General features: G+C 36.7%; 10 protein-coding genes across 25 annotated transcripts in view; 6 read left to right on the forward strand and 4 right to left on the reverse strand.

Annotated features, from left to right (window-relative positions):
• Positions 1 to 44626: 44626 nt before the first annotated feature.
• Positions 44627 to 178246, reverse strand: CARPA (Carbonic anhydrase-related protein A). Of its 3 annotated transcripts, none has more exons than XM_029303530.2 (10): positions 176982 to 178246; positions 119722 to 119769; positions 92661 to 92797; positions 83744 to 83935; positions 69070 to 69165; positions 61956 to 62022; positions 47447 to 47601; positions 47144 to 47269; positions 46304 to 46352; positions 44627 to 46199 (listed from the first exon to the last, which is right to left on the reverse strand). In XM_029303530.2, the coding sequence occupies exons 1-10, from the start codon at positions 177034 to 177036 to the stop codon at positions 46153 to 46155; spliced, it is 972 nt and encodes a 323-aa protein (XP_029159363.1). In that variant the 5' UTR covers positions 177037 to 178246; the 3' UTR covers positions 44627 to 46152. The 3 variants fall into 3 exon arrangements, with proteins under 3 accessions (XP_029159363.1, XP_029159362.1, XP_029159364.1); XM_029303529.2 differs by having other exon boundaries at positions 44627 to 46217; XM_029303531.2 differs by lacking the exon at positions 46304 to 46352.
• Positions 178247 to 189239: 10993 nt separating this feature from the next.
• On the forward strand, positions 189240 to 193613 carry LOC114931474 (uncharacterized). The gene is made up of 6 exons (XM_085483777.1): positions 189240 to 189380; positions 189689 to 189745; positions 189958 to 190014; positions 190799 to 190846; positions 192685 to 192879; positions 193588 to 193613. Exons 1-5 carry the CDS (start codon positions 189240 to 189242, stop codon positions 192700 to 192702), a joined length of 321 nt encoding a protein of 106 aa, XP_085339903.1. The 3' UTR covers positions 192703 to 192879; positions 193588 to 193613.
• Positions 193614 to 215570: 21957 nt separating this feature from the next.
• On the reverse strand, positions 215571 to 225302 carry LOC114931500 (uncharacterized). Of its 2 annotated transcripts, XM_085483784.1 has the most exons (16): positions 225188 to 225302; positions 223002 to 223065; positions 222448 to 222718; positions 221777 to 221960; positions 221364 to 221550; positions 221133 to 221221; positions 220639 to 220912; positions 220147 to 220228; positions 219911 to 220063; positions 219250 to 219445; positions 218995 to 219173; positions 217658 to 218021; positions 217035 to 217369; positions 216645 to 216959; positions 216288 to 216407; positions 215571 to 216219 (listed from the first exon to the last, which is right to left on the reverse strand). In XM_085483784.1, the coding sequence occupies exons 1-16, from the start codon at positions 225219 to 225221 to the stop codon at positions 216073 to 216075; spliced, it is 2994 nt and encodes a 997-aa protein (XP_085339910.1). In that variant the 5' UTR covers positions 225222 to 225302; the 3' UTR covers positions 215571 to 216072. The 2 variants fall into 2 exon arrangements, with proteins under 2 accessions (XP_085339910.1, XP_029159410.2); XM_029303577.2 differs by having other exon boundaries at positions 216119 to 216407.
• Positions 225303 to 267836: 42534 nt separating this feature from the next.
• On the forward strand, positions 267837 to 270226 carry LOC114931502 (NAD-dependent methylenetetrahydrofolate dehydrogenase). The gene is made up of 4 exons (XM_029303582.2): positions 267837 to 268276; positions 268599 to 268783; positions 268862 to 269230; positions 269494 to 270226. The coding sequence occupies exons 1-4, from the start codon at positions 268203 to 268205 to the stop codon at positions 269883 to 269885; spliced, it is 1020 nt and encodes a 339-aa protein (XP_029159415.1). The 5' UTR covers positions 267837 to 268202; the 3' UTR covers positions 269886 to 270226.
• A 94-nt stretch (positions 270227 to 270320) lies between these two features.
• On the forward strand, positions 270321 to 273574 carry LOC114931501 (glyoxylate reductase/hydroxypyruvate reductase). 6 transcript variants are annotated; one of them, XM_085483815.1, is made up of 6 exons: positions 270321 to 270546; positions 270663 to 270746; positions 270832 to 271101; positions 271381 to 271701; positions 271791 to 272248; positions 272353 to 273574. In XM_085483815.1, exons 3-6 carry the CDS (start codon positions 270917 to 270919, stop codon positions 272475 to 272477), a joined length of 1089 nt encoding a protein of 362 aa, XP_085339941.1. In that variant the 5' UTR covers positions 270321 to 270546; positions 270663 to 270746; positions 270832 to 270916; the 3' UTR covers positions 272478 to 273574. The 6 variants fall into 6 exon arrangements, with proteins under 6 accessions (XP_085339941.1, XP_085339942.1, XP_085339943.1 ...); XM_085483816.1 differs by having other exon boundaries at positions 270843 to 271101; XM_085483817.1 differs by having other exon boundaries at positions 270928 to 271101.
• LOC114931492 (mitochondrial thiamine pyrophosphate carrier) lies at positions 272583 to 277560 on the reverse strand. The gene is made up of 6 exons (XM_029303564.2): positions 276576 to 277560; positions 274812 to 276377; positions 273919 to 274058; positions 273691 to 273843; positions 273353 to 273555; positions 272583 to 273228 (listed from the first exon to the last, which is right to left on the reverse strand). The coding sequence occupies exons 3-6, from the start codon at positions 274036 to 274038 to the stop codon at positions 272778 to 272780; spliced, it is 927 nt and encodes a 308-aa protein (XP_029159397.1). The 5' UTR covers positions 274039 to 274058; positions 274812 to 276377; positions 276576 to 277560; the 3' UTR covers positions 272583 to 272777.
• LOC114931493 (hatching enzyme 1.2-like) lies at positions 273982 to 277562 on the forward strand. Its single transcript, XM_029303570.2, has 6 exons — positions 273982 to 274593; positions 274782 to 274885; positions 274958 to 275054; positions 275167 to 275296; positions 275420 to 275616; positions 275719 to 277562. The coding sequence occupies exons 1-6, from the start codon at positions 274479 to 274481 to the stop codon at positions 275988 to 275990; spliced, it is 915 nt and encodes a 304-aa protein (XP_029159403.1). The 5' UTR covers positions 273982 to 274478; the 3' UTR covers positions 275991 to 277562.
• Positions 277563 to 277968: 406 nt separating this feature from the next.
• Positions 277969 to 281161, forward strand: LOC114931496 (transmembrane protein 170A). Its single transcript, XM_029303573.2, has 3 exons — positions 277969 to 278396; positions 278522 to 278627; positions 278694 to 281161. Exons 1-3 carry the CDS (start codon positions 278297 to 278299, stop codon positions 278887 to 278889), a joined length of 402 nt encoding a protein of 133 aa, XP_029159406.1. The 5' UTR covers positions 277969 to 278296; the 3' UTR covers positions 278890 to 281161.
• Positions 279152 to 288358, reverse strand: part of Ufl1 (UFM1 specific ligase 1) — an 11339-nt gene continuing 2132 nt past the window's right edge. Inside the window, exons 2-6 of the mRNA XM_029303548.2 lie at positions 282379 to 282896; positions 281382 to 281959; positions 281015 to 281161; positions 279574 to 280935; positions 279152 to 279489 (exon numbers count right to left, since the gene is read on the reverse strand). Of these exons, the coding sequence (XP_029159381.2) occupies positions 279353 to 279489; positions 279574 to 280935; positions 281015 to 281161; positions 281382 to 281959; positions 282379 to 282458 (2304 nt within the window). The 5' untranslated portion in view covers positions 282459 to 282896 and the 3' untranslated portion in view covers positions 279152 to 279352. The remainder of the gene's footprint in view (positions 279490 to 279573; positions 280936 to 281014; positions 281162 to 281381; positions 281960 to 282378; positions 282897 to 288358) is intronic.
• kar (monocarboxylate transporter 10-like protein kar) overlaps positions 282445 to 288358 on the forward strand; it is a 15009-nt gene continuing 9095 nt past the window's right edge. For 2 of the 8 annotated variants that reach the window (XM_029303550.2, XM_029303551.2), the window contains exon 1: positions 286428 to 286713. The gene's annotated coding sequence lies outside the window, so the exon portion shown is untranslated. The other 6 variants (XM_029303553.2, XM_029303555.2, XM_029303552.2 and 3 more) reach the window with 6 other exon arrangements.

Genomic DNA, 288358 nt, shown 5'->3' on the forward strand with positions numbered 1-288358 from the left:
CTCTCCCGATCCTGCGTGTCGATCCTTTTTCCTCGGGCGGTCCTGTTCGAGAGAGTCCGCTCGATCGCTCTTGCTCAACCTCTACCCTTTCTCGTCCACCCTCTTTCACTTCTTCTGATTATTCGTTATTCTCTGAGAAAGGGGATGGAGGTGACGGTGGTGGCCCTGGTAGTTATCTGCATTGGAAATTCAGGGTCTTTGGAAGAAGAGGAAGAGAGGAGGTATAGGGTTGGTTAAGGTGGGTAACCGCGAACGCGCTGAAGATACCCTTATTCTTCTTCTCTCTCTCCTTTTTCCTTTAATTTCTTCCACTTCTCGCCGAGCGAGTCGAAGAGTTCCTAATTGCGAGCTCCGATTGGTTATTCCGAGTGCGCGAAGGCGATACTGCTTTTGTTGTGCCGGCGGGATAGACAAAGTACGGTATGCTGGAGCACCCTTTCTTTCGCCGCTTTCGCGCTTTTCTTACCTTCTTACCTTCAGCCTCGCACGTGCGCCGACTGCGGCCCGAATATCCATGAATATTGCGCAATCCTTTGGAAAACTTCGTTACGGGTTATATCTTTAACCCTCCATTTTCATCTCCCTTCCACCTCGTACGATCTCTCTTCGTGGAAAATGTATTATCGAATGGATAAAATATGGATAGCCCTGAACATTGAATTTATGCAAAGATTTCGTTGCTCTTTAGACGAGACACGCCTTGATTTTATTCCCGACCCAAAACGAACAAAATTGATCTTGAGACAGACCACCCTTTCTAAATTGACAAAGAGAGTTTGAAGAGCTATAACGGAGGAAGAAAATATCGTTTTGTAGAAAACACCAAAAATTATCATTCAAATTGACATCTCCGAATTGTTGGCCGGTGACAGACTCTGCTCGCGCGCGAGATTAATTCTTCTTCGCGTTTGAGGGAATCACGTATAAAATCGCGTCGCGGAGCGAGTTCGATCGCGCGACAGTATAAATAATTTGATTTACCGTCGTCACATCTTTGCGTCTGCACGTATCTCTTCTCTCTCTCTCTCTTCACCAGCCTCCTGCAACTCCCGGAGCTCTTCTTATTTCCGCATCTAATAATCCGACGTACGTGGCCGTCGTCTGTCGGGCGACAGCTGAGAAACGCAACAGGACATGCCGGTAGAATTCGTTCCTTGTAATACGGCACGATCCCATGAATAATAATGTTTACTTCGTCGACGGGATGCGCAGAAAAGGGGATGCGCGCATTCCTCCCCCGCTTCCTGGCTGATTGCGTCAAATGAAGCGCGTCGGTGCGATTCGGAATCCCGACTATACTGCTGTCGGATAAATCGGCCCCCGCGCGAACGCCGGTATTGAGTTATTTTTAAGATTTCTTTCGCCTTTGCCGTGTTCCATTTCCATCGCTATTGTGCAGCCGCCATCAGTAGCGCGCTGCGAGCGACTGAAAGCGACGATAATGCGAATAGCGAAGAATAAGGACGGAGAATCCAAAGGAATAAATATATATATATATATAGGCGATGAAAAATTTATTACAGCAATTTTTGCTCTCTCCGAATATACTATAGAACGTCTTATCTGTAACGCGGGGTCTCGTTTTTCTTTCGGGTTACACATTAAACGAAACGTGTTTCGCGATTTCGAGAGTCGCGTTTATGTAACATATTGTAAAAAAAAAAAAAAACAGTCGAGAGAGAAAGAGAGACACACATCTGTCCGTTGCGGTGACCATCTACAGGACGAATGCATAATACAGGGTGGATGCGACGTCGTGATTAATTTCGGCGAGGTGGACACAGTCGCTGTATGATAATTAAAATTTGTTGTCGAATAGCAATAACGCGTTCCAATCTCTCGGACGAGTTCGCTGTACTCTACAGGGTATTCTACAGAATAGTGTCGAGAGAGAGAGAGATCAACGCGCGCGGGCGATTCCGTTTCGTTAAGCAATTCCGACGCGTTGCGTCCGATAACGTGCGTGGCGTGTGAGTTTCCCGGGATGCGCGTCCCCTCTCATAACGAACAAATTTATTCGCGGGCGAGTTTACGCGGGCAGCGTTCGCATGGAAAATTTACACGGCGCGGGTGGACAAAGGTATGCGGTAACACACAGAGACACACAGACAGACACGCGGGATGAACCCGGTGGAGATAGGGGGAAATACCGCCGACTTTGCAGAATTTCGGCTTCTTTTTGCCAGCAGCCCAGGAGGGCTTTATCTACGGGCGCTACAGTTCGCTACACCAACGCGGCTGTAATTCTTTGGCCGGCTTCCGTCGGTTTCTGTTTCGGAGCGCATTTCCGGCACATGCGCGTGTCGGATGTATATTTGATCACCCGGCGTGACTACTTATGCGTATACACTGCTACGTGCTGTCAATACCCGGAGGTTATCCCGACGCCCGGTTAATGCCTGTGGCATTAGCTCGGTGCGAATTAGACCAGAAATTGTATATGTATATCATCTAATCTCGATTATAATATCCGTATAATATTCATATTTCGTTTTCACGCGGATATATTTCGCGAATTTACGTGAAAAAAATTGCGAAGCTGATATTGATACCTTTTTTAGGGGATAATGAGTAACGTGAAGCTTTCTAACAATTTTCGGTAAATGACGGGATATCTGCTGTTGCTTTACAAAAATGTATAGATACTCATTAATCAGCCGTTATTTATTTTTACACGCACAAATATGTGATGTTATTAATCTAAATATTATAGGTATAGAGACTTTATCATATCGGTTGGACTTTAATTTAAAAAGATTGTTTTCACGTTTCCTTAATGGAAAAAACCTTCTCTTTCATTTTTCTCATTAAAATTATATAATTATGCAAAGCATATACATATAATATATGTATGTACGCTATATGACCATGCAACGTATGTATGTTGTATATTTCGCGAAATGCTTATTTAAAAAAATAACGTGTATAATATTTTTCATTAAGGATGGGACAGTAATGAGTAACTCTCTATCTGCATTCGCTAAAGAGATATTCATTTTGCGTATTGCAATTATCAGTATTACTTTGCGAGAGAAGAGGTCAAGTTTTTTCCAGTTTTTAATTTATTCTGTCTTGTTAAATTTTATGCTTTATCGCTCGAGTCTCCTTGAGTTAATTGGATATGATATATTTTTCGAAATCCTTCTCAAACAAATTTTTCTCAAGAGTTGCACGTTCACTTATTGTAACTGTAAACGGCGTTGTGTGTATGTACCTTCTCCATTTTTCACTTACACTATGTTTGTCGTTTGGACGTTGTACCTTTTACAGATCGATGTTACTATTCTGTATTCAGTCCTGATATTTATATGTAGATTGCGCAGGTTTATCAAAAAAGTTGATGGATCGATAAATCAGTCTATACACACGATCGCGTTGCGTGTTGTTATTATATTTTTTAAGCCGCGATATATCGAAATTGAGTTACGCTTCTTGTACACGTGTGGCATGAGTGTCACGCGACCGATTGCAATTGGATTAATTCGTCGCTGGGTAGATATATATATATATATACTTTTTTGTTGTAGCAGGACAGTGCAAACGATGCGCATCGACGACTGTTGCGCATATTTGATGCAGCTCCGGGCTCCCAGAAATTGATTAATTGAATTATCGATATATTTGAAGAAGGGAACATTCGGTCATTTTTCGCGCAAAAAATATTGTTGTGACAAGATTTTTTGCCTCAAAAACGGAGCGAATCCCACAGTTTATAAATATTTTCCGGCATTGCTTGCAACGATTTGTACGACACGATGGATCACGATCATTTTGACGGTGACGATCAGTCACGCTTTCCGCTTTCTTCCTATCATTATTTCACATCTACAATTTTTTCATAGATATTTTTCACTTTCTCTTCTTCAAATCTGAGATAGAATCGATCGCAACCAGTTTCTCTTGCCCTCTGGTTTCGTCGATTCTCCGCTGTTATCATTTTCATGCAATCTCGGCCTATTCGATTTTCGGGATATTCCGAGCCCGATTTTTGCGATTTCGAGCTTTCCTTCTCTTCGGTACAGACTTACGGAGATGCAGCAGAGATAACCCGTTCATTGCGTACAATTTTGCATCACATGCAATACCACGGAATGCGCCGCCTTCTAATTTCTACGTGTTTGTTTCCATCCCGTCTTATCATCGCCGCATCGCCGTAAACGCGAATTCACTCTTATCGGCCGAAATAATAGGAAACAGACGCGTCTCTTCCCCGAATTTACCAATTATACGCGTTAGTTAAAGTTTGCCGACCAGAAAAAATCAAATTCAGATTTTTTTTTTTTTTAATAAATAATATTACGTAGTTGAGACTTTCGCCAATTCTGGGCGACGTTCTACATGCGCGAGCTGAGTCGACCCGGCACATACCGCTTTAAATTGGCATACTTGCGAGAATTTTTCGGAGTATGGCGCACAAATGCATCCCCCGTTTATTCGCACATGATTGCCCCAAATCGTTGTAAGTCACGGCGTCGCAGTTAACTCTAGCAGATCCTCGTGGATAGTCCGTCCTCGTCTCGACAAAACCGTTCCTCGATATTCCGAGCGCGTATCTTGCAAACGAGATTTCGAGCGGAAAAGCGGAGGTGTGGGAAAAAATTTCAGCGGATCGGAGAAAAGAAGGTCGTAAAGACGGACGTTTGCGCTGCGCGAAACGTCTTAGAAAATGTTATGACTGCTGCATTGTGCGGAATTTTCTCGTGTGTAATCTCGATACTCCTCTCATAATTGCTTTATCAGAGACGGAGCCAATTCTCGCGATAAGAAAGAATTATAAAACTATTCAACTATCGTCAAAGTCTTTAAATATTATCGCTCGGATTTATACATCCGAGACGAGGCCGAGTGCAAAAGTCAGCTATCTGTATTATGTTTCATTCAGCCCCGCGAGCCAAAGTGGATCTGTTTGCTCGAGACTAATATAATTTGAAATTGTAATTTACCCTTCTACCGGATTAAACGGACCATCGTATCAACAGCTCTATATACGAGAAGATCAACGGACGGTTATATATATTTTATGCCTCGGCTCCATCCAGAAAATGATCGCGCCTTAAATCACCCGAGACAAATGACGCGCAAGGCGCCACAATTTCGTTCGCTCGCAGGGAAGACGCTTTCGCGGTAATCACTGTGTGTACTCCCGAGTGCTAACAAAAAGCCCGAAAGTACTATATCAAAACTCGAGTGTGTCGGAATGTCGTCGGGAGAGGACGGGAAGCCGCGTGAAAAAGGGACAGGAAAAAGCTAACATTAAGAGGCGCTGAGCTGGCGACACGGCAATCTCAGAAGCTGGCAGGAAAAAATCCGCCCGCCTCCGACGCTTTGAAAAAAGAACTCGCTAAAAGGTCGTTAAGGTTAATGTGCCGCGAGGAGGAGGCGAGAGCTTGAAAGCGCCGCTTTACTTGTCTGCGGTTCATTCCAAGAGAGTGGAGAGGTGCCGCTGAACGCTCGTTGTACCGCGTCAGGATGTTAGCGGGATGCTGGCAGGACTACTGTACTGAGGAGAGAGAGAGAGAGATGTCTCGTCACGCTGGTCGTATTTATTTTGCGTCGTGACATTGGATTTCTGAGTAAAAAAGAGAGAGAGAAGAAACGGTTAATCGTAAAAATGGAGTTGACTCCAAAGAAACTGCTATTTTTTTCATTATTTATTCATTATTTATACGTGTTTGTTAAATGCCCATTTAAATAATGAACTTGTAATAACCCGTCATAATTGAATCTCATAATAAATAATAATAATAATAATAATAATAATAATATAGATATTGCATTAATTATATTCACGTATTGGCAGAAGGATAAAATAATTGTTTTCGTTACGCGCGTTCAGTGGAGCATACCTCGTGCGATAATAAATTTTAATTGTTGCGCCATTAAATGACACGCGTACACTGTAATAATTGTAAAAGACGGATTTGCATCTGGCAGAAAAATATTGATCAAATAATGTGTATAATGTGTATAATTGGAGTTGACGTGGTACCACCTCGCTTATGTGTGTGCGCATAATTTTAGTTAATATTTCATCCAAGAAGTTGGTTATTATTAAAGAGAACGATTATTCTCCCTGTGTACAAGCGAGATGGAGCCGTATAGCGTGAGACGCAGAAGTTTTCAGTTCGTAAACTTTCGTTGATTATGCTGTTCGCTACTATTCATGCTGATTCAAATATGAAGGATTTTATCGAACGCGCGCGGTGTAACAAACTTTTGTTAAATCTTGCCATTACGATTTGACACATAAACGATATACTTTATTTTCTTCCATAATTCTAATTTTTATTTTAAGTAATTCTATCTTTCTCTTTACAAATACGTAAAATATTTTATACCCTTTTTTTATGCACAAATGTCTATAAAATCTTTTAATTTTATTCTTAATACAATTATGTATGCGCGCGTATGCTAATCTCGTATATATAAAAATTATTTTTCATTGCGAAAGTCAGTAATAAAAATGTGGATTTCTGGAAAATTGCGAAATTAAGGGCGCGGCAGTAAAACCTTTCTTATAACATTTCCATAAGTTTCTCTCGAACAAGCAGGTACGTACTGAAGGAGAACTGCGGGTTATTACGCAACATCCTACGGTTCTCAAATTCTCCGACGCATCGAAATTATGCCGTATATACAATCGTCATATTCCGAATTCGGTCAATTTGCATCTGTTACTTACACGTCCGACGATAGCCGGATTGCACAATAGATTCTCGCATCGATTGAATTATCTCCTTCCCGGCACGTGCGCCAACTTTCTCTCCGAAGAGGAGAAGGATCGTGCCGCATAATTTCAGCGATCGCGAACAGGGTCCAAGGCGAACTCTCACGCGCCTTGCATTATTATGCCGGGCGAAATTGCGTTTTACGCGGCCGACAAATTTTATTACCCGACCGGCGTTAATACAGCGAATTTGCAAGGGTGTAAAAAGAGACGAGTAACAGAACTAGAGAGAGAGAGAGAGAGAGGAAAAGTGCCGAGGGCGCGTTTCGCACCTCCGTGGAAATCCTTAAAGCTCCCTAAAGCCGCACGGTGACGCCGGATCTCACGTAGTCCCCGGACAGCGAACGGGGTGGACTGGAATGGGGTGGATAGAGGGTGGCAGACGGCGAGTCCGCGGAATAAGCGTCGAACGATGGATGAATTGGGGCTTAACTCTGCGGTGGCGCGATTTGTAAGCCCGCTCGTTTCCCGTCGATTTGAATGGTTAACTCGGCGATTATCTCGCCGACCCACGTGTCCCTTAACCCGGCTCTGACGTGTCGTGCTTTATGGTTCTCCCTGGATTCGCGATTGCATTCGATAAGTTAACGCAGTGATGGGGAAAAAAAACGAGAAGTAAGGTTGTAGGTATATAATTGTTCAAATTAGGAGGAAAAGGGAATTAAACGTTATTCAACAATATAATGAACAGTGTAATAAAGGCAAAATAGATAATTAATTAACTTGCGTTTTGTTTGCGGATACATAATTTTCCGTCTTCCTCCCTATATATATATTCGTTACAGGGATTGCCGTTACACATTACAGGAACTCGCGAACGATATATCCTAGATAAGAGCTATTGGTTAGTCAGCTCGTTCAATGGAAACGTTGTTCCCTTGAATGGCGTGCACACCGAGCTAAAAAGGAAAGGGAAAAACAAGGGGATGAAGTATAAGCCCGACGGTGAGAAGGAGACGGCGATAGACAGATAGATAGATAGATAAATCGAGAAAGAGCGGAGAAGAGGAAGCAGGAGAGAGATATTTCGACTAAAAGAGTACGAGAAAGCGAGACGAAACGAAGGAAAAAGAGTAAGAGTCGGACGGGCGGCGAGCACGGCGTGAGATTCTCAGATAAAATATCCAATTTAAAGTTTCATCGTAATTTTACGATTCTTGGAAGTAAATTAATAGTATTATCTACTGGCACTTCCAACCCCAACCCCGACCAACCCCCGCTATCGTTTCTATCACAACCCCCGTCGCTTTCTGCCTAGCGTTCACCTAACCTGGTCTGCGCGAAGAGAACTTTGAAAATAAGCAGCCTATTACTCATTACTCGCCTTCGCTTATCGGAGAGGACTCAGTCGCGTCCCAAAGAGTCTTTTTCGTGGTCGTATAACGACTTCGACTTTGATATATAAGGTGTCCGAGATATAACCCCGGTACGTGGTTACGCGATGTTCGATCGCGATATAGATTTAAAAAGTCATTAGCGACGAAAATTTGGAACGAGAAAAATTATTTGACGTATGTTCACGTGTATTTGACGCTATTAATGTATTCTATATATTTGCGATTTGAGATTTTTTAAAAATTTTGTCATATGTTTTTAGTGTAATAACGATGTGCAAAATATACACGTGTAACAATAGAAAAAATGAACTGACACGAAATCGCTTCGTCCAAGTCCATCCTTCTTATGAGATTGCCATCGATGGCCAACAATGCAACGTTTTGCAAATATCCATTCCCTATTTTTATATCTATGTTACTGAATGGTAAAATTTTACTGTCAAACTGTCGCGTTCACTTTTAGAAGTTTTTAAATGTATAGAGATCCATGGTCTGCACATTCGGATCTTTGTCCCATTTCTAGCGATGGTACAGCAAGCTAGCACATACATACCTACATATATATTCATATATATATATATATGAACACAAAGACACACCACCAGAAGCGAAAATTTAAAAGCTTTTGCGGAGAACAGAGACGAATGACAAATGCGGCTTATTAATCTTAAATACATTAGAACAATCTTGTTAAATTTCGTCATGGAAAATTTTCATATTCTTCTCAGACAGGATATTAATTTCGCCTGCAATAACTCGTCAGCTGATTTAAATTTCACTGAAATGTGTTATAACTGACACTTATGATTTAATTCGAACAAGAAAATAAATAAATATTACCGAAAATAATAAGATAACTATAAATAAACGAGAATAATTAACAGTATAATTATGTTTTAATAAAAAAATAGTATTAATTTTTATCATGTAATGATTGTAATGTATCTCATTTTCGAAAAATTAATATTAATGAGAGAAACTTTAATTTAGATAAATAGCTAAAAATTAAAAGAAGAACGAATAAAGGACGAAAATAAAATTAATTGTTCACTGCTGCACATCTCTCGGATACATTACGCGTCTTATTCGCGGTCGGGAGAGCGCGACTTAGCAAATAACGCCTGGCTATGACGGTAGGACAATCCGAGTTCTCGCACGCAGTAGTCGAGGACTATGGCATATGTAGGCCTGTCTGACGTATGCGGCCACTACTCCTGCGAAATGGTGAGCCTGGCAAGCCTCGAGCGGAGAAGTCACTGGCAGACCATCTCAACGGCGAATATATGACCCAGATCTGTAATTTTTATCCGCTTCCTCGTCCTTGTTCTTATCCCCACTCCATTCCCCATCCCATTTCTCTATCTTCTCTTTATGCCAACGCCACGGCAGTTCTATCCCCTTCCGCGTTGCAATTTCTTAATTTTTGTCTCGGAAATCTTTTTCCACTTGAAATCTATCTAACGGCTTATTACCAAAAATTGACAATTGTCAAGAATCGTCAACGTGAATTTGTACCTCTTCTACGCGCGAAAATTATCGCGGAAATGCTCGCCGATATCGAAACATTTTAACGTTATACGTCGTTTTCGATAATTAATAGCACGCGGTTATTGAACCGCATGATTGAATTGCTTTCCGCCATCTTTGGCCACATTGAATATTCATTGTCTTCTGTGCATGCATAGAATTTCAAACTAAGTCGGAAGGTATCATCGCATGTCGGCGCATCGCGAGCTTGAGCGATTATGCTTGCATTTTCTTGCATAGAAAATAAAATGGCTGCCGCGTGTGACGCGGCCGTCTCTAGAATCGCTCTTGAATTTACCTGTCGCGTGACTTGGACGATCTCAGATCGGATTTGCCGATATCGTTTATGCGCTTGGCCCGTGACTGACCGACCGACAGAACCACAAAGTACACAAGCAAGGATCTGAAAGAGATTCTCTAAGGAACCGTCGCGAAGAGAGCCGGTTGGCTTTAACGGGTGTTCGCGAAGGAATTACAATTCCTTGATTCGATCTCGAAGATCATTACGTTTAAGCATGATAAGTGTCTCAGATATCGGACATTTTTGACAGATTATTTTTAAATCTTGTCAATTTATTTGGTCCATAGCAAAAGCGATTAAAGATGCTAGAGAATTATATATATTTAAACTGTATTATCATATTTATTATATATCTATCTTTATTAAATATTTTTAATCACGTTTTATTTCGTATCTCATGATAGCCTCTGGCGATTAATTCTTATTGTCGTTTCTCTTGATTGTTAGATAGCTTGTAACTAATTAATATAATATTTGCAACATTGCAGGACGAAATGCTCGTAATATCTTGGTTTAGTACAGAGTTTGGCTCCATTACGGCTCAGTAGTTTGGGCGTACGGTGGGTGCATCATCTCTCTCCTTAAAGCACTCCTGTCAAAGGAGTCGTACACAGGAGTGTGTACGGCTTACACGCGCGCCGAATCACGCGCGTTCCTACACATTTATGTCGTGGACCGTATTCCCACTTACGCAAGACCCGTCCTGTCATGGCATATATGGTGTGTATACGGCTCCTTTGACGGGGACGCTTTAAGGAGAGATGATGCACCCACATGTGCACACGAAGCATCGCGTATATCTAGGATGAGAATCTTAATATCCGCTTATAGAACGTTCTAATTGGTTTATTTTAGAGCTGCCAAGGGTATTTGAATTATGGCGTTTTAATGTCTCCCCTACAACGTCGCCGACCATCTTCGCGATTCTCCCTTCGCCAACCCACCCTCGATTCCATCCCTCCTCCTTTGTCAGCGTCTCCTCTCATCTCCCTCCGGTCTGTCGTGCGCGAGTCAATTTCGGTCGATAGACACACACGACAGCTGCAACGTTTATGCCGAGCTGCCGTGCATACCCTTAATATCCGCCTCAACCTGTAATTAAGCCTCCACTTCCCATTAGGCTCGGTTCCCCTGAATGTGTTCCTCGCTCGGAAACCGCCCTCTTTTTTGCCGATCCTACGGCGGAACAGCGGATACCGGGTATATCCTTCCTGCGATCAGTAAAATTATCTCCCATCGAGGACCGGACGTTGCGTTGTTGAACGTTTCGTTTTTTGCTTTGTAATAAGAATTCTTAAGTGCTCCGAATTAATCGATAAAATAATTTTTCAAAATCAAATTTAAACTCGTTGTAGTTTCCGTAATTTACGTTGTATAATTAACGAGCGAGATTAATTGTTCAATAACAATGTTTATCACGTGCAAAAGGATTATACATAATAAATACGTAAAGAGAGATATAAAGCAACTCTCGCGACCGCACTTGAGATCAAATTGAAATTAAAATTTCAGTCCGAGTTAAAATTAAATTTTCTTTAGAAAGGGAGATCGATTTCTGCAAATTATTTTAAACCACGAGACACGCGAAATTAAAATAACTTATCAATTAGAGTCAGGTCACTTGTGGATTTGTAATTATCAAGAATAAAAGATTGCGCTGAATATAAAATTCCATCGTCACGCTGTGTTATAAGGAGAAAAAGACGTTTGACATTTGTCAGCTGGTTGGAAAAGGTCTGATTTAAAAATAAAAAAAATATGAGAGAGTTTATTCCGCGCATAATCTCATCTTATTCACCCCGTGACCTCGATAAGTGTACTTACAGAGGAGGACCGGTATCGCTGACATATTTTAATTTAGCGAAGCGGATATATGTACGCCAGGCTGTTCGGAGTAAAAGAGACCGCTCTTCGCAGAAAGATATTACGATGTTAGAACGCGGACGAGGATCATCTTCTCCTCTATACACGCGCGATCTCTTCGTCGCTATGATATATCATAAGTTCCACCATACCGCGCGTTACATTATCGTGGCACGTTTCAGCTATAAAGGCATCTGTCAGGTGAAATAGCCACGGTCCTTCTCGTCTTCTCCTGTGTACCACGACGGATAAATTGAATTTAACCGCTCGAAAAGAGGTGGACGTGTTGCGACTTTTGAAGGGAGTCCTTTCATCCCTGCAACTCGATCTGATATAATCAGGTCCTTTCGGTGAGTCCGGTTTGATTGATTATACAGTCCAAACGTCTGTTATATATATATATATATAAAAAAAAAAAAAAAAAGAATAAGAAAAAAAGAAAAGTATATCATCTTAAGAAGAATATACATATCTCTCGCTTTTATCTGGCTCTTTAAAAAGAAAGTACATCGAGATAAAAGTTTTGAATTTTATAAAAGTAGAAACATTATTTCGATTTAAACCGCAATTCTAATTTTTGCAATTTTATACGATATTCTTAATGTCTATAACATCATTCGAGATTAAATTCTCGATCTTTTGTCGTGCAATTTTCATTTATGTATATAGATATACAATTTGGAAATTATATTAAATGCGCAACTTGAACTTCGGATCTATGATATCTTCGATGAATTTTGAGGGTACCCGTTATAATAATGTCTACGATATTAAATGTATATTCGGAATGTTTGAGCTGCATCTATGGAACGGCTCCGAGTGCCGTGACTTGGTATTAAAGGTATCTTTCAATATGGGACCATGATTTTCGAGCTTCCTTCTACAGACTGACTCTCTCTCTCTCTCACTCTCTCGTTTCCCTACACCTCTTCTGCCACGCGGATTCCACGTCATTCCTCTGCCACGTTATTCGCCCGGTATTATGAATTTAGAAATATCATAATATTGGCGACGTGTTTTCACGATATTGAATTTCAAGCGCGGCCTCTATAACGTCCAGTGCGAAGTCGTGGAATACTTGACATACTTGCTGCTTCGTGCACACGCGTCACGATTTCTCGGTGTAACATCGTGTCGCGGTAAATGCCGGAAATTACATGGCTGGTTTTGTCCTTTGTCGTCGGAATTTATTCTGTGGCGTCGAGTCGTTGGATACAACAATTTCGTGCGTGCTAGAGAGAAAGAGAAAGAGAGAGGGATGAATTTGAAAAATTTAATTTTTGTATCTTATGAGAAATCAGAAAATAATTATTAAAATTTTTTTACACAGAAAAGATCATCACTACGAGAGAACGAGAAAAAGGGAGAGACGAAAACGTAAATTCTGTACGTTAAGCTTAGTTCTAAATCAACCGGAGTGTGTGTATTTTACGCTACAGAATAAATTATCTCCAAAAGTAAATTTGTCTCTCCCTTTACAGAAGACCTGGAATCCTCAAGTCATTACTGTGTCGCGATGGTACACTGCTGCTTTTTCACTATATACTCCATAAAAACATTTTCCTCCAGTCCGGGGCATGGAAAAAAAAAAATTGTCTGACATCTTTACCAGCAAGACGTTTATCTACACGGTAGTTTAAGGAGAAAAGCTGCTCTCTATCTAGACGATTCTCTCGCGCCTTCGCGTTGATCTCTCTATCTCTCTTCGTGTCGGCAGCCCGTCGCGATCGACGTCCAATCCTTGAAAAGCAGCACTCTCTTTGAGGTTCCAGGAAAAAGTTGAAAGGCTCTCCCCTGCCTTCCACTACTCGAGCTTCGTTTTCAGTGCTTTACGGACACCACTATGTCGTCCTGTTCCGGCTCGCTGTCTCCCTCTCTCTCTTCGAAATCGTCCAGATTAACTTTATATAACTTTGCCCGGGAGCCGTGTGTAAATCAAAGGAACGCAATTAATCGGATCTTGATTGCAATACTTCGCGGACTTTCAATATCCAATTCAGGCGGCCTGTCTCGTTCACCCTCTCTCCCTCTCCTTCTTGCCAATGCGGATTTTCTTCTACTCATTCGCGGATAACGTTTGTGTTATCCTCGTGGTCGTTCGGATCACGTACTTTGATCTTAGCGATCTTGTAGCGAGAATTTTGCGGTTTGTTGTAAAATATAGGGATTGCATTGGGGCACGTTAATTACAGGATCTTAATTTATTAATTTATGTAAACTTGTGAAACGATCCTCGCGACGATTCCTTCACTCCTATCAGATGTTGATTCCGTGTCAATTTGCAGTCTCGACGAAAACAAGGCGAGCGCTCCCTCCTCGTTGTATTCAGTGCAAAGTTCGTCGCGGGAACTGCGAAACCAAACTTCCTTTTCCGTGACGGAAGTTCGACTACCTGCTCGAACCGGCCGTTGGGTGACAATGAGCCTAAGGTAACCACAACCGGGTGGTGTCTCCGCTATTGTTGTCGCTGGTTGCCGACGGAGTTAGAGAAACGGTGCCTGACCTCGGTTTCCGTGATTTGCAGAAGTACCTAACCGGGTCCTGCCTTTGAAGATGTTTCTCCCTCTCTATCTCTCTGGCGCGCGCGCACGGGCTGACTACATAATGAGTCTTTCTACTTACATGGCACCTACGTACGTTCTTGCACGAGTTTCAGCACTTCGTTGCTCTGGCAACCTTTGTATGTGTATTCTAACGCTCTCCTCGATTCGACAAATTCGTATCGAAATACCATCCTACTTTAGGAGCTAGCTATCTCGGCTAAAAAAGTATTTAATTCGAGCAGCGAGATGCGCTGATATAGCATTTGAATGTGTAAAAATTTGTCGAGCATTTTAAGAGCGAGAAACAAAGCGTACTTTGAGAAAAAATGTATAATTATGTAGCCTTATTAAAAATTATGTCTGTGTATAAACATTTATTTGATAAAGAAGATATTAATAAAAATATATTTTGTTGATTAAACTAACAATTGGTGATGTAGACTATTAAAAAAAAAAAAAACGATTTAGATGCGCGTGGTTTATAAAAACGCATTGTTATAAAATTTATATAAAACGGTCGCTTTCTTTTCTTCTAGGCATATTATATTATATTATACCGATATAATTAAGAAAAATAAGCGCTGCGCAACCGCAGGTGTGTTTTCCCCAACGTACCATCTTGCCGCGGCATTGCAGAGGCGTGGATTCTCGTTAAATGAGGTTTGGGATTTAATTATCTTAGAACGCTCAACGAACTCCAAAAAGCTTTAGTCGAGAAAACTTATTTATATTTTATGTATTAAAATATAATTTCTAAAAATGTAAAATTTTTTCGATATTTTAAATTAATTCGAAATTTTAAGTATTAAATTCTTCTAAAGATTTCTGCAGGTTTATATCGTGACAATGAAAAATTATTTCACCCGTGTCGCTTGCCTATAATGTTTCTGCTGAGCTTTAATTAAAAATAATGAACTATAAATTAGTGCATTATATGACACAATGTAAGTTTTTAATTACCTCGCTTACGAGAGAGTACAGAAATATCAATTGCAATTATAATAGATGACGTATCATGTAATCTTTGTGCAAAATAATTTGTTCTCTCGTTGATATAATATATGTCTAATATTAAATTACTATTAATTAATTATCAAACAATTGTATATATATATATATATATATATATGTGTGTGTGTGCGTGTGCGTGCGTGTGCGTGCGTGTGTGTGTGTGTGTGTGTGTATATATATATATATATATATATATATGTATATATATCAAATTTTTATATCTATTAAAATCGCACGAGTATCCTAATAAATGGCTGTAATTGCTCGATATTAATACGACAAAATTTCTTCATTAATACATGTTAATATATTCACATGGAAATGTATAATTATCTATACTATCTAGTTTTACGCACAATGCGGAAGCGTATGGTAATCACTACAAACCAAATTATGATTTGTTATATTTCATTATACGTATAATTAATCTCTCTGATTTTCACAATAATCGCAAATACAAATTGTAAAAATACGCGGCATAAAATAATTGTCATAATCGTTATAATCCGATGAGATGAATTTGTTTGAGAAATGAAATTATTAATAGAACGTAGAGAGAAAAAATGAAATAAAAAAAAAGTAAAATAAAATTGACATTTTTGTAGAAAGCTCTCGGAGAAGATTTTCACGAATCAGTATGATTATATTGCACTCTTCATTAAGACAATGCGTAGTTAATATCTCAATCCAGTTGGCGGGGATCACAATCTGTGCCGCGTTTCCGGAAGAGTCGTTGAAAAATTCTCTACAAAATACGTAGAGCGTATAAACGCTAGTGCGCGACACGTTGGATAAGAGAAGAGAAGAAAGAAATGGAGAACGTTCTACTCTCCATCTTCGCCCAGCCGAGTCAAGTCTATCCATTTTTTTCTTTATCTTTCGGTCTCTTTCCATGCAGCAGCGAGCCGATAGAAAGCAAGAAAGAGGAGGAAAAAATCGGATTGTCCGGTTTGTTGGACCGGCAGCGCTGACTCTGCAGGCTCAGCCAGTAATACATCAGGGGCTTACCAACCCCTCAAACGTAAAATACCCATCTAACCCGACTCACCTCCTCACTCTCGGCGGCCTCGTCTCATCGCTCTCCCTCTTCCACTGCCTGAAATTCTTTCATATACATATATACATTGTATATACATTGTATATACTGTATACAAATTCGCACGTGTGCGCTTGCACACGTTGAAAGAACCGTGGCGGAATGCACGCATTGGGGCATTTAATTTCGGCACCGGGTTTATGCGCCTGAAATATTACAAAAGAGAGAAAGAGACGTAACGAGAAGAAATTAAGTTTTTAAGTCTTCAATGCATTGTTGATTATTTTAATGTTCGACTCGACGTTTTACGAGCCTAAGTCGGAGGAAACTCATTGCTGTTCCACTTACGTTCGCTTCTTGTCAAAGAGTATATACGTATAACTGTATTTATAATGTTTTTATACGACGAGTAGCTGCAAAATAAATTTCGGGAGATAATTTTGCTTGCATGTGTAATGATTCTTACACTTCTTTTACTTGACGTAATCACAGAAATTAAGAGATGAGCGGTTTATTTGTCAACCAATTATTCGTGATCCCTGCGTCTCGATTTAAAAGCGTGCAATGCATTTTTTTGCGATATATTTAGGAACGGGATTGATTAAATGATTTGTTGGAAAAAGGAGCATTTCCAGAGTGAGACCGTGACGGAAATGTTTCGCCTGTCGAGAACGCTTAAGCTATCAAAGCGAAGTTGCAGCCCTAAAGCGGTTTTCGGCGTAGAAATAGGGAATGGAGAGAAATGAGGAAACGTTTACGCAAAATGAGATTGATACATTTCCAATTCGATGACACATCTCGATCTTATGAAACAAAAACGTATTATTATTGTTTCCTGCTCGGATAATTATCCCGCAAAATGTGAATTATTGGCAGATGTTTTATGTATATATAAAAAAATAAATTATATTTTATGAAATTAAATAAAATAAATCTCAATATGATTCTCTTTTCTCGATCTGGGGTAGAATTTTAGTCTATCTAATCATCGTATAATATGATCTCATAGAAAATAAAATAAAATTATAGTTAATATGTATACATTATTTGGACGCTCTTAAAACACTCGTGATCGGTTTCAACATATATAATATATACATGTATATATATACATATATATGTATATATATATATAAATATATGTATATATAAATTGGCGACTTTTTACAATACGGGAAAACAGATTTGTCACGAGCACACAGTTTGCCCAACTATTTATCTACCTGTAACCAACACGGCCGACGTAAACGTCAAGTATTACGATAAAATACTATGTTTGAAATAAAACTGGAGAGTTAACGTCATCGTATACCATCGCCAAATATGGACATTTAATTGTTTTGCGATAGACAGGAGATTGTTTTTTAGATGCTTTCCGAACGATATGCGATAGAAATATTTTACATCGCTGTGCAATTACATATCGTGAGCACAGAGTGCAGCTTTATATTTACGTATCTCTGGATGCGTATCTGTAAATCAATCTCTGCTTTGTAATCTCAATTAATATTTGAACTAATTGATAAATTCTATTCTATTCGATATCTATATAACTCTTTCCCTTGCATTTTCTTTTTTCTCTTAGCTATTCTATATCCTATAATTTTTTATTTCTAGATTTTAAATATCTTTATATACGATTTATCTTTACTTTTTAAATTTAAAATTTATCGTAACAACTGTCACTATGATATGTAATTGCTGTAATTACGTCATTTGTGTCAAGCTTCTATTCCGAGCATAATAAAACATTTATTTCTTTTATTATTTTTTCCTATTCTCCTTTAGATATTTTCTTACATTTTTATAGGAACGACGAAGTCGGTCGGCTTGCAAGAATGGGAAAGAATATTAAAGAAAACGCCGGAGTACGCGCTTTAATATTTCGACGTGCCTCTAACTAAAATAAAAAGTCGAGCATATACATAAGGTAAGAGCTTGATTTCTAAAAGTAAACGTCGCGAAAAACGTACAAGTATTCTCGCGTGTACGTACGCTCAAATGAGTTCAAAGACTCGTGTGCGTAGAAACTTAGCGCTTTCATCGTATTCCTCCGGAGATTAAGAGCTCGATAAAAACGACTTATGGCGACGTCTGTCTCATCGCGTAGAAACGTTTCGGCGAACGCTGATTCATTCTAGCAGGAACGCCCGTGACAAAGGAACGTCCCGAACACATCATCCCGGAAGGGATGATTGTTCCGTTACCCCTAAAGCGTAAATGTGCACGTCATGCATCTTCGTTCTTTCTGCATTTTTGCAAAGATATGCAGCGGGATGAGTAAAATTGAAGGAGTCAAGTCTTAAATTAAAATCCGACGCGACATAGCTCCATCTGTTTTCTTTCTCCATTCTTTAGAATAAAAAATTGTATTAAAAATTCAATTAAATGAAAAACGAATTCAAATACAAGGCAATATATAAGTGTAAAGAATTGAAGTAGAAACAAATTTTTGTACACAAAGATTAAGTGTTCTATTATTTATGAATGATTGACAATTTGCTCATAGAGATAGGTATACGAAATAAATCCTTTTTGGTACAGGAGCGATTCCTTTTTACAGCAGATACTGAGCCGAAAGTAAATCAAGATAAAAAGTTTAAAGATAAATTCTAGGCGATAGGAATCATACTCGGTATTCTTGGGCGCGAATAAGTAATCAGATTAAAAGTTTCGCTCCGGTATAGCATGATTATCCGATAGTGAGTAAATCACGTGTTGGCAATTTGTCTTAATAGAGTATTGCAGAGAGTAATATAGGAAGCATGCGCGTTCCTTGATAAAAAAAAATGCATTCTGCAAATAATCTTGTGTCGTTTAAAATGCTCGAACAAGATTTTCAAATAAAATGCTATTAATTTCTCATATATCACATCGCGATTTAATGACACTCTCGCCATCCAAACTCTCCTAAATATTCCCTCGATATTCTCAGAGCGGCAAAGAAAGAAAGAAAGAAAGAAAGAAAGAAAAAATAAGAAATCTTTCTCGTCTGCGAAGTTTCCGTCGGAATGGCTCGTTCGAGACCAATGCGCGCAAAAGAAAATACGCCGAAATCACTCGATATCCATAAAATATATCGAAAGCTAAACGCGTCACCGGCCAATCTTCCCTCGGAGTTCCGGCAAAATTTCGCGGAAAGGTTCGAAAGTGGAGGGAAATCGACGGCACTCATGAGATAAATCCGTGGAGCAGACCCGTCGTCGCCGTCGTCGTCGTCGTCGACGTCGTCGTCTTTCCGCTCTCGAACGTCTTTTGTCTCCGGCGGCATTGATTGAAGTTTGTCTTCCGTCAGAGGAGATCGTCGCGCGCCACTTCCGTCGTCGGAGAGGCCGTTATTCTATTACGCGCGTCGCGTGTCAAGCGTCAAATAAAGGGTAAATAAAAAAGTGCGCGGGTGAAGAGGGTGTCGAAGGCCCGTCGAAGGAAGTCAAGAGAGAGAGAGAGAGAAAGATGAAGGGTGAAAATGCGCTTTTCGAGGCGACGATGTCGCGGAACTCCGCCTTCCTCCGGCTGGCACGTGCCGATCTTTATCGAGAGACACTTTCCGATGAGAGGCGCGACTTTGACTCGTGCAATTTTGACGCGTAGGGACTCTCTCGGCGAAAATCCACGAGCGCGAAAACCTACGAGTGGGATTAATGGAAGTTTGCGCGTTGTCTGAAAGCTCCCGCGTTACACGCTGACAAAATTGAAACAAAACACAAATCGAATGATGACGAGCAAACTCCCGCGCGTGTGTTTGCTCGAAACGCCGAAAAGCATTTCGAAATGAATCGTCGCGCATTGTCGGGAACGTTTTTCGCGCTCCCCCGGAAACGCTTTTTAAATAAACTAATAAATATTTGTACCGTTGTGTGTAATCGCGAACGATGCGGCGCGATCGTATTAGCGAAAAGCGCGCATTGTCCCCTGTACGTCGTATGCAATGCGACAGCCGATTACCGAACACAACGACGTATATATCGACATCGGGCCGCTCGTCCGATGGTGTGTTGCAACCGGCCATTAAATCAAAAGCCATTAAACTAATCAACATTACAGCACTTTAGTAATGCTCCCATCGTCGGGAATTACCGAGCGCACCCGGTATACGAATTTTCGTTATTGTCGTTGCTTGTTCATACCAATCGCGATTCAAAATTGTTCGACAATTTCTGCGGATTTTATGTGACGTAAATAAAGATTTTATTTTACCAAACACGATTATACGTGTATATGTGTGTACGGATTCGCGAATAGAATTAAATTTAATGCGTTACGCTTGTCTCCTCTTTCTCTCTTTCTCGATAAAATAATTGATTCTATCAGAATAGAGAGAGAAATTTATTCTGCGTAAATCTCAGAGTACGCTATAACATCCGCGAGACAAGAGAAGCTCTGTCTTACTCGATTTTCTAAGAGCTCGCACTTACGCCGTGAAAGCTTTCGCTTTTATCTATCCCATTTTTATCCTTCGAACACCCTCGATTCGCATCAGCCGGGATGCTGGTAGTATTTATCAGAAATTGTTGCGACATTGTCACACAAGACGGTACTACCGACGTAACAATATAATACTAACAAGGCACTAAAAAGATTCGAAAATAAAGTCGTCTTAGTCGAGGTAATGATTGGAATATCGGAGCGCAAAATTGTGCAAAATTTAACAAGATTAAAATAAACGTGTTATCATATAAAATTTATACAATCTGTGCGGAGTTACATTTTTAATTAACATTTTTAATTAACATCTCTAATTATTTAAACATAACAGATGCATTGACGATCATTAATTATTCTATTCGTATTATAATTACAAACGTAATTATGTTTTATTCGCATCAGAAATTTTATTTAATGATGAATAAAATGAAATAAAATAACTTTATTTTACAATATATAAATATATATATATATATACACGTGGGAAATAATATTTTACATTATATTTTAACGATTTGAAAATTCCGGTACGCGATTGATTCAGCTCGTAATGCAGAATGTCAACTTATATCTACCTGTTATCGCTCTTTTTTTTTCATTTCAACCCCTCGATCGCTTCCAACATGATCGATATTCTTCGCTGCATGCGATTCGTTCTATATACATAAATAAATTAGCGGATTAAAGCGAAGTGGACACCTTCTCTCACACAGACATGATTGCTTTGGAGGAAAATCATGGGAATATCCCGGCAGACTCTCTTCCGCATCTTTCAATTCGCAGTCGTTACGACTGCGTTTCTTACCCTTAATAAATCTAATTCCGCCTCTCGAAACAGCTTCCCGCGCCACTTTCAATCGTCGGTTTCCACCACTATCCGCGAAATCATCCCTTATATATATATATACATATAAGGGATGATTTCGCGGATGGTGGTGGAAACCGACGATTGAAAGTGGCGCGGATCTCAGCACAGTATATATATATATATATATATATATACACTGTGCTGAGATTTCAAAGCATTGATAGAGAAGAACTCTCTATTCACGCCGCGCGGTGTCGGAAAAGGTGGACGTGGGCGAAAAGGGAAAAGAGAGGGAAGGGCTATCTATCCGAGAGAGGGCGGGTATGCGCTCACGGAGGGTACAAAGAGCCGCGAGGGTACCTGGGGGTAGATTCTAATGATGGCGCGCGCGTTGCCTCGCGGCAAATATCCTTACCGATAGCTACAATCTTCCGTACGGCTCTCTTATATACAGCCGGTCTACGGGAATTTTTATCTCGCGCCTCGTCTCTCCTTTCTCTCTCTATCTCTTTTCTTTAGCAAACGCGAAAATCGATAAAGGAGAGAAACGCCAACAGACGTAGTAATACTGTATTCACGGCCATTATTATTTTTGCAAGTTATCTCGGCTCGGCCTCTCCCTATCTTTCGCTCTGCCATGGCACACGCGTCTCTCTCTCTATTTTTGTTCGAATGATTTCCTTTCATGTCGTCTCCGGCGTGTTTCTTTAAACGCATCTCCGTTACGATTTTGCGCAGCTACATAAGTTCGTTAAAAATACTTGCACGAGAGAGGGAATAACTTTTTATACATTCATACAACCGTCGAGTTACACCTTTCGCCATAGAATTATTCACTCCGCAAGTTTGTGAATAAAAAGCCAAGGGGGAGTATAACTTTTTTTAGTTTACTGTCAATTTCGCGTCGTTAGGCGGCGGAGTGTTTCCGCGTCTTCAATTCTGATGAAGCAAACTCCCGAGGGTGGAAAATTAAATATCATATCCGCGAACGCACACAGAGATTTTTACATCTAACGCTAACGACGAAAACGGCGAAATCGGGCGGAAAGATCGAAATCTGCACTCTGTCGGCAAACACGGCACGCATGTGCACGCTATATTGAATTACTACATTTTATGAACCGTGGCATAGAGAGCGGACGGTAATTGGACCGGACGTTACAGTGTTTGACGCTGGTTACTGTCATGTTTCGCCGCAACCTGAATGGACGGCCGCATTTCCTATTAAATCCCAACCGTGGACGCACACGCGGTCGCGAAAACTTTTCCCGTCCGATAGGAGGGACGGAAAACGACGAGATAATAAAAAGAAAAATTTCGAAAAAAAATTTCATTTCGATATTTATGTATAATTATTCGCCGTGCCTCTTCTCCATTATATCACCTCGTTACTAGCCTTTCTTTTTCCCACTCTCTCGCTCCCATTTTCGGCTTGTTTGCCGTTTTTTGTATTCCGCGCGGCCGGATCCGTCCGTTGGCGAGGAAAGATCGGACCCCGCTATTTTTGCTCGTTATTTTCGTTCATACGCTAGACACCGATAGCGTCCGTACGCCCGCCGCGTTTGCGTTAATTGAGCTCTTTTGACGTGCTCGCCGAATAAATTGGCCGTGCATTCGCCCGACGTACGCGCGCCGCGTTGAGATTCGGCGAAACAATTATATTCGTGACACTGCTCCGAAACCTGCGGAACATTCGAGCCGAGCGGAAACGATCTATTGGTGCGCAACGAACGCGTATTTTTCACAGTCACAATCTAAACACTATCATTTTACATGTCAAAAGTTGAACTCCACGCTCCGCGTTGGTATTGTTCCATTTTTTTTCACACGGCTCGAATATTAGCCGCTTCTCTCCTTCGTTTTACATATATATGTAGGTAATTGGAAACAAATTTGTATATATGTATATTTAAAACGGATACACGCAGACACATTAATGCATCGTTCAATGAAAGATGTAAAAATAGTTGGATATGTAAAAAATCCCCTTTTTTACATATATAATCCCAACGATTAAAAGAAAATTAAAAAGAAACTAATTTGTATAAAACAAAAAAAAAAGAAAGGAATATAGCTCGTTTCGGATCGGACATACTTGTAATATTATGCGACTGAATAATTCGTTATCTAACGAATATCTAGCAAACGAAGAAGGTGTCAGGTTGAGAAAATGAAATAACCAACGTCTTCGAAAGCGGATGTCGTCTCCTAAATTGCAAACATCGAGGAGAAATTTGTAGGAGAGACCTGGAGAATCCTGGCACTTTGAAGGATTCTCTGTTAAAGGATTCGGCGAATTTTCTTCAGTATGGCGTTATGTCCCATCATACACCTCGCGAGCGAAATGGTCGAAAAGAGTTAGTCACGTGACCGTATACGTGCACGAGGGCCTTACTTCGGGGTGTTACCTTCCAAGGGATGGCGTGGTAGGTGAGTATTCCGGGATGTTTAGTATTCCGGCGCCATTTGATTCCTCGACTTCGGTACGTGGGCCGCATTGTTTTCGAGTCTGACATCTCACTAAGGCGAATAAGGAGGGTTGAGTTTCGTGGGAATTCGCACGAGGAATATTATCGTAGCGTGCGCGACCACCGTCTGGCTCTACTTCCATCTCTCTCCTTCCGTCTGTCTGCCTCTACAGTTTTCTCTTTCTCTCTCTCTCTCGTTGTACATCACCGAGGTTTTTTTCCCGGTTCGTTCCACCGTTACTTTATATTCTTAGCTATCGAGACACGTTATTTTAATCGCTCCCTCAATTTTGTATGTATCGAGAAGCTGATTTAATGCATAAGTAATAAGGGGCTTTCGCGTGCACATCGAGTTTTAAATAATTCACGTGAACTCGGCGTTTTCTACGCGAAATTTTCGATGCCATAATCACATCTTTACGCGCGTTTAATATAGTTTTATATTATTTTTTAATCCTTCGCCGATAATATCCGCGTTCGTTAAACGATATATATCATCGCTTAGCGGCGACAGATTGGACGCTCCATTGAAATAAGTGGAATCGATGGGAATCCTCTTGAGCGAGGATTTAATCCTTGCCGAAAGGCAAGGACGTTAATTAGCCATGTAACTCTTTATTACGGACAGTATCTCATTACTTACGTATCGATCCGATAGTTAAATAGCACGATTGCGAGAGAGACTGATACAAGTGGCGGCTTTTCGTGCTCAAGTAGCGATCAGCTCTCGCAATAGAGAAATCCTTTGTGATTTATCGAGGGATACGATTGTCGAGTGTGCTGGAATGAAACTTGGCAGCCGCCCGCGCAATGTATGGATTCACACTAGTACCCATAAGTGCGCGAACAATTTAAGTGAATGGGGCAAGATTATCGTCGGACGAGGAGTTGGTTTGCGGCTGACTTTTACAAAGTATAGCCCCTTTAAGTGGACTTCCGAAAATTCGATGTTCCATTCAATTTTCCCCGTCAAGTTTGGCTTCGCTAAATGTTTCGCTAGATGCAATCGGTATCAAATCGTTGCACGGAAAACAAATGATAAATTATAATAATTTCGTGAAAGAGAATCTCTCCCTTTTTCGTTTTGCCACGTGGAAACTGAAATTGTAATTCATTAGTCCTTAAATAGCTTCGCACCCTATATCATCTCAACATTCATTATATTAATTCTCGAGATATATATATATATATATATATATATATGTGTATGAGACTACTTTGCCTAAATATATTAGTACAAACCAAGCATGAGAACCGCGGATACTAAATCTTACCGCGTATCTACGTGCCATCTTACCGCAACGCGGACCCTTCTCTCTCCCTTTCGTCCCTTACATAAACCGTAATCCCCACATTGTAACTACAGAGCACACGTATATACACATGTACACTGAATTCTATGCATATCTATCGGTTACTAACGACACACACGCGGATATATAGATATACGTACACGTACGTACATATACATATGTACGCCGCTTCTCGCCTCAAGATGGTTTTGCTCGTAAACTTGTCGCGCCAATTCCGGTTCGATGATCTTGCGATCTCTCTGGGTCTCTCCTCTCTTGCCGATTAAGCGCCAGATTATTCCCTCGCGGACGAACCAATCCCGATAGCGATATCTTTTAATCTACGATACGCGCTGTTTTACCTCGAATCGTCCATTTTATAGCCGCCATCGGAATTATATATCGCTCGCGAAAAGATTGACGGCACAATTGTCAAAAGTGCAAGGAGTAACGATCGACCAAGTTATCGCAAAATATTGTGTCGCGTGAGAGATTTATATATATATATAACGTATCTTTATAATTTCATCGTTATATCGGCGCGACGTCTCGATATCGACAGCGATAACGAGATCACGTGTGAAAAAACGTCGCGAAAAATGGTAAACATGTTTTTCTGCCAGAGTATCTTCTACGGACGACATCGATAGAACCTGGGCGAATTTCTTTTTTGCGGACAGCGATCTCAAAAACACACACGTTCGCTCCCTTATCAGGGTGCAAACACGATTAACTCGATGGACGGAGTTTCCGAAATATCTCTTCGAGATTATTCGCGTCGATTTTCCGCGAATGAAATACTCGCGATCGCTCCTTTCTCGACGATCGAACGTAAATAACAATATCGTGGATATAAATAACGCGGGCAAAAGAGAAACGGACGAGCCACTTGGAAAGTTTATATTGCGCTTTCGCGGCGAACGCGCGTGATTCTAACACGAGGTTCTTCTTCCTCCGAGTCCTTTTCACGTTTGCGGAAAACTTCCTCGAAACTTACATTGTTTTGCCCGAATTTTCCGAATTGTTTTCGACCCCAATCTCTCCCTCCCGGAAACGGACCTTCCCTCGCGGAAGCGAGATATCGGGGCGGAAATATCCTAACGCTGTCGTCTACAAGACGTCGCGTGCGAGAAAGCATCGAATTGGGAACCCGCGGGCGAACACGTGGTCACGTACGCGAAATATTTCCTTTCGGCGACGTGGAAATTCGGGTAAACAGATTCTTCGACCGGAATTCGGGATCGATAGACATCGCGGGTGCCTTTCTCCCTGACGTTTGCCCCGAAACTGCTTTAAGGGTGATGCAGAACTGGGATAAGTTTCCTTTCCATGTCAGAGTAGGATCATATATTAAGAATTAACGAAAATCACAAAATTAAATCAATATTAACAGCGATAATTACATTCCTGATAACAGCCCGAGAGTAAAGAGTAGGCGCAACTGAATTATATAGAAATCATTAGTAAGATTGTAATTTTTATATTTAATATATTCGAATTTTTTTCTTTTACTTAAAATACTTGTTTAACTAAATATTAATAAAAGTGTTAATATCTAATTTATATTTTAATAACCAGATGTTATTTTTTATTACTGAGTTGTTTGGAAATCTCTCTCTCTCTTACCTTAATAAATTTTTAATAAAATTGCAATTTGTCTCCTCCCATGCAAAAATTTTGAATTGAGAATCTATTATACATTTATATTTTTTTTTAATCTACAAAATGTTTATTTTTGTTTCACGCAATGTGTGTGAAAGAGATCGATGTATTCCATTTGGAAAATAATACAGCATGATAATGCTTCTAAAATAAGAGATCTTAAAATCAGGTTAAAATATTTTGACGTTGAATTGATTTATCCAATCAATTATATTTTACGTCAAGTGTTTCAGCCATCATCAAACATTTATTTGTTAGATAACGATACTTTTAAAAGCAATATCATTTAAAGCTTAATATGTTTCATCCGCTTCTGAAATAAAACATGTAAACATTCAAAATAATTAATAAGAAATCTTAAAATCAGGTTGATTACTGATTGTGAGTCGGTTGAAATTCAATATTAACAAAAAGTAGAAAAAAGCCAAAAATTTACTGCGCAACGAAATAGTCATATAATACCTCGAAGAATCGAATCCTCAATTTATATATCTACACATTTATACTAATAATAATTGAAAAAGCTGTATCACGCATAACAATATTTCATCCTACTCTTTTGCGTGCGCGATTCTTTAAAAATAAATGTCTATATATAAGTTTCGTCCTCCTTTCTCCTTCCCTCCGTCGCTAAAAGGTCGAGCGAGTATGTGATCGATCATGCAGCCCGCGAGAGTTCGAGATTTCGTTTTGCCGAGGAAAACGACGGCGGTCGTTGGATGTGTTTGGACAGCGGAACGAAACCGAAAAGAGTAAGAAGCAACGTCGTCGGTGAGGGTTCGGTGTTTTCGAGGGAGAATGAGAGGAGAGACCGTGAGACTCCGCAATTCTCCCGTCCCGGGATTCATCCCGGACAGTCCGGTTGGCGCCAGTTGCTCTGGGATCCAGACAGGAAGACGCCGCGCGTCTCGTAATCGTGGCGCCAGAGATACCTCTCGACGAAACCACGACAACCCCGTCGATGGACGATCTCGTACGATCTTTCTTTGCCGTCGGCGTGTCGCCTCCCGGCGACGTTCTTCCCACAATTTGCTCGTAAAGGAATAAAAGATCTCGACTTTCGGCTGCTTTTTTTTCATCAACTGAACCCTCGCCGCCTGATAAATTAATTAGTGGGATTGACAAGTGAGCGTCAGCTGATGCCTGAGAGACATGTTGACAGAGGTCTTATACGTTAATGACCATGTTATGTAATATTAATATATGTATTTTTTATTGTTAGATTCATTAGAGATGATTTTTTTATTTACTGAATTTCCGAGTGTTCTGAGGGTCGTAGATAATAAATGGTCTTGTGAATACATTATTTTTTATCGATCACGGAGTAATATATTTATTGGATGATCTAAAAGAAAATGATTTTAATTTGCAAAGTAGCAGACTGTTTATTAATATTTGATATAGATTTTACTATTTCTCTGATAGAAGTAATGGATAACGAGAAAAAAAAATGTAAAATTTTTTTGATAAATAAATCCAACAAATTGCACAATTAATTTTTTCTAAATAATATTGTTCTACATATAAATATAAAGGAAGCACGTATATTCGATAGTCTCAGTTGAGCAAAATGCAAATGTGAATTTACCAACTTCGCGCATGAAGTAACTCTTCATAATAACTTGGCGTATCTCTCTTAGGCTCTTATTTGCGTTGGCTTCTATCACGATGACAGAAGCCGTTGGTTATGCGCTAATTTTCATTTTAAAGGAATACTTTAACATTTGCGTTTCATTCCACGCATCATACATGTATATGTAGCATGCATTAAGTTGGTTTTAAATTTAGAACGATAGCAAGGTATCTTATCTTGTAATACCTCGTGTAATAGCTATCGCGCATACGATGCTATTAATATTTAATGAATAAATTCCTTTCCCGTTTTCGCGAAAAATTTATTTTTAGATATTTACATATTTTAAAATAAGAGTTAGACAACACAACTAAAGTGCGCGCGAATAAGTTTTGCCCGTGGCATTTTGATTAGTCGAAACATTTACTGCTACTTTGACAGCGTATTTATCAGAAACTAACTTTGACAAATAGATCTTTGAAAGCAGAGCCACGGTGCGCTGAACATTCGAAAAAGATCGAGCGGAAAAGGAGGAAGCACATCGTAAATGTGGCGCAAGCTACTTTATATCTACCCTCTTATATTCCGCGTAGGGAGGTTACCGGCTCATGTACAGTCTATAACAGAAATTTCAGTACTATTACTGTGGTACCCGGACTCTGGATACTTGATGGTCCGAACCGTAAGTAGAACTCTCCGGTTCTCTGTTTTTCCTGCGCCAACTATATTTTCTCGTGTTCCTCGCGTTTTCTCGCTCGGTTCTTCTTTTTTTTTGCCATATTTCCTCCTCGCAAAATAACGAATGAATAAATGAACGTTATAAATGACACGAGTGTGAAACAATCTAACGGAGTAAATGAAGAAATTAGAAGAGAAAAATAACACGGAAAAATAACCGCGCATTTCTCCAAAAATATACAACCACTAGATTATACAATACTTTGGAGCAATTGACATTTCGTAGGTGTCACATCGCAAACGTATTTATTTTTTTAAATTTGAAGAAAAATTGGAAACTAAAATTATTTCGCTGAAAATAGCTACAACATCTATATATATTGTACTTTTTCCTCAACTATTTTCCGCAGTTTTCTCCTCTCGCTCTCTCTCTCTCTCTCTATGCTGCTGCCTTACCGAAACTTTGCGCATTTATCTTCTATGCCCGGCGCCTATGCCATCCTTTCTTTTTGACGTTGCTCGACTCTTGGCTACTGGTAAAACATGCATACATTTCCGACGGTTTTAAACCAGCGACTGGCCGCCGTTCCGCCGGACGGATATTTCTGAATTATGAACGGGGCATTCTTGAATCATGTATGTAATACGAACTCGTGTAACTGGACGAGGAGGATTCTAATGCGAGAGTTAAAACGCATTGTTTCATGTGAAACAACGCGCGTGTGGATCCGCATCGATGCATCTCGCGTAAATTTGCGTCGTGTATACTTTTCCTTTCACCTTTGCCCTTTCGCGCTTCGATACTCGCTTTACTTATTTTTTCACCTGTATATAATTAATATAGAGTCAATATTACCGAGCGCGGACAACAATTATATACATTAATTTCCGTCGGAAATTTTTTAGAGTAAAATCTTGGAGTGGGAGAGAGGTGGCTTTTACTCAACTGAAATAAACGCGCTTTGAAATTTGGGGCAAATCAAATTTGTGCGATATATATATATATATATATATATATATATATATTGTGCAAACTGATTGGAAATGTATGTAAAAATATGGAAAAATATTTCTACTGCGAATATTGCTATTGTTTACAAATGATAGCTATATTTTTACTCTCTCTCTCTCTCTCGATATATGTTTCACAGTTATATTTATATATAAATACTTGTAAAAAGTTAAAAAATTGTGTGTTTTATTAAAAAGGCGGTAACCATGTTCTACTTCCAGCTGCATTTACGACGCGTAAACGGTACAGTAAATTCGTCCATACAGAGATGTAAATTTAGAATTTTGCAGAGAGAGAGAGAGAGAGAGAGGCTCGAGTCCGCATTATGCGGTTTATATATCGTCCAATTTGAATGAGCTTGCTGATACTTGCCCGACTGCCTCGTTGCAATTTTAAACGGCGACTTTTACTCGTTTCCACATGACAGTATATTACTCAGCTTAATCTAATGTACACAATTAATGCGATACACCAAGGTATATTTCAGCGTTCCGATATCACTTCGCACAGTGATAATATAAAAAGCTCGTGTAAAAAAAAGAAAAAGAGAGATTGTATATATTTTTATTTTCGAAACGACGTCTCGCGAGGAGGATTGACAGATCAGATATCGAGTTTACGAAAAAAGTTTTAAGTAAAATACCAATAACAAATAACGAAACGTGACGGCGAAACGGCGCAAACAGTTTTTCCGCGCGCAATTAAACGCACGGATAATAAGTGCCGCTTGATTATCATCCCGGAAACGTGACTTTTTGGATTTTCCAAACTGCGGAGAGAGCGTCGGCTCTTGCGCGCGTATTAGTTTGAGTGATGAGGCAGAAACGCGAAAGAGAGACGGGGGTTGAAGGGATGAAGGCGGAAGCGAGAGAGCGAGGAGGGTAACGAGGGTTAAAGTGCGAGTACTCGTCAATTATGAAACGCTTCGCTCCCTCTCCATCGGGGGAAATTGCTCCCTATTAAGGAAAGTACTACGTGTCCGAGTGAAATTTTCGGCCGCCATTGCGATGGAATAAAAACAACACGGGATCGTAAGTAGGGATATACAATGGCCGCGGAATAAATCGCCGGCTCGCACGCAGAGGGACAAAGCGATATCTTAACGGCATTAATAAAATTATTATCCTTCCGGCCCCGAGTCACGTGAGAGACTCGAAAACGACGGGCGAATTTATCGTTCTTCGCTTCTAGAAAGGGTAGCTCCTCGCATTGTACGGATACAATGAGGACATGCCTGTCTCGAGTACTCGCGACGTGATTTCGTCTTTGCTTCGTTACGAGTTCATTATATCGCGATAACAAAATGGGAGGTCGGAAATAGGTATTTCGTACGAGGGGGTAACCACTTAATGTAATCGTGGGACAGTGTCCCCGAAATCATTATGAAATCCTTATGAAATCCTTATGAAATCCCGTGTAATCGTTTGCAATGAGATGTAATTGATAAAGTCAAATGAAATCATGCGGAATCATTAGAAATCATAATGAAATCATATGTAGTCAGCAGAAATCATTTTGAATTTTTGTGTAATCATTGGAATCATGTGTAATCATTATGAAATCTGTGATGAAATCATGTGTGGCACGAGCACTTTCCGTAGTAAATTTTAATTGCGATCAAATTCAAGATAAAATGCTATTTATAATTTTATGTGTCACATAAAATCCTAAATGATTACATGTGCAATCACGAAAATGCATTGTGTAATCAGATGAAATCATTACTTTTATGAAATGATTTCATATGTAATGAAAAAAATCCATTTGCAATCAGATGAAATCATTTGTAATCAGATGAAATCATTTATAATCAGATGAAATCGTTTGTAATTAGATGAAATCATGAAATCAAATGAAATCATGAGATCAAATGAAATCATGTAATCTGTGGGACAACATTTTAGCTAGTGGTTACCCCCTCGATTTCGTAGCATCGCGAAATGACATTGCGCGAGACATAACTATGGATTAAGAACGTTATCGTGTTAGGAATTTTCTTATGTAATTCGAGAGAGAGAGAGAGTGTGTGTGTTAAAAAATATATATGAGGAAATGCGTCAAACGCGTTCTACAAATTATTTCTTTGTTTCTTCTTTCATACGGAGAACCGTAATTTACCCATGAACGCCAGAAACGTGAAAATGCAGGCAGATAAACACGTTTTACCGCAAGTAGTCCGAGTTTCTGTACTTTTCATAGCTTAAAAAAAAATTTCGCCCGGATTGTCGACACGTCACGTTTCCCTTCTCGAAATATTTCATCCCGATTCGCGCCGATGGCCGCTTGCGGAAGTTTGTGCCGTTACTCTCTTCTTCTTTCGTCTGAAAAAGTTCTCGCGAGCGCGCGCATCCGCCACTTTATACGAAATTGATGAACTAAGGAAGAAGTAGATATTTTATATACCAAAAAGAAGGAGAGAGAGAGAGAGAGTCCGCGTGGCTATGCCGCATATGTGGTATCACGGACTACGTGCGAGGATATATCACCATCCGCGTCTCCTCTGTGGAGCAAAGAAGCCTAGAGCACGTATCGCGATGGAGTTTTTGTTCGTTAACCGGAAGCCAAGTTTCGCGAAGAAGCGCGACCCGCGAACAGGTAATGACGTGTGGCGAGGAAAGATGCTGCAAACGCGTACAAATGAGAGCGACTGTGAGTTTGTCATGAATTATCGCGTGACATCCCAAATTTATTTCCATCCTTTACTTACATTTTTTCACTACCTCTATACGGGTCACGTATTCTACAATTTTTTCAAGAAGATTAATCCATTTTGTTTGACATTTCTATATATATTTTTGATACTTTTCATCTCTGTATAATATACTTATTTTATTATATATTTTCTAGCATATTATAATCAGTTTCAGTATCTGTATATCTATATGTATGTTTTTATAATATATATCTGGAAGGCCACTTTATTCGCACCGAAATGCAAGCTGTCCTAACGAGAGAAAATTAGTTCTGGCATTCTTCGGACAAAATCGATTAGTGATCGTAGTGTGGAGCGGTTTTAAAAGTAATTTTGAATTATCCGGCGATGCAAGCAGCGTTTTCGCGCGGTCGAGTGGCGATAAGAGAACTTTGGACTACATCGAATGGCCGAATGCTTTAGGATCTTTTTCAGAAAGGGAAAAACCGCGCGTCGGTTCGTAAAAGTGGCACGGACGTTTTCCAATGACACCAGCTCGTCCCTATATGCTTCGGCAAGCAGCGAAGTGTGATAACACCGTGAAACTTTTATGGGTAAATAAAGACCAATATAACACACATATACACATATATACACGAAACAATGCGGCCGTCGTAAAATTTTTATGCGTCGCGGTTCTTCCTTTTTTTCCGTCTTCATGAACTCCCTTTTAGTTCGGAAAAATATCCGAGTTCCAATATTCCCGAGAAGCCAGATCCCGCAATCGCGCGTTACGCGCTTCTTTTTTTTTTATTGTCCCGTCTCCTTTTCAGTTCAATCAATAATTTTACGTCGCAAAGGTCTACGTTATTAGACTTCATCAACGAGTTCTGACTTTATTCATCGCAAAGGTACATTTCTCTACGCTGCTTTGTATCTTTTATGGAGGAGTACATCTTTCTATCAAAAATGCAATTAAATAAAGATGATACGAAAATATGATTATTGTAATATTTAATGCCTTAACAAACTGTCGCTGTGCGCATCAAAACACTTTATATATTCAATACCGTATTAATTATATATACGTCAGATTAAGCCATGTAATGTATATGTAAATATAATGTATAAATCACATGTAAATATAGTTACATATATAGTTACGTCTCGTGAAAAAAGGAGATTTTACTTTTCGATCAAAATCGAGAAAATTCATCAAAGGGGAGAATCAAGCAAAGTTTGGAGGAACCGAAATTTACGCGAAATATATTACTGTATATATATATATATACACATCTGTATTAACTCGTTTGTATCACGCAAATACGGGCTCTCGGGAGAGCCTGTATAATAAAGTAGCTCTACAAGGATTTCGATCTAGTTCTTAGAGCACGACAGGATCTGGACATAAAGGCGGCATTCTCGGACAAGAAAGCGACGTACATATATACACGAGAGTAGGAAGAAAGGAGACGAGAAAGGAGGAAAGAGTAGGACTCGCCGAAGAAAAGGGTGAAAGGTAAAGGCGCGAATTGCAGGCGCCCGAACACAAACACACACACCCACCCACACACACACAATAAAACTCTTCATCGATTTTCACTTAGAGAAAACTCGGGCACTCGCTTTTACATTTATTCGAGTTATCTTAGCTTGTCATTCGGGAAAGAGAAGTCGATGCATCGACGAAAGAGCGCGCGATGGTGGGAAAAAAAACCTCGCGCGCTTTCCATCGTGTATTTTTCCCACCCATCCACTTTCCCGAGCCACCTCGTCTTCATCCCTTAACCTAAAGGGCAATATTGCTCATTGGCGGCCCCTTATCGCGCGCCTTATCGCCGCGTTATTTATTATTGTCGACGCGGAGAGTACATTAAATTTCCATTACCTTCCCTTAAGCGTGAAGCGGAGCGAGAATTCGATTCGTAATTTATGCCTTCCTCTTTTGGATAGCGAACAGTTGCGTAATCTGCGTAGTCTCTTTCTTCATATTTGTTAACCGTGTAATTTAACAAATATATTTCTTTCTTATTTATATTTTTTTCTAATATATTTTATAAAATAATTTTATTTTATCAATAAAATTTATTATTAATTTCTCTAGTCTTTTTCTTCATATTTGTTAACCGTGTAATTTAACAAATATATTTCTTTCTTATTTATATTTTTTTTTCTAATATATTTTCTAAGATAATTTTATTTTATCAATAAAATTTATTATTAATTTTATTTAAAATCTCCTACATATATATATATCAAATGTTTCGTAATAATCAATATATAATGCAATGTAACGTTTACTCGTACATTTATATCGCAGAAGCTGAAATATAGTGATATTGGTACGGTAGCTATTGCTTGTTGGAGAGACACCGCGAAAGCAGAAGCGAAACGGACAACGCGAATCTCGCTCGCCAATCAATGGCGCTCACAATCAATATGATTGGTCATGTGGTGGAGATAAAATTGAGCACATTCATCAAGCCTTAGTTGGACTGATGGCCGTAAACATGTTCCCGTTTTGTGACAAGTCTGGGGGTATCAAATAATTTATGCAGCACGTAGGACGTGAATCGAATTGGACTGGCGACCAGTCCGTCAAAGATTCTCGTTCGGCCTATGTTAAAATAAAAATGGCACTTAATCTCTCCGACGCATGGCGGAAATTTATCGTTGTTTCACGCGAGCGCTTAAACTGCCATTGTCGTCGTTGCGGGGAAAATGTTTCAACTTCATCCGCGTTTAACAGAGTTGCGCGATGTCAGAGAGATATGTAAATACCGCAAAAATGTTTGACAGCGAGGGAAAGAGAGCCTAATGCAAATTAAATCGGCGAATAATTAAATCGTCGTTTATATCGTATTTCATAATTTTATCAACACCGCGTAAAACTTTATTGAACGCAGTGAGATTATCGTATCCGCGATTAAAGAAACTCATCGTAACGTGTTTTCCGGTTATTACTGCTGATAAGCGTACGTAAGCGAGTTATTAAGCTAGAAATTACGAGACCGTTAATGAACAGATGATTATATTAAAACTGTCGCTATCTCCGATGTGTTTCGCCAAGCACACACCGTTTCAGAGTAGTTAATGAAACTATTTGAGAGGTATTCCGTATTATCTGGTTCAGCTTCACTGAGCGCTCAATGCTACATACACGCGATGCCTCGTACGCAAAGAATAACATATACAACACTTTGTGCGATCTACGACATATTTGTTCAAATAAACGTAACAAGAGTATCGACGTTATACGTTATATTACATATAAAACCAATAATCTCTCTTTTAATGTGAATTAAAAAGAATAAGATATTGATTTAATTCGAATAACAGATCGCGCTTTTTCTGTACAATTTTAATTTCAAATATTGCTACATTGGTTTAAATTAATATATCTCGAAGGCTGCATAGTTCCGTCTAATTTTGATAACGCGGTTGCACATAAAAACAACTTTATATTCACACTCTCACACGCGTATATGTTAAAATTTGCTAATGTATCGCTCATTAGGTCGTAATGAAGAGTAAATAGAGTTTAGTCCTCCCTTTACTCAGGAGGACAAAAAAGGACCGTAACAGAATCAGTGGTTCGTGCAAACCGTGATGCATCGAGCGCATGTAGCGAAAATGGGAGGGGAAAGTTAAGTTTGTTCCACTTTTATCGGTGTGTTGCCGGGCGCAGCAGCTACTCTATCTACTACGGAAGCTCGGTATATAAATTCAATAATGTTAGAATATTTCTGATTATTTAGATTAGAACGTTTCCCTCGGGCACCCGCGTGCATTATTTTGCCCCACGACTGAAATAAAATATACTCTCTTTAACGCAGTTATGTAAATGAGCGTCTCTCATTTCTTCAAACGTTTTCTCTCTCTCTCTTTCTCTCTCTCTTAGAGAAAAATACGAATCGATTTCGAATATATAAAATATATTGTATGAATACACGTAGAGAAAATTGCTTATTGCTTCTCACTTTACGTAAGATCTTATAAAAATGTAAAAATTTGCGCATGTTTTCAAAGCAGGGATTATAGAATCGATGATGTAAGTTGAGAATTAATCGTGATATTTTGGTTAATTCGAGTTTCTTTGTTCGCGTATAAATACTTTGTAGCGCAGTTTCATATTAATCGGCAGATTCTATGTTTCCTTCGGCAAAGTTTCGCGCGTGTCACGTGTCGCGCGATGGCAAAACGCCAGAACGTAATATCGTCCAGCCGGCACTCGCCCCCGTATCCTTCTAGTTTTTGTAAAATATTCACGTGAACGTAGATTGCAAGAAAACAAGCGGGGAGGGCAGCCGGCGCGATATCGCAAAGTTTACTGTATAGAGAAAGAAAGAAGACGGAGAGTGGAACGAAGACGGAGAAGCGAAGACGCACTCTCCAGCGTGGTTGTAAGAGGGCGAAGTGAATTCGAAATTTCTCGTTGTAAGTTCCTTCATTTTCTCCCTCGCCTCGCGGATTCGCGTATGTATGTAGTTCACGTTTCCTCGTACATATGTTCGTGTTTTGCAAAACTTTTGTTTTTTCTTTTTTTTTTTTTTTTTTTTTCATGAAAATACCTTTTGTCAATTTTCACTTATTTACGTAACAATGCATTTTTGAATATTTTTGATGAATTTTAACACGCGAGCTTGTTTTGCAAAATTTTTGTTTTTTCTTTTTTCTTCTTTTTTTTTTTATGAAAATACCTTTTGTCAATTTCCACTTATTTACGTAAGAATGCATTCTTGGATATTTTTGATGAATTTTAACACGCGAGCTTGTTTTGCAAAATTTTGTTTTTTCTTTTTTCTTCTTTTTTTTTTTATGAAAATACCTTTTGTCAATTTCCACTTATTTGCGTAAGAATGCATTCTTGGATATTTTTGATGAATTTTAACACGCGGGCTTGTTTTGCAAAACTTTTGTTTTTTCTTTTTTCTTCTTTTTTTTTTATGAAAATACCTTTTGTCAATTTCCACTTATTTGCGTAAGAATGCATTCTTGGATATTTTTGATGAATTTTAACACGCGGGCTTGTTTTGCAAAACTTTTGTTTTTTCTTTTTTCTTCTTTTTTTTTTATGAAAATACCTTTTGTCAATTTCCACTTATTTGCGTAAGAATGCATTCTTGGATATTTTTGATGAATTTTAACACGCGAGCTTTTTGCGAAATTTGCCAGCTACATTGTTAACGATAACAATAAGATGCACGTATACTATGATTACATCGGATACGTAAGACGCCTACCATGTAATTCTATAATCGTTCCATTGTCCTGCTCCCATTGTACCATTGTCTCCTTGGAGAGATGCTCTTGGCCACTTAGACCTGTAATTAATTACGTGGGTAATTACCAATTGCGTGCATCCCACTCAACCGCGCACACAAGTATCATCGTGGCGCGGTCGAATATCACTGTAATTTTGGAAGCTTCTGTGATCGTTGTTTCGTAAATAATATATTTTTCGTGCGCTTAAAAAACAAATATCGAGTCATTTAAATGGAAGTATATCGCTTTTATACGGGAAATACGAATATTTTGCAAACAATTGCTCAAATTTTTCTCTCGTCCTTTCAACATACATCAAATTTATATTAATTATCTCAATGTTCTGTACGTTCTGTCTCTCAGATTGATCGAAGTTTATTCGGCAGCTGTCTCCGCTTTATTAAATTAGTTGGAGTGAATGTGACAAATGTGGCACTGTTAATTGATCTACAAGTGATATACACAAAGGCCATATCAAGGGGTTATTGCTGAAGCCGTGTGAAATGTTAGCCGGAATTTGGACCGGGTACATTGTCAGCTTTGTCGACATTTTCGACGTTCCCAATATTCTGCTTTTGGCATTAAGTGTCGTCACACACAAGATTATGCTCGCGGGAAATTAATTAAACCGCTATGAATAAGTATATAGTTATATAGCGCTGAACCAAAATTGCTAATCGATTATTCAAACAAATCCGCAAAATATATAAATGCTTCAAAGTAATAAATTTATTAATGGAACGTATATAACAATAAAATTGTATATATATATCACGTGTAAAGAATAAAAAAACATAGAAGAAGAAAGAGAAAAATTAAACGTCACACATTGACGTTTATCACAGTTTATATATCTTATTCGTTTTTAGATATGTCCTAGATATAAAAAAAAAAAAAGAAAAGAAAAGAAATGTGATTATTGTCTGATTGGAGGAGAACTATCAATCGCAATTATGTATGTAGCCAACAAAGATCAACATGGCGTGAAAGTGGATCGGCTGACACAAGTATCAAGTGCAGCGGAACGATGAAAAGGATATAAAGTCTTTCAAACTGGCGTCGGATTGTACGAATGTGGTAAGTCCGTTACGGAGGTTTGCTCCTTTTCACGATTCCAGAGAGGAGAAAATCGTTTCTCCGTCTGCCATTGTAAGGCGGTAAGCCGATTCTTTGTCGTTGAATGAAAACGATCCCCTTGTTCCCTTCTCGACGCGTCCATATCGCGTCCAATGGCCGTAGGAATTCGAAGGACGACTGAATCGCATTTTTATTATGCTACACCATCAGCGACGAATCGGAAAAATACAGCGGGTTTGCATTTTTTCTCGCGCTGCAGCGATGGCGAATGGAATCCCGGAGATTTAAAATTTATCATTCGTCTGTCTGACATATTTCAGTTTAATCTATTCAGCCTGTTGGTGACCGAGAAAAAAATTCCATCATTTTGCACTGGAATGCGAATAATTTAAATGCGATTTAATTGCATTCTTTGATTATATATAATTGCGCCCATTTTAGAGAAATAACTGTTGATGTAATAATTCGATTCGAATCAATCTCTCACACGTGACATGGATTAGAGATGTACAAAAATATGATTTCTGTAGTTAAAAATAAAATGATGTATTGTCTGTAAATCCAATCGAAAATATTGATACGTTTTAGCGCACCATTAGCATGCGATCATCGGTCGGGAGATAATATGCGCACCGGGCTTAGGCAAATTAATAATCGGCCATTGTATTTTATGGGCTTCGACGAGCGGAAAGGGCTAATAATAAATGCCGAAGCCGGAAAAACGTAATTACACGAGGCACCTGCACTATTTGGCTTATAAACGCATCACACAGATGCTAATAATAATATTAATAATATTATGCCTTTGTTACAAAGTCTCGTTTACAATTTGCGATGGAATCTTTCGCGTCAATAATATACGAAAAAAATGAAAATTATTTTTCTATCGTTCGTTTATTAATATAGAAAAATAAAATTTCTTAAACGCTCTTGTCTCGTTGCTTCAGAGATTTCGAGATAATTCGAGAATTCAAGAGAACGTAAACAACAGAAATGCTAATTTGATATACAGGGTGTCCCAGAATTACCGTATCACACGTTAATGGGAGATTTTAATGTTCCCAATTTTGGAAATCATGTATCTTTGTAACTAAGCCTTAAATTAAAATTCTATTAAAGTAAACTTTACCTGAAATTAACTAAAAAATGTAATTTTGTTAATAATAATTTATTTCTACAAGGCTTAGTTTATTAAAAAAGCTTTTATTTTTAATCGTTTATAACTCAAAAATTATTAGTGCCTGGACATTTTCACTGAGGAAAAATCGTCTCCAAATTGCTCAGGAATCTCCCATTAACCCGTGATACGGTAAATCCGGGACACCCTGTGTACTGAAATAAATTATTCACGCTTTCTGCCGACGAAATAATAAGACGGACCGGATTTATATTCGCTCTCGTTACAGTCTCGATACAGTCTCCTTCACCGTCGTCGATCTTCTCTTAATGCGAGAATGAGAGAAGAGCGAGACCCCGAACTATCTCTCAAGACACGATCCACTCTCTCCGCTGGCAATTTGTGTCCTGTCCGCGCGAGCGCGTTTGCCTGTGTGAGGATCATCCGATGTGAACTAACGTACGTGTGAGACGAGGTAATAAAAATATTACGAGGACCTCTAATCTTTCTCGTATAATGGTATCCATAATTCCTCGGCGCGCTGTGCAGTCATGATCGAGTCTCTCGCCCTCGCCTTTCAGCCCCTTACCATCCAAATCCCTGAACTCGCCTCCACGTGGCCTCCGCGGACCGGTGGTCGATGGTTTCCCGATTCTTCCGCCTTTCTCGCTCCCTCGTCTTTTCTCGCGCCGCGCCGTTTCGGGTCTCATCTATCGGCGGCAGGCATAAAGGAACGAGACGATAAGTTTTAACGTCGCCACCCACCGCGGTTATCTTTTTCGAACGATCTATCCTGCCTCCCTCCCTATCCGTCTTTCTATTTTCACGGTTACCCGCGCGAATTAAAGTCTTCCGTTATTACGATGAACCCTCGGATTCGCGATACGACCGCATTATCAGTGTAATCAAAAGGAAGGGACACATCAATCTTCTCTTATTAATACGCGTTAAGATTCGAGCCTTACGAGCGTTTACTCGGATGTATGTATGTGCTTCGAAGAATGGCGTCGATTAAAGGTCATATAGTTACAACGCAAAGAATTTTAGTATAGTGGCAATAACTAATTTCGAAGTTAAATCCATATATAACTTTCGCTACGAAAACTGATTGAAATATAAAGTTAAATTATATTTGCTCTTTTAAGCAGTCTTAGTGCAACAAGATCCTTTAATTATCAATTAAACTTTTTAAAGCAATGCGTAAACGCGTTTATGAAAGTTCCAGCTTCTCCTCTGAAGCGAAGTAGCTGCACGTGTCGGTTGTTCGCATGGGAATAACCGCTTCTAACACGAGAGCCGACATCGGCAATAGCGGGGTTAAAATGAAATAATAACAGTTTCGACGCAAAATTTGCCGAGTAAGCGCAAATATAAATGCAACGTCCACGGAAGTTCCAGAAAATACGCTAAAATTGCTCTCCGAGAAATTCATATTTTCTTAATAAAGGTGCATTAACGGAGGATAAAAATAGGTTCCGCGTCCATTTCGGGATTCTACATTCCGTATATCAATTTTGACCTTTCGATTCGATCATTCGTTTATATAAATATCTAAAAGAGCGAGAGAGAAAAGGTATGGAAATGAGCGCTAACTTTCGAGCCATCGTGTAGAATAAGACGGGATATTGCGATCGTTGTTGCATGCACGTTAAAGCAGTTTCAGCCAAATGAACTTGCATTCAACTTTCGGTTATTATTTCCTAACTTCCATTTCATCTAACCGCGTTCGGCGGTTCAACGGCCGCGCCTGATATCGAACGGAAGGAAACGTCTGATTAAATTGGCACTGCACTACGTGTTCGATACGCGTTTCGTCAATATGCACCGCGCCAATAAGCTTCGAGGAAGTTGTTTCATATTTAGACCTGGCGTGTTTCGCGCTCGCGGCTCCGACGCTTTAGGAGTCGCGCGTGCATTTTTCACCCTGACGGACATAAGATGCAGAAATGGGCGAAAATATATGAAGTACGCAGACCATGTTTATGTCGACTATAAAATTTTTTTATTAGTGACAGATCGCATCTGGTGCAATATCTCGCGTATATAAATATTTCAATTTTTTTTAAGGTAGAAATTAATTCGAAAAAGTCAAGAAAGGAGAGAATCGATAGAAAAAAAAATATATATATATATATATAATATAAATATGTTTTCTAAATCGGCCAACAGAGCCAAAGCACGAAAAATTAATTAATCGGAACTGTATCTTTTGGTTTGAGATCACAAAGTTCCATATATAAATTAATCTCCAAACTTACATATGGAGAAATAGGCGCGAAAAAAAAAAAAATATATATATATATATAAAATACGTATAAATGATTTGCACAATAATTTTGCGATTTTTCTACTTTCGCGACGTTATACGTATGCGTGCGTAGCACATATCTAAAAGTGGAGCATGATACCGCGCGAAGTCACGAAGCCTCCTCAGAGAGTAGACGAGCAGGAAGCGGCCGGAAGACGGAGGTGGATGAAACCTGCACTCGCGGGAATCCGAAATCACGTCCTTAATTTCCATAAAAGAGTGCAAGGACGCCTCACCCCCGACCGCTTCTTCAATCGAGAACGTCACGTGACTGCCGTCTCTCTCTCTTCTCGTCTACCTTCTTTATTCGCCTCCTCCTTTTTTTCCTCCCTCAAAGAACTTTGAGCTCGGTAAGCATATCTCTCTTGCCTGCTGCTGCATGTAACCCGAGCTCAGCTACTCACTCAGCACATTCTCGGCGAATCTTTCTTCCCCTTCTACCACTTTCTTAAGTTCTCGTTGCATTCGTTTAAGCTGACACACACGCGCGATGGTACCGTTTGACCGAAAAATTGCTCGCATAGTCAAAAGAACGAAATTCGAAATAAGAGAGCAAATTCGAGTGCGCAAGTTCTCTCGAAGAAAAAAATTGTATATAGTATTATAATTATATCTCGAATTTAATAAAATTTGACACATGTTGCGCTCACGTGACGAATTATTAAGGGAAAAAATGTACGAATAGTTGATCATTATACAGGGTGTCCGGTAACTAACGAACCAATGATTAAGGGCGGATTCTCTGGCCAATTTGGAGACAATTTTTCCTTAGCAAAAATGTTGAGAAGTCAATAATTTTCGAGTTATAAGCGATTGAAAAAAATGGGTTTTTTGAAAACTAAACGTTTTGGAGTTAAAAGTCTAACATAATTACATTCTTCAGTTAATTTCAGGTAGAGTTTGCTATAATAAAATTTTAATTTGAGGCTTAGTTATAAAGGTACATAATGACAAATATTGGAAAGTTGTAAAAAATGATGACCTTTTTCGACATTTTCGCTGAGGAAAAATCGTTCCCAAATTGATCAAAGAATCCATTTGTAATCGTTGGTCCGTTAGTTACCGGACACCTTGTATAAAGCGATGTTAATAATAAAGCGATATTAATTAAATTACTCGCGTTCGTCTTCAAGGACCCATTACTGGCCGCACATTGAATAAAATTACATAGCCAGTGACCTTATTTAAGCCGTGCGTTGCGTGCAGCCGCACGCTCGAGTCCTTCGCCAACCGTGATTAAATTGCAACAACGTCAAATTGCATAACGGACGCGAAGCGTGAAGACGCCAACGGTGAAGAATATCTCGCCCAGACGGGCAATCGGTTTCTCTGCCGCGCGCGTATAAATTATTCTGCAAATTGATAAAATAGAATCCACTTACCTCTTCCTTCGTCTCGAGAGAGAAAGAGAGAGAGAGAGATGGAGAGAGGGAGAAAGGAAAGCGCGAAAGTTGCAGGAGATAATTAATTAAGGATGAAACGTGGTCTCGCAGGCCGGGACATGAACTTCGAGCCTGTGTTCAACCCAGTTTTGTCCCGGATAATTTGTCAGCTTGCTCGAATTTTTGGGATCGAGCATAGTCCCGATGCTCGAGAGCGCGAAACTTTTGCCGAGCATCGTTGGAACTTTGACTTATCCTTGACGCACGTCGACAAAGAAATTTGTAATGCCTCAACTTTGAGAGGCGTGCCGAACCGAACTTCTCTCTAAGCGATTCAGCTGCGAAAATTAGCGAGTATTATCAAAATTTATTAATTTACCTCGAAGCAGTTGACAGTTGTAGCGTTGACATACGACGTCGTGCAAATTATATCGACAGGATTATCTCTCATCAGGATAAAACAGTATCGTAGGGAAGGGGATGCGATGGATCTGTGTAGGAGATAAAAAAGAAAATATGATAATTAATCGATATAAATGATTCCATCCACAATAAAACAAAAATTGAAAGAAAAGCGGTCGCTGTTGCTGTACAATACAACGTCGCCTTTATTGTTACCGTTACTTATTAACCACAATTGTTAAACGTTCACTTTTTTTTTTCGATTTATAATACAACTTTTTATTCTCTATACACACGCTTTTTTTTCTTCTCCCTAAAAGAATTTCGTCTTTTTTTTTTCACTGCTTAACGTCTATCTTAGGTAATGTCTGTTCGTGTACGTTTTTCCGTATCTGTGTTTTTTTTTATATATACAAAAGCGCGCCGGATTATTCGTCCATCGGCTAAGCTAACGGAGAGAGAGAGCCCCAGCGTTCTCTTCCGCGCGGTTGATCTACCACATGACTTTATCCTAATCTCTTCCTTTTCCGAACCATTCCTTCTTTATTAACCTACTCCTCTCTATCCCGAAGCTATTACGAAATTGCTCTCCCCATCTCATCCCCTTAACCCGGTCTTCTTTCCATCCTCTCCGCCGTGATACCGGCTATTTCTTCTTCTGTATCTTCTCCACCGAGATCCATCACGATCGTCTCGTCTCTTCCCGCGCTTCCGCTTCATTTCCCCCATCCCATTTCCCTTTCCCGTATTTCGTAACGATTTTCGCTTTACACCGTTCACATCGTATCGCCATTGGCTACGCAGTAATTGACAAAAACCTGTCAAATAACTCGACCGATTTACAGGCTTATCAGCGGGATTAATTATATATTCAAGCAGTTTCGTTTTATTCGCACGATTTTCTTTTTTCTTTTTTTTTTTTTTTCACGTGAAAACAGAACGAGTCGCGTGTGATTATCAGCGATGGGCAGGTTAAAAAACATTGCGTCTCCTTTATCTCGGAGAAACAGTGTCTATTCTCACGCTATAGGAATCATTCTTCATTCATCGGCTGAAAGTATGCGCTATATTGTCCATTTTACAAAATTACACAGTTTAGTTTATAATAAGTGTATTATTTCATGTAACTTATACACGCCCATCCCTGATAACTTGTTTGTTACAAGTTTGTGTATGCGTAAACTTACAAACAGCATTAAACAAAAACTCGCATCCCACCGAGACATTTAAAGCTCCTTTGATCACTCGTGTTATGAGAATTACATTAACGCTGTAGCACAACACGCAGTGTGTCTTTGTTCTCTGCTACTCCGGAGAATGTGTGAAACAAAATTCAATCTTTACATGTATAGTTTTTTTTTTCTCGTGATAAAAACTTATCTACAAATTATGTACGTGAAACCTTTTTGCACGAAAATGTTGGTTGTATTATACACTTGTTCGCGTCCGCTTCAGAGACACATAAGGGAATCGCCATGGTATTTTTATTTCGCGCGCCCCTTAGTGTTTACATACAACCATTCAAAAATTTACGTCCGTTTTTCCGCACAGCCACGGCAAACCCTTTTTCGCTCTCCCGGTTGTTTAAAAATCAGCTCTTTTCCTCACCCTCCTTGCGTATATCCGCGTCTATATGATATCCTCGTCTCGTTGCAGAACCTCCTTTAGAAAAAAGTCCCCTCTCGTGGTCCTACCGCGGGACGGCTTCAGACTACGTTGTGCGATAGGGAGCCGTCGTCCCGCCACGTGTTGGCTGGAAGGAAAAAGTCATCTTTTCAAATTCTCATCGAGACGATCCCTTCGCGTTGAAGCATGAAGTTTAGGGGCTCCTGGAGCCTGGCTAACATCGTGTGTTACCTCTATAATGCATGTCCTGCGCCATCGACGGACACTTGGCGTTTCCTCGCTGCCGGAATAACATGGAAAGTACATTTAAGTTGCAGCCTCGCGAGAGAAAATGCTGACGAGACTGATTCTAGTACTACAGTGTCGATATCGAGGTATTTTACACTGATATTTTCTAGTACTTTTCACATTACATGTCTAACAATTTCTTCAAAATGACTCGAAAAATACTAATAGCTTTCATTTCAAATTTATAATCGTTCGAAAAGAATTTAATTTTTTTTTCATAAAATAATTCTAAAAGAGAAGAGAGAAAACAAATATTTTTTGTATTACACGTGCAGGCAAAGTGGCACTTTGTGTGCGTGTTTTCTGTGCGGAAAGCGGCCGATTTCCCACGCCACCATCTAGTGGCGACGCGGTGAGTAAATAAGCCGCATTCAAAGCCATTGCCTACGGCTGAGCCGCGTTCAAAGTCATTGCCACGGCTAAAGCCGTGGGCAATACATTGCGTGCGATCGCCCACTTTGCCTGCACTTGTAATACAAAATAGTATACTATTTTCTACAACATTAAATAATATACTATTTTCTACAATGCTAATTCTTATACTGTTAATTTGATAATTGTTAAAAAATAATTTAGTTTATTTATAAATAAAATAATTTTAAGAGAAAGAGAGGAAAAAATATGAATATATTATATTCATATTTTTTTCTTATCGTCTTTGCAATGTGAGCATATTATTGCGATATCGCATTTACTCTATAGGTAGTATGCCAATTACCCTGATTGACACTACGCGTTCTTTGCACGAGAATATCGAATAACATAATCACAGTGTTATATTACCTTGGCAAAATCGATATTTGTTCGCACAGTTCTGTAATAAAGACCCTGCAACGGTCTGGAATTATTACCGAGGGGCGCTTTCGGCGTGCTGGCAGGGCCTTGCATTAATTTCCTTAGGGCGTACAGCTAATGACAGAGATAATGCACACCGTGAGAATAATGCGATTCGTTGATCGATCCGACAAAACTATCGCCGTCTTATCGCGCTTCGCGTATAACTTTTCGATTGCGATTGCGGGACACGCGAGCTCTCGAATCAGTCGGAATTTGGGGTGAGAAAAAAAAAAGAAGGCGGATGTTTACCTCTCGTGCCGTGATATAAATTGGTTTGTTGAGAATCAGCCACACCGCCGTTTCCCAACAGCCTGGATGCGTCGTACTGCCTTCGTAAGTCATGTAACCGGTGGTTTCCGGAAGAAGGCTTCTCAGAGACAGGTAGCGGACAGGTGCGGTGTCACCTGAAAGATAAAATATCGACAAGAGTGTTAATCGGGGAGAGCGCTATTTAGATATCAGCGCTTTATATATAGATTTCGTTATCTCTCGCGGCGTAATGAGATTTTGTCCCGCTCGATGATATCGTTCGACAAGTTTGAGTAGTATAGATATTGATTATCGAATTTCTCACTAAGGATTTCCAAGGAGTATTCCGAGAATACAGTTGCAATTACTTTAAATCAAGCGAGATCAGTTAGTGATACTTTTAAGGCTCTTGAAGAGATTTTCAAGAATTAAATGCCCTTAAAAGTTAAATTAGACGTTAAGATTTCTGATAAGAGATCGTAAAGGAGAAATGTATGTACTCCTAAGGATTAAGAGATCCAGATTAAGAAGCAGGAGATTAAGAGGCGGTGTTAATGCAGCTGGTCCCCGCGCAAGTTCTGTACATTATGCAAAAATACCGATGAAATGATGTTGGTTCGCGCGAATTATAGATGCTACAATCGCGCGAGAGATATCGAAAGGCGAATAAAACTACTCCCCGAGGCATGATATTTCTGTTTAGCCGATTTTGCACCAGGCACATCAATAAGGTATTATACAGAAGGAAATCTCACGAAGCGATGAATTATTCCGTTTTCATACTGATCCGCCCTTCGTCGCCCTTTGACACTCCTACTTCTGCGTCGATTCGCAAAGAATTCAGCGACCGAGAAGAATCGTTTCGGAAAGAGAGCAACACGTTCCTATAAATTCAACCGATTACCCACGCGTGCGCGTGCGCGAGTCTCGTATTACTTTTATCGATAACAGGCACACATATATATATATATATATATACAGGGTGTCCCAGAATTACCGTATCACATTAATGGGAGATTCTTGAGGCGATTTGGAGACGATTTTTCCTCAGCGAAAATGTCGAGAAAAGTCACCATTTTTTTAATGTTCCCAATTTTTGAAATCATGTATCTTTGTAACTAACAATAAGCCTTAAATTAAAATTCTATTAAAACAAACTTTACCTAAAATTAACTAAAAAATGCAGTTTTGTTAGTAATTTATTTTTACAAGGCTTAGTTTACAAAACAGCTTTTATTTTCAATCATTTATAACTCGAAAAATATTGGTGCCTGGACATTTTCGTTGAGGAAAAATCGTCTCCAAATCGCCTCAGAAATCTCCTATTAACATGTGATACGGTAATTCTAAGACACCCTGTATATATATATATATATGCGGGGATTATGGAATAATCGTTAAAGCGTAAAAGGCAAATCACTCCGTGCATTCACGCTCTCGCGATACCGATCTTTCGCTCCGAAGAATCTACGACGATGCGGGAAAAGGGCATTTTTTTCAAATCCGCCTTTGAGCTTTTTGGCATTCTGCAGGTAGGCCGGAAAAACGACGGTGAATCCCCAGAAAGGGCGGAAAACGGGAGCGGGAGAAATCTCGAGCGATGATTGGCGCCGTACAAACATACGTAAATCGTGCAGAGTATATTTATGTACAATTTAAATATATGCAGTATTCCTCGTGTAGATATGAACACACGTATGGAGGAATGTTGGTGCGCGTCCAATTTGGTGTCTCATAATTCGATTCACGTTGGCAAAGTTTAACTCTTTTCCGTACGAATAATAAGAGAGACCGTGCGATTCCAAACTCGCATATTAAAATCTAACAAATGTATTTACGAGTTCGCCACTCTTTTTCGTAATGTCTACCGCTTCGCAAAAGCGTCATCGGCAAATGTCATTGCCATCTGAGATAATGGTGCTGCACTTAAGCCGTAATGCTCTCGCAAGTAATAATGCACCCGTTGATTCTGCATATTCAGGGAGTTATAATTTCGAACGCGTCGTGTAAATGTATCATATAACCTGTAGTAAATAGTAGAATTACAAGAACAAGCAATATGCGACGCGCTTGTAAGCCGTCACTCCACAAATATCTGCATCTCATGCAGAATGTGTATACCTAATGCATTATGCACTACCCTCGCGTAACTTTCCATCGACAGCGGAGGACTCGCGCGTTTCAACTCATGGAGCTGTCATTCGCAAACATAATTATATTTAAACAAACATGATTATCGTATAAAACGTGACAACTTGTAACGAATATGGAGAAAATCACAAAATAGTATAAACATTTTTTTCACATTTAAAAATAAATATGTAACAGCTCGAAAAAAATCCAGAAATATATATGCATAATAAATTCCTTCTCGCGAAAATATTCCAAATATAAATTTAAATAAATTCCGATTTCTAATTTTTCCTGAACAAATTTGCTGATTAGAAAAGATTTTTCGATACAATATTCTTGGAATATTAAATAAAAGTAATCTAAATAGAAAAACGTTGAGACAGCCCGATAGCTATACTTTAATTAAATATTTATATACGCGCGGCTGTCGAATTTTGACGAATGAAGCATCGGGGCGAAATGAATGTTTCGAACGCCATCAACCATATATCCGAGATACGTGTCGACGGAATTTACTTTTGAAGAGAGCGAGCGATGGGTTTCGGGAGAGAGTGTATATACGGTAGGATGCGCGCCGTTCGTAACCGCCGCGAACGTCCAGAAGTGATTTGTATCTTTCCTACGTAACGCGCGCGAGGCGAAATCCAGCGTAAAAGGTCATCATTTCAGAATGCGCGGTGAAAATAAATCTTCTCGCTCCCGAATCGCGCGCAACCGGGGATCGTATTTATCGGACACACCCGGGAAGTATGTTTCACCTATGCGCGAAACCTTCGATTCCAAGTCCAGTATCTCTCGTGTGTTTCTCTCTCTTTTTTTTTTCTTTTTACGTACATCTCGATATTTATTTTTTTTTCACCCGCCAAAATTATTCATCACTCTCGCGCGAGAGATGATAAGCCGTTTATCAATCGACGATGCTTTGGACAATTTCCGGGAGGAAGCGGAAAAGACGCCGCAGTACACCATCGTCGTGTACATCTCTCTCTCTCTCTCTCTTGGGTACGTACATACATAAGATTACGCGAATCTCGTTCCGGTGGACGAGATGAATCCGGCTTGAACCGTCTGTACACACCGCTCGCGCCAGTTTATCCACAAATAAAGGGATACATATAATCCACGATAGCTCGGTCCTACCGTAGCTAACATCTAAACACCGGGCTCCGCAACATCCGTCGTATATACTGCATCTATTTCTTCGGATCCGGATGACGTCACGAGTGCGCTCGACCGTTCCTCCACGCGAACGGACACAATCTACCGTGTATTCGCATTTTACCAGAATACGGTTAAATTTACTCAGATCGGATAGATTACGCGCATTATGCGCGCTACATCAAATTTATCATCTCTCGTTTCCTTTTGTTCCATATATTTATATATTATATTTGCGAGTAAAAATATATATAATACGCACAAAAATAACATTTTTGAAATTGTTAAAAAGCTTTTCTCTCATTCTTTTATATATTTTTTTTTTATTTGATACCGCATATTCGGAAGATATAAAAATGACAGCGAAGAGTTAAACGCGCGTAAACGGGAAAATGAAAGAAAAGCTACACCAGCTGTCAAATCTGAGAGAGGGCGAAATCTAGCAGTAGACGCAGACGTATGGCAAATTGCCTCTCGACACAACGGAAACACTCTAAATGCGTTTAACCGAGTCGTAATGAGTCCGTTTGAAGTAGTAGCGTAACGCGCAGCCGACGATTTCGCCTCCGCGACGCGAAAGTTCGCCGGTAGTGTATAAGCGCTCGACAAAGTCGTGAGCCCTTCATCAAAATGTCACTACATATACATACATATATATATATCCATACATACGTTGCCGTCTATTTCTCGTATTGAGTCCGTGGCATTAAAGATAGGGGCGAAAACGCGCTCTCTCGCAAATGGCAGATCCGGCACAAGGGAGCTGTCGTTTTGCCTCGCACAGAGGCAAAACGATCCTCGAACCAGGGGATGCGTCTGTGTCGGTGGCTTCCGATGATATCCCCTCGTCTCTATTCGTGCTTTCGGCTCTCTTTCGCGCCGAGGATATTCTTAGGACGCCGCCGCCATTCACCGAGCCGCGACGGCAAAAAGTAGAAGCTGTCAAGCTTTTCTCCAAGCGTTTCACGTCGCCGATCTTCTTCTTCTATCTTCCCCCTCTTTTTCCACCCCCTTCTATTCGCCATTTGATGCTCCCTTTTCGCGCCCTTCAACATCGACGAGTACCGACCGCGTCTTATACAACCCTGTGTGCGTGTTTTATTTTTATTTATCGCCTCGTCCTGATTTCATCCCTTGCCGACGAACGAGGTCGGCGAACCGGGGGTGGAAGAGCAAGGGTGGGGGATAAATGGTGCTTGAGGAAATTGGGAGAGAAAGAAATCCGGCGAGATGACAAGTAATAATAACGAGGGGAAGGGAAATATCAACGGCTTCGTATCGTCCGCGGAAACGAGAGACGTAGGGATGGAGGGTGGAATAAGGTCCTCTTCTGGTGATTAATGAAATGCATTAACTCCTTCCTCCCCTTCTGGAAAGAGAAGGCCGAGCCTGAGAAAGACCGCCCGGTCTAGGTGTGCTTGCTATTGATACATTTTCCTCGCGCACACAAGTGAGATTAAACGAGGCAAACGCGGTTGTATTGTACAGGGTGTCCGGTAACTAACGGACCAACGATCACAAATGGATTCTTTGGTCAATTTGGGAACGATTTTTCCTCGGCGAAATTATCGAAAAAGGTCATCATTTTGTACAACTTTCCAATATTTGTCATTATGTATCTTTATAACTAAGCCTTGAATTAAAATTTTATTATAGTAAACTCTACCTGAAATTAACTGAAGAATGTAATTATGTTAGACTTTTAACTCCAAAACGTTTAGTTTTCAAAAAACCCATTTTTTTCAATCGCTTATAACTCGAAAATTATTGACTTCTCAACATTTTTGCTAAGGAAAAATCGTCTTCAAATTGGCCAGAGAATCCGCCCTTAATCATTGGTCCGTTAGTTACCGGACACCCTGTATATCGCGAGAAACTGCTACAAGGAGGAGGAGGAGGATAGTGGAATTATCGCGTGAGTTTCGCGTGAGTTCTCGTTTTCGAGAAAAGTTGAAAATGGATTTTTCTTCAAAAACTCTCACCGGAGATTTTGTCGTTTGCCGCGGTTTTCTTTTTTTCCCCCTTCCTCAAGTATCGACTTTTGATATCCTCGATAATCGAGCCGTAAATTAAATTTCCGTTCTAAGAAAAGAGCAGTATGTAAGAGTTGTATGTAGAGAGAGTGAGAGAGGAGAAACTTCATTTTATCAACAAGTAAGACCTAAATATACGAAGCCAAATATGATTAAATAGACGCCGCACGTTCTCGAAAATAAATGAGACAATTTTACATTTCTTTTTTTGTTCAAAAAAGAAATCTGGAACAGGATATCCTGCAGACTCAATGAAAAAAATTCCTTGACTTTAGTATTATTTTTTTATATAAAATTTGCATATATCTATATGATAAATCAATTAAATGTTAAATCATCGAATCGTTGAGATATTTTTGTTAACAATGAAAAGGTTCGGAAGTTAAAACAGAAATTTCAATCAATTATACATCTGCATTATGTATGCGATAATCGAAACAAACATGTTACTGTAAACTATTTAAATAATCACTTTTTTTATTTATATTATATCAAATTTTTGAGTTTTGACTCTATCAAACACATTGAAACAAAATAACACGACGAATAAATAAAAATATAAATTAACGAACACGCTGCAGATGCATCGATTTTTAACAACACGGAAAATTAGCGTGCTGACAAATGTAGAATATTGTGAAAAAATCCAGATAAATTTCCCGACTTTTCCCAGATTTATAAAATTCCCTGCTCGGTTTTCCCTGACCGCTAGACACCCTGTCGAATATTGCCCTCTTCAGCTGCACCACGTAAATTTAGCGGACGTTCCCATATACATATATAATAATAGCGAATATACAGCGCATACAACCGCATCTTCCACCCACGTGAAAGAACAGCGATCTTCGATACGAGAAAAGGGATGCACAGAGCTCGTTCCCGTTTAATAATTCATGGTCGACGCAAATCCGTGCCGACGCACCATTATCTATTATCGAACGCGCCGTCTCGCTGATATTTCCGTCGAGGGTCGCACGCACAACCGCGCGGCCCGGCCGGCTCGTTGCGTGGAAGTTGAGTATCATCGGGAATAACGTGAGGCGCTCTTAGGAAAATTGACCGTACCTAATGGCGCCGGTACACAACGGCGGGATAATGATGATGACAGCGCCGATAATCGCGATATAAGAACATCCTCGACGCACGTAACGAACGTCGACGCCTATACTTTGTGTGTGCATACAGGGTGTCCCAAACTTGCCGTATCGCACGTTAATGGGAGATTCCTGAGGCGATTTGGAGACGATTTTTCCTCAGCGAAAATGTCCAGGCACCAATAATTTTCGAGTTATAAACTAAGATTGAAAATAAAAGCTTTTTTGTAAATTAAGCCTTGTGGAAATAAATTATTAACAAAAAACTATATTTTTTAGTTAATAAAGATACATGATTTCAAAAATCGGAACATTCAAAAAATGATGACTTTCCTCGGCACTTTCGCTGAGAAAAAATCATCTCCAAATAACCTTAGGTGTCTTCCATAAACGGATGGTACGGTAAGGTTGGGACACCCTGTATATTTTATAAAATTTTGTAATTAAGAATAAGTAATATAATTTTTACTAAAAATGATATCTTGTATTTTAATTATACACGCGCAAGAAACTGTTAAATTTTAGAAATATTGAAATTTTAAGTAGAAAAAGACGTATATGGTCAGACAAGACGCTTAATTTTGAAGAACTATGAATTTTATACAAAAATATATAAATATTCTTAAATTAGATTATTATATTTAATTGACTCGATCGTATAGCATAGTAGCAATACGGTCTAGATGATACTATTTAACCTATTCTAGGTTGTTAAGATGACTTTTCTCGACATTTTCGCTGAGGAAAAATCGTCCCCAAATCGCCTCAGAAATCTCTCATTAACGTGTGATACGGTAGGTCTGGAACACCCTGTATATACGCGTATGTGTTTGCTGTTTGACGCGCAAGGATTCTTCGATTGCACCGATTCGCTATATATTAAGGTCGCCGCTCGATTTCTCGAAACGAGATTCTTGTTTGTCGAGTGAAATAATTCTCGGCTTTCAGGGCTGACCAAGCTCTCGAGTCAGTTTACTCTGCCTTATATCATCCCGGCCGAGCTTGTACCCAGACAAGGATTGATATATAATTATTTTCTTTTCTCCTCTCGATTGCTATAATATAACTCAAAGCGGTAATGATTTAATATAATCCCAGAGAAATGTCAAAATAATTCGATAAATTAATTAGAAACTATATCTTACCCAAAAAATGCATTTTCAATTTTTCTATCAAACTGAGCATCATAAACAATCTTTATTTTTTTAATATTGTTGTTTAAATTTTTTTAAGATCCTTTTAAGATCCTTAAATAAATTTATAATTTAATTTGTTTGTAATGTTAATTATTCTTTCACAGTCTGACTTTTCGAGATAATAAAATATTTGAATATCTGACAGTTTTGAAAATGTCATTTACAATTAAATAAAACAATGCAGATAAAAATATCACGATGATAAATGATTAAATAAAAGAGAATAAATTTGTTCTTATTTCTAAACGTAGAATCCGTTATCTCGAATAGCTGTTGCACATTTCTTATCAGCATAACATATTCCGATCTCGAATCGATTCGAAAGTCAGGTAAGCATCATAGCATGTCATATGTAGCACAACCTCGATGTAAAATATACACCATATTGGATAAATAATAGTATGTATATATAAAATGTATATATAAAACCACGCTATATGGCATCGTTATATCAAATCCATCGTATCGGTCATTCCACATGATTTTCGTGTTATTTTATAATGCATTCGACTATATCGAGTACGTCATATATTTGATGCGTGCCTCGCTGATTAAACATTATAATTACAATTACGAGCGTCAATCACAATTTCGGAGACGTTTATGCGCTGGACAATTGTAACATATTATTTTTTTCACGAGAATATAAATTGAAAAAAATTGTGCAAATAATGTTTAAATAATTTTTTTATATTACCGATTATTATCAAATAGATCAGAATTCGTATCTTAGTTCTTAGTTTTCCTCGTACCTTCCTGCTTGAAAAAAAAAAAAAAACCCCAAAAAGGTGCATTGCTCTTGGCCCTCGGCACAAAAAGAGAGAAAGAGAGAGTGAGAGGATGGTCTGTCAGTGTGATAAATTCACCGCCTCCAATTCTCGTAGCCGCGAAAAATATTTCTATCGACTGGGGAGATCGCGCGTAGGGGGCAGGGATGGAAAAAAGCGAAAAAAAGAGGGGGACCAAAAGAGAGAGAGAGAGAAAGAGTGAGCGCGCTCAGGGTGCAGCAAGGTTACGTCGGGAAAGGGATGAAACCCCTGAAAGATAGAAACGTTTCGGGTGAAAGATACCTCGCGCCTCCCAACGGCCAGATCTGCAAACTGGTTTCTGGCGTTTCGTTATGTGGCAAAACGCCATGTCTGGAGGGACGGAGAGGGTAGAAGAGGGTGGTTTTGCTACCGCCGTATTGCGACGTTGTGTATACGATTGTGCAGCTGCGCGGGAGAGAAAGATAGAGAGCGAACGAGAGAGAGAGAGAGAGAATGGATAGTCGAGGGAATATGGGGGTGGCGAGGAGGATCAAGACTCCGAAGGGGTTGCGAGAGTGGGCCCGTCGGTGGCAGGGGTAGCTATAAAATACAATTTCAGGGGTGTCGGTTTAATACCACGCATACCGCGCAAATATTTCATCTATTATCTACATTTCGTAGTAGATACGTAGGCATTCGCCGCGCCGCGCCGGGCGGCTCGTGTAACGGGTGTGCGCGGAGTAAATGGCCGGGGGATGTATATATATATATATATATGGGGAAGCCTAGCTGCGAATATTCTCCTCCTCGAGAGCCTCGTCTCGCTTGCGCGCTCGCATGCTTGCTCGCCTCGTCGCTGTTCGGATTACTACGCCTATACATGCCCTTTGTGCGTGAGTGCGTGCGTGCATACACACACACACACACATATATATATATATATATATATATATATATATGTATATGTATACGCATAAATCAGTGCATTTCAATTCATAGGTCGGCAGCAGCAATAATCAACAAATAAAAAGACCCCGTCATCATCTATATCAATTGCTTCTATGTATATCGATTTTTTATCAAGACACACAGATATTGAAAGTATAAATTGATTGACATAAATTACGCGTGTTTATTACATATCGTCAGATATCATGGAAAAATAAATGTAACTTATGGGACCAAGAATGAATGTTATTTATGTCCAATATACTGAATTTTGTATTAACCCTATTTTTCAAGAGAAATTTTTTTTAAACGTTGTGCGACAGTGAAAACCTATCAATAATAAATGATATTTTTTTACTTCAGCGCGATTTCCAAACCATTTGTAGATGCATTTGAAATTTAACATGTTAAAATGTAGATGACAAATGTACGAATACTCGAAATTCATATTTATCGAGCGAAAATTATATTATTGTATATGAAATACGTGTTAATGGACATATCCCTTGAATTTCAATGCATATATATATATCTATATTTTGTAACTGCATTTTTAAATTGCCACATGAAATCTGCTTGAACTCTTGAACAAAATTGAATAAAAAAAATGCAGTTAGAATAAAAGTTATATACGCGTAAGTATTCGAAAATTATGTCCGAATAAACGAACAATATACGCGATTCGAAAATGCTCGATGAAACCCCGAAACTTTTTGTTGCGCTTTTCCAATTCATTCTCTGCTCTGCGAAATCGTAATCATCGTTGATTATGTCATACGCATTATTAATCAAAGTTTAAAAACGCATTATTCACGAAATCGATTTGGCAGAGACATTACTGACATTATTATTAATGATACCGGCGAAATCAATTTTGCAGGTGGATATTGTGCGCGGATAAATGAAAAGGTACTTACTTTCTCGATTGTACACATTGTCGTGGAAGCGTTATTAAATTTATATCAGTGCTTTATATAGATCATTTCGCATTGCATTACATTCATACACGCGTGTTGCTCGATAAAAGAAAAAAATCATTTCTCCGCTTATTTAACGTGAGAAATAAATGTTAAAAAAAGCTCTTTACCTTTCAATTTTACCAACTCAAGCACAAAATTATCCCGAAATTATTTGTGTTGGATGAAAGAAATTTTTGACAATTATAATTACCTATAAATTAAATTAAACAAATTTTTTTCCAAAATATCGTTCGACATAAACAGATCAGTTTACTCGACGCGTCGAAGAAACGCCGTTTAATTAATGAAAAGCTCAAGTTAAATAAATTTCTCGCGTACACACGTGCTATATATACACCGTGGACCACTAGTATGTGCAACGTGCCTGTCTCTCGCGGCGCGTACACGACAATGGAATACTTAGATCCTGCTGTAGCTCCTCCCCCACGCGCCATTTTCCATTGTCTTATGATTTATGTTCCCTGGTCGCGGTGTCAACAGGGTATTGATTAAAATACACACATAGCCGTACCCCCTCTGGTCGTGCATACAGATTTATGCACACACCGGACGGCCGGAGTGTGTGACATCGTCGTCCCTTGTAAATCGACCTCTTCCTTCTCTCTCTCTCTCTCGCTTTCATATCTATATATCCCAATACTCGCCCCGGAGCGCGTTGATTGTGTTAACCGTGTAAAAAGCGCTAGGCACGCTTCCAGGTCGAATCGTTTAACGAGGAACATCCTTATATGGGGACCAAACGCCTATTCGAAAATCCTTCGACGTTCTCTCTCTCTCTCTCTCTCGACCGAACACATAGAATACCCTGAGAATACTCGGTCGTAAAGTTTATTTTCTTCCTCGTCGAGCAATGCGACCAGCTGCAGTGGTATTCGCAGAATTATGCCACGCAAGTTGAACGAGAAAGCGCTTCTTGTCGCTCTCGGCAGCGCAACGGCGGATGCGCGCGGATGCAAATCGCGGGAGTTGGTTGGTCGCGCGATGGAATCTCGAATGGAGAGAAGAGGAAGAAACGCGGGCGCGAGATATATATATATATATAAGAGGGAGTCATATTTTGATTTTACGTCGGGCGCAATTTGCGTACGTAAGTCGCGGCAAGATATGCGTCAAACGTGGATCCTGACGCATAAACGAGAGAGCGTCGCTGTGTGTAATCCATTATGCGCCATCCATTTAATTTAAATATCTAGAGAGAGAGTTAATAATCCGAGACGAGCTGCGAAAAATCCGCGAATCGCGGATCGTAATCATATGAATACGTATGTATATCGCGATTCAATTCACGCTCGGATATATAATGCCGTGTTATCGCGGAAGCTTTGACAACGCTACGATTTCCTTCCACTTCAGTGTTTCGTATAGTTCAGTAAACCTTAACTGCGTGATATTGCGTGAATGTTGGCCCTATCTATGTGCAAACAATGATATACATGAAAACGATAAAATTAGTAGGTTGAAATTGCTAAATTGCAGTAAAATTATTATTATATAGAAAATTTTAGAAAATAAATATGTACAGCGATAATAATTCTAAAATATATATATATTGCAGAAGAGAATCTGCATTTGTTGCGATACCGCACTTTTGATCTATTATTGGAAAACATTGCAAAGTATTTCTGCGAGTTTCGTAATTTTTTCTTCTTTTTGAAAGAGATGTACACTAATTACTCTATGGCAATTAGAAAGCTGGAAATTTATTAACTACTTGTCTAGCAACATTGTTCCGCTTACTTAAATGCACGGGCAAAGCATTGCTGTAAGTAATTTGCACCGTTGGGTTCGCGTTTTCTTCATTACTCTTACTCTTCGCTAAAATGTTTCCTCGTTATTCATACTCACGCGCCGCTTCTTTTTACTTCTTGTCATTCTTAATGGAAAGCACACTTATAATTCACGTATTACGATACAAATAATTTTTCATCAAGCGGATAAGAAAAATGACTCGCGAGATATCATTTCTTCAAAGAGTCTCCTCCGTACAATTTACGAATAAATTCCCGAGATTTCTCGGATTTAGACAAACACATATTTCATTCGAAATTAAAAGTTATACGCTGCAGGGTTTTGTCCATTAATCTGCAATTACTTATTCGGTTCTTAAAAATGCCGAAAAATGGCAATTTGCGAGAAGAAAAAGGGTGCATTCCACCCTATCTCGACGCAGACACGCAAACATCGAAAAACGAAGGCGCATCCGCTGGCGCGAAAACTCGTGGGTCGACGAAGTGACTCTTTATCTTAAGAGAGTCATTTTGCCCTCTTCGCTCCCTTTCCTCTCCACAGGAGGTTTTTCTCTCGACTCGAGTGCCATCCCTTAAGCTTCACTCGGATATCACCGACACACTCCCCTTTCTCTCTCCCCCATACCGACATTTTATTTATTATCCGCAGTTAACTCCAGCGGACCGCAACATCCGGGCGAAGCTTTTCGTCCGAAGTTAGCCGCAAGAGCGACCGCCCCAAAGGATCTGATGCGTGAAGCGCGTATTCATTGCGACGCGAAACCGCGTATCTTCTCCCCTTCGGGGATTCCGCCTGCATCGCATTCTTTAAAAGACGACCGGTCTTTTGAGAGAGGATCCACTAATTGCAACGTCGTCTTTCAGGACTTTTGGCTTTCGTGTCGGACGAGCCGGGAATTTCGGTTACCGGTATAAATGCTAGACACCTTTAGAACCCAAGAAACCTTCTGCTTTTGACCCCTTTGGATGTCTTTGACCCCAAGCTTCTTTTACGAGGCATGTTCGCGATCGGACGATGTATTTACGATCATGCGATATCGGCGTTTAAAAAAAAACTAACAATTTTGTAAAAGCGACAAGATGCAAAGGGGGAGAATAGAAAAAACGCAAGACTTTGTCAAATCTATCTTTCGCGAAATATTTCGAGGATGAAAATATTCCTTTCGGAGGATCCTCGCGCTCGAATTTGTGCAAATCGGAATCAAGGCAATCGAATCTCATCATTTTTCGAAATTTCCTCTCTTAGGAGTGACGTTACATACATATACAGGATGTCCGGTAACTAACGGACCAATGATTAAGGGCGGATTCTCTGGCCAATTTGGAGACGATTTTTCCTTAGCAAAAATGTTGAGAAGTCAATAATTTTCGAGTTATAAGCGATTGAAAAAAATTAATTTCAGGTAGAGTTTATATTATAATAAAATTTTAATTCGAGGCTTATAGTTATAAAGATACATAATGACAAATATTGGAAAGTTGTAAAAAATGATGACTTTTTTCGACATTTTCGCTGAGGAAAAATCGTTCCCAAATTGACCAAAGAATCCATTTGTAATCGTTGGTCCGTTAGTTACCGGACACCCTGTATATCTATTAGATTCTCGGCGTCTGTGTGAAGAGAAAACCGAGGCGATTTCAACGACGCATTTAGGCGGTATTGTAGAAAATTAGTATCGAGCTGCTGCATTCGAAGCTTGTTCAGGATTTACGTTCCGGTGACACAATACGGCGTAGTTACGTCGACTGTCGCCCAGCGTACGCTGTAAAAAGCACCAACGCGAGAGCGATCACGAATGGATAATTATTACACGTCGCTTGATTCGTCTCGACGTCAATGACATACCGGCTGCATTTACGGCATTCAAAGGAGGTAGGATGCCGATGCCATTTTGCAAAACGCGGACGCGTTAAATACAAAATTTTATTCTTACTCCGAGTCGATCGAATATCTTAAAGATATATCTCTCATAAATAGTCCGTCGATTTCAGAATATCTTATAAATTTATAATTGTGTGATAAAATAGAGCGCGATATTTTACACGTAATTTGTCGCGTGTATAAATTATATTTAATTAATTGAAAAATTATGCATTTTTAAAGCTGGACATAATGAAATGTCAAAAGAGACGATTTATGTGATCGGTGTTGAAATAAAATTGATGAAAATTTGAGAAATATTTATATACAATATTATTGAAAGACATGTTGAAAAAAGAGAGATTACCAAAGTCAAGCCTCGAAGAAAGAGAGTGACGTTCTCGCGAAATCCGATGGAACTCCCCATTTCACCATTACGGTGTTGAAGAAAAAGTTATCACGTCGTCGGACGAGATACAACCGAGCGTGATATTACGCAATAGAGAGCCGAAAGGACGGTGTGGAATTTCCAGCTTGATTTAGGAAAGTAGCGGAAGAGGAACATTTCACGCTTCCCTTCACGACAGCACAGGACGTGATAGTACTCACCTCGATGTATGACCTTGCTGAACACACTGGTGATGATCTGCAGCTCAGAATTTAACGTATCGCCGAGCTGAAACAGAAAACAGTTTTCTTTGTGCATCCGGCTAAACGACAGTGACACCTTACTAATACACACGTACATTATCGAGGTCGACAATGTGTCCCTTCGCCTTCTCTCTCTCTCTCTCTCTCTCTCTCTCACTTTCTGTCGCATCATTCTCCTCGCCTTGATACGTTTTCCATCGATTTCCCATGAAAAGGGGTTGTTCGGTCGCTGCTAAGTGCACCGTATAAAGAGGTGAAGGCAAAGAGTCGTTTCGAAAGTTCTACATTGGGCGCGCCATTAAAGGTAACCATAAAACCCAACTAAACCGCGGACTTTAAAGTAACGATAAATAATAAAAGTTGATCCGGCCACGGATCCACCGTCGATCAAAAGTTTCGCCGTTTCCCATCCCGTGACGTGAAATTATCGCTGCCTCTCCACTATGTCGCTCCGTAAATAAAGGGTAAACAAGGGGCTATAATGATGGATAAAAAGGAAACGAAATACGATCGCGAAGAGACTGTGCACGACACAGATATCCAATGGATATTCTTCGGTATCCAGATTTATGGGTACGCTCGTTAATTAAAACTGTCAATGTCTATTTCGCGGCTAAAAGACGATCGTATATAAATTATAAAATACATTTTAAAAATGTGTACATTATATATTTTATTTAATTGTATTATATTATATTTTTATCTCCTCGATTATCTTTTCGTTTCGATAAAATGTACTTTTCTCTCGATAAATGTGCTCTGATATTAAAATTTGAAAATATCACAGGCACTGTAATTTAAATGTTTTAAGACAGAGTCAACTTTATTAAGTATTCGCGCGAAATCAGACTCTAATATATCTCTCTGACGTTTATAGGTTTCATTACCATTTTATGATACTGCTATTATCGCAACCAAACGTACGATAACACACAAAATTACCTGAACGCGTTGAAGGTCTGCCGTGTAAAAAAGTCGAGAGTTTATTTTATTTTTCTATCCAGATATATATATATATATACTTTATACTTGAGAATTACACGGGACGTAATCGAGATTCTCAGTTGCGAGAGACGGGCAAGCAGACGTCGACGGTTTAATCTCCGTTTAAATTTGTTGTAATAAAGGGAGCCTAATCTTAATTATGAGCTAAGAGAATTAATCTCAATGACGGCCGTCCTTAAACGTCCTTAATCTTGTCACTCTGGAATAAAATTAGCTGGCAAGATTCGCGATAATCGTCTCCTAATATTCATTTAATTGAAAGGGAATATTTTTACCATTGATATTGATACGAGAAAAAATTCGGAAACACGCTGATATGTTTTATACAAATAATATGGAAATTTGAATCTCTATACAAATTCAAAAGAGAATACAAATGTGAAAAAAAATGTTGTTAACAATAAGAACATATCTTTTCTCTATCAAAAATGATTAATGTATATTGTTTCACATTTTTGCTTAAATTATTGTAGGTTTTAAAATTACGTTACATGATTATATTTCATTAATCCGCTCTTTACTCAACGTAATTTAATGTTCAATATATTGCATAATTAAAGTACCGCGAAATCAGCTACATTAAATCCTGACATCGTTCGGCCAAAGTCTATCTAGTTAAATCCGGTCTGCAATTGCGGGTTACGCCGTCAGCATGTTGCTACTTGTTTGGCAAATCAAGTGTACACTAATTTGTAATTGTAGCTTCGTAATTTCCGCGGTAGTCGGGCAATAAACAAGCTAGAACGACGCCCCGTCCTGAGATCGTATCGATCGCGCAAGAAAGGAAGGGAGAGAGAGAGCGAGAGAGACCGGGATCCTTCTAGTCTCCCTCGACCGCGTACTATAGTTATCACGGATAAAGGATATTGCACCAAACCGGTGCAGGGAACAGCCAATGCTCGATTTCGCGTCATATTATGCAGTCCACCCGACGGACGTGGAGAATTAGCAGGCCCGATTCTCTCTCTCTCTTCGTTTCCCTCTGGCGACGACATAGAATCCTTCATGTCGACCGAATTTCTCCCTACCGTTTGATAGCGCGTAATTCTCGTCTTCTTGTCATTAGATCAGGACAGTGCCGACTGGCAGTCGCGCTAAATTGACGCATGGCGTAATTGCGGATCAGTAATTTCCTCGCAGCACGTAAGTGATAAACAGCCGAGTGCGCTAATCATCACTTGTTCATTCGATAAGGGATATTTGTCTACTAAATGGGGGCGACAATGTCTCCATCATCCAATTACGATTAAACAATTATGCTGAACCTTTCACTTTCAAAGAACGAAGTAAGATGAAATTCGATGTATTTTAGGTACATGCAAAAATTTCTCTAACAAACTAGTTCTCCGATGAGTCAGAAGTAAATTCGCTGGAAATATAAAGTCGCCGGACTAGCGTGTCGCGAATAAACTTTTTTATCCGCACTCCATTCGAACATACATCGCAGGATTTCGAAACTTTTTTGTCCAATAGCTTTCCAACATCGTGTGTTTATACTTCATAGATTTTAGGTTCTGGCTCGTATTTTTCCAAGAAACTTTCGATTCCGTTTAATCACCGTAGTTCGTGTATAGTTTTCTCTCGCTGACCTTTCGACATTCAATAAAACAATTGCTGCGCAGTAGCACGAACCATTTATACATTGCACGATCGTTGCAAGGTCAGAATTAAATGGCGCGCAATCATGTGCCGATTATTGTGTAATTGTACAAATTACGACAATTGCAATAATTATGCGTGTTTCTTATAGCGCGCCTATTATAACAAATTGGGTGTTAAAATCGGAGCTTATACCCGACATAAAGTATCGCACCAAAAATATACAAGTAGATCTCGTTATATTTGATTTTTCCTCAGCAAAAATCTCGAGGGAGACCATCATTTTTCGAATGTTCCCAATTTTTGTCATCGTATATCTTTATAACTAAACCTTAAATTAAAATTTTATTAAAGTAAACTCTACTTTGAAATTAATTGGAGAATGCGTTATTTTATATCCTCACGAATATCTTTGTTTGCAAAAAACCCTTTATTCTCACTCGCTTATAACTCGAAAACGATCGATGCCTCAATATTTTTACTGAGGAATAATTGTGTCGAAATAACAAGACCTACTTGCATATTTTCAGTGTGACACCTTACGTCAGATACCCTTGTTATAAAACAGTTATATAAAACGTTATCGTATTATACAAAGTCTCCTTTATCAATTAGCGTATATATCATATTGATGCTGGAAATCTATTTGGTGGCAAAGTTTTCAGTATTCCGCGTTAAAACGTCAACGGAGTTCGTTTAGATCGTAGAAGTACCGACGCTATCACTGGGGTACCGACTCATTTGGATCTCATCCTTCAGACACCCCAGGGTATAATCCGTTTGAATTACAGTCGTCAACCCCGTTGCCTCCAGACACGCCTTTACGATCTATTCGTCGGGAGATCGAGCACCTGTTAAAGGTTTCCAGGAAGGATGATGCCGCAGCGTCCGCTTTGGGATTATTCAAAACGCCGAGAGCCTTTCGGACGCGCGAATTTATCCGAATTATACTTTGGCCTCATTGGAATTTAGCATTTCGCGCAGTGAAAATTACAAATCACTTCGCGGTCATCCCGAAAATATTTCCTATTTATGCGCGGACTTTAATTTATGATATTCCAAACTTTCTCTCATTCATCATGAATAAAATCAACGCTTTCTCTCCGCGCGCGCGTTCAAACATTTCATTTAATATTATTTACATACACATATATATATATATATATATATTATAAAACTGCGCAAAAAAAAAAAAATAAATAATAATTCAAACGAATAATTCTAAATATATAAAAATTCAATTTACATGTTACCTTCTCATCACCGTGAAAAGTTAATTCGAGATCGAAGCTAGTAAAAGATCCCTTGGACTCGCGTAAGCCCCGAAGCTGCATGCCGCATTGAATATTTATAACTTATCTGTCATATTAATCAGTCGACGAGCTACGGCGAGCAACGAGAGCTTATGTAATGGCGCACGTAGCGACGCGGCTGTAAACTCCGGCGGAAAAAGTGCTATTATGCTCGGCATTATCGCGTCGGCGAACTCTCATTTCATCGTCTTGCAGCCATCACCGTCGTCTTAGAGCTCGCTCGTAAACATCCTCTTAAAAATATTCAAAAGTTGCTGTCGTTTGTCGACGGCTGAGTCAAAGTGCGTCGTTACGTCCTATAGTCGTTAGACGCACACACACACACACACACAGGATCTCTCTCTCTCTTGCTCTCTTTTCCTCCCTTTCATCCGTTTTTCCGCCGCGATTTCGAAGGCTAAGTTGCTAAAGAGAACAGAAAACGGACGGAAAAGACCGCTCCCTCAGGGTGCAAGCGAGGGCGCGCTCGGGAGAGACAGAAGGTCGCGTCGCTGAAAGTTTCAAAGTTATTCCGAAGGTAAATACATAGTCGGTAGTAGTTATTGCATGTTTTATATGGCGCCCTTCTCTTCCGGGAGAAAGGAAAGGGAGCGAGAGAGGCATTACGTGACGATAATCTCTTTCATTTTAGATTGTGATATGCGAGAAACATTCTACTTTTTTTCTCGGCGAAAAATAAGTTTGCTCGTGCTTTTCTATGCATTTCTATTCGAATAATATACGACTGGAAATTTGTCAGGTCGTTCGCTTCCACTATACAAACGAAAATTATATGCATACATTTAATAAACACATTAATTCTGCGTATCTAATTTTACTCGTCAAAATAAAATTTCATAAAAATCTACTGTTATAGAAATGTTAATCCTTGAAATATTTTATTTGTGCAAAAAATCCTTTTTACAAGATTAATTTACTTTTCAATTTTAACTCTTTTGTATCGTGTATAAATTTGTAGGATATTTGTATATAATTTAATAACAAATTATAGGACAAAGGGCCAAATAATTATATATAATTTAATAACAAATTTCTTTCTATCCTTGTTAATAACACACGTTTCTCTCTTTCTCTTTAAAAGTGGGATTCTCTTGTTAGTAAAATAAAGAAAAATTTATGGAGAAAAAAGTAGTAAATATGACATAACGTTGTCTCATCGAGGAAGGCAGATTTGGTTTGCAGACAATCTGTAAGAAGTTGTTGGAAACAGTTATCCATGAGCGTTGAAGCAAGATAATTGTTTCACGGTAATAATTTTGCTACTCGAAAAGAAGAAAATGCGGACGGGATATGCGTTTATTATTTTCCGTGTATTAAAATCGCATCGCTTTGATCGATACAATCCGATTTATTCGTACACATATTTCGCGGATCCGATATTGTTGTGATGCAAAAAAAAAAGTATAATGACAAATCCAGTTATTGTAAGATAATGTATAATATACATTGTGTCGTGTAATATATGCGAATATCGCAAATGTAATTTGAAAATTGTATCACAAATATTTATATACATGTGTATATATTTACGAGTTATATTTCCAACTCAAATATTTCGTTATTATTAACATACTGATACGTCTGTAAGCTTCCAAGACAATGCATAATATTCTTGCACTTTAACAAAAGAATTTTTTTGAAAATTTTGATGAGAATTTAATTTTACAATTAATTATTGCGATTTGTGTGCTTTACGAAATAAAAAGGTTTATAATTTAAAAAATTGTGTTGATCTTTATAAATAAAATGTATGATTCAAGATTGTATAAACGTGTACAATTTATAAACTTGTTGATTTATCGATTTATTGTGCTTTTATCCAACCGACAGGCGTGCAAACATCGTGATTGTCTACCTTAGGGGATAACCGTCAGTAGTACGAGTCGGCGTTTATATCGAGAAGAATGGGAAGAAATAAACCGACGAGAGAGAGAGAGAGTAAGAAAGACGAGAAAGAGAGATACGTAAACAAGGGATAGAAGGATCGCGACGCAGATTTAACTGGTGCGCGGAACCAGAAGCTTCCTCTCAAAACTTTAGAATTTATTCCCGTGTTAAGCGCCGCACGCGTCTTGGGAAAGTTACCGCATGTTTGTTCTCGCAGTTCTTCGACCAAAATAATTATGCCATAATAATGATATTGTTGGTTGAAAATGTAAGAGCTGCCGTCGCGTGTTGTTTGAAAAAATAATGGATAATAGTTTGCTCTTGCCGAAGTGTAATTAATGCCCATTTAAGAAACTTTACCGTTCTACTACAACATACTCACATAAGCGTGTACTTTGAAAGCAGCATTTTATACGAGTTTTCCTTCTGTCCGGAAAAACATGTTTATCTCTCTGTCTGAACACATCTTTCATCGCGTATTATTTTCGATGAAATTTTACAAAATTTATCCAGCTTTATTTAATTTCATTATTCCACAATTTATTAAATTAATTTCTAAAGGTACAAAAAGCTTCTATTAAATTGCTTTGTTCAATATTCATCTGTGCAAAGTGCAGTTGTAGCAAAGAAATTTTAATAAAAAAAAAAAAAAAAATTAAAATAAATTTAAAAGAGAGACAATTAATATATCCGAATATTCATTTATTTCGCAGCTAAGCAAGCGTTATTAGCGCGGCTGGCTAGCATCTGTCACGCGCTAACTACTGTAATCTCTGTTACGCCGAATGCATTTGTAAAGGGGAAGCTAAGTGCGGTCCAAAGTCGAAAGTTAGTATCACGATATGCCCCATTAGGAACGGGCTTCGCTAGAACACGATGGCTTGACAAGAGTCGAGAGATGGGAAACGACGAAGGTGTTAACTGCCAACATAATTATTAATTTACGCGCTTCGTTCACTTGATTAAACGGAGAGTCATTGACACGCAGATCATCATCACCAAATTGTAAATGAATTTTTTTTTTTTTCACACGCTTCTCTTACGTCGTTATATTGATTATATATATATGGCGGAGGAGCTAAGATCTGCGCGATCTAATTACGTCTTTATTAATGGTGTATAAAATTAAATGGCTGTAATTTATAGCGTGGAAGAGTTGTCGCGCGAAAAACTGTCGCAGATTAAAATAATTTGAAAAATGGACAAAACTTTCGTCGAGAACGAGAGAGAGAGAGAGAGAAATAGAGCACGCTCGATGAAACACTCACCTGCACCATTAACGAAATCGCCACCAGTCCTTGACTTTTATGCTGCGCCTCGCTCATATTGTGATACAGTTCGGCGTTAAAGCCGTAGACTTGTATCTGCAACAGAGAAAACCCACAAAGAAATTACTTTTCGGCGGAAAATCGTGCCGCGAGTATAACCGTATCTCCCGCAATGCGATCACTCCGACAAATTCCGTTTTCGCACGAACAAATTCTCGAGTTTAGAGTTTAGATTCTAGAACATTTCGTGCCCGAAGAGATGCCTCGTATTACGCCGTTTCTCCTCCCTCTTCTCGTTTGCTCCTTGCTTCTATCTGCTCTCGAGATCGACTCACTACGTTGCTAATCACGCCTCTCCTAGACAGTTGCCGGCTTTATTGCGCTTAATTAAACGCCAAGCGATATATTAAATATCGAGCAATTTTTTTATGTTAATCGCGTCCGCGATAAGAATATTTATTTAATGAAAAACATGTTAATATGTATAATTTTCTTAGATATTAATTTTTTAGAAAGTCTTAATACACGCACATATATAAAAGTTAATGTTATATAAAATTAAAATTTTCTATTGTTTATTCTTTATTGTCTATTCTTACATAGGTTTCCACAGTATGCTCGATATTATTAAAAATTGAAGAAATCGATAAAAAATTCCACAATATGATCTATGCGTTCGAGATATTCGCGGCTTCATCTTGTATGCTCTAAATAAATATTCCACAAATATTTTCATCAGACACATACCTATTAAATCACATTCTTACGCAAGTATATAAACTTCGGAGAGCACCAAGATTCTTAAGCACATACCGTACCACGGATGCATTTTTCCTTTGGCATTTTTGTATGTTTCTTCTCTTAATCTTCGTTTTTTAATAAATAAAAATATTTTTTATGCTATATATATATATAAATATTTTTATTTATTAAAAAATAAATATATACATATAGATATGTGTATGCGTGCGTATACATTTTTTTGTAGAAATATAAAAATTTTTCAAGATTTTCTTCGATCATATTTCCTTTTTCAGAGATGTTTCGACTTTACTTTCATATTTTATACCTATAAAAGTGGGTCGTCGAATGTAGCTATATTATTATGATTTATATTTCATTATAATTGCTATATCCACTGTAAAATATGTTGATAAGAATGAAGTTAATGAAAAGGACGCGCGCCATACATCATTCTTTCTCGAATCTAGAATGATATCTGTAGAGCATATATATACATATACATATATGTATGTATGCAGACAAGTCGCAAGACGAATCTATCATCGGTGTATACACAGGAGAGCGGCGTTCAGTTTATAGAGGAACGGAAAGCAAGTCGCTCGTGAAATGTATCTTGTTTTTGGGACATACATCTCGTTCCGTGTCTTATTCCCCGCGAATGTCACCTGCTATAAGTTCTGTATGCTGGATAAAGCGCGGAAAAGATGCGACGTGTACGTGTCTTCTTCGCGAAGAAAAGGATTTCGCCGCGATCGCTTTCCTTTGACGTTATTCTCCACCTTTCTCGTATTCTCTCCACCTTGTCCTTTTTTACCCCGTAACCGTATATCTGTTTCTTTCTACTAGGTAATAGCATTGCCACGGCACTTCCGGTTATGCCTAAGGGTATCTGAAATGCCCGCGACGTGACGAGTTCTTCTTCAAAGACGGCGGATATGCCGCTGGAAGGGAGCAAGGATATGAAGAACGGGAGGGGGAGGGAGGATAGAGAAGGATATCGAGGTATATATGAGGAAGAAAAAGATAGCGCGATCGAGGAGAGAAGAGGAGAGAAAGGAAGGGATTGCCGGGAGTGAGTGTAAATCCACTGCGTCTGATCAAAGTACGACTCGTACTACTAGGAATAGGAAAGATTCTCTCTTTCTTTTCATTTTCGTGAAATTTCCTCCCCCCTCCTCCACCCCTTCTCCACCCTCACACAGCACGTCCCTTCATCTCTTCTCTGCCTTTTAGCAAGATATTTTTCTCTCGCTGGCGTTTCGTTCGTCGAAGTCGGGACTCCTTCTCTCTTTTTCCTTCCTTCTCTGTCTCTCCCCGTCACGTGGTACATCGAAAAATCTTGTACCTTCTTAAATGCGATTCTATTTTCAATCGACGAGTCGCGACAGATGGTTTATTGACATGATATCGACAAGAGTGGGAATAAAATTACGGCGTGCTCAAATTTTAATGCGCTTTGAAAATTGAAAAGCAGAAATGGATTAAAATATTATTTTCGTGTTCGTTTCATGCATTATAAAACGAGTAATTAAAAATGTGGATCGTGCATTTAATTTACATACACGTTCAAATATTTATAGATGCGTAATAACATTATTGACATATATTTGAATCTATTCTCCATATAAAAATACCTCGTATTATTGATAAAAGATCTTAATTTTTATTGCCACTGAAATATGTTTTTTTATTCAAATAACCGTATACCCTTATTATTTTCATATTAATTTAAGTGCATCGTTTGCATTTACGCTTGATTTGCTACATTGTTCTCTGTTATTTCAATTTGCGTCCTTAATAAAATAAGTAAACACATGAGAATGCGAAACTGAGAGGAGAGTTCGTGTTGGGTGTAACTTTTCAACAAGTTAAAGAAAGAAGAAATTAAGTGAATCAGCAAAACGACTTATTTCGACGTTTGATTGACAGTTTTTACATGCAAACTGAAAGTTTCAATATTTATCGCAGGCAAACAGAAGCAGAAGTTAGGTACGAAAACAACAGCGTCTATGGAGAGTTCAGAGAGCATGCATTTAAACTTCATGAAATTTAATGTATGAATATATTTCAAGACACTATCTACCTACAACTGGTTTTAAGGAGTACGTGTATGCGTCTATAACCGCAACTTTTTCCAATATATCCGAAAAGACGTTATCGTGTACGAGTGTTTTGATGCGTTATTAAAAGTTCTGAAACAATTTTGTCAAGACATGCAGAATCGATACTTTCCTCTTCCTTTATTTCTTAGAAGATAATAAAAAACTCTTTCAATTATGTACCTGACTTATATATGCGACAGTCGTATAATTTATTTGACCTCTCGTCAAAGTGAATGTTCCTTTAATATAGCTACACCTAATTTCGAAACATTATAAATAGAATTTTCTCTTGCTTCCTTCTTTTAGATTGTCTTATACAGTCAATCAATACGGCTGAAGAGAGAAATATAATCTTAAGAAGTATTCAACAAATCAGCTTTCTCAGCATGCTTGTTATAATGTTACTGATGCAGATTCACAAAGTTTACCCCCTTGAGTTTTATAAAAAGCAGGCCATGATAAAAATATTTTCCATTTTAAGCTTCTTTTCCTCCGTCCGGCAAATGAAACAATTTCAATGTAGCGTGTACGGAATAAAATGCAGTTCACATTACGGCGTTTTGTTAATTAACTAACTAACTTTACGCTGACAAATAAGATTACGCAATATTTCGACTTCTTGACAAAGATGTATAATTTATATTATAAAATATACACACGAACTTTTAGTGAAAAGTAAAGCTGTGGTACTTCTTCCTCCGGTAGCTCCATTATCTCGTATAAGAGCCCGGGGTAAAATTCTGCGGTTCTTAGCCAGGCGGCGATCCTAAAATTCGTTGTCACGGGCAAGCAAAATCCTACTTGACGACCGAGCTCTAAGGCGGTATATGGTCGAGCTTTCTGAAATTCGCTACGCCCTAGAAATTCGGAATTCACCGCGAGTAACCCGCGAAGTGCCGAGCTGGCCCTCTTTTTCCTTTAAGCGCCTACACACTTCACGTGTACCATCCGATCTCGTCGTATCTCGTGCACTCTGTGCCTCTCATCCGATGCCTTTTTCACGACCGCCTCTCCACGTGCTTTACCCGCCACTTTGTCCGCCACTAGAGCATAATCACCACGCTGCGAAGACCGCGACGAGTTCGCAAACACAGCCGCCGCATTCGGTAAATGCATTATCGTCTCTTTAAGCGGCCGCCTTTCCGCCGACACCGTCGGCGAAAATTATTTTTACGCGTATCTCGAATTAAACGCCGACGAAGTAACAAGCACCTTCATTTCGTGTACCGCTGTTTCATTAAATGCGATGTCACCCTAAATGTATCTAGTATATTTATACGTTGTGCAAAGTAATATACAGGGTGTTCCAGACCGTAATGGGAGGTTCTTGAGGTGATTTGAAGACGATTTTTTTCCTCAGCGAAAATGTCCAGACGCCAATAATTTTCGAGTTATATATAAACGATTGAAAATAAAAGCTTTCTTGTTAATTAAGCCTTGTGGAAATAAATTATTAACAAAAAACTATATTTTTTAATTAATTTTTAGTTAATAAAGATATATGATTTCAAAAATCGGAATATTCAAAAATTGATAAACTTCCTCGACATTTTCGCTGAGGAAAAATCGTCTCCAAATAACTTTAGGAGTTTTCCATAAACGGATGGTACGGTAAAACTCTGAGACACCCTGTATATTTTATAAAATTCCGTAATTAAGAATAAGTATTATAATTTTTACTAAAAATGATATCTTGTATTTTAATTATACACACGCAAAAAAATTTTTAATTTTAGAAATATTGAAATTTTAAGTGGAAAAAGACGTATATGGTCAGACAAGACGCTTAATTTTGAACAACTATGAATTTTATACAAAAATATATAAATGTTCTTAAATTGTATTATTATATTTAATTAATTCGATTATATATAGTGTAGCATAGTAGCAATACGGTCTAGACGATACTATTTAACCTATTCTAGCCACGACCTATTAGACTATCTTGCACTTGCAATGTAAGCTGTACTCACATTGGACGCACGAAATTGTCTCGCATGCAAACATTGTCTGAATCTGATTGCGGGCAATCTGCATCACGTGCATTCGATTCTTGCAAAATGGCAATCTCGACAAAATGCATTAAATATATCAATACTTTTTCGTTTAAATACCGCTATTTATATACATGTTCACTGTATTGAAAAGAGGATTTCTGTTTTTAAATAAAAATCGCGAGATAATCCGCGAAACAAAATCATCGAAGAAGAGATAAATCTATTTTTCCTAATCGGGTGATACGCTTTCGTATATTCATAACGTCATATCGTATTCTTCCTGTGCCGGGCTGTGCCTCTACTTTGGGAACAGATGATAATGCTCCGCGAGTCACGGCCGATATGAATATTCGATACGCGCCGTTCACTCGTTGGATGCATCAAGTGTGAAATCAGTGAGCGCAATCGCGAGAGAGGTCGGGCGTACTAAACTGAAAAATCGGCACCTCGAGATATGCAGGGCTATACAAGGCGCTCGCTGAGCGATGTAAAATATTTTTATCAAATTTCGAATCGATTTCTTTTCCAATTTTCGATTTAAGCGAGCAAAAATGCGATGGAAAAAAACTGAGCAATTCTGAAATATGAAAAATTAAATTCATCGGTAAATGCATTGTAACTCTGAAGGATTAAAATAAACTCGATTCGAAATACAGGCGACACGGGAGACACAAAACGTTTTCGATAACAAATTGCAATGTATTGTCAGTATAATTAATGTTCAACAAATCGAAGAGGTTGCAATTAAATTTGAACAAATAAACTTATCGTTTGAATTTTTCGATCCAATCCTCTGTGAATTATAACTATAGAAAATTTTATATACAATTACTGAGCATAATCTAGCAATATATTTACAGTAAGTAAATAAAGTCTAGTTCAAAAAAATGAACAAATTAAAATCTGCTTCGATCAATTTTAAGAAATGTGGTTTTATTTTCTTTTTTTTTTTTTTGTAATTGTAAAATACGATATTGCGAAGCAGAGAGTAGCAAAATATAAAAGCGACATAACAAGTGTCGAAATATTTGGCGTCTCGCTAAACTAAAAAAGTCAACTTTGCCCGCGCGTTTGTGCGTTTTACGTGCTCGCGAAAAATTTAATTTCTCATTAACGCGGGAGATAAACGAATCGCCAGGAAATGGACGGGACATCGTGGATAAAATGGCCGCAACTTATAATGGGTGCATTAAAGGGGGCATTAAAGCGTCAATGAAAGTTCATGCTCTGTGCGTATTGTTCGTTCGTGACATTTAAATAACATTCATTTCATTTCTCTATTCCATCCACACGTGTTATCTCGCTTCTTGACATTTACCATATAAAAAAGGTGAAATATTGATTCTATGACTTTTTAAAAAAGGTATAGTAGATGTGTAAAAAGTAAAAATTGTATATATACAATATCCTCGAACAACCCGTCTCTCATCTCTACATCTTATCGACCCTCTTAAACGGGGATGCACTTAATAGATGGTTTTTATTGCCCCAGACAAGATTACCTCCATCAGTGCAATCTCACACGTTATGCATCGTTACTTATGCCTTTTTTCGCGAGGACGTGCATCAAGGATAATTCACACATTAGATGGTGCGCTTATGGCGTTCTTGCGGCCTATGGGCATGCCATCACGATTTCTGGCACAATGCGCTATTCTAGTATGATAGATATACAGCTGTAATGCCGCGCATCCTCTCCTTCCTCCCTTCCATCCTCTTACCATCGACCCTTACCACCCAGCGGCTCCATAATAACCCACGAGTGCTGCTTCCACACAGACACGAATGTCTATGCGGACACGACGACGTGACAATACACACGCGTGCATTAATATGCAGATGCATATATATATATATATATATATATATATATAACGAATGTATATATATATATATATATATATATATATATACATTCGTGCACATCCTGAGAGTCCCCACTATTCATATGTAGATGCGTCTTCTTGCGTCATTTTGCTTGAAAAACCACCAAGTACTCCATTATCGTCCTCGCCTTCTACACATCATTATACGAATATCCGTCCGTGATATCGCGTTAATTGAACGCGGAAGGAGATTATACTTTCAAATTATTGCTAATTACGTTTTAGTATGGTTATAAGGTTTCAAACCCCGCGGAAACGGCGTGTAAAAAGTCTCCCTCGCGTTATATCGTCTATCTGTGTTTGTCCAGGGATTTTGATTACTGCATTGAAACGTCCACGTGAATGGGTGATTGCGAATACGTCATTTCTTCAAATTTCCCATCATTCTAAATAACGTGTATGAACAGCACTTATGACAATGGCCGGCAGTCACTGCCGCTTATCGGCGGTTTTTGTTTCAATTAAATCAATTATACCGCATATGTGTCGGGACAATCGGAATTTTATGAAATAAGGACAAGTGAGGAGAACGCGCGTGTATGCGTGTGTACGTACACACGCGTGCGCGCAATTTTGACGAAAATATAACGCAGGCAACGCATCATTTGCGCGTATATAATGTGTGTAGTATAAACACGAAATTAATTAATAAGGTTCCGAAGCTATACGGCCAAGCGGCTCGTAACACGTTACACCGTCCCGCGATCCAATTAAATCAACTCAATATTGCGATTATTAATTTATTCACCAGAGTTTACAGAGTCCGCTTTTAATATGTAACACCGGTCGTCGTAAAATTTTAATGACGTTCAAGGAGTCGCCTAGAGAAAGAGAGAGGATATACGCGGTATATAAACGGGGAGAATGAGTTTTATGAGTGCGAAGAGAGAGCCGAGGGTATACTCTTCGAGTTTCCCGGTGACCTTTTAACACAAACCGGAAGTAGGAGAGAGAGGCGGCTCGTGACAACACACAATCGCGACGCGACGAGGGTCGTTCAACTATAAACGACCACTACAATTACGGAAACGCCCGCTAGGGCCTCTCGACTGGTTAAAGCTCTGCGCGGAATAATTAAACGAATATACGCCCGCTACCATTTCGGATTTCCCTTTATTCCTCTCCATACGTTCTGTATATACACGCGCTTGTGCGTAAAGTCATTCCTCTGGAAAAAAATTTCGCTGCAATCTGAATGATGAAGCTGAAAAATTTATGCATTGAGAGACAACTTCGTAAAATCTCTATTATTAATATATATATATATATATATATATATATATGTATATATTAATATCACAGAACAAACAGTATCCTTGAAAAAATGCAAATGTATCCTTGATTCAAGTATATTTTATCCTTATAATAGCGCCAAATATAAATAATTTTGGATAAAAGATAATTTATCCTTAAAACAAAGTGCAAAATATTCTTGGTTGAAACTGAAATTTACTTATAAATATTGCAAGGACAAGTGACAAGTGAGCATCGGGTATAAGCGGTACTTTCAAATATATATAATAATTCTAATAGTTCAAATGTGATTAAGTTTCTTTTTACCATATGCAATTTTTAAAACAAGAATATATCTTAAGGATAAAATATACTTTACACAAACTTATTTATTATTAAGGCAAATGAAAATTTGTGATTACAAAGAGCATTCTATGCTTAAATCAATCAAATAGCGTTCAAGAATAAAAATATACTTGAATCAAGGATTCCTTTTTTTCTGTAATAGTATAGCGATGTATAATGTATAGAAAATAATTATACAAAGGTAATTATTATTTGCCACATGCCTCGTGGATTGTTTTGATTTTGCGCGAAAAATATTCGCGCAGTTTTGCACGAAGACAACTCGGTTGAATTAAACTGCGCGGACGGGGATTATACTTTCAAATTATTAGCTTCGCAAATTATTAGTTATGCAGCAACGCGAACGACGATAATTAATTAATTATCAATGCCAAGTTAATGTACGACGATAATTTTGTTATCTTCACGCGCGTTTCCTATTTGCGCGATGAAGTGCATTGATAGCGACGGGACGGGCTTTAAGGTATTAGCGTCCTTCCAGACAATTCCATACGGCCGCGTTCCACAAGCTGGACGCCATGCAGAAATTAAACCAATTATGCCTGTCAATTTGTGTACGCTCCGGTGGCATAATCATAGCACTCGAATCCCGTGCCACGTTGTTTGACCATTAGTGTGGGTATACCGGCTGTCAGAGCGCCGCTCCTATCAAAAGGACCCTCGGCATCCCTACGTCGCATTTGCACCGTCACCATTCTATTTTGGTTTCGATGTCCCTCCGAAATTAATCGGTCGCTTAAATTTTTCACACTTGTGCTAGCAAATAAGAAAATAAAGCCGAAAATGTTTCACTTCTGTTCACGGCTCCAATTTTGCTAATTAAACTTTTCACGATTAATATCAAAACCAGCGCGAGTTCTTTCAAAATATATTTTTGTAAAGAAGTATTTATTTATAAAGTGGCGAAATATTATTCTGCCATTTACGTAAATAGACGTAATTTTGTAAAAATTGGAAACTTTTAATTAACAAATTATCCCGCAGCACTGTAGATTGCAGTGAAAAAAAGTAGTTTCGGTAACTACTTTCTTTATCGAGCGGAGCACAAACTTTAGCTCGTATAAAGAAAAAAACCCAGATAATTGATGATTCGGACGAATTTGTTTGCTTAACAGAAATCTTCGTATTCCAACGATTGTTTCGCAGTTACAGATTATATTCTACAGATCTCCATACACGTCCAAATCGATTCGTTCTATATATACTACAGTGTTTTCAAATAAATCTCCCAGTTCGATCTCGAAGAGACGCGTGAGTAAAATCGCACCGAGACGTTTCTTACGTGATCGATGGCGGACAATAATACAGAGCGCGCGCGGTTTGCCCAATTTGGTCCTGGCACAGCGGCCATAAATTCGCGAACAGGGTCTGTCCGACGGCTATAGATAGCAGGTACACTCCCCCGTAGACATCCGTTTCGCCGCGGACTGCGAAGAGGACAGGCAGGAGGACGGACTCCATCAGCTGGCGCCTCGAGGAGGCTTTCGGCATCAAAGCGGCTCGTCCCTCAAACACGCACGATTATGGGTCAGACTCGCTCGAGCATGGGGTGGCCCTTGGAATTCCCTTGTCCTGCTCTACCTGGATTTAGGGCTTTCAAACCGAGTCCTCTCCTCCTTCCCCAGGTTTCCCTCCCTTCCGGGATTTCCCGGGACACGTATTAATGCAGATTTCATTATGCACGCTACCACCCAATACACAACCATAATCCAGCGATGCGCCGTGTTTACGCAGCCAAGATGCCGCTCCGCGGCTTGAATTATGCGCGTCCCTTTGACGCGACGGAACTATGCGAGCCCTTCACCGCCGTTGATTAATCGCCCGGCTTTTTAACGCGCCGTTGCCGCTAACGACCTCACTGTTGCATTTGAATGCAAATCGTGCAAACTCGTGCGGTACACTTGTGTGCATGGAGCCGCGAGCTGTTAGCTCTGCTCGATGGATCATTAATAAATAAATATTCATCCCTTCGCGACAGACACGTGACTTTGGATGGATATATATATATATATATATATATATATATATATATATATATAGAAATATATATATATTTTTTTGTTTAAAAAATATATTAATAGATATATAGACAATATAATCAATGAGAAATTTGACATTTAATTTTGTAGCTTCGATTCACTAATACATATCGGTATGTCTCTATTGAAAACAGTCTCTCTTCTGAGAAGAGCGAGTAACTTTTGTTCGTCGAATACACAGATGCCTATTGAGCACTCGGCATTATCATACATCTAGCATGATGTATTGTGTATGACGATATCGAATCTATATGTATTTGCTCTCCCCGCCGAGGAGTACTGAATTAATAATAAATAAATATGTTACGCTCTCTTTATTGACTGTAACACTACCGCGCGAATTATCGTGTTGTATTTCCATCTAATATAACACTTTCCCAATCATCTCTCTAATGTTTCCAAAATTCGATACGGCTCGAGTATGATCAGTATTTGCTGTTGTCTGAATACAATTATATAGATGATCATCTAGATGAAATATTGGCATCATGTTATATAGATAATAAAGATATATATTATCTGCATCTGCATCTTAAATGAAAAAAGTATCATCTTTATTAAATTATCCAGAATAATGTTCAGACAATTTGGTTTAGAGTCATAACACATAAAAATACTTGAACATTTTTATTAAGTAGCAGAACTTGAGCAATAAGCGATAAAAACTTAAAAATATGAATATGAATCATTTACATTTTTAGATATATTCAAAATCAAATCATCTTCATCTTATCTAAGATCCGACTCAAAATTTACATATTTTTATCTCATCTCTATCTAGTTAATTTTAAAATCATCACTTTTCGCGCGCGAGTTAATTTGAAGAAAATCCTGTAACGCGCAGAATAAAACGAGACTTTTGAAAGAAAGTATTGAAAAACGAATTCTAGATAGTTTTCAATTCTATCTTTTTTGTTACCTAGCAAGATTTGTGCGCGACAAATCCCTGCGACACTTGAGATCAAGATCGATCTGGCGAGCGGGAAAATATCAGATCCGCTCTTCTTGCGGCTACGAAAATTAATTCACATATGCTCGCATAGAGTCGGCGGCCCGTATAGAGCGGCGTAAGCTAGACGAGAGGTGGTAGACCGTACGATGGTACGTGACTGGCTTTGATTCACGACGCCATTGAAAGCCCGTTCCTCACTGAGGACGCGCGGATATAATGGGCGGCCGCAATTCGGCGCTTATTTTCCTCGGTGTCTTGCAACGTATTAATCGTAACTCCCTCTTCCAGTCGCGTAACGCTCTAAATCACGTATTTTTATAGACGTGACGGAAAAAAAAAGATGCTGCGATATGCACGTCCTTTGCGAGAGCTACTTCTTGGAAATTCTAAACTCGACAGTCGCGTCAAGATTCTACTTGGAAACTACCTATATATGTCGAAATAAAAATATATCCCTAAGTTGGAAACTACGTATCTAATTTTCGTATCTCAGATATTAGATATTTTCGACTTCCTTTTCCTTCTATTCATATACGACTCATATCATACACGTACGTATCTAGAATAATATATATATATATATACAATATATATGCATATGTATATAAGAAATCGATATGTTCTGGATTTATCTCGTGACATCCTGTCCTCTCGTGTCAACTTTTAGGACGAATGTGATCTTATTTTCAAATAGAAATAACTTTAACACTGTGTAAAAATAGAAACTTTTAGAAATTGATTCTTTCTCAAAATCGATAATGCTGAAAAAAGTGTTAGCATTAAAGAAAGAAGTTTTGCTTAATAATATTATTCGATAAATGATTTACGATGTTACACAATTATATAGGCATTTATTTTATTTATTGTGTCTTTATATATAGAAAGAGCAGAAAGAGCTTTTATCAGAATTTTTCTATAAATTAAACTCAATATAAAATGCTGTATTAAATAAAATTATATTTATTAGTTTTAATCAGTATCAATTATCGAAGCAATTAACATTACTAATTGTAAATTTAGCAATAGTTAACTGTGAAATCGTAATTAAATTATGTTTTCAAATTATTAATTTCAAGCAGATTCAAAAAAATAGCGGATAAAAAATAATTGTAATTATAAATTAGTGATCAAGAAGATAAAATTATCCAAACATACGACATAGACACACTGGTGGAGATTAATTTTCATCAAAAATCAATCAAATCAAATTAATGTGTTTTAATATTTAATAGCGAATAAACAAAACTTGAATTATTCTGTATACAAGCTATAAAATAAGTTTTTTTAATTAGTGGCTTGTTTATTTAGTTATATTTGTGATATTTGAATTAATCCCAGACATTTTTAACTTATTATAATTATCTGAAAGAGAAAAAGAGAGAATTTTGCAACCAGGAAGCTGGTTATTATTGGCATATTAAATTTTACGTACACCAGGTTTGAATAAATGAAAGATCCGCGTTGGAAGATCGTATCACCGATTCGACATCCTACAAATGCATTTAGACTTCTTGATTATCGATTCTCGATAATTACCCCCTGGTCGCGCGGATTCATTAATCTACCTTTTTTAGTCATTAAGAAAAAAAAAACCTGGAGAAGTATCTTCCGACTTGCATTTACGAGAAGTACTAATCGATATTACATTTCCGTCGATTCAACCGCGCGCTCGCAACTTTCATTTTTTAGCAGGCTTGGTAATACCACTCTCGTGTGGAATCCGTTCGCCAACATCCCATTGCGACTTTTTCCATCGTTATCCATTTTTCGAAGGCTATTGCGTGTATTTTCATTTTTTATCATCTCAAGGGTATCGCGTTTATTTTTATCAAAATACTCTATAAAGCTAAATTTATTTAAAGATGTTTTTTCAAACATACGTAATAATTGTTTGATAAAATGTTTAACAAAACGTTAGGGGAAAAATATATATATATATATATATCGTTACGATCGAAGGCAAAAATGGAATGTAACGAAAATGGCATCGCGCGATTCCGCTTTCCTGGTTTTAGGAGCTTAGCGCATCGATGATAGCGGATCGCGCCATTATTTTGTGGATTTAAGAAAATTGAATTGCGCGAGAGGAAGCGAGTCGTATGAACTGGCTTTTCAAGAGGAGAACTAAACGGGTCACAGTTAATTGGGTCGCCGTCATGTCCCGTTTAACGAATGTTTAATTTGTCTCGTTACGATGCCGGCACGTAATTAATTTCAATTAATTATATCGTCACTCCCTGGGTCATTCTCCGCTCTCGTTTTATGGCAATGATTTTGCGTACCGCTCATTCGCGAATAAAATCACGTTCGCCAATATGTAAAATTTTACGAGAGATCCGTGCCGTTTGTACCTGTGTGTCACAGCCACGGGCCTCTGACTACATTGCGGTTATAATTAATTGGCAAACTGCAAATTACATGATAATCCTAATTATTTGTCGCTTTGTAAAGCGATTGTTGCGATAATGGCGTGATTAGGATTTCATGATTGTCTGTACCGTATTTGTGGTTGGCTTAACCGAAAACCCGAGAGGTTGCAGTTGTAAGTATTATTTCATTGCAGAGATGTACATGTGCAATATAAACTGTAATTAGTTAATAACGCGAGCAATTACGTAAATCTCTACGCAAATATATACGCAGTTTTCGCTCGAAAAATGTTTTTTTGCGTTACTTACCGTAAAAAAATACCTTATTTATTTATAAAAAATATCGATATCGGTTTTGTAATCTCTTTATAGTAATACCTAATAAAATGCTATTTCGTACAGTTCTAATGCCCATATAGACTTCTCCAAAGGAAAAGAGAATCTATTATGAGCAATATGGGCAAATTGATATGTACGTATATAAATTTGTAATTAACACTCGAATTGATGACCAAAATGGATCGCCACAAACGTGAACGATACCTGTAGACTAAAAAATGGAAGCACTTAAATAAACGCGACAGAAATTTGCGATTCGATTAACTAATAATCCAACAATGTCTTTTATTTTTGTTATTTACAGGTACGAGATTTGATTTGTGCAGTCAATTTTGCAAGAAGAAAAAATATAATCAGACAGAAGTGAATATCTTTAAAATTGTTAAGAAAGAGCTGAAAAATATCTTATCTAATGTAATATTTTACGCAAAATTCTAAAATTTTACGAAACCTTATTTATATTATAAACTGAGAGCGTATGGTTTTTTTTATTAAAATCAATTAGTGTATTTAATTATGATATTCCACCCAGCGCACAGATTTAATTGACAATTTTATTCGATACGCAGTATAATTGACTGTTATTAATTCATATAATCAAGCCTTAGAATCTTGCAATATTTTTATATTATATATGTATTACTCACCTCGGCGGGAAAAGCATAGTTATTAATACGATGCTCGGAACCATGACCGTCGTCCAATCCGTAGTGAATGTATATTTCTTCGAACTGATAGTGATAGGCAAGTGGACCACCCGTTATATTGACTCGTACCTTCGCTTCCCTGTCTGCTCTAAACACCAGGAACTGGCCGGTATTGTGCAAATGTCCGGAAATCTGAAAACAAAATAAATCGAAGCTCGTTAGACTTATTATGTTTGATGCAAACTTGGCAACTATAATTGATAATTGAATCTATAATGATATAATCATACCATTATAGATAAAGATAGAAAAATATCCGCTATATATTTTCAAAATGTATTTCTTGATATCAAAATATTTTTAAATATTATCAATCACTTAATGATAAATATTTTATTGTTTTTAAGAGAAAATAGTACAAAAAATTATAAAATTTATGATAAATTGCAGTCATAAAATAATGGAATTAGAACATTCAGACAAATTAATTCTTTTTTAATGTAAATGAAATTTTTCCAAGTGGCGCGTATTTTATAAGCAGAATTTTTAATGTTAATTCCATGTACTTTAAAATAGAGATTCAACAAACAATGACTTTCGCCTTATCGTAATGAGCTGCATAAGAGCGCGGTTGCAAAGATGTCTACAAGAAAGGGCGGCAACTCGTCGTCCGCGGGATAATTGATTAAGCATTTAATTGGATGGAATAGCAAAACCAGACACGGTGCCATGTCGCACAGGAGCTTGGCAAAGTGCAAGACGAGGCCGGGGAGAAGTCCATTTTCTTGTACGTCGCCGAGAACCTGAATTATGGCATCATCAGTTAGAAATAATGAGGTAACCTCGGGGAGAAGCCAGCCGCGAAAGACACGTCGGCAAAAGTCGTCGGGAGATAACTTATTATTTTGCAATAGATTTTTGGCTTCTCCTTTCCTTGTTCTCCTTTTTTTCTCGCAGATTCTTTTCTGCAATCTTTCTTTTAATATCTTAATAGATTAATAGAACGTAGAATCATCTCAGCTTTTACCAGTCTCTTCGAAATATCCTCTCTTACAAACGCATTAAAAAAGACCGCTCGTATTGTACAATAGCTATACTCGCTATATATATATATATATATATATATATATATATATAATGTTAATAATCTTTTATAAGATTATTTTTTAAAAACTCGATTGTTTAAAACAGCATTTATAAAGGAAGATTTTAATAACGATGATTTGATTTGATAAATTTCAACTTACAGTAAAACCACGACGCATTGTCTTTCTTAAATTTAAACAATTCCATGCTAATCTCACTTTCCTCGCCGTTGTTTCCTCTTGAATTCATTAAGAAATCGGCAAAACGGTCTTCCTTTCTCGCGATGACAGAGAGAAATGAACATGAGCAGGCGGCGCGTGGGTAAAGGAGAAAGTCAATGGCGCATAACTCATTATTTCGCGATAGATTTCCACCCCTTCGATTGCCCTCGGGAATAACTCGTCCGCCCCCTTCAGCTTTTTTGCCTGCCCAAGTTCCTTTTTTTTTTTTCCTCAGTCTCGTACCGTCTTCAAACTTGGATCAATGGAAGCTAAGAGAAAGAGAGAAAAGAAAGAAAGGCAGGGAAGAAGAAGCGAAACCGGAAGAGGATTCGCGGCGGAACACGATAGTTCCGTGCGATCTTGAATGCTCACAAAGGCCGTCCTTCTTTCGACGAAACTCAAACTTCGCTCGAGGGTTGGATCATCTTCCATCTTGGCGCCCCCAAGATTCGAAGCTTTCCCTCTCGCCGGAAAGTCGTCCGCCTTAGTCCGAACAATCGTCATTGCACATTCTGGCGACTGCCGTTTTGTTCCCGTACGAACTGCAGAATTCATGAGGGAACTGGGATTGAAAGAGACGAGGGTTGAGAGAGAAGGGAAGACACACCGAGATGTACGAAGCGCGTGGCGTCAAATCTACTTAAAGTTCATCGATTTTCGCGGCCCGGCAATGTTTTGCACACTTAATGCCCGCCTACCTTCTCTTTTCAGATTACCGAAATGCGCCGTTGGGAGATTTTTTTATTTCATTACACATCAATAAATCTTGTTTTTTAATATTTTTAACGAGCCTTTTTTTGAATAATTATAAAAAATTATAGAATTATGCGCAAGTTTCAAATAATCTCAGAGTGTTTCTCATTTCTTCAATATTTTAAAAATTATCGATTTAAAGTCTCTCGTTCTCGACGACTATTATAAGATTCCCCAAATTCACTAAATTCATTGAAAACCTTAATTTCACGTTTTAAGAATTTTGACACCTAAGAAAAATAGATACCTTGTCTCTACCACCGCACGCGAATTGTTTGCAATAATTAGATACATACGCGTGATTATTAAATTCGGCACCTTGCTTTATTCCACTTGGAATGAATTTCTCCGGAAATGCACCGTTGGGAGATTTTTTATTTCATTACACATCAATAAATCTTGTTTTTTAATATTTTTAACAAGCCTTTTTTTGAATAATTATAAAAAAATATAGAATTATGCGCAAGTTTCAAATAATCTCAGAGTGTTTCTCATTTCTTCAATATTTTAAAAATTATCGATTTAAAGTCTCTCGTTCTCGACGACTATTATAAGATTCCCCAAATTTACTAAATTCATTGAAAACCTTAATTTCACGTTTTAAGAATTTTGACAGCTAAGAAAAATAGATACCAATCTTGTCTCTACCACCGCACGCGAATTGTTTGCAATAATTACATACATACGCGTGATTATTAAATTCGGAACCTTGCTTTATTCCACTTGGAATGAATTTCTCCGGAAATGCACCGTTGGGTGATTTTTTATTTCATTACACATCAATAAATCTTGTTTTTTAATATTTTTAACAAGCCTTTTTTTGAATAATTATAAAAAAATATAGAATTATGCGCAAGTTTCAAATAATCTCAGAGTGTTTCTCATTTCTTCAATATTTTAAAAATTATCGATTTAAAGTCTCTCGTTCTCGACGACTATTTATAAGATTCCCCAAATTCACTAAATTCATTGAAAACCTTAATTTCACGTTTTAAGAATTTTGACAGCTAAGAAAAATAGATACCTTGTGTCTACTACCGCGAATTGTTTGCAATTACATATGTACATACGCGTGATTATACTAAATTCGGAACTTTACTTCATTCCAAGTCTCTCGATCGATCTATCGAGAAAAAGAGAGAGAGAGAGAGAGAGAGAGAGAGAGAGAGAGAGAGCCACGGTAGGAACGGAAGTTTGTCTTGATCAGACAAACTTGTAGTTGGAACGAATAGAAATCCGGCTCCCGCGTGAAACTGGAAATCAAGGCAGTTGAGGATTAGTCGGAACCTTCCACGAAAGACCTTCAGAAGCTGGTATACCGCGGCGATGTTGTCCGATAGTAATTAACACGAATTAAGCGGCCACCGGGTAGAATCGTCCAGAGCACGCGACTCACATTTCCGCCGTGAAATTCGTAAAGCTCCCTCGCGCGTGTCCCTTTTAACGCGAGTTAATCGCGACAGTCCGTTCTGTTTATACGGGCGGTTTTAAGACGATTTGCGCAACGCGGATAGCTTCTTACAACGTTTCTACGATCAGGGTTTATCGAAACGTGCCGCCTAGGTATACGTCCGGGAATTGGCAATTCCGACGCGACGTAAGAGAACGCGCTCGTTACAGCTTCGATTATGGCGAGCCGGCGGGATATTCGATATACACATACGATTCGGGGTGCACAATTCGCCGGTTTCGCAGGGGATTGTTCGTGCGAAGAAACGTACTGCGGTACGTATCGACGGGCCGTTAACGGCGGCTTTAGTGTGCGCCAGAGATAGAAGTAGCTCGTAAAGGCTGTTCCCCACCGGAATCTACTCGATCACTTGTTGCAATAAAATTACGATAAAATGGCGCGTCGATGTACAGGATGATTCGACGATAACTTGCGAATTTTTTACAGTTTTTTAAAGGAGTCATTTTTAGTTCACCTCTCAAGTTTGATGTAATAATTTTAAAAATATAGTAGTCAGCCTATCGAATCAATTATTTATTTGTTGAATGTAATTATTAATATGCTTTAATTTTTATTGTGATTATTTTCAAATATAGTCATAAGATTCTTCTCTATTTATCACATGTATCGTTATATATATTTCATAAGATTCCTATATCTATAATCCTGTTACGAAATATTGATAATTACAGTAATTTTTATTTCACCTCTCAAGTTGATATAATAATTTCAAAAAATTAATAAAGTTAGCCCATCGAATCAATTATTTACTTGTCCAATTAATTATTAATACATTATTTGTTTTATTATTATTAATTCTTCTCTATATTTTAATTTATCATATATATCGTTATATATTTCTCATAAAATTCCTATCTATAATCTTGTATAACAAAATATTAATAATTATAATTAAACCTCCAAAATTGTTTTTATAAAGCAGCGGCCGGAGAAAGATCGAATAGGAATTGTGCGAGGAGAATTAAGTTTAGTAAAAAAAAAAAAAAAAATATGAGCTTCTACCGCGAAATTATGGTGCCCACGACTGTGCTATCGCTCTGTGAAACGATCTATAGATACGTTTCCGCAAGCAAACTGGCCACGAATGGACCCAGGGAGAAGAGAAAGAGAGAGAGAGAGAGAGAGAGAGAGAGAGAGAGAGAGAGAGAGAGAGAGAGAGAGAGAGACGAAACGATTGGAGCAAGCTCCGCTGAGCCGAAGACGTACGTTCGACTCCAGGAGGCGCCAGGGCGCGCGGTTCGTTCTATTGTTTAATTTAAGTGCCAAAGTTTTAACCGGGTTAAACGGCGTATAAATTCACGAGGCTCCCTCCCGGTCTCGCACCACTTGGTCTCGTACCAATGGGGGTTGGCGTCGGCTATGAAACGGCCCGAGACCGCGTTTAAATAGCGCGGGACCAGGTGTGACGTCAGTGCGGTTTCCGTCGCGCCAAGCCCAGTTTTGTGTTTCGTCCCCTGCGCTTCCTGACACATCGAGAGTCCGGCTCTCGCGAAAAGCCGAAAGATTAATATCTCTTTCTCTCTGTATTTTCCTAAAAAAGAATTTCACCGAGAACAAATTTGCCCATTTTACCTTACTCTTGATTCAATTTCGTTCTTCTCTCCCTCCGTATGAGAAATCTCTCGATAAAATACAAAATATTATAATAAAAATGAAATTCCGTCGTAAATAAAATTGTCGAAATTTGGAAGACACTTCGCGTTTGTCGCCGCGTGTGATTTTCTCGGTGCGGTTTTACTTGTTTCAATGAAAGAGGTATAAGGGCGCATCGTCGTCGTCGTCGACGTCGGTTAACAACGCGACGAAAGGTAACAAGAGGATACTTGAAAGAGAGAGAAAGAGAGAAAGACTCTCTTTAGCACGCTTTTCGCTCGCTGGAGGGTAGGCAAACAATGAAGAGTCCCGTCCGTGGCTCGTTTGAAAGCGCGCGACAGAATGCACCTTAGGACGGCAGCTCGTGAGAACGCAGCTCCCGGTGGCGTTAGTAAGAAGGATTGACTCTAGGACGGGAACGAAAGGAGCAATGGAAACGGGATCGTCATGGCGTAGGAAGGGAATGACGACGGCGACGATACCTCGGCAGCGCGTTTAAACCTTTTCACGTGCATTTTCGCGGAAGACACTTTGTGGTCCGTCTCTGCGCTCGGCGAAGTCGAAGAATGCGCATTTTTCTCCCTCTCTTTCTCTTCGGAGGAACCGGGAATAGGTATTGTATCTGTACGACTTCCGTGGATGAGCGAGGGTATGGGCTGGTCGCATTGAATAATGCGAGCGAATAAGCCGAAATGCCAAAGGTAAAATTGCGGAGAAATGAATGAAACGCGAAGACGGGAAGAATGGAAAAAAAATTCTTATTACATTCATCAATTCACAAATAGGACGCGCTCGCCACGAATTTTATAGCAATCTCCACACAGTGTGGGAAAACGTTTCATATTTATCCGACGAAATTTATTAAAAACGATAAAATCGTGTATGTGTGTGTGCTTTTCGCACCGAAAAGTGCTACGAGACGCGATAAACCGAGTCAAAACGGTATAGAAAGAGACACGGGACAGCGCAATAATATCTTCGTCGCCAGCCAGTTCCGCTCGCTTGCATCTGGTACAAAGAGTTATTGTCGCGATCGCACGCCCCCGTGTATTTATTGTATCCTTTCGCGGGCAATATCGCTCGAGAGTTTTCGGTCAGCGTCTCGCATGGGGAAAAACGGCAGCGACACGTATCCGTCTCTGCGAGAGACCCGTATCAAAATGCCGAGAGGAGGCATTGTCGCGGTAACCGAGCATTTTTCATGTTCGCCTTTCTCGAGGAATAACGTCCCGAGACCGCGACAGCGCATGGTGCATGTTCCCTGGAAAATAGAGGGAACGCATTGAACAAGAGGTGACCGTATAACCATGCCATGATAGAAGTATCACGGTGTGAAACACAACTGAAAATTGAATAAGCTCGTGTATAAAGGCGATATTAATTGGATATATTGTAGCGAAAAAACTTATACATCCAAAATGTTGGAATCATTAATAAAACATATAAATCCCTTTTAATAAATTAAAATATTTTTCCCGTATTCATATATTCGTGTAAAATACGTATCGATTTTGTAAACCGAATAATAAATCGCATAAGCAGAATGTGAAGGAGTTATTTGAAATAATATATATCGAATAAAAATGTGATCAAGTTTCTCTTATTTTTACTGCAAGTCGTATAAATTGTGGTATTTTAAAGAAACAATGTTAATGGTCATTACACATTTTTCTTTTTCATTAACTCTCATTCACTTTATATTCATGTTTTTCATTGTCTCTCTTCTTTATTCTCTCGTTCCAAATTATAGAGTTGTGTCCCGCGAAAGCAAAAAGATATCAATGAGAATATAAATGGAGAGAATATAAATCGAGCAGCGCATTGCAAGTTCTTCCATTCTACATCAAAAGTTCTCCTATGTATATTAAAAGTTCACACAGAGACTTTTCGTTCATGCATTTATAAACGGCTTTCGATCCCTCAATATATTCTTCAATACGCTCATACTGCATGCATGAATCACTTGTACATGCAGATGGGCAAAAGTACAAAATAACGAATACGTTGTGAATATAATATCATATTACTCTCAATAAAAAAAAAAACTTTCAGAGAGAAATGAAAATTTTTGTTAAATATTCCATTTCATATATTATTTTCTAAAAATTTTTATAGATTTACATATCTCTTCTCTCTCTCTCTTTCTATTTTGTAAGAAAATTATTAAAAGTTATTTGATTGAATCAGGTAGCTTCGAACGAATAGATAGTAGAACGGATAAATGTTTTCTTAATGGAAAATTAGCTTTTCCCGAGGCTCTTCGAGGCATCATCACTGAGCGAAACGGAAATCAGCGTTAAATAGATGGTCTCGTAATTAATGGTTTTATTATCGGAATCAACGAACTCGGCCAGTGAAAAATGGACAGCGGAAAAAGTGGAGCAGTTCTCGCTGGTGCATTCCAAATCCATTACTATCAGGCGACAGCTCAGGGAATACTCTTACTAACCTGATTTTATCCTTGTTTTTCGAAAGATGCCTGGCAAAATGAATCATTTCTGACGTACTAATTTTAACTTAGTCTGGTGTTAATGAAATGTCGCTCTTAATTATTTAATGCAAATTCTTATCGAACTTCAATTTGGATTTTACTGTATATTGCTATATTTGATAAAAAAGTGAAAAACGTAATTTTGTATATTCTCTTTTCAATTTGTGAAAATGTCATATAAAATAATATATAATTCTCATTTCTCAAAATAAAAAATGTAAAATTCTGATGGACATATTATAATAAGAGTTACAAAACAATACAAATAAAAATTGTTGAATTTAATGTGTAAAACAGAATCATATATATTTATTCAGTATGAGGATCGAGTTACGTCGTGTAATTATGAAATTTCATTAACGTCTACTGTTGTTAACTTTTTTTTAGCTTTAATATCATTAATATTTTATTTTATTCAGAATAATTCGCACAGACACAATCCGAGCTTTGAAATAACTAAAATAATTACACAACGTTATATAATTTTATTTCGATCTGTTTTAATTGTATAAAATGCAGCACTCTCTTTACATCGATCTTGCGATGAAAGCAAATCGACTGTGATGCGCATAATTGTGCATAATTACATGTAATAGTCAACAATCGAACGTATTCAGAGCAAACAATGCATCATACGTTCGTGATGAGTTGCCGCGTTTTCAAATCGTTAATATCAATGAGATCCCTCTCATTACCCGTCCGCCAAACGCAAAAACCAGAGCAATTTAATCATCCCGCCGAGGGAGACACCCAGTATGTGTTCCGCTTGACTAACGAGCGTCCATCAGACAACTCTTTCGTCTTCATTTGAAGTGGACGTGCACACGAGACGAGACCGAACTTCGAAATTAACTTCTCCGTATCCTTTTGCCAAGATCATACTCGAACGCGCCATGATATACAGGGTGCCCGATGTTCTGTCGCGTTAAATCTTAATTCGTTGGAAATTGAAAAGTTGCGAACAAATAATAATAATGCGATGATTTTCGATACAAGATATATTTCACGTAAGTTTCGCTGAATCTACCATTAAAATTTAATGCGACATTAAAACATCACACGATGCACAGAGACACTCTGCATAATTAATATTTTGCGACTAATTAATTTAAAAAATGTTTTTGCGAATCTTTTATAGGTATACAGAGAAGGGCTTAATAAATTTCTCGAAATAAAGTTTTATATTGAACTCTCCTCACAAGAGGTTCTGATTTCATCGAACACTTGTGCGTCCCAAAGGACGGCGAGAGATATCCGCGAATTACGCTGCTATTTTACAAACTGAAAAAGTGGCTACATTACCCTGTGTTTATCGACGTGCACCGGTCTCAAGTGACGATCGAAGAGCAACTTGTCCGGCTCGATGTTGATAGGACTCTGCCGCCTTCCTTTGCTGCAGAGGGACCACTGCGGATTTATCAGGCCCCAAAACGAAGGTCCTGCAAATATAAATAATAATATTCTTTAATAAAAGTGAGAAGAGAATTCTCTTCTTCCTTGCGATTAAAAAAAAAAAAAATTTGAAAAAAATAAAATAAAAACGCGATTGTATATTATATAATGAAAAAAAACTTTGAAAATTCCAGCAGAGAGAGAGACAGAGATAAGAATTGCAATTAGACAACAAAATATATAGTTCCCCGTAGAAAATATCTCGAAGAACGTACTGAGGGTGAATTTCATCCAGAAATATCAGTCAGAAATTTTGAACTTGTATCGCGTATCTCCGAGCATCCGGCAGAAACTCGGTCGTGAAGTCCCGAGAGGGAAGATTCTTATTTTCTCTATTTGAGTATGAATCGTCGTGTCACGTGTCAACCGCTCGGAAATCTGAAATTTTTATAATTTCAACTTTTCCAGCTGGTCGCGCCGGCCGGTCCGTCCTCTGTCCAGTCCGCGTCAAGTTTCGCTCGGTAAAAGGGATTTTGAACTCGTTTCGCCAGCTTCGTACGCCAGGGACCGGCGCAATCCCCTCCTTCTTTTCCCTCCGATACTTTCGTCTTAGGGAGCGTTCGCGTTTTCCGGCACTCCTCTGAGAAATTTAACTTTCTTCTCCACGTCGCTGTAAGAATCGATATCCTGAAAAAGCCCGGCTTAACGAATCCTCGCTCGCGAAACAGGAATTACATTCTCGCGGAAATTGCGTGCGAAATGTTGAAAATTAAATTGAATGTCTGTACTAAAACTACGCGAAGAGTACTGTCAAGTATTGTCAAACAATATATAATTATATACGCGAGAATCGACGTAAAAGTTTAGCCTTCACTCATATTGACTTTTGTATACTTATGTCTCTTCCGTATATATATCTCCTCCAACAACTCGATTTATCACTCTATACGCCACAACTTTAACAAAAGTTATAAGTCATCCTCTTAATCTACTCGTCCCTCTCTCGCAGGGGATAACAAACAGACTCCTATGAAATATTCTCGCCTTGAGCGAAGCTTCTCACGCTTCTTATACATATTTCTTTTTTTTCGCAGAACCGTCGTCGACGACTCTCACGAGACGCCGCTACAAAAGTGGACAATGAATTATTAGTCGTATAAACAATTGATACGAAACAATGCCACAATCTGACAAGGTGACACTCAAAAGATACATTGACACTATCCAAGATATTATTTGTATCTTATTGTACACAAAATGTTCTAAAAATGCGGACTTGCTTAATCTTAATTAATTCGTTTGCAAAGCTGTATCACACATATATCATTTATGATTCAATTACATCAATTAAGATAATTATGATGTTAAAATGTGACAATGTAAAAACTTTTATTTGTAGTATAATTACAAATCTCTTCTTAATAATATTGTAACAATTCAATTTTAATTTTTCAAATTTCAAATTGAATCAAAAAAGCTCCTTTAATTTCCATATTTATAAAAATCATTGTATATAAAAATATATTCCTATAATAGTATAATTATATTATTGATTGCTTGTCACAATTATCTCGATCCACCTCGATGCTTTCAATAAATGTAGATATTCCTATATTAGATATGAGAGAATCAACACGTGAAGTTGTACAATTTTAATTTTTCAAATTTCAAATCAAATTAAAAAAGCTCCTTCAATTTCCATATTTATAAAATTCATATGCAAGAATATTATTATTCCTACAATATTATAGTATAATTATATCATTGAATGTTGTCACATTCGTGTAGCGTCACAATTATCTCACTCCATCTCCGTCTCAATAAATGTCGATATTCCTATATTAGATATGAGAGAGTCAACACGTGAAGTTGCACAATTTTAATTTTTCAAATTTCAAATCAAATTAAAAAAGCTCCTCCATATTTATAAAATTTATATATATATATATATATGCAAAAATATTATTATTCCTACAATATTATAGTATAATTATATCATTGAATGCTTGTCACATTCGTGTAGCGTCACAATTATCCCGCTCCACCTCCGTCTCAATAAATGTAGATATTCCTCTATTAGATATGAGAGATTCAACACGTGAAGTTGTACAAGACCATAAATTTCGAGGCATCTCATACACACGCACACACATGAGCAATGAAACAGCACATGAGCTTCGGAAACGCGTTTGCGTTTCCGAAGCTCATGCGCTAACGCTCAGAATCAGGATCCACTGTGTTAAAAGGGAGGGAGGCGATGACACGTAATGACATCTCGGCACGCAAACATAATCAAAACTTATGAGCCCAATAAACGTGTGCGTATCGGCGAGCCTTCGTACGAGTTCACGCACGTATACATGACCCGCGTGTGCGACGACAACGATATATCGACACTTTAGCGTCGTAACAGCGGCGCAATTAGTCCCATTGTAATTAGCATCCTCGCTCCGGAAGCCAACTTTTACCTTTCATCTTGTCGCACGCGAGCTGTCTGCGCACGACACGCGTGATTCGTTTCATCGAACGAAACTCATTAATTAAAAGATTGTAACAAGCAACGTGTGTATATATATATGTATGTACGTAAGTCGGCCTATCCTTTCGTCCGGAGATATTAAAATAAAAGTAAAGGGGAAAAAAGCAAAATGTAAATTGATTTTGTTATATCGTTAAAAGCGTAACGTAGCATTTGAAAAATGTTTACTTCCGCTTGTGATTTCAATCATTAAATGCTCGCCCATAATCCATAAATCTCAATTGATTGCAGCTGAGTGAAAAATGGATTGATGGGGGAGAAGAGAGATATTATTTTCTGATTTGTTATTTTGTGCGGTCAACTCGTTATATATTTCGCTCTTTACAACTCGCGCACACTTGATTCCTTAATATAAAAAAAAGAGAGAAAGAGGGAGAGAATTCACTATTGCAATTCTGTATCACATGTTCTCCGCCGCGTTCTCGCCTTTTTCCGCGATGGAATTTATGTCGAGGGAAATGGCACGCCATCGCGCTAGCCACGCAAAAGTTTATTAAACGACGCACGCGGCTCGTACATACACACACATACATCTGCATACGTATGTAAACGCTTTCCTCTTTCATTCCGGTCGATTCGTTGCGCAACATTTGCGCGCTGCGGTACACCCGATTTCATCCGCAATCGCAATCTTCGCCATATTTCTTCGTTATCGCGTGTATATAACGGCGATGCATATATATAGAGCCAAACACGCCCTCTTTGCGTCTATCTACTTACGATCGTCGCGTTATATGGATCCGCGATTTATTCGATTAAGGTTCTCTCTCAAATGCACGACCGCGTCGATTATGCGTGCGAGCACGCGACTGCTCCGGGTCTTTTCGGATATTTTGTTGCGATCCAGATCCTCTTATACGCTACTTAGCATAATAAACCGCGTGTACGTGTATAGGTATACTCGAAAAACACGAAATAATCATATGTACTCGGAAAAACGGTTTTTATATATAACGATATAAAATTATAGAGAAATATATCCATACATAATTAGATAAAGTGCTTTTTATATATAATTATATAAATTTATATATATATGAACCCTTATAAAATTTTTTTCCCGAGCTTATACGCTGCTTAACATAATATACCGTGTGTACGTGTGTATACGTTACTCGAGGAATACACAAAATAATCATACGTACCCTGCGAAACATGTATATGTCACGAGAAATAAGAGTGTTGGGCCCCTTTCCATTTACGACATTTATAGACGTCGTAACATTTTTCAGTTTATTAACTCGTAAACTTATCAACGTGATCGTTTATTTTTTTTTCCTTTTTCTCTCTCGCTCTCTTCAGCGGGAGATTGATCTAACGTAGTTAATATAAAGCGATAAATTTGTTATATTTGCAGGGAAAAATGAAATCCTCGTAAGAGGCAAACCGTTTCCAGAATATAAATTATTCCGCAAAATACCGCAACGAGATATATTATATTAGCTTTATTGCACTTTGTACAATACATTACGCATGACAACGAATTATTAGCTCACGGAAAAGCATCGTACATTGTATGTATGTGTACCGGACGTGTAATCTACTATTGGATTATAGTTACACGAGCAGCGTTTAAATCGATTCACACCAGTGGACGATCGGACCTAAACCACACTGGACCGTATTCTATTAAATTAAACCCATTGTTCTTCGCGAACATAGCTACGTTGTATCGGGCCGAGAACAGACCAATTTAAAGCCACGGAACTCAATTAGAATCGATCACACACATTCGATCGTATTGTTTCGTCAGTTTGAGGGGTCGAATTGATTTAATCAGTTTGAACGTAATTCACAAAATTCTTATAACTGTTAGAGAATGAATCCAAATTTTCCAACTGGAATAAAAACGAATATCGATTGTGAATCGATTCAATCGCGAATAATGATGCATTTGACGTATAATAATAATTTGTATTACACGTGCAGGCAAAGTGGCACTTTGTGTGCGTGTTTTCTGTGCGGAAAGCGGTCGATTTCCCACGCCGCCATCTAGCGGCGACGCGGTGAGTGAATAGCTGCATTCAAAGCCATTGCCTACGGCTGAGCCGCGTTCAAAGTCATTGCCCACGGCTTTAGCCGTGGGCAATGACTTTGAACGCGGTTATTCTCACACCGTGTCGTTGCAAGATGGCGGCGTGCGATCGGCCATCTCGCGCACAGAAAACGCGCACAAAGCCACTTTGCCTGCACTTGTAATACAAAATAGTATGTGTATCAAGTTCGGAAAGTTGACAATTGGTCACGAGTGCGGGGGATGAACGCACGAGCCGAAGGCGATTCTACTATTATAGAATATACTATTATAGATCATAATATATGCAGCCTCTCTTTATGTATACAATCTTTTGCATAAATCGCGAAATATAATATTTAACAGCTTCAAAAAAATTCGATCATCATTACAAGGTAACATGGAATATAATTGCTTATCGATAATTCGCACGTAAGCAGAGAACATCGCCACTGTTATGCATTACAAAGTTTTATTACGTGACTGTAATTTACAATTCCAACTTTTAATCTGACATTTTTATATCCCACGATAATACGGTGAAATAATATTACACGACGTGTGCGTTTTAAATGAGTTTCGATCACTATGTCGGAAGTGCATTTAAATCCGCGGATATCACAGCTTCCCCTTTGCGATTTCATCAAATTTTATTTCCGCGTATATAATTGCATAATTACCGTCTCGGTCGTCATTAAAAAACTCGCTGCTGATACCGGGATAGGGATGATATGGCCATTCCCAGAACAGGCCTAGGAGGGTCCCGAATGAGACGGGAGAGGGTGAAAAAGATAATGAAATAACGGTGGGCAGATGGAATGATTACTTTCTTATCACCCGAAGGCAGGTGGGTTATTATAGCATTTATCACGTGGAGGAGGAACCTGAGGAGGTGAGCGTCGACGCCGGAAGCTCCCCGAGAGGGGAAGGGGGAGAGAAGATGAAGGGGGGGGGTAAAAGGGGGTACATGCACCCCTGGCCCCGGTATTTAACCGAGGCTACGAAGGCGGTCCTCCTGACGGAGGTATAACAACCCCATTATTGAAACTTCAAGCAATCATTCTGCAATTAGCAAAAGTGATTAAGTGTGGAAGCCAACGTAGCCCTCTCTTTCTCTTTCTCTCCCAGGAGCACGGCAATCCGCACTGTTCTGGATCCACAGTTAAGCAGTATTTTCCAACTCACCGCAACGCGCAAAGTTCTTCTCGGGCGTCACCGTGTGGCTATAGCGCTTTAAACACCTGTTTTAATTATCCACCTGTTCTAATAATTCTTAATGAGAGGGTGAGAGAGAGAGAGAGTGGTCTGGAAAAAAATATAAGAGTATACTCGAGCCCCATCCTCGTTAACCGACCTAATTATAAAGCTAACGGGTGCCAGCAATAATTGCTGGGAATTTTTTGTCCTCTCTTTCTCGCTCCATCTTGGCCCGATCCCCTTCTTCCTCTTTTTCTTCCGTCGCTGAGCCAAGTCGAGTCGAATTTCTTCCCTTGCCGTCAGATTTGCGCCGATAAGAAGCAACACGCCACTCGAGAACTGCAGGGATTAATCAAGGATGGATTAGCCTCTACAGAGTGGGTCGCTTCGATAAAAACAATTAATCGACGGCTGGAGTGTTTGAAAAATGCCGGGATCGGATCGGCTTTGAACCCCCTTTTAATGATTCCCGCAGGCGCGAGAAAATCGAATAATCGTGATAGGGTTTTCTTCGTATTAATGAAGATCGGAATAGAAAGTTTTTAGCAGAGGTATCTGTAATAAATCCATCGCAAGAATAAACGAAAAACTATATAATGGCAATTCTATGCTACGATCCTATTAATTAAAATACAAATCGATTCATCATTGAAAACTTTTATAATTATATTTGAAAATAGTATTTAAAAAAAAAAAAGAAATAATATTGTTACATAATTTTACTTTCATGAAACTATCGTTCCGTGAAAAAGTTCAACGTTATATAAATAAATGTTAATTAAATATGTTTTTCGTGGTAGGTTATCATAAAAGAATAAATAAATTAAGACACGTACAAAAAGAATTTTTGCGTTTTCCCGTTTCCCTTAATTTTTGAAAAATTTATGTGATATGACACATAAATTTTATGATAAAAATACCTCTCTGGATGAGATAAATAATATACTTAGTTAACGCATATTATGCAATTACAGCGCAGAATATTAACTCACTTCAAAATAAAACGAAATTGTCTGTTTCGCGGTGCGAATTGTATTATGGAAAATTGTGTAAAGCAATTTTTGAACAGCCGACTCGGAACATTGTAAAACTCGCGTGGGCGGAAACGTAAACGAGGCGGGAAAGAGACGTGTGTTTCGTTGCGACATTTAAATTTCGCGAAAAATCGTGACGTACAAACTCACTCACAGCGCCTCGTTTAATACAACGAGGACGTACAACAACGGTAGATACGTACGGCGCATAAGATCTAAAAGCCAAATGCTTGTAAAAACTGTGTTAATGGCGCGTCCCGGGGGAGAGAAAAGTTGAGGGAAAGTAGGGAGCGGTTATTTGCATGGTATTCATTAGCATATATATTTACGCGTCAGCAAAGACCCCTACTACTGAATATACAGCGAACCTATTCTAATAAATGCGATGTGCGTTCGCACTTTCACCAAAGTATAATTTCAATGCGGATCAATGTGTAAGAGTACGTAAGAAGAATACTACTTGTTCTATTGTATTTGAAATATTTTTTGAAAATAAATTTAAAAGTTTATCCTAGAATTAGCATATATTTGAAAACTCTACTTTAATTGTCAAAGCACAATAAAAAGATTAACTGTTAAAAAAGTACATAAAACTTTTAACAATAAGGTATTCTTTAACTATATTCAAATATAAAAATCCAACTTATTAAAAATGCAATAGGAGAAAGGGAGGCAATTCTTTTATAAGTTGTTTCTGCTTCTTTCAAATAATAATTTATCATCATGAAGATAATAAATTAAAACGGAGTAATTCGAAATGTTTAAAGAGAGATAAACATTCATCTTTGAAAATAGCTATTCAACATTTAATTTAATATTACTTGTCAAATTTAAATTTCCGCTTTGCAAAAATAAACACAAAAAATACTAGATATTTGTTTGATCAATTCTTTTCGTATTATTTCTTTTTACGTTGCAGATATCTCGCTCACATCTGATTGTATATAGCGCACAATAAAAATCTCTCGCAACATTTCATTGTATTGAAGAATGTCGCGGTTTCTACGGACACGATTTGGCGATCTACTAAAAAACCGCAGTAAATTCGAGCAAATAAACGAGCCGAGCGAGTGACTTTCGCGAGAAGTTTACGTAAGAATTCCGTTAAGTCGCGGGCGTAACACGGGTTTTCAATCTGATTCGTCGATAGCTTACGCTACCGCGGCAAAGTGAAAAAGAGCTCAACAGTGGCGAAAACAGTGAAAATTCTTCCAGCACACTGTAAAAAATATATCGCAAAGGTCTGGCCGGGACTAGCTGGGCTGGTAGTGAGTTCTCGATTCTCTTCGGGAAACTCTCGTTCCCACCAAACGGATGGAAGATTTATCGACTCCTGTGAGAACATGAAAAGTGTCGCGACCGACCATCGGGCGCCGTCGAGTTTTGCTACGAAGGCGGCAAAGGTTGTCGATATAAGGAATATAATGACGCCGGAGGTCCTTCATAAGTTGTGGAACTTCTCGAAGGACGCTTGATTTTATTTTCTTCATAGCCGCCAGCTTCTTCTCCAGATCGTTAAGCTTATATCATATAACGGGAGACTCTCAAAAGAGAAGTGATAAGAATTATTAGTAATAAGAGCAAAGCGTATATTTTCACCTCAAACGGGGATGTGGAAAGTTTCTTTAAAAGTTTTAAAAGAGATTATATAATTTAATCAGCCCGAGAAAAGAGTGAGATTAATGTACATTAGATAAGAGTAAATTAATTAGGCGAGAAGTGTGCTGGAAAAATTACAAGATTTTAATTATTACTGTGTATACAGAATAATTTAATAAAAAAACCGCCGACTCTCTTGTAATTTCTCTTTTTACAAACTTTTTCCATTTTTTTTTTTTTTTTTTTTTTTTTTTTTTTTTCATTACAAAGCTAGTTTCGAAAAGTTAAAGTTTGAAATGCGCACACATGTGCGCAAAATCCAAGAGAGAGGAATGTATTTTAAGTATGATTTTATCGATAAAAAGTTTCTCGGCTTACAACTGATGTACTCCCGAGAGATTTATTCGCGTTTTGGACGTATCAGAAGTTTGTACAAAAGCCGGAAAGAATTAGTCCCTTATTCTTCCTGCTGGACGCAACCTTTGACCCGTTTCCCGCGATTTTTTCTCACGTGCGATAAGAGGGTATTCGCACCGGCCGGCCCTTCCGTTCGAACAAAGTAGTCTCTAGATACGTTTCTGATAAAAATAAATCTCGACGGCTAACATTTTTCTTTAGAAATCAAGTCAAATTTAGAATCGACCGCGAAATTCTCAGCATTATTCTTTAAACCAGCCAAATGCAATATTCAATGTTATCGTTCATTATTATTGCATGAGGTGGATACGGCTTAATATAACTTGTTCAGCTTTAGAATCGAAGACACTTTTGAAAGCGGATCGTCATTAATAACACGATCTTTTTTCGAACGATATCTGTATTCATCGTGATTAATGAACGAGAGACGGTAAGGATCAAATATTAAGAATTCACGACTTATTGTCCGAAAATTACATCATCTTATTCGGGGTTCTTTGCTTCGGCTTCGACGTCGTTAAAGCTGTCGCATCACTTTCAAATTAATTGCCGTTGTACAATTAATCAATGTCGTCGCGATATCGCCTCTTTTACAAATCGAATTGAACTGTGTAACGATATCATCAAAAACAAAATATTTCATAATAAAAACCGTAAAATAGAATATAACGTTATTATGCTTTAAATCTTTAATGTATCAAAGTGTCATTATAGTGTCTTTCCTTTCAATCTTTGATCATTTTAGATTTTCCTGAGTATAAGGTTGGTCACAAAATATTAAAACGTTTCTTGAGAAAAATCGAGTTATAAACAATTATATATAATTGAATAAAAAAATAATTGATTAACGTTTCGTTTTTCGTTTAGTTCTGATAAAATATCTTTCAAATCATCTTTTATATACACACAATATCACTAATACAAATTCTTTAATTAAAGCTAAAAAAAAAAATGCAATATTTTGCAAGTAAAATAAATATTGAGAAAATCGTTTTTCTTCCTCAATAAAATTAGGTTAATCATTAAAATTCTACTATAAATTCTCCAGCTCCAGTTTAAAAAAGTTCGCGACTATTATAAAGATATTAATGGAGTAATAGGCGCGTGTTCGTCTGCCTAGATTCTAACGAGAATTCTAATTCTCGAGAAGAAGCGCGAAATGGAGAAACGGAGGGTGACCGTTCATTAGCATGTGGATATTCCGTGTCCTAAAAAAAAAGATCTACCCGGTGTACGGCAATCCGCGGACAATAGCTTCGCCGCCGGCGAGGCGAGCACGAATAGGTTGATTGGGGAACAGCCAAATGTATTCATGTATGCATATGAATTCAGTTCCTCTCGCGGTAGGCCGAGGCGACGCGGCGTCTAGATACGTCGATGTCTGCGGACTAAAAGCCCCTCACCGTTGAAAAACATCTTAATTGGACTTCGCGCCCTACCGTAGGGACGGAGTCGCTAAGCCGCCCTCTCGTCCTAAGCCGCTCCTCTACCGAGAATTCAGAATAACAGATCCCTTTTCTCCTCTTTTCTCTTTCTCTCTCACTTTGCCTACCTGCAGTGTTGATACACAAAAAAATCGGTATACACATCTTTTAATCGCAAGCCAAAATAAATTTTATTTTTCATTTAAAAAATGCCGAGACACGAATAATTCAGGCAATAAAAATTGTGTAAAGAGTTATAGAGAAAATAGTATACACATCTCGTAATAAATTAATTTTTTTATTTAACTTTGAGTCGTATATCTTGAGTTTATAAGAACTATATTTGTAAAAAAAGTTCCAAAATACTAGTCAAAGAACTTTAGGTCTTCGCATAAATCTCTAAATTTTCCATCTATCTCTAATATACACCCCCATCCCCCGTTTGAAATCGGGACTCGTCGATAACCGGAGAAAGAGAGAAGTCCGCAATGCATTCTCGCGATCGAGAGATCGGAAAGAAGAAAAATATCGGTATACACATCTTTTAATCGCAAGCCAAAATAAATTTTATTTTTCATTTAAAAAATGCCGAGACACGAATAATTCAGGCGATAAAAATTGTGAAAAGAGTTATAGAGAAAATAGTATACACATCTCGTAATAAATTAATTTTTTTATTTAACTTTGATTCGTATATCTTGAGTTTATAAGAACTATATTTGTGAAAAAAGTTCCAAAATATCTAGTCAAAGAACTTTAGGTCTACCTTCGCATAGATCTCTAAATTTTCCATCTATCTCTAATATACACCCTCATCCCCCGTTTGAAATCGAGACTTGTCGATAACCGGAGAAAGAGAGAAGTCCGCAATGCATTCTCGCGATCGAGAGATCGGAAAGAAGAAAAAATAGGTATACACATCTTTTAATCGCAAGCCAAAATAAATTTTATTTTTCATTTAAAAAATGCCGAGACACGAATAATTCAGGCAATAAAAATTGTGTAAAGAGTTATAGAGAAAATAATATACACATCTCGTAATAAATTAATTTTTTTATTTAACTTTGATTCGTATATCTTGAGTTTATAAGAACTATATTTGTGAAAAAAGTTCCAAAATATCTAGTCAAAGAACTTTAGGTCTTCGCATAGAGATCTAAATTTTCCATCTATCTCTAATATACACCCCCATCCCCAGTTTGAAATCGGGACTCGTCGATAACCGGAGAAAGAGAGAAGTCCGCAATGCATTCTCGCGATCGAGAGATCGGAGAGAAGAAATATTTTTCCAAAGCCAAGAGAGAAGGGAAGCCGATGGTTTTCGAGTTGCGGAATAACGGGGTTGGCGTGCCGCGGGTAAATTTGCAGCCGATAGGATGCGCGCCAAGGTGCGTGAAGTCGCGGGTCGATGAGGGAACCGACCGACGTTGAAAAGTGACGAACTACACGGAGAGATATCACGACCGCGAAGCTAACGACGCCGGGACACGTCAACGGACTGTTAGAGATTTTCACTTGCTGCCTTTGCTATCACGTTGCTATCGGTCTGCGTTTGTTGCTCTTTTCGGCCTAAAATCTCTCGCCGCTTCTTTCTAACATCAATCCACGTCAACTGACTAGCTCTCGAGTGACACACGTTTAAAATCCCATTTTCAGTTTTTTTTTTTAATACCGATAGAAATTTCAAAGCTTGTTTAGAAAAACTGGCTCTTGGAATCATTCGTAAAGAGAATTAACGATTTATCCTCGCGAAAAATTCGTAATATTTGTTTCCTAATTTAGCTTGGAAAATTTGTTAGCGTCAGGACGAGATTTAAATTCGGTGGTATTTAAATTCTTGTATCGTTGCGCGAAAGAAAAAAAGATGTAATATATCTAACGAAGTGGCGGTTTAATTCCGCCAACGCCAGATCCATTAGAAGGGAATATCGCGTGTTTACAAGCAATATAACTTGTACGAAATCAGAGTTAAACGCGCCGACTGTTTTCATAGTTTCCCTCAAATAATAAATGACGCACGTGCGACGTAAATAAACGCTTGCAGCGTCAGCGCAGTGTCAGTGCATGTTGAAGCTACACCGTTGGAGAGCTGGTAAATTGAAGCTGAACCCGAAGCTGCTTCCAGCAGCAGCGGTTGATGACCCGCTTTCGACGCTAAGTGCACCCCGAGGATATCAGCCCCTCCGCGCAAGAAGATCAGGAAAGTTAATTGTCGATGCATAACGACGCGGCAATGCTACTTTCGCACACGTGTGTGTATGCGTCGCACTACTTTTTGTCGCCGGGAACTGTTTCGCATTCTGAACTTCGCTCATTAAAAGGGCTCAGAAGGATTTCGGGGTGATAACACGAAACGGGAATATAATGCCGCACGTCGTAATAATGTAATGCTGTTTTAACGTCACGTCCAGCGTAAACGACATAGTCGCGCGCGTGTCCCACGTACAAGTTTTATATACGCGTTTGTATGGATCTGTTGTTTATGTACATACGTTACATTTAATTTCAATATAACATCGGCGTATTATCTCGCGTACACGTAAACATCCGTACACGTCCGCGATATTTGGCGTTTCGTCGTAATGGCAACCGGTTTTAACGACCGGCTGGGGACAGAGGGAGAACGGAGTTTAGTTCTGGTAGGAGTGAAAAATGCACTATGGGCACGGGGCAAATGAATTAAATTTTACATCGTTCGCGTAAATCCCGGCGCGATTAAAGTATTTGAAATATCCGCGTGAAATATTTTGTCACGCGCGACGAGATATTAAAAAGCCACGTTATTGATTTTAAAAGCCGCCGTGGCTATCGACGTGGCGCTTCGACGTCCACGTCAATTTGTAGGCGTGATTTGATATGTTGCTATTTTTTTGCTGGCCGCTATATTATCCCAGGAAAGTAATTTACTCGAACGGCCATTAATGTGGGAGTCAATGATTTCGCAAGTTGGAGAGTTTCGATAAATTATTAATCTGCAAATAGGCAATAAAATATTCAGAGTCTCTATATATCTTTGGATCTTAATTTATGTTGTTAAATTAAATGCCGAGATGGTACAGTGATAAATATATATTACTGTAAACACAAGATACTGATAAACTCAAAATTGTAATTGTCATCCCGTTATTTTTAAAAAGTCAATACTCATTTATATTTCACTTAAGCTAATGGACCACTTGTAGTCCAGAGAGAGTACGAGTTTATCCAAAATGCATCGAGTTAAAATACGGTCGCGAGTTTTCCCTCATCGGCACACTGAACTGCTATGGCAGATCAGGTGTTCGAGATGCTTGAAAATTTCATCAGCTTTCGCAGCCGGGCAACCCGCCATTACGAGTAATCCCTCGGAAAAAAAATCGAGTTAGCTTCAAAATCTTAACGAGAATGCAAGCGGTGGAGTATGTCGGCTAATGCGATCCAATATTAACTGCTTTCATATACGAGAACAAACATTTATTTATAAAATGCAACGATACATTTACGTGTATATATGTATATATCATTTCTAAAACTCATAGATAATTTATAAAGCGTTTATCTTTTTCAAAGCAATAAAAAGAAGAGGAATTATCGCGCTCTTTATACAAATAGAATGCATTGAGAATATATATATATATATATATATATATATATACACTGTATAATAGAATTATCCCCGCGGCCGATATAAATTGTAATTTGCATATTGAATTTGCAAATGAACTTCGATACGTCTGCAGTTTTCCGATCCGCGGTAAAACAAAGTAAATTGCCATTTTCGCCATGGGTATAAATATAATGACGTTTACAGTTTCAGTAATTTGTCATTTCGCGTGCGCGAAAATTTGCGGCCCTCCCGTCCATATTTACGCTAATCAACGCGGCAAAGTGGCGGGTAAACACGGTCGTGTACTGTATAGTTTTGCCGCGTGAGGTAAAACAATTTCGTCACATTTTACGCGTCCGCGCGCACGCGATGGATCCTTTCCAAACAAAATAAAAGAATATACACATCTCTCTCTTTTTCTCGTTTTATATATATATATATATATATACAATATATATAAAATACATATATACATATGTACGCAACAATTATAGCAACGTTGGCGCCGTTCGCGCCCCGGCGTACACATATAACTCGCAACGCCAATTTATAAACGGATTCTAACACCGTAGCAGAGCTCTGTGTTTAACACGCAGCATCACCGCGCGATAACGATATCGCCGGGATCGCATTCGCGCCACCCGCGCCGCCGGCATGCATAGAACATACCGATTTGCCGCACACGGCCGCTCCGTCGCAGTTGTAAATTCGTTAATTAACTAAGGCAATTGCTTCTGTAGCCCCGGTAATACTGTTCAATCCTGCACAATGTGTAACATGTATGATACGATGGTGAGAAACTGCGCCGAAGGCAACTCGAAATACGATTAATGATAAATATACGAGGAGTACGTAACTCTGTATAGCGTATCATTAATTTCGGAATTTGCGCGATTACCAGTCGTCCTTAAAAAAAAAAAAAAAAATATTAAAATGCCATTTTTAAAAATGTTCTACATATTTAAATTATTCGCTATTATTCCCCTCCGAGGAAGAGATACTTTTCTCGCAATTGACTCTAGGTAAACTTGGATTGGTGTTCGCGCGATCGATTTCGAAGTTTCCGTTTCTCCGTCTGAGATTAGTCGGCTAATTCGCGTTTACAGGTATATATGTATACGAAAACGGAGCGGAGCTTCCATACTCTCTCTCTCTCTCTCTTCTCTCGCGTATAAGTTTAATCGAAGGCTTTTACATCGAGCATCGTGTGAATAACGCAGCTGCCTGTTTCTGTATCTTCGTCAGACGCCGAAGAAGAACGGCGACGCGACGACTTCATTACGCGGCGCTCGCGGGCAATCGATCGAAATTTCGCCGGTTAACTTGGAGACACACCGTACGGATTTATTAGTTTGCATCTATGCCAGTAGGACATATTTATTTATTGCTTGTCGATATATCGACTGCTAGTTTCCTATCACACATAGCTCACAATTTACGATCGCGTATGTACGCGCGTGGATTTATGCGCGTGATTGCAAAAAGCCCGCGGCAAAAGGAACACATTTAGTTAGAGCAATCTCATCGGTGGGGAAATAAAAAAACACGAAACCCTCGAGCGCGCGCGAACACTCTTTCGCCCTCGGGTCATAATTTTATTGCTCGTATCAGTGATATTGCAAGTAATTCTTTGAAAAGCGCGATAGAGAGAGAGAGAGAAAGAAAGAGCCGGAGGCTTCATTTGAATATCCGTGCCGTTGTATGAACGAGTGACGAGGAGAAAGAGGAGGCAAACTTGGCAATCAGTGCCTATAGCACCTGTCGCGTGACCGCTCGTCCACGGATTCCTTTTTTTTTTTTCGAGGAGCGTAGTAATTCCACCACTGATGCCGTTATTGCCTTCAGCTTCTCGGGGTATAAATACAGACACATACATGAGTACAGACATTTATTACGTCCTTTCGCCCAATATATCGCTGCAGAATATTCGCGATTAACGTGTCGCGCGACTTGACGATGAATTAATTGATTCGGCAAAATTGCCCCTTTGCGAATCGCGAGATTTGTGCGACGGAAAATTTGTCTCAGACATATTTCGAGGGGTGAAAAAAAAATTAATTTTCAGGAAGAGCTTGAACAACACTTCGCGCGAATATATCGAAATAACGATCGACGATTAGAATCCGAGAGGCCTTCGTCAGTAATTACCGGTAATGTATCAATGTACCGGTAATTACGCGCCGCGCGCTCTATCTACGTCAGTTACAAAATCAATCACGCGATCACTCGTTTGGCCTCTGCCCATTTACGTTTGAAGTCGAGTTGAGAATCGATCGCGTATCTAGTTGGCCTAAATTCCGTTATTACACAGGTTCACGAAAGAGCCTGGGAAAAAAAAAGGATAAATCTCATGGCGCCAAACATTGGATTGCGAAAGTTGCAATTTTTATGTTTGCGTGAAATATATACATATATGTACACTTAATTATATGGTTCTCGACTATACTGCCATGTTTCCTTGTCGTTATGCCATAACCGTCGGATTTACGCAAAACACTATAATAAAGCATCATTAAATTACAGAGTTGATAACAGATGATGAGAGTTTTGATCTGATCCAACTTTCACGTAGTTAATTGCCAAAACACGCGAACGGAGCAACCGCGCAATTTTTTTAAATTAAATAAAAGCTCGACGCGTATTGTATTGTATATTACACCCTGAGCGTTGGTTTTGTCAAAATTGTCACAATTCCGAGTAACATCGATGAAAAAAAAATATAACGAGAAAATATGATATATAAAATTTGCGCGAAGGAACAATATATACCATATACCAGGTGTGCGATTAAATCTGTAAGCGTGATATCAGTGAAAGCGCGAACGCGGTTAATTTCCTGTTTAATTAGAACTTCCGGTACACGAAGGGGAGAGAGCGCGAGGGTAGAGACGCGGCAACCACGTGTCCGATAAACAGACACGTACTGTATAACGAAAGAGAGGCAGGAGAGCATGAGGGACCCGCTTGTTTGAAATCCACGCTCTTGTCGCTCTCTCCGGTCGGGCACACGCCGCTATAATAATGTATGCACGCACCCTCCACAGAGTCAGCCAACCATCCGGTTCGCCAGCCGACCGGACCGAACCCGATCCAGAGCAGAGCAGAGCAGAGCGGAGCGGAGCAGAGTCGGTTTTCCGGAAACATATTCTATGCATACATGCATGTTCAACACCTGCGAAGCAAGTCCGGTCGCCGCCGGTAGTCGGGATGTTAAATTACGGCATTTAAATAATTTCGTTTAATCTCCGTGCGGCCCTTCTACTGCTTTCTCTACGGCTTATACCACTTCTGTACCCTTCTCCAACCGTTGACCTACCTACATATCCATCTATCTTTGGTTATTTATTTTTATTTAATTCTTCTTTTTTTTTCAGCTATCTCTCCAATCGGAGCAAATTGTTATCGCAAAGAATTTTTTTACATAATTCTTGGAGAATATTCGTAGTGCCGAAAAATTTCGAAAAATATCTTCCAATGGCTTTTCGCCCGGCAAGTGTGCTAATTAAACGCACGGGTATAACATGTGTTTTTATATCGCCGACCGTCGTGTTATAAACGCCACATTCGCTGATATTTCCCGGCTTTAGGTCCACATTTCGCTCCGCGAGCGTTAAAATTGCATGAATGCATAATAAGATATCTTGTCGTTTTATATGCAATGTAAAATTACATCAGGTTTCCGCAAGAAATTCGCTATATTTATCGAATAGGATTAAAAATAAAATTGCGTACGTAATATTCAAAATAACTTTGCTATATTATGTATATAAGGCAACGTCGGTACTTTTTTTGCGGCAAAGCCCTGCAGAAAAATCTCGATTAAATATACTACCTCTGTCTTTGTTAAAGAATCCTTATGTAGAGAATGCAAGAAAGGTCGCGGAGAAAAGCATTCCATGGATATTTTACAGCCGTTATACAAGCGACAAACTTGTAAAAAAACTTGTCAAGATGCGATATCGTGCGTAAATCACAATGGCAGTGTGTAACGCGATAACGACACGATTGTGTCGCCTGCGAGTGACTACTCATCGCAAAGAGTGATGTACAACGGCAACCAACGGCAACGTGATTGATAGCACATACGTCGGCTTTATCCGCGCGTTATCCTCTACCACCCCGCAATCTGGCTTCCTAGAAAATACGTTTCACCGCGCGCGGCGTGACAAATTTACTTCGAGCCTCTAATCGCATTGTGCATATCGATCGGAAATGAGGAATCGTTAATCGAAAAATTTACTGCCGAAAAGATGCTTTAAATCCTGTATTTAAAGGAACGCGAAAGAAGGAAGGAAGGTAGCTCTACATTTCTCTAAAAATATGGAGGGCCATCTTTCTCCCTTTATCTTATCTTCTCCCTTAGACGATCTCCTATTTTATCTGATCGACTAAATTATTTAAATACGTAATTTCCTAAAAATCTATAGATCAAAGTCCGTTTAAACTCTTTATATAATAATCTCGCCGCGGCATTTAATTTACTCACTGTTCGTAGCATTTTAAAGAACGACAATAGAGAACGGCAACGGCGAGAGAAAAGAAATTTCTCCTCCTCTTCCACTCATGTTTTTCCATCTCGTGCGTCTCTCGGCGCCGCGCAGTTAAGTCGGCGCACTCGCATTCAGCGCGAAGTGATAAAGATGGAAAGTGGCCGGCATTTGCATGTTTATTCCACTTCTTTAATTCCGACCGCTCTTTCTCTCTGCCGTCCTGCGGCGGCAAATCGCGCGCGAAACGCACACGCGAAAAAATATACGGCATGAGCTATTCATCCCCCGTCTCGCACGTCGCGGTGGCAAAAGCCGCGAGATCGTATTGTGTGCTCCATCGACTGCTGCTGCTGCTGCTGCTGCTCGAATCCGTTCGCCGTATCTCTCACATCGAGAGAGAGAGAGAGAGAGTTCCGACCGTCTGGAATATTCATTCGACGCCGCCGCGTTATGCGCCGATCTGTTTCACTTTCGATTAAAAGCGACTGAAATGTTATTCTTTCCTTAAATCACGATTGATTGTCGAAATAACGCACGGTTGGATTTTTTATGACAACGGAACATCGATCACATTCGAAGAATATAAATATATAATTAATTCCTCTCTTACGCGCGATTAAGGTCATGTGTTATAGAATATATATAAGTAATATTAATAATTGTAAGTCCATTTCACTATTAACTGTTCTTTTATTTATGCGAGATTTTATTTCGATTAGATTGTCAGATCTTGATTATTATTGCTTTGTATTACATGATTAATGTCGAGTTTTCTAGGACACTCTATATATAAATAATACAAATCATTTGATATTCATTTCCATTTTCGAAATTCTCTTCCCTCGCCCGAAGCATTATTTTGATTAAATTCATCGCCGGAAAATTGCGATAAACGATAAAATGACATTTGTGTGTCTGACTAATCGTGTACATTTTCACTTAATTCGGAAATTCGAGATCGGAAATTTCGAAACTCCTTGTATTGTCTCCGCGTGTTTGGCGCTTGTAAAATTTGATTTGAATTTGCTTTCGACTAACTCTCGCGACATCGAATGTTCGATTCCATTGAATCTGAGATGCAATGGTGCAAGAATTTCGCCGATACTCGCGCTTACATTCGAAATCTTCGTGCAAACTTTCTATAGGAGACGCGAAACATACAACCGTTGCCGACCATCGTCTCGTTCGGAAACCAAGTTTATATACATACGTAGACCCGTCTCGTTAATCCGGCTAGAGTACAGTCAGAAATGGAAGCTATTAGAAGTTTTCGATTCGACTTGTTAATTATCCTCGAGACTTGATTTCTCTCGCGTCGAAATTCGCGCGCGACAGCGACAATTTAATCCCATGCCCAGAACTTCCGAGAGCCCCGAACTTCCTCGCGAACATAATCGAGCGTATGAATCAAAAGTGAAACATATTTTCCCTCTCAATCATATTCTATTATTGTATTTTATAATAATTGTTAACGAAAACTCCTATAATAAAAATTCCAAATAAAATTGATTTGAAATGAGAGAGATCATTTGAATCAAATCTCTCTTCTCATAAATGGAAATTATAGAAAAATTTTTAATATATTTTTATAAATATATATTAAAGAGAAATTAGAGAAAATTAGAGAATTTCGTATATGCCGATTGAAATAAATAAATGTTACATAACTTTCAACAGACAAGATTAACACTTTCGCTGGCTCTTGGTATTCTGACCATCAAAAGCTTACATACACGAGCCAACACTAGCTTCGGCAACTAGTCGACCAGATATCGGACACGTGTGGTATGATGACGTGGCCAAATTCCATGACATTTCGCAAATTAGTGAAATTCCGAGAAATTCCCTCTCCGGGTCAGACCGAGAAGCATATGCGATCGCCACGTGAACCGCAGGATTTCATTAGTGTTCTTACGCATGTAAAATCTGTCAGCCGCAAAGTCCAGTTTCAAATATTTTACTTAATTACCATTCGGTGCATGAAAAAAAAAACAGAATTATTTCAATCGTATAATTTTTAAAAATCACCCGCAAGTATAAAATATATTATACTTGTTAAGTAAAATTGCATACAGATAAATATATTAAAAGAAAATATAAAAATGCGCTAAAAACCGTGTAGAAGAAATGCGTGGATTTATATATAGATTGACCTTTAACCCGTATTTGCAAAGTGTCACTCTAATCCGACCCATTGATCATACATCACGATGAAAATTTCGTTGACCCTGACGCAAAACGTTCGACATATCGCGGGAGCGTCACGGGAAAGATCAATGCATCATTTTGCGCAAAATGGCAGAATGGGTCAAAAAGGCCGGCATAAATCTTCACCTGGGAGAATTTTTATGGCGTCGTTACGCTCTCACCGTCGAAAAGCGCGATCCATTTGATACCTATGCATTAATGACGAACCATCGCGCCATATGGATATAACGTTGCATGTATATCGCCGACTGAAATAATATTCACACCAACGCGGCGGCGGGAAATCAATTACATTTTCGATGGATCTCTTTATCGAGATATCGCCGCGGTATATCATCGCGCAGGCCGATTCAAGTTATACGCTTTTACCGAAATCTGTGTTATCTCAGAGAGAGACAACGGCATTTATAATAATCGCGAGAATATATCGGTATCGTATTTCACGGCGTGTTATATATATGTAATATTCATTCCTCTCGGATAGAAGCTTTTTTCTCTTTTAGCTTTAACCGAAAAACCTTTAATACTCTTGTGAAAAATATCAAAATAACACGAGTGTGCCGCTACGGCGCGATCTAATGTCACTTACAAATGAAGGCACACTACTTTTATCTAGCTGGCGTCGTTTCTATTTCAGGAATGAATATTGCGTAACCTACTTTCCGCTGTATTTTTTTCAGAGAGAAAAAGAAAATTCAGATTTATACGGTCTCTCAGTAATGTATCCTTTGACGTGTCATTTAAAGCAAATACATTGAGATCTATTTCTCCTTTAATATCTACAAGATAGATTGTCCCGGACATTTTTCTTAACAACGGCGAATAAAATAAAGATTGCGTAGGTGTGAAGATTTGATAAACACTTTTGCCTGAAAAGCCACTTGTTCGTCCGCTCGCGAATAATAGAGACACGATGCATTCCCTCGGGTCCGAGTGGCATGCGAGAAAGTGAACTCCTGCATATGTAGGTGCGAGACGGTTTTGATTATGGTGCTATACTAGACGCCGCGCCAAATAGGAATCCGGATTTACGCACACGAGTGGCCATACCGGTGCAACGAACACGTATTTCGCTTGGTAATCTAGCCGGCCGAATAGTTGAGCTTTCGGCCAAACTTTGATTGACCGAATGATCGACTTGCTTAACACAGCGAGAGAACCCAGCAGGTCTCTAGTATCTAAGCGTCTGTGTTCGCTCAATATAGCCCAAGTCGCGTAAACTTCTTATATCTGTCGCATAAACTTTGCTGTATACAAGAACAAATACAAGAACGTATTATTGCTGAATTACATCGTCGTAAGGTATATGAATATTGACGTTCGTAACAAAATTACCACCACGGGAGATAAATAAAGCAACGAATACAATTTTGAAATTCTCTTTGTGTGTCTTGTGAATTATGGAAGGAATTATTTAAATAAGACCTTAAATTTATATATAACGCGCGCTGAGAATATTTAATTTATAATATTTCGCTTTTTATGACTTATTCACGAAATAAGGCGAATATTGAACCTTGACAGAATTCTGCCATATAATTCCTAAATATATTTTTAATATTCTGTATATATATACTATATACAATAATATTTAGTGCGCAATGTAGAGATCGCATATGTTATATTTAGCTTTCTAAAGATAGCGTCGCGAAATATTCATGTGTGACACGAAAAGTATGACCTACAGAAATGATCTGCAGGACACGCGGTGAATATTTCAGAAGATGGAATATTCGTATTAAGTATTCACAGAAATATTATTTTTATCAAAGATTTTTATATTGTACATGGGATACAGAATATTCCAAGATACATGCTTCAATACATGAAAACAAATTAAAAATATGTATACATATATAGCGCTAATTTAAATATCAAAGCCTCGCGATACTTATAAAAATATCAAATATTATTTAAAAACATTAATTCTTTTTTATTAGGTGAACTTGATATAAAAAGTCAAGGATATATAATAAATAAGGCAATTAGTAAATAGCTATCTTTTATATAATTTTTATCGAGGAAAATTCAATTTCAGGTATTATCGTTCGACCGAAATAATTTGCAAACATTTGTATGCAAATATATTAATAATTTCTTCAATCTTTGAAAGATACCGCAAAAGTGAGTTTTAATTTCGCGTCTGCATTTTGCACATTTATTTTAGTTATATAAAGCTATGCAGCATTCTCTGTTCCGCTGTTAGGGAACATTCAGTATTCGTGCAACCATTTGTAAAATTGCCTCGCTGTTTGCTTTCGTATTTCGATATTTCCGTTCGCCTTGTTCACGTTCGGATTCAAACGTCGAGTCCGGCCATTTCACGCTTGTTGAACAGCGGACAACACCGCAATTTGGATAAGGATCCTGACTGGATAACCGACTTTTAAAAATTTCTAATCCTTTTGTCAAACCATAAAAAATCGAAAGAGCAAAAAAATATCAAGATGTAAATTTGCGTCTTCTAATATCGTAAGAAAGAAACGTCACAAAAATTACGAATAATTGCCTAATATTTCTGCGAATTTTTTTCTAAAAATTCGACGAATATGTTTGGCTAAAGTTTGCGACAAGACAAGTGCGTTTAGAATTAGGATGACAAGGAATTACATATTTTCCGGTATTGTCCCACCGACTGGCAAACATCCTCTATATATAGCTGTACAAATATCGCGAGGCTTTCGAATATTTAGAACGTAGGAGCCCGCAATTCCCGCCGGTAAACTGGTTTGCGCGGTAATTTCAATTATCGTATTGCATGGAGGTTCGTCTAACTTCTCCCTCATAAATACATTAGTGTTAGTGATTTAACGCGGATGTGCAAATATCCGGGTAGTCGGGCACTCTCAGTTACTAGCCAAAACTTAACAGGCAAACCCGGGCCCAGGCTCGCTCGAGAACGCCGAGAGTTTGAAAAGGCCATTCATTCGAGTAAATATTTGGATGACAAGAAGGAAACAGACTGTTCACAATTTCCGCCAAGAAACCGCTTCATTTCTCAATTCACTCAAATTTTTTATTTTATCAAACTACCATTTTCTCATTCTTCTCGTATTATACATATATATATATTTTTTTTTAAGCGACCTAGCTCTAACAATAATTAAAAAAAATTGAATTTTGAATTCTGGTCAATCATCAAAATAAATTTTATTTTTCATATGTATCTCACATAAATATTATTCGCGTTTTCATCACATTATATATAGAGATATCATTATTTATAGATCCAATCTAAATTTAAGAATTGTATCGGATTTGTAATATCAGTTTCTGCTAGAAATGCAACGAGTGGGGTATATTTCGAGAACTGCGTTACATTTTTAGCATCTTTAGCCGGAAAGACATATTCTCGCCGTACGACGGAAATTTCATCTCCACAACCTCGCGTAGGGCTCAAGAAACTGTTCGCTTAGTGGCGGTGCACTGCCAATGCTACCAGTTGCATGGAAAGAGAGCAAAAGAGGACCCGCGCCGAGCTTAATCCCGTCGTCGTCGTGGAAAAGTTTTGCATTCGCGAAGATTTTCTCGCAAGCCATCTCGCTGCGCGCGTTTTTATTCGCACGATGATTCACTTTGACACCGCTGCAATTCTCGACCCTAATAATCCCGGCGACCTATTTCCCGCAACCACGAGTATTCCCACGTATTATGGAATCTGCTGCCGAGTGGTAACTGCGTTTAATCTTTAAAGATCGATACGGGACGCGCGACTTAAATGCATTGTCGTGGTAAAATGACGTTTGCTCTTTGGGAAATAATCAAGAAAATTAAACAATTTTGAATGTTGAAGATCAGCGACGCGATTTTACAAAATAAAAATACACGCCGATATTGCTATTTTAAGCAAGCTAATTTTACTTTCTTTTTCTTTGGTATTTATAGTTGAGAAAAGAAGCGATAAGTCTTCGGAACACGCGATACGTTGGCGAATATAATCGAAGCAATATATCTAAAAACTTTTTTTTTCCCTTCGTCCCACATTTATAATATAACAAACGGTGGCAAAGTTCAGCTACCGGGTAGTTTGCCCGGGCGCCCTCGGGGCGAAATCAAAGATATATCATGTACTATACGCAAGCGTCGCTCATAAAATCAGAGTCTCCCCCGTAAACACGATTGCCGCGACGGTGCATTTTGAGGTCGAAAAAGACATAAGTGCTCAACTTGCACGTCGCGCAATCTGCGTTGCAACGTAACCAGATTATTCCGCTACCGCGTAAATATACGCGCAAATGCAATTGCTCATGCACGCTGCGCTCGCGCACATTTTATGAAATTGGCAACCTTCCACTCTACTGCTACTCGCGTAAAATATGTATATAATGGTGTACTGAAGAAATCTATTGAAATTATTAAGAAAAAATTATCGTGTATAAAGTTTTAATTTGTCTCCGACTTGTAGTTAATTTTTTTTCTAATAAAATTTTCGAGATTTGTTAAGCGCTTCTGGTATATTAAATTCCAGAGATGCACAGATAGGTAACAAATCTCATTTCTGAGTTAAATGCAAGAATATTTTCCTTTGACGGTATTTTCAACTAAAAATTTTCCGAGGAGATATAGTGTCAAATGCGCTAAAAAGTTTGGCGAAAAAACAGCGAGTAATAACATTTTCGCTGGGGAAAACCTTCGCTTCCAAATTTGTCAAAAGATTTCTTAGATGAAAGAGAGCGAGGTAAATCCCGAGGAAAGCCCTATATAAATCGGAAGAAAGCAAAGTACGTAACGACAGTTCAAAGTGCGCGACCGAGGGCGCGCGCTTATTGGTTGTAAAACGAGAAGCCCATCTGCCCGCGATATAAGACATCGGTGAACCCTAAAAATCGACTCCTATCCGCTACCGATCACGGTAATAAGTCAGCCAGCCGATACCGGCGTACCGGGTGCGCTTAAAGTGCGGATTATCTCGACTAAAAAATTCTTCCACCATGCTTGCGCGCGACGCAATTCGATTGTTTGATCTTAAAGGAATAAAGTATTGAAATAAAAAACACTTAAATTTGAAATTTCTAAGAAAATTAAATTTTAATAAGGCTAAGATAAGATATAAGATTAAACTAGACATTTTATATATTTAATAATAAATTATAACTATATTTATTATAATCGTTGGTAGTAGGTACTGAACTAATATTTGGTGTTTTTTCATCTTATTAAAGCGATATTATCACGTTTTTCTCGGATCACTTTTTTCAAACCTACACGCCGACTGGCAACTAGTAGAGAAAAAACAAGACGACGAGTTTCGCGTTTGCGAGAATATCGCTTGTGATAACAATATTGCTGGCACTTCGCGGGACAAAGTTAATTTCGTTGCGGCACTCGAGCTAATCGATAACGAAATTCTGGTGGCGCTCGTAAATTCCGAAATGGGATCAACAACTTCCTCTCCAATGTCAACAGGCCGACGAGAAATTTGTAGGGTTCGCGCGATGGGTGGGAGTTGACTCAGGGAATGGGTGAACCCAGACGACTACCAGGGGGTGGTGACGGGAGGAGAAGGAAGCGAAATTTTTCGCGTTTTATGCGAACGTCTCAACGCCCGAGTATACGGCATTGTTTTTCGTGTGGCAGCTGGCCCGCATGGGGCGGAACAACACTAAACTCAAGATTCCGGACCGACACGGGAGCAGTCTTATCGGCGCTCGCCTTATTTTTAATAAAAACTACGACGGTGAGGAAAGGAGAAGAGAGCGCTGAGATTAAAAAATTCACCGGTGCCCGGAGGCACTCGATGGCCTCGTAACTTAAAATTAAGAAAATTAGGAAGCTGCAACGACCGGTTGAGCTTGCAAAACGCTCACATCCTCTGTTCTCAGAAATTTGATAATAATTACATCGCGAATAACGCATTTGAGAGGGCACATCGATGTTGCGTTAACTTTATCGGGCAACTTTTTGCAAGACTAGCTTTTAATCATAATTTAATCGCGAGTAACGAGGAAGTGTAGAGATTTAGCGCGCGATAGATTAGTTTATACGCGTTCGGAGATATTGTATTAGAAAATTATATATGTAATTTATACTTTACACGCTACGATTCTTGGGATAACATTAATTCTGCTATTAACGTCGCGTTAACCTAGGCTGTTCGGTAGTAAAGTTACGAAAATTTTGTGCGAAATGAACAAACTTGGCGCAACGAGCTGGTTAAGTTTCCTACTTTGTCTATCACGTCGCGCGACAGTCGGAAATATCTAAAAAAGGGAGGAACGCGGAAATTACGCGCGACATATAAAAGCGTCAGAAAAGTGAAAAAATTTTCGCGGCTCTCTCGGCGGTAAACAAGTAATGCGAACGACCATTAAATAGTCATAATGACAATAATTAGTATTTCATGCACTGAATACAGGATTTAACAGGTGTCGAGCATTTCGACACAATAGTTTCATTTTCTCATCAAGATTTTTTTTTTTTTATTATTAAATTGCACAGATAAAAGAGAGACAAGATCACTCACCGGAAATACCGTCGTAGGTCCACCATTCCTCCCAACTGGCTTCGGATTCTGTAAATAAAAATAACAAATAATTAGAAAATTATTAATTTTTTTTTTCAAATTCAACTACTTAAGCTTAACTATTAACGTTAACATGAGAGCGATTATCACTTAAAGTATGACACGCGTGCGTTGCGTGTTGGATTCCGATATCGCAATTTTCTTTTCCGTATATCTCGCTCGAGCAAACCCGAGAGATCCCGCGAGACACACACATATATATATATATATATATATATATACGGCGGGAAACTTTAAAGCTCTATCACTGCACCGAAGACGGCGCGACGGGTCGGACCGGATGGTGACCGATGCATCGATCAATTGCAATTGTAGATCAGGGGGGGGGATAGGGGAAGAACGATCGATCAATCGATTACCGTGGGCGAGAATTCTAAGGCAACCGTTCTCGAATCGTGCCACGTGGTTTTATACGCGTCATACATGCCCGAAGTGCGACGGAGTTGACCCGCTCGCACGTGTACACATGCGGGAAACTCGCTCTGTCTCTCTCCCTCTCTGACAGCTTCTCCGAGCGTACACCATCGACCCCATACCACTTTAGAAGCTGACCCATATTCGATTATCTGGATGCATGCCATCCAGCGTCGTACTGCAAACTAATTGCTTCAAATTGGAAAACTTTCTCGGGCTACCTCGGATCTCTCGCCTCTCTCTATTGTCAATCTCGGCGTGCCTCTCTCCGCTCTTCCCGGTATATATACCGGGAAGATATTTATAGCATCTGCTCCGTTTCGGAGCATTCATGATCTATCGGCCGTTACGGACTACCGACTCGTGTCTATAATATCTGACGCGACACATGTTTATCCGCGCGCGACACGGCATACATGCACGCTGATTGGACAGTGTACACCTTAATGGACCTGGCAAGCACGTGCCACTGTAACTAAACCTACGCGATTATGTGCATACCATCTCTACAGGCGATCTACAGGGTGTCCGGGAATTTTTGCGCCGATTTCGGGAGTTTATAAAGAAACGCATCGCCGAGGAAAAATTCGACGTGACGCGGATGTAACTAATGCGATATATCGATCTTGGCGAGCTTATCAAGACCGAGTTCTCCGTAGCATACCTTTCGAGATGAATGACTTATATCTAAAAACGTCGAAGGTAAGAGTCTCGACTTCGCGAATTGATGCGTCACGTGAAATCCGGTTCCTTACGTACATCGGATGGAGTACGTGCAAACTTTGGCTGTCAAGTACGAATACAAATGGAATATCGCGAGAAACGCATAGTCGATGGTGACGTTCGTCACTGTCATGTTGGACAGATGATATTATCAGCTCGAGAATAGACTTGCTCGCGCGAGTCTTGGACTCGTGATATTAAAATCGTTGTCGAACCGAAAACAGAGCAAGCGAATAAGTCATATACATGATATTTTTACATTATTTTTCAAATCTATCTTCGACAAGACTGCATTAAATTTTATATAAGATTGCTAATGATAGCATCGCAAAAATAACTGTTAATGCTCTCTAAACATAAAGTTATTGTTGACCTTAATAGAGATATTATTGTTGGATTTATTTTGTCTCTTGGCAGACGGTTCGTCTAGCGTTATTCTCGTCTTGACATGATATTTTTTTATTAAAACATTTTTATCTCGATTTTTCGGCAGATGGGTTTCTTCACGAGACAATAAAGAGGTTTATTAGTCTCGTGACCCAGTCTGCAATTTTGTCCGTGACATTTCCTTCAGCGTATTTGATATCTTAAACGAACAACACGTCAAACTTAAATATTTCATTCGCGGTGTTGCATGAGACTTGTCATCCATCATTCATTACGTTTCACAATACATCCAAGTCATTTAAACGAGGCGTATAAAAAAACGATGCGATATTAAGTTTAATAAGAATTAGAGCTGGAAAGAATTCAGAGGTCGGTTTTCCTTGAGCAAAAGTCGTTTATCACAAATTTCCAATTTTGTGCGATATCTCTCTTCCTCCGGCGCACACCATACGTCAAGGTGACAAATCGTAAGATCGATAGATTCGTTAGACCAAAAACCCATGAATTTGCTATTTAATACCGCCTCGCACGCGCGGAGATACGTTTATGAGGTGCTTCCTACCGAGGCAGTTTCAATCATACGATAGCATTCATGTCGCGCGTGGATCTCGCACATATGTATATATGTCTTTGCGCGAACACGGGCCCGATACTTTTATTCCGACGCTTTTAACGCAAAAGTGTCGATAACGCAACGTATATCGTCGGGAAGACTCTCGCAGCGCGAGGCAACCGTAAAACTTCCTTTCGATTCGCGACTCAATCGCGCTCGATACCACCCCGGCGAACTTTATCGGAATGAGGAAAGTGAGAGAGACTTTCGGTAATCGCGTTACGACCCATGAAGTGCGCCCGGAAATGCATCGGGACTATACGCTTCTCTTCTCCTCTCCGCACGCATCGATGCCTGACCTGCTTCTGACGAACTACTTACGTTAAGTAGTAACGGTATGCACAAGCGCGGCCAGAGCGAACCCCGACCGCGCTCTTTTTGCCCTCTTTATCTTGCATCTCTTCCCTTTACCTTTCTCGTTTTTAAATTCTCTAGTTGCATGAGAGATGCAGCCTTTTAGCGAATAACAACAACGAAATGTTATACTTTCTTGATTACACATTTTCGCTTGCGAATGCTATATACAAGACGAATCTCGAAAACGTTCCGAACAAGAGTTTAATAATATTTACTTAACAAGATATGTTAGAATAGTTCATCTCTATATGGAAACTGCGTTGGATTTTCTTATAATTATGAAATGTGTGTTTTATAAATTAATAGAAAAAAATATAGATATGAGATTATACTTGTTAATTATTATTGTACAACATTTATTTTAAATCTATATTACTTTAAATCGAGACATCTTTCTTATTTTATAATTTGTTCCAAAAATGTATAACTTAACCTTTAAAATGTATCAAAATATTTGATTGCGTTTCACAAAATAATTTTTTGGACACTTTATAAAAATTTTACGATAAAAACTGACAGGGATAAAATATTTAATAAAGGTATAATCGTATTATATGTTATATATGTATCCCTTTACAAAACATGATAGCTTCCAACTACATCGACACGCGAAATCGAAAACAGGAGGACTTTGTTTAAAATATAAAATATCGAAAATGTTACACGAACATCAAACAAACGCGACAATAATTCGTGCAATCGGTAGCAATCCAATTCGCATATTATGTACTTTCAAAGCAAAGAATAAATGCCAAAGTTAAAGAGAGTAACAGTTAAAGAGAGAAATACCGTTACGAGAGCGCGGATTGCGCGTTCTCGAATAAAATTTGCGATGCGAAAATTCAGTGTGCACAAAAGGAAGAGAGAAAATAAGAGAGAAAAAGAGAGAAGATCGAATTGCACACTCGTCGTTCACATAAGAATTACGCAATTATACGGGCAATAAAAGTCTCGCGGCTGCAAGAATGCACTCTCAAAAGCAGCCTCGCATGCGTCGGAGCTGTATAGGGGAAATTCCGCGTGGTTTTAAAAAGAACCAAACAGCTCCTCGCCTCGGGGTAATGCCTGCGCCAATTTCTCGGCAGCGACCGTCCACCTGACAGTGTAAAAGCAATTCGGTATATATCGGCGAGAGCGCACTTACATATAATGCTTCCCTTTCGGAAAATTGTTACTCTTATTACGCACGGAATCGATAGAACGTCTATTTTGCCACGCGGCTCTCACCATCGCCATTATGCCACTTTCTCGAACCCTTTTCCCATCGGGGAAAAGGTTCCGCGTACGCTGACACGCGTCGGAATAACGAGATCGGCGGAATAATTTTCCGCGAAGCTTTCAATGATTCATGTCACGTGCTCGAGATCGAAAAAGAAAAAAAAGAAACCGCTACAAGAGATTATCTTATCTGAGGCAAATTTAATCACTATATAGATATAAAATCAAGATTTTATTTTCATTTCATAGCATACTTCTTTCTCCTCGTTTTTTTCCTGTTCTGAAAAAATGAGAAATTTGTATTTTCCGAATCCGGATTTGAACGTAAGCTTTCTCGAATAAACGAATGACTTGTTGTCAACATTGTGCGAGTAATTGTACGAGTAATCGATTCCTCGTACGATTTTTAGGACAAACAGTATCACGAGTAAGCCAATTTTGCGGGCATCTCGCGATATGCGATGGGATAGATGATATTGCCGAATCAGGGAGAAGTGTTTGCGCTAAATTAATTTCGGGTCAGGCGCGGGAGCAAAGACACGTAACGTGTATGTAGCGAACAAAGTGAAACAAAATTGAATCACGGTTCGAAAGTGCGGAGCTAGAATCGTATAGGTGCGCCCCGAGGTTATCCAGAGAGGAAACTAACGCACGCGAGAGTGTGTTAAAGCACCGCGGCGCGGATAATTTAAGTAAATATTTCTCGTGATATAAATGAAAGGCACGTGAGCCCGATACTGATTAAACATTAAAATTGATCGCTGTGAAACCATACGAAATTACAGTCCACAAATGCCGGCGCGCCGTTTCGCCAAGATAAGACTGGGCAAATAACGGCGCAGATACTATCACCGCTGCCTCTTTCTTTTATCAAGGGGCATATCAAATAAGTCTATAACTAACCATCGTAGACCGTATCGCGTATATTCAAATTATTTCGCGGTCGGTCCGCATAGAGCACGAAATATTTTCGGAATAAACTAATGGCAATCTCGATCAACATTAGACATAAACGCGCGAGTCCCAAGGATATTTCCCTTCGAACGATAAGAAACACTTCTGTGCTTGTAATGTGAGCGGTCATATTTTAATATTTTAAGCTACATGTCTCGTGAGATATATAAATATATTACAAGTTTGATCTTAGTGGTATTTTTTCGCGTTAAAAAAGTTGGCGTCCCAAAGTTTTTATTTCGGAAAAATAAAAATAAACGCCACATGCCATACCGCGAGAGAGAATTCCAATATTTGCATTACGGTTTAATCGATACAGCTCGCACGCGCCGGCAATCTCCCCGGCACGTTATAATTTCGCGTAATTCTATTCGTATATACGCGCGGCGCGAAATTACCGGGGACCCCTTGAACGACGTGACGTGAAAGCGGAACGAGATCATCGCGCCCTCTCCCACCCCCGACTAATTTTCTAATACTTATTCTTCTATTACGTAGCGTGCCCGCGCGTTACCATATTACCACACTCGTGAGCCGAATACATGCATATTCATCCATACGTCTTTATATAACGGCGCGGCCGCACACAGCTAAGGATCCCCTTTTTTGCATAGAGAGCCGCCCCGTATAAACGGATAAATTCAAATTGAAGCAGCACAAAAGTGTAAATGAACTTTTCCCCGAAAAGGGCCGCTTGTCCGGGACGAGCACCGCCGACACGGATGACTCTAAAGGGCCGGATGGCCTTTGCGTATATAGTATACACGTATATATATATATATATATATATATATATATATATATATATACGGCAGCCTCCCCGGATTAAAAGATGAAAAGAAGTACGAGCGACGACGACGGCATACACTCACCAGACAGTTAATGACCGACAGTATTCTTTCCTTCGTGCATTTAAACGACCGGCGTGTAAATTTCCTTTATAATGGAGTTTAGTACAAAAGCTGGTCAACTTCACATGCTAACAAGCTTTTTCGAAACATAAAAATCTCCATAAAAATGCAATACGTCTCAGTCTTTTTATAATATTTTATAAAGGATGTTGTTCTCTATAAGAAAGTAAAGAAGGTATACGCGCAATTCTTCGACGCGCAAACTCAGTTTACTCTACAAAGTTTACACAGTTAATTGTCTGTAAATAAATAGAAATAATCCTTTTATCTTATTAACATGAAAGTACATATAACTCTATAATTTCACAATAGAAAATTTACGTAAGAATACCTAATTTGTTTCTTTTTCAAAGCATTTTTTAAATGTTACTTTTTCAATATAAAAATTGTCTAGGTTTTTTTTCTATAAAGTTGAGACTAATATATGCATATGTTATATATACATGTATCAATAAAAATATATAATTATTAAAGATTATTAAAAATACTTAAAAATTATAGCAGAAGAGAAGCGAATGGCAAGCAAATTTTTTACTCCCTACATATGTTGGTCGCGAAGAGTCCAACGGATGTGAGAATGGGGTGTAGAACCGCGGTATTCGTTCGCACCCGAGCGAAAGGGACGCGAAATGGGTTACACGGAGAATGGTAAGATAGCGAGAAAGAAGGTGAGAGTCGGGGTGTCCAAACGAGTGGCCAAATGTAATTTAAAGAAGGAGCGAACTTCATCTCCCGCCAGCCGTCCCTAGCCTCAGGCAACGACCAGGAAAGAAGGCGAAAAGTTCAGTCTGGTTTACAATTCAGTCCGCATACAACCGACCGACCCTGTCTTTCTTCTCACCATCGTGCCTTTATTTCGCCTTTACTCCCATCGCCTGTTTGATTTCGCCGAATTAGCTGTATAGTCCGTTTCGAGTTTACCTAGCGCGAGTCGCTGCAATCGATTTTATTATATGAATAATATTCATGGCTTTTCATTCCCTATTCAACACTACGCGATCAAATGTAAAGCTTAATGTACCTAAAGCTTGTTTCATATCGATTTCAATTTTGGGGTTTGCAGAAATAAACGCTCGATGCTTGTATTTACTCGCATTTTTGAGACACAGCGTTTAATATTCTGGCTGTCTCGTGTGCTTTAAGAATAATTAAAGATAAAATATAAGCAGTATAAACAAGAAGTATTTTAAAAAATCAGCTGTTATATTACTCCATCGCCTTAAATGCTTTTAGAAAAATAAAAACATGAACATTATATATATTCTTCTTTATATTAATTATTTTTTATATCTTGTGTACTTCTATAAATAGAATGTATGCTTCTTAAAAAAAGAGAAGAAAAATTATATAAATAGAAAGCGCAGCTATATATAAAAGAGAAAAAGGGGAAGAGAGAAGACCTTATAATTTTATATCTAAAAATATCTAACGGCGCGCAAAAGGGGAATTTCTATAAATAGTAATATTTATAATAGTAATGTAATTCAGATTAAAAACCGCGAATAGATATAGAATGTAACTAAAGATATATTTGAACACAAGATGCGATATGCATATGTATACATACATACATACATAGATTCTCAAAATCTCTGGATATATTTTTAATAGCAGACTTTCCGATCAATCGATTTTTTCTTAATTCTAACGTATAATTGAATGTAAGACTATACTGGAAGAAAACGATCAGAAAAGAAAGAGAGAGGGAAATATAAGATTAGACAGATCAAAACATACGCTTATCGCATCGATTTCCCATAATTTATTCCTAGTGTTTAATTGACTGCTTCGACAGAAAGAAAAGACTACTATCAATATCAGAGAATAATATTAGATTCCACCTAATCGAATATTCATTTAACCGTAATGTGATTTTTGTCGAGGATATTACACTTATGATAATGAAAAACCGATGGAAAATTGTGAAAAGCGTACACCATTTCACCCTTCGATATTCACTTAATGTGTAGTTTCAGCAGAACGGATGCGATTCGTTAAGCTTGATATCGCCGTGCACTTGCGACGACAGCGGCAATAAATCGCACACGCGCACGCGAATTCTCGGGCGATTCAAAATGCCGTCGGCTATGTGTTTATAGGTGCGAACAGTCCGTGCGTCTACGTGTAAACTGTGTAAGCCATTTTTTTACGCGTAATTCACATGCATAATTCACACGCGAACTGCACCTCTAATAACCGCTTATCCGTTTTTTTCTAAAATAAAAACACTTTAATAAAAAAAAAAATAAATAATAATAATTTATGATCATATATTACCTACATACTTGCATTATATTATTTATTATTTTTAAAACAATCCATTTTATACTACGTTCTCGAAGCTGCACGAAGCTGCGAAATCTCGAATTGAAAGTACTCTCTGGTTAAAAAAAAAAAAAAATTAATTTATGATCACTACGCTGTATTGTATTATTTATTATTTGTAAAACAATCCATTTTACACTATATACGTTCTCGCTGCGCGAAGCGAAATCTCGAAAAGTACTCTCGTTCATCGATCAGACACCTCGGTTCGACAATCGTCGAGTGCGCTACTCGTCAGTCCGACCAAACGTAAAGCTATACTACTACTTGAACGCCTCGTGCCGCCGCATCGCGCCGAAAGGATATCGAACCGGCGTCTGAAATAAGCGTGGCCGTAAATACGTGAACAGGATGGTCCCCTTAATCCTAATCCCCGCTCGCGCGGATCCCCATCCATTCTCGAATTTACAACCCTCTCGCCGAAGCGGCGCCGCGACGGGCCGCGTCAGGCGCCGTCGAGTCTCGTTTCGGCGCCCTCATCTTCCGCGGCGCCGTTCTACGAGCGTTTTAGCCATCGTCCTCGTCGTTTCCATTTTGCGGCGCGTAAGGGGGATGAAAACGAAAAGGAGAGAAAAGGAAGACGGGATTTCTGTTGGAATAAAGGTCTCGCGCACGAGAGCCGGGTTTACTCCGCGTCATCAGCGTAATTGTATGCGAGGGAATAAACAAAACTATAAAGCGCGCTCGCTGGTCCGGATTACTTTCCCGCAACTTCTCTCCCCACGCCCATTTTTCTCATTGACCTCGCTATGTCGGCCTCCTTTTCCTTCCTCTCTCTTACGCGAAAGCTCCTTGCGTTCCTCCGTTCTCTTCCGAGGCTTTCGGAATCGAGAAACGCGCGTGTGCGCCAGACTCACACGTGTAACCCGTCGTCTACAGGGTGTTCTAAAATAATATTCTACAAAACTGAATATTATAATAAAAATGTCATGTGCGCGTGCACAGAAAAAAAGGAATCCTTGATTCAAGTATATTTTTATTCTTGAACGCTATTTGATTGATTTAAGCATAGAATGCTCTTTGTAATCACAAATTTTCATTTGCCTTAATAATAAATAAGTTTGTGTGAAGTATATTTTATCTTTAAGATATATTCTTGTTTTAAAAATCGCATATGGTAAAAACAAACTCGGTCACATTTGAACTAAGAATTATTATATATACTTGAAAGTACCGCTTATATCCGATGCTCACTTGTCACTTATCCTTGCAATATTTATAAATATAATAATTATAAATTATTTATATTTGGCGCTATTATAAGAATAAAATATACTTGAATCGAGGCATATTTGCATTCTTCACAGAAAAAACAGTATCCTTGAAAGAATGCAAATATGCCTTGATTCAAGTATATTTTATCCTTATAATAGCACCAAATATAAATAATTTTGGATAAAGGATAATTTATCCTTGAAACAAAGTGCAAAATATTCTTGGTTGAAGCTGAAATTTACTTATAAATATTGCAAGGACAAGTGACAAGTGTGCATCGGATATAAGCGGTACTTTCAAGTATATATAATAATTCTTAGTTCAAATGTGACTAAATTTGTTTTTACCATATGCGATTTTTAAAACAAGAATATATCTTAAGGATAAAATATACTTTACACAAACTTATTTATTATTAAAGCAAATGAAAATTTGTGATTACAAAGAGCATTCTATGCTTAAATCAATCAAATAGCGTTCAAGAATAAAAATATACTTAAATCAAGGATTTCTTTTTTTCTGTGATTATATAAAAAACATCGAACGCATTATAAATCTCTGTCCGGATTTCCAAGACGCTCGATAGATTTGAAAGGCACACCCTGTAGAGCGACTCGTTTCTCACGTGTGTGAATACGTGCACACAGCGGCGCCCGGGTCGACTCCCCCGTCCTTTCCTTGGCGGTTGCTTTTTATTTACCCCATTTCCTCCTTTGTTTACTCGAGGGTTCTCCGGCCATCCTCCTCTTCCCATCCTCCTTTCCTTCGGAATCGAGCAGAAACGGCGCAGGGCCGAATCGAATCGTCTCGTCACCCCGTTTCTTCACCCTCTCGAGGACTGGCCAATGGGATTAGCGGACAATCGAAGTGGCAGGTGAAATTCTCACCGGAGCTCGACTCAATGGCTCCTTTAAACCCTCGGCTGAATGCCACTCGCGAAAGAGATTTCGTAGATAAACGGCGTCGATCGCGGCGTAAAAAGCTCTTCCGCTGCTTTTCCGTTTACCGGTATCACCGCGTATAATAGCGTATGCCGCTCCGTATATAACTTTCATAAAACTTTGCGAATTCGTAAATATATGGAAATAATGCTCGTAAAGCTCGTGTATGTGCGCGTAATCGTAAACGTGAATCCATCCGTGCAACTTATATAATATACGACGTTTATATAGAAACAGAGAGCTCAATTCGATATATTTATTTTCTTATATATGTATAATTAATATATATAGATTTTTCATTATTCATTATTAATATATAATTATATTTAATTACATATTTAATTTAGCGTTACGTTATTCTCATCGACATTATTATACGTGTACTAATTTCCTTACCATGTTTTGGTTATCTAAAACTAGAATTCAATTTTGATATCATCTTACAATTTTCCATTCCACGACGGTAGCTTATGGCATTTATCCATTATGCTATCGCAAAGCGTGTACGTACACATATACGTGTGTAGGTGAAAAGCGTCTGGCGACATTTTACTATCCTTTGTTGCGACAGACAGAGCGGACGGCTACGCCACTGATGTTAAATTTACGTGAGAGAAAACGAGGGGCGCAGGCACCGCACTCGTAAATACGCCCTCGTAAACACCTTTCCCCGCGGCGGCATTAGGACACGTAAATGAACTAATATCGCGTTCCACCTCTCATCCTTCGCAGCGCAAGTGCTTTCCCGGCGTTGGTCCTAATTACGGTAGCATAATGAATCCGTGAGGCAAAGCACGATGGCTTTACAATACTCTTCAAACGACGTAGACGTAATGACAAGACTGCGTCTACATAATGAAGCGCACAGACTACGTCAAATATCGTTGCATTTTTATTTTCTATTGAAAATATTATATTGAAAGTTGGACATATTTATCCAACTTATTATTCGTTCAATGAGAGAGAGAGAGAGACTAATATTTTTATATAACATTATAAACGTTTTAATAGCTATAATTCAATTTATGCAATTGCACGGCAGACATAATATTGTATTTGTCTTGCGACAAGCTCAATCTTTCCATATTGACGATATTTGATTTCCGGGAAAGCGCATACGTGTCATTCGAGAAATGCAGTACCGGGCGTCGTTCATCAGTGTCCTTAACTTCCGGAATGCTCATCGCACAAGGAAACATCGAATGCAAGTGTAACGGATTAAGCCCGTGGGAAATGGGGGGAATAGGAGGTTCGTAACGACGAGGAAAGAGCTTGAATTGCGTGCACCGTTTCTAAGCTGCTTAGAATTTACGAGCTACGTCGCAAATGGCATCTTCATTCTCCGTCTCGAGATGCACAAGCGAGAGTAAAACATTCGGTTTGATCCGTGAATTTTGCTAACTACGCGACAAACAAACCAGTTGTTTCACGAAATTTCTGATCGAATCGCAGAAAAAACAGTATCCTTAAAAGAATGCAAATGATTCAAGTATATTATAATAGCGCCAAACATAAATAATTTTGGATAAAGGATAATTTATCCTTAAAACAAAGTGCAAAATATTCTTGGTTGAAACCGAGGGGGTAACCACTTAATGTAATCGTGGGACAGTGTCCCCGAAATCATTATGAAATCCTTATGAAATCCCGTGCAATCGTTTGCAATCAGATGTAATTGATAAAGTCAAATGAAATCATGCGGAATCATTAGAAATCATAATCTGTGATGAAATTATGTGTGGCACGAGCACTTTCCGTAGTAAATTGCGATCAAATTCAAGATAAAATGCTATTTATAATTTTATGTGTCACATAAAATCCTAAATGATTACATGTGCAATCACGAAAATGCATTGTGTAATCAGATGAAATCATTACTTTTATGAAATGATTTCATATGTAATGAAAAAAATCCATTTGCAATCAGATGAAATCATTTGTAATCAGATGAAATCATTTATAATCAGATGAAATCGTTTATAATTAGATGAAATCATGAAATCAAATGAAATCATGAAATCAAATGAAATCATGTAATCTGTGGGACAACATTTTAGCTAGTGGTTACCCCCTCGGTTGAAACTGAAATTTACTTATAAATATTGCAAGGACAAGTGACAAGTGAGCATCGGATATAAGCGGTACTTTCAAGTATATGTAATAATTCTAACAGTTTAAATGTGACTAAGTTTGTTTTTACCATATGCGATTTTTAAAACAAGAATATATCTTAAGGATAAAATATACTTCACACAAACTTATTTATTATTAAGGCAAATGAAAATTTGTGATTACAAAGAGCATTCTATGCTTAAATCAATCAAATAGCGTTCAAGAATAAAAATATACTTGAATCAAGGATTCCTTTTTTTCGGTGATAAAAAGGAACATACGGCCAAAGTATTCAATTTTCAAGATATGTCGCGCATTGAATAATCATTCTCCATTTTTTGATGTAATAAACAAGAGGTAACGAATATATTATCGATATTGGGATATTGAGATATTGACAAAATTGGAGGAAAAAGATCTCCTTCTGTTAAATAGAGATCCAAATTGTGCGAGTCTGAGAGAAAATGGCGCCGTGTACTTAATCCATTCGTTATAAAGTTCCAATATTGGATTATTCCTTACGTACTTTCTTTGGAACCATATTTGACATTTTCAATCGCGTTCGTTTGTTTTCCGGGCAAACCGAGTAAAAATTAATATATCGATCTTTGGCGCGCTTTTTCCCGTCTTTCTCATAATTCATATGTCTAATATGAAAAAGAAATTTTAAAAAAATTAACAAATGAGTTATCGCGCTCTATAGCCTCGCGATTTTTAATTCATTAGCCCACATAACGCTGCGGGAAAAAAATGGGGCGCGCATAACCGACGTTTATTTTCTAACCGAGGGTCGCTGATAGTGCGTATGCACTTAAGAGAGGAGATTGGCGTGGTGGCAAGAGGGACGAGGTGAGAGAGGTAACTTCGTTCAGGTTAGCGGTGATTCGATTTACCTGGAAGACCGGTACGGCCAAGTGTACAACATGTTGCAGAGTGGGACAGCAATATGTAATCCACTTTAACCATGCGGGCGTAGTCTCTCCTTGTTTCTCCTTCACGGATGCTCCGCTCTCTCGCGTGCATCGTATTTATCCATCTCTCCCACTGTTTTGTCCTCCTCCTTTTCACTCTCTCTCTCTCTCTCTACTGCCTATCATTGAGTAAATTTTCCACATTACGGGGACGCTATCATCGATCCTTGTGACCCGAAATTGTAAAACATGGATCAGTAAAAATCGCACGAGTAGGACTACTCGAAACATAATTATAGGAAAAATGATGAAAGAAAGAAAATATTAAAGATGTTTCTCCAAGCATTATATTAAGAAACTTTTAATATCTTTTCTGAAATGTAATTTTGTTGCTATCAAATGTTTACTCTTATTATCAGAATTCTCAGATCTTTGTATATTAACTTTATTGTTCCTATTTTTGATGTTTTCTGGCGAAAAATTAAGTCGATATCTTATCTGATTTAATCCAACAAAGTTAATATAGATAAGTGAATAATATGATTATAAAGAATATGTTCGATAAATCAACAAATATTGTAGATTGCAAAAATTTGGGATTGTTGTAATCTAATCTATCTGTTCCAATATTTTTTCTGTTTTCCTGTGATACAAAAATAGTCTATAAAAATTTAATTAAACTTTTATATTATAAATTAATAATATTTAACGTCATATATATAATCATTTAACATTTATACTAAACCTTTGCTCGTATCAGACGCAATCATACATAATAAATACAATCGGTTAAGTTTAAATAAAAGTAAAGTAAATATTTAATTTTATTCGAATCTCTGTTTTATATATTTTTCGGTGAAAATAAAATCAACCATTTTATTCAAGAATATTGCTAATAAAACACTTATACAAAAAAAAAGAAAAATGCCAAATATTTTTACCGCGTTGTGTAATATTCAAACATTGTCTCACGATAATTGAGAAATAATACGATATAATTAAGCGAAGCAGGAAAATATATATTTCTCTCTCCCTTTCTTTCTCTCTTTCTGGCAAGAAAGCCGGAATATTGCATCGCGTTTTACATTTCGTGCATATTACCGGTGCATAGTACCGGAAGACCGTACCGTACTTGGTTTTCCGTTTCGAGACAGTCGTACAGATTCCGCCATCTTACCTGTCAGCCACCCCCTACCCCTCTTTCATCTTATATTCATCCACTGAATGCCAACCCCGTACGCCAACATTTTCCGCATTATGGTTTCGTTTCCCGATCGATCTGATTCCGGACAGAATCATTTCGGCAAGATATGCATGCGACGTCTTCACTCGAGAGAAGCTTGACGGCCCTAATAATCGGAGGTAATAATATAACAAGGAGAACAAGGCGTGTCCGGTAATTAAACCCTAGAGGTCGCCCGTGTCCGTCCTTAATGACAATGTGTCGATCGTATTCATTAATAAATTCCCGGAGCGAGCGTCGAATACGCGTCCTCAGAAATCAGGCTCGTTATACGTAAATTCCCATGCGATATCGCGAGATTATCAATCGATTAGACTATAACCATTTTTTTCTACGCAAACAAATTAATTTGTATTTATAATTGGATTAATCGTTGCTTATAAATTGTTTTTATATCGTATATATACTATGTAAATACACTATATTTGTATAGATTGTTTACCATGTAGAACAAGGCGTGTCCGGTAATAGTTGCCTGAATACTAATCTCTATAATAATTGAATGACAATTAAGAAAAAATTGAGTAACTTATCAAATTATTGCTTGCAATATGTAAATAAAGAATTGACATATTTTGATTGCGCAATTTTTACGAAACGAGAATATCGGACAATTATCGGATATAAAAACGATAAAAACTTACATACTTTTTTTTTGTAATAGCGTCATCGAATCGCGCGCTTGATTGGCAATTTCAAGATGACGTTCGTCTTGTATAATATTCTTTTGAAGTTAAAATTTTAAATTGGTTGGCGGAGATTTAAACAGATAGTTATTTCTGATGAGATTTATCACGTCACATGGACTAGCGCATGCCATAACTTATCAATTTAGAGCAGATTTTCATTAGTTTAACTAGCGCCGGCGTATGTCTACCGTTATATACACAATAGTTCTATGAACAGCATAGTTTCTCCCTTGCGTTTGTAATTAATTTAATAAAAGGGAAAGGGTAGGGAGAGAATGAGAGGGTGCGCAACTACTGTACAACAAATCCCCGCAACAAATTATTCGTGACAGCAGTGATTGAACCGCGAGTTTACATACATTCCATATCGATATCTATCGAATCAATTATTATACATAATTATTATTAATTAACGACAATTATTATCAATCGATTGAATTTCTCATATTTTTTTTACGATAACGTGTTAAAAGAAGTCCCCGACTTTTCTCTTCGACGAATTGAAATATATACATATACCACATATATGCATGTAATAATCGGCGATGCGATGTCAGTCACTCTGTCATTGTCGGCGAATCGTATCCAGCGACGTAATCCAGCACGTGTCGCGCGAGTATTTGCCAATGACAAACTCGCTTTCGACCAGCGTGACCAGTTAGTCGAGTGTGTTTAATGGAATAATATCTGTGACACCCAATAACAATTCTCATCCAGCCCTTTCCCCAGCCTCATCGTTCGCCCTCGCGTGCGGAAATCGAGGCGGGCGCGCGGATGCGTTTACAAATTATATACGCGTATGTATATGTATGTGGACACGTTTAGGACGAGGGAGAGATGGGGCTCTTGGAAGCCCGACCCGCGTACATCGACCTCACTCGATACGCATTTCTGCACGCACAACCGCATTCGCAGGCGATTGCACACGTCCCTGGTTATTTGTTCGATATGAACCGATACAAACGACGTTATTTGCGCGGCGGGTATCGACGTTGCTAAAATCACCGCGGTTATATACATATACATAGGGTGAGTCAATCACCATTTCCTTCCCGGACGTGTTGTTTTCTCTGACAGCTGTTTTCGCCAAGTTTAGAATAAGATCGATAGACGACTCTTGATCCTTTGGCCTTTCTTTATTTTTACTTTGAATGTCTTTCTTAATTTTCAGATAACATGTTCTCAATGCACTGCATGAATAATTATAGATGTTTAATCATACATGCCGCTTTTTTAAATTAATCCTGTGTGCATGGAACGCAGTTATTGAACGCAAAGAGGAGTAAATATAGCTAGCTACGACTGTTGTGGATGTAATTAGGTTCACGGCGAAATGTAGATAGTATTTTAATTAATACATTACCGGGGAGAGATCCAGATTTTCATCTGTATTATTTCGAAAATGTATGACATCGACGAATACCGAGTGGGCCAATGCGATAATTATCTATCCCAAATAGCGCCACTGTGTATATGCGCTCCCCTTCAGATTAAATCAAATATACAGACCTGCATGTTTGTTAATACCGAACATTGAGTCCAACATATTTTCCTACTCAACAAAGTGAAGTATCTGAATGTATGATTATTAAACAAATAATTAAATAATTTTATAATAATAATAACATGTATCCTCCCTTTTTACATTTCAAAATGACATATATATTTAGGGTTCGCTAAAATTATAATATGAAATACAAAGTCTGCGATAAGAAAAAAAATCTGACAATCTACGTATAGAGGACATCTGAAAATTATATAAATCTTCGTTTCCGCTCATGTGAAAGGCATATTGAATTTCATTTATGTGGTTTGGCATATTATTATACCTCGAGTATTCAAGTTACATATTCACCGGAAGTGGATTAGCTCAAGCAGCGCTAATACAAAATATATATATATATATATATATGTGTGTGTGTGTGTGTATATATAGACGAAGTCTGATGCATCTCGACTTCTCATACGTTACTTTGAGCAATTCAATCCCGCAGCTCCGCAATCGCGTACGTACCGACGCTACCTTGCGCACATACGGTATATACCCAACTGATATCTATACACGGCGTGTCTGTACATAGATGCGTACGAGTGTGTCAACATTGTGTATCCATAACCCCTGCAGGATGTTTCGGGTTGGGATTTCTGTGGAATGTTATACCGCGCGTGTGGGAGAGGCCTGGTAATCCGCTGCGGGAGCAGTGGGACGGGTTTAGAATTTGGGTCGTGCGATAAGGGTAATCCAAGGGTTCCGAAATGCCGGATAATTTCTGCGAGGACCTTGTCCCGCGTTTACGACTATTTCGAGGCGGGATTCCCTCTCTCCAATCCTCTCTTTCATCCGCCGATCGCGCGAGAGGAATACAGGTAATTTCGGTATCACGAATGGTCCCGAATGGCCGATTCTCCCGTTTATGGCCCGTTTTCAAGTTATGCAACCGGCCAATTATTATCGTGCCAACAAATCGCGCGAGGAGAGATACATATATACAGGTTCTCGCGTGGCAAGCGCAGAATCGCAGAATTATTTAACGTCATCGGAGGAAATGAATTTGACCGCGGAAACAGCGCATGCCCGAGATCTAATATACTTCGACCTCATCCTCGCCATTTCTCGCTGTCCATTCGATACGATTGAGCTATACAATACGGTGTGTTGCGGAAATTAAAATCTAATTCAAACTATATTAACGAAAGAGAGGCAAAATGAATTAATTTATGCGTTCTAATGTCCGCAAATAATATCATTATCAATTTTATATCATCTCGTTGATATATAATATAACGAATGGAATAATGATAGAGCCTGAAGCACGAAAACGTCCACGCAGCTTCAATATCCGATAACATATCGATATTAAAATATCTTCCCCGGATACAAAATCGACAAGCTTGCAGCATCGCGCGCGATTTTCACCTCCGCGGAATTTTTCCTCGTTTCGTTGAGCCATGCAAATACTGCCTCGAAATAAGATCGTGCACCGTTATCTCTTCCTTATCTCCTTTTTTTCCGTCCTACGTGGTCGGCACGTTTATTCTCTCGCGTTCATTCTTTCGTTCATTCCCCTAGTTCGGCATTCCCGACCGATAAATTCCCAGTAGATTCTTCCGGCGAGAAGATGGTTTTTATGACGGGTTGCTTAAGCAAAGGATAATAACGATAATAAAATGATGCCGGAAGAAGAAGCTACACGAAGAAATCGAAGGTGGTCTCTAAGCGAGTTGGGGGAGGAAAAGGTCGCGGAGGGTGAAGATGGAAAACTTGCCAACTGAGTTATTCCTCGCCCGAATTCCTCGTCCTGCAGTCTGCCAGAACGCAGAAGGAAATATTATTTCGATTCCATTCGCCCGTTCCTTTCCGCCACCCCCTTTCCATCTTCGTCTGTTCGCCGCTTCCTTTTCCCCTCGCTACCGATCGTTCTCTTTCTCGTTAATCGAGAGTTCGAACTTTAGATTACACTCGCCTTCTGCGTGCCTTCTTTGCCGACCTGTGAGAATTCAAAGGACATTGTGTCGAAACTTGGGAACGAGAATCCGCTGAAGGGTGCACGGCGTCGGTGCGGACAGCAGGATGAAAAAGGGTGGGACAGGGAAGAGAGAGAGAGAGGGGGGAAAAAATAAAGAACCAAATGCGGGGGTCGAGTTATTCCTACCGCGACCGGGAGAAGTCGTCTCTCGTCGGAGAGACGAACGACTTGCGCTCCTGCCATCGGGAAGAAATTTAGACGGCCGTGATCTGTCCCTTTGAAAAATGGTTCCGGCCAAATGCGAACGAATCCGCACCGTTACGGCAATGTCTTCGCTGATACAATCCAATTTTATAGCCAGAAATATATATATATATATATATATTTCTGGCTATAAAATTGGATTGTATATATATACGGGCGAGTCTGAATATCTCCTTACATATTACTCACTTTTAAATTCACTTTAACAATATTTTTGTATTACACGTGCAGGCAAAGTGGCACTTTGTGTGCGTGTTTTCTGTGCGGAAAGCGGCCGATTTCCCACGCCGCCATCTATATAGCGGCGACGCGGTGAGTGAATAAGCCGCATTCAAAGCCATTGCCTACGGCTGAGTCGCGTTCAAAGTCATTGTCCACGGCTAAAGCCGTGGGCAATACAATGCGTGCGATCGGCCACCTCGCGCACAAAGCCACTTTGCCTGCACTTGTAATACAAAATAGTATGTGCGTATCACGTGCGAATTGACAATTGTTCACTCGTGTGGGGTGACCAATTGTCAACTTTCCGCACTTGATACACAGTATACTATTCTATAACGCGAGAGAATAAACGGCGTGATACTTTTAAGTTGATTTAATTAAAAATGATGGACAAGGAGCTTTATACAGCCAGCTAATAATAATAATAACATTGCAATTGTAAAGCGAGGAAGATTTTCACGGTAGATTTTTCGAGCCGTCTTTTACCCCACGCTTATTTCGTTTCAGATTACGTTCGCCAAATTGCCGTCTTTCGTACACACGGCACGTTATTCCTTCTCCTTTTCTGGCTGCTTTTTGTTCGAAAGTCGGCGAGGCACGCAACACGGGCCCTCCTTGTCGGTCAGGAAAGAACGCGTTGCTCGATACGGCATAGCACGCGCGAGCAAGGAATGATCCTCGTAGCACACGGTAAAATACTGCGCGGAATTGTTGGCGAAACTATTCGCCAGCGTTTCGCCAACTATGTCGCATCATCGTGTCCAGAATAGGGTCGGAGAGGAAGGGAGAGTTGTATATATATATATGCTACGTTGGCTTATTCCTCCCCGACAGCCGCACGTTATTGCCATCTAATGCCATCTCTCTGCGATTGTGTGTGTATACGTGTGCCGAGATATATCTACGTGCAGTTTCGTGCGAGATCTCGCAAATTACTAGATGAGCCAAGTAAAAATCAAAACCGAAAAGTATATTATAGTCCTGATATCATGAACGTATCTTGAAATGATCCCTTTGATAGAGGCGGCTCTACCGTATATTTACGGTCTTAAAATAAAGGCTTAAATAGTATCCTGCTTCTGATTCATTTTAAAAAGCGCTCAAAGACGAGAAGAGAAAGAGAGAAAGCACACACATACACAAATAATTTTGTATTTATTCGATACTATTCTACCATCGCTTCAGTTTTATCAACTTTTCTTCTCGAAAGGAAACTAATTACGTCCGTAGAGGATTAAGCACGTCCAGCAAACAAGAATTTCTCGCGCGTCAGCTCGGCGTCTCGGAGCTAGAACAGATCATGTCATGTTAAGCCTCGAAAGCAGAAAGTGATATATCTAGTTTATCGATGTTTTTTTTCCTGCCTACTTTCAATCTCGTAAAACGTCACAGGTTTTTGCGTTCTCTTAGAATTAAACAGCTGCCGTCTATTATCCAGACAGCCTCATTCCTTAAATAAAACGCGAACATGATTCTATCATTAGGAACCTTATTGCCGTCCAAGCTCCGAAACTTTAATAGCTGGACATTATATCGGCAAAGTTTTATAAGAGAGGAGCTCTCTTTCGCGCGCGTAAAATATCACTAGCTGGAGTTCTCGAAAAACGTGTTTTCTGGGACGATCGAATAGTTTCGAACAGTTTACCGGGATTGTCGGGTACAGGAGCGAACGAAGAAGAGGAGAAGAAGGAAGGGAAGTAAAGGAAGAGACGGAAGAGGAAGTGCGCTCGAAAGAGGGTGGAAAGAGAGGGTGAGAGAGGGTCGAGCCCCGAGCTATCGACTGATGGTATGTAGTAGGATAGGATTAGTCGACCGCAGACTAAATTGGGTTTCTGTACAGTCGCCTGCAAATACTTCCTCGACAGATAGCCCGGTGCGCGCCCGAGGTTAGACCAGACAGATAGACGACCAGCAAAGCCGGCAGTGCTGGGTGATGGTGGGGTAGAACGGATAGGCGCTGCAGGTGGTAGGAAGCGAAGAAAGAGGAATTATCCTTCACCCTCTTTTTCCGATTAAATTGGTACCCCTCGAAAGAGAAAGAGAGAGAGCGAAAGAAAAAGAGCGCGCAGTCACAAGCAGGCTATCCTTTGCTCAATGACGTGCTCTCATTTTTCAGATGTTTTCACGTTCCTTTTTTGTCATTTGCTCTTTTATTATATAATTTACCTCTCTATTACCACTTTTGTATGTTTGCATTACTAAACAAATTGAAGAGGAAATGAATACCATAGAAATTATATACATAGTGTATAATGAGTCCCCTCACAAAAAATTTCACATTCCAATAATATTTTAAAGTTTAAAATGCATTTAATGTGTTAAATAACTTTATTTGAAAATAATATATTTTTCATACTTTACGTGCAGTCATATAGATTTTATTACATATATGCTTTGCTAACTTTTGCTACGTTCTAACTATACATTGCAACTCGTGGTGAGTTTTCGTGGCAACCCTTAGGCGATTTCCAACGCGAAAATCCGCGAAAGTGCACACCTATTAACTACATCATATTTCCTGAAGCATGCGTGACGGTGCAGTCGAATAGTAAATAAAATTCCGCACTAAATTTTGTTCGTACAAGTTGATCAAATGAGGCGAATTTTTGCTAAAATAGCGGTTACCCGATGAAAGCATTTTACGATTCAGCCATTGAAACATTTTTCAATTATGCTTGAGAGTTTCAACTGTGCTATTCAAATGGATTTTGCATTGAATTTGTAGCTTTTCATGCGCGGCCTTGTTACAAAAAAAAAAAAAAAATTTATAATATATTCATTTCTAAATCAATTTATTATTCTTCCTTTTACAGATATGAAGATACGTACATTAAAGCTTTGTTTAAAATGAAAAGATCGTAAATGTCTTTCAACATAAATGCAAAACTTTTATTAGGGAATAAAAGAAGCTTGTCTGTTATTCATTGACTCACTTCGATCTTCTTAGTCGGTTAAGAGGATGAGATTAAATTTTCCTCGATTTCCTTGAAAAGCGGAAGAAAGCCTCTCTTGGCTGAAATCAATTCGCATTTGGTAAACGCTTCTCTAAGTTGTTGTTTTCTTCGTTAGTAAACAAACAGATTCTGTTTTACCAATAAATTAATTTACACTAAGAGACAAAGAGAGAGAGAGAGAGAGAGGGAGAGAGACCGAGAGAGGAAAATCCTGACGTCGAGAAAAAATATAATTATAAACGGATATATTTAGTGGTCCTTGGGATATGCATATTTTTTCGTTAATTTTTCAGTTTGAATAAAATTATTCATTTTCATTATTATATGTATAATATTTCAGGAGATTGAATAAACGATCGCGGTTGAAAAACATGCACAATGACGAGCTGTCTTTTTTCCGTGATTCGGTAGAGCACACTCTACATATTCCCCAGTCTAGATATAAAAATGCGCCGTAATACGATATACTCGATTCAATACTGCAACGTAGTCAACCAAACAGCCAGCCAGGCAGCTGGTCAGGTTTTCCATTTGTTTGCCTTGTTACTTCGGTTACCGGCCTAAATTCGATGCTTTCAGACGCGCGAGACCCCTTCCTTTAAGTTCGCTTGCCAACGTACGAATAAAACGAAGAATAAGAAGGAAAAAGGAAGAGGAAAGAAACGGGAACGCGGAGACGAAGTCTGCATCGATTTGAGGGCAAGCCCCCCTGCGAAAAGGTGAACGAATAAAAGGGGGAGAAAAAGAAGAACAGGGAAGCGAGGCACGCCCGAATCCGATGAAAACGTTCCGGGTGATCGTGAATTCCTCGACGCGACAATCTACCCCTCGATCGGCAAACGACGAGGAGGGAACGAGAGAGGGCACCCACCATGGAAATGGCCGAGGGTGTTTCGTGGGAGGGAGAAAAGGAGATTGACGGCATTGCGCGTGAGTCGTTCATTACGATTCCGTCGATTCTCCAATTCGCTGCGTCGCGTCGCGTCGCGTCGCGTTTACGACAGAGAGCAGTTGTCAATCGGTTTGAAAGGTTTGCCCGGTTGCAAATTGTGATCTTTCCCCGAGGAAAAACTCGTTGATCTCGGTTGACAGCGCGCGAAAAAGGGAGAAAGCGTATGGTATGGCACGGCATAGGGTGTAAACGTATTCGGCACCTTTGCGATTCATATCGCGATAAGAGCGTCTCGTGGACTCGGTGACGGGATGCAAAAGTGCTTGAATTTATTCAATTTCACGCACAAAGAAATATTAATCGAATCGATAGCTTTGAAAAGGAAATTTTACGAGAGACAATAATTGATAAAAATGAAAAAGTGTGTTAAACAAATTCTTTTTTTTTATTACATAAAAGGAAATATTTAACCATTTTAACGAAATATGAAATTAAGTTGTTTGTAAAAGAGATGTGATTTTTGTTAGATAAATCTTGAAATACTTGTAGATATTATGCGCTTAATATTTTCGCGTTACATTTTTATGGCACGTAACGTAGCCTCTAAAAATTCAGACCGCACTGACGTCGCTTGGAAATTTCACGTGCGTGGAGAGCCCTGGCCCGTGAAATTGAACCGTGTGATTTCGTTCCGAGCGATGGACAGCCACGGATTTGCGAAAAAGCATTGCGCCGGAAGTAGCGCGCTGGAATCTTATATACGAAGGATCGCCGCCGTTTTATCATCGTTCTCGCAAGTGATCGACATTTTCCTATCATCGAGCGCGGGATATTTTTCGATGTAGTTATAAGTTATATATTGCGTAGGTGAGAAAAATCGCGATATAACCAGGATGAATGATTTATCATAAAAAAAAAGCTTGATTGAACTTTGAATAATTCTGAGAAATATTGATCTGTCATGTTAACAATTTTCAAAACACAATGTAGAGTTTTCAAAGCAGAATTGAGAGATACAACTCGCTTTCTCAAGTAACAGCGCGAGAAATATCAAATGGAGATATCGATGCTTCTCGTACTATTCAAGCCTGATACTGGCTGTATTCCAATCGAGACCGTCAAGTTTATTGACTTATGTACTGATGATACCTTTCTCAATTCTAAATGACTTTGCGCCTTTAAAGAAAATCACTAAATCAACGGAAATCGCATTTATGCAAATTTTCCCATTTGCACCTATCATTCTCCTAATATCTTTGAAGTTCCTCCCCTTATAATTTCCCAGCTCCGTCGAATGTTTTGAGAATAATTTTGAGAAAAATGTTCTCAAAGTCATTGGGATTAATTAGTTATACAATTTAGAGCGCAAAAAGGAATTCAAATTCGACTCAAGAAAATTCACCTAAATACATCTTCGACGTAATTTCCCGTATCATAATTTGATGCGATATTAGTTATACATTTTAAATTTTCGTTCAATATTTTCGGCTCAAGAAAATTCATCGATTAAAAAACAATTCGAAAAAGCAAACATTCTATAAGAGAATATTCTGTAGAAATAAATTTGAGAAATTTGTAAATTAATATTTTTGATAAAAAATAACATGGATAAATAGTAATTTTGATTGCATAATTGAAGTATGTATATTTTCGATTTGTACTGAACTTTCTTCGGTATATACAATATATGTATAACTCAACGGTGTGATTAGATTTCTCGTACCATATCTCGTGCAATATTACATGCGCGAAAAATTTACGCTTGTCCGTTCGATGCGGCGCATCTGTCCCGTTATATGGACTGTCGTTCGGGCAATCCCGAGTGAACAAAATTACGAACTCATGAATATATCGCCGCCAGTCATTGCCGGTGATGCGCGGTACACATTTCGCTTCTGCGCGTTTCGAAATAATATCGCGTGAATATTTTAGCGGGTTATCGTACATTACTGATTTCGGTTTAATCCTTACGCTCTCCGCTATCTGAATAGTTTCCACGCAATTGCATCTTTTTGAATCGGATACGTTTCAATAGAAATAATGTAATGACAGCGGAAAATTTTTAGTGTTTGTAATCTCATTCAATGAAATCTCATTGTTTCGCAGTAAGCAAGCAAATATCGTTATATTTCGGATTTATACACGATATATAAAAGCTCGGTTAATTAACATACAAATCGTATCTTTGATAGTGCGATGACCAATTCAATGCAAAAATAATTACTGATATTATTTATGAGATTATTATTACGAGAACTGCAATATAGCGTATTATCGTTCGTAAGAAAATTATAAAATACCACAGTAATAAAGTTATTGTCGAAATCATTGTAACGTGCGAATCCCTGCAATTTACAGATGAAGCAATAGTAGTATCGCATTCATCGAATGCACATTGCTCGCAATTCGCTAATGTGGAAACTGGAGGCACCGCTGACAAGTGCGGATTAAGCCCTTTGACCATACGCAACTTTGGCTAAACACAGATTGTTGCATTATTGCAGAGAAATAACATCGCGATTCATTAATTATTTCAGTAAAATATTTTCAGTTTTATTGCATTTAATCAATGCTATCGTGTGTTATCTGAGTTATTTTATGTGCGTCACGTCAAAAATACGTCAAAATAATTGCACAAATATTATCGAATAGCTTGTAAACGTTATATGCATTAAAGGCTAAATTATTTCAAATAAAATGTAGACTACGCAGAATTAAAATACAGTTAAAATTTATATGAATATACAATTATTTTATATAGTAAGGCGAAAATATTCTATTGACACTTTTGCATTCACAGAGAACGTTTGAAAATTACGGGTATTAACACTATGTGTGTGTTTCCATAAAAGATTCTCCTCTTAACACTGCATCTATACTGTATCCGTGCTATATTTTCCGCGCAATATCGGCTTTTCTTCCAATATTCCACGCGCACGGACCAGCTTAATTTGTCGAAAGACTTTGACCGGCCTCGATGCCTTTAGCGTGCGAATCGTTCATGAATTAAAGACAGCTCTGGCTTCGGCGGAGGATCACGTTGCAAAATTCACCGGAGCGCGATTGGATTTGCATTGAAATACCTAGCCCAGTTATACGCCGAAAAGGACCGGGACCCTTTGCCAGCCCTTTTCTCTCCATTCCCCCATCGCTCGTCGAACTTCGACTGCTTCGACACAAAGAACATTTGGCGATAGCATTATACGAGGTCCCTCGCTCTCGCTTCCTCTTATTTCTCATCTATCCTTCCTTTTCATCTTTCTCTCTCTCTCTCTCACACCTTTTTCTCTCTCGCTCTCTGTCTCTTTCCTTCTCTCTCACTTTTGAATTATCTATTTTAGTCCTAACGCCTGCATCCTCCTAAAAGGATCTTTGCTTTTCACAGGCTTTTGCGCAATAATGCCAACTAAGTAATTTGAAAGTTGTCCTTGAACGCCAGAAGTGTCAGAAAGAAAGTGTCGATTTGCTTTGAGGAGATTTCAATTTCTATATATCGAAGCTCATTATTTTTGAATATATGAATTATTGATAAGAAATTTAAAAGTATGCGTAATTATTATGAAAGATTATAATATAATTTTCTTTGTCAGTAAGATGTATGATAAATATTGTATAAATATTTAAGAATAAAAATGAAATAGCACAGAATCATGTAATTAATATCGTTACGTTCAATTAAATTGTATTTCATTCTCAAGATAGCTGGCACGTTTATTCAAGGCAACCTTCAGAGGACAACAGACAAAGTGATCTTCCTTCTAAGTGAAACGTGGAGACTAAATTACGGTTACACCTGCTCGGAGGACTCACATGTCAAACTCCGTACGTAGTTCTGAACTTGTAGTTTCTGACAAAACTTAACGTTGAATTTCACTTGACATGTAAGATGACATCTTTATAAAATTTCCGAGCTCATTCCACGAGAAAAATATATTTTAATATTCTCATAACTTAATTTTATATAAATAAAATCGTAACACTCCAATTATTATTATTACTATTTGAATATATATAATATTATATATAGTTTTTTTTATTAACGCGTTTTCTTTTGACACGAAATGATTTATTCATTCGATTTCGTAAAAAAAGTGTGACGGATATCGTCAACTATTCCAAAAAAAACCTTTTGGATCTCTCCACGTTTCATGAAAAAATATAAAAGTATGATGTGTATGCGTACACATGTGTGTGTGTGTGTGTGTGTGTGTGTGTGTGTGTATGTGTATGTATGTCTGTTATGTGTATGTGTATTTGTGTGTGCGCGCAAATTTTGCAACTTGCAAAACAAATCGCTTGAATTGATTAAGATAAAAGTAATATGTCTATTTCATAATTATTTCTGTTTTATAATTGATAGTTTTATTTTAAAAAGTGTTCATCACATATATATAATAAAAATATATTAAATATAAGGAGAATATAATAGCATCTATGGATAAAAATAGAATTAACAGCATAGCATCTCTCTAATTTAAATCTAATGAGATCATATATCAAATTTACATATGTTATTTCCAATTATAATTAAGCTTGATAAATGTATATGTGCGATAATACACACATGTGTGTTATTTTTACTTTTATACTTCTCATATGTATGTTCCTTCTAAAATTAATATTCTTTTATTTCTTTCTCTATCTGTTTTCACATTATGATTATTAATTCTTATGCATTATTATTCATCTATAAATAATTTTCTATAAATATATATATATATATATAAGTTCAACATTATAGTATAATATATGTACATTACATATATTTAATTTGAATAATTTGAATAATTGAATTATTAATCCAACAGCGAAACAACGACATTAATTGATCTATCTACTACGAGTAATTGAACGTTATGACCTCACTATCCGGTTATGCCCAAAATTCGAAAACTGTTTCTGCAGACCATAAATTGGTCGAATTTCGTAACTCACTGCGACGCGGTTTTTAACGACGCGCCAACGCTATCGTATGCACTATGCACCTAGTACTATGAGAATGACACGCGATAAAGATCGTAACTGCATTTTTTGATTACAGAGCAATAGCCGTCTGCCAGCGATCCGGTTTATATGAGATAGTATAAATTTTCAGAGAGATTTTTTTTGCGGATCGCTATATATATACATATATATTTTTGTTGCCATCCACCTTTAGTAATCTTTCATTTCGCCTGGCAGATTTTTCTCTTTCACAAGATAATTATAATGATGTAGCGTTCAATGTCCAGGATTTAAATAGCGCGCTCACGCTTTTGTGTGCATGTATGTGTATACGTGTAAAAATATTTTCATCAAATTATTCTACACATATTTATTAACATCTTACTTTTTAAGATAACGTAAAATCATGACATAAGATTTTCTCCTCGATAAAATTTCACACAACGTACTAACATCCTATTAATCTTTAATTACGAACCTAATGTTAGACTTGGATGAAAATTATCTTTAGCACATATATTTAATTTGTTTTCTCGGTTAAAGCGTAACGCGCGCAACAAGAAGAATTGCGTATCTTCAAGCGCTTTATTAATTTCCCTTAATTACGTCGTAATTGCCGAGTAATTATTTACACGGCGTTAGCTTCACCTCGGCTAAGCCGCGAAAATAATTGCGCCAGCAATAACGCGGAAATAATAATCATAGTTGGAAATGCGAAGAGCAAAGTTTATGAATGGCTCGTCTGAGATCGCGTTATCTCTGTAGCTCGGTACGATACTAGTTACTCCGTGCGAGAGTGGCGCAAGTTAATTGATGATTTAATGAACTAATATGAAACAGTCTAAACTACAAATATGTATACTCTGTAAAAGATTACCGCGATAAAAAGGTACATTCGCAAATGTCGTATCAGCCCTACCTAATCGTAATTAGGTGAGAAATCAATTAAGAGAGGTATACATATATCCAGATATTTGGGTACAAAGAGCCGAGTAGTTCACAGCCATTTGATCGATTCGATCGCATTTCGAGCGCGAGACCAATAGTCAATCGCTTGCCAAAGTTCCCACGAATTTCATGTAATTACCTGATATTACTTTGACGATAGAAGCGAGATAAATATTTAAACGGAAGAGAGAGAACCGAGTGTGCGAAGTGACGACGCGCCGCTACTTCGAATCAAACGTAAAAACTTGAGGCCCTTGATGGCTTTTTGATGCACCGTGGCAATTCGCTAAAAATACTGATTCTACAAAAATGGAGAAATCAAATTGATACATTGAGCGGGCTTACATGATGGATGGATCACCGAGATCGTTCTTTTACTTTATGTAATATCAGTGCAGAATTTGCGAAGCGTAGAATCACTATAAAGAATCTTCATCTATATAAAAAAAATGTATCTTTATCTTTCTCAAATATTAAATATTTTGTTTCTTTCTCCGTCTCAATTTATAGATTTCTCTCAAAAAATTAAAATTTCCATCTACTATTAAATCAAATATTTTTATCTTTCTACTAATAGAGATTTAATCTCCTAATACTTAAATATATATACATTGTTCTCATTTTTACAAAATTGAGAGAGTCTGGCATTTTATTTTATTTTACTTTGCTAGAACCGCGTATGCGCATACCGAAAAAAGACATTTTTTATTGCAAAGAATATAAAGCGCGCGTATGTGCGCGAGCAATTTTTGTAAACTAGTTTTTTCAACCGCTGGATTATTTGACGCGTAAAAATATACAATAACGATTTCGGATTTGTTTTTTTTCCCTGTCGTGCGTACCAAGTCCTTCCTTGTTTAAAAACAATGTTATATCAAATAAATGTCTCTAAATAACATGACATTCGAACATATATATATATTGTCTGTGTACAGAGAAATAACATTCCTTCGCACAAAACAATAAAGAGTCTTTGCTTATTTCCGGCTGTAAATTAAAAACGTTATGTTCGAAAATTATCATGAAAATACAAAATGTGCAATAAATTTTCTCTTTTTTCGCTCTAATAAATTTTTTGCTTAATAATATGCATTGTTTTTGTTTAATAAAAAATTTTGTAATAAACTAACAGAAAAAGTTCGTATTTTTAAATTTGTTCACAATTTTGAAGAGAATTTATCTCTTTGCATTTGCAATTGAATTTATCAATTCTCATACAACTTGAGTAACTTGTTGCTTAGAACTTTTCTAAAAATAGAAATAGCAAGCTTTTGCAATAATATTTCATGCTTATTATTTAAAGTGCCCGTTTAAAACGAGCATTATTTAAAGTCTTGTTTTAAATGTCAGATGTCTTATTACTTAAGGTGTCTTCGAGGAACTTTGCCATGACTCCTTTTTCTCATCTCGAGACATATAATCTCGCATTTTTTATAGTTATTTCAGTAAATTAACATACGGCAACGCGCAGTGGAACGTATCCAACGTAAAAAGAAAAAATATATCAATCCGACAATTATGTAAATTAATTCATAAGCAGTTTCACATTAGTTCCGAAAATATTTTCTATTTTTTAACAATAAAAATGTTCTTTACCCTCATCTTTCCAATCATCTTTATAAAAACGCGGCCTTTTTTTATGTACATACAAACATCTATTAGATACATTTAATTTAAATTTCTCGCGACTATTCTACGTTACTATTTGCGTTCGTATTTTGTCGATTCGTTACGATGGTATTGCACATACGGCCATGGTTTACATTCTCGCATCGCCTACGTGCTGGGCGAATTTTATTTGGCGCGATAGCGCTTTCAGCGAGAGCTCTCCCAGCCTTATCCTGGCTCTCAAAAACATTTCGCACTTCCGGGAACCTGCCCGAGGGCGGACCTGGGATGCTTCGCGTACTTCAGGTCCCATGGGGGCGCCCGTACGAAAAGCGCGTTGCATTGACATCGTGTACGACCCGCGCCGCTCCACTCCCCCGTATCGCCATCCCCTATATAATTTCGTAACGGCAAGCTCGGCGTTTCGTATTCCGCTTTCATTTCACGCGGCAGGAAGCGACGTGTACGCTACGCGGCGCCACTCCGCTCCGACGCTTCCGACCGAGAGGAGATAAAATTCGCCGCACTCGATTCCAGGCTTCTCTCCCGGCGCAACTTACAAATGCACGGTGTAAGCTCGGAAATCCGCACGTGAGTTTCAATACCGATACCTATTTACGTAAGCACGTTAACCTGTGGAATATCGATGACATAAAATTGTCTCCTATCGCGGCGCCACAGTGCTAAAAGATAATACGGGTATACGAGAGTATTTATTTTCAAATTTTGTAAGCCACTCTTATGATTTTTGCCAAATTTTTGCAATTGCTATTTTTCTCGTTAAGAAGAGAGATTTAGATGACAAATTATATCGACGACATATCAAATTGTCTCTTATTGTGGTGCTACAGATAATACGGGTACGAGAGTATTTATTTATACATTTCAAATTTTGTAAGCCACTCTTATTATTTTTGCGAAACTTTTGCAATCGTTATTTTTCTTGTTAAAAAGAGTGAACCAGAATATAAATAAGATATAATATATATATATATATATATATATATATATATATATAAGAAAAAGAGAAAGAGATATGTAAATTCATTTTTTCAATATTATTTCTTGAACTTTACTGTATATTCTTGGTAATGACATGAAATTTTGGTAATTAGATTCAGGACACACATTTATTATGCATAGGTAAGTCGATACATCATCTGACAATACTTACCTTCATAACTTGCTCTTTAACTGAATCTCGTCTCTCTAAGATGACGGAGATTCGTGGAATTCGCAACGTCGAGATGCTTCTGAAAATGCAATCTGCACCTCAGGCATGCACCTCTCTCTCTCTCTCTCTCTCTATATATATATATATATATATATATATACTATATACATGTATAAATATTATATATATATCCTACCGCAGCAAGCTTCTCTTTAGATTCTATATTAATAATACTAGATACTAATTTAAATTCCTTTGATCATTAGACGACTTTGATTAAGGTAATATATGAGAAACAATGCGGAACGGTAAATTAATTTTATAATTGTGTTCTTTCGCAATCTATTTCTCTTGCATATTATTTAACTATGTAAGAGAATTTTACGGGAGATTTCATTGTACGCATGCCTTGCATGCCTGTAGTAATTGAATTATAGTAAAATTTATTTTCTGCGCTTAATATATGCCTCTCTAAAACTTTTGATAAAAATGGTTACACAACAATTTGAATAGAAACAATTGGATTGTAAATTAAATATTGAATATCAAGAATTATATGAATCGATCTAAACAACGTCCAAATACCGAGATCAAGAGACAGTTTGAAGCAAAAGTCGGTAACAGCATTATATGTATATACGGATAAGAGTGATCTATCTCGAGAATTTTAGAACGAAAAATATTCGCGTTAATCATTGTTAATTATTGGTAGAATTCAACGTACATTTCATCACATATGTAACATTTTCGAATATTTGCAAACGTTATCTCAAATTACTTTTAAGATTTACAGCGTTTTCGGTTCTATCTACATATGGGACATTTATATTCAGATTAGCTTGTGGTCCAGCTTGAACTCAGGCTGACTCCAATCTCGTTCTAGCCTGGACCAGCGTGTATCTGAATGATAAGCGAAAACAGCTCACTGCTGATAATGTTTACCAAGCTGTATAACCTTAAGTGCGAGTCCCATCTTTTCAGAATTCAGCCCGACCTGCTTGAAGACAGGCTTGATTATCAGTTAAGAGGGTGATTATGGACGCGCGCATGGTACAGAGGTCATTAGGCTTGCCCCTTAATTAACCAGGTAAGCCCCGGATATTAGGCCCGTACGTTATTGCGCACCGTACGATGAGAATGTCGAGAATAGTCGAAGATCCACGGAGAAACGACGAGCCGGGTTAGCCTAATTCGCACGTGCCGGCTCGCAGGTGCGAACGTTTCAATTGTTTTCCGATACAGAGAGCGACCTTAGCCCGATGCTACCTCTCGTTCGCCTCCACGCTTTAACAGACGCATATATACGTGCGCTCGTTCACACAAACGCACGTTATTCCTGTAGTCACCTTCGCGCATCGATCTACGAGGAAGACTTTACGTTGCTTTCGAAGCGTACAATTGTGCATTTTAATATATCAATCATTATATTGCACTTATTTGCCTGTGTTAATTAATATGTTCATTGCTGTGGATAGATTTGTATATAAATCATTGAGTTCTATTAAAAATATTTTTTTAGAAAAAATATATGAAAAGAATAACCTCCTTTTCGATATATGATTTATTCATCTGATTTGAAAATTTATTTAAAAATAATATTTCATTTAAATGTGTCTATTATATGCATACTATTTTTATCATTTATTAATGCTCAAATATATTAACTGCAATTTGATTAAATTCTCATTGAAGAGAAAATCAAATAAATGTCTAAAGTTAGATAAGTTTAATAGATTGAAGATCTTTTAATTCAACATCTGTGAAAAATGATCATCTTTATTTAACTTTTCTTTAATTTTTCCGAAATATCAGTCAGTTAATTATAATCTAAAAACGGTGACGAGAGAAAGAGAGAGAGAGAAAAGAGCCATTAAACTCCTCAAATGACAATTCTTTCATATGTGAAATAATTGAATAATTAAAATAATTTAAAGATAATATTCAGATCATCTCGGTTATACTATCTCGATCCCGCGAGTGATACGTAGCCGTTACTATCAACTCTAGCTAATCGACTCTGATGTGGTAGCTCGACCCGGCGGAGGGGTAGCTATTTAGGGGCTTAACACCTCAGGGGGTGGTCGACGGGTGGTGGTGGTAGAACGCGGCTAGTAGAGGGAAAAGAGGGAGGGCTGGTACCAAGCTTGTGCAACCACTGTGTCACCTTTATCACCTTTATCACCTGCTGCAAATTGCCACCATTTGGATGCTAAACCTCGGGGTCTCAGCTCACTGACGACTATTTGCAAGGATGCCGCGTATGAGCGAGAGCACCGAGTGAAACAGAAAGAGACCGTCCTTAAACGCTGGACAAGAGCAAGAGAGCGGCAAACGGAAGAATGGAACAGAGAGCTGGCAAGAGGACAGGGAAGAGGAACGTGATGAAAAAAGAGTACCCCGAACGCACGTACATGCATGCGCCGCGGAAACGCTTTAATCGGATTATCCGATAGTTTTAGAGTCGCTCCGTATCGCTGGAAACGCTCTCGATTCGACAAGATCGAATTTCACCTCGAAAGTGCAGTATCGCGAATGTGTGTATGCGTCTACACATATTTGCGATATTTTATTTTAACGTCACTGTGCCCGAATTTTTTTTTTTTTTTTTTTTTTTTTTTTTTTTTTTTTTTTACCACGTTCGCTTGCGATATGCGCAATATAAGCGCTAACTGTAAACGATCATCTCAAACCGTAATAAATGTTGGATTCTCGAAACTATACAGTATAATAAACGCGGATTTGTTGAAGCAAAGCGTGTTCTCAATGCGAAAAGAAAATTCTATACCGGAGATAAACGCGACGATAAACATGACGAATTTTTATCCTTCGTCGTTTCCCTTACGTGCCGATGAACTTTTCCGGCTAAGTAAGTGCATACGGGAGTGGAAGAAAGTAGGTCACTTTGGTCGAGTTTTCCCGCCCACGAAAAACTCTCTCGCCTTGTCCCGACCGCCGCTGAATAAAGGAGCCTGTGCCAAACTTTGCACAGTTTCCTGGAAAATGGCTGTTATATGACGTATTCTGAATCTCCTTTACGCCTTCGCACAACGTGCCTCGCTTTCCCTTATTCACCGCTTACCCATCCATTTTGATTTCTCGCCCACTTTCCTTTCTCCCTCGAGGCACGCACGGCGATGCACTTTCCTAAAACTGCACTCGCCCGTGTATAGCAACTCTTCTCGTAGCTTCTTTCTTTCTTCTTCTTTTTTTGTTCCCTTGCACTTGTTGCTCCCCGAGGATTCGCGTTCAGAGTGAACTTTTAACGCACGCGTCCCTCGGCCTTTTCCTTCATCCCAGACCATCGACATCGACCCCTTACGCGCGTTGTACATATGCACATTGGGGAACGTGCGCATACAATGTGCGACCGTCGGCGTAATTCACATTCCGCGATAATGCAATTGTACGATAAAGGGTCTCGTGTAATAAACGTCAAGCGTAAACTCGATTTATCGAAATATCGCGCGCGAAATGTGTTTTTCCGCTAAAATGCCACGTAAACGCACTTTCATTATTGCAATTTAAATCTTCATTATCATCGTCTTATATAATATAATAAATATGTATAAGAATATATTTTCTTTAAATATATTCGCAACAAAAATTGCACTCTGTTTTTTCAATTAATAAAATTAATTTTTTAAATAATTCTAATCGATGATTAATACGCGATAAAAGAATTTTTATTGAATATCAGATGAAAGTAATAGCAAAACATCTTTATTGGGATTTTGATAATTCTCGAATCGCGATAAGCCGGATGATCCGTGACAAGCTGATGGTATAGAAAACATCGAGAGGCAGCGAAAAAGATTCTGCGAAGGAAGAATCGGCTGGCAGCGAACACGACAGTCGGAATTACGGGACAAGACGAGAATACAAAGATTGATACGCGATAAATGAAACTTCATTTTGAAATTGGTAACAGATGATATTGAGAGCCGTAAACTGATATGACACTCATGATACTTAAATATGTACGTTCAATTTGTTCAAGTATTACGTCGAGTATCATGTATTGAAAAATCAACTCAGTCTGACCTGATCTTGACTATTTCTACTTACAAAAACCGCGACTTGAGTCTCCGCAACAATTTATATATTTTTATATTTATTATATTTTATTTCAAACTAATGTGTTTATACAATATAACAAATATTGGTTCTATGATTGAAAAGATCTTTGATAATTTTTAAAAATTCTCTTTATATCTTTCGCAATTTTGAAAGTATATACCGATTCAATTCAGCGTGCCGAATAAACTCTCCGATCTTTGAAGAATCTTGGACCTCGGTTCTCTCGAGACAAGAAAAAACGATATCCTTTCCGTTCGCGAGATTTAACCTATCTATTTTACAAAAAAAAAAGGAAAGATCTCCCGGATTCTAGGGAGAGAGTCTTTTACTTCGCACCAGACAGGATAAACGGAAGGAACATCGAAGGATGGCGAGATTGTGACGGAGCGAGGAGACTGCTCGAGGAAGAGAGAGGGAGAGCGAATTCGTAGGTAAGGAGAACGAGTGGGCCACTTCCTACGACGATAAGTTAGGAAGGAGCCTCGCGGATGTTCGCGCCATTTGCGCGAGCGCCGCCCGAGATAATGCCGAGCCGATAGACGATACCGGGTAGCGATACCGCTCGCCGGTTGGCTGCCACTGATGGACATGCTCGTTTTATCTGAATGCGTGTGATACGTCGCCCCTCAGCGATATCATAACCCTCCCAGCACGCGATCGCGCGCGATTTCTTCCTCGATCCCTCTTATAAGGGATGATCAAAAGAATACGATCATCGCGATTAACCCTCTCGATGGTGATAGAATCTTTCTCCTCTTATACTGCAGGATTCGAGATAGGGATGATTATGATTAACTTCATGTGAATCTTATTGATAATTATATATATTAAAATAAATTATAAGATATATAATTATGTTATTAAGCTATTATTATTATATATAATTATATTATTAAACAGCATATGACGAAGTATGTCAGATATAGTCAGACAATTACTTCTCTTTAAAAATATATACATGTCGATATTCCAGGAGTTTTTAAGATGGATTAAATACGAATTTGGGACGATCCAAAAATACGATCCTCGCGATTAACCCCTTCGATGGTGATAGAATTTCACTCTCCTCTTATATACTGCAGGATTCGAGATAGGGATGATTATGATTAACTTCATGTGAATCTTATTGATAATTATATATATTAAAATAAATTATAAGATATATAATTATGTTATTAAGCTATTATTATTATATATAATTATATTATTAAACAGCATATGACGAAGTATGTCAGATATAGTCAGACAATTACTTCTCTTTAAAAATATATACATGTTGATATTCCAGGAGTTTTTAAGATGGATTAAATACGAATTTGGGATGATCCAAAAAATACGATCCTCGCGATTAACCTCTTCGATGGTGATAGAATTTCACTCTCCTCTTATATACTGCAGGATACGAGATAGTAACTATGATTAACTTCATGTGAATCTTATTGATAATTATATATTAAAATAAATTATTAAGAATATAAATTATTATATAAGATACAGGTAATAAATATAAATTGTAAATATAAGTAGTAATAAGTAAGTAATAAATATAAATTATATAAGAAAATAAATTAATGAATAAATTCAGGCATTTTTAAGATAAATACGAATTTGAGTAATTTTTATACATATTGTAATCCACCCGTACTACATTACAGTTATTATCCCGCGAAAACCGATGGAATTCACTCGAATATATAGTGCCCTTCGCATTCCTCGATATCTAACTTTTACAAAAATTAATATAATCAATGGAGCTACGAGTAACACGAAACTCGTTTCTGGGGAATTATTATGCGAAGCGGATAAAAGCGGACGGAAGTTTCTCCGTTTTTTTCCTCTCTCCGCACTCGACAACGCCGCGGAAGCAGAAGTGGACGTTATTTCTCCGGCTTCATTATCCATGCCGTTGACATATTACATCGTTTTCTCTTCTTGCGCAAGTCCAAAGTTCCCGCTCTTTAATAAAACCGAAGTTGCCCGACTGTTTTTTTTCTTTTCAAGGAGAACCTTCGACGAACCCCGATCTCGCGGAAAATTCGAGCGATTGCGAACGAAACTCGCTGTTATCACGCTATAACCGTGCTCGGTTTATCCACCGATGTGGGAATGCGCCATTGGGAAATTTTCCCAGGAAAGTGTTCCCAGGACAAAAAGAAAATTTTCGGAGAAGTATTTTGTATGGGAGCGGGACAATTTTCGCGGAATATATTTTCACACACACACAGAAAAACGAATATTTTAATTCAGTAAAATTTTACGAAATTTAATTGCTTTATATTTTTCTCGATATTTTCATATTTTCCCAATATAAATTATTATATTTATATAAAAAAGAGTTATAATAAATCTTGAAACGTAAACAAGATTAAAGCAGATTTCTATTATTAAAAATTCAAACTAATAAAAATAAAACACTGATCATTTCCTACATTATATCATAACATTTTTTTCACCTCTATTTTCTTTCGATGAAACCTCGATTGAGTATTCACCGTAATCTAAATAATGAATAAGAAAGGAGGAGAAATTCCGTACATTCTATACACGGAACCGAATAATCTTTCCCTCCTATCCCTTTCCTCCGAGAGCAAAAAATATAAAACGACAATGCGGACACGGCGATGCATCGCGATCGCTCGAGAGATCCTCGCCGATGACCGCCGGGAGGGACGCAACCCCCAACGCCCTAGTCGACCCTCTCTCGCCCTCTCTCTCCTTTATCCCCAACTAACTCCCTTCCCCTTTTTTCGGTCGAATTAATACGTTCGATGAGAGCTCCCGGGCGCGCCGCCAGACACGCCGCGCCGGCACGGTTTCAATTTGCGAACCGACTCAAACAGGTTCCCCCAGGGCGCGACCGCTGCGCATACATACAGGTCCGCCGATTTTTGTACCACACACACACACACACATACACTCACTCAAATGTTAGTTCATCTACAGGACATGGTATATTCACGCACACGCAATGTCGGAGGTATCTTCCTCACTCGCTCGCGTTCGTTCGCTATATAAATCCGTTCGTCTCTCATTCACCAACCCTTCTATCGTTCTCTTGTTCCTCTCTCTCTCTCGTACTCCCCATTTCGCGTATCGAGTCGTTTTCCCTCGTGCACGATAACCCCCTCGAGCTCTTCCTGGTCAGCTTCCGTGGATTTATATATTTTTTTCTCTTTTTTTTCCCTTTTTTTCTCGCTGATACGTTTTTTTTAATTTTCCTATTTCCGCTCGCTTGGCAGGCATTTGACGCTACCTCTGTTGCTTGCAAACTCGCCGAACGCTACCGATTTTCCTCCTCGACGCGTCGTATTTTAGCTATATATGTGTTTTCCCCTTTCTCTTATCTCCTCATTTCCAAATCATCACCCTTGATTACCATCTACGTAACGTACCGTCCTGCACTTCGAAGCACTTTCTTCTATTAGCGTGTTCATTTGACGCCTCCGGGGAATTTGGAACCGCGATCGTATTTCGGAAATAGCTCGCCCATCAATTGTCTCGTCGTGTCGCGACACGACTAGAAAGGTCCACCGGCCATTTGCCGATCTGATCTGGCGTTCGTAAATATTTATACAAAACGTCGCTCGCGTTTGCCGGCACGATATCGATCATATTTTCTCTGATTATCGCACTTAACATAGACCGTGTATATTTTTCAGAACATCACGATGCAAATTGTTGACATTTCAAAAGTCTAACACGCAGAGGAGAATACACACGAAACAAAGTACCGAAAAACAGAATAAGTATATTAATGTACATTCGCTAATTTAAAATATTGTATATGCAATTAATTTTAATATGACATATGAAAAGGAATACAATCAAATCCAATCAAGACGAAATTGAAGAGCTATCATATGCAACATCGTTTGAAAATATGCATGAAACCTCATATGAGTAAATTTTTTTTAAATAAATATCTTATTAATCTTTTCTTTTTACACGATATCTCTTGACATTTATATTGAAAAAAAAATTCTATTCCATATAAAATTGATATGTCGTACTTTTGTAAAAAAAAAGAGAAATCTATATATAGGTATGTACGTACATCTACGCCCAAAACGTGAACCTGTCAGTTGTCAGTTGTGCGAATATTTTAGAAAATATTTAGACAATGCCAGTAAAACGTTCCGATATATTTTTTACACAGGTCAGCTATTTGCGTAGAACCTCCAATGGTCGACATTCGATTCTCAAAGCACGGTATATTGCCACAAGCTGGAAAACGACGTTTGTATTATTTCACTTGATGCGGCGGGTTTTTATAAGATTTTCGGTTTTTGCGTATCATATCGATTTTTTTAATACTGCTATCGCTAATGTTAAGACCGCTACACAGAAAATATTATTGCACGTCGAACAACGTGACCAATGTCCATTTTTCTCTTGGTGTATTAGTGACGATTTGTTCCGCCGACGCAACACGACGTTCCCTTAAGCTGACCACCTTCCGCCGCTTACAATGCCCCACGGTACACTTTTTGTCGTTCGTTTTCACTTTGCCAACGCTATGCCATTACGACCGCAGCCCCACGACCACGACCTATTGCACGCGATCGTCTTTTTTGTTTCGCTTATTTTCTTCCGTCTTTCCATTACTCATAGCCATCGTGCCGCATTTTTCATTGTAAAATAACATGAAGCGTGTAATTCATACGTGGACGTTTGATAATAACTAACGAAACGCAAGAGTTTCTTCGTCGTAAAACAGAGAAATCGACTTTGGCAAGTAAACAATATCTAAAATAAAATATCTGCGCCGTTATACATATATATATCTATTTTTTGGTCGGTACTGAAATGATCTGTTTAGGAGCAACTCGCAAATGCGAGGCAACGTAGAATGGAAATAGCTGACAAACCGAGAACCACGAAATACGCGCTGTACTTTATGGATAATTAACATAATCAACGGGGTCATTACGCTCGCTACCGGTGAGCGCGCGATTGTTATGTCATATGTTATCGCCCTTGCTTCAGTAACACGTGACGCAATAATTACGCTCTGTTTTAGTAGTTGGCGATCTACTAATTTAATGGCCTCACAACCAATCTCTGTTCAAATAAATAGCAACATTTTTTGACAATAATAAAAACTGAATAAAATACAAAAGAAATGAGTTATAATTTTTCGTCCCATAGACAATTCTCTCTGTTAAGTGATTTTTTTCATATTACTTTATTAATAATTTAGAAACTTTAATTTCGCGATTATTCCACATAATTAATTTTAAATTTGTCTCATCACGTCATTTATCAAACATACAAATCGTACAGATATAGGTCAGATAATCGAAGTATTGTTTGCTCTAACATCGTTGAACATTGAAGTATATGAAAGATAAAAGTAGGTAAGCTACATATATTCCAAGCCTCTCTTTGCACAAAGTACACGAGTGTCTGTGTCGTTTGTACGTATTACCATACAGACCTGTAAAGGAACAACCGAACGCACGCACTGCGAGTGAAATATGTTCGTTTATATTTCATTCTGAGTGCGTGCACTCGCTTGTTCCATTACACATTCATGCAATACCGTACACGGGCGAAAAACACTCCCGCGTTTCGTAAAAAGAGAGAAGAGACATTATTTTTGTTTCTCTTTTCTGACTTTTATATGCATCGCGCGCAGCAGATTTCGTCTCTACTATCTTTCTGAATTTTAATAAAATTGCATGATATAGTTATGCTTCCCTATATTAAAACTTATACACGTTGTCAAAGAGATTTGTATTGAGCAAATAAACAATTTCATGTTGCGTGAAAATTCTTTTTCAATCCGATATAAATACATATTTTTACTTGTCTCGTACTTTTACTGTGACACCCAACATTCCATTCATACCCTCGAACTACACCTACGATTTCTTTGCATTTATGCAACGAACAATCGAGAAAGAAAGAAAGAAAGAAGGAAAAAGAATTCTCAAAGAACATTACTTCATCTCGACTTCATTTCGACCAATTGATCATGCATAAAGGGTGCAACTTGAACAAACGGGGCGCGAGAATCTTTTAATGGACGAAATATAATCCTAGCTTACTTCGTGTCACATCTTTCCCCATCGTGTCTCCTCGTAATATTCTCCCTGTATCTTCGCGCGACGCCTCTTTACTTTCCGTCGCGTTCACGTCAGGGTGACCGATGCGCGTAGTTTGCGCTCGCGATGAAACTTGTCCTTGGGCGGCCCACTTTGTCCGCCTTCGTTATTTCGCAAGGGAGAACGCTTGGACAGGTGGAAAACGGCGCGACAACGCGAAGCACGTTTGCGAAGCACCGCTACCAGTTTCATACCATTGTAACATATGCGTCACGCTGCCTCTCGCGATTGTATGTAACATAAACGGACATTCTTGCAGTGTCCTCCTACAATGTATGCTGCAGTAAGTGTAGACACTTCGATATTTTCAGCAGAGCTTTTATTCGCCTTTCTTAAAAGAGAAAAAGAGAGAGAATCTCCGGATATTGCATAAAAAATATAAAATATGATTGTATAAATTAAATTAAATTTTATATAATTTTTATATATTTTTTATATATAAAAAAAAATAAATATGCTATAATGTGTTGCAGAAAAATAAGACATTGGAGGAAAATTAATATTTTTGAAAATTATCGAATACCTAAAATGTACGTGAAATGTTATCTTTTATTAAAAAAAAAACGAGATATTTAATAGAGATATTTAATGAGATATTTCGCTTAAACAATATCGATAATCTGAAATGGAAGCATTACCCAGGCGATACTATTATAAAAATATTTTATAAATATTATTCCCGCGCGTTATTCTATCGCAAATGACGAACTTCTCGCCTGCTGTAAATCTCTGTTCATTATACTACAGTGAGAATCGATAAACCCTCTCGTGATGACGCGACGCAAATGTGCAGCGCTTCTAGATTATATACGGAATTTAATCGCGCCATGTGATAATGTCATTCTCGCGAAAAGGATGCATAGGCCACGTCAGCCACTGCAATAATGTATCGTTGTACTAGAAATTATATTATACGCGCTCTTTAGAGCTGCGTCCGATAGTAATAAAAACTTATAATCCTGGTTGCGCCACTAATATTAGTCAGAGCACTCGCTATCACTTAAGAAATGGGAATACTATGAAATTAAGTGTACTAAAATTTATCGTTTGTTGAGAGAAAGACGGAGAGAGAATATAGCCATATTATTTTTAAAAATAATCAATTTTTCTTCTCTAATACTCTCTAATTCCCTTCTGCCAATATGTTGTTTTATAACTACCTGCTAATTTTTTAAATGATTAACTTGTCTTGTTAACATTAAGAAAAATGACCATAGAAAAGTTCGAAAGTTAATAAGGTTGTTAAATTACATCGCTGAGAAACATCTGTTTGATGTGTAACGAAAATGATATGTGATGTATTATGGATAATCCTTTGTCATTGTTAATATCCTTATCATAAAGCGCTCTTTAATATACTCTTTGATATACTACAAAAGTGATATTACTAATATTATTACTAATTTAATTATTTTAATATACATATACACTATTTGTAATACGTCCTATAATTATATTTATTATGTTTTGGAAATGTTTTTTTTCAAATTCCAATACAAAAATATCAAAATAATATTTATTGTTGGTACTTACATAGTATTAGTACTTATATAATATTTTCTTTTACACTCCTCTCTCTCTCTCTCTTTCCATTCTAATAAAAATATAATAAGTATCTTTTATAATAAGCACTCTTTATAATAAGTCGTCCTTCAACTTTCCATGCAATATAATTAATATGACAACACTTTCTGCTAATTACAAAAAAAAGTTTTTATTTCTCGTTTAATTATTCTCTAGGGCCTCGATGTCATAACTTTCTTAATATATGTATATATAAGCCTTTGATGAGATAAAAAGCATGTAAATAATGGTTCATCATTAAAGCATAATTAACCAATATAATTGTTGCGCAATCAGTATAAAGTTATAACTGTATTCCTTCTTGGCTATCGATTTACGCTCGTTATTTCGAGTCTCGTGTACATAATTCGTGGTCGACGTTAACGGACAGCCCCAGACTACCTCTTGTAACGCCTGTACCACCTTGCCTCGCCTACATTTCGCCTCCCTATCCCTGCCCGCGTTATCCATCCCCATTTACACCGTTGTAATTATATCTCGCCTCTCACGAAGCCCGACCGAGACTTCGTCGAGGATCCATAAATTTCTAGGAAGAATTCATGGCATCCTACAGCAACGAATTCCCGAAATTTTCTCGCCAAAAATATTTCAGAAATTCGTCCTGCGCGTTCCCTTCCTCCTATCCTTCTCCTTTACGACACCTAGTTGCCTTTTTACTCGCTCGTCTCTCTTCTTCAACTTCGCAGTCTTGCGCAAAATATATAAACATGAAGATATTCTATCAAAGAAAACTATCGACAACAATTTTTTCGCGTAAATACATTTGTTAATTGTTAGCGCTCACGTTTGCAAAATCATGGTCCAATATATCTTTGCCTGCATGTTTTGTGAGACAATAATATGAAAAATAATAATAATTTTATGAATAATAATTTAATTAATAATTTGCAAATTCACTAGAATTCGATGCTCGGACAATGCCATCCATTTCCATTTCATCGAAACGCTACTGATCGGAATCTCGCCCCTAACATTTGCGAACTTGCCTGATTCTTGCACGGGGGTCTTCAATCATTGCACTCGCTCCCGTCCAACAGTATCAAGTTGAATTGCCTGACGCGTCTCTCTCACCCCTGCAAAATAAAGTCCGGATAACTCCGGAGCATGCAGCGCCACGTCGTTCCCTCTTCTCATTCTTTTTTTTCTATTACGCCACATTTACCCGGGAAAATAATGCCCGTGCACATTTCACCCGCGTTATCTGCTCGCCAGGTTACCCTCGACTCCCGCTTTTTTGCCGCGCATTGCTCGAGTGAGTATAGGGAGGAAAAGAGAGCGAATCGTTGCCCCAAAAGCCTGCCAACCGATGCGTCCTATGCTGACGTCGCTATCTGAATTGAAACGGGACTCTCTTCTTAACGCGACCGTCCCTGTTTCACTCTCTCTCTGCAAAACTCCCCTATCGAAATCCATTCTCGCTCTCGCCCTTCACGGATTATGATTTATTATTATTTATTTATTTTCATCGTCTGCTATTTATCTCGTCAGGCACTCGTACGGAACATTTATATGATGACATGCGAAGGCATATGTGCGTAAAATATACACGATGACAGAAAAAATCGTTCTTCCCTTCAAGCAGATTTTCGACCAGTCGATATTTTCTCAACATTAATTAATATTAACTGTATATATATATATGCAAATGTACTTTGATCAACTGATTACAATTAATATTAATTAATGTTATGTATATATACATGCAACATGTATATTATTATGTCTCGCAACATCCACGACGCGACTAAAGATTATTTGCTTGATTTTCCAAGACGAGATTTTGCGGAATCCTTTTAGGAAGAGATAAGGAGAAGAAAATTATGTGCCGCAATCTCAAATTCGGATTTTAACGAGCGCGAAGTTGCTTAATGCAGATATCGAATAAGTCTTGTTTTAGCCTCAAAGTCGGTCGTTAAAGATAAAATATTCAAAGGTGATTCACGGTAGAGATACATATCAATGCTCCTCGGAGCGGAAATATTCTTAGAATAACACAAACCTTAATGGTCATATACTTTGCAAAAACTGTTTGAAAATAATACTGAGTCTTTCCCGAAGATATAATATCAATCTTAATGCTAATATGCAATTTCGCAAATTATCCGTCGAAGAGAGTTACAAATATCTATTTTACTTTAGCGAAAATCCAAGCGAGACTATAGTCGCAACTTTTTCATTTTTCGATATGAAAACTTTCGCCTCAATTTTTCATAAACTCCGCGTGGAATTAACTGGAACAGTCAGATCTTCTTATCTGATTCTTTACACTACTGAATCTTACTTTCCGAAGTTCCTTAATCTTCAATAATAAATGATCATTTAGAAATCTTATAAAATTCTTATAAAGAAAGATTGATGCTATGTTTATCATAAAATCTGCTAAGAAAGAATATGATAATTTTATATCAGTATCATTAAAGTGGCGTAGAAATAGAATAATCCAAATCCGGAAGAAGTTATTCGCAAAACAATCGGCATAAATTGACACGTGACCCATTAAATCTCCCTTTATATTCCGTGCAATGTTTCGGTGAAAGGGTCGCAATTTATCTCAGTGAAAATGTGCACGCACGCGTAAAGCTTTTTCTCAAACAACAAAGACTATCCTTGTTTAGCTTGTCTATGAGATGTCATAAACAAACCGGAGGAAGTTGTAGTATGCAATGTATCTTCGAATAACACACAGTCGTCCTTTATCATACTCGACCCTAAGTCTTGATTTTCCAGAGGTCATAGATTTATTAAGTATACACCAAATATACACGCCAAATTGGCAGTAACATCACATTTTCGGTGGCTCTGATGTATTATAATACAGTGCAACGACAAAAACAATACAATCAAAAAATGTTAACAACATACTTATATACTATTAAGTGCAATAAAATTGTTATATTGCACTTAATACTATAAGCACGTTGTTAAAATTTTTAATCCTCAAAAGAAATTTGTTATGTGATAGTTGGACGCTTAAAAGATATTCGTGATTAAAAATAGAGTAATGAGAAAGTATGTATATTGTAAATTAATACATTAAGAATTTATAATTTTCCACTACTTTTATTTAAACTTAAAAAGTTGTAAAAAATTTTATTTGCAACTCTAATTTGCAAATTCCTTAAAGTTTTGACATGATAAAGTAATTTGATACATATCATACATAACATAAAAAACTATGGAAAATAATCATTTTTCTTTTCTTTTCTTTCAAAGAAAGTTCTTTTTCGTTAAACTATATACTATACGATCTGTAATATGTACAATATACACATCTATATTATCTAATATCTGTACATATATATATCAGTGTAATCACATTTAATACATATTATATTAAAATATAAATAAAATAAACTTTATAAAAGTAACTTTATGCGAATTCCAGAGAATATTGTATATTCGACTAAAGATTAAATTGAATGTCCCATATAAAAGAAAAAACTTGAGCAAGACTTATTTTGAGTGAGGAGCAATGCTAAGACTTTACGAGATAAAGGAGCAGCTGCGAGGGAGGACAGTAGCTCTGTGTAGAAGATGCAATGCTAGGGGAGGGTTTTGACGAAGGGTCGAGAAAAGTGCAAAATTGGCAACTTGATGGAACTCGATGACGTCAGCGCCGGTTCGTTCCGATATGGAGGTAATGGGGCAAAATAAAATCCTCGGAAAAGGTTGGACGTTGTTAGCTGAAAGGGGGGAGAAAGAGGCGAACGGATGGATGCATCAAGCTTCACAATGGCGGTCACCGCGAAGACGATAGCCGATATTCATGAATCATCCGATCGCAATACCCGCGGGATCGCGTTTATTTAACACCCAAGTTTTCTCGATGTGACTCACCGTAGCTCACGAATGCATTTTTAATATATTGTTTTTTTTTTTTTTTTTTAATAAAGAACTTCTTTATTCTCTAAATATATTTTAAAAAATAATTTATAAAAAGAAGACACATTATTATTGACGAGCTTAAAGTTTAATCTTATATTTAATCAATATGCGATATAAAATTTTTTCAAGGAAAATAGACCGATGGATTATAAAGTTAAGAAATCTCGCAACATAAAGTGGAAGCAAGTTTTGTAGGTAGCTTGTGTGTTTAGTAGTTTACAACCACGCTCGTTTATGCTTCTAGCAGTCAGAAAAAAATAGATCAACATAAAAAAAAGCATTTCCCTTTTCGTGTGATTAGGGCAAACATAGCCACGGTTACAATCCGAGAAAAGCGTATTGTCTGCGAGGTCGCTCGTTGGAATTTATTCGCCAAAAATCCGCCCTCTCAGCCGACTAACAATAATCCGCGGAGATGCCGCTCCGTCAGTCAAGCAACAATAATCAACGGAGGGTTATACCGCAGTCAGAGAATGTCGGGAAAAGGCTGTTGAAAAGACACAGTTGGAAGGGAGACGAACGCGAGAACGAGCGTCGCAAATTGAAACAAATGAGGACTTATATGCATCGCGGCGCATTCCGCAGTTTTATTGCCGGCTCTTTTCATCTCCGGCCAGTGTGCTTTTATTTCTGTTACGACGTTATTATAATCTTTCAACGTTATTGTCACCGTTCCGCGACGAAAGGAAATGGATACATCGGGGCTCGATAGAACGCGCGCCGAAGGAGCGTGTCTATGATCATTGAGCGAGTCTGACCAGTCTCGTTCACTACTACTGATAGTAGTTTTCTTTCTCTCTCGAATAAAACTTTCACGCGATCTACACGCGCGCGCGAACTTTACGCAAACTTTTAAATTCTCTGGGTCAATTTTTGATAGCTTTTACTTTACGAAATTTCTTCCAACACTATCCTTTTCTAACTACTCGTTCTAATTTCTAATATTAAATATGGGAGTATAGAAATTTTTTATTTATATATTTCTATATGCTTACACAGAGAAAATTTTCTCTTAGAATTTACCCTGAAAATCATGATAATCGTGAGATATGATATTGGAAGAATTTTATAAGAGTTTCTCTGATTAATATTTACCACAATACAAATATTAATATCAATTTACTATATACGTATTAAGATTTTTTTATTCTAAAAGAAATTCTCTCCATGTATGTTCATATATATAAAGTTAGATGTATTCATATTTTCTCTGGTTGCTTAAAATTTTAACAAAAATTAAATTTGTATTACACAATTTGTCATTTTAAGCATTTCGTAATATAGCAAATGAAAATTCGCGAACATCTAAATAAAATCGTAGCATTTCTGGTTTCCTCGTGAATGGAGGAAAATCGGATTGAAGGATAAGTCGTAAATCGGGTGACGTAAGATTAGGAAAGATATTGGTAACAACAAGAGACGAAGGCTTCTGCAATAAGACGTCGAAAGTTGCATTATCGACTTCTAGACAGTGAAAGAATTATTACGATAATTCTAACACGAACAGGGTGCACGGTCGAACGCGGTGAAACTTTTCGTGCCTGAAGAATGATTTGGAATTTCAATTGTCGAAACTAAATTTTCGTGTAATTTTCGTGTAATAGGTCTTCGACATTTATTGCCAAAAGTTTCAAGTGATCGCCACCGATCCCGAAATGTTCTTACACACGCAACCAGTTCCCATCGCGATTAATCGATTTAAAGTACACGATTGCGCCGTGTACAAAATGTTAGGAACGTTCGTTACATATCGATTTAAACGTATAAGAGAAAGATAGAGAACGCCCATTCCGGAACGAAGCCAACATAAAATTCGTCTAAGGACTCGCACACTAAATATACATGTATATGTATCTACGAAACGCGCTCCACCTCTATCGCCACAATTCTTTCAGTCACAGCAGCTTGATTAATTTGGTCCCAATTGGAAAAAAGCCACTTTACTGTCTCCTCTTTTGTCTCCCCTATAAAATTTCCGTTTGCGGAGACGCGACCCTTTCGAAATGACCGATTCGATTGATATCGGGTTAGCGATTCCGACGGACAGTCTATCGTCCCTCCGGTCGATCCTGGTAAACAAGGAAAGTCGGGATCACATTCTCGACCGAGTCGTAACTTGGCTGAGAGTGGTAGATAGGTACTATTGGGTTGGCGACGCCAATGGGGTTACGACGAAAGAGACGGTCGAGCAAGCAAGAGAGAGAGAGAGAGATCGTCTCTCCCAGGCACGACGGGAATAAAAGTAACGGGATAGATAGAGAGAACATTTCGAACTACTATCGCAGATGTAAACTTCCTATCGGCGACGGATAGATATAGACGGCCCACGCTCTCCGTTAACGTACTTCCGCCACGATGCGCGTCTTCTCGTAAGGATATATACGGAGCAGAGAGGATGTATAAGACAGCGGAAACCTCCCCCGTCATTGTTTCGCGAACTTTTCGGCGGGAAAAACTTGGCCGACATCGCGGCGCGATACAGAATGTGACAATATCTTTTAAAAGTTACATGTATTCCGCCGACGCGCGTCGGCTTCTTTTCGCGCATACCTCGAATTTCGGCTCGTCGTATATTGTATCTCGAAATACCTGACTTTCACGGTTGAAATGCGAGAATTATTCATTCGGCAAAGGCAGAGGTTGAAAAAGAGAGAGAGAGAGAGAGCGAGAGAGCATCGCTCTGCGAAGAACACGAAGATCGAAACTTATTTTCTCCCACTTTTCGTTTAGTTCATAATATATATTCTTTGTTACAGAGATATGTACTCTACTGAATATAATTTTATAGCTCTTCTTTCATATATTGAAGAAATAAATGCATATAAAAGATATATATATATATATACACTTTATTTTATTTCACAAGAACATGTTTAAGTTGTGTGAAAATATGCATAATAAGTTCAGATGAGAATGCAAATATCTAATCGTTTATCTGCTTATCTAAGGGCGCAAATATGCACTAGAGAAATTTCACCTTCTATTTTAAAATAAATTTTACTTCACACAATATGCAATTTTCTCCGCGTCTCGTCGAGTTTTGCGAAATACAGTATAGGTTTCAAACATCTCCGGAAAGTAGTTTCGCCAGAAATTAATTCAGTTTCGACCGTACTCCTACACGTACTCCCACGCGTATTCGGTTATATATATAGTATATATATATATATATATATATATATATGTATATGTATATATATATATATATATACACGTATGTCCCGCTGATTTCTAACAAGCATGACTCTTTTGTAAGGAGACGGAGCACGTACGCCGCGGAGTTTGTCAAAGTAATTCGAGCTTTCTTCGACACGTGATTCTAGTCACGTACGACCAAGCTCTCGTCTTTACCTCCTTGGATCCTTATTATCCTATATCCGCAACCATAATCCCTGTCCTTCCGGGATGACCTCGGCCGAGCCGTGAAATCGTAATAACATTCGGATTTAACGTTCTAATCATCTCGACGACGACCTCGAGCGACTGGCATCGTGACGAGGATCTCGAATATGTACGAGCAACTTTTCATTGGCCACTTCTCTTTTTCTCTCTCTCTCTTTTAAACCGCAGACTGTCCGGAATAAAAATCGCGTTTCACCGTCTTATTAACTTTTACATTGCGCCTTATTAACTTTCACATTTACTTTTACCACTATCTTCAGTTGCCAGTAAATGAAAATATCTGTGTCTCACTTTGAAGAACGCAAGATATTTTTATTTATTCCAACAGCAAAGAAAAAAACTCGAGATGCAAATTATTTTCCAACGTCCGTTGATAATATTTACAACAGAGTATTATTAAACTTGTCATGATTTTTCACCGACATGTCGACTGAATTACTTTCGTACGCAAAGTAATATCGCGGTTTTTTATTCGGTGTCAACGTGGCGTGGTATTAAAGAAAACGAAAATTATGCGACTTTTACATTTAGCGCTGCACAAAATAAACAATAAACGCGCAACAAACACGGCACTCCGCAATAAACGCCGATTTATAACGACGAAATATTTTCCACGTTATTTGAAAATATTACGCGAAATTATTCATCTTGCTAAACAGCCACTGCGTACGTACGCTTTCATTGCCAAGGCTATAACCGACCATCATGATTTAAATGTCGCGTGTTATGGAATGATTTGTGTCCCACAAATCTAAAACTTTTATTTTATTTTAATCATGATGTAGAATTAAATTTATAACCATATTAAATTTTCATTATTTATATTTAGATTAGAGATCGCAATTGCGTTTACTATTACATATGATTCATAAAATAAAAGTTTATAATTTAATCGTAAAAGTATGCAATATAGGTTGCACGTACCTCCGGCTACATCAATTCGATTAAAAAAAAACATGTTTCCCGTTTTTGATTTCGTCGCGACGTCGTGGGCGACAACATTATCGATCACACCCGCCCATGTTTTATCCTTCGCAAAGAAAAAAAAAGAGAGAAAAAGAGAAAAAAAGAGCGACCGTGAAAATATAACCCGAGTGAATCTGGCAGTAAAGTAATTATTTCCTGACCTCTCTCCCGTCCGTTCCTTGGATTATGCTTTGAATAAACCATGGCGACGTTCGAATATACGCACCATCGCCGACGCTGCGGTAGCCCGGAAACCCTCTCTCGTTCGCGGATAAAAAAAAAGGAGAGAGAAAAGGGAGAGAAAAACAGCATTTACGCGTACTCCCGTATTTTTCAATTTGCTATATATACGCCTTCCCTCCTCGCGGCTTAGCACGCTTTTTTCCAAAATCCCTTTCATTTTCGAGCGAGATCCTCAGCGTCCCGGATATGCTAACGAGAAAAAAAGGGACACGTGCAAGAGTGTGGGCATACGTGAGCGCCAATCGCGAATCGCCGAATATTTTTGCGCGTTTTGCCTTCTAATTCGACCACATCGCGCCGATAAATAACCCAATATGCTACTACATTCAAATAGGAAAAAAAGAAAAAGTACCGGTTATCCTGCTTGCTACTTCATTTGCGCATTTTTATCCTAGATGCGATGCGATAAAAAAAAGGAAAAGAGAGAAATGACGAGATTTATTCATATCCAGAATTTTCACGGTTGCGTGGTAAAAACAAACGATGAATCGCGACGTTTATTTGGACTTGTCAATTTTGTGAAAGATTGGTATCTCAGTTAATTGCTATTCTCCCGTATCTAGTGCAACTTTTTCGAGTAACTAACGATATCAGATGCGAAAAAATCGCACAAACTCTCTTAAATAAAATAATAAATAGTTATTAATAATTAATTTTTAATTTTTAATTTAATTCGTGTGACTATTAATAAGATTTCTCTTTCCAAATAAAATTTGATTAATCATGATTTTTATGAATTAAAGGCGACTCGAGTTTCTAAGTCGAATGTTAGCACATCTTCTCGGCACACGTGTCATGCATATACGCAAGCAAATACACGAGTGCACTTGCGTATGCATCCTCCGTACTCTGGGCGTCATCTTACCGCCGCATTTCTCGCAATACTAATACGAAGTGTCAGGGATACCTTTCGTGAATATGCGTACTCATAATATGCCATGCGGAAAGACGCGTCGTCGTCGACGCCGATGTCGTCACATTGAGCGATGCGCTCGCGCTGCTAGGTGCAACGCGCGAGTGCACACACGTTGTCGGTGTCGTAATTAATCAACCTGTCTCGCATCGCTGTAATTCGCGGGGTTTTTGCGCGCTTAGGGAGAACGGAGTCTGCGGAATGGTAAGAAGAACAAGAAGAAGAAGAGTGAGAGAGAGAGAGAGAGAGAGAAGAGACTATTTCATTTAAATTGTACGCAGGTCTCAATTTATCAGTCGCCGTATGTGCATACATAATTTGGTCGGTCGAGCCTCGTATTTTTTTTCCAAATGAACGCGCATGCTGAATTTGTTCCGTTTTTCCACGTAATTTTACATACAACGTTTCATCCTCGCTCTAGAGAATTTCCCGTGACGCACAAAAATGCGTGCAACACCCCTGAACACACGACGCGCATTGCATGCCACTAATTCGTTAATAAATGGGAATATGAGCTAAGAGCATCACGCAGTTTACTCTCATGTGACTCTGATGGCTTAGCGTGCTATTCTACCATCCTGAACTATTCATTTAATGATTAACTCGATGACTATGCGTGACAGGTATTCCACGTCATTATCATTCTCACGTATCAATAATTAATCGGATGCAAATGCCACTCCCATCTGTATTTAGCTTAACGATTAATATTCTCGAACGGACATGGGAAATATTATGCGTAATGTGTATTTGTTTAATTCCTCTCATTTGCTTAAAAATGCGCGTGAAAAGTCAAACAAGATTTGTGTCACAGAAGAATTAAATTATGTAATTTTAACTTTAATGAACATTGACAATTGTTTTGAGTTACTGCTCGAAATTTTGATATTTTTCAAGTTTGATGTTCGAGCAAAGTTATCCAATTAAACGAGATTAGTTTTTCGCGGAAAGAGATCTATCGCGATTTCTCTCAACTCCTTTACGCATCCTGTCTGCGTTACGTTTCTTAACAATATTCTTGCGCCGCGTATCCCAACGGAAGCATTTTCACCTGGATGTACGCTCGTAATCCGCCAAGTGGAAAAAGGCCACCGTAAAATTCACAGGAGGAATTTTCGCGCCAGGAGGGTCGCGACGGAATTCAAGTAAGTTCGCTCAAATTGCTCGTATCGTTTCCCACCCCGCGTAATATCTATTATCGTTTCACTTTACATTTATACCGCGATATAATTAAGTCTGTCTCGTTAGATTTTATCCGCTAATTTATCCAATAATTTATCTAATATTATCCGCCGCGATCGCAGCTGATTTGTCATTAAACTTTCCGGCAATTGTTCGCCGGTTTAATACAGCGACAATTATTAGTAGCCAATTAAAAGTATCTCGTTTTTCAGTCTCCCTCTAAATCCTCGACAATAAATTATGAAGATTTAACCGATGTAATTTACGTGTAATTTTTCATAATACTTATAAATCATTGCTATTCTATTCGAAGAGAGTCATTCAAGATGTTTATTATCGTCATTCATATCGCCATTGACTGAACAAGCTGTCGATGATTTCGAACCTAAATTGTTATTTGTGGCACAACTGACGATACAACTCGAACTGTCAATCCTACTTGACGCGCAGGTGTCATTAAAAACATCACGTCGCACGAACATCCAGCTGTGTGCAGATGTTGTCGACACCGGTGATTTTAGTCACAACCAAGAATTGTAGCACGCAAACACTTGAAATCGTGACGTTGATCGTCGCCTTAACGATAACTTTACACGAAACGTGTCAACGTGGGGCAAAAGTTAGAACAATCAAAAAATTACCTATGCTAATCTATTCTTAATAAATAAGTTGTCATTGTCATCATATCGTGTTATTATTTTCTTTATGCAAATATCCTTCATGTATCAATTATTTTCTCCGCAAATCTACAGGTTTTTTATACATGTCTTATGTATAGTTCTCACATTACGTTGATATTAAATTGACGTACGGTCAATTCTCCTATACTTTTCAAAATCCTTTCAAAACGAGTGCACGCGATCGTCATCGAACCAAGCATCGTCTTCGCCGATAGTCGATTTTGTGCGATAGTCAATACGAGAAGGAGGACTAGATTTCCGGAGGCGACGGATATAACGTGCAAGCTCTATGCTTTCTATCGCCTGGAATCACGCTCGCGCAGCCTGCTGACGATGATTGGTTCGAATCCGACAATATCCGACAGTTTCGTGCGGATTCGAACGGGAATCAAATCGCGCGACTGAAATTTGGCCCCTGTTGTTCGTTTCTCACATTCGCTGTATACAGAGAACGAGGTACAAACCTCGTATATTACAATAAAAAATTGCATTCGAAGAAACAAAAAGAGGATAGTACTATATATATATATATACCACCGTCATATTTATATATTATATTTTTTATATATAAAAAATATGTAAGTATACCATTTAGCACGCTACTTCATGTTTTTATATTTTAAATTCTTAATTTTAATTTTAATTATGCTAAATTTAAATACTTATTATTATTCCTGTGTTTTTTTATTTCACGCAAATATCGTATTTTCCAATAATAAATAAATGTTTCCTATCTTCCAGTATTAATCCAAATCGCAATCAAATTTTCCTTCGGCCACTCTCAATATCGTCCATATATAGCGAATATTCATGCTCGCCATTAATCACGATGCTCGCGATGCACACAGTTATGCGTTTTTATCTCAAATATTTGTTACGTCGCGCGTAACGTCATGATTAATTAATTACATTACGGAGTTTTCAAACAATGGCGGAAGCACAATAAGCGCGTCTTGCGCGCGAAGCAAAGTGTTTAGCCAATATACTTTTGTTACATATTCTATCCAAAATGCGCCTCTCCCTCTCTCTCTCTTTTGCAAATATTCGAAAATTAACTTTTTCGAGCAATAATGTTCGCGCGCGCACACAAACCGCAGTTAACACGTCCGCTGGATTATATTAATTAATATAAACTCGGTCACAAACAGAAACACCGTCAGACTGTTTAAACAAAATTCTTTCGTGTGAAAAAATATCATGATAAAATTTATATGCGATATCCCAAAGTCAGCAAAACATTACGATATATCTCCAGCAAAGCGCAAAGTTTTTTTATCGTGCAATTATTTTCCATGTTAATTTAACTTTAATTTAAAAAAAATTCGTCTTTAAAATTATGACATTTTAATAAAAATTTGTTAATCAAATTCGTCTACTCCAAGCGATTTAAAATTGCAATTATAAGCGGACATTCTGTAGATATATACTCAGAATGTAAAACAAACCGCGAGTTTTTCTACTCGGTAAAGAAAATTCTAAACAAATGGAAAAAGCGAACCGACAATTCGAACGAATATATATGTATATTGTATGTGTATAATTTGTGTTTTTTTATTACATATTAGCGGCCATATTTCAATTTATCCTAAACCATTCGTTGCCCTCAGTGTAATTTTTCGTCCTGCCGATCATCCGCGTTTTTACTACCGATACGTCGAAATAGCAAAAATATCAGCGTGTTTTTTTATCGCAGTTTGTACAGGAGAAAGCTCCGTTAGCACGCATTAACAACCTCAACCTGGCCTCGACTTTTTACCGTTTTTCTTCCTATCTTCCCTGCTACCCTTTCTCTCTCTCTCTCTCTCTCTTTCTTTTCGCATCCCTCTCATTCTTGGCGAAAATGTCCGTCTTTCGCGCTATCTCTCTCTTTCGTCCTATCATATTAAACCCCCGTGCTATTCGTCTCTCTCCGTCATCCCCCGATTTCAGCACATAGATTACGACCATCGGCACGCGCGTATGGCGTACGCCCATAAAAACCGGCCATGTATAAAACGGTCGTGTTCCCGCGTGCTCGACGAGCGAGCATTTTCGTCAGCTCTCCTTCTTCACCTTCTCGTCGCGTCGTTCTTTTTCTGCAAAGTCCATACGTGTCGCCCGTCAACGCCGCGCCGCGCCATGCGGAGAAAAGCACACCGGAGAACAAGAAACATAAAGAATGATGGGTTAGCCGTTACGTACGTTATTCCAAAGCCGGGCGTAAAATTTACACGCGAAATTCGAGTTAGCTTAAAAACTCCACGTTCGTTGACAAATGATTTTGCTTGAAGCCTCCAAGTATATGTAAGAAAAAACAAGCCTCCAGCAGGTTATATATTGTCCGGCAAACTTGTAATTAATGTTGGAGCTTTATCTCCATTTTAAATTAATTTTCACACAAATATACTTAAAATATATTTCCTGATTATTCGAGTAAAAGTATGCCTAGAAAATTCGCGTTTTTTTCTAAAAACATTCTCTCACTCGTTTAAAATATAATCATGTAAATGTGTTCGATAATACCCTAAAACCCTAACGCTTCTGATGATTTTTCAATGAAAAATATATATGGATTAAGAAGAAGCTCTATGTCTGGTTAGAAAATGTTTCCCCTTTCGCACGCAAGAAGAAAAACTACTTTTCCGAGCGAATAAACTTCCAAAGCTGAGATAACGCTAACGTTGTCGCGGGCTTACCGTTGACGACAGCGATGATACCGAGGACGCACAGCAGCAACGATCTCCCGCACATCTTAGCTGCTTCCCCGGGAGGTCTTCCTCGACGAAAGAAAAGCGTAGGAAAAACAGGTGCGGTCCTTACGTGCTTTTACCGAGCATCGTCTTCGTTCGATTAATGCGTTGGAATCGATTCCTCGTTTGATCAATCAACCGACAAGTACGAAGACGCTCCTCGGAAATGTTACGTCCTTCATCATTGAATCCGAATGACACCGAAAGTATCTCGAGTCGGCATCGAGATGGGATCGATTCACCCTTCTTCGTTCTCCACCCTCGACGATGACGTCTTAATTAATAGATATTCGGAATGACGCGGGACGGATAAGCGAGTTACGACTGCGAAATAGCTGATTGTTAATTAAAACCGTTCGCATTAATCAACTGTTAACCGCTGCGACCCGGAAGTGCCTCGATCGAAATTCTATCTCGCCTGTCTAACTTGCCTCTGGTAATAACCCCGAGGCTCGAGCTTCCGAGCTTTCTCCTCCTTCTCGTTCCTCGCTCTCGATGCTCTCTCTCTTTTTTTCCTCTTCTTCCTTCTTCACTTCTCTGCTGCTTTTCCGGCCGCTATTCTGTTTCGCCTTCGGCTTCTTTTCTTTAGCCTTAGGAGATACTCTCCCGCCGTGAATCCTCGCTCTACTTGCTCCTTCTCGATGACGTCAGTTCACCAAAAGCGACCTCGCGATTCCTCATGGGCTCTTCCTCAATACGGGATCCGCTTGGCGTAACTTACCAAAGTAAGTTGAAGTGCCCCTTAGCGTAACTAGATGTTCTATTCATCGAATAAGTTGAACTTTTATCTTTGATCCAAACCTTTGCGAAAGGGATGGGAAGCTTCAACTTATTGTCTCTCTCCTTTTACCTTTCTCAAACGAAAAGTTACGAGTGTTTTTGTCTAGAATTTAATAAAATAATCCCTTTTTTTACACCTCTGTATAAAGTAACATTTTGGAGAACCGCCGAGATCAATCGCGCGAGTTTACGAGAGAAAAAAAGCCCAACATCGGTGAAAATATCACGATTTCGTCGTCTCGCATCCAAACTTTTTCGTACATAAAATTTCGAAACTTGCGAATATATATATATATATATAGCGCGCTCGGTGAGCGAGGATACCAAGTCTTGCGTGGTGAACGCGTAACCACCGCGAGACGCTTCCGGCCACGGCGAGCTCGCGGCGCTTACTGAGCTTGCCGAAAAGCTCCTCGAGGAGCGTCCGCGTCCGCGAGATGAGAGCACGTTTCTCATCCCCACCTGCAAACGCGCGATTACATTGCGCGCCGCGCGCGCTGATTGACCGAGCATGCGCCCGAAAGCTCGCCGAGTAACGTGCGTGCCCTCCCGGAGGATGACAGAGGGAGAGAGAGAGGGTGAACTGCGCGGGGGTGCGAAGGGGCGCGCGCCCCGAAAGCACCGCAATGCTTTTGGAGTACCGACTGCCGAGTAGTGTTGAAGCGCTGTTGAAACCGCCGGTAGTGGGGCGACAACGCGGTTAGAAAGAGGCCGTAGGGGATGGAGAACGCGCGCGGTGCAGAAAGGACACACCAGGGGTACATCGCGCGCGTTTCGCGCCACTAGCCGCGCTCGCATACGCGTCGAGCTTGTGGCGGCAAAAGTTATGACCTCAAAGGGGTCGTTAACGAGCGCCTGCCAAATTAGTATAACGGCGCGTTCTCCGGTCTATCCACTCTATCCCACCAAGCCTCCCCCGACTACTGTCCGCTACGTGTCCTTTCTGTCTATCTAATAAGTGCAACTATTTTTGTGACCAAACTCGAAACGCAAGTGCTATCCATCATCTGCCTATCGGCTGGTTCAAGGAAATTTACACGCATTGTCTATTGATTCATTATGGGTCGTTTCGCTTTATGATTGATTACTATGATGGTGATTGCAAATCGGTTTCGTGAAATATGAATTATTGAAGGATTTCGTAGAAAAAGTATTCTAATTTAGAAAAGAAATCATTTTGGAGCACACACACACATTCTTTTCATTCTTTTAATATAGGAATGTATGTTATGTCTTGACGAAAAATATTAGCAAAAGTTTAACGATTATTCTGTTGATTTTTAATTATAAAATATTTGTAATTTATAAAACATATATCTATATATACTCTGTGTGTGACAGAATTAGTGGAAATTTATAATTTACATTGAATATCAATAGAACGAGAAATGCATAAACAATATATATTTGTAACATAGTTTATAAAACATTTTAGCGACAATTATAACAGTTTATCTCATTAGCTGATATATATACAATTACATAATTATTATATTCAATCATTTATATATTATTTTTATCAATCGTTTTATTTTATACATAAGACATGACATTCAATTTCCTCTGTGACGTTTTTAGCCTAGACTTATTTATAATCTTTATTATTCAGAGTATGATAAGTATAAAAATAATGACATTATTTTTATATGTATATGAAATGATATCGTAGATTATTCAAAGATTAAAAGTACCTCACATTTTTCAAGACAGAAATAGAATTACGAAAAAAATAAATTATCCCACCCATTTGCGAGCTATTATCTTTATTATTAGCAGCGCATTGTGTGCGGTGGACAGATAAAAATTACAACGGGCCGCCAGAGATATCCGGAATCTAATGCATGAACTGAATATTCTTTGTGATAACCGCGATATTTTTGCGTCGCAATCTTTCCGCCCGGTGTGTGGATATCGTTACTCCCTGAATTACTTTCCATTACGCGAAACTTGGTAAAAGAGAAAGGGAGGTAAAAGTAAGACGAAGAAGGGTTAAAAGCAAAAGCTCGTGGATTACGGAGCGAGAGCAAGGCAGGACGATCGAGCGACAACGAGAGGACCAGCCAGCCACCGCTGGATTTCGTGAGAGACAACTTCGGAAATGCCGGCGACATTGCCGGCGCGCTAGTAGTGCAGTCAATATATAATGCGCGACGTGCTCCTGCATTTCAAATTACGCATCGTACTACTGGCGACGGACTACGTGCGGCGGGCCTCGTTTCTCGATGCTCCCGATCACCCGCCAGCAGGAATAGTGTGACACTATGAGAGCAATCTCTCTTCCTTTCTCACTCTCCGCGTTTCATCCGTCGAATAATTATCATCGCGAAATTAAAGACAACACGTTAGTTCGATAATGGATTTTTTACCACTCAAAGACTCCCAAAGGATTCCCTTTGTAATTACGTTGATAAAGTGGATGTCATAAAAAATGTAACATTCTTCAATTTTTCATATCGAATTTATATATATTTATAGATTTAATTACGACGAATTATTATTTCATCAATTTTTATTAATTTATTTTTTTATAAATGTAAATGTCAATTCTAGCCTATTATTCAGAGCATTCTTATTAATTTGCAATTTGATGTCAAAGCATAATTAGTACGAAGTAATCTTTGCAGTAATTTTTCATTAATTCACATGATGGCAAAACTTACAATGAAATGAGAGCAGTGTCTCTAGAGATAAATAATTATTTAATAACCGTGTGCAATAGTAAGTAGTAGTAGGAAATGCATTGTCAGACATATGTTGTCTTATTCGCATGTTATGAAATGGACTGCATTTTGAACTGAAATGTTAATCTTCCATGCATTAGAATATTTTGTTAAATAGAATATTTTGTTAATAGAATATTTTGCTAAATTTGATAATTGAATTTAAAAATTTATACTAATTAATAAATCAAATCAAGTAGAAATATTTAAGTTAATCGTTAATATTTTTTTCTGAATTTTCTAATTTGATGTTTGAACCAAATAATATGTAAATAAAATTTTTTAATCATATTATTTTAGCATTTTAACTATCATATTTTCTATTTACATTTACGTGCCACACATTTATGTTCTCTGTGTAATATAAAATTCTTTGTGGAACTGTAATTAGACAATGCATTAGACGGAATAAAAAGAACAAAGTCCGTTAACGAAAAAGCATCTCTCAGCTTCTAAAGGAAGAGAATGTTTACAAAGCTACGTACGAGAAATCGTAAAAATTGGCGAATCCAACGAATGGAAGAATTACAACTTCAAAGAAAGAGTATTAGGTTGACGCTGCCTGCCTATTCGCGACACAAAGCAAACGATGAGAATATAACAGCGAATATAAGATAATAGAAACATATTTTGCACGATGTTATCCTATTTTTTTCGACGTGTGATTCGCGATAAGTAAGTACTTGACAGAGAAAAACGAAATGAATATAATTATAGATTAGTACTCTTCAGGTATAATAATCTTAGCTATTCGCGTCGTCTCTTCGCGCTTCTAATTCGCGAATTTCAAAGGACTCGACATTTTTCCGGATGATGGTTTTAGCAGACTGCGGCGATAATCGAACGGAAAGCTCGACGAAGATGAATTCCGTACAAAAAGATTTCGCGTCTACCATCGTCTCGCGCTTTGATCGTCGTACCGTCAAAGCGACGTTTCACTGTCTCATTTCGATTCTGTTTTACTTCGCCCGCATATCGATATCCCTCGTTTTTTTCCGGCTTTTTGCGTTTCTTCGATCCTTTAGCACGCGCGCGCGCCTCTTTCTCCTTCTCCTTTATCCCTCCCGGGACCAATTCTCAGTCTAGCGTGGAATATACTAGGAGATGAAAGAAAAGATCCAGTCATTAACTGTCTCTCTCTCGTCGCGCCGACACAAGGAAAAGCGAAAAAAGTACGAACGCATATTCTTTGTTTAATTCCGTAAGAAATGTGACGGGGTGGTAAAGGAAACGAGAAGTAATAAAAAAAAGTGTCAATAGCAGAAAATAAAATTGCGATTGGTGCGGTTACGCTTGGCAGGTGCATTTCCTCTTTTTTTCACAGCTGCGCGCACAAATCGTATTTTTCGCGCTTCTTATTCATAAATAAATTGTTTCTACTACTGCCCGCATTTAATCGATGAAATTATATCTCATAAAATGTCCCCTCAATTATAAAGAAACCTCAAAACATCTAAATACATTCGCGTATAATAACATTGCGAATTCATTTCTCGTCGACGTCTTTTACAAGTGTCACGATCAATTCATATACCCGACAATAATTAAGCCGTCCGTTGGCTAATTAATTTGCGTGCAAAGAGAGATGGAGATAGAGGGAGAGAGAGAGAGAGAGAGAGAAATTCTCATCGTTTACACCTAACATACTCCCGTGCGCGAATAATTGTGTGCACCGACAATCGCGGTATGTATTTATCGCAGCTTATCCGGCCACAATGTATATATACGCTCGCGGATGATTATTGTGACAATTTCATTTCGCATTATACCGGTTTTCGCACCCCATCCCCTTCGACTAACCAATGACTCCATGCTGTCCGAAAACCTGCCTCTCGCATCCCCGACCAGGGACACCGATACACTACATTCAGTAAATTTCCCTCCGGGACATATGCCGTGCGTATCGAAATCCCGTTTAATCGAAATTTGAAATGTACGTTTAATCTATCCTCGGTTACTCTTTCCCTTCCTTCCCCAAAAACGTCTCTTTCTACAGCAATCATCCATGTCGCGCGCAAATGCGCTCAAAAAAAAATATCTCTCTGTAACCGATATAGACTTGAAGCCTGCGATGGACGGATTCAAAAGTCGGAGCACTCGAGGCTAAATTGCCGGTAACGTTTTCCCGCCAGAACTGTACGATTTTCAAAGCAATTTTTGTATCCGATGTTCAAATTTATTGACAGAAAGTTTAAACAATACACGCGAAAAAAAAAAACTGTTGCACAATAGTCTTTACAATAAAATTTATTGTGCACCGAACAAGTATCCGCGAAAGTTATTATATTATAAACAAAATCGCAAACTCGATCAATTTTTATACAGTTTTAATGAAGCGTTTAATCCCAAAATATTAATATTATAATTATTATTATTGATCACAAATGACATAATAAATACTTAATAGAATCGATGAAGAATACGATTGGTTCGTCCAAAGCAAAATGTTTCTTTTCACTTATTAAAACCATCGCACAGACCAACGGGAATGCATACATTTCAAATCGAGAACTGCAATAACACGCAGATTGTTGTGAGAATAAATCCCAAGCTGAATTCTCTCGACGTCGCGTCGCGCCGATCAGCGATTTTTCGCTGGTGAATTCGAGCAAAAGCAAACGAGCGCCGGCCAATTGTCGAGGCGCCGATCAATTCAAGCCGGTCGATTATATTTTCCAAAAATGCAAACGACTCTATAACGCGCACTCTTTTCCCTCCCGTTTTCACAGCATCCTCCCTACCTCTTTCTCTCTCTCTCTTCTTCTCGCTCGCTCTCCCGTCTTTTTTTCTTTCAGGCAAGAATTTTTCAATATTCGCTACACTTCCCTCGGGATGTCCCGCGTATCGATATTCCATTTCGTCGGGAATTGAGCGACCAACGTACGGCTTGGTGACAGTGCGCGAGCGGGAAACGACAAGGAGAGAGGGTGGAAAAAAGGCGAACGTTCGCCACGCCATTCGGCTGAAAGATGTGACGAGACCGTCGTTTACCTTTATCGTAGACCTTACTTTCGTCATCGTCATTATATCGGACTATCGTCTCACCGCCCTCTGGCTGCAACGCGACATCGTTTCTCGGGTGTTACATTCGCTGCCAGAGAGTTTATCGGATCGACACGCGTCGTGTCGCGTCGACGATCGGGCCCGCGGCGAGAAATACATAAACTACAATGCGTTTATGTAAGTTACATCGCATGTGGCGTGAACACAATCAAACAAGCTTTCCACAGCTGTGGCTTCAAGAGAGAGTAATTTCACTTTCCGTACTGAACGTTTTATATTAATCAATCGCGATTGTTGCACAGCATTCGTGCAAGTTTCATTTTTTTTATGAGATCTATATACTTGTGTGCTTTAATTAATATAAATTTATCAACGTGAAATTACGAAAAATATTCGATATATAGAGAACGCGAAGGAAGGTAATGCGAAATTTTAGAAGTACGGTGTGTTAAAGTCCTTCAATTTGTTGTTATGTTTCTATGGAACTTGCTTTGTACTAAAATTCGATAAACGAAATTAATACACACGATGTTTCCACATGGTGGATTTACCGCGCGAATTGATTTCATCTCCAATTTCGTCGTGGCTTTTAATTTTGTTTTTTTCCGCGCTAACTCATTCTGTACCACTACCGCTGCCAGTAATCTTTTATCGCCCTATAACACACTCGCGGCTGCATCATTTGCGCGTTTCTTTTTTCCATTCGTTTATTTTTATTCTATTTGCGTGCAACAAGGATTTGCTTGCCTGTGCTAATAAATCACCCTCGGTTTGCCAGGACAAAACAAGTCTGAGTGCAAGGTTTCAGATCTACGGGATGACTTGCGATCGCGTCGTATAAGACTAATTTGTTCCCAAATTTAATTTAAAAATTCTAATACGAAAATATCACAAGATATATAGTTGTAAGTGATCAAACTTGATCGATAATATCGTTTAAATTTCGCTTAGACCGATCCGTAATTATGAGAATATCAAACTGTCATTATAATTCATGATGTTAAAAGATTAAAAAATTAATTATATATTTTATAACTCATTTTATCTTGATGATTTCTTACGTATAAGTATTATTTGTTTATCACAATCAGTTAATAATAATTAAACTTGGTAATCAATCAGCTGATTGCTATAGTATAGGTTGTACCAATACATACAAAATAAAGTAAAAAATATTCACTTGAAGATTAATATCATTTAAACTGTAGAAATCAATGGCAGATAATAAATGGATAATAAATATATATATACATTTTTACAATATATGCTTATTATGAATTTAAAAGTGAGAAGTATTTTAAGGGTGATATTACTTGGACAATTTTTGATAACTTTAATTTTAATTCAGAAATTATTGTAACCTCGATTTTCTTTTCGTATTAGAACTTTCGATTATATAATCTCTAGGATATGCCATCGAAATAATATATCATAATTATTAAATATTATTTATGCTATACTTCTAATAATTGTATTATTTTTAATACGTGCGTGAAATCATGATCGTTTATTTTTAAAATAAAAAATTCTAACAATAAGTACTTACGTATTACACATTATTATTATATAATTAATCAGTTGATTGTTATAGTTGTACTGGTACTTACGAATATATGTATACGATCGATACTGGTGTACCGATAAATGAAAGAATAAAGTAATAAATATTTATCGCTTATTTTTAGAATAAAAAACGCCAAGTACTTACGTATTACACATTATTATATACATGTTTTTAAACGTAGACCAATAAATATTTCAATAAAGCAATTGTTGGTAAGGAAAGATAAATAATGCGATAAACACACAAATGCACGCGTGCACTAAGAATAAAAATCTTGCATATACATATAGATGATGGTTATATATTATATGTAAATTTCTTAAAATATTGTAAAATATTAAAATATTGGAATCTTATAACATTTAAAATATAGTAAAGTACATAGCTTTAATATGAAAAATATTTGAATAAATTTTATAAAAGTTGAAATTATTATATAAAAGTATAATTTCAGATAAATTTTCTTTATATTTCATATTTTTAATAATAATATGTTTCATAAAATAATATAATAAAAACTTATACTTTTTAGAGGAAAAATTAATTTGTAATACTGCTATATACGAATATACGATCGATACTGTTGTACCGATACATAAAAAAATAAAATAATAAATATTTATCACTTATTGTTAGAATAAAAAATTTCAGGTACTTACGTATTACACATTATTATACATGTAGTATTTAAACGTAGAACAAAATGTTTTAATAAAGCAATTGTTGATAAGGAAGGATAAATAATAAACACACAAATGCACGCGTGCAGTAGACCAAAAATTTTGCATATACATATAGATATAGATAATAGTTATGTATTATATGTAAATTTCTTGAGATATTGAAATATTAAAATATTTTAATCATAAAACATTTAAAATATAGTAAAGTACATAGCTTTAATATGAAAAATATTGAAATAAATTTTATAAAAGTTGAAGTTATTATATAAAAGTAATTTCAGATAAATTTTCTTTATATTCACTTTAAACTTAGAACAATAAATATTTCAATAAAGCAACTGTTGTTAAGAACAGATAAATAATGCAATAACACAAATGCACGCGTGCGGTAAGAACAAAAATCTTGCATATACATACATATAGATAATAGTTATATATTATATGTAAATTTCTTGAGATATTGTAAAATATTAAAATATTTAGGTCTTAAAACATTTAAAATATAGTAAAGTACATAGCTTTAATATGAAAAATTGTGAAAAAATTTTTTTTTAAGTTGAAATTATATAAAAGTAATTTCAGATAAATTTTCTTTATATTTAATTTTTTTAATAATAATATATTTATATAATATACAGTAATATAATGCAAACTTATATTTTTTAAAGAAAAAATTATTATTTGTAAAATGAAAGAAAGGAAGTTTCAATAATAACAATATGTTTTTTATTCGTAATTTAAAAATTTTGTGAAAGAATCTCTTATTGAATATTAAGGTCAACAAATTTTTGATTTAATATTTCTATTTTATACGCTTTTAATCTCTAATTTTTTCTGATATGTTTAATTTTCATTACATTTTATTTTATATATAATTTTAGCAAATACAGATTATCTCAAGATTAAAATAAAAATAATTCAGCACTCACCGATACGAAGCTAAGAATCGAAGATGTTCTTACAGCTCGTTGATCTGCAAAATATAAATAAAAAATTTAATAAAAAAATTAAATAATTTCTATAAAATTTAAACATTTCTAAAAGAATTGTTTAATTATAAACTTTTATAACTTGATAGATATACAAATTTTGATATATAAATTAAATGTTAAACGTATATATTAAAATATTTCGTGTGTATGTGTTTGTAAATATTGAATATAAAATTTTTACATACATTTTTTTTATTAAATATTTCTTTTATCTCTCAAATTAAAATCTAAATTATTCATTATATTCATTATATTACACGTATATTAATAAATTTATAAATTATTTAATTATATAATATAAGAAATAATTAAATAATTTATAAATATATCGCTCACCTCATGCATGAGCTCTCTGTAATTATTAAAATTATAAAATTATTTAAAATTATATATAAAATATACAAAATTTTTACATAAACTTTTACTACATATTTTCAAAAATTTTTTATCTCTCTTTCCAAAAATAAGATCTAAAATATCTTATATTCAATATATGATACTTTATATTAATATAATTATTTATTTATTTATATAATATAGGAATAATATAATTAAATAATTTATAAATATCCTCACCTTATGGGTTGCTCCGATGTCGCCTGATGCCTTCCCGGGCCTCCTCCTCCTCTCTCATTCCTTCGTGGCACTCACTCGCGAAAACATTAACATTAACAATCGCGCGCGCTAATTGCAAAATACGAAACTCGCCCGATACTTTATACGGCACTCCCGACACTCCCGATGCTTCCGATACTCCCAACACTTCCGATATTCCCAACGCTTCCGATACTTCCAACGCTTCCAACACTCCCGACACTCCCAATACTTCCGATACTCGCGATACTTCCGGCTGCGGCATCTCTCTTTACTACGACGAAGAATAACGCTACGGAAAGCACGATTGTTAGTTTTCTCATCTCCACGATCCGCGCGATACCCGCGACGTTTCACAAATGAACGCAAACGACGAATTTTGAGTGTCCGAGAAAACTCGAAAAGCGCGGCTAATTTCACACTCACACTACTTCGGCGACGCCATACCTGTTGCTCCGAATCGCGCGCTTTCCACATACTTTCTTGCACATTTTAAACAAATATTTGTACTTTCCGAGCGATTATTATTGTCTGCATGCAAGCTTTAATTAGAGATCTACATCAACAGAACGTACTATGCGAAAAACTAGCAATGTCTTACCGATTAAACGCGTCGAAACACCGTTCATAGTCGGAGTCGATCCGAACCGTGCCGCAGCCTGGCGAAAAAGAGCGAGAGGCGACTGCGCAGTAATGACGTCACGGCGTCACGTGACGGCCCCAAACTACGCGAGTCGTGTAGAGACGCCATCTCTGTCCGAATATGTATACTCGAAACCTATGTACATCTAAATATTTACATCTAAATATGTACACTTAAATATTGTGAACATAACATTTTCAACTCATAAATTCAATATAATAAATTTCGCTAAATATATCAGTATGTATAACAACAAGTCTCTCGTGTTTTTCATCATCTTCAATCACTCAACGATTCGTGTATTACTCTGCACCCCTCGAAAAGGCGGCAAAGTGCAGCGCGAAGTACATCTCGCAAGGCGAAAGCAGGCGAAAGGCACGTACGGTGAGAGTTGAGGTACATATACTTAACTAGAAGCATAATTACAAGCATGACGGAAGTGATAAGTGTGAGAGTAAATTGCGTCTCGAACAGTGACACTGCGACACAGAACGACTCGAGTCTCGTCGCGATGATACCGTCAAGGTCGCCGCCACCGCAAGTAAACAACGCGAGTCAGGTTATGGTTGTAGAGCGCTGAATTTCAGATACGTATGTATACACAAAATATTTAACGCCACACATCTTTTTCTTAATTATCGATTCAATTATTATAATTTAATTATATATATCGAGACTTTATTATATATATATATATATATATATATATATATAATAATATATATATATATATATATATATCGAAATTTATATGTTGGATTTATCAGTGAAAATGTATTACGTTTAAAATATTAGGCTTCCACATTTTGTACAAATTTGGGCGGTTCATCACACCTGGAGACCGGAAACGACTCACGTAGTACGTCACGTAACGGCGTGCCGTTATTGCAGCTATCTTCTCTCGCTCCTTTTCGCCAGGCTGCAGGCACGAGACGAATCGACTCCGCATTGAACGATGTTTGATACGTTTAATTAGTAAGTAATCCAGTTAATTAACTTGTCATTTTAATGTTTATCAATTGTACAAGACACATTTGTAAAAATTTAGACCGATAACTTGTTACAATGCGTAAAATTCATAGATCAAAATTTTATGCGAGCGGTTGGAATAGTTTTTCGAACAATGCATTGTGCGAATATATCTCTCTAATTAAAGTTTGAATATTTATTCATTTATATATACAAACAATAATAATCGCCCGGAGAGTACAAGTATTTGTTTAAAATGTGCAGGAAAGTATACGGAAAGCGCAGTTCGGAGCAACAGGTATATAGCATCGCCAAGGCGATTGTGACCTTAAAATTAGCAGCGTCAATTAATTTATCTATTCCTCTTAAAAGACAGGCAACAGCAGAACAGCACAAGGTGAGTGATATTTATGAGTTATTTAATTATTACCTATATTATAAATATTATTACCTTTATTTATAAATATATAGATAATTATTTATTTATTATACTCTTATAAAACTAAATGCATTTATTTATATAATAATAAGATGTCATTTCATATATTATTGTGTATTTATGTGCATGTAATATAAAATATATAAAATATTTTAGATCTCATTTTAAGAGTAAAAACTTTTTAAATATTTAATTAAAGTTTTATGTACAAATTTTATATAATTTATATATAACTTTAAATAATTTTATAATTTTATTATTTACAGACTGAGATAAGGAGGAAACTCAGAAAGACGTCAGCTGAAAATGGAGCAATTCATGAAGTGAGGATATTTATAAATTATTTAATTATTATCTATATTATATAAATATATGGATAATTATTAATATAAATGTGTAATATATTAAATATAAGATATATTAGATCTTATTTTGAGAAATAAAAATTTTGATAAATATGTAATCAAAGTTTATGTAAAAATTTTCTATATTTTACATATAATGATAAATAAGTTTATAATTTTAATATGTACAGACAGAGAGGAGGAGGAGGCCCGGAGAAGCATCAGGCGATAGCGGAGCAACCCATATGGTGCGTGATATTTATAAATTATTTAATTATTACCTATATTATATAAATATAATATATATATATATATAGATAATTATTTATTTATTACTCTTATAAAACTAAATGCGTTTATTTATGCAATAGGATACTATTTCAAATATTATGTGTGTATGTGCTCGCGTGTAGTAAAATGTATATAAAATATTTTAGATTTTATTTTGAGAGATAAAAATTAAAAGAAAAGTATTTAATAAAAATTTATGTAAAACTTTTACATTCAATATTTATAGACACACACACATACAAATGAAATATTCTAACATATACGTTTAACATTTATAATATTTATTTTATAAAATAATGTGAAATATTTAACATTTCTTATGGAAGTTTAATCAAACAAATATTTTTAGAAATTATTTAATTATTTCATTAAATTTTTTAATTAAATATTTCTGCTCTTAAAAAATAATTTATAATTTGGATAATTGTTTGTTTAAAATATATTCAACATTTACATAGACGCACATATATACACACGAAATGTTCTAACATATTTATATTAACATTTTATAGTTATATCAACGTTCAACATTTTATAATATTCATATAAAAAATTGGATATTTATCAGAATTTATGAAGATTTATAATTTAAAAGATTTTTCAGAAATCATAATTTTCTAAATTAAAATTTTTCATTAAATTATCTTTCTGCTTTAAAAAAATCATAATATGCGTAATAATTTTTCAAATATTAATTATTTTAGATATTGTTATTTTAATGTATGTATTTATATTTTGCAGGTCAACATATATTATATTACATCTCCGCTGCTGCGTTTTATATTTTTGGTGAGTGCTGAATTATTTTTATTTTAATCTTGAAATAATGTGTATTTATTATAATTATATATAATAAAATTTATATATAAATTAATACATAAAAATTAAGATATATCACAAAATATTAAAGATTGATAAGATATAAAATAGAAATGTTAAAATAAAATCTTTAATATTTATTCAATAAGAGATCCTTTCACAAAAAATTTTAAATTACAAATAAAAAACACATTATCGTTGCCATTGAAAATTTTTTTTTTATATTTTACAAATATTAATTTTTCTTTTAATAGAAAAATATGAGACTTTATTATATAACTATGCGAAATTATTATTAAAAAAAATAAAATATAAAGAAAATTTATCTGAAATTACTTTTATATAATATATTCAACTTTTAAAAATTGATTCCAATATTTTTCGTATAAAAAAGTTATATTTTAAATGTTTTAATATTGAAAAATATTAATATTTTACAATATCTCAAGAAATTTACATATAATATATAACTGATATCTATAAATGCAAGATTATCTTTGTTCTTATCGCATGGGTACATTATAGTTATCGCATTATTTATCTTTCCTTATTATTGCTTTATTGAAATATTTATTGTTCTAAGATTAAAGACTGTATATAAAGACATATTATAATATTTATTTTAAATATTTATTTTAAATATAAGCAATAATGATTTTACGCATATAAAAATAATGCAATTATTAAAAGTAGGGATGTGCCGGATATCCGGTAAGAATCCGGTATCCGGCCTATCCGGCCCTTTATTAGTATCCGGCCGGATAGCCGGATATCATTAGTATCCGGCCGGATAACCGGATATCATTAAACTTTGAAAATTGATGCAGAATTCGAGAATCGAGATTCTAAATAATTTCTAATATCAGTGAAAAGTTTAGGATATTCTAAAATATGAGTCTTCCACCATGTTAAGGGATCCTCATCTCTCAGTGACAGAGGTAGCGTCAGGTATTTTGATAACTCTATAAAGGAAATAGAGACGAAACGAGAAACGGACGGACGCACGCACATACGCATATGCGCATACACACGATATCTCAATTTATAATGCAGAGTTATCAAAATACCTGATGCTACCTCTGTCACCGAGAGATGAGGATCCCTTAACATGGTGGAAGACTCATATTTTAGAATACCCTAATCTCAAAACTTTAGTTTTGAAATACTTAAGCGCTCCACCATCCTCCGTGCATTCAGAAAGACTTTTCAGTGCAGGAAAATTGGTTTATTCCGATAATCGAAATAGATTGTCACCAGAAAACGCTGACATGTTATTATTCATCATGAAAAATTTATTAATATTAAATTTTGATTATGATTATGATTGTGATTTGTGAGTAATGTCGAATAAATACTATAAATAGTAAATACATTATACTGGCATTTTAAATTTACTCTAAACACATGATATATGGTATAATAAATATTAAGTCTGGTTCACACGTGTTTAAATAAATATTTTCACTGTTAGAAATTATTACTTATTAGTACCGGATATCCGGTAAATATCCGGTATCCGGCCGGATATTTATAATACCGGATATCCGGCCGGATATCCGGTATCCGGTTTCATATTATTACCGGATATCCGATATCCGGTATCCGGTAATTTTATTATCCGGCACATCCCTAATTAAAAGTATACATAGAGAATGTTTTATAAATGTGATATATTATTTTTTAATAGCATATCTTAGAAATTATATAGGTCTAATAAAAATTTGTCGTTTGTGCTTATTTGTAAAATGTTGCGAGTATCAAGCGGATCGTGTATTCGAAAACTGATAATCGCTTTTCATCATTTTCAGTATTATTCTTCGTCGTAGTAAAGTAAAACACCGCAAGTGCGGTCGGGAGTGCCGTATAAAGTATCGGGCGAGTTTCATATTTTGCAATTAGCGAACGTACGGTATTACTAAATGTTTTCGCGAGTGAGTGTTTTGAAAGAATAAGAGAGGAGGAGGCCCGGGAAGGCATCAGGCGACTGCAGAGCAATGCATAAGGTGAGTGATATTTACAAATTATTTAATTTTTATTTATATAAATATATAGATAATATAATGTGTACACAGAAAGATTTTTCTCTTAAAATTCACCCTGAAAATCATGGTAATCGTGGGACAATATGGTATTGGAAGAATTTTATAAGAATTTTTCTGATTAATATTTACCACAATAAAAATATTAATATCTACCACAATAAGATATAAAATATACTCGATTAATTTTACCATATACATAGTAAAATTTACTATGTACATATTAATATTTTTTATTGTGGTAAATATTAATCAGAGAAACTCTTATAAAATTCTTTCAACATCATATTATCCCACGATACCATGATTTTCAGGGTAAATTCTAAGGGAAAATTCTCTCCGTGTAATATAATAAAAATAATAAATATTTTAGCTAGCTGGTATTTTGAGAAATAAGAATTTTAAAAAAGTATTTAATAATTTATGAAAAAATTTCATGTTTAATATTAATAGATATATCATATACACACGAAATATTTTAATATATACGTTTAACATTTATAATAATATTTAGTTTGTATAATGATTTGTATATTTATCAAATTTTATTAAGTCTTTTATTAAATATTGTATCTCTTTGCTTTAAGAAAAGTAATTCATAATGTACATAATAATTTTTAAAATATTAATTATTTTAGATATTATTAACTTGAATGTATTTATATTTTGCAGGTCAACATACTGTAAGTACATCTCCGATTCTCAGCTTCGTATCGGTGAGTGCTCAATTGTTTTTATTTTAATCTTGAGATATTGTGTTATCGATTAAAATTATATATAAAATAAAATATAATGAAAATTAAATATTACACAAAATTAGAAATTTAAACCATAAAATAGAAATGTTAAATTAAAATTTTTGTGACCTTAATATTGATTTAATAAGAGATCTTTTCACAAAATTTTTAAATTACGAATAAAAAACACATTATCGTTGTTATTGAAAATTCTTTTCTTACATTTTACAAATATTAATTTTTCCTTTAAAAATTATGTTTGTATTATATTACTGTATAAAATATATTATTATTAAAACAATAAAATATAAAGAATATTTATCTGAAATTACTTTTATAAAATTTTTTCCAATATTTTTTATATTAAAGCTATGTACTTTACTATATTTTAAATGTTTTAAGATCCAAATATTTTAATATTTTACAATATCTCAAGAAATTTACATATAATACATAACTATTATCTATATCTATATGCAAGATTTTTATTCTTACTGCACGCGTGCATTTGTGTGGTTATTGCATTATTTATCTGTTCTTAACAACAGTTGCTTTATTGAAATATTTATTGTTCTAAGTTTAAAGTGAATATAAAGAAAATTTATCTGAAATTATTTTTATAATTTATAATAACTTCAACTTTTATTAAATTTATTTCAATATTTTTCATATTAAAGCTATATACTTTACTATATTTTAAACATTTTATGATTAAAATATTTTAATATTTCAATATCTCTCTCAAGAAATTTACATATAATATATAACTATCATCTATATCTATATGTATATGCAAGATTTTTGTTCTTACTGCACGCGTGCATTTGTGTGCTTATCGCATTTTTTATTTTTTTTTATCAACAATTGCTTTATTGAAATATTTATTGTTCTACGTTGAAAGACCGCATATATATAATAATGTATAATACGTAAGTACCTGGAATTTTTTATTCTAACAATATAAGCGATAAATATTTATTACTTTATGTTTTCATGTATCGGTACAATAGTACCAATCGTATATATTACTTGCTATAACAATCAGCTGATTGATTACAAAGTTTGATGTTGAAAAAAATAATTAATTATTCGGTAAAATTTAAACACGATATATATAAATTAAACTCAATAAACATTTAAAAATAATTTATCTTGATCGCAACACAACGAAAATTTACAATGACATATAGGCAACATTGCGCACTAAATTTTCATATTATGTGAATTTATCCGAATGAACTTGCACGTTATGGATTTCATAACGTCATAAAATTTCTTATTGTTAGCCATCCCTGCTGAACGTTATCGCTATTTTTTACCCCTAGGAAAAATAATCTTGCAAGTAAGAGACGTAGTATGATAACTCATTGTCAGCCGAGGTAGCCTGACAAGGAGACTTAGAAAGCGACATTTTAACAATTTCCCCATCACCGGACGTTTCATATCCTCCCTTTGTCTCCAGAATACGCATATGTTAGTTTGCATAGATCTACATGTGCACGTAGATTTACATGTAGTGGGAGAATGAAAATCAACGTGGATCTCAAAGTGAAGTAGATCAGTAGAATGTTGTTATAGCTGAATACCCTTTATAACACTATTTTTGCTTGTCAAGTCTGATTGCAAAATAGAAGTAAATGTTTGTGTAAATCTCGGAAACAATGTTTTAAAGAGGAATTTTTATAGAGGGACTTAAGGAAATTAATATATTATTGGTAGCTCTGAAACACGACTTTTCTCTGTGACCGAATTGCGCCAAACTCGCATAAACGAACGTGGTTGTGTAAACGCGAGGGTGCACACGAGAGCACATCTGTGGACGCGTTTATAGCCGCAGGGCCAGCCAGGCAAACACACCCTGAACATTCGTAAAAACATCACATATACGCAAGAGCCTCCGTGAATGGTTTACGAACGTACATGAAGTACCATGAACGAGAAGCTCTTGTTGAAATCTTTTCTTGAAACTAGGTAATTGGTTCATGAGTTTTCCACGTGATTCTTTAGACAACCTTTCAAATAAATTTTCTCCGAAAAGTATATATGCAATTGATGACATTTTTTTTTTTTATAATTCTTTCTCTGTACTTTTTAATAATCTCTGTTGTACTTGTCTGTTATCTCATCTACATTCTCTCAGTAAGTTTAGAAACAAGAGAAGAAAATTATAACTTATATATGATTTTAAAAATATACTTGTCTCTCTTAAAAATTTTAATAATCAAAAAAAACATATATAATAGAATTAAGAAAGATATTTTATTTTAATATACTTTTATAATTTAATTAATATTTAATAAAATAATATAATGTATAATATAATTAATACAAGGCATGGTTAGCAAAAAGCAGATTCCTTTTCTTTTATAATGAGAATTTATTAATAATTAATAAATTTTATTAAAAATATTCTATATAAATTTGCGGTTACTTTATCGAAAGTTAAGATTTGGGAGGGGCGATTGATGTTGAAAAGAAATAGTTAAATTGTGTAATAAAATTAGAAGAGACTAGATATGCTTCAAGAGGCTTGATTCAAGAAGGCAGAAATTTGAATTCGCAAACATAGCAGATGGTTGAAAATGCGTTCGGAAATAAGTCTTAATATGTAGTTGAACGTAATGGCAGACCATTGGATTTCATGGTGCGCGGCGGTCCAGCCACTGCTTGGCAATCCGCTCAAATACGGCTACATCTGCGCGTCCAGAAGCCGATCGGACTGCCTATCTTCTGTTCCATCTCACAATCCGCTCGATACACCTCCCGTGGTATCCTCTTCCCAGGATGATCGTGGGAAACCACATCCTGGCGTGACTCCAAATTGCGTGCAAAACCATCAGTGCTAAATGGGAGGGGTGCAGAATTGGTGGACGAAGAGCGAGAGAAGCAGACGGAGCTGCTATATACCTGCCTGCCGATCGCGATCGATTGATCCCTCGTCGCCTCGCGTTGAAAGGCAATTAATCATTAATGACCCGCCGTAAAAGGACCGGCGGCGGTGGCGGCAGCTTTTAGCAGGGGAACTTTTGAAGTACGGGGTATAGGGTGTACGGTGTAATGTACGATACAGCTAATTCGCTAATAATGAAATTCGCAACTGTTAAAAACCATTGTCTTGTCTCGCTCGTCTTCCTCCAGTTTAATTAAACCTTCTTCTCTCATTTATATTTTTCTACACAAGTTCCTTATTTTTAAATTGTTTTCAATTTGACGCTCAACTTTTTTTTAATAACTCGAAATAAAATCTACTTGTTGCCGTAAGTTGCACGCGAGCGTAAAGTTCGAAGCGACGCGATCACCTCAATCGTATCTTTTCCGCAATAACCGGTGTTTCACTGGCAGCCCAATTACGCGAGAAGATACTTACAATCAATCCAATAATTGTCGGTGATTTCGGATAGCTCCGAGCTGCAATATTCGTCGATGGCACCCGATACTTGGGCGATGTAATTACCTCGACGACACCGGCATCGCTTCTAGATTTCAATTTCGTCGGCGCGAGTACGGATCTTGATTTTACCGATACCCGGTGGTTTTCTTGCTAGAAACTAGAGAATAATATCTCGTTGTATTACAATCGCGTCTTTCGCGTAAAGCAATCCATTAAAAAACCGCGTGCAAAAAATAAAAAATGAAATATCATCAACAGTTCGAACATCTTAAAGTTTCTCCATAATGCCATCTACATAATTTTGAATGCACACGTAATGCATCTTTCGGTGCATATCGCTAGCCATGAATTTCGTACATTTTACGCATTCCGATGTTAATGTCGTTTCGCAGTCCGGACGAGCCTGCGAAGGACAGAATTGACTCTGTTCTGGCGGGAAATTGAGTTCTGGATATGAAATAATTAATGCCACCTCGCAAGTGACACGGACGTTGCGCGTCACCGCGTTACGTCCTCGACCCGCTTCTTCGTCCGCAATCCCTAAGCGCGGTCCTCTCTCTCTTTTCCCTGGTCCCTCGTGTCAGCCCACGGCCCTTCGTTTCACCTGTATCATCCCTCGTGTCTCTCCCGCTCAGCCGCTACTGCCGCAGCTCGCCGCCGCCGTTTCCGACCATAACTCAAAATCCCTCAGGTGTGCTAACCGCGTATGCCAGCGGTCACGTTGGAATGTTAGGCCGCGAGCTTCCACCATTATTAAGCCTTGTCCACGTTCGCAGTCGTCGCACGTGCGCCGCGACATACACACATGAGTTCTCGCTTGCGAAACGTAGAACCGCACTGGACACGCTCGTCGCGAATCTTCGGCGTAGAGAGTCCTTCCTCTTGAAATTTGTCACCGCGACGATAAATTTGCAGCCCTAATAAATTTGCAGTCGTAATAAATTTGCAGGTGTAATAAATGGAGCGGCCGAGAATAAGCCGCTTATTAAAATGTGCTAGCCGTAACGCTTTCAAGAGATTATCCAACAATAGAGGATAATGCGTGAAAAGAGATTCTGAGTGATGAATTTTGGGGGAAACAAAAGGAGAAGATGATAACGCATAAATTATATGATTCTCTTTTGACCAATAGGATCTTACTTTTTCATGAGAATTACAACTTTGAATTTTGATTTATCTATCTCTGGACAGCGTACATTTGATATAAGCGATACAGAAGAGAAATCGGTAAACTTTTGCGACACTTGGTTGGTCGCTTACCAGCGACGAAAATTATTAATTCAAATATCGTCGGAATAAACGCGTATATTTTATCTACATCGACCGTGAATATAAAGTTCCGCGGTGTCCCGAGAAACGCGGTACCGAACTTCTTCGGCCAAATGTGCCAAATTGAAGCCGAATTATAACTTTCCTGCGATGTGTCAAACCGAACTCGAACCGATCTCAAATGTAAAGTTCGAAGTCGACTTTTATAAGCATAGTTCCTGCTTTCATAAGATCGTCCTACTTTCAGTTTGGCTTCCACTCTCACACCGATTGATACCTAACAATCAGGGGATTTGAAAACTTAACTATTCATACCTCATCAATATCTCAGTAGCGAGTCGGATTCAATTCTTAAAAGCATTGAGAAGATTAACAATTCTTAAAAGTATTAAAAGTTAAACGTATCAAAATAGATGTTCTTTATACTTATTTTTTTCTACTATTTTTTTTAATAAAATTTATTCTTTTCTTTAAAATTTTCGTAGTTCCTTAAACTTATTAAATAATTAATGGTAAATTTCAGTAAGATTTTTTATGTCTATTTTTAATTATTTTATAAATTTAATAATAATGTGATAAATATATGTAATATATTTTATAATTTAATAATTTATAAATTTGAAAATTAAATAATTCCTAAATTTATATTTCGAAAAACGTCACTGATGTATCAATTATAACTAAATTCAAAAATGAATCTTGACCTAACAAATCCAAAAATATTTATATTAGTTATGACGAAAGTGATTATCCATAAATGTTTGAACAAACATAAAAAAATGTTATATCGCTAATAAAAATCTTTCTATAATTTGAGATATATGTGCCCGGAAATATTTATATTATTTATTAAAAAATTTATTTAACATAATTAATTATTAAAACATTTATTTACTTTAATTAATTTTTATTATTTTTTAATTATTATATTCACAATCAGGTATATTTGTTTAAAGGTCAATAATTTTTAGACAAATAATATTTTAATAATTTTCCTAGATTTGTGAAGAGAAAAAACCTAGTATTATGTTATTATAATATCCTCTCTCGAAAACTAGGTTACCACAATATTTATTAACGCCACAAGGGAGTATAATCGCGGCTATAATTGCGCGTTTAACTCCTCAGCGAGCTTTCCGCCGTTCCGTATCAAAACAGCCAGCAGAACTCGTCCATTCTCGGCGGCCGCTATGAATTATCCCGTTTAACCGTCCCGCTGTACTGTTTTCGGACGTAACCACGTCGTTTCATTACGCGTAATAGAGAAATCTTGCGCGCAAACTGCCGCGAGAGAGTTTGCCAGAGCCGACAAAAAGCGACGAAAGGGGATTCGCTTTCTAACGTATAACAGCCAACGTGGGACATATACAGACACGGCGAAAGCTCGGTCTCGCTTTTTGCCACGCCAGCCAATTTGTCGGGGCCGATTCCGACAAGTCGCGGCAAGAAAACGTTTGACAAACGTCTGGATATTCCCGCGGTAGGACCGCCTCTCCCCAAACCCTGGTCAAGTCCGATCCTCCTCGAAAGAGACGAATGGATCTTGGAGAAAGTTCGACACCGTCGTCGTTAACGATGGCCGCATTAATTTTGATTAGCCCTAGTCCTTATCAATTGACAAGCAGCCAGGATAGACGGATCGGATCGTATAACGAGCGGCGTATTCGGAGAGCTATCCTGTATAATGCGTGTGTACCTTGCATATCCATAGAATGTAACGACGTAGAAAATTCAGGTGATATTTGCGTCCTATAATTTGATAGAAACGCTCGTTGTAATGAATCAAACATGCCGTTACCGGGCTTCTTTTGCATCTCGTTAACAATTTTATCAAATATTCATGACGGCGTGTATATACATTTTTAATGAAGAATTAGTCCGGATTTCTATATGCGACGTATATTTTTCAAATTAATAACTCGCGACTTTTAATTACCATTTGGATTGTTAAAGAGGAGTAGTCATATAATTTCATTCATATAAATAATTACTCTCTTTATAATGCTCTCTCTATAAATTAATTATATTCCAATTTCACACACACTTGTTGAAGTGTGATATAAAAAAAAAAAAGTACCCTGATGTTGCTTTTATGCTTTTCTACATTGCATCGATTACAAATTATCTACCTAGCGGCTACGCATTAGACTCGAGCGAGAGAAAAAAGGAAAGGCGGAAGGTAATTTTGAACAACGGCGTTAATGAGATTTTGATATGCAGGTAATGCGGTTTGTACGGGCGAAAGTCGGAAAATACCGTTGCCTTTTTCGGAGAGTCTATTCGGAAGCACCGTTCTCGCAAAAGGTCGTAAGGGAGATGGGGATGATGGAGTCCGATAGGGAAGAAATCGCGCTCTCCAACACTGACACGTTGAAAAGCTTGCGTTTCATCCATTTCACGGGGACTTTGGCGAGCTTTCGTTTCCCTACAAATCAATTCGTATCACCTCCGACCTCCGTCACCTCGATCCTCGTCATCGTCATTGTCTCGTCGTTTTCTTTCTCCTTTTCTTTGCATCTTTGCAACTCTGTAAATGGTCATCTAGAAATGTTTCCACAGGCGAATCGCCTGTCGCAACGTAGCTTTATGTTTGTTGATTTTTTTTCAAATTATGCATATATACCTTCAACGTCCGCTTATTAATAACTTTCCCGTCATCGATTGGATTACGCGTTCTATTTTCTCGAACAAGCCTCGCTTCCCAATTTCGCCCATCGTTGCGACGTTTGCATAAAGAAAACGCTTCGGATCCGCCGCATTGCCGAATAAATTTCGCGCGGTGCGCTTTTTCCCCCTGAAATATGTTCCGCTACCTCGAATTCCGTGAAAAATAATATTTATCTTGCGACCAAAATAACATACGCTGACTGGTATTACAATCTCGATATATACCGATCGATCTACTCGCAATTCTCTATTTCGACAGATGAATTTTGCGCACTGCACTCGAAGTTAATTGCGATGCACACGTTGAAAAATATTAAAATATCAAAATATATGAAATGTATTAAAATATAAAAAAAAAAAAAATATTAACAATAAGATTTCGACGAGGTTTCTTTCGCGCGTTTCTCTCTCTTTGCGACGCAGAAAAAGCTCCAAAAGCTCCTTTCGTAAATACCGTCGTCGATTTAGCGCGTAACCTCCTCTTAACAGTTTCGAGCGTCTTGACAAGCACCACAGCAGTAAGGAAAATTTCATTCTGAATCCAGCCACGTACAACAAAATAGTTCTACGATTGGGCGGACTTGCGAAATAGCTTGGAAACGATGAGTTCCATATACTCGGCCCGTACGTGTATTCCGTACGCGTATGCTCCTTCCTTTTTTTTTCATTATACACGGAGAATAGAAGCTAATCCATTCGTTTCGCTGCGGCGCAGTGTGTGTGTCGTTTATCGCAGAATTTTTCGAATTGAATGTAACGTTAAAATTGCTCGTAGAAATAACGCAAGTTTTGAATATATACTTTCCGCGAAAGATGAAAGATGATCGCGTACATATGTGATTCGTGTCGCACATTTACTCTAATTATTCCGCCAAATGGAAATCCCTCACGTGTGCATTATAATATATATATATATATATATATATATATATATATATATATACACGCGTGTCATATGCATTATCGAAAATGAGAGATCTTTGCGTTAGTAAAACACGTATGGTATTTCAATGAATATATAATATATGTACGTACATATATGTGTTTCTCCAAACGGAATTTTTTTATTAATATATCCAAATATGATTCGCTCATGTACAGGCGAATAACATTACATTACGCTTCCGCCAATTTTGATGACCCACATATTAGTTCGTTTAATTACATTCAATTTGCATACAGAATTCGCGTACGTCGCATCTCCGTAACTTCATCGTTATTGACTCAATTGAGTTTCAATTCATTAATTATCAAATTGATCATTTACCTAATTAATTAACTAGCCATACCACTTACGCAAAGTACTAATTTTTTTATCTATGTAACATGCGTATGGATGATTCATATATTTAACGTATATAATTACTACAGCCATGTCATAACATCAAATGTGTAATGCAAATATTTTTTCAAATAAATGTCCCATTTATTTTTCCAAATTGACTCTTTATCAAGATTAAATATGTATTCAAAATGTGAAGCCATATAAAAAATAATAATGAAATTAAAAAATAATTTTATATAAAATTAAGTTATAGCATTATTCTCTTTGTAATATTTTTCTCGTGATTTATCAACTGGAATATATCAGCTCTCTAATATTGTTTGCATTACAAACTGTTGAAAATGAAGGACTTTGAGCTTCAAGTAACGAAGAATTATTCGTCGCTTCGTTCGAAGTATATTTTATCTCAACAGAATTTAAATTTACGACTTAGTCATTATATACGATATCGAAATATTTACGATACAAATAAAAATGACGATAAAGACGAGGATAAAAATTTTTTTAACTAACATATTTTATTTATCACGAGTTAAAGTCACTTCGCGCCGTTCGCATGCGTATTGTCGCTTTCAAGTTTCTTTTCTACGAGCAGCGAGCCTTAACGCGCTCTCCGTGTATAGATACGCGATAGTTTACGATAGTCCGAGCTGCCGCATATCGATCCTCGAAAGTTGAAGCGAAGTCCTCTCTCGCGCGCGCCATCACTTCGGTTTGAGTTTGTTCGCTCGGCTTCGACGCAGCCGCCTAAATGCATTCGATCGGCTCCTAAAATAGAAATTGCATCCCCCATCGCGAAGGGCCGTAAAAGGAAAAATTCTCACGAGGACAGACAATCGCGGTAAGTAACGCACGGGTTGACACGCTTCGGGAATGTCTTCGCGCCAACGCGTTGGAACTCACGAGGCTCTTCGAAGATGTGCTCTAGGGTTGGTTGCCGGCAGGGAAACGACGGGGAACCCAGAGGGATGAGGACGACGGAGGATCGAGAGGGGGCGAAAGAGGATGGGGCTGATGCGAATTGAATCATGGGGGCGTTTTAGCGTCTACGTGGCCCGCATTCGAAATTTCGGCGCCCTGGCGAACCCACATCCAATATACCTCCAGTCTTCGTCTCGGAGCACACGTATATACATATCTATCTATATATATATATATATATATATATATATATATATATATATATATATGTATATGTATATGTATGTATGTATATAAGTATGTATGTATGTATATGTATGTATGTATGTATATATATGTATATATATATGTGTGTGTGTATATGTATATACACATTGGCACGTATATGTCAGACACGGGGCGAAGCCAAGGTTCGGAGAAAAAAATGGATACGTATTTTCGATTTGCAATTCCGCGGCGGCTGATCCCGCGGCGCGTACGTGATATATCAAAGCGCAAATATCCCCAAAGGTTCGTCCAGGAAGCACATTAAAAATACAGATCGGCCGATGAGGCAATGGATTGTAAAAAATAATTCATATACTTTGGAGTGTCTATATAATTAAAATAGTAGGTAGAGATGTAATTGAAATTTTCTTCGACAAAAACAAATTTTTAATTTATGCGCAGTGCGAAAAGTTTCAACGTATATAAATTAATGAATAATATTCGATACGCTGTGCCAATTAAACGCGATATCAAAGGCAGACTACGTTTTATTCAGCGCCCTTTCGATCTGACGAAAATAAAGATAAGAGACCAGACTTTACATACATTCGAATTCCAATCGTGTCTACCAAAAAATCGCATTGAAAGGGAGAACACGCTTATCGCTCTGTAGTTTATGTCGTCCGCCATACGCGTATCTGGTCACCTCCGGCCAGTGTGTATACGTTCTTTTCCTATTCACGAGAAGGAGAAAAGGAGATCCGATAAAAGGAAAGGAAGGGTGGTTTCGCCCCCGCGAAATCGAGATGGAGGGATGAAGGGAGGAAGAAAGAGGGAAAAGGAAACGTAAGAGGAAAAAGACGAGGAAAAGGTTCCTCGGGACTGCATCGATTTTTAAACTTGCTCGGCCGTATGCGGGAGGGGATGGCGAGGAACCGAATGGAAGGAAGGGAGGGTGTAGTAGCGACCCTTTCAGAATTTGTCCGATTGAAAATTTATCCGATGTGCACGGTGTATCAAGCAGTCGCTATTTCTATCGAGGCGCGAGTGTATGCGCGCGCGTTGCTCGCTTTTTATTTTTCCTTCTCTCCTCGTCTCTTTGTTCCTTCATTTTTTAAGGGTGCGTTTTTTTTCGCTCCCCGCGGAGGCTCTACGCGTTCCTTGTTTTTTTTTTTTTTTTTTTTTTTCCAGCGCTGGGACCTTTGCCCCTTTCGTGCCTTCGATATAATTCGCGGCTCGTCAATAATTCCAACGATCGCGCGGAATGGTGAAAGAGGGTGGGAGTTTTATCCACGACGTTATTATAAGTTATTTCGCATCGTGAAGAATTTAAGATGAACGAAGCTTCGCCGTTCGAAGTTTTGGAATTTTTTAATAGATATCTGCTAGTCTTTTCTTCAGTGGAAATCTTCTTCTACCATCTGGTATGCGGAAACTATATATAACTCTGCTAAAAACTGTACATTATACATAATACTGATCGAGAAATGAAGTAAAGTATTAATTAAAAATATAATTTGAAGAAATCACAAAATAATAATAAAGTTCAATATAATGAAATAATAATTAAAACAGAGAGAGAAAGAGAGAGAGAATCGGTAGAGAAATTATAGATAAACCAACGCTATTTTTAAAAAATAGTTAAATCAACTCCATGTCGATTCTCACTTCGACGCGAGAGAGAAACTCAGGACCAAAAAGGATACGAGATTACAGTAGAACGTGCAAGCCGCGATAAAGTGTATCGTCAAAATGCGTCGGGTGTTATTCGCGCACACCGACGCAACGTGGCAATAATCCCGTGGAAACACTATTGTGGTAACGCGCGGAATCGACTGGGCCGCTTCTGATGTGATTGATATGGTCGGACAACCGTGGCGTATCGTTGCGCGATTACGATCGAAACTAGTGGCAGTCGCGAGCGTCTCTCGAGTCTCTCATCTTATTCGTCTGTCGCAAATCAATTTGCATCTCGAGCTATTCGCGTGAATAAAATCGCGTACGATATTTTCGTAATTATGCGCCGCGTATTCGAATCATCGGTCTGCGATTTTTCCCGAGAAGTGTTAGAGATCGCGAGATGCGCGATATTGATTTAGATATTGGGTAGGAACAAACTCGCAAGACACTCGTCACTCTCGCTTGGGCCGATTCGCACCGGTTCGGCGTAACACAACATTGCGTTAACATCGTATTTGTGCAATGTCTATGGCGTAACACACATTACGGTGATTGCTCAATTCGGGAAAACGTGTACCGTATTTCCCTTATAGCACGCTCTTTCTCTTATTCACGTGGATCAATCGCATAATTTTAACTTGATTCCAACATTGAATAATAGACATCGTTACATTACGTTATTACGTTGTATTATATATTAATTACGACTGATATAAGCATTATTTATAGGAAAATCAAACAAAGAAAATAAAAAGTCAAACGCTTATGATAATTACGTTTAAATTTAATCTTTAACATGAAATAGTCTGAAAATGAATGCTGAGATTTAAACTCTAAGCAGCTTTAGTTTAAATATTTAGATAAATTCTGATTGTGTACTGAACGCACAAAGAATTGGTTAATAGAATTATTTAAATGCATTTCGATGGACAGTTAATCGAAATTAATATAGATGGCCGGCATATATTTTGCTCTCATATATTTTTATTTCATTGACCATAGCCTCTTGCGATTCTCCACTCGTATCCACTTTCTATGTTTTAATTACTGGCTGTGCGCGTTCGTTTACAGTAAAACAAAAATAAAATAAAATAAAAGGAAGGAGAAAACGCGAGCCCGCGGGATCGGAAAAAATATCAACGGACGAGCAATCGGCGCTGATAATGAAGCGGCTGAAAATTCAATTAACGAAAACACGCCAATTGTTGAACGTCCTCTTTTTTTCAATTTCGACCACTCTCGACTAAACGGACAAGCTAATTTTTGCGAAATATTTATATATATATATATATATATACGTATCACAGGTTTATCGGAATGCAAATTTCCGCGATATGACCGAAACGAAATCATAATATAATTAGAGGTAAAAAAGAGTAAATATTAATTGCGAAATTATGCCCCGGCTCGCGGATTCTCCTCGGTAACGAGGGGATGAGAGAAATTAATTTACGCTTTCAGGATTTTGTGCCTGCCCCTGTAAACGCGCTCGTTACAATATGTAACGCGTTTGCACGTTTACGCGCCCGTTTCTAAAAGTACACATGCACACATAACACCGTATATAGACGTGCGTGTATCATTGTACTCTATTTTCAACCGAGTTTCATGCCTCCGAAATACGCATTATTAATAATAAATAAGAGAATGCGTATTATCGCATGTTATTGTCAACCCCCTTTTATCTCAAACAACCTAATCTCGCGTAATTAATTAATGCTGCATTCATGATTTATATTCGAAAATATTCGCGAGTTATATATTTAAAAATATGTCAGACATGTAAAGAGTTGAACATAGTTCGGGCAAATATTTTCCAAATATTACAAGAGACATTTTATTACATTTTTTTATTTTACGAAGAAAAAGACGTCAATAATATATATCTATATCAGTACAATCGAAATTGAGAAAACTATTTTACTTTGTTTATTGCAGACATTATCGGGAATTTATATCATTATTGCAGCAATCAATTCTGTTTCTATGTCAAGTCGATCATTCATTCAATATCAAATAATAAATTAATTAAATTATTGAAGAGAGTTGTTGTGTGTGTGCTTAGCTATAACATATCTTTTCAATAAATGAGATATTATATTATAGATTGTAAAATCATATTAAATAATTTTCAAACTTCTTGCCCAAATACAAAGTTTAATAAAAAAAGATATGAATATTAATTAAAAACGCGTTAAACATACTGTAACAATCCTTTCTTCTCAACACGATTCTTTCGTTCCGACTGATGTAACTGAACTACTACAAGGCTGTTTCTGCACACGGACAGAATGCACACCGAAAACTCCAGATATAATATTCAAAATCCTCGGGCATCGTGCGGATGGCACGGCTCTCCTCTTAATTCAATTTAATTTGACTTATTAAACTCACCATCTGGCGGCATACACGCGCACCTCGGATTATTACTATTAATAATTTTCCGAGTTCGTTTGAACGCAATATAGTATATCGACCATTGATGCGAGAACAAGCGATAAATTAAACATTATTTTCACAGCTTTATTTATTTTGCCAAGTTATGTTAATCTTCATTTCATAAACCACACACACACAATTGTTATAGATGGAATTTTAATATATGTAGATAAAGTTTTTTTAGTATAATTTTTCTTTTAAGTAAGTAAATTTCAATTTCAATTTTAGTATTTTTCTAATGGCAATAAAAATATAAAGATATTAAAACATTCAAGGCAAGTTGAATAAATAACTTGATATCAGTAAGATATCAGCAAGATAAATATTTAAATATTATAGAAACAGGTAAAATTAATAATTTTTTATTTTATATTGCAAAATGTAAGCTAAAAATTTTTCAAAATTTTATTAGTATAGGGTTCGATTCGTTTCGAGAATTATTTGTACTCGCATATTTAATTAACAGATTACGATGCAAAAGGGGATACATGTATTTTATTATCTTTAAATATACTCGTATGTAATTATATTTCCATATACATATAAAATTGGAATATTCGTTTATTTTTCAATAAAGAGAGATATTTTATTAATGCTGCAAAAACATGTTTTTCACGCGAATTTTAATCTCATGCATCGAAAATAATGACAATAACTGATCGTTGATTCGCTGGCAAAATCATTGCTATCGAGAACTGTCCGTAAGATTCATTCCTTTCAACGTGACCCCTAGATTCGACAGAGCGCTTAACTTTTCTTCGCAGATCGGTCCCGCGAGACTTGACATAGAAACAAGGTTCAGGTCACTCTTCACCTTTAGAATCGTTCTTTTTTTATCGGACATTAATCGATGTGTAACTCGGCTTTAATCTGATAAAAATCTTTCACTCAATTACTTATTCTTCATTAAACACGACAATGACGCAATTATATTAAATGTTGCACATATCAGTTATTATTTTATCTTAATTAAAATTAGGATATTTGATTAATTACTCTACTTAAATAAGATTAATAAAAATATAATGTGTGTTATAAAGAGATTGAAAATTGTAAAATAGAAAATCTTTCTTTTACATTGTTTTTCCTTGTTTTTATGTTGTCCGAGAGAAATTTGTGTGCGAGATTTTAAAAAAGAAAAATAATAAATTACCATTTTTTTGCAGTTATATAATAAAATTGTATTTTATTATATTGATTTATTTAAATTAAATAAACAATTCTTGATTCTTCATTAATGAAACATAATTTTAATCCGTTCGAAATATGAAAATTTCGCGTAAAATAATGATACTAAATTAAATCACATAAAATAATATCATGAATTAAATTAAAATAAAGTCTTTAAATAAAAAATGTTGAATTTTTTACATGCAAAATGGCACATTCATCGAAATTAATTTGGAATGCAAAGCAGAGAAATATTCAGTGTAAAATTATATTATAAAAATGTTACAATAATACTTCAATATCAGAAGAGATGAAAATTTTAATGTCATGATATTTGGCTTTTCTTACCATATTATCATTGAGACGCAAAGTCGTCTTGTAATTACATAGCGAGAAGGTAATAATGTGAAACTCTCCTTATGTTATTGAATTCTTTTTCGAAATGCGATAGTGACAATCGGGAAATGTAATTCACTGTAATTATTATCTAATAATTAACAATTAATCAACGATTTTGATGAACGACACATAACTGTATCGCAATGTTCTTTATCAAAATTTCTCGCGATTCATTCATTTATTATTTCAAATTGAAGCAATAAGAATAAAAATTAGAAGTTTTATTGCAATCCTTACAAATTATAATAATTTCTCTAATGTTACTTGGATAAAGTGATATTTGATTTATATATAGTAAGTGTTTTCTAATATTTTTTAATAGTGTATTTATAAAATTTAGGAATTTTATAAGGATATTTATAAGGAATATATTAAATATTTTGAAGCGCTCGCTGTGTGTTAGTACTTCAAAAAAAGAGATGTACTCTTTCTATTAATTTTCATATTTTTTAAAATTTCTCTATATTTTCTACATAATAATTTACATCATTTTTGTCGCAAAAATATAATTCCGTATATGGATGTTGCTACATTTTGCAAGGCATACATAATAAAATTAAAAAAAAATTAAAAAACTAATATTTTTAATCGATTTGAAGCGTAAAGCACTTGAGATATAACATGCATATGTTTTTTGTAATAACGTATTAAATCACGCATATGCGTCAAGACAGACGTAGTATGTCGCGTCAAAAATGAAATCTCTCGGCGAAGCTCTTTGCTCAATGGTCAATTAGCTAATGAACAATGCGTTTAATTAATTAATTTGCCCCATGGCACCGTACTCGGCGCGCGGGCTCGTCGACTATGCTCGGAAATATATTGTATCACTGAATTTAACTATTCGATAATGTTGTCCCAGCGGGTTGCAGCAATATCCAAGATTCATATTCGGTTAGATTGAAATCGGAAGTTCGATAATTCCGCTATATTTCACGAACTGCTCGTCGCATATTTAATGCACGCGATATTATTTATCGCGCATTCAAAGTTCTCGTGATTTCGCACATTTCCTCGCGTTTTTCAACGATGCTACCTACGTGCGACATCTTCATTATGAAATTTTAATGACGCCTACTTCGCCGGCGATTACGCCGTGTACTTAATCAGATAGAAACGGACGTTCTATTTTTTTTCCTCTCTTGACAAAATCACAGAAACGCTTGAAAAATTGCCGAGTTATAACAATTGTAAGAAAAAAAAAATAATAATAATCCCATCGTTCTCTAAATTCAGCGAATTTCACGATGTTTCGCACAATGTGTAGGACAAATACGTAATCAGTATTCAACGAGCACTCACCGCGCATTCCAATTCTATCTTTGAGTTATAAATTTTTTTTGAGACGCTCGTAAAGATGCGCTCGAACAAATCCGTCATGATATATCCGACATTCCTCACAAAAGGCTGCAACGAGTTGGTCGTTAAGATGCCGAAAGCCCCCGGCGTTGCAATCGACGCGTATACTTTCGAGGCTCTACAAATGTAAGATTCGTAAAAATGTCGGATAAAAGGAAATGGAAATATCGCACGCAATATTTTTACCCCACCATTTACTTTTTTTTATAATATTATAAAAAGTGAAATACTTCGTATCTGCTAGATACATTATTATATTGCAATTAATAATATATAATAAATAAAGCAAGAGGAAATTGATTTTACATACTTAATTGCTTTTTTAGCATTTAGTTAAGAGATGTTATATTCATTATAAATGTTTTTATAAAATATGTAATTCACGCGATTTATTCATTTATTATTTCAAATCGAAGCAATAAGAAAAAAATTACAAGTTTTATTGCAATCTTACAAGCTATAATAATTTCTCTAATGTTACTTGGATAATTAGTGATATTTGATTTATATATTTATAGGAACAAAACTGACATTTATAATAGTTAACAAAAATTTTTTAATTTTTACGACATACACATATGTAAAAATACAGCATTGAATATTCGAAAAAAAAAAATTGCATTTGCTATTGTCATTGGGAAGAATCATATTCTATGGTTTTATCCGATTGTGAGTAATTAATAAGAAATGTCCGTGGTCAGCTAAAGTGAGGCCAATGAAGAAACGTCAACATTCGTTTGATAAATTCTATCTGAATTCCACGACGACCAAAGTACGAATATTAAATGAGAAGTATGATGATCGAGAAATCGCTGAGTCTGAATTTATTTCATCGTATAATTAAATGTCAGCGAAATTAGCAAACAATGAATATTAAAAGAGAGATTATTATATCCTTATAAAAAAAATTGTTATTTTTAACGAAACATATTTTCAATTTTTACATGCAATCATTCACGCGTATTTACGGCAATTGCAACAATATTAGTTTTCCAATAAAAATATAGTAAAAAACAGTCGCGTGCTATTTTATTTCATATTTATTTTTATCGATCTTTGGAGTGGAAAATTATCAAATCCAATAAATGATACTCCGAGTATCGCCAATGACGAGGAACATTTGTCGTAGTAGGTACCAGCTTCATTTCCGGTTCACTCCATCCCCTCTCTCTCTTTCTTTCTGTATTTTAGCCTTCATCTCTCAACATTTCATGTTCCTTTTATTCTATTGTAGCCAACAAGCCTTATGTCTGCGCGGTAGTCTTTCGAGTAGACAAATCGGATTGGGTTAGGTCAGATTCGCGTTTTTTAAAACAAAAAGCAGTATCTGGGGAAAATTTCTGCTTGACTGAACGGGCTCGTTACCTTCTTTCATCTTTATACAATTCTCTTTAACAATCTTTAATAGTACAATGCAATGCAACTAATCTAATAATAAACGCGCAGTATAACTCTACCACTTCAATTTTAACTATATTGGCGATATTCTTCGCCAAGAGATCTTTATTATATTGAATAAATTAGCAAACAAATAAAATAAATTATTAAAAATTCAAAAAACAAAGAATATTATTTTTCTGAAAATATTAAAGATTTTATCAGATATAAATATCTCTGAAATATCAAGTAATAATTTTGTTTGAAAATATAAATATATACAAATATTCAGAAAAGTAATTTTTTCTTCATACATCTTCTATTCTTATAGCATACAAATCTCTTCTTAATCGTATCAAGTCTTAACGTTATAGCGGCAGATAGCATATACGCGGTTTTATATACTGTGAGTCGGTTTAATTTAATGTAACATCACTGGCTTGACTTGCTTTCTCTCTTTCCCCTTCTCTTTGTCGACAGAGAGCAGAGACGCACCGAGGGAGATCGAATTTGCGAAATGGCTGTGTATGAGGGTTGAATTCCTGACGAGGTAATTCGCGAGGGCACCAAGCACGCGGGTGCGGGAACGAAGTAATGTCTCGTGGAAAGTAGAAAGGAAGAGCTCGTAAAAGGGAACGAAATTCAAAGTAAATTTTCCAAAGTAGGCGGCACATTACGGCAGCGCCGTCAATTGACTTTGTTAGGAAGAATAGCTGTCGTCGCACAGACGTGCGCGCGGACGTCGCGTTTAGCAATTTTGCAGCGAGCACAATTTTTCAATTCATTCCGTGGATATACTCTGTTCGTGTAAAAATAGCATCAGTGGATTCGAGTGACAACAGTAAGTAGTATAATTCGTGAAATTTTATTTGCTCTATACATAATGGAAATCGCTTACAATTGCGACAAGAAAGGACTGCCTACGCACAGAAGCTTGTCTATTAATTTTTAATATAATATATATTTTTGTGTATATAGTGATAGAGTGAAATGAAATTTCTCTCAAAGTAAAATCTAGACATTAATCGCAAAGCAGGTTTTACCACTTTTGTCTCTCGAATTTTTAACTCGAACGAGAATTTCTTTTATCTCTTCCCAGTGTTGAATATTTTCCTAATTAGAATTTCCATCAAATCTTCACCGAGCTAAAATCGATTCTGTATATTACATGGCGGGATAAATGTGGGACAGGTTTTATGCAAAATTCGCGAAATCAGGCAAAATCATATTACACTTAAACTATATCTACCTCACGTTCGATCGAGTATCGCTCTTCCTTTAATTGCAGAATTTCATCAATATCGAAAGGACTTTTCTCTATTGCAAATTATCAAGCGCGTTTGAGTAGAATAAAGGTATACGATGTCTCGGTAGAAGAGCGAAGCAAAATTCGTAAAGGGGAAAGAAGGAGGAAGAAAAAGGGAAGGTCGAAGAAGAGAAAAAGCGCAGGGAAGTGGATCGCGCGGTTTTCATCTGCGAAAATTAAGGAGGAATCTGCCGGTGGTAAGAAAGTCCGTGCTAATTAAGGCTGTTTCTTCGGAGATTCCCCTTTCACGGCCGTCTCGCCCCTCCGGTCTCGGCTTTTAAATAAATTATACCGAGTTAAAAGCCTCTTCGCACTTCCTCAGATAATCCGCGGAGCCGTTTCGCTCACCAAAGTTATACCCGTGGGAGAAATCTCGGTCGTGGAAAAACGACGAGCGTTCTTATAGGTATACCGCAGAACTATAATGCACCTGAATCATCTAGCAATAGGAATACTTTCTGTTCGCAATTACGTTGTAAAGCAAATAAAATGCTCGTTCCCAGTCGTCCTCATCGCCTCTTTATATACGAAAATGCGATTAGTTTAACGAGCCATAATTACTTTTGCCGATGTGGGAATCAGCCGATCTTATTGATGCGATAAAATGTTTGTCATATAGATAAATTTATCAATAATATCCGATTAATCTTTATATAACATACCCTTTCCGGATAATAGAGTTTTATCAAGTAAATTAAGCGAGGAATTTCTTGGCTCAAGAACTACACTAAGTAAGCTATGTCGATCCTATGACGAAAATTCCTCAGTATCGTAAGAAACATCGGTTCTAAACATCCCGACTGACTTTTCAGGATTTTGAATTCTTCGTCTTTTGTAGATGCCGTAGACCGACAACGAGTCGTCGTTAACGCCATTGTTCTCACGGTACTCCAAGCGCGCTAAGAACGTCCTGACGCCTTCGAGTTAAGTAGATGTTTCTCGGGACGTCGGGTGCATTTTTAAATAATTCGATGCAAAGCAGCGGAGAAAAGGCGCGAATTTCCCCCGAGGGGTTTCTAGAAGCAGGGGGGAGGAGAGGAGAGGCACGGCAGGGGGAAAGAACGAATGGAATTTCCGTGGGATTCGCTCGTCCTCGCGGCAGACGTGGCTGGAAAGCGCGAGCGATTCGGAGCGACTTTTACAACTTAATTTTTGCGTATTTGCGAGCTGCGACGACGACGACGACGACGGGCTGCCGCTGGCTTTGCGGAAGAAAAGTAAATTTTCCGACACGTTTGCTCGGGCACATGCGTTGCGTTCGTAAGCTACAGCTTACCACTGCTGGATTTAAGTCTGAGAATTTTATTAATTTATTATTTCCCAATTTCTCTCTCTTTCTCGTTTTTTGATTATATAAATCAGTACAAAAATTAAATTAAAATATTGAATTTTTATATATTATATGTCGAACAAAGATATATCTAAAAAATTAAAAATGATTTTAAAGAATGATCAAAGAATTCGCTGGGGAAGAAGCACTTCGAGAGAAAGTAGTCGGTATCAGAAAAGTCTACATTACTTTGTCAGTAAGGGAAACGTTGCCTCTTTTATGTAATATTTATTAGGTTTATTTGGATCTTGTGCTTTTACAGAATATATATTACAAGTCCCTCCCGCGTTACCTAAATGTAGAGAGGCTCCTACGGGCTGACTATCAAGTAGTGAAGATAAATGCTAAGTCAGACTATAAGATATCACTCGATAGATATACCTTGACTTACCAATATCCATATCACTGTTTTTGAATTTAAATTCTTGAAATATTTATGAAAATCTAACGATACAGAAAATATAACATGAAAGAAGAACAAGAAAATATTAATTAAATTTTATCTAAAGAAAATAGTCCAACGCGTAATTTTGGAAATTTTATATAAAATAATTAAAATTGTACAGTATGTCTATAAATATTTTTAAGCGCAAGAATTGAGTAACAAGAAATTAATTCGTATATTTCACATCATTTCTAAATTCAACAATTTGCGAACTGTGGGCAGATTGCTTGCACAGGTTACTATATAAGACAGTGCGGTTCTCCGAATGGGAGCTGACTATCAAGTAGCAAGGATGGATGCCAGGGCAGACGGTATTAACCATTCCACCTATTGGTATTGGCACGTGCGCGCGGAGAAAATATTGCCGAGTCGAGAATTCGCGAATAAATCTAAATAACCTTCGTATCGGAATACCACAGTCTTTCGTATCTCTATCCCACGTATCTGTTAAAAACAGTAATGCTACGATAATTTTTCTTCTTATCTAATAGATATATACATATATATATATATTGCTGTCTAAAATAATGAAAACAACTAGCAAGAAATTCTTATATATATATATATTTATTCTTCAAACATGCAAATCTGGATATAAAATATTTCGATTGGATTTTTATACAATCATATTACGTATAGAGAAAATATAGAGAAATTGAGCAATACGGCATAATTCATATAAAGATAAATGAGATGATTGAAATATCTGAGATTATGTGTGAATACCTTGAGATTTACAAGCACATTTCAAAAAACATGTATTCACAATATATTGCCACATGCATAATTATTATATATATTAGTTTTTTCCCTTAAATTACTTTCCAAAATCTGTTGCAAATAGATCGCACATTTTCCAAAAATTAAGCAACCTATCAATTTTTATATGGTATTACTTGTTATTTAACAGCAAAATAATTCGCAAATAAATGCATAATTTAGATACAATTTACTTCGCATTTAAATCAGTGCAATCTTTTGTAAACAAAGAATTATAAAAATATCAATATGCATTTCTTTTCGATGCAATTATTTTTATCGCGTATTACCTGGTCTCTTTGTATACATCGAAAGAATTCGAAGTAACGCACGAATATCTTCGCAAGAGATAGCGACACAAAGAACAAGTAATCCCAGAAGTAAGAGGCCACTGCAGAGGCCTTCGTCGCGCATCGTCAATCTAGGTCCAACATTTCTCCAGGCATAAAATTATCTCCGCGATCGTCTTTCTGACTCCTATCGAGATGACCGTCGGGTGACAGCAGGTCCTTTCCGCCGAAGCGATTGCCGAAATTCAGAAAATCCGAGCAGGGGCTGCCGGCCTGCGCAGGTTCGGAGATACGTTCTCTTTTTTGTCGCTTTTAGTGTAATTACTCTCAAAGGTTTTTACTTGGAGCAAGAAGCTATCCGCGACGTCGCTCTCCATCGACGACTGCCGGTGCAATCGTCTCGGTGACATGGTACACTGCTGTAAGGCGTTGTCACAAAGATCCATTGCATTGCTCGTTTCCTGTGCCAAGTATATCAAGTACGCGTCAAACTCTTAATTAATATTTTTTAAGAAATTTTATTTCTAATAATCGATGCGTATAATTATAAATTATAAATATATATATATATATATATATATATATATAATTATAAATTATAAATATTCAACATTATAGTGCTTAATAATAAGAGAAAGAAGAAAGGAGATATTGATTAATTAAATTGTATAATTAAAACTATATATGATTATACTTACAAATTTAGAATTGTCATCGACAACTTTGACAATATCACCTTCCTCGGTCGAAGTGATAATGCCAGTACCGAGTTTTTTACCGAGTATTTTCACTTCTTTCCTACATCCTTCGAACGCGTCTGCGGTATTAGATACGCAACCACTCGTTTGCATAGTAGTAGTCTTAAGAAACTGCTCGAAAGGACTGAGGAGTCTATTATCTTGATAATGTGGAGCGATCAATTCGTGACTATGATTCTTCGGCCCTAAGATCTTCACCTCATTTAGACTAGGGAACATCTTGGAAGGCGGCAAACAAAACTTGTCATTGAAAGACTGTAAAATTCATCAAACGATGAAAAAAATGATATCAGCAAAAATTGTTTAAGCATAATTTTTAAACAACTATACCTTAATGCATTGATTTCCGGAGTCAAGCATCTTCATGTCCGATTGACCGAAGGATATTAAACCGGTATCACAATCGTCGTCGAAGACTGAAGGCAATCTCATCTTCGGGTCGTATTCCAAGTGATGATCTTCCCCGGGGGAAACGCCAAGAATATTTAGATCGTCCGCGAAGCTTTGACTGCCCTTCAGATACGGGAATGTCTCGTTCAACAAGGACAATGGTGGATGGTTCTTCATTAACAGAGATGATAATGAGGATTGCGAGCTAGTAGATAAGTTCGAAGAATGACCCAAGATGCTCGTTAAATCTTGCTGACTTGACGGTATGACCATAGCTAAAATCGACATTAAAAAAAATTAAACATACCTCATTATTTTAAACCGAATATTTTAACGTTGTTGTAACACAGCGTAATTTATACATTAAAATTATATATTTTATTACATTGATTTTAAAAATAATGGAAATTATATATTGCATTATTTTATATATTTTTATATATTTTTTACAAAGTAGCTACTAAAACTTATATACATTATATCTTACGATATAAATACGCGGCAGAGATATCATTACAAAAGAATTTTTATAAATTGAGACATTGTGACAAAAGTTCACCTACCATCATCGTGCTCGACAAGAGCATTATCATTATCGATAACCAGCGATTTGGGACCCAGCAGGAGATCATCGATTTTGGTCTGAGGAAGGAATGTTATACCATCCGCGAAACGATCGTCGAGGCTTTTACCCTCGAGAATCCTAATGTCTTTGTCCTCGAGAATCTCGATACCGTCCATTGACATACTGCTAGATTTCTGGCCGGATTCCAGCACCATGATCTGATTATCGTTGTCGCCGATGATGACGTCACCGTTATTGCGTATATTCACAAGATTGATGGCATCCGCCTGTTCGCTGTCAAGAATCGTTACGTCGTGGGAATTCTGCGCCATTAAGTCACGGGCCTCGCTGCTTGTCATAACCTGAAGCCAACAGTGAACGGTGTATTGAACTGCTTAAAGCTTCGTCATGATCGGAATAATTTATTACAATAATGCAAATTATGAGACACGTGCACAGAAATTTATTATTATATTTTAAAATTTCAATAATTAATTTTTATAGAGTTCTAAAAAATAATATATTACTTTAGAATTTTATTTTAAGTTATTTTTTCAAAAATTATACTATATTTCCAAGACATTTAAATGTTAAGTAAGATTGATGATATTTTATCATCAAGAAAAATACAATTTTAATTAAAATTTCTCTCTCTCTTCAAAGTTCTTGCTTGAGAATTACGAAGAATTTAATTGGGACTCTTAGAACATATCCGGATTTTATCAATAGATATTGAGTTTAATCGAACTCTTGGAGCTAATTAGAAGAAGCGCGAAAGATAAAATTTCAATGCGAAAACGATTTTCTATAAAAACGAACCTGTTTTGGAAACGCGACAGCGCTACACAGTTCTCTAAATAGAGAAATCTATGTAAAGGAATGGAGGCACCTGACGTGAATACTCCGAATGTGTCGCGCATACTGTAGGTCGAAAAGTCGATCGAAAAGACGTCGACGCTATAATGCCAGTTTTGCGCGGAAAAGTACGTCACCTTTTCAGAGATAAAGATGTCGAAGAACGACGTTATATCTTGAAATTTATGTTCTCTTACGTTAAATTCTCGCAATATCATAATCATTGTCTTCTCGATCTGATCAACTCATATTCTAATCATTATCGAATTTGAAATACATGTTCATCAAGATATATAATCTTAAAAACGAAAATACATCGCAGGGATAATTGGATTATAAATTGTGGAGGAAAAAAAATGTTTCCCAGCTTCAACAAGAAATATCATCCTCCTCACCAAACGCTACTATGATCGAATATTAAGCGCTGTGCAAGCACTAACACAGTTTCATACCTGAATGTGCTAATCGTTTCTATATTACCTCGTAACGACCGTCCTCCGTAGCGCGAACGAATTGTATTCCACCTTGCGCAGCCAACTCCAACAACTCGTTACACTCGTCCATTGACGGAGTTGAATTTGTGCCATTTTGTCGATCCGCTTCGTCAGAATGAGGTTCAGAGAGAGAAAACTGCGAGTCCAAAGCTGTCACTAGATCATCTAACAATAACACGAGAAGATAAAGAGAAACGCTTCGACGAAAACATTTTGTTTTATAAAATTGACAAGAGCTTACCTTGCTCCTGTTCCGCTCCGGGAGGCTCAATGACGAAACTGGATTTGCCATTAGATTCGATATTTTGTATCACCGTGGCAACAACGGGTACTTTCACCTGAACAGCCTTGTTGCCGTCAGCGTCTGAAGTCTCAGTAGGATTCGAAGTTATCTTCCCCGCCATTCGTAAATCTTCGGCAGTCGCAGGTGTAAGAATCTATATGTAAACAGTACATTATATTATTAAATAAGCGATATCTCTAATTCTCTGAAATAACTAAATGTTATTAAATAATATTAATTAATATGCTTCGAAATTGTTAATTATTAATTATCGATTCCCATTTCGTTGACAGTGAATTAAACAAGTATATTCACAAAACATCGATTATCTCTACTATATAATATTTGATATATAACTTTATAACAAACTTCTCTTACGAAGTCAACTAAAAGTCGAGTTTCTCATCAAATGTATTAGTATATCAAAATACTACACAAAATAACTACACTAACAAGAAATAAAAACTTTTAAATTAACGTTATTATAACTTTTCATATAAATTTTCATATAAATTTATTAACTTTTTTTATGTGTAACTAAAAGAGTTATATATCTTATGATTTTTAATTATATAATTTTCATGTGCATATTTAATAATGTTTATAAATAGATACTTACGTGCTTATTACTTGCAGTGGGTAAAACTTTAACAAGTACTGGTATACCCTTAACGGGTCTATAAAGAGCAAAGGGAGTCTGACCTTGAAGTAACGCAACCTCCATCGCTTTTGTTTCAATTTTGTCTATCACAATGCTATCCATTAAATCCGACTATCATGAAACAGGATTCCAAAACTAATTACACAATCCATAATTCTCATTATATTTATCATAAATTAAATATATATACTAACTGAACCAAAATAATCCTTCTCTTTGCTTTCGTTCGTTTGATTTCGATCGCCATTGAACAATTGTATGATCCTAACGTTCTTGCTGAAAATGCATAATTACATATCGCGCGCTGCAATATCTATAATTAAATCAACTTTGCATAAAATAATAATAATTGAATATATAATTTTGATTGTCTATCTAGTCTCTGTGAGGAATAAATTAAAATTAAAAGAAAAATCGATTAGAAATTTACCCCATCAAAATTATAACTAATTCATTGATTTTTACAAGATCTTCTCTCGTATTCAATGAAAATATCAATGAAAGTTCATAATTTTCGTATTTTTATTTAAAAAAGAAAATGTATTCCTTATTTTTCTCGCGTTTCGCGAATATTTGTATAAAGTGGCTGATGAATTTCAACGATTTTTCAGATTGTTTGAACATTTATTGCACCATTGGTTGTGCATTATAGATCGCGACTAACATCATGTGACCTCTTTACATACCTTTTTGCGCTACTGGGTTCGTTCACGGCAGATTGCACGTTGCTCGTGCTCCGATACTTTATACCGTGCTTGTACTCCTCGTGCGATCGTAAGGCGAATCTACGCGGGAACTCCTTTCCGCAGACTCCGCATGAATATTGCATCTTGTCGGCGTGTGCGTGCGCTTTCACCTTATGACAGACCAAATTTGACATCTGATTGAAGCCCTTGCCGCAGAGCTCGCACTTGTATGGCCGCTCGTTCGTGTGCGTGAATACGTGATTACGCAAATTGCCTGAAAAGACTAATGTTAATTGCCGAATTTTTCAAGTTCATAGATGAACGCGTTTTCCATCAATTTGCGCAATAAAACATCGTGGAATATTCATAAATTTAGGAGAAAAAGAAAAGAAAAATGTAGATGTAATGAAATATAAATTCTTTCAGAAAAAATTTGTTTTGAATTTTTCGGAAAATGACAGATCGCCTAATTAATACGTTTATGTTAGATATACCCTTTTGATGAAATCCTTTACCGCACACGTGACATTTGTGCGGTTTGTGTTCTGAATGAGTTTTGCGATGAGAAATTAGCGTAGATACCCTGTAATTCGAATTACTTCAAAATGTCAAATATACCATCCAGTACAAATCAATTTGATAAATATTGCAAATTTATTGCCTGTATGCTGTGTAAAGCTTCAAGCGTTTAAATACGAAAAGATGTAAAAATAATCATTTCCGACCTATTAAACGTTTTCTTGCAGAATTCGCATACATAGGGTCTAGCGTCACTGTGTATAGCCTTGTGCTGACTCAATGTGGACAACTGGCGGAAAGCCTTGCCGCAAGCCTCGCATTTAAAGTTTCTTTCGTCGGTATGGGTCGGCAAGTGTCTCATCAAGGTGTACTGGTGACGGAACTCTTTTGAACCTGATTCGAATATTAAACATAAAAGTTTCTTATAACGAAAACAAGCTGTCTCCAGTGACAACATTAAAAAGTAATTACTCGCTACGCTGCGAAATCGAATGAGAATTCGAAATGATATTTCTCGCGAAAAAAATATCAAATTCAACATTTTAATTTCTTCACACATATTTAAAAAATATGTCATTATTTCTATATATTAATTATATTTAAATATTAAAATACGTACAAATGCCGCATTCCCAGATTTTGAGTGTTTTTCCGTCGCGTTTTAGATATTTTACAAAATGCAGCCTGGATCGCGGATCATCCTTATCGATAAGTCGCGTTGTCGAGGACGAAGGTTCTTCGGCAACAGGATGTGAATATACAACTACATTTTCATCTGGCGTGTTAACCGTCTGTTCGAGAATCTAAAAGACCGAAAATCCGAATTTTAATGAAAATAATAAGATTAATAATAAAAAATAAGATACTAAAAAAAAACAGAGGAAAGAGAAACGGAGAGAGGAATTTATCACAGTCGCGACAAAGAATACTGTGATTAAGAAATGTTGTAAGATTAAATTGCACGCATAAAACTATAAGAACGCAAGGAATGTCGCGCGCGTAAAAATGCAGACTTTCCAACAATAGTTTTATATTTACTCCCATAATTATGGTACATCGCGATGTAGATAGGCAAATCCTTGGTACATAAAACTATAAAAAGCGTATGCAAATGAAATTCTTCAAAGTAAGAAGAAAGAGGGGAACTCTAGATAAACGAAGAGACGCGCCCGTCAGGTGAAATATTTCATGTAAACTGCTGCTGTAACGATATACACTCGCTCTCGGCAAACAACTTGCCCCGCGCTAATAGTTCGACAAATATTTAAGATACCTCACTTTGGCACTTACTTTGTACCTTAACGCATCCTTGCCGAGGAGTTTCGTGACGGTGCCGTCGATATTGATCACTTCGGAGTCTATTGCTGCATCGAGGTCCATGCATTCATCCTTGAAAGTGATTTTACATGATCGCAAATCGTTCTCATTGATAAAACTTTCGCAGCGATTAATTACTTGGAGCAATTGCTGGTTGGTGACGGGTCCTAATCCCGATGCACCTGGTGCATCGCCGCTCTTCGAATCCGCGCCCGACTCTTCCTTTACGTAAACTTCGTAAACGCTAAGTCGTCGCATTGGTGTTTCACAAATTAAAAGGATTAGTAAGAGAATTACAACAAAGATAATACGCGTAAGCACGTAGGATTATAACAAACTTTTTTTTATATATGTATAAAAATTTACCCAAAAGAGACTTCGTGTGTTAATCTGTGTTAGATGTGAAAAGAACGATATTATATAAAATTTATATCGTTTGATAATTGCATTTTTTTGCACGCAATGTTACGAAAGAAAATAATTTGCATTCGTGCTTATGCTGGCTAACGCGAATGTCGTGAGCTTACCTGATAACTTCGTCTGGAATAGGACGAGGAAATTGCACCTGGGGATCATCGTACTGAGTTTCCCCTACGAAGTCGAAAAGCATTTCGTGAGGAAAATTGCATTGTCTTGTATTAAAAATAATTATGTACTACGATACGCGTCTTTTACCGGAGATACTAAGAATTATATCATCTATGAACAATATTTAATATTTCGCGCACAGAGAGAATTTTCTCTTACAGGTACATTTCCTGAAAATCATGGTCATCGTGGGACAATATGGTATTGGAAGAATTTTCTGATTAATATTTACCACAATAAAAATATTAATATCTATCACAATAAGATGTTACAAATAAATTTTACTATATATAGTGAAATTAATCGAACATATTTTTTATATCTTATTATGGTAGATATTAATATTTTTTATTATGGTAAATATTAATTAAACTCTTATAAAATTCCATACCATATTGTTCCACGATTATCATGCTTTTCAGGGTAAATTCTAAGAAAAAATTCTCTCTATGCAGTAACTTAGATTTATTATCCTCTCTTTGCGAATATGCATTATTGTTTGATTTAAATGGTACTTTTTGTCGAAAGCACGATCTTCGCAATTCATATTTCTATTTTCAATAGAATTTTTTTCCTAGAAATTTCTGAAATACGCGTCTTTGTATATTTCTTTTTATATATTATTATTAAAATTTAACAACTCATGGATAAAATTTACGTTTTTATAAGGCAAAGTAAAAATATTACGGACATTTCATCTCGAGATCCAAATTTATATTTTCGGAAAAAATATTTCTGCGATATATTATTGTTTGTTGATCATTGAAACTTTCCACTGTCCGAAGCGTCCTTAAGAGGAGTTGTTTTAATAACGTATCGGGCTAATCGATGGTTAGCATCTCCAGACGAGATAACACGATGCTCGTCGTTCCAGACATACATACATATATATATATATATATATATATATATATATATATATACGCGACGCGACAATGCGTAGCATTGCTTATTTTTTTATAACAATACGCTTACTTATTTATAATAATATTATATCTATATCAAGATAAATGCTTTATTTCTCTTAGAGTTTGATTGCTTCTGTACGTATTATTTTGTATATATATAACGTGCTTAATTATTCATATTTCATGCATATTTATTAGTAAATAAACAAGTAAATTTGCAACGCGATAAATTTTACAAAATAAAGCAATAATAAATTTATAATATATATTATAGATTTATTTCCAAATAATTATATTTCGAGAGATCCATTTAAATATCTATTAATTAAAACATTAAAACTAATATAAAAAATAAAATCTAATTGTAATGTATCTTTTATGTTAAAGTAAATTACTCCGAAATACAAAAAAAAAAAAAAATATGATTTTAGTACATTAAAGAAAATGTATAATTCAATAGATTTTATATTTGATAAAGAGGAAATTTTAGGATTATGTTGGCTTATAATATAAATGGAAAATGGATTGGATTTATATATAATACATTATATTAGGTCTTACTTTATTTTATATTGGTTTTGATTATTTAATTAATAGAGATATTTAAATGGATCTCTCGAAATATAATTACTTTGAGATAAATCTAAGAATATATCTTTCATGTTAAAGTAAATTACACTGAAATAAAACAATACGATAATATATAAATATATAATATACAGATGAATAATTAAGATATATATAAATGAAAGAGAGATATTTATATATATATTTTTCTTTCCTCGAAATTATCAAGCCATGCACGTATGCGAATGATAAATAGTAGGACGGGTTACAATATATTAAAAAAGCGTACTGTAAAAAATATGCCGATAGCACCAACGACTCCGAAAAGCCAGAAGTCATCTTTGCATAATTAACATATGCACAATCAAAAAACGTACAGGGACACACGGCACGCGTTAAAAAGCTTTATTCACCGAATATTCATAGATCGAGACACGCATAGGATGATCGTGCGGGACACATCCTTCCGAGGTGTCACGATGCCATCCCGACTCCCTCCTCGGATCTCAGCTTTTTTGTCTCGCGTTAAATAAACGAAAGCCGCCATTATCAGAGCTCATTTTTCACAACACGACGCGTGCGATGCTCTCCGCTCACGGATCATTATTTGCGGCTTTATCGGCGAAATAAATAAGAATGATTTAACTTACAATTACAGCTCTGCAGCAAATTAGCCTGCGACATTCTCGCATCGATCGTCCCGCTGTAAGTCAAAGCTTAGCTGCTTCCCGTCCGTCAATGTCATCGGCATTAACTAGCACGGGATATTTTTTTGCAATCACGCGAGGCTACACGCTACACGAGCGCCGCCTGTCGAGCGTGTCGAACGTGAATTCACGTCCCACGGCAGGAGCGTGTCCTTTTGACCGCAAGCCGCAAGCTCTCGCGGGAGAACCTCGTGAAATGCTCAAGATACTTGCGGATCTTCCTTCGAACGCAGCGTAGTATGAATAAAAAAATCGTGGAATTAGGTAATTCAATTATTGAATAATTGAATGTAGAAATAGAGAAAGATTTCTTAAATGTGATAAAAAATCCTGATTACAAAAAATTTTAAAATTATAATAAATAGATATAAAAGCTTCTAATTGAAGTGTAGTATATAAATCAAAAAATCGTGGAATTAGGTAACTAAATTATTGAATACTTGAATGTAGAAATAGAGAAAGATTTCTTAAATGTGATAAAAAATCTTGATCACAAGAAATTTAGAAATTATAATAAATAGATATAAAAGCTCTAACTGAAGTGTAGTATAAATAAAAAAATCGTGGAATTAGGTAATTAAATTATTGAATACTTGAACGTAGAAATAGAGAAAGATTTCTTAAATGTGATTAAAAAATCCTGATCAAGATTTAGATTATAATAAATTAATAAAAAAAATCGTGGAATTAAGATAATTAAGTTATTGAATAATTGAATATAGAAATAGAGGAAGATTTTTTAAATGTGATAAAAAATCCTGATTACGAGAAATTTAGAAATTATAATAAATAGATATATAAATGATATAGCATCTTCAATGAAAATATCAAAAACCGCGATCTTTAAAATTGATCGAAAAATCGATATACGATAATTTTGAAATTGATAATAAAAACGATGTTAAAAAGCTCGATAATAAAAATTGCTGTGAAAACGCTTCTTAATTCTAACAATCACGTTTCTTTAAAGTTTCAAATGGTTCAAAGTTCACAATTATGCTTATCTCCTGTGCCGCAAAGTTAAGCTCGTGTATTTGCGCGTGCAACATTAATATGCCGGGAAACATCTAGATTCCATTCGATGGACGGCGAACTAACGGAAACCATCTTGAGACCTGGAGACCGGAGAACTACCCCTCCTGTTTGCGAATTCCGGTCAGGTATGTCGGCAGCGGTGCTTTCCACCTACCGACATGGACTCCGCCATACTTGCCCGACTCAATTATGACTTGCTACTTCTTGTTTTAGCCGCTGTTTAAGTTACTCCCCGGGTCTTCCTTCCCTTACCTGTCTGCCTGCATCCTTACTCGAATCAGCCGAGTCACTTGTCAGTCTACTCTCTCGCGCGTTCTGAGAAATGCAGTTTTCCTATAGACATCTTTTGCCGGACATTTAAAGCGTAACAGTTCAGATGTCTCACAATCAGACAGAGTTCTTTCAAATGTAATAGTTGAAATATCTCAGACAGCTCTAGGAAATGTTTATACAATAAGCTGTAAGCCTTTAAGAGAAGACGGCATTCAGTTGAACATTCTTAATTAAAACAAAACATATTTATCTTAATTGCACTTCCTACATTTATATAAATATTATTCTTTGTTAATTTGCTGCTTTTGTTTACGAGGAAGCTTCCTCGTAAAATTAATAGTCAATTAATATGCAACTCGTTTACATTTTACAAGCGTTTAATATTTACTGCAAAATCGCATTACTTGTTGCTCATAGCTTGTTGCATATTTCTACACGTTATACAAATTTATACAAATTTTCCACCCTGACCTTTTCTCTCTCCAGTGTACTCTTTCACAAAAATCTAAACTTGCTGCACGATGTCATCCGACGTATTATTCAGTGAATGTATAGCGTTTACGATTCCTACGCAGTGAAAAGAAATGCTCGCAAAAGTATGCATGAGTCGACGCATCCTCGCCGATGTTTGCCAGCTACTTGCAAACTGCTGAGGAAGTGACGACAATTCTCGCTGGATGTTCTTACTGCAAAACTTGGTCTCCTCGACGGGTTGCATGGGCGGAACAAAGCGCGCTTTTCCCTTGATAGCGTTATGAGAGAAGGTGCGGGAAGAAGCTCTCCGGTGATGTCAGAAATTACACGTTTCCGAAATACGTATGCGGTAAATTTTAATATATTTTGTATTTTGTATGTATACAATATATACGAGATCCCGACTCAAATTTCCGAAACTTCAAATCCCTCGCACAATGGATTACATGTGTATACACAAGTAACACAAATTCTTAAAACTAATTATAGTCAATGCAACAGTGGCTTTCAACTCGCTTTTCAAGCGAACGGCAAATCTAAACTCAATTTCAGCAATAACTTTAAGTTAACTTAACAACCTTAGATTTATTTTTGGAAAAGTGGGTCAAACTATTGTTGCGCATGGAAAACTCCTCGATTTCGAATGGTGTACTTAAAGAAACGTTTTTGCTACTTAAAGCGAACGTTAATTTCAGATTTTATTCTTGCGCAAAATGTACTCGTATTTCTGAATAGGCTTTTTCTTTTTTTTATTTTATGCAAAGTTATTTTTATCCGTTTCTCATCTAATATTCGCGAATTTTCTCTCAAAGCTTCCGATCAAAATTTCTCGCAGGACGCGAAATTTTTAAATGAAAGCTCATTAGAATGCCGAAAGAATTGTTTTCTCGGGGAACGTTTGATTTACCTCATCAGCGAGTTCTTAACTTCGGTGTGGGGTTTGAATAGCGGTTGGGTGCTCGAACGTAATGCTTTCACAAACTCGACTCGATGAGTGCCTGTAGAAAGGTGTGAGAATTTGCGAGAGAGGAAGAGAAAGAGGAAGATAAAGAATGATAGAGAGAGAGAGAGAGAGAGAAGGAAAAGAGGAAGAGAACGGAGGCGTAGGGTGGCAATTTGATTTTGCAACGTAGATAAAGAAAGCTTTCTTCCTCGTTATTAGTTACTACAAGTTCCAACTTCCCTCGCTGCTTAAACTAGGGAAGAATTTCTCTCTATGCCCGATGGAGAATAGCCATAATAATAGTTTCATCGGCGTGAACTTCTAACACGATATATATACGCACGTGCGGCGTAAATTACAGATGCGGCACGAAGTTGCGTGATCGTGTAGCATAGATGTTCAGCGCTATCGAATGTTCGTTCGTGAGATGGATAGCCTTGTGGAATGACCCGCCCGCAAATTGTACAAAGCTAAATTATTGCCAAGGATAAATCTAAGAAATGGAACATCAAAGATATATTACTCTCTTCCACTTCAAAAAAAAAATCTCAACATTTTCATTCAACCATTTATCAAATAATCTTGTCTCTCCAAAATCATTCAACTCGAACAATTGTCAACATAACATATTGTATACGTAGTCGAGGCATCAACCAACCCGTCCTTGTGCGAGAGACGCCAGAGACGCGGACATGGGAGATCGAGGAAGAAAGTCCCCAGACTCCCTTGCGAAGTGCCGATAGAGTCGGTCGACCCAAAAACAAAGCCGTAACTCGATAGAGACGTCATCCTGCCGCCAAGAAACTCAGGGTGACAAGAATAGGGTGACTCACGAGAAGCAACCGCCGCCGTCGATCCTCATCCCTCGCTCTTCTTCTCCCATCTTCTGTCCACCGACAGACTCGCCTTCTCTCGCGCGTTCCCGACATCTCACGAAGATCTGGACGACGACAACGACGACGCTCGTCTTCTGGGCGACCACGAACTGTCCAACTGTCCAAGTACCCATTTTCGCGCGGACCGGCGGGACATCTCTCGCTCCACTATCGCGAATAATATCTCTCCGAGATACCGATAGACACGTCTCGCGACCGAGTCCTGACAAATTCGTAACCGCGGACTCGTCCTCCTCTCCCGTATCTTTCGAATTTACCCTACCAGAACGCGCCGCACGTATCTCGACGGGCGGATCGTTCAAAGAATAGGGATCTTCCCGGCTTCGATCGTATTGTGTTCATCCGTCGTTTTCTGCGTAACGACGCGGAAAGATCGTTCTCTCGACGACATTACTCGATAGATTCAATTATGACACGTATTGCGAAAAGAAATAAATCAATTATGATATAACTGGTTCTTTAAAAAAATCGTGACAATATTGAGGATGGAGAAAAAAATAGGAAAAAAGATACGCCATTAAGAGATAGACAGAAAACATTATGTCTGAGATTAGATCGGGCGAAAGCAACAGCTTTTACACAAGCTGGAAGTCGTAGGAAAATTAATTTTCTTAATGCTCGCATGCATGTATGTGTGATTTCGTTTTTATTTATTAATTTTCTTAATGGCATAATCAGTTAAATTCTGTTTAAATTCCGATTGCTATCGTTTCTTCCGGGATCAATTCGCTGGGGCCGACGCGGAGCATCCCCTTTAACGGGGCTGGCTGTAAAAAATTAATTTTCTTAATGCAACACCATCTGCGAAATGGGGTGAGTGCCGAGATTGCGAAATAATTAGTGTTTCCTTGGTTGGCGCCCGGGAACTGAAACCTCCAGGAAAATTCTCCCGGTATTAAGGCCCGACTGTATAAATTTCATGGCTTATTGCTCGCTTGAATATTATATTGCACTGCGTAGTACTTTTGCAGGTGCATGGCCCACTCGTGTGGAAAATCGCGATATTCTTGTGATAACTGTAACATTTTTATTTTTTCAAACGCTCGCGAGAAGAGTCGATTCTAAATTTGATCATTCAATAATATATCCATCGCACAAATTAATATCACGCGAAATTTCCCTCTTTCCTCCACGTATATATTTTTTCGATAATACTAAGCACAGTTTCTATCTCTTTCAATTATAATATTATGCTTAAAATCTTCATTCTTTTATATTTCCAAATTATTATTCATTATTTTCGCTCGCAAAATAATTAATTGCTATATTTTCTCGTTGCACAACTTATTGGCATATACAAATATTCCTATACATTAATTGTCGATATTTGCTGATCCAATATCGATAATAATACAAAAAAGAATAGAAAGTATAAAGTAAAATAAAAATCGACAGCAATAAATATATCTTTCTTTTATATAGATAATAATTTAATATTTCTCGATTCTCTTTAAATCGCATCTATATGTAAGAAGCGAATGTTTAAAAGTTTCTTCAAGGTTGAAAGACGTGTTTTACATTTCAGTATCATTAAGAAAATGAAATTTGCAATTCAGATAGGCAAGATACTTCTCGCATTTGCATTAACATTACCGACTTTTTCAAGAGGAAACTGGGAACGCGTCCTGTAACATACTCGTTATTGAAGATTATACTAATTATTTAATAATCGCTATAAAAAAGAAAGACATGCATTGCCAATAGTTGTCGCTCAGGACGAAGATCATCACAAAGTAACTTTCATACAAATTTAATACGGATCATCCTTTTCTCCTGCAAAAATAACGCGCCAGAGATATTCGTCACCAAAGGGATTCGCTCTCAAACACGTTTTACGTGTCGAACCTTCTGTTTCAAGATTATTTCGGATGGGTCAATCAGAATGAAGAATTCTGTCAACGAGGAAGCCGTAAGTCTTCGGAAAACAGAGAACAGGGCGAAAGAGCAACGGCGACCGATAGAAGAAACAGCGTCCTCCAGCCGGCAATCTCGTGTCGCGACGTCGTAACTGCCTCGGACGTTCTATAGGTCCGTAACCGTTTCGGAATCTGGAGGATGGCGGCACGGGCGAGAAGGGTGATGGTTGGCACGAAGTACGGATACAGCGTAAATTGTTAAGGCGAGGCCTCGCCTAGTTATAAATTAGGAAAGAGGCAATCTCGCCCGAGCTGGATGTTTTCCCGCATTTTCCGCGCTCTCCTTGCGCGCCCTCCCTGTCTCTTTGTACGAGGCTTTAGTACCGGTCATAAAAAAAGGAGGAAGCAAGCCGTCTCAGAAATCCAGCTGAAATTAAGCCCCATCGTATGGTTCCTTCAAAAAAAAAAAAAAAGAGAGAGAGAGAAAGAGATTGTGTAGGAAGAAAGATAGAGCGTCGTGCGGAAACACTGCGCGGCATTTTCCTCCCGATGTATCTCGCTCTCTTCTATACCTAATCACGGTTAGGCTACCCTCGCCTGTCTTTCGCGAGATTGCGTCGCATTCGTGCGACAGTATCGCGGCGAATCCTTGCCCTTTGTCATGGAAAGTGAATTTAAGGAAAAAACAGATAGATAGCGCATAGAGAGATAGTCGGAGACATGTTCTCCGAAACTGTCTTCAAGATTCTATAAGAGAAATCACAAAAGTACGACTAATTGTAAAACAATAAATAGTTATATTTACGTCACTTGTGGTTTCTTATAATCATAAACGAATGTAAAATTTCTTTTCTCAATTTATTCGAACTTTATCATTGTGTTTTTAGACTGAGCTTACTCTCTTACATGAAATAAATATATTATTACTGAGAAACAAATTTTAGTTATTTAAGGATAGCACTGTAAACAGTGAAATCTCACTGAAAAGAATTAGTTGGTAATAGTGATAGAGATCGATTTTTCCTTCAAATCCCACTGCCAATCAGTAAAACGTAAGACGGCGGAGCAAGGATTGAGTATTATCACTGAAAATCAATGAAACGCTCACAGATCTTCGATAAAATTGCTTTAATCAGTGACACATTTTTATTAATTCAATTTAAGAGAGTGAATTCATAAAAATTATATTAATATTTTTATTTATATAAACATTCACAAAACTATTAAAAGTTATACAAATTTTATATTCGCATCATGGAAATGTATATGATACAGAGATGGAGAAAAATTATATCCATCATCAAAAATAGAAATTTGTAACTATAGATTAAGAAATGAATCATGTTTGATAAACAACACGCATGCAATCCGTGTTGAAATTCCACTGTAAAACGTAAGACGGCGGAGCAAGGATTGAGTATTATCACTGAAAATCAATGAAACGCTCACAGATCTTCGATGAAACTGCTTTAATCAGTGACACATTTTTATTAATTCAATTTAAGAGAGTAAATTCAAAAAAATTATATTAATATTTTTATTTATATAAACATTCACAACACTATTAAAAGTTATTACAAATTTTATATTCGCATCATGGAAATGTATATGATACAGAGATGGAGAAAAATTATATCCATCATCAAAAATAGAAATTTGTAACTATAGATCAAGAAATGAATCATGTTTGATAAACAACACGCATGCAATCCGTGTTGAAATTCCACTGTAAAACGTAAGACGGCGGAGCAAGGATTGAGTATTATCACTGAAAATCAATAAAACGCTCACAGATCTTTGATAAAATTGCTTTAATCAGTGACACACACATTTTTATTAATTCAATTTAAGAGAGTAAATTCATAAAAATTATATTAATATTTTTATTTATATAAACATTCACAACACTATTAAAAGTTATACAAATTTTATATTCGCATCATGGAAATGTATATGATACAGAGATGGAGAAAAATTATATCCATCATCAAAAATAGAAATTTGTAACTATAGATTAAGAAATGAATCATGTTTGATAAACAACACGCATGCAATCCGTGTTGAAATTCCACTGTAAAACGTAAGACGGCGGAGCAAGGATTGAGTATTATCACTGAAAATCAATGAAACGCTCACAGATCTTCGATAAAATTGCTTTAATCAGTGACACATTTTTATTAATTCAATTTAAGAGAGTAAATTCAAAAAAATTATATTAATATTTTTATTTATATAAACATTCACAACACTATTAAAAGTTATTACAAATTTTATATTCGCATCATGGAAATGTATATGATACAGAGATGGAGAAAAATTATATCCATCATCAAAAATAGAAATTTGTAACTATAGATCAAGAAATGAATCATGTTTGATAAACAACACGCATGCAATCCGTGTTGAAATTCCACTGTAAAACGTAAGACGGCGGAGCAAGGATTGAGTATTATCACTGAAAATCATTGAAACGCTCACAGATCTTCGATGAAACTGCTTTAATCAGTGACACATTTTTATTAATTCAATTTAAGAGAGTAAATTCAAAAAAATTATATTAATATTTTTATTTATATAAACATTCACAACACTATTAAAAGTTATTACAAATTTTATATTCGCATCATGGAAATGTATATGATACAGAGATGGAGAAAAATTATATCCATCACTATGAATCATGTTTGATAAACAACACGTATGCAATCCGTGTTGAAATTCCACTGTAAAACGTAAGACGGCGGAGCAAAGATTGAGTATTATCACTGAAAATCAATGAAACACTCACAGATCTTCGATGAAACTGCTTTAATCAGTGACACATTTTTATTAATTCAATTTAAGAGAGTAAATTCATAAAAATTATATTAATATTTTTATTTATATATACAAATTTACATAAACATTTATATAACACTATTGAAAATTATACAAATTTTATAGTGATTTATAGAAATTGTATATAATACAGAGATGGAGAAAAAATTATATCCATCATCAAAAATAGAAATTTGTAACTATAGATCAAGAAATGAATCATGTTCGATGAACAACACGTATGCAATTAAAACGGAATGAGAAAAGATAATTTATCGAACGTGTATCGGACAAGAAATCTGATATTTATGAACTAAAAACGTGATTTGATATATTGCAACGATTTCTTTTTCATCTATGTAATTCCATCAGATTCTTTTTATTAGATTTTTCGGGATATATATCTCTGACGCGTGTGTATTCTGGCTTGCGTTTTTTCCCGAGACGGGAAGTTCGCGAAGCGCGGAGGAGCGAAGGTTATCACGCGAATATTCCATATCCCGTCGAACGTGCCCTTTGTTCAATTCGGATAATATGAGAGTGTCAGATTTCAATCTCTCGATATGCGAGAGATACGTCAGGGAGAGAGAGAGAAAGCGTGAGGCTCCTTTTTAATATCTCTAATATTTCCAGTCAATATTCCTCATTTATTCCCGATCCATCACTTGTCTGACATGTAACCGGATGCCTCCCCTGTTCTCCCACTCTTTCCGCGAGTCAATCCGATATAGAGAGCGGAGTTAGAATTTCCTCCTGTAAGGCGATCCACGATAAGTTGAGTGCAGAAGCAAATATTTTCTTTCCAGATGGAAAATAACCAGTATCGCATCTCCCGGACGACACATATGTGTGTATGTGTATCGTGTACCGTATCCTTCTGATATGGAAAAATAATTTCATCTCTCGTAATTTCCTGCAGATCGTGGCAAAGAGTTCGTTCCAAGGATATCTAGCAATGCTTTTCGAAAGTCCCCAGCATCATCGTCGTTGAACGAAACCGCTTGCACGCTTTAAACGCATACCCGAGTTTCTCGGCAACAGAAAATTATGCTTTCTTATTCATTAAAATAAAAAAATCTCAAGCATATTTTGATATATACTTTGCAAAGTATTTCTCGAATAAATTTCACGGAAAACTATCAATTAAACGTTTCGAACGAGAAGGGAAGGAGAGAGAGAAAGGGATCCCCGTAAAAGCAAGCTTACATCCTCATTCAAACTCGGGTGGATCGCGACGCGCAATCTTGGTCGATTCGCATCTCGAACGAGAGCGATAAAAAAAGAGGAGGACTGTCGCAGTTGCGCTACGGAGGGATCTCTCGATTCCATCCAGCGGTTACGCCCAGAGCTAGTCAGGTTCGGCAGTGGGTTGGCCCGATTAGGATCAGCCATGGCAAGAGCCGGGAACGAGCCTCTGGTTAACCGGCTCACGCGCGTCGCGTCGCGTCGGTTCTCCTCGCAAAAACTGAACGCGTCCGCCGTCTCCGTCTTCCGATCTGTACCTGGAATGTACCTTTCCGGCTACGTGTCGGCGTCACCGAACGATGCTGAGCGCATCGACGGTTATCCGGTGAAAATTTCTCCCGGAAAGATGCTCTTCGCGAGATCCGCACAGCATCCGCCCGCGTTCTGCGGACTGTAATCGAGGTCCTCGGAAGTGTCGTTGTCCGAAATCTCTCCGAAACGAAGGAGAAAAACGACATCAACCAGAGCTTTCCTTTCTTATCATTTCCATGTAATTATGCTAAAGTTTATCCGTTTATTTCCGCGCTAATAATTTTTACCAATATTCTTCTCAAGTCATATTTTCCGATAAATTTGAATATTTTTTTCTGATTTATTGTAGCTGTCAAAACAACAGTAGTCGGTATGAAAAAGCTTATTCTATATGTTTGAATTATTCATATATAGGATCTTTTTTCCCCCGGTCGTATGCTAACATTTATTAACATTATCGGTTGAATCATTTTTCATTCCAGTACATTCATCGCTCGATATCTGCTTTTGCTGGTCTAAAAGCGTGGTGCTTTGCCAACACACAATTTAATACAGAAAAATATATTTACCCACCACGCTGCGGTTTTTCTCAATGTAATATCTTAAGAGCGAGAGTATGCGAGGCAGGAATACAAAACGCAATTTATTTTCGGCGAAGCAATAGAAGGGTCGGCCCTCGAACGGCGGCACGAAACAAGGCGCGGGCCATTTCCTGCCGATCCGATAATCGACTTCAAGTGATTGGATATGGATTATAATGGAAGTTAGATTTAACGTCGATGTACTCCACCCATAAAGCATTCGCGGCGGTATCTCGAACGCAGATTGAGAATTGATTATCTCGACAGGACTAAATCGTTACGTTTATTTTCTGGGAAGTACATATTTTTTCGTTATCAAAAAATGTTTCAAAATCATCTTTAACTCACACAGAAATTCACTTTAATTATGACATTGATTATTTCAATTTCCATATTTTTATATTGATAAAGTAACATCAAGCATTAACGGCGAAAGAAATCTTAAATGAATCATTCACTTGAAATTTTATTTCAAGTATCTTTTATCGCTGATTTTTTCGATATCAATATATATGTTTGCAGCACACATACATATGCACACATTATATTATTATCATCACCATAGAAGCCAAATATAGAAATGTACTTTAATTATGACGTTGATTATTCTAATTTTAATATTTCTATATTGATAAAGTAACATCAAACAAGAAAAGTCTCAAATGAATCATTTACTTAAAATTTTATTTCAGTTGTCTTTTATCATTGACTTTTGCGATATATACAGCATACACCCATATATGCACATTCTATTAAGTAATATTATTATCATCATATCATAGAAGCAAAATATAGAAATGTACTTTAATTATTACATTGATTATTCCAATTTTAATATTTCCATATTGATAAAGTAACATCAAACAAGAAAAGTCTCAAATGAATCATTCACTTAAAATTTTATTACAGTTGTCTTTTATCATTGACTTTTGCGATATATACAGCATACACCCATATATGCACATTCTATTAAGTAATATTATTATCATCATATCATAGAAGCAAAATATAGAAATGTATTGTACTTTAATTATTACATTGATTATTCCAATTTCAATATTTCTATATTGATAAAGTAACATCAAACAAGAAAAGTCTCAAATGGATCATTTACTTAAAATTCTATTTCAAGTATCTCTTTTCTCACTGACTTTTTCGATATATGTATGCCGCGCGCATCCATATATACACACACTATATTACTTAATAATATTATTATATCATCATAGGAGCAAAATATCAATTATTGTCACATCTTGTCGTCATGCAGGCAAGTTGGTCTAAATCCCGCAAACTTCCTCCCAAATTACTCTGATTCTCGGTTGACTTTCAGGCCATTGACTTCCGTTCTGCCAGCGGCAGACAGAAGTGTTGGCTAAATTAGGCGTAACGACCGCGAAACATGCGCTCCGCGCCGCGTATTTGTGTATTTGTGTATTTGCAAAACTAATCCATTCCGCTTGCCTTGGCGGGTACCGCGGCGGGACATGCTGAATCGTTTCAGCGTTTCAGGCGAGCGAGCGAACGAACGAACGAACGAACAAATGAGGGAGCGAGCGCAAGGAGTTTCCAATCTGGCCGCTGTCGTTTCCGGGAGAATTATGTGTTCCGTCTTGCTTAGAGGAAAGATAATTAGTCCGGTCTGTTGAACGTTAATGCGATTATTTTACGTAAACGCCCTTTGTAGGAAGTTGTAATTGGATGAAACCCCCGTTTTACGTTTGATTTGCAATTTTACCTCCGTTTGAGTGTACGCATTATGCGACCTTAACGCGACCTTCTTACTCTTCATAATGGAAACGCAAGTAGGATGATTGCAGTAAAGCAATTCGCGAAATATGCAAAATGGGCCAAATTAGTTTCAAACACAAGTCGCAACGTACAATTAAGTAATATTAAGTGGATGCAAAAAATTATTCTATTTTTATCGAGTTTTACTTTGAATGAGGTCAAACTAATTTAAATTTTTAGTAAAGTAATTGCATTCTTTTTATAAATAAGAGAAATGTATTGAGACGATAAAAACGACACTATTAATTAATTAGAAAATGTTTCGAAATAATGTTTTGTTATTTCACTTTATTTGACAAATGAAACATTTACAATTAAGTTGATGCAAAAAATAGTTTTATTTCTACCGAATTTTACTTAAAAGGGGTCAGCCTGATTTGAATTTTTTAAAAAGAAATTGCATTTTTTGTATAAATAAGAGAAATGTATTGATAAAACGATAAAAACGATTATTAATTAATAAGAAAATATTTCGAAATAAATGTTTTGTTCTCCACTTTATTTGACAAATGAAAAAATATTTCGCATCAATTTAATGATATTAAAACTGACACCTCCTCTTTCATCTAAAATTACATCTAATAGATATTCGTACTAATTTTATCTCTGAGAAAATCGGAGATAAAATTTCTCAGAAAGAAAAGACGAGAGAGAAAGAGAGTAAGTATATGACGGCCACGAAATTCTCTAATAATTTAATGTGATAAGGATTCTTTAATTACGACACATATATGTATGTACAATAAAGCCCTTCGAGATGTCAGAAAGTGACGTCAGTAGAGACGCGAGCGAAGAGGAGAATTCTTTGAAAGTCCTCGAAAGTAATAGGCTGCCTCTCGACCCGAAGTATCATGAATTAGATCTTGAGATAATGCCGCTTCAGCGCTAATGAATCCAAACTATTGAACTCCAATTACATCCTAAAATTGCTTAACTACGCTGAAATCCTGATGAGGAAATGAGAGATGAAGTAGTTACGAAACGAGCGAGAGACACTGAGGGAGAGAGAGGGAGAGATAACGACAATGATTCAATATATATATATATATATATATATATATATATATAACATCATACATTTATTTCCCCCTTGTATAGCGATTTCATTCTGATCCGAGCTGATCTTGCTTTACAACAAAACAAAAGCGCAAAGAAACTTGCTTAAAAGAAAAAAAAGAGAGCATGGAAAATTAAATTCAACTAAGATTTGGTCACGATAGGGGATGTAATCACCAGTTTTTGCCGGTCCTTCCCTGCGACACAGGCTCGATCAGATTGGAACATCGTTATTCGGACCGAACACACAAGCCCGACCGCCGTGAAAGTTGTTCCGTCGACCAAGATTCGTCGGTGATAACCGTCGTTTCCTAGGAATGGTCTCTTATCTGACGATTTTTTCAGGGTTTTGCGCCGCAATCGACCGGAAGACTCCCGGGGACCGGAATTAAATGCTCGAATTCTGAATCTCGTGGGGTAGATAGAATTATACGTAAGCTCGGCGTGTGTCTCGTTAAGAAAACGTAATTGAATCATGAGTGATTTAGGAATATCTTGAAACTCTCTTACATAACGAAAAATGATTTGCGCGTAGACGAATTATTTATTAAAAAAGAAAAGAAAGAAAGAGAGGAAAAAATTTAATACATTTGAGATGTAATCTAATCTTATAAATTGAAGAAAGTCCTATATCTTTGCAGACTGTTTTTCACATCGCCATAAATATCATATAATTCTCATCTTTCTTTCTGTCCAAGTTTTAACATCTGACATGTACTTGCTTTCAAACTCGGCCATCATCTCTATCGTATGCCGTTTTCTCGTCCGACCCTCTCGCACTCTTCCCACGAGAGTAATCCGTTCCTTTTATGAAAGTTCTCGGTTCTTACAGTTCTTCCAGTTTTTCCCCGTTATCGCTTCTCACCTCTTTCGACCAAAACATGTTGGCAGGCAATCGCGAAAAATTCGCCAGTTTGTTCAGTCTCTCCCTCTCTCTCCCTCTCGGTCGTGCGAATTTTTCGAGTACCATTTTCACAGCAAATAAATGAATATTTATGACTTGCGATTTATGCAAAATGAAATTGCGGCTTAATAGAGAACCCGATACGGTCCATAACGTGTATTAAATTCGCGAAGAGCGAAAAGTCTGTTTCCGTAAGGAAAGCAGAAAGGGCGTCTCTTACTTAAAGCGAGGAGAAGAAAGGTAAAAGTCGCGAGAAGGAGAGGAATGAGGGGGATAAGAGTGACAAGAGTAAGAAAAATGGCCCGCGACGACACAGTGGAGAGCAAACCGTAAAGATGGTAAAGAATCGCGCGCGCACCAATTCCACGGTCTATCTAGACGACACTGGAAATGGGAGACCTTTGAAAATCGCGTTGCGCCCTTTTATCAAGCACAGCGCAGTTGTGCCTTTGCCGCGATTCGAGCGAGCTAAAGAAAACTGTATCTGAAAGATCCTTCGCGGAGTTTCGATGGACGACGAAGAGCCAGTCATTTGTGACTCGGTTTAAAAATTCCCTAAACATCCCTATCTTGTTAACTCCAAAACTAAACTAAACTTTACAGCGACGAAGAGTTAGTTCACCTGTTGTCGAGACTCGAGATAGATAAAATTTTCGGAAAAACGTTCACCCGAACAGATTCCAAAATTTTCTTTCGACGTAGAATAAGTAGTAAAAGTAGCGATTGGTCAGACCAGTCTACGTTTCCTGAAATGTCTTCTAAAGTAATTTTATTTCACCTCTATACGCGATTACTTAATATTTAAAAAAAATTCCTTCCGTCTCTTATCCGTAAGATAAAGTTTTTGAAAGATTGTCACGTCGGAATATATAAACGTAAACTGTGATTCATAGCCTCCTGGAGAAAAATGTGCTTTGTGTTTTTTTTAGCTACAATTTCCCTCGGACAAATACAAACAGATTGTCTCTCGACTGATATACGTGCTAAACGCTAATGGGTTAAAGTGCAGCGAATATATACTGCGAACGATGCAGCCGCTTACTTCTACTATACTGAAACCGACGTTATTGACACACAGGCCGCGCCGGCGGCGAGATCGTTTCAAAGATCCGCGTGAAACCGCGGTTAAATCTGACGTAAAAATAAAGGTGCGTTTTACGCCCTCTAGGGGATTCGCGCGGGAAAGTAGAAGCGTCCGAAGGATAGTGACGGGAGGACACACCGTGGGATTTACACGTGCGCCCCGTGAAGAGATAGAAAGGGGATGAAACGACGAGCGACGAAGCGGAGCGAGAGCGAAAATACGCGGATAAAAAAACGGAGAGGATATAGAGTTGGTAAACGAGGAGAAGGGTGAGAATCCCGCACGACCACATTTATGTAGTCCGCGTCTGCACTTAACTCTCTATGAGCCAATGAAGTGGCTAAATCACTTTACGACGGACGTTTACAACGCCATCGACCCCTATTTATTTATTACGCCTGGTCCAGTCTCTTCCTTACGCGCGCACATACACATACATGTACCCATCGTGTTTCCACACTTCCTATGGAGGAAAGTAACTTTCCTTCTTCTTCTCGGCTTATATCCCGAGAAAACAAATTTAATATGTGCCGTGGGAGACTCGACGAGCTTCATTCCCTCGCGCGCGATATAGGAAATTTCATTGCGGAGTTGTACGTCAGCTCTGAAATTGCATACCGGTCGGTTTAGGTTTTATCGATGGCGAGAGCAATGAACGAAATTATCGAGAAATACCACCGTCGGAGATGATACGCCTCCCCTTTATGATTATATACCTATCGATTCTTTTTGAACATGTCTCTCCCGTTAGTCAATTTGTGTGAAACGCGCGCGCGATACCAGAGAAATTTCCGCTCTCATCGAGTAGCTACGTTATATTTGACTTCGCTTCCGTGACACGCGCGGTGACTCTGTTAAGAGTTCGGAGCGCTGATGCGATTTCCGGCGGTACGATGTAAGTTGAGAATCGTATTTACGTTTACGCATATAAAACGTCCCTTCATCTCATTTCGCGTGTCAAAGAGTGCAATCTCATGGAAATCCCCTTCTACCCGCAATTGCGGGATAATCGCGACGAGAAGGGAATAAAAAAGGAATATATATATACGCGGATGTTGTTTACCGCGTCGATCAATTTGAAGCGAAGCGGAGACTCGCTTAATTAATGCATTCTAGTCCGGCTCTCGCGCTTAATAAAGAAAAGAGGAGAAAAACCAATGTTCTCGCGCGCGAGCGAAGAGAGACGGTAGAGATAGGAGAGAGAGTTTACCGAATTCATTACCATTCCGTTAATGCCATGCATATTTATAGTCTCAAACGTCTCTGCTGCGTCGTCGGGACAGCTCGGTGACGCGCACGCAGATGTTCATTTACTCGGATTATCAAGAGGAGCATACAATGAATAAGTAGGGAGGACTGCGAAAAATCTCGGTATGTGCGGCACTTCTATTCTATTCCTGCGCGCGAATAAAATATGCCAATTCTCATTATCGCGCGAATCGTATTTTCAATTTTCGTACGAGAGCTAGAGGGAAATGAAAATATCGAATACATCCTTGGCATCTTTTCCTCGCGAAACGATCCGTTAAAGACGCTCCATATTCGTTTCCGCGATGACGCGTGAGACGTTTATTTAAGAAATGAGATCGGTCGAAGATTGTAATTCTTTGGAAAATATAAGAGTACGACGAGTTTTGAGGATGATTTTTACACCTAGAGAGCGTTTATATTATTTTAGATGTATCAGCTAGATATTTCTACATTTATTCTTCCAGCTTCCACATTTTTAAACCTTTAATTCCTCTTACATGAGACTATATACGTCGGGATATTTAAATTCTTCGCCTTATTTAAATATAAGTTATTCTTTCAGAATTTTAAATCCACTTTATTCCAAAGCGTACGGATATTTAATAGTGATGGATTATGTAAGTTTTTTCAGTAAAATTATTATCATTGAAAATCGCATTAAGGTCAAGGATCGATCTCCATCAAAGAGGCGGTCCGGGAAGAATAGAACTACTGCGCGCGAGCATGATTTGCTCCATATTTCCAGGGTAATAAAGTCGTCCCTCTCTTTCGCGAGTGCGGAATATCGTATCGTCTTTACGACCCTTATACCTGACGCTTAAATCAGACTTACCGAGGATCTTTGTGCGGGTAGGAGAAAACCAGGGAGAGAGAAGGGTTGCGCGCCCCATCGTGCAACCCTCGGACCATATGCTCGATTACATGTAAAGTTTTGTCATTTGCGGTTGGACCTTATTACACGGGTTCACGGAGCTTATTTTACGCAGGGGCGAATCTCCATATGAAAGCTAATGAAACTTACACTCCGGGCCCTCGACGAAGGATCCCGCCCTTCCGTTCGAAAATATCTGCCGATATTTTAAGATTACGTAATGTGTTGGTATTGAAAGTGCTCTTTTTTTTTTTTTTTTTTTTTTTTTTTTTTTTTTTTCCAAATTAATTTGCATTTTTGTGTTTTTTTATAGTGCAATGTGTGGGTATATGTCTGTGTACGCTATTAAAAATAAGTGACTCTTTTATAGTAGACCTAACTTTTGCACTATAATTTCTGCATATAGTGTTTTAGTGTTTTAAAATAAAAATAATTCGTATTTGGGTACATTTACGAAACTGCTTAATTAATTAAATAATAAAAGTAACTAAATATAATATTTTTTGTTCAAGTAAAATGCATTCATTTTAATGGCAGAAAGTGTGCAGTTTATGTGAGCGCAGAGTACATGATTTAAACGAACAGGCAGATAAATTATTTAATCGCTACATAGATATATAATTCACTACAGAAATGAGAAACATTTCCTTCATTGAAATTATCTGGCAATCGTGTGCAATTAACTCTTTCAATGGCATCAACATCGGCGTTTTGTTACGGTTAAATATTGAATTTTTCCATTAACAGCTAACATGTACGCATAATTGCTATTTAACAAATCACCCTCCCCCGAGACACACATACACACACACGGTATGTCAAATTAATAATTTATTAATGTGAAACAGCGGCTGTATAATTTACCGACATTCTCCAAGTACTCCGGTACATAATCAAAAAACAAAGATACGTATAAAAAAAAATATAATGTAGAACTTTTCCATTGAATAACGGCATCGTCCGAAAATAATATAGCATTATTACAGCTATGTCGCAACTTTCAGAAAAAAAAAAAAAAAAAAGAACGAGTTCTCGATATTTTTATTTCTCGTAAAAAAAATAGCGTTTTTTGTAGAACGATATTCCGTCGAATATTCGATCGGGACAGAATTAAACGGCAGCATTTTTCGAAACCGAATTTATTCGCGCGACCGCACCGCAACTGCGTGGATTTTAATCCCCGAGCGAAATATCCTCAGCCCCTCGAAGAGCCACGTTTTGTACGTTCGATACGTTTCGTCGGCCGATGGGACGGCCGATTCTTAACAAGAGTAGACAGTTGAATTGAAGTGCGGAAGCTCTGTATTCAAGTACTGGCTGAACCGAAGAGGAACCGTGAAGAACGAAGGTACTCGTGCGAGAGAGGACCGGGAAGAAAGTGTAGAAGAGGAGGAAGTAAAAGTAGACGAGGGAAGAAGAAAAGTGTGAGAAAAAGGAAGAGTGTGGACGCTGCACTCAAAGTTGATGGCGTCAGCTGTTACGTACTGTTGTCGACTTTAGGTCGAAGCCCTACACCTGCCTCGTCTTCTTCTCCCTCTCGCTCGCGAGTGCGAGAAAGAGAGAAGAAGAGCTTCGCCAAAGCGACGACGAAAATAATATAATATTAAATCTCACGGCCGCGGTACTCAACTCGGACGGATAATCCGCGCGGTTTACGTCGCGAGGCGACCGAGTGCGAAAAAGAGAGGGAGTTCGGCTTCCATTCGGGTGGTGTAAGCGAAAAAGTTATCAGACTTCCTATTATACGTATCTTACGTCTGCGCCTTCGCCGCTCTGAAAGAAATCCCTCACTGCTCCGTAACCTTCTTCCACACACCTCGCTATACGAACGCACTCTTCTCCCTATCCTCCTTCTTCTCTTTAAATTTCGGTCCCATCCACGGGGCGCGATTCTCCGACAACTCAATTTGATGTCTTCTGTTATTCTGTTTGTACCGTTGCACCTCTTCTTGCTCCTGCCGTTGCTCAAGGGGCTAAGAAACTCAGCACTCTTTCTAGAGCTCTCTCTCTTTTTTACTCTCTTCTCCCATTACTCGGCACGTAAACATTTGGACTAGGAAGGATCGGATAGCACGATGAGAAAGTTCCTTCAACTCCTTCATGTATTAATAATTACACGTGGAAAACTATTTTTTTTTATATACTAAATAGAATGAAAATAACAACGGAACGGTGTAAATATATAACAGGGCGAAAGTAAAGATAAAATAATTTGTGTAGCATTAATAGTTTATAACTACTGTATTATAAAATAGTTTAAAAGCATAAAGCGAACGCTACCGAAACGAATGCAACATTCTTCAATTATCGCAAACATTTAAGCGCGAATAAATCGTTATTCACCGCTTTATAATTATCCACGCAGGAAACTTCGCGAGCTCATTACGGCGAAAACATATAAAACGAATACAAATAACGCGTCGAAATAAACAATTCTGTTTGCAAACGGATTGAGGATGATTCGATTGCCGAGAGCCCATTGATCATCGAGAATTTGGCCCGTTTAATCAGACGTCATCGTAATGTTTGTTCGTATTTATATACGCAATACGGCTTTTATTCTCCGCATAATTACCGTTTAACAGTTTTGATCTTTCCGGATCATTTTGCTCGTGATAGCATATGAAAATCTCACATTTCTATATGTTTAATGTTGCGTGTGCGATAACTTTAATAATAGCTTTTCGGTTGCGGAATCTCGTTCATCACAACGTATAATTCTTTAGCTTCAAATATCAGAATTGTTCAACAATTAATATGAAAATCTAAGATATGTTTTACACAATATATATAACGCGATACATAATCAAACTTATACTCTCCAAGGGGTAATTAAAAATATTATCACTTGCAACTAATTTAATTAATTTAACTAATTAATTATGTTTTCAAATTTAGATAAAACGTAACCGAACAAAATTAAAGATGTACATATATGACGTATTCAGACATTCGCTAACATTAATTTATTGTAGTCAAATATACGAAAAGTTTTTCCTTCTGTTGCAAATACACGTATTCGCGATGATAGTTCATCTCTCGGCGTTGCTCCTCCGCGAAATTCCCGCGCACGCATAATTTTATAAAAATATCTCGCGTGTTTCGCGAGTCTATTCCACGTGACTTTTTTCTACTCCGCGGCGCGGAAAATGTCAGATACGGTTCGCGACGCACGATCTGCCGGTGTCACGATGAAGAATCCACTGCGGTTCATTCTTTCTCCCGTTTTTTTTTTTTTTTTTTTTCATATAACTTTTAGCGCGTGTACACGTTATTCTATTTTAACACCCACGATCGCGCGACTCGAATTTGCTGTGTGCACGCTTTAGCAAACACATGACGCTACGTCACCATCGCGTCGGTTTCTGCTCGTGACAATACGTCCTATTATTTTATGCGCGAATGAACGAAATCACTTTCCAACACGGGTATTTTTAAGGTAATTATCCGTGTCAAGCCTATCATTCAAACTGATGGACCAGTTTGACAAATTATCTTTAACGCGAATTAAATGTGATTTTGTACGAAAATATATCTATCGTAATATTTTTATTAATTGCTGATACTTTATTATATTTATATGTTCCACATTTTCTTTCATGTAATTAAATATCCGCGAAACTTTTAACATTTTAATTTTAATTTCTCAATATCTATATGTGTGCATGTATGTGTGTTATCGTAATAAGTTGCCTCATAAAAGTATCCGTAGTAAAACTTGAAAAACTAATCCATCGTATAACCCCGACAAAATACAGAAAATCGAATTTTCCTAGTTTTACGTTATTTGATACCGTTGGTTCGTTTTCCGTAACCAAAAGAATCGTGTTTCAACCAACGTAACCGACCGGCGAAGCTGAAAATCGTGCAATCTTTTTAATCAAAATACATACGAACGCACTTATCGTTTATACGAGGACCTAGTTCGATATGAAACAACGCTAATTTTTGCGTTATTTCTTAAACACAAATAATAATAAAAATTGACATTTCTCCGCAATTTTAAAAATAAATTAATTGATATTGAACTAATATAGATAAGGTCGGATTAAGTTCTCGTGATATATATCATGTCATATATACCTCGTTAATTTAGTTTAGAACATGAAAAGCGAAATCAATTTAGCGTATCTCATGAAATATGCAGACTCATCAAATCTTTGATTATTAATGTCGCATATAGGTCTTATAAGTTTAAACAGGTTATGAAAATCTATCAATATCTATATAAATTTAAAGGATCAGGTTACGTTGAAAATTGAAGGATTAAGAGTTAACCCTTTGGTAAGAGTGCTACATTTTGGCGATCGAAATAATTCCGCGTATAATTTTCTCGTCACTAATATAATTTTGAAGGAAATCATGTAGATATATACCATATATAAATCTCGTCTTATATAAATTTATCCTATCACACTTTCATAATTACTTTTCAAGGGAAACGAAAACCTCGAAAACGATCTTAAACACGGAAGCAATCACTCGAGCATGCATAGCATTCTTAATACATATAAAGACCAATTTCGTACTATAATAAGTGCCACTCTTTTTCCGCCCCATGAGATACGCTATGGTCGAAAGAATCATGTTTCAATTCGCGTTACATTCGCATGCGACTGAAAATGTGACCGTGCTGTATTTAACTAGATTTCACGTGGAAGCACTCGTGGGACGGCCCGACGCTACCGTGTCGGAGAACGCATGGTAGGTCGATCGATCGATCTCGACAATTTCGGCGTCGACAGGTCGAGAGGGTTACTGACGCGGTTACTGAAAATTTAAAAAAAGAAAAAAGAAAAAAAAGAGGAAGGAGAGAGATGGAAACGGACTCGCGTGGCATCGAAGAGAGATGCACTCGGGCAGAAATAGTGGCGTCAACGACTGACAAAAAAGAAGGGGTGCGAGCTGTGTGTTTCGGGGAGGAAAATATTGCGGCGCGATAAACGTCACCGATAAGCGCGTGGAGACGACCAATAAATTTTTTGACGGTTGACAGTGCCCGTGAGAGAGCGAACTTGTTTAGTGGCCGTAGGAATTCGAAATAAAATGCGCTTTTCCTTCTCTTTTCTCTCATTCTATCTCTCTCTCTCTCGACTTTTTTTTCTTTTTATTCTGTCCTCCAACCTTTTACGAGGGAGGGAATACGCAGGGGGTATGTAACGCAGCGCAGGAATTTTTTACGTGTTGTTTCAGTCGCGGACTCGCAGATAACCAATTTTTCCTTTCTTTTTCCGCTTTTTTTAATGAAATCAAACTATTTCTTTGACATTCCGTTTGATATTATTCCGCTCTCGATACGAGCAATTTGTTAACGCGGGTGTATATCAAGTGTTTCAAGAGTTAATTTTTTATCTAGCAAAACAATTTGTCAATTTTCTCGCAGTAAGATGCAAAATTATAATAATTTCATTAAAATTATATTCGTTTTAATAAATGAAATAAATTTGTCAATACATACAAAATTTAATTCTGCAGTTAATCAAAAAGAATGCAAAAGAATAAATTTCTAAAACAAAAAAATTCTGTTGGAAAGTCTGAAAGAAAAAATCTTATTAACATAAGTGTGCAATTTTTCAAATTTACTTGTAATTCAACAAAATATTTATTTTTATTACAAAGACTTTATAAATGCGTATATATTCGTGACATCGCATTTAATGGACTATTAAAATTAAACATTAAGATGTAAGGTCATACATATAAAATTCGAATAAAAATGTAAGAAGAAAGGGTGCAGCGGTAAAATTATCCTTGCAGAGGCCCGAAATGTAAAAGAACTCGGGATATAAAAAAAAGCATCCCTCTCGCTCTCACATCATCGAATGGTGGATATAGCTAAATGGGTGTCGCCGATAGCCCTCGGCTACCGTTGGGAAAACCGATAGTACAACGATCATCGAGTAAAAGCGTGATTGATAAAAAAAAAGAAACACGAAGCGGCCATTGCAACTTCTTTCTCGTGGGGATTGTATCTACCGGCAATAGCGTTAAAATGAAATGATTATCGCGTATAACGATAAACTCCGTCGTTAAATTGACGCAGATATGCAAGGTAATAAAAACATTAAAAGCTCGATCGACCCTTAAACGTGTTAATGTCTCCGAAAAAATGTTTTCCTTCGATATTAAACTTTGAAAAGAACGCGATTTTTTCAACGTAAAATAATACACTCAATTTTAGGACTTTGATAACACGAACAGTCACTCATACACGGTATTTCTCGTGATTTCGTAACTTGTATTAGTAAAAAAGCAAATTATGCTAATCATTTTTCATGCGGAGAAATAATTTTGGGTTTTTCTAGCACGCAGTAAGAGGAAGAAAAAAATAAAGATTTTATCGCGAGAGATATAATGTCACTATTTCTTTGCAAAATGCACGACAAATGATAACGCGGGATTATGTTTGGAGACTGGGTATTAACTCAACTGCACACAGCGCATTCTCTGGATGTCAATAAAAGGATAAAGAGATGAAATCGACTTTGCTTGCCTCATATTGAGATATCGACTTTGCCGCAATATCCGGCGCAGATATTTTGCAACGGTCCGAGTATGTTTCACTCGATTTATCCGAAAGCGATTTCCAAAGATCCCTAAAGGAAGAAACGAAGCAGTATTTTTATCAGAACGATATAAATTAAAAAAATGAGTTCCGTTCAAGTTTTATTTATATTATGGATAATCATGAATATGGTTGGTCAGTTTAAATATGAAGGAAACTTTCAAATAATATAATATTAAATATGAGTTATATATCCGTCTATTCATCTTTTTTTATTATAATGATAATTAAAATAATTAATTTACATTCGTACCATGAATAAAGTTTGAATGTATGACTAGTTTAAATTATTACGAAATACACTGTCTCTATCAGGAAATATCGAATAGATCCGATTATTTGACCTGTAATATTAATGTAAATCATATAATTTTCATGTGTGCATACACATAGGTATGTATTAGAAATTACGCTTATTGCACGTGTATTCAAATATCGAATATGTTGGTGAATAAGATGGGAATTTATCAACTTTTATTGAAGTCTCTAGTACCATATATATATGCAAGGCACTGATCTGTCATCGTCATCATCGCGCACATGTCCGCGTTCTCGCATTAGGAGCGCATTTTGTACACGGCGCGTTCTACATCAGTGGAAACGTTACCTGGTCGGTCCGACAGGCACCGTCGCATCTATTAGTCAATGGTGAATGAATGTTTGATAGCGAGAGTTATGGTCCGATCAAATTCCAGCTCCCGCTGCTTACGGATATTTTATGTACATGACCGGCTGATATATAGGATGTATCTCTTATTTACGGCTTGCCGCGAATCGACGTGCGCAGACGATATTTCCACACTTTGCAAAAATTCCCACTTCTCCGAGTTCAATGTATTATTACATCCGAAAAACAATATATATATATAATATATATATATATATATATATATATATTCCTCATTCGCAATTTTTTATTCATAGCTTTCTACATGTGGGATTTATGTTTCAAAGAGCCTCTGATTTCTATTTTAGTAACAGATTTTTTTTAAGATTAATTAATTTCTTTTAAATGTCTAAAATATAAAATTAAAATTCTTTACACTTATTAGAATAATTACCATTGCGTATTATAATTTGTAGATGTGATTGACATTAAATATATACCAGACATGTATATTCCCTCTGTAAACGGTAAACTATTACTGATAGAACTTGCAAGCTAGCAAATGAATGATCGTATACGATCAAGACGTAATGAGACGGTCCAAACATGAAACAGTTTGCAAAGACGGATTACATCATATATCTTTCAAATGGAGACATTTCCTGCTAAATACGATTATTAATAAGAGATCATTTAACGGTTCTAGAGGACACACATATATACCATACACACAGAGCTGTTTCTTGTATGCACAAATTAATACGCAATGAAAAGGTATGTTACACTTTGGTAATATGCATATTGCAATCGAGGATTTATTGGTAATATAGCGTGATTTCATCTACAACAAATTTCAATTTTGACTGTAATTTGCATATTTAACAAAATATAATATTAACGGAAAAATGACGTAGTATTAAGAAAAGTAATAAAATATTCTCTTATTGAGAGAGAGAGAGAGAGAGAGAGAATGTTGTATTTTTGACGAAGGGAAAAATTAATTGATCAACACGCGGTAGTCAATCACTTGTAAAGTAAGAAGTGGAAGCGTTTAAAACTTATAGATTTCCGTAGTGACGAGAGCAATTTCGCGGATTAACGCTGCGTTGCGTAATAGAAGATACGCTTCAAGTGAGAGATCTCTCGCGCCCGATTGCAACGCTCTCCATTGTTATTGCTACATTGTTTCGCTAAAATTAATGGACTAGCCGTACTCCTTCTCTCTACGATTTAATGACTTTATCTGCGTCTCGAAAATCTCTAAATGCATTTCGCAAATCAATCTCGGTAAACTTTGCGAAACAGTTCTCCTAGAAAAACAAAGAAAGAAAGAAAGAGAGAGAGAGAGAGAGAGAGAGAGAGAGAGAGAAAGGAAGGGGGTAGGAAAGCTGCATAATAATTTTATGATATATAACCGTGGATTTCGCACGTAATAATTAATTTAGATTAATACGAATTAAATTTCTCAAACATTTTCTACGACTAATACATTTTCTAATAACAATAATTTATTTTCTTATACGTATGCAAAATGTTTGAATGCTGCTACATGCTAAAATACACCACAATAATTTCTCTCGATAACACAATTGAGTCACGTTATCGCTACGCGGCAATATGATAAGAGTTAAACGCGTACAAAGCGTAGACTCTACTACTGATGGTCAGCCGTAGCGCGACTCGCTACGGCTGACCATCGGCAAGGCGTTACTACTTGAATAGCGGCGCACCGCGTGGGCCATTCTTCCTTGCTCCTTTGTTTTCCTTCATCCATTACCTAGGACACTCTAACTGAAGAGACGTGTACGTGTACATGTGTTAGCGAATGTGTCGTAAGCGTGTCTCTGACGAACGTGTTTCTTCGAACATATATTGAATTCGCCTCAAAATGCCCCGGGGTAATACTGAATTGCTTTGCAGAATTAATTATAAAGAAAATTCCTGCAATGAAAAAAAAAATAGGAAGTAATAAGAAATCTTTATATTACGTGAGAGAATTTTATATAAATTATAAAATATGAGGATTATTCATTGCGAATAAATAAAAATTAATGACTTTAGAAATTTAATATATTCCATTCATAATTCTTTTAGATCTCCATAAACAAGTATTTTTCAAATATACTATTAAAAATAATTATTAAAATTTTTTTAATAATTCTAGAAAATATTTCATTATTTCGAAACAGTCTGTTTACGTATTTAGTCATTTGCACGTGACCCGCTTACAGCTTCTAATGCAACTCTCAAAGGAGAAGTCGAACGAAACGAGTGAGATAAGAAGGTGAACTCTGCGAGTAAGAGGAAAAAAAATCGGAAAGAATATACGCGGTGAAACGAAGTGAGAGTGTAACCAGGGAGTGTAGTCCGTGGACTTTATCGGCAGCCTCTCCTGAGTTTGTACACCATCGCTTTACCGTCGCCATTCTTACGAGTTGACGCTGTCGATCCTCTCGAAACGCTTCTCGCCTCCTTCTATACTCACGACCCGAGACGGCGCCTGATTGAACGACTTTGTCACGGCACACAGGCATCGTCTCGTTGCGGTAAATACATTTCCCGGCAAGTTCGAGCAGATTTTCGACAAAACGATTGCGACAGATAATGCAGTATTCGGACTATTGTCGATACACATAACACTCTCGTCTGCTATTGACAGTTTGCCTCTAGATTGTCCAGAAATCATCAACGTTTGATTAAAATTGAGTAATCAACCTGGTACCTCCTTTGAAATCTCATGTTGTGTAGCTATAAATAGTACGAATTTTTACATCTAATCTTGTCACTAATTATCTATATACATATTTTCGTTTATTGACTATTCTACAAATTCTTGAAATGACAACACAATAGCGAGTATTAAAAAACCATCTGTCTTCAATACTGATGGTTTGCCTCTAAGAATATTGTCTAGAAATCATCGACGTTTGATTAAAATTGACTAATCAGCCTGGTACCTTCCTTAAAATCTCATGTAACTATAAATCTCCCTTAAAATCTCGTGTAACTATAAATGGTACGAATTTTTACATATCTAGTCGTGTCATTAATTATCTATACATATACATATTTTCTCTTATTGACTATTCTGCAAATTCTTGAAATAACAACACAACAGCGAGTATTAAAAAAGCATCTGTTTTCGATGCAATTGTACGCGACAACGCAAATTTATTATCTGACAATACAAATTTTGTCAAAATATTACGCGCAGCATAATATGAAAGTTGTCCTTAAGACTTAGGCATGTTCTCCGACAGATTTAGCGTAAACCGGTGTCATAACATCGGTGCAAAACATTTACGCGACATTTAACACCCCGCGCGCTGTGTTCCTAAACCAGTGTCAGTAAGGCGTCGTGTGTAAGTGGGTTATGTAAACGAAGTTACAACTGTAGAACGCGCGAGAGGTTGAACCCATTATATTGCCTCGAGATGACCATCGAGCGTCTCGGCGTCGAAACAAAGATGAGTAATGAGCGCTCATTAAATAGTCGTTAATTATGCTAACATTCAGTTACTAACGTTACAATATGTCAATCATTTATTCTCGTAATTATCCACGTTATTTTATGGAATTTTCATTTTATCGTATAATTTTTTGTATTTTATTAAGCGAAAAAGTATAATCGCGACTTATATTATTAATACAATGTATGAATTTTATACTTATTCATGTTGCTTATCGTATTACTTCGCAAATATTCTATTTTTAATTATCGTGTAATTGTTATTTACAAATTATTCAAGTGTCTAGACTGATATTTTGTAGCATTTATTTTTCAACAAAATAAAGGGATATTTAATAAGCACCTATAAAAAGCAAGTAATTTCGCGGTTTCATTTTTTTGGCTCGCTTGCAACTATGAAAATAACATCGGCCGATTTTATTTTAAGACATCGAAGCGACTTTACAGCGATTCAATCAATATCGGGCTGCGTGTAGTAACTGCAAAGTCTCCCGTAATAATCCCATAAACCGTGTAAAAACGAAAAATGCGGAAAATCGCGTATATATCGAGTTTTTCTTGTGCGTAAAATTCAGTTCCACCGAGCCGTAAAGCTCTCTCGCGAAACGAACGATTCGCTTGATATTGCGTCTCGCAGCGGCACGCAACGACGAAGCGAATTGTCGTCACACGTAGCTCGGATTTACGGATGACGCTTTTAGTCTGTTTCTTCATTTCCCTGGGTGTTGCGAGACCAGGATTTGAGGAGAAACGAAACGCCGCGCCGCGCCGGCTGGCTGCCGAGAAAGCCGAGGGCAAAACGAGACAAAGAGACGTCGTTCAACACGAAGGGGAGAAAGAGGGCTTGTTGTAACAGCAGGCACTGACTTTATCGGGCTTTCGAGTTTATATATTTTTCTTTTACAAGGGGTTACCGCCCCCGCATTTTCACGCTCTCGGACCCAACTCTCTCTCTCTCTTTCTCTCTCTGCTTCCACCACCGACACTTCTATTCACCGACAACCACCCCATTTCGTGCACCGCGCATTCATTTCAAACCCCAACCCTTCCAAAGTCCTTCTTATACCTTCTCTATCGTGCACTCCTATTTCGCACTTAGAAACCAACCACTCTCGACCATTCTCCATCGGTTATTTATTTACGATAGTTCGTACTTTTTACGCCACTAGTCACTATCGTGTCGGAATCCTTTGTTCACACCCTCGCCGCGCGATTTCTTCCCGCATTTCGACGGGAGATTGAAAAACGGCGAAAAGACGTACAAAACGGAGAGACTGGGAGGGCTAAGACGCGTCGTAAAAATGGGAAAATAAAAATGTTTATTCTCTCCGTTTTGTAACATCGAGAAATACGATCCTTAATTCGATATCCTGATATTTTCTTTCTTCAACGCAGATACTTTTAAACAATGTTCGATAATGCGGCTTTTCAGGCTTGATAGTGGCTTCATTGAGTCCGCTCATGAGCTTCGCTCAATTAGCTTCCCCTTGATGCTGCGGCAAAAGCGTAACGACGCGTGTCCATTCCCGTCGCTTTATGTCTCGAATTTCATACTTTTTTTTCTCAAGCTCTCCTTTGATTTACCGTAATAGTATTTACGTAATATCACATTTTTCAGAAGACAAGAAAGAACGTATACCTATATCTTTATCGGAAGAAATCGTCAACTGAGAAAATTTCTTGCGCGAAAACGCAAATATAGTAATACGATGTAACTTACATGTCGTTACAACTTAACGAGCGGCTTACCGCCGTTATCTGACGTACGTGAACCGTCGTAAGTCTTAAGGGGCCGATTAGCGGTCCAACTAATTGGGAAAACCACCCCACTGCTTTCGCAGGGAAAACAGAAGCGCTGGACATACGCGCGCAGACAAGCTCAGGCTCTCTCTCTGTCTCTCTCTCTCTCTCTCTCGAGCCGGTAACAACAGGAAGATTAATCGCTTTAATTTCCGAGACATGATTAATCATAATTAACAGCTTGCGTTGTTAGCAGCTTCGCAGAGGGGCGAGAGACGTTGAAAGAGAGGGATGAGGAACGCGAGAGGAAGAGTATTACGGAGAGACTGTGACAGATAATATCAAAATACGCGTGAAGATTGAAGATAGGACTCTATAATAGGTAACATACTAAAACGAGCAAGAATAAGCTACTAGGTCTCGCAGCTAATATTTAAACAGAGTGTCTCATCGGATTCCTACAATTTATAAAAATGTTGGTGATCTTTTAATAAATTAATTTTCTTCGGTGCGTTAAACATTTGGATAACTGAGTTTCTGAGAATGTCACGAGGTCTGCCAGTGCGTTATTGTTAAGAAAAAAAAAAAAGATTCTTGGCACTTTGCGCTAATAGCGCGCTATTGTTGAGGGATGCAGCACGTGTTTTACGCATCGCGGCAGTCTCGCGTTGCTGCGCGAAATCTTTAGGTATTCTCATACAATGGAACATGGTGTAAAAGTTACGCGGAGCCTCGGCGAATCTCTACGCCCGCGAATCCTCAAACGCGATGGCAGACTTACGTTTAAATATTCAGATCTAAAGATGTAAAATTATGCCGCGGAGAACGTGAACTGTACCCAAAGCGGAGTAAGACTTAAGACATTGACTGGAACGGGAAGCAACTTTGAAAATTTCGTATTCCCGGGGAGTCTTAGTGTGTATATCCGCCTTTTAGGAAGAAGAACAAGACAAACTTAAAGCAGAGGCTGCCTTGTCTGTTTGCTTCGGTAATTTCGTATTAACATATGAAAATAAAAGTATGCAAATAAAAGTAACGAAAATAAAAGGTAAGGGTAAGGTTACTGGGCGGGATAATTCCAGAGAAATATGCCAAACTTCATCAGGAAATTCTTTAATCAATATAGAAGTTCAGAATTCCTTAGCAAAAATTTGATCGAGTCGCAAGCTAAAATTCTATCGAAATAAAATTATCATGAGCTTAAATCAAAAATGTTTCAATAATTCTTTTAAACCTTCAGACTTCCATTTACAAGTCTATAATGGAAAAAACGATTTTGATTCGGATGTTATTGTAAAGAACTGTTCCACGAATTTGGGCAAAGTTTTATGAAATAATCTTGTTATATCGCTGACACTTGAGGAGAACGCGAATAAATAGCCATTAACTGTCGGAGTTGTTTATAGCAATGACCGAGCCGGGAAAAAGGAAAAGGAAGCGCGCAAAGGGAGAGAAAGAAAAGCGAGAGCGATATAATCCGGCAAAAGGAGGTCAAGAGCCGGTTGGTTAGAATGAATAATATCCCGCCACATGCGGCGAACAGTTTCAACCTCGCGGCGCTTCATTTAGCACCTCCGAGAGCGCTCTGGCCTCCTTCTTTCGACCCTTCTCTTTCTCCTTTTCTCGCGACCGTCCTGCGAAAAGGCAGTGTTTTTCGCAAATTAAGAGATTCGCAATAATGGCCTTAATGGTGGCCGTAAGACTATACCAGTGCTGAAATTACGTTGCCACTTAAACATGATTATTTATTGCCTAATTTACTATTACTGCCGACAGGACGCCCTCGTGTAGCTCGGTACACCGATCCGTTATATCGTTACAGCCCGTTATGTGCCCGTAATTAATTTTTTCGTACCATTTTTTCTCTCACCCTTATCCCCTCGATTATCCATGGTGGTTATACTGAGATTTAAAACTGCGAGAGACGCGTAGAAAATTTTGCAGAATCAATTAGCCTTAAGTAGAAAAAAATATATACAGGAATACATGTGAGAGACACATTTAAAGTCTCCTCTCTTTCCTCCATATCTGATATTAAATTCTAAGAAAATTGAATATATATACATATATATATTTTACCTATTATATTCAGAATATTTTTCGATACAAAATATACATTTTTTTTGTACATCATTCGTGGAAGTGCAGAGAGGCAAAAAAGGCGGAAGTTAGATCAATTTGAACGGGCTCGAGAAGAATCGGCAGTTACGTAATAAAAGCGTCGAAATCTCAACGCTGGGTTAAGATGTCGAGGATCAGAGGCGTTATATGAAGTCTTAAGCCTCGCTGAGCGAGTCTTCGGGGGCCGCTGCTGCTGCTGCTGCTGCTGCTGCTGCCTGATCGGAAAGTATTTCTCATTTAGCCTTTCAGGCTGCTCTCAGGATTACCCCCTCGACCCCACTTTCCACCCACCCTCGTCCTCTCATCCCTTCTCGCTTGCACACGTCTACCGAAGACATCAATAACGCCAGCTCCAAAGTTTCGCTCCGCTTCAAAGTGTTTCTCCTACCTTCTTCTCGCCATCGTTCCTCTCCCTCTCGCTTTTTCTTACATTTTTTATAGCTCACGTCCGATGGTCCGGGAAGCAATGAACTTTGCTCAAAAAATGACAAACGAGCGCTCGCAAGAAGCTGCGAGAAGCTGCGAGCAACGATGACGCGCAACCGCGAGGCAGACAAATCCGCTATGTCTGAATCCTACCATAACGCGGAATTCTATAAAGAATTCTAATTGTGCTCTTTGTATTAAAGAGCGTTGATCATTACACAATTTTTTATATGATATAGACTTTATTTTTTTTATACGCAAAATATAGGAATCTCTTCGTTTTCATTAATCTGTTACAGTACCTTTACAGATTAAAAATCCTTCTTATTAGGTAAAATTGAATCTCGCGTGCTCTTCACAATCAGTGGTCCCTGGAGAACAGATTGAACTAAACATTTGCATTTACAACTATGGAATTCTATAGAATTCTATTTGTGCTCTTTGTATTAAAGAGCGTTGATCATCACACAATTTTTTATATGATATAGACTTTATTTTTTTTTATACGCAAAATATAGAAATCTCTTCGTTTCCATTAATCTGTTACAGTAGGTACCTTTACAGATTAAAAATCCTTCTTATTAGGTAAAATTGAATCTCGCGTGCTCTTCACAATCAGTGGTCCCTGGAGAACAGATTGAACCAAACATTTGCATTTACAACTATGGAATTCTATTTGTGCTCTTTGTATTAAAGAGCATTGATTATCACACAATTTTTTATATAATATAGACTTAATTTTTTTATACACAAAATATAAGGATCTCTTAGTTTCCATTAATCTTTTACCGTAACTTTACGGATTAAAAATCCTTATTAGGTAAAATTGAATCTCGCGTGCTCCTCAGTGGTCCCTGAAGAACAGATTGAAGCAACCATTTGCATTTACAACTATGCAATTAAGTGCAAAAGTCGCGAAACGAGACCGAAAGGAAAAAAGAATGCCGTCAAGATCAAAATCCGAAATAACGAGGAAAAGTCGGATCAGAAATCGCGAGCGCTCGAAAAAAAAAAAAGATAGAAACGAAGAATCGGAAGAACTGTTAAAGGCATTGCATCAAGTAGATCAAACATTTTCTGTTGGTTGCCTTCTCGCGGAGATCATGCGGGGACCTAGCAAGAATCCTCAAACGAAAAAAGATCTCTTAACCAAATGACATGAAAGGAAAAGAAGAGAGAGGATGGAGGAAAAGAAGAGAAAGAAGCGGGAAGAAAAGCTCTCTGAAATTTTAAATCTCTCCGAAGGGAGGAGGGATCGGTTAGAGGTCGGGACAAATAAAAAGTTCTGCAAATTTGAGTGGTGGTTTTAACGCTGATGTACGAACCACCGTGGCTGACCGCCGATAAAACCGCTTCCCCTCTCGGAGCCGATGCCGAAGGCGATCCCTGCTGCGATCGATTGTAATTAAATGGAAACGCTTTTATGTCGATGATGGGCTCGTTACGCTCCATTTTCCTCTCTTTTTTATCGCAAAATAATATTTTAATTATTACAGCCGCGAAGCGCGACGAGCAGCGCGGATTTAGTGACGATAAAGCGCCTTATTGGAATAACGATTTCTTAATGCGAAGGATAAAGCAGTATCCGCACGAAAGAACCGGTATAAAACTGCATTTTTTCTGTTCTAACGTCGTTACAATTTTAAAAGGTGTTATCTATTTATTGCAAAAATATTATACTTTTTAAAGATCTTTTATTTTTCAAGACTCTAAATTGCAGCAAAAACATCATAGAGTATATAATCCCATTTTAATTCCGAGCGAATAATTGCAAGAGTAAACTTAATGAAGTAGAATATTTTTAATGCATATATACAAACAATTTATATACACATACAAAATAGTCTGACAATTAAGATAAAATATAAAATATATTCAATTATATTTTTATTTTTTTAAGAAGAAAAAATAAAAAATTCTTGTAACTGGATGTATTTTCCTTTTCCTGGTTGTATACCATGATCGTTAGTCCGTTTTGTATATCGTTTAATTGAAAAAAATACATTGATCATGCGCAATACATTTTACTCAAATCAACAAAACCGCGACAGATAGCTTGCGTATTGGAATTTGTGCAACAAAATTGTGTTTATCGTGCATAGCAAACTACATAACGTTTATATCGTTCGCATTCTATTTTACGTATTTTTATTTACCATTGGAATATGGCACATTGTTTTCTTTAAACTTGAACTACACCCATAATGTGCGTACCGTAACATAGATGTTACATCGATGTCATGTAACTGCCAAGAGTGGAATATCAAAATGCACATATATGTATACAATATCTATGTCCGTACGTATTTTTATCGAAAAAAGATATCAATACATCTTGTGAAATGTATGTTGCTCATACATAATGAAATATTAATTTAATTGCAACACCCCCTTTCATTGATAAATCGTACTCGCTCAGAGTTAGATTAATTTAGCTTAAAATTATTCGAAAATATTTAATTCTTTATTAAACGCGCAAAATAGACGTCACCTACAGACTAAATCATATCTTTTATTTTCTAAAGAGTTTTAATTATTAATTTAGCGTTAATTAATTTTTTATGAGTATCTTTTATTATTAGATTATATTATATTTTATGATTGTGGTTGTGAAAGTATAATGTAAATGATGTTAGATTTTTAGATTTAGATTTTTAAATCTTTAATCAAGATTCGCTAAAAAGATGTTCAATTTTCTAAACATAGGTTTATTCTTTTAGAATTCTATGCATCTCGCGAGTTCTAAAAATAAAATAACTCTTAACATTTGAAGTACTAAAATCAATATTTTAGAAGAATATAATTTTTCATATGTCATTTCAAATAATTTCTAAGTTTTATTAGAATTTTAGATAACACTTTATACGAGTTCTAGAAATAACTCTTATCACTTGAAGTATTAAAATTAATATTTCAAAATGGAAAATTACAATTTTTATATCTATTTTCTGATTATATATTACTATAAACTATACTTTCATTTTTCAAAGAATTTTAATTATTAGCAGTGGTAATTAATTTTTTCATTAATTTACTCGATTGAAGATATTACGTTACATATATCTAACGTATCTACCTGAGATGCTGATCGATTTTCGAAGCGGAGGTCTATTTTATTACAGTATTCTATATTGCAAATTATATGAGAAGTAATTGTTTAAAGTAAGTAATTTGTTACTTAATATTTCACTTTAGAAAGGCATGTCTTTTTTAGATAAATATTTTGTTTGATGCTTTTTATCGACTTTACTTTTCGACGATCCATACATATTCGAATAGAGAACGCGTAATAAAATAAATCGCAAAATCAAGTTATTAAAATAATTGCATTAAATTAATTAAAATAAAAGGATAAGAAGCTTTGCAATAATCGTTTAAATAATTAAGCTATACTTTAAAATATATAATTTAATATTCCGTATATATTGTACATTCATATATGTCAGTCCGTAAAATATTTCGGCGACGAATTATCAACAACATGCATCGTATATTCGGCCTTGGTCTTGTCTAAGTGTGTTATTGTTTACATGCCTCGGCTCGTCGACTCTGTTATCATTTACGCGCCGACACTCAAGCAGGAAATAAGTCATAGTGCGAAACGCTCCGTCGAATGTTATTTTTTCTAAACTAGATTGCGACTAGTATTAGAACATTATTTCGTATAATAATATAATTAATAAGTAATTACACATATCGCGACGATAGATCTCGAAGTGCACTTCTCGCTTATTCATTCATTTAATTGAGTAAGAACCGAGATGACAGGAACCTTAATTGTCATTTCATTATGATCTTTATGAACTACATTAATTATTTTTTTAATCATTCTTACAATTAGAGTCAAATATATTCAAATACATTTTATCCGATGCTACATTCAACGATTTAGATATTAATTTCGATTAAAAACGCGCAGTAAAGCGATTGATTCGAAAAAATTCGAGTAATTAAAATAAGGATAAGCTCCGCGATTCATCAATCATTTAATATACGGTATTCTAAACTTGATATCGTCAACAATAGCAAGCTATTGTTATAATTTGCGCGCCCCGACACTCGAATAATAAAGATACTGTCAAATTCTTTTTCTAAATGCGATCAGTATAAGCAAATTATTTTATATAATAATATAATTAATAAAGTGATTGACTTTTATAATGTATAATTACATATATTGCGACGGCAAATTTTGAAGTGCACTTCTCGCGTAATTTATTAATTTAATCGAGTAAAAACCGAAATAACAGGAATTAATTATAAATCATTTCATTATGATTTTTACGGACTACATTAAATATTTCTTTAATAATACTTTTAGAGTAAAATATATTTTATCCGCTCCTTTACATTCGACAATCTAAATATTAATTCGGATTAAAAAGTAAAACGATTGAATCGCAAAATATCGCGTAATTAAAATAAGGATAAGCTCCATGATTCCATCAATCGTTTAATAAATGATTGAACTTTGAAATGCTTATTAATTTCATATTCCGTATATATTGTATATTATATTTCATAGGGCGTAAAATATTTTCTGCAACGAATTATCAATAATAAAATGTATGATATTCCGCCTTGATGTCATCAACAATAGCGAGCTATTATTAAGGATTATTCTAAATAGGAATCCATATTTTGTTTTTCGATTAAATTCAATTTGGTCTGAAAATTTCCTAATTTAATGCTCGAGTTTCGAAACAAAAATGTATTTTATTACAATTTTCCTACAATTCTGACCATAAATAAAAATGAAACAGTTACATTTCTGTACGTAAAATTAATATTTCATATCTAATAGTCGTGTAATTTTTCAAATGCCACCTTTCGCTGGTTACATGATGCACATATCTTCTTGGTAAGATGTATTCAAAGTCCGGAGAATCCGTGTTTTCGGCAAGTAGTAATACCGCAAATGTGGTCAGCCGCCAGTCCAGATTCTGATGGAAATCGTCGGCCGCAAATCCAGATTTCCACGAGAATCGAAACACGTCCGACATTCCCGATGAGAAATCGCAGAATTTACGCGCCTGCCACCTGCTTTAAATTAAAAGGTTAATTAACTACGCACTCTGCAAGTGGCAATCAATGGTCGATGGAATTTCGTAATAAACCGTTGCCTCATTATCATCTGCGTACGAGAATTGAAAATAATGTCAAAAGTCAATGACGCGCGCGTTAGAATTACAGAGAAAGATCTTCGAGACAGAGCGCACTTATATAGGGTAATCTAAGAAAAGATACGTAAGACAGCATATGTTATTTAAATATTTATGAGTTACTAAAATATTCCTTTCGTTGTGTAGGTATCAAAAAATGTTCAATTGCGTTTATGTAAACAGACATTTACGTAATTAAACATTGACTGAACGTTATCGAGTTGATGACGCGATAATAAAAACTGACAGCAATTATGTTGCAAGTGTTGCAACATGATTGCTGTCAGAGTGATGCTATAATCGTCACGCACAATTTCAATCAAAATATAACCGTATCAACGCTGTCATCGTCGTATGCGAATATCCATTAAAAATTGACTCGCAACAAACCGATGTGTAATCTACCGTCAAGCGTCTGTCGACATCTCTGTTGTTTATACAGACGTCAGTGATCAGTTTTACGTCACAACTTCTCGTTAGCAGCGATATTTTGCACAAATTCATATCTGCATAGTATTTTTGTCGGATTTATCAAGACCCCCTACATATGTTATTTGTAATAAAAATATGACAATAACGTTATCAGCAATTTACACCATGCACAGTGATAAAAATAAGATGACGTTATTAATACATTCAAGTAGAAAATAAACTACAATATAATCAGTGGAGACCAGAGAGTTCTGACCAATTAATATTTGATCGGTATTATTGCTTTTGGTCTTTATTTCAATAATTAAACAATAAATCTAGCCAGTTTTTCTCTAACCATAAGTAATTATTGATTATTTTTTCTGAAGAACTTTTACCTAGATTTTCTCAAAATCTATTTAGAGAATATGATTATTTACTATAATAGATTATTATTTTTAAATAAATAAAAATATTTTAACATCTTTCTTACATTTATTGCAGATCTTAATTAAAACACATTAAAAACATTTTTTTAAATTATCTATACTGTTATTATATGTATTATTGTTGAAATATATTACTATAATTAAAAGTTATCTATGTACTAATTAGTAGGAAGCCATTGAAATAGAGTTTTATCTAAGCATAATTTTGTATCCAATCGTAAACATATTTATTGTCTATAAAGTCCAAAATTGTAAAAACTGACTAGTTCCTGACTTTTGTAATTAATTTTTATCAAGATATCTCTCGAATATATTTTAATGGCGTATCTTCAATTTTAAGCAGATTTGCGAAAACCGGAAAATATAGATAACGACCTCATATTTTTCGAGATTTAAGAATATGATAAAACAAGACTTGGACAGAGACAAGAGAGACAAATTTAGAAGGCACATTTACGCAAGTCCCGCCTGCTGCGTCGATAGCGATAACAATGTATACCGATTATAGTAAACGTTTTATCGCTGAGAGAGCGCAGATTCTACGGACGATAAATTATGTATGAGCGCTGTCGCGAAGCTTACTGGGCGAAGGGTAAAGGACAAAGGGCGAGGGGTGTAGTGCATATACGAGACAGGAATACATATTTATTCATTCAACGGGCGCATAATTTTTTGCATAATGCAGTCTGCACACGGTTCTCCGATCGCGGTCCGACGTCGTCCGAAATATCGCGCGAGAGTAATTCCGCTCTCGTAAAGGAAAAAGAAACAAAAGGGCTATCTGCAACGTAATCGCGAGATGTGACACGAAGAGACGGCATCCTAAACACGAAAATCGCAAGGGGTCTTACACAGAAAACGACGTTAGTAAACGAGAGACGCATAATTATCATACTTGCGCAGTTATAACGGGGAGGGCAAATTGTTAAAATGTCGAGTGCCGAGGAATTCAAACGGGCTCAAAACCAGCTCGTGAATTTAGGAAATTCAAGCGGTGCATGGACACACGCGAAAAGAACTCGCCGGAATTAATCACCGCCGACTAAAATAGCTGAGCTGCGTGACATAGTTGCATCTTTCTCCTTCCCTCTTGGAAAAGAATATAAAACTAGACATTTGCGAAAGAGAGAAAGAGTGAGAGAGCATATCTTTTATAATTTATATTATACCTTTATGACGTACGTACGTTAAAAACTTTACATTTTAATTTGTGCTCGCGAATTTTATTTTAATATTGAGATCGCAGTTTATTATATACTCGAAAATAGTAAAACGTTATATATATTGTATTAAACTAAGACAAATTAGTATCTATCCAAAGTGTAAGAAGTATAAAATTATTATTGAAATATATAAGATTATTATTTAATGTATGTAAGTATCCACAGGATTTTTTTTATGGTACCATAAATCTGAAAAAGAAATAGATGATGAAAAAGCCGTGAAAGAATTAAATTTCCTTTGAGACCTATAATATTCTGCATAATCATGAATATTATAAGATTTTGTTTAAACATATTATTTGACATATTTTTCCGCGTTATCAAAGATGTACATCAGAAATAGTTCCCATTGCAACATTAAGCATTTCAACCGACATATTGCAATCGATTTGCCGGCAAACCAAAATTTTGACAGCAAGATTTAACAACAAACGCGCATTCACACATACCAGCACTTGGGTCGCAACTGAGACCAACTATTTGATCAATGGTTGCACCAGGAGGAGGAAGCTCAAGCTTGGCTTATAATATCGCGGAAAGTATGCGTCCTATGCGCGCCAACCCTTGCGGCCAACTAAATATTCGGCCATACCGTAGGGATCTACTAAAATTTTCCCACACTCACCGACATACTTGGTAATAACCGACAGATCGTTATTTTGGAACAAAGTGACATCGTTATAAAATTGCGGTATAGAATGCACCATATGAAGATTTTCATCAATACAGTCCTTGCTGATAACAACAAACTTATTCCATTAGCATTTCTATTTTTGCACAATTTTTTATGTTATTTTATATATTGATTGTTCTTCGTAAATTCTTCCTGCCCCACTTTCTCTCTCTCTCTCTCTCGCTCTCTCTCTCTCTCTCTTCTAAATTGAGGCAAATCCGTCAAGTTCCGCAATGTAATATACGAGGGTATAATCGAACAACATGTTTAATATTTACTATGTAGGCCACGTTACAGTAGTTATGACACGATGGATTGGAGTAATAATACGGCCGGCACGCTAGGAGAGTACGCGTTCAGTCATATTTCATGCTCTTAATACAGTTCCAGCGTGATATTACTTCGTCGTTGAAGCGTGCGCCTCTTTTCCATGCCCGAAACTTGCCAATAATTTGATGTAATCATTCCTTAACGTCTCTAATATATTATTTCGTTTGGCAAAAAAGCGTCTTTTTTATCCGATATTCAAGTTAGTGAAACGATACCCGATTGTTTATTATCGCATTAAATAAATATATAGGAATATCAGTAGGGTATCGATTTAATAAACAGTTTCTCTAATCCCTTAATGGAGAGAATATCGCGCGCGCTTTATAATTAAACATCTCTATAAATCAAACAAACACGCGGCCCGCCAACGAAAAGGATACGGCCTGCCGAGATTTTTGAAAATCTTTTAGAAAAACAGGATTTGAAAAAATAAGTCTTTTTAAAAAACTATAAGCCTTTAAAAAATCGTATTTTATTTATTTTTTGAATATTGACATCATGCAGCTCTCAGCTTAATGTAAAATAGTTCGTGTGGCTCGTGACGCAAAATGTATTGTTTGACATGCCTGTTTTAAAATACTAGAACAACACAGGCGCGCGCTTTGTTTATAACAAAAAATAAAATACGTAATAATATAATATAATATTATGAATTTTAATGGCAATAATATTTTGATATAAAAACAATTTCTAAATTTAAAATACAAAAATATATTTAAAATTATAAATAACTTTTTTTCCAAAGAAGAGGACATACAGTAATATATTGTAAATAATATATGTTATATAATATTATTTAAAATATATTATTATTTTAAAAATTACTTAACAAATTAACGCTTTAATCAGCTAATAGATTATATAAATTAATTGGTGTGTTAAATTTCATTTTTTTCAAAATGTAATCGACAATTCTCGATTAATATATTTTGACAGAAATCAAGTGATATCTGTCATAAAACATTAATTGTATTTAAAGAACAATAACATAATATTTAAGATATTGGACAACACAATTATAGATTTTTATGAATATTAATTATTTAAATTTAATAATCTAAATTATATATTTTCATTTTATTTTATTTTTATTTTTATTTGTTTATAAATTATTATAAATGATACGTACGCACGCACGCACATTAATTTGGTTCATTTATTTCAATGCTAAACAAGAGGAGATTCAGAGAAAAATTTTCATGTAATATGGTATAAATCTTATATAAAAACGTTTCTCTATTTTATATGAAAAAATTATTTTTATTATAAAATTACTCCACGTTTATATGTCTGTTATTTTATTCATCGGATGTAAAGTTCAGCGTGTATAATAATAATAATTTCTTGAAATATTAATTCATTTTCGGCATTACTATATAATTTGAATTTTATAAACATGTCAAACACACGGCCCATCGACGAGATTTCTTGAAAATCTATTGGAAAAACAGAATTTGAAAAAATAGAATTTAAAAAAATATTTTATTTATTTTTTAAATACATGTAGCCTTCAGCTTATTGATATAAAATATATTAATTCATAATAGCCTGCGATACAAAACGAGCGAATTTGACACATGCTACTATATACATATATTATAATACTACTATAGGTGATACTGCAATTTAATATAACAAGAATTATTCAACCTGGAAATTTTTTTATTGGGAATAAATTTTACAACATAATTCTATCATTCATAAATCAAAATTAATTGGTACGACCAACACGATACGCAAAGTGACAGCTAGTTTTTGTGAAAAATATCTCTTGAAATATCTTTTCAGTCAGATAGAAATAAATAAATAAGTAAATTATTTTATATCTATCATATTTCATTTTATACCGTTTTATATCATTTCGGTATTTGATATATCAAATTATTTGCTATATTGACTACTCTTTTAATACATTGAATGAACTCTGATCAATGGAACATGCAGCTCCATCTAGCAATAACGTAAAACATTGATGCATGCGAAAATAGACTTGTGGCGCCATCTCTGGATGACTATCAAAATTACTTTCTCAATTTTACTGCTCTGCGGGTAATATTTATGCCTGTCATTTCCGTATTTGACGTTACATGTTTGATCGCGAACATGTGTTTTGCGACTTCGTCGGAATTTGATTGGTTATTTTTCCACATGATTTTTTCGAGTAAAAAAAGAGCGAGACTAGTCAGACAAGTATTCTAATCGCTGGCCTTTCACTCCCAATCTTAATCGATTTCGTAATACTTCGTAAAACGTCAGTAGTATCGACCCCCAGCGAGCTGTATTGTTTTTATGACAGCTGTTTGTTCGAATAACACTCTGGTATTATCGCAGACGAACGTAATAACAGGGATTGCACAAGCTTTAACCGGAATTCCTCGGCATATCTTTGGCAGCATGCAATAATATGTATCTCAGAATAGTGAGTGAATCCCTTGAAGCAACATCTGCAAACCATGTTCTCTCGAAGGAGCATCTTCTCCATCGTCTCGCAGAGCTTTGCGAGAAAGCTGCATCTGTCAAAAATCCGGTGGGTGCAAGTTCCTTTTTTACAATTTTCTTTTTTGTTAGATATTTAAATAATTTATGAACAATTTTTTAATCTACAATACAAAGAATATAATAATAGTAATTGTAATATACCCTCAATATATATTTATATATAAAAAATATTTATAATATAATAATAATAAAATTATATAAAATATTTAACAATGTGTAAAAATATCATGATTTTTCAAGAATTTATATAATAATTCAGCATTATAATCTCGATAAAAACTTTGTTAATGATATTGTGAATATAATCTATACTGATTTGTGTATATAATAATTCTGAATTTTATTTACAGACAAGAAGCTGCGATTATAGATGGATCAAGAATAGCGAATGAGATTCAAGAAGAGTTAAAAGCTGTTATAAATACTTGTGTAAATGCTGGCAAAAAAAGGCCAAAACTAGTAGCAATCTTAGTAGGAAATCATCCATCTAGTAAAGCATACATTGGTAGAAAAATGAAAGCTGCAAAATTAGTAGGTAAATATATTTTTTTATTTTGACAATTATTTTTACCACAAATTTACTTATACTAATATTTTATTTATTAATGATCAGGAATTGAGAGTTATACCATTCATTTGGGAGAAAACATAACACAGACAGAACTTCTTACGGAAATTGATCATCTTAACAAAGATCCATCAGTTGATGGCGTTTTGGTACAATTACCATTGCCAAAGGGCATGAATGACAGAGAAGTATGCCAAGCGATAATTCCTAAAAAAGATGTAGATGGTTTTCATTTGGAAAATCTTGGCAATTTGACACTGGACAAAAGTAGTATTGTACCAGCCACTGCCCTAGCTGTCAAGGAATTAGTAGTTAGGAGTAAAATTGAAACATTTGGAAAAAACGCTGTGGTTGTTGGTAGATCCAAACATGTCGGACTTCCTATTGCATTGTTACTTCACGCAGATGGCAAAGGTAATATTAACTTGGTAAAATTATGTCATTAAAGTAGAATCATATTACTAACTAATAATAGAAATCTATTATTAGTTAGTAATATGCCAGCCTAATATGTTTCTCCATTTATTCATTCTAATATCTTTCTTCATAGAAAAATTGTTATAGATTTAAATTTTAATATTTATTAATTACTATCAAATAACTGAGTTTCATCAAACTTCTTATATATTTTTCTCTAATCTATGATTTTCCATACTAATTCTGCATTGTATTTTCAGCTGAAACGGGTGCGCTGGATATGACAACAACAATTTGCCATATTCACACTCCTCACACAGAACTAGAAAAGTTTACAAAGTTGGCGGATTTAGTTGTGGTGGCAGCTGGAGTTCCCGGTTTGATCACCAAGGAAATGATTAAACCAGGCGCTTGTGTAATTGATGTGGGAATCACCAGAGTGAAGAAGGCAGACGGCAATTATTGCCTGGTGGGAGATGTGGATTACGATGGTGTAAAGGAAGTCGCCGGACATATTACACCGGTTCCCGGTGGTGTGGGCCCTATGACGGTGGCGATGCTAATGAAAAACACGGTCACGGCAGCCATGAGAAATCAAAAAGACGCGAAGCAGTCCGATCGTTTAGAAGATAGCAAAGCATTTGTATATTGACACAGTATAATTTGTTAATAGGTCTTTTATTTGATAATTCATAGATACATAGTTTGTGGTATGCGAATGAAGTATTATTTTTGTAAAGAAAATTACATAAAGCTGTTTTATTCATTTTATGCAGTATTAACAGGAAACAGAAGTACTATGTATAATAGCTGACTAAAAAGAATGTATAAAAAAACGAAACCTGTTTACATATACATTTTATTAGAAATAATATTGCTTGTTATTTTTATAAATATATATATTTAAAATATGATTGTTATATATAAGTGCCTTCTATACTAACTTTATTAACAATATATATGTATGAATAAAGAGAAATATCTGATTATAAATGTGAGATGTTTGTCTTTTACATATCCCTCTTTATAACAATTTTTAACTCTTTGTTATTACATAATTCCAGCAGGCGCACAAACATCTCTGAAACAATATAATTATCATACAGAGTACCAACTCAATATTAGAGTGCATGCTACATTTTATCTCCAAGTCATACAGTGACCGTCGACCACGTCGGCGGTACATTTTATCGTGAATTTTTGTGCCTCAAAGAATTAAATTATATATCTTAACAGATTAAAAACAAAGTGAGGATTGAATAAAAAAAAAGACTAAAACGACGAAGGAGAATTATAAATCATCATCAACTGATGTGAATAAGATTTAAAAAATTACTTATAAAAATTATTTGAAGTTATATAAATATATAAGTTCCTATCTCGCCATTCGATAATCCAAAGGAAGGAATATATATCATCTTTTTTACAGAAAATTAAGAAATTTACAAGATTTAAAGAGGTTAGTTCGTTGACGAATCATACGACGTGTACATCTGTCATCTGTCAAAATAAGGTGCGTTTTCGTTGCTGCTACCAGACTGTATGCTTGCTATACGTGTCATGATCGTGACACTGTGACACATGTAGCAAACATACAGTCTGGTAACAGCAACGAAAACGCTGCGGATCCAACACTACAATTTTGTCAAACAACCTACCACAACCACGCTATCGTCGTCCGTAATGCAATACAGGAACGTTATCTGCTTCTTTAAGCAAAGCGAGAGATTCGTATTTTCGAACAGGATCAACTCAACAATCTACAGTTGTCCGAAAGTCCTAATGAGTTCTGTCGAAATGGATAAACCTAAAATCTTAATTACACGACCGGACATACCTGTTGCAGGCTTATCTTTACTACAAGAACGGTGAATATTTTATTTACAATAAATTGTTATTGCTAAAACAATTTATTTTATTGTATTGTAAAATGTATGATTTTTATTATCTCATTCATCTTTATCTTTTTATTTTTATAATTACATTATTTTATACATTTTACTTCTTTATTTATAATTTTATGTAAAGTTTTATTTAATGATTATACTGTATAAATATTGTATAATGCCATGAAACAAAGGAATGTAATAACAATACATATGTGTAGTTATTACTTATCTGACAAATACTTATTTTGTTACTTTCAGGTATCAGACTATATTATGGGACAAGCCTGAACCAATACCCCGATCAGAATTACTATCTAAAATCCATGGAGTAGATGCTCTATACTGTGTACTAACAGATAAGATAGATGATGAGGTTCTGAAAGCTGCAGGTTCACAGTTGAAAGTTGTAGCATCTATGTCAGTGGGTGTTGATCACCTGGATTTAGATGCGTTAAAGAAAAGAGAAATTAGAGTTGGGTATACTCCTGATGTTTTGACTGAAGCAACTGCAGAACTGATAGTAGGTCTTTTATTAGCCACGTCAAGGAATTTAATGCAAGCAAATAAAGCAATTTACAAGTATGTTGAATATTAACGATACGTCACAAAATTGTTAGAATCTTTATGAATACATGTAAACTAAAAAATTATTGTTTTATTTACTGCAGAGGCGAATGGAAAACTTGGTCACCGAGATGGATGTGTGGCACAGGATTGTCAGGAAAGACTGTAGGAATGGTCGGTTTGGGTAGAATCGGCTTTAGGGTTGCAGAGCTGCTCAAAAGCTTCAATGTTGCTAAAATTTTATATACGAGTAGAACACTTAAACCGGAAGCGTCCAAATTCGGCGGTGAAAAAGTTGAATTTAACATATTACTCAAGAACAGTGACTTTGTCGTAGTGACTATAGCTTTGACACCAAAAACGAAGCAAATGTTTAATACTGAAGCTTTCAAACAAATGAAAGAAACTGCTATATTCGTGAATGGTAGTCGCGGAGACGTGGTGGATCAAGAAGCACTAATAAACGCCTTGAAGAATGGCACAATTGCAGCAGCTGGGTTAGATGTCATGACACCAGAACCGATACCATTAGATAATGAGCTATTAAAATTAGATAATTGTGGTAGGTATATTAAAATATATATATATATATATATATATATATATGTATATGTATATATTGTATAATAATACTATAATTTATATTTATCTATATTTTTTTTTTAGTGATTCTACCTCACATAGGAAGTGCTACCATAGAGACTAGAGATGAAATGGCCAAAATTACAGCAAAAAATATTATAGCTGTCCTAGAAGGAACACCTGAAAATATGCCTGCACAAATTAAATGAATACAGCTACATGCGTTGACTGGAATATATAGGTTTTATCTTTAAAAATCGTATTGTGATATATATTTAAATCAAAGTAGATTCAATGATATATATAATCAATAATTTAGAATTTCTATAATTTTTATTTATAAACATAAATAATATATATGTTAGAGAAATCAGTCCTTTACAAAGAGTACAAATAAATATATTAATTTATATACAAATTATAATTAAAGGGAGGATTATATTATGTATACATATATATATATATATATATATATATATTAAATAAATTTGTTTTACTTAAATTTGCTATCAGTGCAATATTCTTAACAGTAATAAAACTTGTTCATATGTGGTAAAATGCAGAGCTGAAGTTGCAGTAGCTTTTATCTGACTCGGTACAAGACCTTTGAAGAGACTTTGCACTCCCTCTTCTTTTACAGTCACTCTTAAGCAATCCATTAATCCTTCACATTGAAAGAACTTGCCGAATCCTTTACGACCATGTTGGAAACCTTGTATCTGCAACCTCTTTCTAGCAAGATCAAACGGATAGACGATCGTTTTCGCAATGAATCCAGCGGCGCTACCAGATACCATGGAATTATAGAAATTAGTATCGGTACTTGAAGTATATCTTTTATAGAAATCTGTGAAAAATTCATAGAATGCGAATTGCAACCCAGTGTGTGGAGCAATTTGCAATAAAGTTGGTAATAGACCAGAAAAGAAGACTTTCGGCGATTCTTGTCGAAGAATTGAACTAAAAAAGAAAAATATATATATATATTGAAATATAAAAATATTTGTGTATTAGTAAAAATATTCTATTATAATTTTTATTATTAATACTAATATAAATTGAAAATAATCTTTTTATAACTTACCTACAAGAATGTAGCACACCGTTATAAACTTGATGATTACTCGATTGGGCTACTAATCTAGTCCTTATAGTATCAAAAGGAAACGAAACAATTGTTGCCATACTTCCAGCACCAGCCCCAGCAATAAAATGCATCGAATGATTCCATTCTTCAATTTTTTGTATTCTTTGCATCATTTGCATCAACACATTGTACGAATAAAACTGTAAAAAAAGAGAAAAACATATAGGTATATACATATAATATAAAAAAATTCCTAAACCATATAAAAATTACCATATATATATATATATATATATAATTGCTAAATATATTATTAGACAAATTTTATTCTGCACCTGAACTGTCCCATAAGTAATTGACAGCAATTGTGCAGGTATATGGCCCTTCCATAAAGCAGAAACCCCTTCTTCTTTCAAGATTAGTAAAAAAGCTTGCAATATAGATCTATATTTGCCAACGTGACATTTTGAAATTGGTTCAACTTGTAACTGCAACAAAAATTATGTAATTGCACAAGCAGAAAGAAAATATATTAAAATTTGTTATACAATTATAAAACTTACTTGAAATCTGATCTTTATAACATCTAAAGGTTGACATAGAAATCTCGTTATACATCCACTAGCAGCTCCCGCAATTGCATGGTCTAAATTTTTCTCAGTCGCTTTTTGCGAAAATCCCATAATCTTCAACTTTAATCACTCTAATGCACATGCAATTTGCATTTATATTTTTATTTATATTATACATAATATTTGCGAAAAACTACACATGTAGATAATACACTGTGACACGTGACATACATGTTCTTGATAAGAAAACGATTTGTCGAAAACATCTTCAGAGAGAGAGAGAGAGAGAGAGAAATATATTTCTTTTTTCTCGTTTCACATAATATAATATATATAGAAACATATATTATATATAGAAGTCTATGGTCTCAACAATCAGCTGTTAAGGTACCTGAAAAGGTACCTTTACCTAGACCTATTCTAACCTATCTTTACGTAACTTTGCATGTCACGTGTCAAGGCACTGATTTTTGAAAAAAAAACCGCGATAGTTATGCGTAATGTTTCGTAGCAATTAATAGCAGTGCAGAAGTGCGTGATACGAAGCAATAATGATTAAAATGAAGTTGCTAACATGTACATATTTATTTTGCACAACGATCGCAATCGCATCATCAATAAATAAAATTTTTATCAACGCGATACACCCTATCGTACCTAATTTAGGTAAGCATGGACATATATATATATATATATATATATATATATATATATATATTGCATTGAGACTGAATTTTTTTTGTCTTTCATTAAGAAATATTGCTGTGATGAAAATTGAACATTTTGCATTATAATATATATGTATTAATATCAGAGAATGCACATGTTATGAAATAAAAAAAATTGCTTTACAGTTAGAACATCGAATCAAGATGATTTATTACATCTTTACGAGTCCTCGCAAGACCCGGAAGTCCGTCCTGGTTTATTTGAAGGAGATATAGCCGTGACTAGCGAGGTATATATTATCCTCTTTCTTCCTTATTATATTTGTTATAATTTATTTTATATTATTTTTTGTTCTGTTTAGTATTTCAATCATTGGCGTGTTGGTTTACGTTGGGATGTTTTCCCAGATAAACTGTGGCAAAATAGAACAGTTCCTTATGTAATTAGCACTCTATATGGTATGTATAAACAAATAATTGTGTGTGTATATTTATAATATTATATTCCATATTGTGTTTGAAAAAACGAGATAAAAATAAGAAATAATATATATAATCTTTCTGTTTCCAGATGTTACAGATTATGTGAAAATATATAAAGCAATCACATATATAAATTATATGACATGCATCAAATTTATTCCATGGGATGGTAAAGCCAAGGATTTCTTGCTGATTTGGCCAGTAATGCATCCTAAAGGGTAAATATTCGCACTTTAAAAACACTTGTAAAACGTGCATGGATGTTGACCCAATATTCTTGCACTATAAAAAAATAAGATTAATTTCTTTATTAATTTCATTCATACGTAAAATTAATTCAGATGTTGGTCATTCGTGGGTAAATTCGGTGGAACCCAAATCCTCTCCCTGGAACCACCAGACGAAAAAGGACCGAATTGCTTGGAAAATGAAGGAAGAGCTATACACGAGTTGATGCATGCCCTCGGTATTTTCCACGAGCACAGTCGTTCCGATAGAGACACGTATATAAATGTACATTATGAGAATATTATACCTGGTAAGAATTAAATCCTAAATTTTTATGAACATATATATAATTATGAAACTAATATTTTTCTATAGATTTTCTTAACAATCATTTTCTTTTGTATATTATTAGGATTTCGATCGAACTTCAACAAACAATCACCGGAGAATGCGACGTATAGCTACGAATATGGATACGACAGCATAATGCATTACGGTAATTATTTTTTTAGTATAGATCCTATGAAACCAACTCTGACACCGAAAACGCCTGGTGTCACGATCGGTCAACGAAAAGCGATGAGTAAAACAGATTGCTTGAAACTGAATAAGCTTTATGGATGTTTGAATAAACCAGAAGAAGCGCGAATATATCAAAGTATCTGCAAAACATTGGGATTGTAGGCTACATTACTGACAAAATCATTTCTAGAGATACTAACATTTGGTAATAAAAGACTGAACTTATATAAATTCTAGTTTATTAAATTTATCAAAACTTACATTAATATTCAATGTCATACAGTAATGCAATCATTGATTGCAAAATAGTTTAAAATTATTTTACATTACTGACTCTCTGTTATCTCACACATTTTTGTATCGAGTTTTAAAGTTTTTTTATTCCAAGTTCTTCTGACATCATTTTTGCAAAGTATTTTATCTTTCTTCTGGTATGCTTCTCATTACATTGACATTATATTGTCACAAGACTATATAGTTCATCTCTATAATTGTCATTATAATGTTACCATATCTGGATTGTTAACCTCCAATAACAGCTTTTGCAATCTGAAATTTACATACAGAAACATAGATATTAGGATTTCAAGATATGTATAGTTATGAAAAAGAAAACTAATTTAAAAAGTCAGTTCTTCTTAGAGGAAAATGGGTTTAATATCATAATTATATCATATACTAATATCATCATATTATGAACTTTTAATAATTTACTTTTAAGAAAGTTATAATTTATAAAACACTTACTTATTTAAATTGTGCAATTTTCCATTTGCAACATATTTAATGATATTTATATTTTCTGGAAGCTTCTTTAATGTAACGATTTATTTCCCATTTTTGATATTACTGAATTCTTAATATCCAGTCTTTTTCTTCATGTTGGAAAATATCCAAAAGTTGCATGAACTGTATGATCGATAGCCCAAGCATATTTTATCAATGTCATGCAACACTTGGCGAGTCTATCCAATGATTCAAAGCCTGGCATTTTTCTAATTGAAACTCTTCTTATCTTTGAGATCATTTTTTACTTATTGTTCTCTTCAGATTCATATGCAAAATATTTCATTTAAAGTTTATCTTTTATATCTTGTCTAATCCGACCTGAAATCATTTTAAAAATGTCATATAGTTTCTACGTACTACAAGAATACATATCAGTATTTAAGAATTAAAGAATTATTGGGAACTTAGAGAAACAGTTCCAGACAGTATCGTGTGGATTCCGAAGGCAAATTCCCCTTTTACTTTACCTCCCACAAGCATTCATGCTCCGTTGAGATACAACACGGAGGCATGCCAAAATGAGAGGATAATTTTGGAGCAACTTTAGCTAACTTATTAAAATATTCGATACGTTTGTACACGTGGAAAAATCAATTCTGATGGTGGCTCACGATTCATGGATTTTTTATACGTGATCATATAGGACCAACAAAAAATACATTAATTTCCCAAATTCATAAAACACAACGTTGCAAGTTGCCACGTTTATTATAAAACATGAAGAAATATATTCTATTCACAAATGCTGAATTATCAAGATGAGACGCTACATTAATAAAGATCCACGTGGACAAACGAAACGTGAAAAAAATAATAATTACAAATAATAATTCGCAATAAATCACTGATAAAGCGAAGCAACTTTAAAAATGTGTTCAGTTAGATAAAATGAGTATTCTCGAATTATATATATGTGAAAAAGAAAAATGAAACGAGAAAGACATCTTACTCACATCGCTGCTAATGGTGGAAAGAAAGCCTCGTACGAATTCGTCTCCTTGGAAGGAAAAGATGATTTTCAGCGCCATCTCTGCTCCCAAGAGTGGGGAACATCCGGTTTGGACAGAACAATCTTCCGGTCAATTTTAGATCCGTATCTATGGATCAGCTTTGAAGATGAGATCGCAACAAGACTGGCTGAACAGAGAATTTTTTGTCCAGCAAGGATTTTGTAAATATATCAAAAGGATTTCGTGCTGTGTTCTTCATTTTGCAATTTTTTTTTAAATTAAGCAATTTTGAAAATAACATCTATTAAATAATTTGCCGTGTATCTAATTGATAGAAAAAAATTGGAAGTATAAAAAATGCGCCGCTATAGATAACCCTCTGACGTAACACTGCTGACAAATCGTAGACGACTGTTGCCAACCAAATAACGACGAATAATGTCAAATTTGACAACCGCACATTTAAATATTTAAATTCCTTCCATTATTTTCCGTCTCATTTTATAAAGGATGTATGTCCATTTGTATGATTATCGTTATCGCCGTTTCCCGTGTGTCGTAACTGTGATAATAGTCAATAGTTTCGGAATAATTTCTTAACGATGCATCGATATAACCTCATCGACAATTGTCAAACTAGCGCAAAGGGAGCGAAAAATTACGAAAAAATTCGTATGTCGCGTAAATAAGGACGATTGTTCGAAAAATCTCTTCCCCATCGATGCCCATATGGATGTGCAAACGGAAATCAGTTCACTGCGACCGCAAATGGCATTACGAAATGTGAACTCTGGCAATATATTCAATACACCTTTAACGTCATTCGCAGGTATATATAATTGCATAAGTACATTATAAATGCATGCACAATTTATGATGAATTACTGTCATATCTTATCTGAATTTATTTTTGAAAATTAATTAAATGTAATAATTCTTTTTTTTTTCTTACAGAGATGTGGTATCAAATATTTCTATGGGCTCTATTTTCTTCAATATTTGTGCACACAATTGCTGGCGCGATTTGTTTTGCCACTTTGCGACAGCACAAATACGGCAAGTATGTAAGTTTTAAATGTTATTTATATAAGTCATACCGTTTATTCATGATCCGTTATATCTGCAGATTTTTTCCGTTACTTATTATAATAATGGGCGTATTACTACCCTTGACATCGGGTGTTGTTAGTTCGGCGGCAGTTGCCTTTGTGTACAGAGCATCGGGTTACCAAATGCCTCCTTTGTACGCATTGTTTTGGGGTATCGGACAGACTGTGGTACCAGTATGTGTTGGATTCACACGAATCTTAGCGACTTTGTAACCCTATGTTACAAGAACTACATTTGTGATATTTATCTGTATATATCAGAATGACGATCAAGTGTCTTCTAAGTTATACATATACAAAATTATGTACATACATAGATAAGTTCGTCAGTGTATATCTAGTTACAATTCACATCTATTATTGAACTGACTGTAAAAATGATAAAAAATGAAGTTTTACCACAAGATAAGTACTAGGAGAATTTTGTAATAAAACAAATGCATTTATTGAACATAGTGAAAACTTCACAATATCAATAAATTAGTTATCACGATCTGTTTGTGTAAGATTGACTTTTTTAAATTGCTAATATATGTTCTCTATATTTTGTCATAAAATACATTATTATATATATATATATAATTATGTTATACAAATGTCAGTATAAGATCAGTATAAGTTTTAATGAATCTAAATTATTTTATATTATTTATATATACAATCGGCCATAATCTCTCTAAGACTTGTCTGTTTTCACATGTTGCTTGAAATTATTGGCAATACTTTTTATATCTGTTAATCCTTCTTCCAAGGCTCTGGAAGCCTCCATTTTTATATTTTCGTCAGAAGTGCTTAGTAAGTCGAGTACTAAATCTGTAAGAAAACAATTTTTTTTAACTAGATTTATTATAAAGAAAAAAAATCTCTTTTTAAATTATTTCATAGATTATTACATACCATGGTATTTGGAAAGAATCAATATTGTATCATGCTCTAATTGCTTCTGGAGAAATGCGAGAACAGTTGTTACATGTCTGCCAGACATGTGTAAGGCATTTTGTGTGACAGCAGTGAAGAGCACACTAGTAACTAGGTGCAATGCTAACGCGGGATCTTGCGTGGTGTTTAGTTCTTCCAACAGAGCTTCTCTGTGAGCGTGCACTTGCGGTCGCTCTTTTTTCTTGTCATACTTCTTCAGGACCAAACAGCAAGCTGCCAACGCCCCATCAACAGTATTCAAAAAATCTTCCACGGAATCTCCCATTACTGCTTTGTGAATAGTGGTTAATGGTTCTTTAACGTCAGCAGGCAATTCGAGCAAAAGTCTTTGTCTCGTCTCTGTCGTAAGATTTTCTGGCACTTGTAACATATTCTGTTGAGCAGCCAATTTGAATAGACTCGTCACGAAATCGAGACCTAGCGATTTGAGCAAATATTTGGTCAGTGGGGCTTGATCTCCTTTATCCAAGTGTTTAATGCCCTTGTCGAATATTCGAATATTCGTTATTAGAACATTTAAGCGTTCGCTAATCTCGCTTAGATTCGTGGTCTTACTGGATTGCGCAAATTGCTCTGCCAACGATAACGCAGATTTATTCACTTTTGGTTGTAGGTGATGCGCTAATTCATCCGCCAATTCTTCTATTACGGATATGTTCTCATCTTTCATAACTATAGTTTTCACTTCTTCCAGGGCTATTAATATAATCTCGCCTTTTCCTACCGATGATGTTTGCCTCGTCTCATCTTCATCGGATTCATTTTCTTGTATTCTTCCATGAAGATACTTCTTCTTCGTAGATTTTGTCCTGGTTTCCCTGCCTTGGCTACCGCCACCTACTTTTCCAACAACTGCCTTTTTTCTTCGTTCCTCTTTTTTATTCATTTTGTTCTCAATTATTAGATCCGCAGATTTTGATTTTAATTTATTTTCAGCAATTGATTGAATCCATTTTCCATTAGCTACCACTTCTCGAGCCTTTTGTTCTGCTACTGTTTCAAGAGATTTAGTTAAAATCTGTAAGAATGCATCAGAAACTGCAACTGTTTTTGCAAATATGTGCACATTGGTCTTTGTCTTCTTTGTAGCTAATTTTAGAAGAATTTCCGCATCCTCGTCGCTAAATACAGATGGTAAAAGAGGATACAGGTCAACGAAAGACTCGGTCGCAACGATTTCTTCGATATTAGCATCAACTTGATCCATTACTGTTGTTCCTGCAGCTACTGATTTTAAATAAATCATGTTCTCGTTTGGAAAATGACGTTTTATAAATCCTGTTGGGTCTGATATCCCAAGTCTTGTAAGTGCATCATATTCTAAAAAAAAAGGAATAATTAGATTAACAGATATTTATAAATTCCCTAAAACTTGTTCTAAATTATATATATGTTTTACCTAAATATCCATTCTGCTTATAAAAGTTTTCAACCCATTCATTCTGACTTTTAGAATATATAGTGGGTATGTAAATGCTATTTCCACTCTGTTTCCCAGTTACAACTCCAGGCACCTGTTTTACTTCTTGCAAACCATCCAAAATAGCTATAAAATAATAAGTAGAAAATGTGTAAATATTAGAAAGATGAATACTCAGTAATAGACAAACATAAATTAATTCGTTTCTATTAATATTAATTGCCTAATATGTTATAACATAATATTTGACAATATAGAAACAAAACTCTCATTATGTAAAATGTTAGAAAACTATTGTGTGTGTGATTATTCTTTTATAACATCTTGTATGTATTTTTAAACTTACAGAAAAATATCCTTTCTGGAACACCACATTGACCTAATATTGCAGATAGTGGTGTAGGTTTTGTAACAGCAGACAAAGCACCTCTAATTTTTGCCCTATTTTTAGCGATAAAGCTTTCAGTATAAAAAATCTTAGAATCTTGATAATCTTGTGTGGCGTGTATTATCTTTCCCAGTTCTTTTTCGATAACTGATTGTAAGAATTCAGCTGGTAAATTATAAGTAAGTGTTAATTCGGCCACATTAATGCAACCATGTTGTACGAGTTTGTCATTGATTTCTTCTGCAATTTTATTTATGTAACTCCTATCAATCAGTTGTCCCAATATTACTTTCAATCCTTTATTGTGTTTTTCAATTTCTGTTACTACTTTAGTTACTTGTGATAAATTAACATTAAGAATTTGTGCTAGATCGACTAAACTAACTTTTCCACCATGAACGTACAGTTCATCTTTGATTTCTTTTCCAAGATGCTGGGGAGTTACGTATTCTTTACCATCATTGGTAAATATAACATCCAAAAGCTTGTTTTCTATCAATGTTGTTATAATCTCTACACAATTTCGTTCAGAAAGTCTGTAATAAAAATTTAATTATATTAGATTACTGTAAAAGATGATAAATATTACCTTAACATATATAATGAATTTAATTGAAAAATTCTCTCAAATTTTGTTTTTAATATTGCAATATCTGATAATAAAATCAATTTTTTTTATAAATCACATATTTAATATATAAAAATAATTGTCAATATATTACTGTCAATAACATTCCATATGTTTAAACTTGCTTAAAATTTTCATGAACTATTATGCAAAACTGTATGCAAGATAACAATCGTATAACAAAAAGCATCTGTAATTTTAATAATTGATTTGTACACGGAAACTATACTATATTATTTACAACTATTTTACAGTTATCAGAAATTATTGAAGCCGAAATGAGATTGACAGATCCATATTGTGGAGTAAAAATCAGATGTGTCATACTTTTGTAAAGTGGAGCTGAGCTGTGCCTTCTGGAAATCGGCGGCCAGCCTTTTAACTTCTTCCCAATCCACGCTAGACATTTTTCTGTTTTTATATCATTTAATTTGTCACTTTAAAGAAACGTAGCTGATACACTTTGATCAGCCATCGAGTGCCAAATCTAACCTCGCATGTAACGTGGATGACCAACATGTCCCACTCGGTTGGTAAAACAGCGTAATAATTGTCCAAGAGTTTCGATAGAGTTAACTGAAGATGTCGCCACAAGTGCTGGATGCTCTTAAAGAAGATAGTTTGAAATTCTGGAAAGGAAGAGTATTTTGATAGTCGATCAACCATCAGTTCGTCTTCAACGAATTCGTGAAAGGATCAAGATGTACAGATCGAAGTTGTGGGAATTAGTTCGTTGGGACGTGTTTGGTCACGAAGATGGAAAAAATGTTGTCGGGCCTTCGATTATTTATCAAGAATCTTCTAGACGATCAACATTGATGCTCGATGAGAAGTCAGCTGTCATCCTAAATAAAACAGAAATAATAAGTGAATCTTCGGAAACGAAAGAACAGGCAGCATCGACTACGAAGATTTGAGGATCAAAAGATCAATTAAATAACTAATTGTAAGAATTGATCCTAGAAAAATTGGCTTCGAGCGAGTCTACAGAATATATGACGAAATATTATTTTGTGCAATCCATCTTGTTTAATTCACAATTATAAGAAATTCAGCCAAAAAAGTGATAAAGAAGAAAATAGAAGAGGAATCGATGAGGAAGATGAAGATGAAGACGCTGCATATACTTTAAGTAAGTAAATCGAATTTGTCAATTTTTTGATAAATTAACAGTTTACATTTTAGTTGAACAATCACATAGAATATTCTCTGAAAAATTTTTTGTCCTAACTGACAGAGCATATATATAAACTATAAATTTACCTATTTTAATTAATTAATAATTAATATTAATATAATATACATACTTATATATATATATATATATATATATATATATATATATATAAGTATGTATATTATATTAATATTAATTATTAATTAATTAAAATAGGTAAATATATATATATATATATATTATATATATATATATATATATTAATATAATTATTATAATTTATTTTTTATTCTTTAATAAAAGGTAAAGATGTTTTCGCGATCACAAAATCGATTAATTATTTTTTAATCATTGCAATGATCGTTCAATCAATGGAAACTGGATTCCTTAATTGCTTATGGTGTTCTGCATCTATCCGTTTGCATGGTTCATGCGGATTGTTATGTAACGTGCTCTGATGTGCTCCGAGAGCGTGTTCTCTAAAATGTTGAAGAACACAATAGAGAAAGAAATACACACAAGAGCTCGTGCGACACAAGGCAGCAATTTTTTCTTCCTTTTTTTCTTTACGTAGCCGGCGCATGTCACTTGATCGATTATCTTATCACCGTTTGCGAGCATTACGTCGACAATACGTCATAAGTTGTTGGCTAAGGCATAACCAAATCAGCTCCTCGTGGCAAAGTGAAATCGGTCGTGTAATATGAAGATTAACCCCATACGTTCCTCGTGGTACGTGACAATCGATAGCACCATCGCATGGCTCATAGAATCTTAATCGGTGTCTTTCAAAGTCAGTAGGTCAGTCAGTCAAATCTTACGAGTCACGTTCAGTTAGGTATGATAAAGCATTTCGTCCAAAAATTCCGACCGAATTTTCGGGTTCATAATCAATTATTGATAGATATATATTTTTTATAACTAATTAGACTGCTTAAAATTGTGCAAACATGTCATATGTGTGAAATTTCGCCCAGTATTCTTTTATTAAATTTATTTTCAACGATATATGAAATATCAGAGTGTGCATACACATACATACATATATATACACGCATGCGTATACACATATGTGCAGCACATAATAGTTTATTGTATATTATAAAGTTATTATTAAATATTATTATTAAGTGAAATTGTTGATTTAACATTAAAAAAAGGATTCATTTAAAAAAATTCTCTAAATGAAAGTAATATATAGTATACATATTATGTATGTATCTAAAGCATAAGTGGGATTTAAATATCTTGATTAATATAAATTATTAAATATAGTAATAATATATATATGCATTTTTGTTCTCAAACTTTTTTTTGCACCAACAATTAATTATTCAATTTTGATCTAGAATGCATTTCCTGAGTCTTATATCATTATAGAGCAACATATAAATTAATATAAATAAACGAATAGGATTTTTTAGAATCAGATTAAAAAAATATGTAAATTTTCAATCTATATTTTCCTTCTTATTAATATTAAAAGTTCATGAGTTGGGTTAAAGATTTACACACAAATTTTGAAAAATACAAGACAAAAATTTGCAATACAGTTGATAATATCAATATAATTTTGTCTTTTCATTTATACTTTTATATAAAAGAAAAATATATGAAAAGTATAATTGACAAGAAAATAAGAACTTAAAAATATTTCAAATTGAATACTTAAAACGTCGCTAGTGATATTTAAAATAGGAACGATATATTTAATTCGACCCAAACTAGCCAAAAAATTTTTATTTTATTTCCACAACGTTTCGACCATCTGTTTTTGGTCCTTTTCAAGTGAAAAACTATAATGGTACAATTAATTAAAATTAATAAACATTTTTGACGTTAAACGCAAGAATTAAAAATTTTTTTTTTTACATACTTGATAAAAGCGCAGTTAGTTGACACTGTTGTCATGATTATTAAACAATATGATTATCCGAATTTTTTAAAAACATTTGAAATAACTTTTGAAAGAAAGTAACCGCATCTTATCGTTATGATGGATCGTCAAAAAACTGAAAAGGACCAAAAACAGATGGTCGAAACGTTTCACTTGAAAAAGATCAAAAACAGATGGTCGAAACGTTTCACTTGAAAAGGACCAAAAACAGATGGTTGAAACGTGGAAATCAAATAAAAATTTTTTGGGTAGTTTGGATCGAATTAAATACATCGTTCCTATTTTAAAAATATTTGTTAATTTTTCACATTTAAATATTATGAGTTTATATTAAATATCTAAATAATGAATTAATAAATATTATATGTATTATATTATTATTATTTCACATTATTATAAATTTGCAGACAATAAGAATCATCATTTAAAAACTTTTGAAAAATATATTTATGTTTCTAAATTCTTTTATATAATAATGTCTTTTATAATAATTCTTCTACAGTAATGTCTTCTAATAATTAATATCAATATACAGAAAAAAAATTTAGTTAATTCTTATAAATATTTATTTCAGTACTGCCAAATAAATCATTTATTTGAAACTAATAATATTTATTTGATATAAGAAAATCCTTTTCAAAATAAATAAATATTTATGTTTCAAATAAGTGATTTATTTGGTAGTATTGAACTAAATATGTATTAATTTAGTCATGTTTTCCAATGGTATTTTAAATCTTAATTTTTGAAATTGCAGACATAACAAATAATAATCTTTTCTTTATAATTCATGTGCCAATATCTTAGAATGAAAAAAATTAAAGTACAATTTATTACGCATATCTTTTTTAATGCATTTTTGAGGGGCTTTTGTCAGAGTTATTTGCATTGAAAATTGACAGATCCAATCGGCTTCTGAATTTTAGAATTAAATCAGTATAAATATATCGCGATCAGAATTGTTGGAGATTTTTTTATCACATGGCTGTCTGTCACATGCATTCTGTCATCCTCTTTACATATCTTTCCTGACGTTCCGCTTTCCTGCATGTTTTTGGTGCAGCGGAAAGCACGCCGATGCGCTGCGTGAAAACGCGTCGAGTAGATATAGAAATACGCGGCGACTCATCTCGCAAGCCAAATTCACGCACATTTCACATGTCGCCGACCGATGTCTATTCACGCCGGCTTATCTCGGTGCCCGCCTTCATCTTCCCCTCCTCCATTCTCGCGCATTCTGATCCTCCGTCTTGCTTCCTCTCTTGTTCTCTCTTCACGCGCATTAGAGCCTGGTTCTCTCTTCAGAACTTTCGACCTCTCTTCGCTCCCGTCCTCGGCCGAACATCGGTCGGTCGCCTCCTTACTTAGTTTTTGTCCGGCTGCGCGATCGGTCGGTCGGTCCTCGAGGGCGATTAGTCGGGCGATTTTTTCCCTTTTCTTCTCTCTCTCTTTCTCTATCTCTCCTTTTTTCCTCTCTCTCTCGCCGATCCCGTCTCTCCTCTTCGGAGTCGACGCGATTCCGCTGAAGTTTACGAATCGTCAGGTATATGATGCACCCGCTGCCACGCTCGAGGATCGTCTGAACCGGGTAATCTTCAGCCACCACACTCTCTTATATATACATACTTTATTTCCGGCCCGCGTGCGTGCATTCCTTCCACGTGCTATAAGCGAGCAGCGAGAGCCTCTCGATTAAAATTTTAGAATTAAATTAATGAATGTAGAGTTAATTTGATTAAAAATTATATGCTATATTTTGCTAACAATTTTTCAAAAATATTATAGAAAGATAAGTTTCATATAAAAAGGAATACAAAAAAGATTCGTAGAAAAATTATGTATTTCGCGGAATAAATGAAGGGACGATGTTAATTTTTTGTCAGATAAGATATTCGGAATTTTTCTGAGAATAATTTTGAATCGAATATATTTGTAGACTGATGAGGCATCTTTGCCATTCTGTATTGTTACTGGAAATGTGTATAACTCATTGTCAGCTTAGCAAGAATCTCTTAACTTTAGAACTTGATATCCGTTCGAGGATTGGCCTCACGCCAAAACGAAACTCGGCCTTTTGTATACAAGCTTTTCTTGGACACATGATTTTGGACGCTGAATCATCAGGCCTATCTGGTTGATATTTATATAATTCAATGTATATTCAAAATTCAGATAGCTCCGTATCGTCTTCTTACAATAGATAATGAAAGAAGTATGTAAATGAAAAAGAAAAAAAATTCATATATTTAAATTATTTTCTCGCTTTTAAACATAATTCTCCAAATCTAAGTTGTCTAGAATAATTATAATATATAATATGCAGATATAAAAAATAAACTATATACTAGTATGCAGCATGTGTGAGAATTATTAAAGGAATGTTTCGTGAAGTTTCGTGAGGTCTTCTGATTCTAAGAACGTATTTCGTTAATGAAGCGTAATTTCGTCCAGACACAAGGTCAAAAAAATTTTCAGGTGGTCATATACGAATATCTTGACACGAATATACGTGTTGGCGTTTGTGTGTTTGATGATTGTTTGACCACGTGATGTTCATCCTTTATATAGGCTGATGCAATAGCTTGATATACTTATAACATAGACATAAATATCTATAGGATATACCTTGATATGACGATTTTTTATAGCTTAGAAAAAAATCAAATTTTAAGTATATATAAAATCGTATTAAAAGATTATCTTTTTTGTATGCATAATTCGCGATCGAAAACGTGACGCTCCCTAATCTTTTATAATTTTCGAACACTGAGTCTTCTTGATAAAAAGAATATGTTGTATACTTATAATCTTATTAACGGTTATTTTTACACTTATGGGCGATAAGTAATTAAAAATTATGTATTTGTTCTGATATATGCAAATGTTGTCGCGTTACACGAAGTTATCTCTAAAAATATAGATCTGTATTAAATAATAATTTGACATACTGCTATTCACTTGACATATGTGCTCATGTCTTCAATAAATCAGCTAATTAATGGAGTATTTAATAAATTATATAAATAGAAAAATTATTAATTATGCATGCCCAAAAAAAATTAATTTTATATAACATTAGAAAATCTTGAAAGATCTCAAAAATCTATCAAACCAACTAACAATTCTTTATATAATATAATTATTATGTTACATCTTTTATATTAATTAATCAAAATTATGGATTACATTAATTTTTAAAATAATGTTTAAAATTATAGTGTATGAATAAATTA

This window comes from Nylanderia fulva, unplaced genomic scaffold (genome assembly GCF_048542155.1).
Source record: "Nylanderia fulva isolate GAGA-0341 unplaced genomic scaffold, ASM4854215v1 Scaffold27, whole genome shotgun sequence".
Lineage (NCBI taxonomy): Eukaryota > Metazoa > Arthropoda > Insecta > Hymenoptera > Formicidae > Nylanderia > Nylanderia fulva.

Bases quoted from the DNA above. Each gene is read 5' to 3' on its own strand.
- LOC114931474 (XM_085483777.1), top strand. From the start codon at position 189,240: ATGTGCAGGAAAGTATACGGAAAGCGCAGTTCGGAGCAACAGGTATAT. The intron at 189,381-189,688 runs GTGAGTGATATT...TATTATTTACAG, and splicing joins CAACAGCAGAACAGCACAAG to ACTGAGATAAGGAGGAAACT. The intron at 189,746-189,957 runs GTGAGGATATTT...TAATATGTACAG, and splicing joins AAAATGGAGCAATTCATGAA to ACAGAGAGGAGGAGGAGGCC.
- CARPA (XM_029303529.2), bottom strand. From the start codon at position 177,036: ATGTGCGGGAGATCGTTGCTGCTGTGCGTCCTCGGTATCATCGCTGTC. The intron at 119,770-176,981 runs GTAAGCCCGCGA...TTTTATTTACAG, and splicing joins TATCATCGCTGTCGTCAACG to AATCCGAAGCCAGTTGGGAG. The intron at 92,798-119,721 runs GTGAGTGATCTT...TTATATTTGCAG, and splicing joins GACCTACGACGGTATTTCCG to GACCTTCGTTTTGGGGCCTG.
- LOC114931502 (XM_029303582.2), top strand. From the start codon at position 268,203: ATGTTCTCTCGAAGGAGCATCTTCTCCATCGTCTCGCAGAGCTTTGCG. The intron at 268,277-268,598 runs GTGGGTGCAAGT...TTTTATTTACAG, and splicing joins CTGCATCTGTCAAAAATCCG to ACAAGAAGCTGCGATTATAG. The intron at 268,784-268,861 runs GTAAATATATTT...ATTAATGATCAG, and splicing joins GAAAGCTGCAAAATTAGTAG to GAATTGAGAGTTATACCATT.
- LOC114931501 (XM_085483814.1), top strand. From the start codon at position 270,917: ATGCAATACAGGAACGTTATCTGCTTCTTTAAGCAAAGCGAGAGATTC. The intron at 271,702-271,790 runs GTATGTTGAATA...TATTTACTGCAG, and splicing joins GCAAATAAAGCAATTTACAA to AGGCGAATGGAAAACTTGGT. The intron at 272,249-272,352 runs GTAGGTATATTA...TTTTTTTTTTAG, and splicing joins ATTAAAATTAGATAATTGTG to TGATTCTACCTCACATAGGA.
- LOC114931496 (XM_029303573.2), top strand. From the start codon at position 278,297: ATGGATGTGCAAACGGAAATCAGTTCACTGCGACCGCAAATGGCATTA. The intron at 278,397-278,521 runs GTATATATAATT...TTTTTCTTACAG, and splicing joins ACCTTTAACGTCATTCGCAG to AGATGTGGTATCAAATATTT. The intron at 278,628-278,693 runs GTATGTAAGTTT...TTATATCTGCAG, and splicing joins CGACAGCACAAATACGGCAA to ATTTTTTCCGTTACTTATTA.
- LOC114931493 (XM_029303570.2), top strand. From the start codon at position 274,479: ATGATTAAAATGAAGTTGCTAACATGTACATATTTATTTTGCACAACG. The intron at 274,594-274,781 runs GTAAGCATGGAC...ATTGCTTTACAG, and splicing joins CCCTATCGTACCTAATTTAG to TTAGAACATCGAATCAAGAT. The intron at 275,617-275,718 runs GTAAGAATTAAA...GTATATTATTAG, and splicing joins TTATGAGAATATTATACCTG to GATTTCGATCGAACTTCAAC.
- LOC114931500 (XM_085483784.1), bottom strand. From the start codon at position 225,221: ATGTCGCAGGCTAATTTGCTGCAGAGCTGTAATT. The intron at 220,229-220,638 runs GTATGTAAAGAG...ATGCATTTTCAG, and splicing joins GAACCCAGTAGCGCAAAAAG to CAAGAACGTTAGGATCATAC. The intron at 219,174-219,249 runs GTAAGCTCTTGT...TGTTATTGTTAG, and splicing joins CGGAGCGGAACAGGAGCAAG to ATGATCTAGTGACAGCTTTG.
- LOC114931492 (XM_029303564.2), bottom strand. From the start codon at position 274,038: ATGGGATTTTCGCAAAAAGCGACTGAGAAAAATTTAGACCATGCAATT. The intron at 273,844-273,918 runs GTAAGTTTTATA...TTTTTGTTGCAG, and splicing joins TTATAAAGATCAGATTTCAA to TTACAAGTTGAACCAATTTC. The intron at 273,556-273,690 runs GTGCAGAATAAA...CTTTTTTTACAG, and splicing joins TTACTTATGGGACAGTTCAG to TTTTATTCGTACAATGTGTT.